The sequence below is a fragment of the Vicugna pacos genome, chromosome 16, assembly GCF_048564905.1.
Source record: "Vicugna pacos chromosome 16, VicPac4, whole genome shotgun sequence".
NCBI classification, from domain to species: Eukaryota; Metazoa; Chordata; class Mammalia; order Artiodactyla; family Camelidae; genus Vicugna; species Vicugna pacos.
Window position 1 is genome coordinate 17,946,749 of NC_133002.1, and position 224,526 is coordinate 18,171,274.

General features: G+C 56.0%; 5 protein-coding genes and 3 long non-coding RNA genes across 17 annotated transcripts; 4 read left to right on the forward strand and 4 right to left on the reverse strand.

Annotated features, from left to right (window-relative positions):
- Nucleotides 1–18,491: 18,491 nt before the first annotated feature.
- Nucleotides 18,492–19,531, reverse strand: LOC140686048 (uncharacterized). The gene is made up of 2 exons (XR_012059486.1): nt 19,456–19,531; nt 18,492–18,751 (listed from the first exon to the last, which is right to left on the reverse strand). It is a non-coding gene; the product is annotated as an uncharacterized lncRNA (long non-coding RNA).
- Nucleotides 19,532–21,443: 1,912 nt separating this feature from the next.
- On the reverse strand, nt 21,444–30,259 carry LOC140686046 (uncharacterized). Of its 2 annotated transcripts, XR_012059483.1 has the most exons (3): nt 29,144–30,259; nt 23,833–23,969; nt 21,444–21,652 (listed from the first exon to the last, which is right to left on the reverse strand). It is a non-coding gene; the product is annotated as an uncharacterized lncRNA (long non-coding RNA). The 2 variants fall into 2 exon arrangements; XR_012059484.1 differs by lacking the exon at nt 23,833–23,969.
- Nucleotides 29,456–31,890, forward strand: LOC140686047 (uncharacterized). Its single transcript, XR_012059485.1, has 2 exons — nt 29,456–29,575; nt 31,385–31,890. It is a non-coding gene; the product is annotated as an uncharacterized lncRNA (long non-coding RNA).
- Nucleotides 30,379–37,963, reverse strand: NT5M (5',3'-nucleotidase, mitochondrial). Its single transcript, XM_072938571.1, has 5 exons — nt 37,595–37,963; nt 34,842–34,942; nt 33,983–34,043; nt 32,366–32,480; nt 30,379–31,124 (listed from the first exon to the last, which is right to left on the reverse strand). The coding sequence occupies exons 1-5, from the start codon at nt 37,850–37,852 to the stop codon at nt 30,982–30,984; spliced, it is 678 nt and encodes a 225-aa protein (XP_072794672.1). The 5' UTR covers nt 37,853–37,963; the 3' UTR covers nt 30,379–30,981.
- A 6,496-nt stretch (nt 37,964–44,459) lies between these two features.
- On the forward strand, nt 44,460–64,066 carry COPS3 (COP9 signalosome subunit 3). Of its 3 annotated transcripts, none has more exons than XM_031676239.2 (12): nt 44,460–44,617; nt 48,128–48,257; nt 50,404–50,516; nt 50,608–50,657; nt 52,022–52,114; nt 52,283–52,462; nt 54,923–55,063; nt 56,178–56,351; nt 59,145–59,231; nt 62,297–62,410; nt 63,380–63,460; nt 63,753–64,066. In XM_031676239.2, the coding sequence occupies exons 1-12, from the start codon at nt 44,563–44,565 to the stop codon at nt 63,804–63,806; spliced, it is 1,272 nt and encodes a 423-aa protein (XP_031532099.1). In that variant the 5' UTR covers nt 44,460–44,562; the 3' UTR covers nt 63,807–64,066. The 3 variants fall into 3 exon arrangements, with proteins under 3 accessions (XP_031532099.1, XP_072794674.1, XP_072794673.1); XM_072938573.1 differs by lacking the exon at nt 44,460–44,617 and adding an exon at nt 44,805–45,013; XM_072938572.1 differs by lacking the exon at nt 44,460–44,617 and adding an exon at nt 45,028–45,115.
- Nucleotides 64,067–68,604: 4,538 nt separating this feature from the next.
- Nucleotides 68,605–84,826, forward strand: FLCN (folliculin). Its single transcript, XM_072938574.1, has 13 exons — nt 68,605–68,942; nt 70,480–70,576; nt 72,327–72,599; nt 73,882–74,028; nt 74,970–75,191; nt 76,089–76,249; nt 77,723–77,814; nt 79,033–79,223; nt 80,541–80,654; nt 81,378–81,501; nt 82,537–82,668; nt 82,784–82,889; nt 83,599–84,826. The coding sequence occupies exons 3-13, from the start codon at nt 72,351–72,353 to the stop codon at nt 83,798–83,800; spliced, it is 1,740 nt and encodes a 579-aa protein (XP_072794675.1). The 5' UTR covers nt 68,605–68,942; nt 70,480–70,576; nt 72,327–72,350; the 3' UTR covers nt 83,801–84,826.
- Nucleotides 84,827–88,533: 3,707 nt separating this feature from the next.
- PLD6 (phospholipase D family member 6) lies at nt 88,534–95,946 on the forward strand. Its single transcript, XM_072938575.1, has 2 exons — nt 88,534–92,667; nt 94,668–95,946. Exons 1-2 carry the CDS (start codon nt 92,172–92,174, stop codon nt 94,910–94,912), a joined length of 741 nt encoding a protein of 246 aa, XP_072794676.1. The 5' UTR covers nt 88,534–92,171; the 3' UTR covers nt 94,913–95,946.
- An 8,322-nt stretch (nt 95,947–104,268) lies between these two features.
- On the reverse strand, nt 104,269–214,772 carry MPRIP (myosin phosphatase Rho interacting protein). 7 transcript variants are annotated; one of them, XM_072938577.1, is made up of 25 exons: nt 214,346–214,772; nt 185,674–185,751; nt 183,722–183,787; nt 154,630–154,781; nt 150,259–150,343; nt 145,116–145,326; nt 143,532–144,045; nt 140,030–140,171; nt 139,286–139,390; nt 137,784–137,840; nt 136,734–136,802; nt 134,478–134,567; nt 130,744–130,853; nt 128,130–128,691; nt 126,531–126,647; nt 120,317–124,030; nt 117,463–117,610; nt 116,696–116,813; nt 115,617–115,776; nt 114,601–114,720; nt 113,859–113,945; nt 113,113–113,275; nt 112,269–112,354; nt 111,862–111,921; nt 104,269–109,170 (listed from the first exon to the last, which is right to left on the reverse strand). In XM_072938577.1, exons 1-24 carry the CDS (start codon nt 214,466–214,468, stop codon nt 111,889–111,891), a joined length of 7,110 nt encoding a protein of 2,369 aa, XP_072794678.1. In that variant the 5' UTR covers nt 214,469–214,772; the 3' UTR covers nt 104,269–109,170; nt 111,862–111,888. The 7 variants fall into 7 exon arrangements, with proteins under 7 accessions (XP_072794678.1, XP_072794679.1, XP_072794680.1 ...); XM_072938578.1 differs by having other exon boundaries at nt 111,858–111,921; XM_072938579.1 differs by lacking the exon at nt 111,862–111,921 and having other exon boundaries at nt 143,886–144,045.
- Nucleotides 214,773–224,526: the final 9,754 nt, after the last annotated feature.

Genomic DNA, 224,526 nt, shown 5'->3' on the forward strand with positions numbered 1-224,526 from the left:
CACAGCACCTGCTCCAGGTACTTCGATGATGCTGAACACAGCAGTTAATCTGTTAGCCAGCCACGTGCTCACTTGCTCCCCAAACCAGACTCCCATGCGGTCGCTCCACCCACACATAATTGTCTGTACTAAGTGCCTGGCACTGATCTGGGGCAGAGACAACTGTGCCTAAGATGGGGGGTGCTGATGCCCCTCGAGGGGGAGAGATAACAAGAAAGGAGTGCAGGGGCCTGAGTCCAGGAGAATGCAGGGCGTGACACCCCGACCGACCGAGACTGGTGGGGCCTCTTCCCGAAGGAGGGGGAGCTGGGCCGGGGGGGCGGGGGGTGCTTGGGCAGCACCATGAGTGCGGAACGGGCAGGGACCCTTCGGTGGGGCTGCTTCCCGCCCGCAGAGGACCCCACAAGCGCCTCATCTCCGCCTGCACCAGCAGTCCTGGGAGGGGCTCGGCTGGCCTGTCCTGGATCCACACATCCGACAAATAAAGGAGGCCTCCTGGCCTTTCCTGTCTGTGGAGGGAAAACGAGGACAATCCTTTCTGAAGATTTGCTCCCGTCTGAAACTGCTGTGAGCTCAGTGTCCTCCTGTAATTAGGACGGTGGCAATGGAGCGACACAGCCGTCCCATTGTCTGCTTCCGGCTCACAATGGACAGTCCGCCTTTGAACAAGGCTGTCTCGGCCCACACGTCAATACTGAGGGGAAACTGGGCTTCCGAGGCTGCAGGAGTCGGCAGGGAAGCAGCCAGTGTGGGCAGCACCGCCCCCACCCCGCTGACCCAGTTGGCAGCCCAGAGGCGGGTGCGGACCCCATGGGAACTCAGAAAGGAGGGTGGCCAGGGTTCCCAGAACCTGCATTCACAAGGGAAAACCCAGCCCAGAGCGGGCAGGGGCTGGAACGCCTCGCCCACGGTGGGAGGCACCCCAGCTGCAGCCCGGGTTCCCAGGCCTCCAGGCTTGGACGGGACGGGGGCACAAGCCTGAAACCCTACCCGTCCAGTCACCCCCCAGGCGGTGGCCCCCCCCAGGCTTCTCCAGGCCTGGTCAGTGGCACGGACTATCTTGAAAGCCTAAAGACGCATGTCCCCTCGTGGAGGCAGGGGTAGCAGCGAGAAACAGAATCAGAGTCAGTCATCCTCACTGGGGCCAGCTGGGCTCGGCCTGGAAGCCTGGGGCCGAATAAACAGCACATTCTGAAGCCCACGCCCACGGTCAGCTAGTACACTGCCCAAGTCAACCTTCTGAAATTTACCTTCAATGACAGACCTCCTGCTGCAGGCCCCTCATTGTTCTAGGCGCTGGGGTTGTAGCTGGGAGTAGGAAGACTTTCCAGAAGGCCTGGTCTTTGCGGGACTTCCGGAAGGAGGAGGAGAAAGGCAATGTGTAGACAGAACAGTCTCAGCTTTGATTTACAGCGGCAGAGACGCCTGGTTGTCCCCAGTACCTGTGACCTTCCACAGCCGTGGAACCTTGGGTTTTACCCGTGAGCACAGTCACTTGGAATAAGGACTTCATCTTCCCGGCCTCTCTCTCTGCGAAGTGAAGCAATTGAAGGGATGCAAGGTGAAGTCATGTACAAAATTCTAGGAAGTGTCCTTAAAGGCACAGGGCAAGACCTTCCTCCCTTTCCTCCTTTTTGCTCCCTGGAGTGTGGATATAATGGTTGGAGCTCCAGCATCTGTCTTGGACCATGAAGGAAGAATAAACTGTTTTGTTTAGTTTCTGTTTCTTTGGGGTTTTATTTCTTTTTTTTTAACATTTTTTATTGATTTATAATCATTTTACAATGTTGTGTCAAATTCCAGTGTTCAGTTGGGGTTTTATTTCTGTTATTCACAGATGAACCTAATCTTAACTAATTTAGTCCCTCTTACTAACGGGGTGACTGTGGGCAGCTTGCTCAAGTCTTCTGAGTCTCCTTTTCCTCAGCTGTGAAATGAGACAGGTTATAGTACTTGCTTCATATGCTTGCACACACCAGTGGCTTTCCAGCGAGCATAGGTCAGAATTACCTGGAGGTTATTAAAGTGCAGAGCGCTGACCCCACCTCAGAGCTTCTGCCTCAGGTGGAACTTATAACTGTGCGTGTCTGCAAATCCCCAGGTGCTGCAGCCCTGTGTGGACACCCCTGCCCCTTGCCATGCAGCCCCGTGGAAGGGGCACGAGTGAGGTCTCGCCTGCACACCCCAGGGCAGCATATTTGGTCTCAGCGTCCGGTGACCTCTCACCTATGTATTTGCTCCTGGGCCTCCGGGGCTCTGACCCCAACTTCTGGAGATGTGAGCCTGATTCAAATGCTGTTTGCAGAGGGCTGCGGTGGGGGTCCTTGGCCCACCCCCAGGAGGGACCTCTGTGTGTGTGTCTGGTCTCTGGTCCCCTTCTCCACCTGCCGGGGGTGGCCCCAGTCTGACGAGTCACAGGGCGGTCTGCCTTGTCTGAACTTACTCAGGTGCACGCTTAGGACCTGTAAACTTCTCTGTAAGCATATGATGCTTGGATAAAATGTTAAATTTGAAAAAAAAAAAAAGAGACACTTTTGGTCGCTCATGGAGGCTCTGGCGGGTCACAGAGTGGGACCTGCAGGCCACCTTGCCCAGGACACTGCCTAGAACTCCGGCCCAGAGCTGCAGATCCCAGCTGTGCTCTGCTCATCTGGGGTCTGGGGTCCCAGGTGAGTCACTGGCCTCTCTGAGTCTGTGTCCTCAGTTTGTATCACCATCATCAACACTGGACGCTGCCCTGGGAGCCTGGCCCACCCATTGCAGAAGGGGTCCTGCGGGGCCCTACGGCTTGGCATCACAGCCCCGACTCAGAGGCCAGGGGCAGCATGCCTGCTTGCCAGCCCTGGGCCCAGGCCTGACCCAGGCCGCACGGAGGCGGGGGCAGGTCTGGTGTGGGGGGCTTCCACAGAGCCCAGGAGGTGGGCTCTACGCGACCAGGTGGCTGCTTGCCCAGGTCCCCCCAGAAAGTCTGATGAACTGACCTGGAGAGAGGCTGAAACACTGCTCTTGTTATTTCCAAGCTCCTCAAATGAGTCCAAGTGAGTCAGAGTTGAGAACTACTGCCCCAAGTCGTTTTATTTGAATCCTGAGAGCTTTTTAAAGGGAAATGATGGAATTATCTAACAGCCCAGAGCCTTCAGAGTCGCCGTCCGCTCACATCCCGTGCTGGTGTACCTGGCTTTGAGTCAATCAAAGCGGGGCCCTTGAGGATTGACAGACTCAGCCAAAGGACTTTTAAAGAACGCCTGTTTTGAAGCGGTACGTAAACAGTCAAAAGACAATTCAGTTCGCTGTATCAGAACTTCTTTAAATAACTTCCAAGTGAGGTGGAGTTAGGAACAAACGCGTTGGTGTGTCTGGAAGCAGGAGGGGCCGTTCCGCTGGGTTTGACGGGCTGGTGGTCAGCCAGCCACGCGAGCCCAGGTGCCTGGGGTCTGGACTGTACTTGGGTTTCATGGAGCATTAAAAAGAAATGAGGAAATGCTAACTCTGGGAGCGAGGCTAAGACTGCCGCAGCTGGGGACTGGCCGGGCGGTTGCTTCTTCTTGAGTCACTTTTGGTCATTTTTTCCCTCCCACGGTCTGAGAAGGCCACCTGTGCAGCCATGACCATCAGACACAAAGCACGGGCTGACAACCACACAGACTTGTTCCCCGTCTGAAATCGAGGAGTCGCCGGGCCGCGCTCCCTCTGGAAGCCCCAGGACAGGGTCCTTCCCGCCCTTCCCAGCTCCGCTGGCGGTGGCCACATCCCGTGGCTTCTCTGTGTCTGTCACTTCTTCGGCTCTTACCAGGGCACCGCCATGGGACAATCCATGATGATCTCATCTTGAGAGCCTTCATTTCATCTGTTTCCAAGTAAAGTCACCGTCACAGGCTCCCAGGAGGGACCTACCTCTGTGGACCCACTAACACCTTTGTCCACAGTGCGTTCCTACGTTGAGCCTGGATGGGCTCAGGGTTCTGAAATCAGACGTGTGCTTTGACTCAGCTCCGGATTCCAGATCTGGGCCAAACAGCAGCTTCTGGACGGCCCCACAGAGTCCGAACCAGCTGAGGAGGAGCTAGGAGAAGCGTGAACTGAAGGTGGCGTGAGCCGTGGTCCAGGAAAGGGCGGGCCCGGCGGCAGGGCACGGTCAGACCCGGACCGGCCCTGAGACACCGCCACACTGCACACTGCTGCTCTCCAACTTCGAGATCGCTCCTGCAACTGTCGGGGTCAGCTCAATTCATTATCTTACACAGGCCTTGCAAGCCATTTAACTTGACCCCACAGTGCCCGGCCGTCTGTCCCCTCAATCTGAAAGGGCAGGGCCGGGCACTGGCATTGTCTGAAACAACTACAGAGTCCATTCGGGGACCGTCACACTTCACGGAGGAGACGTGTCTTCATGGTTCGCAGCCCCTGCGCCGACCCTCCTCGCTGCTCTGTTTCCGTGGGTTAATGACTCCCAGAGGTCCTGCCTGACGGCTGATGTCAACGCTGACCTTCCAGGAATGTTCGCGAACCAGCCGTCTTTGGACGGCTCACCCCTGCTTCCTGCCACCCTGCCTCCTCCAACACGGAAGTGGCAGTTTTAGGCAAAGGAAAACAAGATGGCAGGAATTTCCCCCAAAGCAGCAGTGCCTGACTCAGCACATGGAGTCTCCCTGGACTGTGGCCCTGTGTGATCCCTCGATGAACTCCGCAGGTGAAGGGCCGGGACAAAGGCTGCGGCCCCCGAGTGCCTGGAGGGTACACAACTCACCCCCTGCAAAGCCTCACCGGTATAGACAGTGTTATCTGCTGTAGTCCTCCTCTGTCCCACGTGAGTCCTGTGGGGTTGCTGGCCACACCATCCTCCAGCTGCAGGGGTGAATGTGAGACCCAGGTCTGGCCAGCGTGGTGCCCCATTTCCCTGTCCAGAGTTATTGGCCCAAGGAGAAGGCAAGTGACCAAGCCAGGCCATCGGAACCCCTCCGTGAAGTCCAGTATGTGGGCTCTGAAGGAGAGAGGCTCTCTCTCAATCTGCAGTCATGAGTGAGGGCTTACAGTGTAGCTTTCAGCGACCAAACAGTGAAGAGGAAAAGGAGAGAGGCAATTTAAGCGCCTGGATCCTGCTGTGCCTGAAGCTGTTCAGACCCATCTTTGTTCTCTCCGATTACGTGAGACGGTAAATCCCCCATCTGTGGGGGGAGGGTTGCTTGTTTACTTTTGCTTAAGTTCACGTGATGTGGAATTCCATCATCACAACCAGGAAACAGTGGGTTTCACAGCGATAACAAGCAAACGCAGTGGATGTGACTTTTTTATTACGGCCTTAGAAAGACCAACCATCTGAGCCGAGCCGTCTCCGGGCGATGGACACGCCCTTCCTCCACCACCCAAGGAAAGGCGCTAACACAAATGAGAAGACGTAGACAGACCCCAGCTGCCTCCTGCTTTGGGCCAAACGCCCGGCGTCCAGCTGACCAGCCAGGACAGGTGTCGTGTCTCAGCGGTCCTCACAGGCTGGCTCCTGTTTCCACCACCAGCTCCCGCATAGGCACGCACGAGCACACGTTACAAAATGGCTTCTTAAATGGACTGAAGCACAGAACACTTGTTCTTTTAACAACCGCCAGAGTCGAGTGCGTCCTAACCACCCTCTGGGCGGCCGGCCAAGTGCTTCACCTGCAGCGTCTCATCCAGTCGCTGGGCGGGGGGCAGGCGCTTTCTGTGATTGTCCTCATTTCACAGGTGACATGACCGCGGCCCTGGAGGAGCCGGTAACTTTCCCAAAGTCGCGGCTGCTGGAGGCGGCGCCTGGGTCCCGCCCTGCCGTGTGTTCCTGGGGTTGCTTCGCCCTGAGACACTGATGCACCGTCTCCCTTCTCCCCGCCGCCCTGCTGGTCTGGCACAGCCCAGCGCGGTACCCTCACCCCGGTGAGCCCCGTTTTCCGGAGAGAGCCCAGGAGCTGAGTGCCCGGCGCCTGGCCTGCTGTCTCGCAGGCACCTGTGCGTGTCGAGTTGGGTTTTCTGGGTCGGGGGTGGGCTGTGCTCTTCAGAAGCCCTGTAGGATCCCAGCCAAGGGCTGTTTGTGGGTTTAGGGCCGGACTGGGTTTCGGCTCCCAGTGGCTCCCGCCGAGCGGGGACCGAGTGTCCGGGTCAGCACTGGCCCATCCCCGTCTTCGTGTTTGTCTTCCCCCGGCTGCTGTTCCTCCAGACAGAAACCACAGAGACTGTATGGCTGCCAGTGGGGTGGGGAGATTTTCCCCGTCATTCCAGAAGCAGAGCAGGCCAGGCTAGCTCCTTTCTGCGGAGCACGGAGCTGAGAGCAAGGGCTGCCTTCACCTCGTGGGGCCCGGTGGTGCCCACAGCCCAGACACACGGGCCTTCCCGTCCTGGTCCTATGACCAGCGCCCCCCCCCCCCCGCCGGGGCCACCTCGGCGCCACCAGAAATCTTAGCACTTCGCTTGCACTTAGGGCATCTTGGCAGCAGGAGAGCCAAGGCACTTCGCACAAAACCAAAACAGCAAGGCTTCTACCTTGGGCCCAAGTAAGGGGCAGCAGGGCTGGTCCTCTCTCCCGGCTTCCGTATTGTGTTGGACACTCTGCCCAAAGCAGCATGAAAACAGTGCGGCACCTGGAAACACCTGGTCAATTTCAGAAGCGGATTTAATTTTTGATTGTGGTAAAATCAACATAACGTACACCTTAGCCATCTTAACCATGTTTGAGTGAACAGGTGAGCGTATTGACACTGTTCTGCCACCATCACCACCATCCATTTCCAGAGCTTTTTCATCTTGCAAAACTGAGACTCTGTTCCCACAAAACAGAAACCCCCGCCCCCTCCCCAGCCCCTGGTACCCACCCTTCCGCTCTCTGTCTCTGTGAATCTGGCTGCTCTAGGGCCTCATTTAAGTGCAATCACACAGCATTCGTCCTTCTGTGACTGGCTCCACTGAGCACAATGTCCTTCAGTTTCACCCACGTTGCAGCAGGTGTCAACCTCCTTTCCTTCAACATCCCTTTATGACAAAGGCCTTCAACAAGCTGGCACAGAGGCAGCACACCTCAACACAATAAAGGCCCCACATGAGAAGCCCCCAGCTAACATCACAGTCAACGTGAGAAGCTGAAAACTTCTCCTCGAAGATCAGGAACAAGACAAAGACGCCCACCCTCCCCACTTTCATTCAGCGCAGCCCTGGAAGGTCTCACCACAGCAGCCAGGCCAGAGAATGACATAAAAGGGATCCAGAGAGGAAAGAAAAGGAGAACTGTCCCTGTTTGCAGAGGACACAATACCACACGCAGAAGATCCTGAAGACACCTCCCGAACCCTGCCAGGGCCCGTGAGGGGAGTCGGCGAAGCGGCGGGACACGACTCAGGACGCCCAAATCTGTCATTTCCACACGCTAACGAGCTAACAGAAAGCGAAACGGAGGAGACAATCACACAACAACTGCATTGGAAAGAACAAAAGATCTGGGAAGAAATTTAACCGAGGAGGAAAAGACCTGCACACTGAAAGCCGTAGGACAGCGCCTTCTCCAGGGTCGCCCTCCTCTCCCCCAGAAGGCCAACAGGCAGTCCTGCTGGGGCCCAGAGGAAACAGACACAGACCCACGCTAATAAAGGAACCCTCCTGGAACCCTCCGGGGTCGGGCTGTCCATCTGCACGTGAGGCTCTCGGCGAGGCCCGGTCCTGTGGGGCCTGCTTCCCGGCAGTCACAGCAGACAGGGCGGCTTGTTTTCATAGGCCCTTGCTTTCCTACGTATGTCAGTTTTCTCTGTCTAAATTGTCAGCTCCCTGGAGGGCCCTCATCTCATCTGATGACATGGCAGAGCTCAATAAACATTTGTCGAGTTGGTGTTCAATTGAACTGGGTATAATGTGGTGGTTCCTCCAAAAATTAAACATAGGATTACCAGATGATTCAGCAGTTTCACTCTTAGGCACACACCCCAAAGAACTGAAAGCAGGAACACAAACGCATGTTTGCACGCCCACAGTCACAGCAGCCAGGAGGCGAGGGCAATGTGTCCACTGACTCATGAATGGATGAACAAGAAGTGGTCTGTCCATATGACAGAAAATTATTCAGCCATAAAAGGACGGACTCTTTTACTCATTTATATATTCAGCCACTCATTTCCAACAAGTACTTACTAAGCACCTACTGTGCGTCAACACCACTTTAGATCATTATGATACACCAGTTCCCAAAATTCCTGCCCTCAAGGAGCTCACGTCCTGCCAGGTGAGACTGAGCCGTTTGGCCTGGGACTCGCCAGGGACAAGAGCATAGCAGTGTCCCTTGTCCTCCCTGTAAACTGGGCTCCGTGGTGTGGCCAGACCCAGCTCACCTTTCTTTGTTTTTCCCTCTTGTGAGCCGATTTCCGCACCCAGGCTGCATCCCACCTGCAGGGAGGGCGTCCTCTGTGTCTGTCTTCATGGTGCTGAGATCAGCTGTGCTTCCAGCACCAGGATTTGGGCAGAAGAGAGCCACATGTGGATGTAGACTGTGGGGGCTCCCCTCTGGCTGCAGGGCTGGGGTCTGATTTGGCCTTATCCGCAGAATCTGGGGATCTCCTTCTCGGTCTGGCCTGTGGTCGCAGCTGTGGGGTGGAGAGAAGAAGGGATCCTGGCGACACTGAGGACAGACTGACGTCATCTGGCCGGGGCTGGGCTGAGCGGCAGGGGCCCTGCCGGATCCCCTTTGAGGTCACTGAGGAGGAAAAAAATGGAGGAGGACATGGGCTGAGGGGCTGAGAAGCAGACAGCGAGCTCTGCTTTGGACACGTGGAGTCTGAGAACCTGAGATGCGGTCAGGAGGGGCAGCGGGCAGGCCAGAGCCGACCTCGGGAAAGAGGGGGACGGAGGGGCGGCTCCGGGAGGCCCAAGGCCGCCCCCGACTGCAGCTGCAGGTGGGACCCCTCAGGGGCCACAGAGGCACAAAGGGAAGGGCCCACCGTTACATAGCCCCAGATGACCAGGGGCTCTGGTGCAGGGTGACCCTGCAGGCAGAGAAGACGGGAGGCATCTGCTCCCTAAACGGTGCAGCCCTTTAAAGCCCCTCCATGGAACTGGTCCAACCACCCAGGAAATGGCAGTGGGATGGGTCTCCCAGGACACACCCAGCAGGGGCCCATGTGGGAAGAGCCGTGGATGGAGGAGGATGGTGGCCGGGGGCGCGGTGGACCTCGCACTGAGCCTCACAGACAGCCCTGCGGTCCCGAGAAGAGACTCTGACCTGTGGGGTTGGTGTCAGAGGGCGGTGACCCTGGGGAGGCTGGGACCCCAGGGAACTGTGTGTGGGTGCTGGTGGCACAGGGCACCCTTCTGCCGGGTCAGACTCTGAAATCAGCACCACACAGGTAGGGGAGGGCGTCCCCTGCTCAGCCCCCCACCCCACCCCCACCCCATCCTTACTGCCTCCACCCCTCTGCCTGGGACAGCCCCTGCAGCCCAGGCTAGATCTGAACAACGGGCTCCTATGCATTCCACAGGGCCCTCCCAGACCCAGCCTGAGGGAAGAGAGGTGCAGGCCTCTGCATTAGCCGGCTCTGCGTAAGGGACTGTGAGGGTGGACACCCCCACCCCCTGGGCAGCCCCGTGAGCCCAGGCACTTGCCCCCATGTGCTTCAGGCTGACCGATGGGAAGAGCAGGGCCCGGGAGTTTCTAGAAGAGTGTGATCTCTGGGACTGCGGCCTGGCCCCCACCTGCGTGTCCCTGGGCTCCCAGCATGTCCCCTCCTCTCTCACTCGAACAGGCTCCACTGCGAGGAGCAGGCACTTTGCTCTGGGCAAGCCTGGGACGTGTCAGGTCACCTCCTTGAGGCTGTCTCCTAATCTGATAAGTGGGCCTTCCTGGAGGCTGCTGTGGGGGTCAGAGCAGTTCAAACACCATTTTCAACACAGACCCAGAATCAGAGCCCAGCCCACCTGGTCCGTGCCACCTGCAGCACTCCCAGGGCCACCACTGCCCTACCACACACGGCAGCTGGGGACCAGATCCTGCCCCACAGCGCCCTCCTGGGTCCCTGGGCCAGAGCCACGTCCTTGCCGTCTCCAAACGGCCCCACCTGGAGTTTCCTGTAGCTGCTCCCTCCCCTCCGCTGCCCCTCTCAGAAAACCTGAGCCACACTGGCCCCCGGGCTGCTTTTAGAACAAGCCAGGCTCACTCCTGCCTCAGGGCCTTTGCACTGCTGTTTCCCTGCATGGAATGCTGCTCCTCCAGGTACTCAGTGGCCCCACTCTCTCTATGTCTTTGCTCAGGTGTCACCTTCTCTGGGAACCTTTCAAAGTGCACCTGCGGTCACTCAGTGCCCTCCATTCCCCAGCCTGGCTCTGGGTCCCCTGTGACCCGCTTAGCTCTTAGCGCTTCCCCTGGAGACACCGGCTCTCGTGGCTGTTGGATGTGGACTGTTCCTCGCTGGCGTGTGCCCAGCACCTGGAACGGAACTCGGCAGAGCCCTGGTTGGAGTGGTTCTGATTCCCTGGGGCCTGGGCCCCACCTGTCGCTGGCTGAGCACCACCTCTGGTTGGATGCAGAGCCCAGAGGAGCTGCGTGGTGACGGGCGCTGGAGGCTAGAGGTCGAAAGGGGCTCCTGGCTCTATCAAATCTTCTTACTTCGTTGCTGCAAGGCTTCAAATTCCACTGACGCTCCCTTTCTTGGGGTTTAACTCGTCCCCTGAGCTCCTCTCCAACAGAGACCTTCGGACGCCAGCAGTCAAGCCCTGATGGGGGTGCCGGCTGCCGGTTGGGCCGGTGGTGCAGCGAAGCGCCCAAGGCCTGTGGCTCCCTCCTGTTCACGAGTCTGCAGGGCAGCGACGCTGGGCTGGCAGCACCTGCCCCAGCGGGCTTGCTCCCCAGCCGGGAGGCCTGGCTCCTCCACCAGCCTCGACCCCCAGAAGGCTGGCCTGGGCACACTCGGCATCGCAGGGTCTGAGGAGGGGGAGTCTGGGGACGGACACAATGTCCCTCCTGCTGCCTTCAGTGGCCACAGGACAAGCTGGCTGAAGGGAGGTCGTGCGAAGTCCCCTTGGAAGGATGTGGTTCCAGGGGGCGTGGAGAACTGCGGCCACTCTTCTGTTTCAGCCCTTTACCTGCTTTAGGTCTTCCTTTGAAATTGAGGATGAGGCAGAGGAGATAAATAGTAAATAGATAAACAGGTACACAGGTCTGCCCAAGGGGCCGGCTTCTGGGCACGTTTCCTGAGCTCCCAGGCTGACGTCCAGCTCCTGGCCAGAGGCCACGTGGAGAGTCCCCGCCAAGCCCAGCCCTCCCCCAGCCACCGGGTGTGTGAGGGAGGCCTTCCTGGACGCTCCAGACCACGCCAGTGGCTGGTCAAGCCCTCCCGCGTGACCCCAGCCAAAGCCACATGCAGCGGAAGGCCCCCCAGTGGAGCCCTCCCTGAAGGCCTGAACTCAGCTTGCGCGTTCCAATCAGACGCTGACAGAACCACAGCCATGGGGATGCAGTCAATGCCTGGGGCAGAAATGGGACCAGGCTCGTCTAAATCCAAGACCTAGATCACAAAGGGCCTGAATCCCCAAGTCTGAGAGGGTCACTTTGACAGCAAAGGACGCGGTTCTTCGGGGAGCTTTGCAAACCAGGATGCCGGTGGTGATGCTGGAACCAACCCCGACGGCCTGTCTCAGGGCCTAGGGCTCCCCCTGCATGCTTGGGGCACACATGAGCCTCCCCGTTCTTGGATGTGGCCCCCGGCATCCCAGGGCACGGCCCTGACACCAACCGCCACTGGCACAGCGGCCGCCGCCCCCGCCCAGCAGAGCGCGGCGCAGTCAGGCTCCGCGGGTCTCCTGCCCAGGACAGTGCAGTTTTCTGCCCACGTCTTCCCGGTGAACGTCACTAGAGGCCTGATGACTCCCACAGCGACAGAAGAGGCAGCGAGGAGGCGGCGGGGTCCTGCCCGCGGTGACGCGTTGCTGGCTCTCTGTCCTCGTCTTTTCCCGTCAAAATTATTTCCGTGGCTTGTAACTCATTTGGTTTAAATTCCCCCAAACTGCAACCTCGGAACACGATTAGAGACTGTGCCGTGAGTCCAGCTGCCTGTCCCCTCGGGGACCTGCAGGGGTGCCGGCCGCTGGTGCCCATGCCGTGACCCGCAGTGCTTCTCATGTTTGCAAAGCGTCTAGGGATCCTCCCTCTTCACCACCCGCCCAGCACTCAGCACCACCCTCCTTATTTTAACTAAAGCTGTTTTCAGACCAGGGGCCCCTGGAAAGCTGCCTAGGACAAGGCCGCACACTGACCCCGTGACAGATGGTGACGTGAGGTTCCTTTCAATGTCCTTAACTGGTGACGCAAAAGCTGGCAGCCTGAGGGCCACCCCCAGCACGTGTTTTCCGTCTCTGACTTCTCATGATCCAGGAAGCCCCACGCTTGGGCCTTTAATCCTCGCATTTTGATCCTCGGGAGAAAACTGTGAAGTGCAGAGGGCAGACATCTTCACCTCCGCGTCACAAATGAGAACCAGGTTCTGCTCAATGGCATAACCTGCTCGAAGCCCCCGGTGGGCCCTCAGCACCCCCCAACACGTGCTCCCTCTGAGGGTCCGTGGCACCAAGGACGGAAATCAGCATTTAGTTGAAGTAGTGATCCCGGCTGGCCGGGAGTCGGGGTGGCACACGGCCGGGCTTCCCTCACTGCACAAGCACCGCAGGCCGGGTGCAGGATGAGGGCTCCCTGGAGGGGACCCCTGGCCTCGCGCTGTCCTCCCTGGGGCTGTGCCCATCACTCTGTCTTGGTCTGCAGCTCACGGGGAAGATGAAAATCTGGGCTCAGCCTGGGGTTTGCTCCAGGTGCTCTGTTCCCTCTGAACCTCAGACACGGAGGCTGGAAGCACGGGCCTTAAGTGGGAGGGAAGGGCGCTGCTCTGGTGAAGAAGTGAGGCTGAGAAGCCCCTTGCTCTCAGACCCCGTCACTCCCGGTGCCCCCAGCCCCAGGGGCTCCCCAGGAGCCCTGTCCGGAAGTTGCTGAGCTAGGTGGCCCTGAAGACCAGGATTGTAACAACACGGCTTCCGTCCGATGACAGAGACAAAGACCGAAGGGTGTTACTGGGTCATTCAGACAAACGAGTCATCCTGCAATAGGAAGAGCTGGCCTCAGCTGTCCTGATCCAGCCCCACAGTGGACGGGAGCACCGCCCCCATGGAGAGCTTCCGCACCCAGACGCACTTGGCCTACTTTGGTTTCAATAAAAAACCTAGACCCACAGCAGCTGCAGGGAGTGAAAAGCACCTCCCACGCCCTCCCCGTTAGAACAGCCAGAAATCTCCCCTGTTTTCTGCACGGCTCTGCCTCCAGCAGCACCAGCACGGAGCAGAAGCTCAGAGCTCGTGCGTAGGTCTGTGTTCCTCCTGGAGGCCCCAGGCCAGGGTCTACTTCCTGCCTTTTCCAGCTTCGGGAGGCGCCTGCATCCGTGACTCATGGCCCCATCTCCGTCCTCGGGACCAGCGGTGTGGTGTCTCCAGTCTCTCTCAGCCCCCTGCCTGCATCCCCACTCTTCTCTCCCTCCGACCCGCCCACCCTCCTCTTTCTTATTTATAAGGGCCTTTGTGACGACACTGGGCCCACCTGCGTCGTCCAGAGCCTCCCCTACAAGAGCCTCACCTTAATCACACCCGCCAGGTCCCTTTGCCCTGTCCCGTCACATGTTCCCAGGTTCCGGGGACCAGGACGTGGACGTCTTCGGGGGAGGGTGCACTCACACGGGTCTTCCGTCACCTGAGTCCCTGAGCCGCTCTGCTGTCGAGGCGCGTGTATCTCGGTGTCCACTGACGTTAGCTGAATGTGTGAACGCGCTCAGGCACCTGCCCTGCGAGGATGGCGGGGCAGCCGGACGGGCGTGCTTGTTTGGTTCCGCACGTTTCTCCAGAACACGAGGGACGGGGTGCAGATGAGGAAGCAGAAGAGCTGGGTTCTGGGAAGACAAGAAAAGGGGGCATAGGAAAGGGCCCAGAGCAGAGCCAGGACCTAAGTCCCTGCCTGTTTCTGACCCGGGCACAGCCTCGACCATCGGGCCTGCTGGCTGGGCTGGCTGCCTACAGGGCCTTCCCAGCTCTGATGTGCTCAGTGCTGTGCCAACGCCTGGGCTGCTGGGCCCGAAACCCTGCTGAGCCTGCGTCTGCGTCATGTTAGCCTTTGGGGGGCCTTGGTCACACAGCCCCAGCCCTGAGACCCGGCTGTTTCAGGACCGGCTCCACATTAGGGCAACAGCAGGTGGACAATGTTCTGTTTGTTTGGCTTTTTCTCTCTTCTTCCCCAAAATGTGTTTGGCAACAGTGTGTGAGCCTATAGTCCTCCCTCCAGCCCTAGGTCCGCACAGCGTGTCCCCGTGGACGCCGAAGGTCATCAGCCAGTCGTGGGGTGAGCTTAGCTCTGAGCCAGCTGGACACTAAGCCCCCCGACACGGCCGGGACAGCCGGGGAGAGTCTGCTCGGCCGGGCCGGGCTGCGGTCTGGGGGGCCTCCCATCTCCGCCTGCAGTGGCCCCTCTGCTCCCCTGGCCCTTATGAGGCTCTAGTAAGATTCTGTTCGAAGAGGCAGTTCCAAGGGGGAAGGAGCATGAACCGTCCAGTGTGCACCCAGACGCTCCCCCAGGAAGCAGCCCAGAGAGGGCACGGGGCTGCCCAAGGTCCCCGGGAAGAGGTCTCTGGCCTACGTGCCTTTCTCCAGCCCTGCCCCCTGCAGGCCCCCACCCCAGCGGACACCCCGCCAGGCTCTTCGTCTCCCCACCTGGCTCTGGGAGCTGATGGCTTTGCAGGGCCTCTCTCCTGGAGAATCCAGGTAGGGGAGGGCCAGCCAGAGTGTCCAGCGCGGCTCCCTGGGGCCACCCTCCTGCCCTGGCCTCGCCTCGCCCTGTGTTTCCAGATCCCAGGACTCCTGGTCTCTAATTCTCCCCTCCCCCCATATGCTGGAGAAACTTCCAGAACAGAGCAAGCAGCCCCAGTGCTGGGCCCCTGCTGCCCTCACGTCCCTCGCGCAAGACCCTCTGGTATGGGAGTCAGCTCCTGCCGTCTCCGAGTGCGGGACTTGGACACAACCTGCTCCCCGTTGCCTGGATGCAGCCAGCTGACCCCAGAGCCCTTTCCTCTGTCTCAGGGGTCCTCGGAACAAGCAGGAGCCAGAGGGAGCCGGGGGGTGGCGGAAACCAGGCTCACTATGCCCAGACTCAGCTCTGCGTCCGTTATGTCCCCTTTGCCCTGCGGCAGCCCAGGAGGAGCTCTGCCTGCCTGTTTCCCAGCTGGGAAGCCGGGCCCCAAGAGCGGGCCACGCCGCTCACAGACCTGGGCCTCCTCGGGGCCGGACCCTCAGTCTCTTCGTCTAGAAAGTGCCGATGACAGCGCGCCGGTCTCAGGTGGGTGGGAATAGCAATCCCAGGTGCCTGCAGCCTGAGTCTGAGTCACGGTCTCAGCTGGGGTCACGGTCACCCTCCTGAAAGACCTTGGATGTGATGAGGGCTGGCCTCTCCTCAGGGAGCTGATCTTACAGCCCCGCGCTCACCGGGGGCTGCAGCCAGGGTCCTGGCAGGAGATGGGAGCTCGCAGGTGCCGCGGGTGCCGAGGAGAGTGTGTTGAGGGCTGAGCGAGAGCCCTCAGGGGAAACCAAGGCCCCAGGGCTGGCAGAAGTGGGGGCAGGAGCGGGGCAGACCCTGGAGCTCAGCCCCTGCCAGGCAGGGGAGGCTCTCATCCTCATTCCTCCTGCCGGTCCAACCCCAAGTGCGGGTCCGTGCAGGTGGGATGCAGGAAGTGGGCAGAGCGTTGACCACGTGGGGGGCGAGGAGGTGGGGGTGCGGCAGGCTGCCCTCACCCCGCTCCCAGCTCTAAGGGTCCTTTAACTCCCCTGCCGATGGAGCAGGTGGCTTCGCCCAGTTGCCAGTATGCCAGCTTGTGCTTCTCCTCTGCCCACCCGCCTTTCCCCCAGCCCCCGTTTTGAGTCTGCAGTGTTAATTGAAAGGCAGCAGCTGCCAAATTGCCCTCTGAGTGCAGAGAGTGGGGAGGAAGCGTGTGGCTCTGGGTGGATGGGGGAGTGGTGTGCAGACACCCTCCCCAGCCACTTAGCGGCAGGGTGGGTGGGGGGGCCGCAGACACCCTCCAGGCCTCCCCACGGATACACCCGAGGGTGAGTGCGGACACAGGAAGTCCGTTTTTCCCAGCGTATTTTTAGAACCTCGGTTTGGATAGCCAGTTTCTATTCTGGGCATTCAGGCCTCTTCCAGCTGCTTCTGATAAATAATCAAAGGCCGGCAGACCAGCCCGACCCTGGGCGGTGATCGCTCCCACGCGTCCCCGGTCGATGTGTTTTTTCTCTTTCCACAGAGGGCGGGACTCCCTCCTGCCTATGGTCCCCTCCTCGGTGTCCAGCTCCAGCTCAGAGCGTTGACCAGACGCTCCCAGCAGTGGTGGCCCCGCCCCGGGGCTGGGGAGCTGATCTGTGGTCCTTCTGGGCACATGCGACCGCTGTGATGAAGCAGCCTGTCTCTGGGCCTTTCCACGATGCCCCCAGGTCCCCCAGCTCCCACAGTCACACCGGAGCTGACCTTGGTCTGTGTGTCTCCAAGAGTCCCCCGCCCCCAGGGCTACCACGTACAGCTGTGTGGGTTGTGCCCTGCCTGAGGCATCCCACCGAGGGGTCCTGGTGGTTGAAACCCACCCACGCCCGGCCTTCCATCCGGCACCCCTGGGGCGGCAGCCGCCTGTGGTGGGTGTGTTTTCCACACTGGCGGGCTGTGCCCCTCGCCCTCTCCCCAGCGTCTTCCCATATTCGCATTCCTTCTCACTTTGGTGTGTTCGCCCCCTTGACCTGGGCTCCATATGTGACCGACAGGTCACCCTCCAACCCCGTGACCTCTGGCCTTATCTACCCCTCCCTCAGGAGTCCCAGCCCCCGGCCCTCAAACTTTTCAGGAGGATGGACTCCTTCCACTGACCCCTGAGAACCCCCTTCTCCCCTCCACACCCAGGGTTTGGGGCTCAGACCCCCGACCAGCCCCTGCCCCTCAGCCCCACTCCTCCTAGGATGCTCTGGGCCAGGAGTGGGCCCCTGCAGGGGCCCCTGCATGCTCAGTGCACATGTGTGCACCATCACGCAGATGGGTAAACATCTCTGTCTGGACCTCAGACTCCCTCCCGCACACACACACACACGTGTGCTCATGCAGGTGCACAGACTACAGGTGCTCACGAGGGCCTGGTCCTTCCTTCCCCGCAGGGAAGAGTGTCTGTGCTAAACCCAAGCACCACACCAGCCCCACAAGCCTGACCACGTCCCTCAGCCGGGCCGGGGCTGGGGCAAGGTGGGTTCCCTGGAAGCGTGAGCCTTTCAGCCCTTGCGTGACTCGGGATGGGTTAGAGCTGGGAGCTTAGCAACTCTGGGTCCTGGGCCCTGGGAGGGTGGGGAAACCCAAGGGCAAGTCAGGGACGGGTGGGGGGCCCTCTAGGCCTGTTCGTGGGAAAGGGAGAGGCGGGTGTACCTGCCTCTGGGTGCAGAGTTCACCCACCGTCTGCTGCGAGGGGCGAGTTCTGGGTGGTCTCCCAGGGACCGAGGACCCTCGGGGGGTGGGCGGGGGAGGTGCCCAGAAGAGGCAGGAGGATGAGGATGGGCGAGGCCGCTTCACGGGGCTCCCTCCAGGGGTCCCCCTGCTGGCTGCCTCTCTCTTGCCCGGGAGCGCTGTCCTGGGCCTCCTCCAGCAGGACAGCTGGAGAAGGTGACACTGAAATTGTGCAGGGGGTGAGGGGGCAAGCTCTGTGAGTGTCTGGTGGAAAACCATCGCAGAGCAGGGAAGGGCCCATGCAAAGGCCCCGAGCAGGACCATGAGCCCCTCGTCTTTTTTTTTTTTTTTAATTTTCATACATATATTTAAAGTCAAGAAAAATAAAAATAATTCAAGCCATGCCTTGTGCAAAACAAACCAACAAAAAGCCCACAATAAAGTGAAAGAAAAATTTTAAGTGAGAATTCTGCTGCTCTGGTCTCAAGTGTCACAGTCAGCTTGTTACTGAAGACAAGACGTAGAAGTCTCTTTCAGGCACTCGGAAGGCAAGTACAGCCACTTACGAGAACAGAACGGCAGAGGCAGACTGGGAAAGGAAAGCCAGAGGTGAGAGGCAGAGTGAGAACGCGATCTGCAAAAATAAAAGTAACAAGGCGACTGTCCCAGAAAGGGGCCGCAGAAAGGACACGATGGAGCGAAGTCCGTCAGGCAAGCAATGATTCAAGTTTTAAACTATTCTCTTGTTGTGTTTTGTTCGAGCCTGAGATTTGGAAACAGGTTTAGGCCCTGGGGTCAGGGTCCCAGGGAGCGGCGGGCTGGGGGGGCAGGGCTGAGGAGCAGGCTGCCCGGTCAGGTGACCCCCAACCAGCTGTGTGGCCTGTGGGCAAGCCTGTGTATCTTTCTGGGTCTCTGTTTTCCCATCCAAAAAAACCCAAAAGTGAGTAATCATAGGTAAGGCACGGCATCAGCCCCCGGGAGCTGGCGGGACGACACCTGCAGGTCTGATTCTCATTTTTCAGCTTTATTGAGATGTCATTGACAAATAAACCTGTAAGCCACTTCGAGTGTACCCGTGAGGGTGTGACAGAGGCAGGCCTGATTCTGATTTCAGGTAGGAGCGTCAGGGCCAGACGGGAGCGGGGAGGCTGTGCACGTCTGGTCTCTCTGCTCCGGGTCACGGACCTGTTAGCCATTCCTCTGATCCTTATTTTAAGCCCGGCCTTTTCCGTCTTCTCTGTGATGAACCCTCCTCACCTTACACTGTGGGGGACGTAAGAATAGCTTTGTCCCCAAACGGTATGTTCCCAATGATGGAAGAAATTTTCACATATCGAGTGCGGGGAGGTCATTCTGGCTCACACAGAGTTTAACTTAAATTCTACGCCAACAAGAACGGCCCCTCTGTGGCCTGTCAGGCACGCTGTTCATCTGCGTTCACCATCAAAGAAAAGGGTGCACGGACCAGGAGTAAGGGGTGTCCCTCTGGAGGACAGAGGTGAGCGGCTCCCCTCCCGGGACTCCTTCAGTAATTAGGCCCCTTCCCAGACGCCAAGGCCGGACGGACTCCCCGTGGGCCTGCTCATCTGTCTTTTCTGAAACCTTGAAGGAATGTACCCCTGCCATGTTTGACCTTTGTTCTAACGAGATGCAAACCTGTGCTGGAACCCATGCTTCTGTTCCTCCCGGTGCCCTGAGAGGCTGTCCCCGGGTTGTCACCCTCGGCTGGGTTGAGTGAAACTCTCCTCTACCTCTAGTATGGATTGCTGATTGATTGTTCCCGTCGACACCAATCTGACCCTGCTTGTTTTTCTTAAAGGCAGCATTATCTTGCTGACTTGAGTTCACCTTGTGGTCCACTGTGACACTCAGGTTTTTTTCGGCTTCTTATTGCTGCCTGGATTTATAACTTCTAATGTGCTTTTTGGAAAATGTACCTTATGTTCCCATTTCAATGGGCTGCTCACCTCTGCAGCAGGAGAGGCGACGAGCTGTGTCTGGCAGCCTCCCCAGAAGCACGTGCAGTGACAGGGGAGAGATTCCCTGAAAGAGGGCCATGCAGGAGCTGCTGGCACGGGGCCCGGGCAGACAGCAACAACCCCGGTGCCCACGCGGCTGGGTGGAACCCACCCCCTCCCGGAAGCCCACCTCGCGCTCCGCCGGGTGGGGGCGAGGGCCTTCATCTCTAGGTGCCCTGGGTTCCCTCCCCAACTGCCCCGAAGTCCCGTGTGACCTCGGGGCCGCCTGGGGCATTCCCGGGTCCTCCGAACCTCTGCTCCTTCTGGAAAAGCAAGTGGAACGCTGACCCCGGCCTCTCTGAAAGGCTTCGTGCCCAGTGGGCAGGCCTGCCGGTGTCCAGGCAGCTGGGAGACCAGCGGGGCAGCCCACTCGCCTGCCTCATCTCTGTCCTCACTACCCTGGTGCTGGGGGTTCCCTGGGACGCACCCAGGTGGAGCTGCTGTGGGAGGGCCTCCCCCAGGGGCTGAGAAACGCAGGTGTGGCCGGTGGGCCGGGCTCTGGGCAGCAACCTTTCCTTCCTGTCCTGCGTCGACCTGGTTGCCACCTTGCTGCTCAGGGTGGCCCACCGGCCGCGCACCGGACCTCGCAGGCAGCGCAGTCACCAGTCACCCTGGCTGCGTCAGGTGAGTCCCAGGCATGTTGACATTTGAAAAACACTGAGCAGCAATGATAATTCTACTGTGACTCTAGGCAGGAGGCTCAACCATGAGTGTGCGCCAGCACGCCCTGGAGGGCTGGGCCCTGCGGAGCTCCTGACTCAGGGTCTGGGGCTGGGCCTGAGAATGTGTGTCTGCCACCTTCCCAGCTGCTGCTGCTGGCCCAGGGACCCCCCCCCGGGAAAACCGCTGCTCTGGGCCTAAGCACCCTGCCGATCTCCCAGGGCGGCGGGGCGGCTGAGCCCGTGAGGGGCAGGTACAAGTGGGTCCCAGTGGGTCAACCCGGCTGCATGTGGCGGCAGGACCCTTTCCAGTCACCACACTGGGCCCTGCTCCAGACCCCTGACCAGGAGCCCAGGTGGGGTCCCGGGATGCAGCCAGGAAGGAGGCACTGGGCGCTGCCCAGCGGGGAGGCCCTGTTGTCAGCACCCACTCCTCCCTGGGGATGGGAGAGCCCAGTGAAAGGGCCACAGGGCTGGGGCACGACCAAGATCTCACAGACTCGAAACCCAGGCCTGGCCCCCCAGGGCCCTACTGCTGGCCCCTTCCCGGATCTGACTGCCCCCAGCAGAGGCGGAGAGGCAGGTCACCCCACAGCACAGCACTGCGGGGTTCCAAACATGAAAGACATGGGGGCAGGCGAGGCCATGGCATAGCGAAACAGAACAGCTGAGCTGACACTCCGCCCCCACGCCTCCGGCCCTTGGCGGCCGCCTCCCCAGCCCACTCAGCAGACTCACTAGGAGCTGCTCTCTTGCTTGCAACGCTGGGATGTTTTCTCTTTATGGAACAATTTATATTAAGCAGACTCTAAATCAAGCCCTTTAAGACAGAGTTTGGTTTTGGCCATCCTGAGTTTAACGGGCTTGGGGTGGAGGAGGGGGCGCCCTGGTGCTAACTGCATCTTAGTCCACTTTGGAGCCCACCTGGCAGCCAAAGTCATTATTTTTGCAGCCGTCCATGACTGCTTTCTCCTGGGCCTGACCACTCCTGTTGATTGCCCCTCATTTACCTGGAAGATCAGTGGCTCTAATGCTTGGGGGACTGGAGACCTCGGAGCTAATGCCCTCACCGGTCTCTGCAGGCCTTGCTCAAGCCGCAGCTCTTCCTAAGGAAGCTGCTGGCTTCCTGGAAGGCAGGAGGGTGGAGTCTTCTGTGTAAATGCATAAAAACCAGGGGTCGGGGTAGATACCTACTCATTCGTGCAGCCCCTTTGAGCAATTTAGGAGAGACACCTCTTTCTCCCAAGTGCAGCTTGGTGGAAAAAGCACAGGCCCATCTCAGCTCCCCATGTTCCCTGGGCCAAGCAAGTTTTGCAGTGCACAACCTGAACAACTGCACAAGAGGGCCAGTGGGCACTCCTGCCTGTCTTCCTGGAACCACATCAGTACTGCACATGGGCAAATGGGGACCATTAACTCATCGAGTGCTCTTGTCCACTGTGTGCTGGGGAGTCAGCTGAGAAAGGTCTGTGCGTTCCAGATCCAGTCTGTTGGCAGAAACAGACAAGAAAATCATCACTTGAGAAATAAGATGACGGTGTGATGCCAGAGGAAAAGTAACACGAACAAAAATGAGGCCAGGCAAGGGCGTGCCAAGGACGTCATCACGAGTGCTCCCGTTCCGTCCTCTGCATCCGAGAGGGGGAAACAGCTTGCCCAGGGCTCCCAGGACTCACACGGACAAGGTCACTGTTCACAGTGCCTCTCAGAGCCACAGGAGAACCAAGAGGCCCCCGGACCCCGTGGCCACTCCCTCCCTCTGCTCTCTGACTGCTCTCCCCACCGAAGCCAGAGGCCCAGGAAAGGCGGCAGGAGGGTCCGCGTCTGGGAGCCTGGCTGAGTGGAGAGGGAGGAGGCTGAATTAGTAACCTTAATTTGCAGATGAAGAAACAAAGAAACTAAGGCCCAGAGAGATGTGGTAACCTGCCCGGGGTCACACAGCTTGTCAGTGGGGGAGGCTGAACTGGAAACACGGGGCTGGAAGGCCCAGTGGGGCACGACCCCTGAGAGGGAAGGTCAAAGTGACTTCCCCAGAAGCTGAGAGCTGAAGGCAAAGTTTAGGTGGAAGGAGAAAGTGGAATTGCACTCCAGGTACAAGAAGGGGCACCTGTTGGGGGGTGGGGAAGCTGGGGGAGTCCTGGACAGAGAGGGCTTCCCCGCAAAGCCCGCAGGCTGGGGGGCTGGCCCTGGGGTTTTGGCCATGGGGGGCCCGAACCAGATTGCATTCCAGGAAGATCACTTGGGTAAGCACAGAAGATGCAGGAAGGGTCTAAAGGTGAGGGGGCTGGTGGCCTGGGCTGGAAGCCTGGCCACGTGGTGAGAGCCGTCTAGGAAGTGGGATGAGGGGTGAGACCGGGCCTGGAACAGAGAGAGAAGGGGCAGGTGGGCAGGCACCAGGGTGCTCCTGGACTCAGGGCGTTGCCCTTACTGACATGAGGAGCGGGGCTTGGGGAGGGGCTGTGCCAGTCCAGGTTCTTAGCTGCAGGCACTGGGATGAGTGCACAGGAGAGCTTTATTAAAGGAGAGAGCCAGGCCCAGGCTCTCCTGGAAGGCCAGAGCTCTCTCCAAACCCTCGCCCGGGGAACATGCCACCAGGGCTGGGGCCGGACACTGCACACACTCTGGATGTCACCACTGGTACCTCTGGGCCCTGGAGGCCTGCCGGCCACCCTCACCTGCTCCCACAGCATCTTACGCTGGCCGGCCGTGTGCCGGGCTGCCAGGGGCTCTGGGAAGCACGTTCCTGTCTTCATAGTGTGAAAGTCCTCTGACCTTGAAGGGGTGTTCCCAAGTGCCAGTCACCCAGAGTGACCAGTGTTGGCCACACAGGGGCAGAACCTGGGCTCAGTGAGGGGAAGTCTCCTGTCAAGATCAGCAGCTGCAGGCTTTGAACCCGAATCGGGGTTCTGCCTCCCCCTCCACACACCCCACCCACCCGCAGGAAAAAGTTCCTGAATCATCCAAAGTCTAACAAGAATCAGCTTGTGCTAACTTCTCTTTGTCAGGTACTGGAAACCGAGGCCCGGAGGAAAGAGGCTTGACAAGGACCCCCGGGGGCAGGGGCCAGGCAGCGGGGCCTGAGTGGGGTCTCCTGGGCCCCTGGGCCCTGGGGGGACACCAGGGGGCAGGGGATAGGATGCTGTTCAGTGAGGCAGATTGAGATATTAGCCTGCCTTCCAAACAAAACAGCTGGCACCCAGCTTTTACATTTTTAAATTTTTGTGTCTTTCTGGGTGTTTTCGTCAACCATCCCCATGGCTATAAAAATAGAGCCACCCAGACGCAGGCAGAGCGAAGGCGGGAGCCGGCCTGCATATTCAGCTGAAGGGCAAAGAGCTCAGGGGAGCGGTGGAGTCTGATGAATTAACCAGCGTCCCTGAGCTGGGCCAGCTGCCCCGTTCCACTTCCTGTGGCTCCCTCCCAGGCCTGGGCACCAGTGGGGTGCCCTGCTGGGAGGGGAGTAGGCTGGGCCTCTGGGTTCCAGGGGAGTGGGCTTGCCTCTTCCAGGAAGCCCTCCAAGTTTTCAGGAAGGTGCTCCACCTCCCAGGGGAGCCGTGGAGACCTGTTCTCTCTCCCTGTCCAGCTTCGTAAAGCTTTGGCTGTCCTGGAAGCCCCGTCCTCCCAGGAGCTCAGGGGTAAAGCAGGGACACAGGTGTCTCGACCTCACCTAATCGTGGTCTGTCTCTCTTTAGATTGGTTGGTTGATCTTAACATCTAGTTATTTATCTGCCCTGCAGATGCTCCCCAGGCGGCGACCAGTCCCCGAGCTGGGTGCAGACGGGGCTGAGAAAGGCAGTCAGTGACCTGGAAGACATTTGTGGTCACTCAGGGGGGCAGGGGCTGAGCGGGTCACTGTATTAGGACGCTGGTGGCCTGAGGACCATAACAGGGTGGAGGCTGAGCCCCACCCACCCCCTTCCCTTTCCATACTCGCAGCCACCAGGGCCTTGCTTCCACCCTCCTGCCCTGGGTCTTCACACGTTCTCTCTTCCCATCAGCCCTGCCACCTCCTCTGGCCCCAGTTTGAAAGGCACCAGCCGAAGGACCACGGGTGGCCAAGGCAACCCCCCTGGGCCTCAGAGGCCGTGTTTGTGAAACCACAGGGTTGGACTAGAGAGTGGTCTGGAGAGTCTGTCTCTGCTCCGAATGTCTGCCCCTGACCTGTGGGAGCAACAGGAGAGCCCAGAGAGGCCACCCCCCAGTGAGATGTCTCACCTGGCCGGCGGTCTCACCCGGGCCCTAGGGCCTCCGGGCAGCGCCCCGTCCCCCACCCAGGCCCGGCTCTCTGGTCCCTGGTTTATAATTCTGGAAACTATCCCAACCTGTGAGTCAGGGATTCTTAACATTTTCTGGATCACAGACTTCTCTGAGGAGCAGATAAAACCTCTAGACTCTCCCCGGAGTGGGGCCCGGAGCAGAACGGAGACCAGGTATTCACGGTGATTCATGCTCGTTGTCCGGGAGGCTTAGAGATTAGCTAACGGCTGTGTTGGCACTAAATGCACCCAAGTCCCAAGCCGGGCCCTGCTGGACCCGCTGGACCACAGACCCTCTCGGGATCTCCCTTGTGAAGTAGGTGCTACGGGCGCCCACGTTGGGGAGCCCGTGATTCAGGCAAACTGCTTGGGAGGTGGCTGGCACTCGGAGAGCCACCGGGCCTGCGCCTTCCCCGCCCTGGGACTGCGCCCCTCTCCCTCCTCCTTCTTCTTGTCCCTTCCCTGAGCCTTCCCAATGTCACGTCTTCTGAGCTGCCCTCCCCTCCCTGTCCCCTCTGCCTCTGCCGGAGCCGTGGTTCCCGCACCTGACAGATAGCCTCACGGCTCTGCTGGGCTCGGCTCCTGGTACCTCCCGCCTCTTCTAGGGAGACGATTGTATTGTCTACAAAATTAGTTTTATCTCTTCTTTCTCAATACTTCGATTTTATGACCAGTCCATCCATCCATGTATATTTGAAAATAATGCAATATGTTTTTGAACTGTCTGTGTGTACACACATGCACACACACATCCTTGCTCTGTCTCTGATCTGTCAGCTGAGGAAAATGTATCAAAACCTCCCTCTCCATTTCTCTTTATGGATCTATCCGTTTTTGTTTTCAACATTTTGAAATATGTCGTTAGGGGCATAACATTTCGTAACCTCTTTATTGCTAGCAGATTGCCTCTTTTAGCAGCATGAATCCTACTTTGTCCCTTTTTTAATGGTTTTCTTTTGAATTCTGTTCTGTCTGACCCTGCCGTACACTCACCGATGTCCTTCATCAGGACTTTTCCTTTTGGGGATCTTTTCCCTTCTGCCATTCCCTGGGTCACGGTCATTTACACATTGCTCTTGAAGACGGGATTTTGGTTTTTGTCTGAGATTTTCTCCTGAAAAGGTGCATTTAACTCACTCAAGTGCACTGCAGCTCCTGAAATGTTTGGACTTACTCCTGATAACATTTTTCTTTTCTAACTCCTTTGTTTTCTCTTTTTTCTAACATTTGTTGGGTTGATTTCATCCTTTTTCCATTTCAGTTTTTTCTTCTAGTAGTTTACAAGTTATTTATTCTATTTCTGTTTTTATAGAGATTTCAGCAGCATTTTCACAGACACACTCATCTTACCCTAACAGGACTAGACTCATTCCAAACCTGCACAGTCCCCAACCAGACAAGAGCTTCAGCACACTCTCCTGGTTTCACAAACTCTCTAACTGCTTTGTTGATAATATCTATGATGTTTGGTTCCACACTGTTATTCATTCTCAAGCAATCAACACTCACTCAGATGTAACACGTTTTGCCAGTTCTTGGCTCGCCAGTTTCCTGTATTCCATCTCCTGGAGTAGTTTTGCTTCTTGCTAGAGCACATCAAGCAGTAATGTTTTCAAGAAGGAACTGTTTGCAGTGCCAGACAACCTGAGGCATCACATGTCTTCAGGAAGTGTTTTCATTCTTGCATTTGGCTGTGCATAGGATTCTGAGTGTGAATTCCATGGAAGTGGAATTATTCCCCCTCAGAATTTGAAAAAAATTGCTACATTGTCTTCCTGCTTCCCCTACTTGTTATGTTCTCTTGCAAGTAGTCTGTTTTTTGTCTACAAATACTTAGAATTTTTTTCTAAATAACGTGTCCACCCCGTGTCCAGGGGTGAAGCCCTTCACTCACCCAGCCCGGCCCCGGTGGCCTCCTGGGGCATTTTCGTTCTCAGCTCTGGGAAGTCTCTTCCTGCACCTTTGTTCCTCTTGGGCTCTGTATCTCTCCCCCTTTTTTAAACACCTTTACTGTGGTACAGTTCCTGTACAGTAAATTACACACATTTCAAATGTACAATTTGATGAATTTTGATAGCTGTATATGAAGCCACTACCACAATCAAGACAGCTAACATTCCCATTATTGCCCCAGAGGTGCAATTTTCGAATTCCCAATTTATCCCTTCCCACCCCCTTTACCCCCTGGTAGCCAAAAGTTTGTTCTCTGTCTGTGAGTCTGTTTCTGTTCTGTAGAGGTTCGTTTGTGTCCTTTTTTTTAGATTCCACATACGAGTGATATCATATGCTGTTTTCCTTTCCCTTTCTGGCTTACTTCTCTTAGAATGACAATCTCTAGGTCCATCCATGCTGCTGCAAATGGCAATAGTTCATTCTTTTTATGGCTGAGTAGTATTCCACTGTATAAATACGCCACGTCTTCTTTATCCATCATCTGTGACGGAACTGCCTCCCCACTCTTCTCTGTACCTGCCGTCCTTTGTGCCCCCTCAGCTTGGTCTCCCGGCTCACTGACTTCCCCTTCACTTATGCCCATCAGGCTATTCGGCTCACTTGTTCCCCTCAGCGGCCAGGTTTTAATTTCCCAGACACTACCTGACCTTTCTGAAGGTCCCACATTCTATCATGTCTACAGGTACTGATCACACCTGTTCTAAGTTCTTGTCCTGACCACAGTACCACCCCCCCATTTTAACATCAGTTCTCTTGTTTTGTTTACTGTGCAGGAACCATGCCACAATAAAGGTGTTTAAAGAAAAGTGAGATGATACAGAGGACAAGGCTTCATTCTCTAGTCCAAGAGGAGACAGAACTCCAATGCTGTTTGTACCTGAGGTTCGCCCTCGCTGCCCAGCCCGCCCTGACGTGTGTGCAAGAGCAGGGTCTCCCCCAGACAGCCCCTCACGTCTGTGGGGGGGGCTCCCCCCGCCCCGGGTGCCTGGGCTTCTAGGACCCGGCCTGTCGCTTCCCCCAGGCTCCCACACACTCCTCCCTGCTCCCTCAGCCACAGACGTCTGTGTCCTCTGCTTGGTATGTGCGGGGGGTGATGGGAGGGGGCTCCCACTGAGGAGTCCTGAACAAGCATCCTGCGGGGGCCCAGGGCCTCTGGTCCCTCTTGAGTTCTGCCGCCACTGCCCGCAGGCTCCCTCCTTCCGTGAGGCCCAGCCGCCTCCCAGCTTTACGATGTTCTGAACGGTCTCAGGTCACCTCCTGGAAAGGCACTGTTCCTCAGAGTGCTTGGGACTTGGGACCACGGGGCAGGGGCCTGCAGTGCGAGCCGCCCACTGCATGAGCCTCCATCTTTGTGTCTCCGGGTGTTCCATCCCAGCTCCGCACAGCAGCTGTGGACGGTTAGAAGGGCAGGGACTTGGGACCCAACACGGGCTCCATGTTCTCAGCTTCAATTTTCACAAAATGTAAAGGAGCTCACCTAACCTGACCCCATGGTCTCGTGGGATGAAGGACCACGTGATTCCGTGTCCTGCATCTGCTCAGGGAGTGTGGGCCCTTCCCCCAACTCCTTCCATGAACTCAGCAGGACTCCACCCCCACCCCCAGCAGGACTGGGGCTGGGTTCAGTTTGTGCTGAGAAGAGGGTGCGGCCAGGCAGCAGCCCTTGCTCGGGTCAGAGGTCAGGGCTCAGATGCCACCAGGAGGTCCCACGGATGTATGAACGGGCCTGGGTCACGGGGGTGGGGACTAACCCTCGGCTCGCCTGGGAGTGATAACAGAAGCCCAATCAGAGCGGCTGCCCGCCAACTCCAGCCCTGGGCCAGACCCCCGGCACCTCAGTACGAGGCCACGAAGTTCCCCTGAAGGAACTGTCAGCCGGGAAAACGCGTGTGAGGGCTCCTGTCTGCAGTTCGTGTGGGGCCCCGTCAAGCTGCGGCGACAGGAGGCGAAGCCGGGGCCGCCTCGGAAAACTGGGACTCATGAGTGCTCTCAGCGCCTGCGTCCTCCCCAAGCCGGGTCTGCCTGGACCCCGGCTCCCTCCGGGTCTGCCCCTGGGGCCTGAACCACCCTCTCTGCTCTTTCAGGTACCGTGTGCTCAGCCCTCAGTAGCCGGGGACCCTTCTGTGCATGGCCCAGGCTCTGCCCACAGGAGTTTCAGAACCAGGATGTGGGGCAGGTCTGGTCCAGGTGTCCAGCTGTCCAGGTGGCAGGTCTGCTCTGGCTGGGAGGTGAGGGCTGCAGGAGGTGGGCCTCTGGCGCCATCCAGTGTCCCTCTGTGTGGACTGCAGCTCCTGCACCATGGCCAGGGTCACCTGCCACCTGTCCTTTCAGGAGCCGGACCTCGGCAGTGCTGTGTGGAGCCCAGAGCACGGCTGCTGGGCAAGATCCTGGCAGCACCACCCGGTGCGACCTCGGCCCATCGGGGAGGGGGGCGTGGCCATGAGAGCCGGTTACAAGGCAGCGTAGCGTCCAGGACGCGGTGACAGCTAAGGAAACTGCTGTTACTGGGGTTGTGACATTGGGACGGGTCCCTATCAGGGAAACTGCGACCCAGAAAAGTGAAGAAACCATCCTGGGTCTTTCTGCCCAAGCCCCCCCCAGCCCAGGATGTTCACAACATGTTCAAAGGCGTGTCTCCACTGTCAGCAGAGCTGGGGCACTTTGAGGCCGGCCAGCAAAGAAGTGCTGGACGCTCTCGCCTCTCCAGTCTGGGGGTTCCTTTTCTGCAGGTCACTACATGGTTCAGAGGCAAGCTTTGAGAAAACCCACCTTCATTTAGACGGGGTGGGTGGTTTTCTGCTTGACAGAAAGCACCATACAGCTCTGAGGTTCTGCCTGTGTCCCAGCCGTCCCACAGGAGACCAAGCACAGCCACCACCTCCACTCTCCGCCTCTGCTCTAAGTCCCGGTCCTGCTGCCCACTCCCTGGCGGCCCCAGGACCTCTGCACGGCCTTCTCCTCCACCCAGACCTCAGTCAATGCCACCCCGTGGGAGGGGCCCCCACCTGCTACCCTGCACCTCGACAGCAGCCCTTGTCATAATCACAGGGAGGGGTTCTGAGCGCTGTCTGGGGGGCCACATCCTGCAGGGTGACAGAGCATTGCGGCCCGTGCAATGATTTTTTCTTCCCTAATTAGGCAGTTGAGGTAGTGGCTGTCTCAGGGCAAGTGGTTCCAGCCGAGCAGAGAGCAAATGCAGAGGTAGCTTTGGAGTCCTAGACTGAACTTTAAGACCCAGGGCAGCAACCAGCTTGGAAGGACAGGCATCAGTGTCCCCAGGACTCGGAGCAGAGGCCTCGCCACAGCCTGGCCAGGAGCGGACCCGGGTCAGGCACCACCTGGGGTGGGAGTGGGCAGCAGGGGTCTGCAGAGGCGAGGAGGGCTCTGAGCTGGGCCTCCCACGCCCCGCCACCCCCCCCCCCACCGAGCCCGAGATGTCCCTGCATTTCGCAGAGGCCAGACGCGCAGGGAGGACACGGCTGCAGGAGAGCAGCAGGCTAGGGGGCCTCCCTGCCCACCCCCTGCAAGAAACCAGGCTTGGCTGAGAACCTGACTGGGGAGGTTTCTGTCAGCAGTGGCAGGAGCCCCTGACAGAAGTGAACGCAGACGGCCAAGTCCAGGGGAGGCTGAGGGTCTCAAAGGGCAGGGGCTGTGGCCCCCGGACAGTCCAGGGCCGAGGGGTCTAGACTGGACCAGGTGGGGGGCCACTGCTGCCTTCTAGAGGTGAGGGCAGAGTAAAGGAGTCCAGGAAGGTGACACTTCTCACGGTGTGTGTGACACACCCTCCTGCTCCTCATGCGAGCGGCACCCCAGGTCTCCTCGGACATTGCCCTGCTCCACCGGGTGGCCTGGGGTCACGGGATGCAGCCCTGGTGCACACCTGCCCAGGACGGACCTGCCGCCTTCCTCAGCCTTCCTCCTGCCCGACCCCACCCCCGGCAGCCCAAGGGTGCCTGTCACAGAGGCTGAAGGCTGGCCAGGAGCCCAGAGACGGGACAACCAGGTACAGGTGCGGGGCAGCTGGGTGCCCGGGGGACCTCTGGTGAGGCTAGAGGCCACAGCCTCGGGCAGCACGCGAGCAGCATTTATTGTTCATGCCTGCAGCAGACATCCTGGCCTGCTGACCCTTCTGGGCCTTGGGTGGGCGGCGGCCCCAGCACAGAGCCTGGGGTGACCTGGGACTCGCATGGAGTTCCCTGTGGGACACCGCACTGCACTGGGTGGGCGGGCGGCAGGGCTGGGGCTGACAAGGTGACCTCTCGTCCCCACAGGCTCCTGTGTCGCCCAGCCTCGCAGGCCAGGTGCAGCTCAGCCATCGGGGACCCCTCGCTGACGGCTCAAGCAGGGAGGAGGGGGACTTCCCTGAGGGAGGGGGAGGATGGCCGCCCCCCGAACAACGCCCTGGCTCCTCCCCAGTCTGGAGTCCGCGGTGGTGGCAGCCTGCCCGGGCCTGAGGTCGGCCTGCACTGCCGGGCCGCACGAGTCCCATCCAGGGCCCTGGGCTGGCCCTGCCCCGAGATCAGTTTAAGGCCTGGTGGGGCTGGAGACTGGGAGACATGCAGTGGGCGCTGAGGCTCAGGCCAGGGGCCGGGGCTCCGAGTGGGAGCTCAGCGGGGCCGCTTGCTGTCCAGAATGGCCTTCCAGTCGTCCGCCCACGAGTGTAGCCTGCGGCTGGGGGGCTGCAGCTGCGTGTGCCGGTTGTGACAGGCTGTGAAGACCACGTGCTCCCAGCTGGGGTTCGGCTCGGCCCCTGGGGTGGGAAAGCAGCCCCTCAGTCCAGTGTCAGGAGCCTCAGAGTGGCCTCGGGACCAAGCCTGCGTGTCCTCAGGCTGGCAGCTCGGGTCTCTGAGACCCAGTCTCCCTGCCAGCGAGGCAGCGATGGCACTAACCCTGCCGCTCGGAGTTAAACGAGGGCCCCCCCCGCCAGCCCCTGGACCACAGGGTTATCTCCGCCGCCACTGTGGGGGGCTGGCCCTCACGGACACCCTCTCCTCTCTCCCCTGTGCCCAGCCCTCCCGCACTGCCCGGCTCCAGCTCCAAGCTCACCAGCTTCGACCATGGGCCCCACAAGCCCCGCAGGCTTCAATCCCTCGTGTCCACATGTCCGCACCGGCACTGACCCTCAGGTCACAGCCTCATCCCTGCTCCCCATGGTCACAACCAACACTGTGCCCTGACTCGCCTTGGGAAACCTCACAGTCTGGGACATCGGGGTGGGCACCCCTGTGCATTCTACCGTCTGGACACTGACCAACGTAGAGACGGGCATGTTTTCCAATGAGCTCCAAAGTCATTAGGGAAGAAACAGTCCATGCTTTCCCACTGTGTCCAAAAGAACAGGATTTATCCCCGAACTACTGGTGGCTTCCAGCAGGAGAGAGCCTGCCAGAGTACGCAGGAGATAAAGAAACTGATTTCTGACTGATGTGTGAACGCCTAGATTCAGCCGTGCCTGAAGCCCTCATACCCCAACTTTTCAGTTAGGTGAACCAATAAATTTCCCCTCTCCTTTTTAAGCCACTTCAAGGTTGGTTTTTTTTGGAAGAGGGCCACCCATAAGCAAAACAGACAAATCACCTGAATCACCTTCAACTGGAGAGACTGGCTTTGCTTTTACGTTTTACATATTAGATTCAGTCCAAATTACTTTTGGGGAAAAAGGGGGTCTGTTACTAAAAAAGCAAATGTTTGGAAGCCAGAGTCCAGCCCTCATTTTACATAGGAAAGCAAGGCTTCGAGGTGTAAGACTCCCCAAGGTCACCTAGTGTGTTACCCCAGAGCTGGCGCCCACTCTTGCTGCTGCCCAGTGGTACCCTTCCAAGACTGGACTCAGAGAGGAGTCTTGTCTCCCCAAAAGGGAGAGGCTTGGTGCCAGGCTCACAGCGGGATGGGACACCTAACACGTGTCTTGTGCCTGAGGGGGGCTGCTTGGGTCAGGGGCCACGAGGCCTGGCCCCCATGCTCACCCCTCCCCCGCTGCAGGCCACTTGCCTGTTATGTCCACCCGGTCGTCTATGAGGAGGTCGGCCGAGACCACGGTCTTGTCTCTGGTCAGCACAATCTGCTCCAAAAAGTCAGGGCCGAAGTGCTTCTCCACCCAGGCGTACTGCAACGTGAGCAGAGAGGGGAAGACAGTGCCCTGGGGCCTGGGCACAGCTGGGCTTTTCCCAGGCAGAGGGGTCACCGCCAGGGAGCCCACTCACGCTCAGGGAGACCATGAGATCGTCCCATCCCCGCAACCATGAAGCCCAAACCAGATGTCCCTGCTCCAGCTCCAACCCTGCCCAGACTCGACCCACAGCTCCCCAGTCGATCGGTTAGGCACTCAGCCTGTTCCCGTGAAGCTCAAGGGATGAGAAAAGGGCACAGAGCTCAAAGGAGCGCTGAAACAACCCCTTACAGATGCCTGGCCCTTCCTCCCGTCCCCCAGTGAGCTGTTGTTGGGAAGGCACGTGAGAACCGGATCCACTGGGGCAGGAGGACGTCTCAGGCAGTGGTGGGTGCGCAAAGGGCTGGGCGTGTCTGGGGCGCAGGGAGCGGCTCGGCCTCCAGCCACGCTCAGGCCTCTCACCACCAACCTGTGTCCCCCTCCCTCCCTGCAGGGCGCGGTCCTGGGGGTGCGCCCCCCACAGCATAGGCTGAAATGGGTCCTGGCTGCTCCCTCCAGGTCCCCCGACCTCCCTCACCCCAGTGCAGCCAGGCAAGTGTGTGAGGCCCGAGCACCCGCAACGGGCTCAGAGGGGCAGCAGGCAGCGCAGGGGAGCTTTGCAGGGACAGAGATGGGCAGGCCCCTCCTCCGGAGCTGCCCGGCCACACCCGATGTCCTTCCAACACTGTTCTCAGCTTCTGCGTTTGCAGACAAGCACCTTAGCCAACAGACCCTGTTTGGACTACAGATTTGTTTAAAAAAAAAAAAAAAAAGACAACAGCCCCAAAAGGAGCCACTTATGCTAAGCCCTGCGTCAGCAAACTTCACTGACAGTTTCAGCCTCTCCCAGAAATGGAATCTTAGTGATGCGGGAATCACGTGCTCAGCTCTAGGGAGGTCGCCTGCCCCCCAGCCCCCTGCACCCTCTAAAGGAGGGTGACCCAGCCACGGCCAACCCGCCTTCCACCGAGCGTGAGTTCCTGTCCCCGCCCCCTCCTGCCCAGAGAAGTCCTTCACTTTGTGCAGCTCCTCGGAGCTCCTCTCTCTCTGCCGGATGGGACGCTGCCCCGTCCATGAATCGCTGGAAAAAGCCCGTAAGATCTGTAAAATGTACTCAGCTGCAGGGAGGAGGGTACAGCTCAGGGGCAGAGTGTATGCTGAGCATACGCAAGGTCCTGGGCTCAATTCCCAATACCTCCTCTAAAAATTAAAACAAAAAAAGTATTCCGTTGGACTTTGTTTTAAACAGATTTTAACCAAACACAGGTTTTAAGCAGAGAAGGGACAGTCAGAAGTGCTTTCGTCAACAGCTCCCTTGTGAGGCTTTTTGTGCCCAAATCCTTGCCTGCAGCCCCTTCCCCTCCCCATCCCCTCCTGGTCTCAACCTTCACGGGGACCCTCCAGCACCCCTTACCCGGGACACGCGGGGAAGTGCGAGGAGGCCCAGCCGGGCATCCTACCTTCTCGAAGGGACAGTACTTGTACATCTTGATGGGGCTTGTGCAGATGAAGACGTCGGTGCTGAGGGAAGAGGGAGGAGGGTGAGGCTCCGAGCCTGTCCCACAGGACACCCCACGCTGGCTCCATACAAGGGACACTGCCCTGTCCCGCCGCCCTGGGCAGCCAAACAGGACCCACCCCTGGCCAGGCCACAGCTCAGGGGCAGGCGTCAACTGATGGCAGTTCTGCGTGGCTGGACCCAAAGGTCAGCAGACCTGAGGGTGCCATCTCTGGGCATGACAGGGAAACACTGAGAAAGGAGCATATACCAGCAAGGGAAGCATTAAGGAACGCAGAACAAGTTACGTGAGGGACAGTCAGGGCCTCATGTGGCGTGAGGCAAAGAAGCCCGAGAGCAAGTCTCTGGGTACAGGGAGCGCCGCACCAGGCCCGCGTCCCCTCAGGACACTGGTGGTTCCGTGACAAACCAGCTGGCCCCCAAACCCTCACCGAGCTGGCACCTGCCCCTGGAACCAGCATCTCCTGTCTCCCCAAGCTGAGCCCCGGGGGATGGGGCTTCCTGGCTCCTGTTCTCCCGGGCAAGTCGGCCTCCCGAGAAGCACCATCAGACTGAGGTCCCTGGGCAGAGGGGCCGTCGAGTCGCTGAGTCCCCACGGTCTTGGCGCCGCCCTGTCAACCCCGCCACCCTCCCACCTGCTGGCTGGGTGCCCTGGGCACTCAGCCTTCCCAGCCCCTCCCTCCTGCCCTGAACCCGGACTCACATGGAGAACCCCCTGCCCTGCCGCCCCCGGCCCAAGGGCGTCAGGGCCGGGAGTGAGGGGGCTCCTCTCCCTCCGCCCACTTCCAGACCGAGCCCACCTCTCCAAGTTGGCCATCTGCTTCACAGCTTCCACAGCCCCCGGCAGCGGCTCGAGGTCAAAGAAGAAGTTCTCTGTCTCCCATATGCTGATGGCCTTCTCCTGAGAATACGAGAGGAGTGAGTGACGTCGGGGTCCTCAGCACCCAGCCTCCCCCAGGGGCAGAACGGGGTGCCCTTCCATTTCTCCTCACCCTCCAGACACCCCTATCTCCTGGGGGGGGGCCGCACAGAGCTTGTCTGGGTCCCAGCCCCTCTCCTGGAAGGACCTGGCTTTGGCCAGGACCCAGCCAAGGTGCCAGGGGTGGTGGGAGGCTCTGCTGAGGCCCGGCCAGAGTCACTGAGGGGGAGGGCCAGCCGTCATGAACCACATGCCTGCCGATTCTAATGGCCAGAGGCACCATGAAGGTGGGGGGGTGCGGCTACAGCCCTTATAGTCAACAGCTGGTGGGCCTGGGCGTTGGAATGCCAGGAAATACACTGTTTATTTTTAAAAAAGTAAAGAGCCAAAAATCCAGGCCCTTGTTTTCCATGGGAGAAAACCAAGGCCCAGAATGGGGAAGGGATTTACTTAATATCACACAGCAACTGGGTGGCTGAGCTGGGAGAGGAACTCCATCTCCCGATGGCCAGGCTAGGAGCCTCCACTTTATGCTTGGGACAAAACCAAGTCTGCAGTCGGCCACACCTTTCTGGGGCCAGGACGAGGGGAAAGTGATGACCCTGGGCTCAGAGAAGCAGGAACCTAGGCCCCCGTGTGGGGTCGAGGAAGGGCCCCCCAGCTCAGCAGCCGCGCAGCCGGGAAAAAGCACCACCCCGCGGCGCACATCCGGCCTGCCCACGGAGCTCACACCGGCCACACTTGCTGACTACCCAACAAGTACACACACATTGGTGCGCTCTGCTAATACACAGTCTCTCTTGTTTGACCCTCACAGCCCATAAGGGGAAAGAACGTGCTCCTCAGTTTACAGATGGGGAAATGGGGCTCACAGAAGGCGTGTTTCAAGGCACCTCCTGGGTGATACTGTCAGAACTTGAACCCGGGGCTTCTGACTCACAGGGAGGCCGTGTGGAGGGTGAGGAGGCTGAGGCTGGGGATGGGGGAGGCTGTGGGCCCGGGCTAACACCCTGGCCTCAGTGGCCAGTGCCCCAGCATCACCCTGCCCTCCCCAGCTTTCCCTGAAACCCTGGGGAAGGCACTTCCTTCCTCTGGGGTCAGTTCAACTGCCCAAACAGCGTAAGATTCTACGTCAGTTAAAGCTAGCTATGCCTTCCACCTCTGCCTGCTTACCTCAGAGGAGGTCAGAATTATGGGAACACAGACTGATGTAAATTTTGTGAAGCAGAGGTGCCTACACGTGTAAGCTGGCTGCTTGGCTGGTTGCTTTTAACCAAAGACGCCGGGCCAGCCCCACCAAGGGGAGGCCCAGGGATGTGGTGCTGTGAGCTGTGCTGGCGGCAAAGTGCGTGTTCATCGACTAAGTCCCTTTTCCTGCAGTGCTCCCAGGGGCAGAAATCAGCAGAGTGCCCCGAGTCCCCCCTCCTTAGTGCCCAGGAGCTCTGTTCCCGAGCCTCGTACTCGGGAAACAGTAACTCATCCCCTGAGACTCAGAGCCTGCGCGCTGGCACAAGGGACTGGACGAGTCATGGTCCTTGCAGAGCCGGGAGTGGGGGGGCTCACACATCACACTAACACGGTCCTGGGAGGGAAAGAGGGGCCGGGTCGGCAGCACTGTGTACCAGCTATGAATGAACACGCGGGGACTGTAGTATGCCCCTGAGCCTGCACCAATTACCAGGGCATTTCCTCCGATTTCAAGTTTTAAATTAGCCACGAGGACTGGGGGAAGTCAGCGCACTGGGCTCGGGGGGAGTTGCCCTCTGAAGCACCTGGTGTCAATGAAGAGAAACGGCACTGCCCTTCCACAAACCAAATGACCGTCACGATGCCTTCTGCAGGTCAGAGGAAAGGCACCTGTCAGAGCAGGACGGAGGACAGGGCTCTGGGGGTCTGAATACACATGGCAGGCAGGGAGGCCATTTGGATCCTGGCTGCCCCTCACTGCTGATTTAGGACAGGTTTCCTCACCTCATGAGGGCACAACTAGCGTCCACCTCACGGAGGAGAGAATGCAGGCGACCTGGGCTCACAAAACAGCCTCTAATATCACCCACTCCTCTGGCAGCCACGTTAGGTGGCCAGCTGAGGGGCAGCAGAAAACATCGCGTCTAAGTTTGTGCACGGCAAGTCCTGTTCCTTTCACCACGTGGTTTAAATGTACAAACCAAGCTACCTGTCCAGGAATGTGCCTGGACAGTTTCCCTCCCACCACCCGGGCCTCAGAGAGCAGAGTGTGGGGTGTGGTGAGCCCAGGGGCTCAGCTGGGTCGGCGGGACACTGGAATAAGCCAAGGAGGAGATCTGGACCCAGCGAGACAATGACTTGCTGTGTGCTGTCCAGAAAGGCACGCAACCTCTCTGGGCCTCAATTCCACTGGGAGCCTCGCTTTGGCAGTAAAGATGCTCGTGCACCTCACAGCGAGGAAGACACAGGCATGTGACTTGGGGCCAAGTGCACCAAAACTTAAAACGTCGGTTGAAGGTGGAGAGTTAGGCAGATTACGCTTTCTGTTCTCCCGAATTTTGAGAAGCCCTCGCGACAGCCCCTGCTGGGACCGGGTGCTACCAGAGGCCCACCCGACGCTCGGGCGGCGCCCCCAGGGTCCCGCGGGCCGGGGGCAGGGATGCTCACGCTCAGCCCGGGCCGCAGGCGGCCGTACTGCTCCGACACCCAGAAGCCGCGCCGGTCCTCCAGCGCGATGAAGGGCTGGTCGGGGAAGCGCTCGCGGAACTTCCTGAGGAAGCCGCCCTCGAAGTCGGCCAGCACGCCGTCCATGTCCACCAGCACCCGCAGGGCGCGGCCCCCAGGCCCGCCCGACGCCCAGCGCCGCCCCGCCAGCCCCGCCGCGCCGCGGGGCCGCCGCGCGCACCAGCCGCGCAGCCGGATCATGGGCCCCGGCGGGCGCTCGCCGCGGACGCCCGGGCCACGTCGGGCGCGGAGGCTCCGCCGGCCGGGCGCGGGCGGGGGGCGCGCGGGCCGGGCGCGCGGCGGGGGCGCGCGGGACGCAGGGGCCGCGGGCCGCGGGGCGCCCGGGGCGCGAGCGCGCAGACTCCGGCCCCAGAGCGAGGCTGCGGCCGCGCGGCCCTTAAAGGGACACGCGCCGGCGGAGGCGGGCCCGAGGGGCGTGGCCGCCGGCGTCCGCAGCGGCCGGGTCGCCGTCGCGCCTTCTGCCGGGGCCCTGCGCCGGGCTCCCGCCCACTGCCGCGCGAGGCCGCCGCCGAGCCCTTAGAAGGTCGCCCTGCGGCCCGCGGGGACGGCCTGGCCACCCTGGAGCGTACGTCCTAGAAGGGGAGACGGACAAACGCAAATACACCTGCAAAGTGGGCAGAGTAACCTACGGAGTGGCCGCAGTGAGGGAACCAAAGCCGGGCGCCGAGCCCCGAGACGACCGGGCGACGGCTCGCGGGGACGGGCTTCTCGTCGGGGAGATGAACCGTTCTGGAGTCGGGTGGGGAGGAGGTTGCACAACTTTGTGTTACACCAGAACCAACGGCATTGTGGGTAGGAGAGCCTGGCCCGGGGGTTGGGGTTAGGGAAGGAAAAGGTACTGTCCCCTGAGTACGCCTTCCATAATTTCCTCTGATATGGGTCAGCAGACGGTACCACGACGCTTACGGGCCAGCTGGTCTACGGAAAAAGGCCCAACGTTTTCAAATACTAAGATATTTCATTTAATTAGCTGGGTTTTTTTTTCTTTAGGATTTTAAAAATTACTGAAATACAGCATTATGGACTTCTTAATGAAGTGCAGTTTGATGACTTTTAACGCATGTACAGGTTCATGTAACCACCACAGCATCCAGGACACAAACCAATTCCCTCGGCTGCCCCGGGGTCAGACACTCCCTAACCTGGCAACCACAGGCCGGTCCTGTGTCCCCAGAGTGGTTTTTCACAGAATGTCGTAAACGTGGAACTGTGCGGTATGTGGTGTTTCAAGACTAGCGTCTTCCGCTCAGCACAGTGCCTCTGAGATGCATCCGAGACGCCTGTACTGGAGGCCATTTCTGCTCAGTGCAGAGGACACTTCGTGACATGGATGCACCAGAGGTGGTTTACTCATGCACCTGTCAGAGGGGAACCCGGGTGGTTTGCACATGTTGGTGATTATGAATAGAGCCGTTATAAACATGCAAGTACAGATTTTTGTGTGAATTTATGTTTTCATTTCTCGCAGGTAGATACTTAGGAGTGGGGTTGCTGGGTCACATGGGAAGTGTCAACTACATAAGAAAATGTCAAACGGGGTCCCAGAGCAGCTGCACCATTGTTCATCCCAACAGCTCTGTCCCTGGGACCTGCACCCCATCCAGCACTTGGCCTCATCAGTTTCCTGTTCCTTGGGTTGGTTCCTTGCGGGTGTGGGTGTGTGTGTGTGTGTGTGTTTTAGCCATCCTGCTAAGTAGTGGTTCTTCCTTGTGGCTCCCTAATGGCCCGTGATGGGAAATGTGCTTACTTACCCTCTGTTTTCTTTGCTGAGGTTTCTGTTCAAATCTTCTGAAACCATTTTATTGGCTTGTTTGATTTCCTACAGTTGTGTTTCAACAGTTAAGTATTCTGGATACAACTTCTCTGCCTGATGTGTGATTTCAAGTATTTTCTCTAAGTCTAGTTTTTTCATTCTCAACATTTTTACTTTAGATTAGCAAAAAATTTGATTTTGATTAAGTCCAGTTCATCCATGTTTTCTTTTCTGTGTGTGGTTTTTTTTTTTACAGGTTATGATTTTGGTTTCATAGCTAAGAACTCTTTGCCTAACTCAAGGTCACAAGGATGTTCTCCCGTGTTTTCATCTAAAAGTGTATAGTTTTATATTTTACATTTAGATTTACGGTGCATTTTGAGTTATTTTTTGTAAGGTTTGAGGTTCCAGTTAGGGCTCATTTTAAAAACTGTGATTAAGATATACATAACATAAAGTTACCATTGTAACCATTTTAAGTGCACAGTTCAGTGGCATTAAGTACATTCACATTCTTGTGCAACCATCACCCCCGTCCAGAATTTTTCCATCTTCCCAAACTGAAACTGTCCCCATTAAACCCTCACTCCCATCCCTTCTCCCCTCAGCCTCTAGAAAAAAACATCCTACTTTCTGTCTCTATGAACTTGATGACTCCAGAGACCTCATACAAGTAGAATCATACAGTATCTGTGTTTTGATAACCAGTTTATTTCATGTGGCATCATGTCCTCAAGGTTCATCCACATTGTAGCCTGTGTCAGAATTTCCTTCTTTTTCAAGACTGAGTAATATTCTATTTTAGGTCCGTATCACATTTTGTTTATGCATTCATCTGTCAAGGGACACTTGGGTTGCTTCCACCCTTTGGCTATTCTGAATAATCCTGCTATGGACATGAGTACACAAACATTGGATTGGCGTCCCCGCTTTCAATTATTTTTTGGTATACACCTACCAGCAATGTACAAAGCTTCCAATTTCATCACAGTCTCACCAACATTTTCTATTTTCTGTTTTTTGATAACAGCCATACTAACGGGTGTGAAAAACTTTTTTTTTTCTTTTTTGCAAGTAGATGTCCTGCTTTCTAACACTATTTGCTTAAAAGAGTATCCTTTCTCCATTGAGTTGCCTTTGCTGGTTTGCAAAAAAATCAATCAGCTATGTTTGTGCGGGTCCATTTTAGACTCTTTATTCTGTTCCGTTGATCTATGTGCTTATCCCTATACCAATATCTGACCGTTCTGATTACTTTAGCTTCGTAAATAAGGCGCAAAACCAGGTATTATGAGTCCTATAATTTCTTTTCCACAATGTGTTGGCTTTCCTACTTCCATTGTCTTTCCATAAAAATATTAGAATGAGCTTGTCTATATCTACAAAAAAAGTCTTGATGACATGAACGTTAGACCTTTTGGTATAGCTCTACAGGTCTCTGTGGCTCTGTTCATTTTTCATATTTTTCTTTCTGCTGTTCATCTTGAACTATCTTCATGTTCCCTGACCCTTTCCTCTCTCATTTCTGCTCTGTTATTTATCTTATCCTGCATTTTTTTCACTTACTACGTTTTCAGTTCTAAAATATCTGCTTGGCTCCTTTTCACATCGTCTGTTTCTCCATTTGTTTCAGGTGTGTTCATGTTTATTTCTTAGTGCACAGTTCTAATAACTGTCTTAAACTCTAAGAATCCCAACCTCTGTGTCAGCCCTGAAATGACATATGAATGTCTTTTGCCTTCTGATAATCTGCCATTTTCCTGGTCCTCAATAGGTTGAGTAATTTTGGACTGCATCCTGAACATTTTAAATATTATGTTGAGACACTAGTTCTTGTTTGACTCTTGTAGAGAATGTTGATTTTTGTTTGTTTGGTTTGGTTTGTTTTAGCAGGCAGTTGACCAGGTTCGCTTTAATTCACCGTTTCCCACCAGCCCCCTGTGGACCACGGCTTCCTTCGTTCAGTCTCCAAGCTGTTGGGATGTATCTCGCCTGTGCACCACTGGTGCTCAATCCTGGAGGGCAGTCTGCCCCGGGACTCATATCCTTAAGTCTTTGGTATGTGGTGTAGGTTCCAGTTCACACATTGCCCAGAGGAGAGGTCAGGAATTCATAAACAGCTCTGTGGGATCACTTTGTTGGTATCTGTGATCTCCTTAATACTGTCATGTCTCAGGAGGCTGTGCCTTGCATAGTTTCTTCATCTTTCTTGTGTTTGGGGTTTGCTCAGCTTCTTGGACCTGTGCATTTATGATTTTCATCAAATTTAGGTTTTCACTCATTATTTTTTCAAATATACTTCTGCTTCCTGACACAGGGACTCTAGTCTGATGCTGTAAATCTATCATTGCCTCTATGTTATGGATGATTGGCGTTCCCATGGTTGGGAAAACCAAGACATGTCATAATCAAAATTGCTCAAAACCGGTGATAAAGAGCAAACTTTAAAAGCTTCCTGAAAAATAAAGATATTTTTATTTATATAATAAAAACATTATTATTTATAATAGCCCAGATACGGAGGCAACCTTAGTATCCATCAACAGATGAATAAAGAGGACATGGTATACAGACAATGGAATGTTAGCCATAAAAAGTGAAATGTTGCCGTTTGTGACAACATGGATGGATCTAGAGGTTATTATGCTAGGTGGGATAAGTCTGACAGAGAAAGACAAATCCTGTGTGATCTCACTTATGTGTGGAAGCTGAAAAACAGGACAAACAAGACAAAATGAAAACAGCCTCACAGATACAGAGAACAACCCCTTAATCTCTCTGAGCATTAGTTTCCTCTTCTGAGTAATGGGGAGTAAAAAGTGCATCAAATAAGGAAAGGCTAGGTTAAGCTGCAGCGACAATCAGCCCCCAAATCTCAGTTTGTCGGTCACTCATTGTGGTAGTAAGCCTCTAAAATCCTGCCTGGTGAGCCCTGCCCCCTGGGATTTTGCTTTTGAAAGACCCTGCTCTGGGGTGTGTTAGACCTGGGTCCCAGACAGACTGTGACTTTGGCATTTCTTGTCTCCTCCTTCCCCACCCGGGTCTCTGAGGGAGTCCACCTGCTGCGTGTGAGCTCCCTGTGGCGAGGGCCAGCTGGCATGGAACTGAGGGAGACCCCAGCCAGCAGCCAGCAAGCAACTGAGGTCCCAAAGCCTGAGGGCAGCTGAATCCTCCCAGTAACCACATTAATGGGCTTGGACACTGTCCCCCATCGAGCCTTCAGATAAGCCCCACAACCCTGGATGGCACCCTGACTGTAGCCTGTGAGAGAGGCACCCAGCTGAGCCGTGACAGGACTCCTGATCCCCAGAAATTGCAAGATAGCAAATGTTTCTGAAACCTTAAATGTCAAGCCTCTATGTTCTGGGGTCATTTGTTGCATAACTGTGTGTCCCATGTGGGTTGGGACACACAGTTGGGAAGCGGCATCCTCGTCAGGGACCCAGGCTGATGCAGGCTCCATCTTAGCACCTGCTTCCACTAGCCCCCTTATGGGGCAGGGGTGACATGCTGGCATTTAGAAACTCCCATCCCAAATGGTACGAGCGGCTGCTACCTGTGTTTCATCAGTCAAATAAAGTCACACAGTCACCCCTAATTCAAAGGGAGTGGAAGGAAGAGAAAGGGAATGTTTGTGAACAGCCTGGAGGACCCTCATGATAACACCTGCCCTGGAGGGTTGTCCTGGGGAGAGTGGAGTTAAAGGGCTGTCTCAGGATGCGTGTGCCTACGCAGGAGAGAAAACACCACGTGAATCTAGCCTATGAAAGCTTAAACAGTGAGGAGACTTTGTTGGTCAGATTTTGGCTAAGAGGTCTAGAGAGGTAGGGTTGTTTCAGGGAAGACTGGGTCCAGAGATCTAGTGATACATAGGACTGGTTTCTTTCTGTTTCTGTTCTCTGGATTTTGAGACATTAGCTTCTTAAATCTTGCTCCCCCCCTGCGCCCCAAGGAGGCACCCAGAAGCCCCTGTGCCTGGGGCTTCCTTGTTCCACCCTGCAGGGTAGAGCTTTCACATAAGTCCTGACCTTCCCTCAGAGTGAATCAGCCTAAGTCACATGCCTGGGGTGGCGAGAGGGGGCTGGTGATAGCAGGTGAGGTTTGCCCCCCTAGGTCCCACGCTCAGATCCAAGTCTGGGTCCCTGGACTCGCGTGGCTCTCCAAACAGACATGGAGGGTGTGGGAGGGCTTTACACCGGTGTTTGACACTGCTTTCCTCCCACGTGTTATCTACTGTTCCTCACTGTCCCGTCACTCCACTTTGGGAAGATGTTATGAGGGGCAGAGGGAATTAGGTTGGTTGGCTTGTTTATTTAAATGGAGGTATTGGAGATTGAACCCAGGACTTCATGCACGCTAAGCATGCGTTCTACCACTGAGCTATAACCTCCCCCGATGAAGAATAAAATACATGTTTCTTTACTCATTCCCCACTGTGGACCAAACCCTGCGCCAGACCGTAAGAGGGAACAGAGATGAATAAGACAGATGCTGCACCCCGAGGAGCTCCATGCCAGTAGGAGCAGCGCGTAGGGGTGGCTTCTGGAGACACGCGTCCGCGCGAGAGGAAAAAAGTGCTCCGGCGTCGGGTGGAGGAGGCAGGGTCAGTTCCAGATTCCTGAATGAAGACACGGCTCTCACTAGGTGTTTTATGCGGTGCAGCGCATCGTGAGATGCACGCACGGGGGAAGCAAGGCGGAGGACGCCAAGCAGCCGGCCGAAGTCACAGGGCGACCAAGCGGCACGAAAGGGGTCTGGCCGCAGGCTCTGCTCCCGCACCTCGCAGGAACGCCTCAGGAGAGGGGGCAGTGAAGCCTGGCTGCTGGGATCCGGCCAGGTGGAAAACGCAAACCCGGAAAACACGTGCCTAGTTACGACCTGACTTCCTCGCTTTGTCTGCGGTCCCCGCTAAGTGGCGGGAGCGAGCTCACGCGTGCGCAGAGCAGGGGAAGACGAGACGGCGGCTTCCGCCGCCGCGTCCCCGGAACTGCTTCCATGGAAACAGTACTCGCGGCCCAGGCGCGAAGATCTCGCGGTGCCTCGGCGGCGGAAGTGACGTCACCGCCCGCGAGGCCCTCCGGTGGGTCGCCGGTCCTAGTCCCGTGCGCGCCGCTCCTGCCGCTCGGCCGCCGGGAACATGGCGTCCGCACTGGAGCAGTTCGTCAACAGCGTCCGCCAGCTCTCGGCCCAAGGTGAGGCGCTGGGGTGGGCCGCGAGGCCCCGCGAGGCCCGAGCCCGCGTCCGGGCTGGGGGTCGCGGCGCTGGGGGCGGGGCTGACGACCGCGAGCGGGCCGCCCCTCCGCCCGGGCCCCGGCCTGCGTACCCGCCCGCGCCCCGCCCCGCCCCCGCCCCCGCCGCCGCCGGCGGTGCCCGACCCTCCCGGCTCCCGGCCGCCCCTCCCGACCTGGCGGCGGGTCCCTCCTGGGGGCAGAGCTGTGACCGGTGCTCTTCGGCCCCTGATTTTCATGCCGTCGCATCACCTGAGCATCGAGCCTTGGGCCCAGAGTTGAAGCAGTTGGCCGCTGCTGAGTTGTCCGTTTCCCTGTTTGTTCATCTGCGAGATAGAAATGTCCCCGCTCCACGGAGATGTGAGGACGGAGTGGGCGGAGCGGTAAAGCTGTGGGGGCTGCGTGACCTTGGACAGGCACCCGTCCTCTTTCCAGCCCTGTCTCCACGTGTGAGGATGGCAGGTGCTGTCCACCTCGCTGTCCGGAGGTTATCTGAGGAGTGTGGGCAGCTTAGTGCAGCGGGTCTGTCCCGGTTCCCGCGTTGCTGCTACAAGTTAGGTTCACAGCTGAGGCATAGACTTGCGGTATGCAGGAGTGAGGAAGCCATCTCTTCGTTCATTTGTGCCCCAGGCCTCAGTTTCTACGTCCTGCGATTCAGTGTGCTTAGATTTGGGTTGGAATCCTGTCTCAGTCACTTGGTGTGCGAGCCACTTAATTTCCCTGGGTCAGTTTGCTTATTTACAGGACAGAACAAGGGCTATGGTTGTGAGCGTCAGTCAAGCAGGATTTCTGATGTGAAAAAGCCTTGCACATGTGCTCTGTCCAAGACACAGCTTTTGGAGCAGTCTGCCAGGCAGATACACGTAACACTCCCACTGCCCCGGGCCTCTGAGGCTCATGCTCCCCAAATAGCAAATGTCGAGTTTCTGTTTCCTTTGCCCTTACTGAGAATTTTCTAACGTGAACGTTAAGTGCAGGGAATGTCATAATTTCCAGCTTTCTCTGGTTAGAGGAAATTTTGTGGGCCACCGGGCTGGTTGGGCTCATTTCAGATGCACCTGGTGGGACTTAGGTTTGCTCTCCCCTTGGCCTGCCCGAGTTACCTGCCTTATGATTTCAAGGTGACCCCGCATTTCTCTTCGGTCTCAACTCAGGTTAGGTTATTTAACTGGGGGGAAATAATGGATGGAAATGCTTATTTCTGGGTGATTAAGATCATTGCAAGTGTAGGGTAGAGGGTTAAAAAAAGAGGGGGAGCAAATTAATTGAAGAAAGTAGTTTCTTTCCCGCCAGTGAGATCTCTGTTAAAGTGGTGGTGTGTTGGCCTTTCCCAGGTCAGCTTGTGTTGCTGTCCTGAAGGAGCGTACCTGATGAGATCATGGGCTTTATTACTGTTCTGCAGGGAGTGTGACACTAATGGAATATTTCCATTATTTTTGGTAAAAATTTAAAAAGTGTAGTAAGAAACTCTGGAGTAGAAATGATCTAAGTTCCTAGCTACAGTCTCTTGGATTCTAAGCATTATACTATTTAAGTGCCTTTTAATAGGAAAAAAAAAAACCATCAGCTACTGAATAGAAATAGCTGGTATGGCTAGTTGAAGTTGAAAATGTGGAAGAGAACTACTGAAGGAGGCAACTCGGGGTTAATGCCCAGGGACTTACTGTACCCTCCACCACCACCAGAAGGACAGCGCTGGGACCTGGGAGTGTAGAGTGTGGCTGTGGTCTCTGTCCTTAGAGTAGCCCGTTACGACGGATGCATTCACGGCATCGCTGATCATCAGGGAAATGCAGAGCGAAACCACGATGAGACGTCACCTACACCTGTCAGAGTGGCCATCGTCGAAAAGACCACAAATAACAAACGCTGGCAAGGATGTGGAGAAAAAGGAACCCTCCGACACTGTTGGTGGGAATGTAAATTGATGCAGCCACTGTGGAGAACAGTATGGAGGTTCCTTAAAAACTCAAAACAGACTTACCATATGATTCAGTGAGTCCCACTCCTGGGTATATATCTGAAGTAAATGAAAACATTAATTCAGAAAGATACACGTACCACAGTGCTCATAGCAGCACTATTTACGACAGCCAAGATACAGAAGCAGCCTAAGTGTCCATCGACAAATAAATGGATAAAGAAGATGTGGTATATGCAATGGAATATTAGTCTTAAAAAAGAATGAAATTTTGCCATTTGCAACAACGTAGGTGGACCTGGAGGGCATTATGCTAAATGAGCTAAATCAGAGAAAGACAAATACTGTATGTTATCACTTACACGTGGAAGCTAAAAAACAAAGCAAACTAGTGAATATGACAAAAAAGAAATAGACTCATAGATTTAGAGAAGATAGTCATGGTTACCAGTGGGGAGAGGAAAGGGGTGGGGGGCCACACGGGGGCAGGGGATTGAGATACAAACCGCCACGTGTGAAGTAAATAAGCTACAAGGATGTATTGTAGAGCGCAGGGAATGTAGCCGCTATCTTATAGTAACTATAAATGAGATGTAACCTTTAAATATTGTGAATCACTATCTTGTACACCTGAAACTTACATAAATTTGTAAGTCAGCTATTTCTCAATTAAAGGGAATTCCATTGTCGAGGGAAGGGAACTGGTGAGTCTACCTCAGTGCACCGATTCTGGCCCCATCGATTCTGTGCCTTAGTTGTTAAAACGTCAAGTGGTGGACTAGGGGAGAGACCAGCTGCTAAGCGAGCAGTGTGTTCTGAAGTCGGAGAGGACCCAGTCTGTCCACTTGAGTGACCTGCCGTCATGGTCCCAGGGGAGCAGAGAGCACAGAGGACGAGTTAGCCCAGGAGGGGCCCAAGCTGACTGAAGAGGAGTGTGGGGCGGGTGGAGGGAGGGCAGCCGATGAGGAGGCGTCAGGGTGAGAGGTCGTGGGACAGCTGGTGAGTGAGACCTGGGAGACGCCTGGACGTCCTCAAGCCTGGAGAGTAAGGTGATTGCATTTGCACTTTAGAAGGATCAGGCAGGTACCAGGATGGAGTGTGGGCTGGAGGAGAGAGATGGAGAAGGCAGAGCCATTGGAAGGTGACGACGTGGTCCAGACAAGCAGTGATGGGGCTCTGAATCACGGCGGAGGGGAGGGAGGGAGGGAAGGGAGCTGGAGGCTTCCCAGGCAGCTTTAATCATAGTTGGTGGCATTTTGGATCCAGGAGGAAGGTGAGGGGGTGGTGATGGTGGCGAGTGCGCTTCTGGCTCAGGGCCTGGAAATGGGAGTTGAGGGAATGGGGACCTTTGGGACCGGAGGAGAGTGGGGAGTTGTGCGGAGGCCGCAGGCTAGGTCGTGCCGCACCTCTGGCCTTTCCTGGTCATCCCCTGCAGTGAAGGAGACACAAGAAGTCATCTTCAGGCCCTTGCAGGTCGAAGGCGTGAAGCTAAGACTTGACTTCTCTGGTTTGGTCAATGCGGTAACTGAACGTAGTGTTGTTCTGTTTTCCAGGGCAAATGACGCAGCTCTGCGAACTGATCAACAAGAGTGGGGAGCTCCTTGCGAAGAACCTGTCGCATCTGGACACGGTGCTCGGGGCTCTGGACGTGCAGGAGCACTCCCTGGGCGTCCTTGCTGTTCTGTGAGGCCCCTTCCTCTGCGCTTCTGTGCTTGCTGGGGCTGAGCACCGCACACTTGTGGGCTTTATTTTTGGTGTAGGAAGTAAACAGCGTTGGGCTCTTCTGCACGACGAAAGTCATGGCGTCGCGCTTGCATTTTACTCATCCCAGCTGATCATTGCTTTTATATTTTGTTGTAGTATTTTTTCTAAGTCTTATGTTTATACAGATTTTGAAATTTATTTTTAAAAAAGGAATGGCTACCTCAGGTGTGGGCCCTAGGTTTGCATTTATCTGAATACTTTGATCCATGTAATCCGTCGGATTCTCCACTTTTCTAATTTGAAAAGGGAATAGGGAGGCGTGATGGAACAGGCTGGGTGACGGGAGCCATTACCCACGAGCCAAACTGCCTTGCTTCAAATTCCCTTTGGACAAGTTCAAGCTGGGTTTTTCCTTTTTCAGTGGTGGTGGTGGCATTTTTTAAAAATGGAAGTCGTTAATGTGCAAGTTTAAGCCATTTTAAGGCCAAGTTAAATACAGCTTGCTTCTGTTGGTCTGTGGAACTCTTGTGAGTCTGCACTGGAGAGCTGAATTCTCTTCCTTTTGATGTTTTAGTACAAATTGGGGTTTTATAGTGGCCACAAAAGTTGAAATAATGTAGATAAACTGAGAAGAAACTGGCCTCAGGTGAGGTCTGGCTTCACTCACCCTGGGGTTCCTGAGAGGTGTGTGTCAGGAATAGAGTGTGGACAGGCGGAACAGCCAGGGCGAAGGGTCTGCGCCGTGCTCTGCGGGATGGTGCCGCCGGCCATGTGGGCCTGTTTGAACGTTGGGATTCGACTCCTCAGCTGTACTTGCCACATCTCAGGGACGCAGGACCTGCCCACTGCCCCTGGGCAGCGCAGATGTGGACTGGGGCCACCTCTGCGGAGGGTTCTGCCGCCTGGGGCTGGCCGCTAAGGGTTTCTACCATCTGTGTTTTCTGATTAAAAGAGCAGGCATCACGTTTTATGTGCACGTCACCTTGCATGCTGCTGTGCGTCAGGTGAGACGGTGTGTGTGAGAACATTCAGGGCTGTAAGGCGTTCTCCCCGCGTGGCTGTCAGAGAGGACCTGGAACAGCCCTGACCTTGTTTCCGGGCCCCCGGGCTTGAATCTCCGTTCCTCCGGTTATGAGGCGTGGGGCCCTGGGCTTCTTAATTTTATTTATAAAACGGAAATCTCAGTGCCTTAGCGACCTGTTGTGAAGCCCAAGTGTGATTGTGTGGACACGCTGTGATCCCAGAGAGCGTGGGCGCGGGTGTGAGGAGGCGTGCTGTCGCGGGACCTGCGCAGGTGGCGCTGCGAGGACCGGAGGATGATGAGGCAATGCTTGCCAGCTCATGTTTCTTGAAATGAGTTACAGCTGTTCATTGAAGTAAAAAGCGTGAAGTTCACTTGTAAGCAGTGTCTAGGCGGTAGCAGCTTCTGTGATTTCTCCCCTGAAACCTGTTCCCTGCCCCCTCACCACCTCGGTGTTCATGCTGGCTCCTGGCGGCCGCATGCCAGGTGGCCTGGGCTGGGTCATCCTCGTCGTCCCTCTCACCGTCGCGCTCCCTCCTAGCCTGCCGTCAGCGCGGCCTCCCCGCTGGACCCAGCAACCTGAGTCCTGGGGCCGCACCTCGCACCCGAGCCGCGGCCCCGCCAGTCCACAGCTTCAGTCCCTGCCCCCAGGCTGTTCCCCCAGGCAGGAAAGAATGGGGGGTTCCAGTGGCTGGCCACGTTGGACCTCAGAGGAAGATGTTTTTTAAATTTTGGTTAAAAGTTTATATTCAGTTACTGCACGAGTATTAGATGACCTGATATTTGGCTTCATTTAGTGGAGTTTTCTTTTTTGAAAGTTGTTCTTTTTGGGTGTGTTCTGTTTCTTTTTCTTGCCTTATTGCTCTGGGTAGAAATTGTTATTTTATAAGCATATTTTTCTTAACCTCTATTTGCACCTGTGTTCTGTGTCTTGATTGTGCAAAGAACCGGGCCGGGAGACTCTCATGGACTCTGGTTCTTCAGCTGTAAAAACACTGTGACTCCTCTAAAGTCACAGGGCGCTGGGCAGGATGGACTTGTGACGTAAGCGGCTTCTGCGCCTCCCCTGGGGCCGTCAGGACAGGGCTGTCTTCTCTGCCGCAGGTTTGTGAAGTTCTCCATGCCCAGCGTGCCCGACTTCGAGACGCTGTTCTCGCAGGTCCAGCTCTTCATCAGCACTTGTAACGGGGAGCACATCCGTTACGCGACGGACACCTGTGAGTGGAGCAGCCTTTTCCTCTTCTCCGCGGGATGTGCTCTGCCCTGTAGTCATTTATGTTTTCAATATTCTGTTATTGTTACATCCAGTTGCGGGGCTTTGCCATCAGCTAACAAATGCACTTGTGGAAAGGAAGCAGGTAAGAATGTTGTTCGAGTATTTATAGTTCCATTTAATGTGACCTAACGTGCGCCGCGGACTGGCTTGCTAGATGACGGCTGGGTCCTGAGCGTCCTGCCGGTGGTGTCTGTGGTCCCCACAGAGCCCGGGCGTTCGCCGTGGAGACCTGCGCTGGGGTGGTGGGGCGGCCGCCGCCTGCGTTTGAACTGCCCTCTGGAGCCCTTGGTGTTGTCACAGGCAGCTCTTCCGTTTGCTCGCTAAAACTTGTAATTTGTTTTATGGCAAAATTCTAGCTGCACAGAAGGTTGTCAGCATGTATGATTAGCTGCCATGTGTGCCCTTCACCTGGCTTCTTCCACTCTTGCTCATTCTTGTCTCTCTTTTTCCTGAGCCTTTGGAGGAAGTGGCAGACCTGGTGCCCCTTATCCTAAGGACCTCGATGTGAGTTCCTTAAAAATCAGGACGTTCTCCCCTGTAACCGCAGTGCAGTGATGAGCACCAGGAGATGAGCCTTGATTTGACCTTCAGCAGCTCTGACCTTATTCAGGCTCTCCCAGTTGTTTCACTAATGACTTTTATGACAAGAGAAATTCTCAGATCGTGGGATACATTGCACTGTGGTGTCTCTTTAGTCTCCTCGGTCTGGTAAACTCTTTTCTTTCTCTTCTGTGACATTGACACAAGGTTCTTTTTGATTTGAAATTGAGCTGTAAGACTAGTGGTGCGGAAGAGACTGAAGACAGAGCCAGCTGGCATTTTGTAGGAGAGCGACATAGATGGTGACAGAGTGAGAGGGTTAAAAAAGCCGACAAGCCTTTGCTGGAAGAGACATGTGAGTTACCCGGTTATCTGACGTCACAGCTCCTCTCCAGAAATGAGCTGTGCCTCCCTTGAGGCTTGTCGTCCGTGGTCAGGGCAGGAGGACCGTCTGCCTGTAACTTGTGGTGTCGCCTTCAGCAGTGAGCTACCGTCAGGCAAGGGGTGCTGGCGAGTACGTGCCGGTGGTACCTAGGCCGCCCTGTGGGAGGTGCCAGCGTCCTTCCCCACAGGCTGCCTAAGCATAGGTCTCGGCTGCTGTGAGTCACTTGGAAAACTTCTGTTTGTTTAGCTGTAAAGTATAATGAGCTGTTGAGAACATAAAATTGCTTTGGATAATTGATCTTCATTGTAAAAAAAAGTCTTTATGGTTTAAAAAAATCGTACTGAGTTACTCTTAAGTGTCACAACAAGCAGCTTAAGGAAACGTTTTCGACTGACTAGGAAGGGGAGCTTCCCGAGGGGCTGGGGGACCTCATGTTGTTGCGTAGGGAGCTGTTGGCGAGAGCACAGGACCCAGCGCGCAGCTGCCCGAGGCCTCAGCTGAGGAGGTGTCATCTCTCGCAGCCCCTGCGAGGAATTGGCGTCCTCAGGCAAGCCATAGACAAGATGCAGATGAACACGAACCAGCTGACCTCGGTCCATGCCGACCTCTGCCAGGTGAGCAGCCCGGGCGCGCCGCGCCGTCTTATTCTGGATGCTTCGGAAAGCGGAGTGACGTGATCGGTAAATGTAAGACAGAGGACTTTCTGGAATGTGTGAATGCGCTCCTTCTGCTGAAGCCTGCGAAGTCCAGTTAGAGGGGTGATTTCTCTGCGTTTTCCACAGCTGTGTCTGCTAGCCAAGTGCTTCAAGCCTGCGCTCCCGTACCTGGACGTGGACATGATGGACATCTGCAAGGAGAATGGGGCGTACGACGCCAGGCACTTCCTGTGCTACTACTACTACGGCGGCATGCTCTACACCGGCCTCAAGGACTTCGAGAGAGCCCTCTACTTCTACGAGCAGGTAGTGGCCCTCCAGGGCCCCTGCGGCCGCTGGGGCGGGCACTGGCAGGTCCGCGGCTGGAGCCGTGGGTCCCGGCCTGGGTTGCGGGTGAGGGTCCTTTCAGATTTCAGTCTGTTTCTGTGGCCAGGTGACCAGTGGTCGCCCGCCCTGGAGGGGAGTGGGGCAGTGGAGGGAGGAGTGGGCTGGTCCCAACCTTGCTACTGACTCCCTGTCTGATGAGGGTTGGGGTCTGAGCTTCTGGGGAAGAGTGGAATGGACCAGCCTTTGAGGTGTCTTACCGAGTAAAACGTCCTCCCGGCTCGTGATTCAGAGGATATTAAGGAGGACCCGGTGGAAGGCCCCTCGCACCCGGGCGTCCGAGTGATGAGACGGGCTCCGTGGTTCTGGGTGCTCACTCAGGGCCTGGAAAAAGACATACAGCACTGGCTAAAACCAGTGTTATATGACAAATACGTAGGATGTTCATAAGTTCTGTTTTGTTCAGAGCACCTGTTGAGGGAGTAAAAGAGACCCCAAGATTTCGAGGAACTCACTGTCCGAGATGCTCGTGGAAACACACCCCCACACCCATGACTGGGCGTCGCCCCAGTGGGGGGGGGGCGCCCGGGGAAGCTGACCAGAGGGTGCTGGTGGGCAGGGGCAGTGTCACTAAAGGATGTGTCTTGTCCGGTGAAACCCTCCAGGTGACTTTAGGTTAAGAGCACACAGACAGCTGCAGACACACACTTGGCTGCCACTGGCTGCCGTATCGCTTCATGGCCCAGAAGACTCCCCGTGGAACACTGCTGGTCTGGGAGAGCCGGGGGGTGGGCATTGACGGGCCAGAATGCAGTGCACTTAGAAAACGTCTAGCGCAGGTGATGAGGACGTAAAAACAAAACAGTTCTTGTGTTTTGAGATAGACTTTTACCTGGTAATTCCCTCTTCTGCCCTGCTGACAGGCACTATCCAGTGTCAACCTCCGTTGTGCCACTGTGTGCTAATGATGTGCCTTGGTTAGAGATGATATTAGTGCCTTAATTTCAGAAGGCGAGGCAGGTTTTTTTTTTTACTTTAAAAAAAATTCCGAAAGAAGGATATACTGAAAGAAATTCAGATCTCAACCTTATTAAATAAACAGTGAGAGCAGTTTCGTCCTCAGACCACGGCGCAGATGCACTGAGCTTCCATGCTCCCGACCGGTGTTTCCCTCAGCAGGCCCTGGTGGGTCACTGAAAGCAGTGTTGCAGAGGGGGAGGGTACAGCTCAAGTGGTAGAGCGCATGCTTGGCACCCAAGAGGTCCCGGGTCCGATCCCCGGTACCTCCACCAAGCGGAACTCAGTGAAGAAACCTCATTACCTCCCCCTCAGAAAGCAGTGTTGCACAGACCCTCATGCGCTTACGGGAGTGTTTCTGTCCACAGAAACACTCCTGTCATTCTCAGGAGAGGTGCCTTCCAAGCTCAGTGTCTTGGGCTTTGATTTGAAATATTTGGGCTGATTTGGTTGTGGTGGTTTTCAGTTCTTAACCTTCATAAATCCAGGTGAAAGAAAGTGGATGGACATGGGTTGGGGATACTTGCAGGCCACGATTCCAATGAGGCTTATGTTCAGAACGTACAAAGATGTCTTACGTTCAACAATAGAAAAACTAGAACTTCTAAATGGCAATGGATTTGAATACACATTTCTCCAAAGAAGACATACAGGTGGCCAAAAGCATCAGGGAAGTGCAGATGAAAACCACAGTGTGATGTCAGTTCACGGCAGGATGGCTGAAACTGGAGAGACAGCCAGCTGTGGGTGCTGATGCGCACATGGACAATTCGGAGCCCTGGTGGTTGCCGGTGGGGGTGTCAGAGGGTGTGGCAGGTTAAATGCAGGCTCCACGTGGCACAGCAGTGCCACTCCCAGGAGTGCGCCCAGGAGCAGAGGGCCAGCGTCCACGCACAGTGGCAGGATTCCTGAGGCCAGAGGGTGGAAACAGCCCAGGTGCCCGTCAGCTGAGGCACTGAATGAACAAAACGTGGTCTCTCCGTACAGTGGGGTGGGGCGCCCACATCGGTGAGCCCCAAAATGAGCCACTGAAGCCGTTCACAGAGCCCACACGGTGCCCTTTGGGTGAGGACATCTGGGAGCTGTGCAGGAGGGGAGCGGGGCCGGGGAGGGGAGGTGGCTGCTTGGGAGTCTGGAGCTTCTCTCTACGGGGTGAGAATGCTCTGAAGTTAGGAGTGGTGCCGGTTACCCAACGTGGGGAAAACACCGAAGCCCAGTGAGTTGTGTGTGTTCCAGGGGTAAAGTCTATAGCCTGTGAATTACGTCTCAGTAAAGGTGTTACAAAAATAATAGGACATTTTGCTTAAGTTCTTTTTTAAGTTAAGTGAATTAGGTGAGTAGATGAAATACGCAGCTCATTAGGGCACCCCGTGCGCTTGGCTCGCCGTGGGGAGCGCCGCCCTCACTGCCCCGCCCCCCCCGCAGGCCATCGCCACCCCTGCCATGGCCGTCAGCCACATCATGCTGGAGTCGTACAAGAAGTACATCCTGGTCTCCCTGATACTGCTCGGCAAGGTGCAGCAGCTGCCCAAGTACACGTCTCAGATCGTGGGCAGGTTCATCAAGGTGAGGTGTAGGCGCAGCTGCTCCCCTTGGTGACGTGCTCTGTGTGCAGAGCTGTGCTGTGCACGGGTCTGCCGTTCTCCCTCCCGGCCCGACGGCAGCGCCAGGCAGCAGGTGTCTGCTGGGGTCGCAGCCGCGGGCCTGGCGGGTCCCTGCTGCCTTCTGTCCCGGGCGGCGGGTTTCCTCTGTCTGGACCCCGAGCTCTACTCACGGAGCCTCTGTTTTCACTTGAGGATGTGACTTAATTTTTTCTTTTTTGATAATACGTGCTCATGGTTTTTTGTTTTTGTTTTCTACATTGAGGTCACAGTCATTTTGAGAACAATCTTATTTCGATCCTCCTTGTACAAAACTCAGAATTTCCAGAGATCAGTCTGAAAACCATCCTGATGAGAAGACCCCTGTGCTGTCTGTTGAGGACAGCCAGTGCCGTCCTCCCCCCAGGAGCCCCTGTGGTGGCTGGGGCTCCGGCTGCTGAGGCACAGGTGGGGGAGGGGGCATGTGAGCGGTCCCCTGGACCCCACGGCGGGTTGTTCCCGTGGCCCTCGAGTGACTCGTTTTAGAAGGAGCACTTTTATGAAGTGGCATCCTTCTGACGCGGCACCGTCTGCGGGAGCAGTGGTTTGTTCGTGGCGACAGCAGCGATGGCAGGGAGCAAACAGGCTCGGAACAGACATAGGTTTGGGGCCGTGTCTGCCTGTGCTCCTCAGGGCCGCGCAGCTCCCTCAGGCCTACGCCGGCTCTGGGACCGCCTGTACCCGTTCTGACTGCAGCGTGCTGCGGGGTGGGGGGCAGGAGGGAGCCCGGGAGCTGGGCTGTGCCTGCCTGCCTCCCAGTGCAGCTCCCGGAGAAGAATCGGGGCTCGGTGGGGAGAAAAGCCCTGCGTGCCCTTCCGGGTTCGCGCTCTGCTGCAAGGTTGTGGGTTTTCAACAATGAACTGCTCCACAGTGATTCTCTAAAGTAGGCATTTGCTTTGGGTGAGTCACAGCTCGTCAGGCGGCAGCAGGATGAAGGGCTCTCCGTGTACTGGCTCCAGACGTGGTGCCGTGTGTTCTGCTTCCTGTTCAGATTTCATTCCTGACTCTTTGTCTGGTTTCCTCTGCCCTCAAACCTGCAGCCTCTCAGCAACGCGTACCACGAGCTGGCACAGGTCTACTCCACCAACAACCCCTCGGAGCTGCGCAACCTGGTGACCAAGCACAGTGAGACGTTCACCCGCGACAACAACATGGGGCTGGTGAAGCAGTGCCTGTCCTCTCTGTACAAGAAGAACATCCAGAGGCTGACCAAGGTGCGGCTGCTGGGCGGCCACGCCCGGCCCCTGCCTCCCCTGCGCTCGGCCTCCGTCTCCCCGCGCCTGTCGTGCTCGGGAAGCGGGTGCAGGGATGAGGTGCGGCAGGGTCGCAGTCCCGAGGACTCGGCACGTTTCTTAGAGAGACTGACGTACACGTTTCAGTCTAGCGCAGGGGATTTGGGAAGCGGACAGGTGATGAGGAGAGGACAGGTAGGCAACGTGGCTTGCCTGGGAGGCAGGGGAAGGCAGCCCGAGAGAGGTAGACAGCCTTGGGGGCAGAGGGTGACGCTCTGAGCTGGCCTGCCCTCCGCGTGGGCACGTGTGCCCTCAGGCCAGGGTCACATGGCCACGTGCGGTTCAGCTATGGGAGGTCAGCCTGTGTAGTTTTTATCTTCACGATGCAAGTAAACCTGATGGGTTTTGGTCATAGGAAATGTGCTTGTTACGGAGGGTTCACGCCACACAGGAAAGCGTAAAGGGAAACGGAGCCCCGAGAGCCGGGAAGGTGGGGCCGCAGGTGGTAGGACCCTGCGGAGGAGGGGGGCAGCAGCTCAGGGTGGGGGACGTGGTGACCGCACACCCTCTGCCCTGGGGCAGTGGGGGGATGATGGTGGCTCTGACAGCGCCAGGGCCTGGAGAGGCTGGTGGGGGGCCGAGGAGGGCGAGCTGGACGGAGTAGCTGTGGCCTCCTGACTAAGAGCAGCAGCGACGTCGTAAAGCTGGCTTGTAGGAGGGAAATGAAGAGGAGGAAGAGAAGGCAGCTAGAGAGCTCGTAACGGCTACCGCCTTCAGCCGGAGCGAGGTCAGCGCTACCCACAGGCCGGAAAGCCTGGCCCTGAGAGCTTCGAGGTCGCCGGCAGCCTGGCTCCCCGCAGGGTTTTCTGTTTGTCCCGGTGCTCTAGGTACGCTCCTGTCCCCCCGCCAGGAGGACCCCTGGGAAACAGCCACACCGTACGCAGGAGACTACTGCTGGGAGTTCAGATAAAAAATCAAAACGTTAGCGGGTACAAGACAGCGCGTGTTGAAAATAGCGTTAAAAAGCAGAGTGGCAGATAAAGGCTAAATGAAGAGTTAGAACTTAAGGAGTCTAGTGAGTCGGCATCACTGCAAACGTCAGTGGCTGTTCTGCAAGGTCGGCAGCCTCGGGCCATCATGTGGAGCAAGGTGATGGTGTGGAGGGAGGAGCCCAGGTGGGGAGTGCAGCTTTCTGCTGTGGGCTAGATAAATCCAGAACAGCAGCTGCCCAGACACGAGGGCCAGCCCAGGGCTGGGCAGGGCCCTGTGGCCACCGGTGTCCTGGGTCCTGTGCGTGCTGCCTCACTGTTGACTGGGGGCTGCTGGGGTGGGGCACTGCAGGGTGTGGCCTCGTGTCCCCGAGAAGAGTAACGGAAGGGGAAAGGCAAGGACGGTCTAGCCTGGCAGGCAGTCTCGTTCTGATTCAAAGGAGAGGAATCAGGAGCTCCCAGAAGTCTCAGCAGGTGTGCGGGTGCCAGTGTCGGGGACTGGCGGCATGTCCCAGGGCGTGGCTGGCTGGAGGGCAGCTGGGGCGAGGGGTCATCACGTGGGGTCAGGCCTGGGCCGTACTGATGTTCGGTGGGCGTTTCTCTGGATCCCCTCCCCCTCCTGTGGGTGTAGACACTTCCGTGTTCTGCGCCTGCTCTTGGTTCGGTGCTGTCACCGTTGCCATGGCAGCATGAGCCGGTGTCCTGGCGACCTCTCACGCACTGTGTTGCTCAGGAGCTCGTCCTCTGCTGGCCAGCCCTCTTCTGACAGGCGTGCACGTGGAGGTTCCTACTTACTGTGAAGTAGGAAACATGATGGTTCTGTGTGTTTAGAAATGCTCTCTTTTGAGTCCTCATCGAGTTAAAGTCCTTGGGCACCTCTTGCAATTAACAGTACTTTCGTTTCTGGGGGGTGCTACTCTCCGAACTAAAGTATACGTGCAGTTTTTGGTCATTGGCTTACCCAGAATTTTCAGCGTCACTCTCTCGACTGCCTGCTCAGAAGCAGCCGTCGTGGTGACCGTCACCACCTGCCCTGGAAAGGGAGCTCGCTCTCTGAGCGTGCTCCTGAAGGGGTGTTTTCACGCGGTCCTGGGTGGACCTGCGGTGAGCTCTGGTCTCCTTTGAACCCCTCATCTGTTGACACGTTTTAGCGTTGAACTTTGAAGGATAAATACGGTTTTTTTCCAGTATTATATTCTTTAAAGGTGATACATTGATGGTACAGAGTTAGAGATAGAGCAGTCTCCGGCCAGTCCCTCTACCCCAGCCGCCCTTTCTCTTCCCCGGAGGCACCAGCATTGCAGTTTCTTGAGCCCCTTCTGGAGGTCACCTGGGTACCTGTGAGCGCATCGTTCCCGCGTGTGCCGCTCGTCTGCAGGCTCCCTTCCCTTCGCAGGCGTGAGTGCTATGGGCCCTGCCCTGCCTCCTCCTCTGTGTTTAGTGTGAGCATAGCTCGGGCCCTTTCTCACGTCGTCACCCCTCCACAGCCGCAGAGCAGTCCTCTGTGTGACTGTGCTGCACTGGCGAACCCGGCTTCGCCGTCGCACGTGGAGGCTCCTGTCCTCTCCCACTGGGGGCGGCCCCGTGCATCTGTCAGGAAGCCTGTGCGGGCTTCTCTCTCACGTCATCTTCCCCCCTAGGAAGCTCTCAGGTCATCTGCACAGCAAAGAACTGTTTTGTACAGTCATGAAAAGCAGTTTTCAGTGGTTCAATGCAACTCTGCACGTTTAATGCAGTTTCTTCCGTCAGTGCTTCTACTTGTGATTGATTAGCTTCTGAATTTCAGACCTTTTTAACGCTGTCGTTGCAAGACATGGCGAGTCGTGTGCAGTTATCTGGGCCTCAGGAGGCAGAAAAGTACGTCCTGCACATGGTAAGTGTGTTTCCATTTTTCAGAAGTTCGTGGATTCACTCCTTGTGAAAGTAGCAGGTGTTCATTATGGGAAATACAAAGCAGGAGAAAGGGGTGTCCACTGGGCGTGTTTCTTGACTTCCTCTCAGTCTGGGGCGTTGTCGGGTCACACGTGCTTACGTCGTGTGCACGGCCGTGTCCCGTTCGTGCTCATTGTTTGTGTTCTCGTTGGCGGAGACTTCGTGAGCACCACTTGCAACACTCATGAAGTGTTTGACGTGCACAGAGGCACCAAGCAGTGCTGCCCGCCTGCTGGCCGGTGACGAGGGCGCAGACCAGTGCCTCCCGGAGGGCCGGCCCGGCCCTACTGCCCCGGGACAGCTCGGCAGCTCGGCCGGGTCACGGTGGCCTGACTCGAGCCCTCAGCCCTCACGTAGCGCGCTCAGACCCAGCTTCGACGTCCAGATGTCTCCAGTACACCTGACACCCCAGCTGCTTCTAGTTTCACATGCTCGCTCCCCAGTTTGGTTAAATGACTACGTGGCAACGCTCCAAGCTGAAATAGCATGATCTCCCTACCTGTTCAGATGTAAAGGGCGTGGCTCTGACCTGAGCCACCAGAAGCAAACCCAGGTCCTCAGCCCAGGGCAGGCACTCTCCTTGTGTGCGGAGGGCACTCTGCCTTTTCCTCCCAGTGACCGGCCCCCGCCCCCGTGGTCTCAGGGGCATTGCCCGTCGGGATAAGAGTGACAAAAGTACTTTCAGCTGTGATAATGGAGCACCTTGTTTCTGTGGTTCAGCTTGCCAGTGCCTGGAGGTGTTTCAGCCTCACCCTCAAAACAGGAACACGCCCCAAACAGAACCCGTCCGACTTCACCAGCCTCTGAGTGCCTGCCGGGGGCATGTGCTGTCCCAGGGCTCCGCCGCGTGGGTCACCCTGGACCCTGGTCTTGCCCAGCGGTGGGAGGGAAGGGGTGTGTGAGTGGTGAGGACACGGCCAGTGGAATGCTCAACCGACACGGACAGGCCTGGACAGGCTCTGGCTCAGCCGGGGTTTCGTCTGCAGGGGACACGTGGCACTTGTCAGGGCCAGTGTCTGAGGACGCTCCTGCTTGTCAAGCTGGGGTGCTGCTCCCCTGGCGGCAGGGCTCAGGGGTGCTGCTCGACCCTGCAGGGCAGAGGACAGACCCCATGAAGAATCGTCTGGCTCACAATGTTAGCACTGCCACACTTGGAAAATCCTGCCCTAGAGTGTAAGGTTTAGAAAGGCAGGGATTTTCCTTTTCTTTTAATTAAACTATTTTTTTAGAGCAGTTTGAGGTTCATAGCAAAATTGAGGGGAAGGTACAGTGAGCCCCACAAACCCCCCGCCTCCACATGCATAGCCTCCCCCGCTGTTGGGGACCCCCCCCCGATGGAACGTCTGTGGCAGCGGCTGCACCTGTACCAGCAGGCGTGTGGTCGTCACCCAAACCCTGAAGTTGGCATCGGGGCTCACGCTTGGTGCTGTACGTGCCGTGGGCTTGGACGCAGCGTAGGGACACGTATCACCATCACCCTGTCACGGGAGCGCTTGCTCTGCCTTGTGCTCCGCCTGTTCGCCGCCCCCACCCCGGTCTCACGGACCCTGCGGTTTTGCCTTTCCCAGAGCGTCGCGCGGTAGGAGCCGTGCAGTGTGCAGCCTTGTCAGACCTGCCCCAGCCCTCCCTGTGGCCAGAGAGGTGGCTGCTTTCCTGGCCTCTGACATCCTTTTCAGTCGTGTCCTACTCTTGAGCTCTGTAATGAAAGGATGCACATTCTGGGCCCAGTTTTTTTGCTCGATGTTATGAGATTCGTGCACTGTGTATAGAGTTGTGGTTTATTCGTTTCAGGGCCACGGTGTTCACTGTGTGAGTAAAGCTTTCTGTTCTCACTACAAGGACGTTTGCGTTGTTTCCAGGGGTAGTTGTCACAGAAAGCGCTGCTGTGGTGAACCAGGTCTGCATTTCCTCTTGGTGTATTCCATTCACTTTTTGTAGACGCAGCTTTCACGCCTTTAGTTTACTATGTGTCAGGCTGGCGTCTATTTCATTAAGTAGCACCTGTCCCTTCTAGGCAGCTCGGCTCCACTGTGACCGGTGGACTCATTGCTGTCACCTGTAGAGTAATTTGTTAGGAACAGCAAACCTGTTTGGGGTTTTTTGGCTTCCTACTTTTTCCCTTCACGGACAGGCTCTGGCTACAAGGGTCAATCAAATAAATCCCCAGTCATTCACGCAAGCGAAGACCGCAGACCTTGCGCCGCCTTGGAGGCAGCACTGGCGGCAGAGTTTTCTTGAAGCATCAGAACATCGTTCCTCCTGAAATGAAAGTGTGTTAGGGTTTCATTTTTTATTTTTATTTTTATTTTTTAACTTTTTTTTTATTGAGTTATAGTCAGTTTACAGCGCTGTGTCAAATTCCAGTGTAGAGCACAATTTTTCAATTATACACGAACATACATATATTCATTGCCGCGTTCTTTTTCGCTGTGAGCTACCACCAGATCTTGTATGTGCTACACAGTGTAATCTCGTTTATCTACTCTACATATGCCTGTCAGTATCTGCACATTCTGAACTCCCAGTCTATAGGGTTTCAGTTTTTAAAACGCAAGGGTGCAGTGTAAATGATATCTCACTGAAATTGTTTGAAGATGCAAAGACACTTCGAAAACATTCCGCACACTGTGTGGTTCCACTTGTGTGAGATGCCCCAGCAGGCAGATCCACGGGGCTGAAGGCCAGTCAGTGGTCGCACATCTGGAGTATAAAGAAATGGCACCCAGTTGTTTGCTTTAAGGTGGTTAACTTACGTTATGTGAATTTTATCTGAGAAAAATGAAAGGAGGGGTGTGTGTGTGTGTGTGTGTGTGTGTGACCCCTTTGCATCTGTACCAGCACCTAGGACATAATAGGTGCTTGATAAATACTTGTTGAATAAACAGGTGGTACTTAAAATACACATACGTGTTTGGTTGGTTGCTTTCCCCGTGACGTTTGTATTAGAACACTCCATACTCACATGGTGTTCAAGCCTAAACTGCTTTCCTGATTTCTCTCTCATAGATAGAAGATGGCGAGATTTTTGCAAGTATTAATCAGAAGGACGGGATGGTCAGTTTCCACGATAACCCTGAGAAGTACAATAACCCCGCCATGCTTCACAACATCGACCAGGAGGTGAGGGCGAGCCCCAGGCTGTCCTGCCTGGCGTTTACCGTGTTGCACCTGAGACGCTGCCTCTGTTCCAGGGCCACTTTAGTTTTAAATACAAGTAGTTCCCGACTCGTTTCTAAGAACATTTTATTTCCTAGAAAGTTAACTTGGCAATGGACTGCTTGAAACTGCCAGATGTGTGGCTGCAAGCAGATGGTGGGCTGGAGTTCTCGTCCCGCTCGCCGCAGCCTGCTCCTCTCCCGGAGCATTTAAGGGTTTTGTAATTAGCACAGTCTTGTCCACACCCCACTGTCACTTACAACACTGTGCCTCGAGTCTTTGGTGAGCTGTGTCTGGAGTTGCGGGTTGGAAGGTCAGGAAACCTCGCTCTGAGGAGGCGGGCAGCAGAGAGGGAGGCCATCCCGAGGGTCTCGCTGGGCAGCAGCCGTGGCGCCTCTGCACCCTCTGCAGGGTGCTGTGCTGCGCGCCTCTGGTTCTGGACGTGGGTTGGGGGTGTGTGGGTGGTCTGTTTCCCACCTGCGATCAGGGAAACGGACTGGGCCAAACGTTAGGTCTCACTAGGAAACCTACAGGCAGTGCATGCCAGCACAGGGTGTCTCCACAGTCCTTGATTGGTACTTTAAAATTTTAAGAAACTTGAGAGCTGGAAGGGTTTTTTTGGTGACTCACTTGATGGGAACTGTCCCCTGAAATGGTGTCTAGTCTTCACGCCCCTTAATGTGAGCATTTCTAGGCCTCACTGCGGAAGACGCTGATGCGTGTGATGACGGCGTGCTGCCCCGGGCACTGCCAGGCTGTTGGCTAACAGACAGCACTGTCCTGTGTTCACATTCTGAATCCAGCCAACTCTGACCCGAAAACCCGTGCAGCCTCCAGGTTGCGAGCCTGTCGCTTGGTGTGCGGTGGTCTAGGCTGGAGGGTGTGACTGCCCTGAGCCCTGCCCGGCGCACTCACCTGCCATCCCCCACGCAGATGCTCAAGTGCATAGAGCTGGACGAGCGGCTGAAGGCCATGGACCAGGAGATCACCGTGAACCCCCAGTTTGTGCAGAAGGTGCGGGGCCCCTGGGGGGGAGGATTGGGGCCAGGAAAGTGACCCTGGTTTCAGGTTGAGTGTTTACTTCCTGGAGCTCTTGGAAATCCCAGGAGTAAAGTTCACAGACAAGTGCTGACTGATGCCAGCGTGCAGGCTCCGGGCTGGGAGTGTTGGGGACGTGTCGGGGTCCCTGGGGTGGCCTGCCCTGAGTCGCATTCAGGGTGACGTCCTCTGGAGGGGCAGGTGCTGGGTGCTGGTGGGAAGCCCTCGACCAGGGCAGCTGTGAACACTGCCTCTCCCTCCTTTGCAGAGCATGGGCTCACAAGAGGATGATTCAGGAAACAAACCATCCAGTTACTCCTGAGGCCAGCGCTCGTCCTGCGTTAGAGGGAAACTGTCCCTTGGCCGGTGGCAGGTGTCGGGAGGGCAGCGGGAAGGACCAGCCGCTTCGCCTGGATCCTGCCACGTTACGTTTTGTTTTGACATCTTCAGTCCTGTGTGCTTTCAGAGAACCATTCTCTCTGCAAAGAAAGGAAAAAGTTTTCAAACTTTAAAGCTTGTGGATTTATTTATCCTCAGATTAATGTTGTTATTGCATTAAATCTGCCTTTTTGTTTTAAATTATTTGAACATTGATGTGTCTTCTGTATTACTTTTTTTCCCCTCTGAGAAATTTTTAAAGAATACACTGTGACCAGAAATAGCTTTTAGAAATTATTGGAAGATTTGAACCTAAAGTTGATTTCATTTGCCTTTAAAAAAAGGAAAAGGAGAAAGGCAGGCGAGGCCGCCAGGCAGAGGCTGACGGTTTAGAAGTGGCAGGCGGTTGAGAGACGCGTGAGTCGCGAGTAACAGGGGTGTCGTGTGCTTTCTGGCCTTCGCTGTGCTGCACTCCTCTAGTCTCAAGAAGGGCTTTTTGTTGTGAAACAGATGCAACTTTACCGCTTTTTCTCCTGGAAGCATTTTCTGTTAATCTGCACGGCTGCATTTGGATGTGTCCAGGGTCGCTCCCTTCAGACCTGTGAAGTGCGTCCCCCACAGGTTCGCCTCGCTGGCCCCGCCATGCTGGGGAGGCTTTGTGAAGCGTGGTCAGATTAAACTGGAATTTGGTCCTTAAAGAACGTTTCTCTAGCTAGTAAGATTCACTTTTTCAGGCGTGTCACGTTGTGTAGTCAGTCACATTTTCCTCATTTACAAAAAGAAACTCTGACACCTCGTGCCTAAAAGGTCGCCCTCATGGGCTTTGGGGTCACGGGCTTCATCGTGACGACAACTCCTGTGCTGCCAGGAGGCGGGCCGGGGCTGGCCCGACCCCAGCCCCGACAGCTCGGCCCGAGTGAGGGCTGCCGTGGCCTCCGCGGCCGCCCCGTCTGCACACGTGTGCCGTGTCTGAGGGACACGCTGCCGCCGCGCCTGGGCTCCCGCCTGAGTGGTCACCAGAGCCGTTTGCGTGAGTAGCTGAGACTTGCTTTCAGTTAATTCTCAGCAGCAAATCACACTTGGCACCTGCAGCATCTTGGTGGGGCCTGGAGACGGTGAGTGTGCACCTAGGGCGTGAGGGCATCTGAGGCCCGAGGCTGTGGCCCGGGCTTGGGCTTCACTGGTGGACTCACGCTGGTGACCTTTCTAATTTTAATTGTTTTAGGTTTAATTTTGAGTGGAGGTAATTAGGTTTGCTTGCTTGTTCAATTAATTTAACGGAGGTGCTGGGCGTTGAACCCGGGACCTCGTGCGTGCTTAGCACGTGCTCTACCACAGAGCTCTGCGCTCCCCGACCCTGGGGGCTTTTCAAGGTTGTCTTTTCGTGGTAATCTCAAATGTTAATAAATACTCTGGATTTATGAGAATAATTCATTTCCCTCAGAATTTAATACTTGTATTTCCATTTGTGTTGGTGCCATGTGAAGCCCCCCAAGGGACAGTGTTCAACTTTCAGTATAGACTTTTTTAGAAGAGTATGCTTGGTCTGAGAGATCTCCAGTTTGGGACTGTCAATGAAAATAATAAAAAATCAAGAATAAGAACAGAAGTTTTATTGGAGCCAGCCTGAGGACCAGCCCTGAAGCCTGCTTCCCAGATGACTTTGAGAAACTGCTCCAGAGATGCGATTTCGAGCACAGTTTTATATCCTGTCAGAACAAAGAACACTGAACAAGTCAGAGGTACATTTCTTGAAGGTTTCAAAACAAAACACCAGATCTGCACATACACAGGACTCAGCGTGGCCTGGGCACCTGGGACTGGAGTCTTGTCGTTGAAGGAGGACCAGCACTGGCGTCCCAGGAAGAGGGCACTGAATCTTTATTTTTGACGTGGACACTCTACTTCTGGCCAGTGTGCCCTTTTCTTTACTAATTAAAGCAGATGGACTGTGTATGTTTGATAGGCCACAAACAGGCTATTTTGGCATAAAATTCAAGTGAACTCATGTATAAGCCAGAATGACTTCCCTCCATCTCAATATGTGAAAATTAAATTCCTTTATCGAGATATACTGGCATAAGGTATTCTGTAAAGAAACATCTGGTTGCATGTTTTTGAAGTGGCTGTCGATGTTTTCTGAGCCAAAGAATAGTGGGCAAGAAAGGAATGGAATTTTTCTGCCCTGCGTGGAAGGCACCTCCTTTATTTCGTTTAGTAAATTGAAATCCCAAACACGCTGGAGAGTAGAATGTTACTGTAAAAGATACCAACTCGCCTTAGTAACAGAATAATGCCTGTGTAATCTAACCAGGGAAAGATACTTTTACTTTTCCAGCAAATAGTTTGGCGGGGGGAAAGCTAAGTCTTGGCTTTCTAAGCACGCTGAACTGCTGGACCTTCCTTGTTCAAGTTCTCTCCTCCATGCCAGTGGTCAAATTGTATTCTAATTCTCTCCTGTTACTTGCTTTTCAAAGATGCAGTTTTGGACTTGGACGTTTTATGTTTCTGGGTTGCAATGTGAAACAGTAGCCAATTTATAGAAGAAAAACATTATTTGCATGTATGAGCAGTTGCAAGGGGCCCAGAGAAAATAAACGACTGGGTAAGTGAGATTCTTGTGAATAGGAAAATGTGATGGCTGGCTACTCTTTTTAGGCACTTAAATTACTTAATGGTGGTGAACAAAAGACAAAATCCTGTCTGTAGCCTTTCCTAAAATCAAAAGCTGAAGCCAGAGACCTTTCACTAATTGTAAAAGGCATTTAATAAGACTGGATTCATAATAGTGTGTAAAAGTATATCATTAGACTAAAAGGTAACCACTTGGGATTTAACAAGTAGCTAGTGTTATATTAAATCGCCAGCTAATAAGCAGCTAGTATTAGATTAAACACACACACAAAAGCTGTCAGTTGAATTTTTTTTTCTTGTGGATGACATTTTTTTTAATAGACTTTATTCTTTTAGAGCAGTTTCAGGTTCACAACAGAACTGAGCAGAAAATACAGAGTTCGCACAGAGCCCTCCCCACCCACACACATATATCCTCCCCTACTCTTAACATCCCTCATCAGTGTGGCATATTTGGTACAATCGATGAACCAACATGGGCACATTATTACCGACCAAAGTCCATAGTTTACATTAGGGTTCACTCTTGATGTTGTATATTCTGTGGGCTTTGACAAATGCATAATGACATGTATCCACTATAGTACCATACAGAATAATTTTATTGCCCTAAAAATCCTTTGTGCTCCATCTAATCATTCCTCCCACCCTCCCTCTCCCCAAACCCCTGGAAACCATGATCTTTTTATTGTTTCTGTAGCTGTGCCTTTTCTAGAATGTCATTTGGTTGGAATCGTACAGTTAGTAGCCTTTTCACACTGGCTTCTTTCATTTAGTAATATGTCTTTTAAATGTCTTCCATGTCTTTCATGGCTTGATCTTTTTTTTCTTTTGCTGCACATATATTTTAAAATTTACATATATGTACTGTTCATTGTTTCTAAGAACGTTTAGAGCTTTAGTTTTTTAAACTTACATAGTTATCAAGCGAATAAAGCCAACCACAAAACAAGAATTAATTAAAAAAGATATGTACACCCCCGCTATTAACAGCAACATTATTTATAACTGCCAAGATATGAAAGCTTCCTAAGTGCACACCAACAGATGAATGGATAAAGAAGGTATGTAATGGAATACAACTCACCCATAAGAAAGGATATTTTGCCATTTGCAGCCCTTCATTCACTTTTTTTCCATTTCAAAACCCACAATTTTATAACGGGCATAAATATTTCCATTGCATCAAAAACAACAAAATACCTAGAAATAAACTTGACCAAAGAGGTTACCTATACTCTGAAAACTGCAAAACACTGATGAAGGAAATTGAAGATGATACAAAGAAATGGAACGACACCTTGTGCTCTTGGATTGGAAGAATCAACACTATCAATATGGCCACACTGCCCAAAGCAGTTCACAGATCCAACGCAGCCCCCGTCAAAATACTAGTGACATTCTTCACAAAACTGGAACAAACAAGTCCAAAATTTATATGGAACCATAAAAGACCCCAAGCAGCCAAAGCGATCTTTTGTAGGTTTTTTAAAACTTCTTTTTGTTCTCTTTTCTTACGGTTTGATGACTACAGGAGGTCCTTTAACATTTGTTACAAGGCTGGTTTGGTGATGCTGAAATCTTTTAGCTTTTGTTTATCTGTGAAACTTTTGATTTCTCCATCAAATCCGAACGAGAGCCTTGCTGGATACAGGCCCTCCCGCAGAAGTGAGAGTTCTAAGCCCCAGGTCTGGCTCCCAGGCCAGGCTCCCAGGCCTCCCGTTCCAGCACTGAAGTTTGTTTATATTTTTAGAAAACTGGACACGCTGCTCCAATGGGGAGGCAGGGAGTGAGTGGCGCATGCGCGCTCCTGCCCCGCCTCCCTCTGGCGTCGCGCTGTTCTGACGTCACCAGGCGCCCGCCTCCCGCCCCGGCCCCTGCCCGCGCGCTCCATCGACGGCCGGTTCCATTAAGAAAGTTAATAAAAACTAACGGTGAAACCAAAAGGAGTCGTTGCGACGTCCTCTTTCTTTTTTTCTTCGCTGTGGACTGAGTCCTAATATGGCTATTTCACCGTCAAACCTCTATTTAAAAATTTTAAATTAAGCCACCCCCCCCTTGGAATGGTTTCCTCCGCAGCCCCCGCCCGCGCGGGCGGAACCATCCGGACGGCAGGGAGGGTGCGCTGGCTCCGGCCGCAGAGACGGTGGCTCGGCGGCCGCTGCAGGGTCCCGCCGGAGCTCGGAGTCGCCGGGCTCGCGCGGCCTTCCCGGCTGCGGGTCTGGCGGAGCTCCGCGCGCCGTGGTGCGGGGTGGCGGGGCGCCCGGCGGCCCATGCCTCCTCCGCGGCCTGCGCGCGTGGTACGACCCGGCCGAGTCACGCGCCCCGGGGCGGGCGCCGCGCCCCCGTGAGGGGAAACAGTGAGAGGAGACGGTGAGGGCAGCCTCCCCGCGGGGCCTGGAGGTCGGCGAGGGCTCGGGCCCTGGGGGGCGCCCAGGCCTGTCGGGTTAGTGGGGCCGCCGCCCCGGGGCGGTGCGGGTTGAGCCCGCCGGAGAGGGCGGGCGGTGCGGTCTGGCGCGGCCCGGTCCCAGAAGGGAGGTTCGGCCCGGGAGGTGGTCGCGGCGGAGGGCAGGGGGGAGGGTGCCGGAAGGAGGCAGGTCCCCAGCCCGGGGACCCCCGGCACCAGCCGCCGTGGCCGTCGGGGCGCAGGAGGGCCCGTGGCCCCGAGAGGACGTGCTGCAGGGCCTAGCCCCGCGTCTGCCCGCCCGGGGCCACGGGCGTCACGCGAGGCCGCGCGGGCGGGGTCTGAGCTGGGGGAGAGCCCTGCGGAGCCCGGGACCCCGCACTTGCCGGCGGCCCAGCGGCTGCCTCCGGGAGGCTCCGGCGCGCGACGCCGCGGCGCGTCCTCGTGCTCGCCGCGGCCAGGAGCCGCTGTGTGCCGCGTCTGCCAGCAGAGTGTTAGCACCTTCCGCCGCCCCTGGTCCTCGAGCAGACCACAGCCGGTCGGGGTGCGCCGCAGGGAGGGGGGCAGGGAGGACAGTCCCCACGTCGCCGTCCTGGTCCCGGGGTTCGGCCGCGCTGGGACGGGCGCGGGCAGGGGCCCTACCGCTTCAAGGTATTCGACCGCTTGCGTGGAGTATAATGTCGAAGAGACTGTCAGGCGGGGGAGGATCTCTGCTGCTTCCTTGGATTCTGGAAAGCTTGGTGGGAGGGAAGACCGGTTAGGCATCTGGTAGAGACTGGAATTGGAGAGCGGACCTCGCGCTGCCCGGAATTCTGGTTCCACGTGCGGCGGTTAACTCCAGAGGTGGATTTCGGCCTGTGTTTCTCAGCTTCGGGCTGGTGCTGAGAGAGGTTAAGTAACATGTTTGCGGTCACCTGGCTGCTAAGGGCTGGAGACAGGCCCTTAGGTTTGTGTGACTTAGGACCAGGTTTATCTAGGGAGCGTCGCTGCGTTCCAGTGGCTGCCTGGGGCTGTGGCCCTCACGATCCAAGTAATACTCAGAAGTCTTGTCACACGGGAGTGCTTTTCACTTAGAAAAATGTGTGAGAGTAGCCCGTTTTGATCCTGGATGCTGGAAAGTGACTTGGCAGTATCACCTCTGCTCTCCTTCCGGTCGAGGGCGGGAAGCTTGTGGGCCTGTGTCTGAAGGGCTGAATCTGCCTGGTGTGGGTGCTGTCTGATCAGTCCTCGGATTGCTGAGAGCCGGGACCATGAGGACTTTATTTTCAAATGTCTCATGTTTTTCAAAGATGTTTAAACATAAATACTTGTATTATAACTGTCATGATAAAGGACATCTTATAGGTCCTTTATGAAACAGCTGTAGAGGTGTGAACGCTCAGCTGGGACTTTAACTGCAGCATCAGCTTGCAGTCTGCTGCGGCTCACAAGGCAGGTGGCCTGCCAGCCACTCCCAGCCAGGGAGTCCTCAGATCCTCTTCTGTGATGGTCTGATCTGAGGCTGACTGCAAGCTGCTGGAGTTTTTTTGTTCACTCCCATTGCTCTTGGCTTTAGCTCTGATTTGTTTTCCTTCCTTAGAAGACGTCTGGTCTTGGAGCTGAAGTACTGCTGCTGTTGCTGCCTGACTGGAAGTGGCCGAGGCCGGGTGGTGGCCGAGTGACTGCCGAGTGTACAGGTTCGTGTTGATGCTGTCCGCCTGGGGTGACCCTTGGCCAAGTGCTGCTTCTGCTTGGATGTCTTGCTGCAAGAAACCTTGCTTCTCTTCCTTTGAGTGCTTCCCAAAGGAAGCTGTGACCTGCTTTTCAAGGCTTAATGCCTCTGCTTTTATTTTGGGTCTCAGTACATCTTCTTCTAAGGTTCTTATTCCATCAGTGGTCGCCTCTCCCCTTCTTCCACATGGATTTTTAGACGATCGTTTTTTTGACCTCACCATAGTGAGCCATTTAAATGTGGTTTATTTGGTCTCAGACTCGGCCTTTCCCGTGCTGTGCCCATGAGCCTCCCGCCTGTAGGTACCCTCAGTGAGCTTTCCACTTTCTGTGGCAACAGCTGTCATCTCTCTGTGCGGTTCCTGAATTCACTTATTTATCTGGCATGTATTAGGTGCCTGCCTTCTGTCAGGAACTGTTGTCGACAAGACAGAACCTCCCTGCTGAGGGAATGTCCCTCCCAGGACAGGAAAGCAGAGGAGGAGGCAGTGCTGGGTGGAGGGAGCAGCTGTCCGGGGGAGCTTACAGGGCTGTGCAGAGAGAGGCTGGATGCTGAGCCCTGAGCAGGCGGAGGTCTGGAGAGTGTTCCAGTCCTTGATCCCCAGCCCTGCCCCTTTGACACTGCAGTCCCCAACCTCCATGGAACTCAGGACCTTCCAGCTGAATGTCAGCTGCTCACGTCAGCTGAGAGGGTGACCGTGGAATGGCGGGTGGGCTAGAGCAGCTCTGAGCGTGGCCACCAGCAGGGAGGCCGCTGGGAGGACACACTGAGGGATGCCTTAGCACCAGGCAGTTGAGGATGCTGTCCCGGGACTCCCACCCCCATGTGTGTTCTTGCCATCTGTTGCTTTGCCTCTGTCCTCCAGTCTCAGCATCCCAGGTAGGCACTCTGACTGGCCCAGCCGTGGTCAAGCTTGTACCTAACTGCCAGGGGGCAAGCACAGAGGACATCTGACTTTCCTTCTCTGTGATGTGGGCTGGGGTCCCTAAAAGAGAAAAGAGGCTTTGGATCCTGGCCAGAGTCTTCTACTCAGTCAGACATTGGACACTTGAGTGACCCCTCATTGTTCTGGGCGAGGCCTTGCCACGGCCTAGAAAGGTCTCTAAAACCTGCCTCCTCCTAGTCTTCCACGCCTGCTCCCAGCTCTGCAGATGTGCAGCCCCTGGGGCTCCCCTCTTCCTCAGCTCTCACTTGGGAGACCCTCTGTACCCGCATCCCACCTGCCCTGTCGTTCTTCGCCCTGGGCCCGCTGTTCTTGTCCTCCTAAACCGGTCACCACGTGAGAGCAAGCACTTTGTCACGTGTCTCCCCTCCAGAAGGTCAGCTCCATGAGGCAGCACCACGGCACCCACAGCGGCACCTGGAACACGGCAGGTGCTCCCTGCTGTGTCGGAGTGAGCGCCCCGTGGGTGTGCCGCGCAGTCCCTGTGCGTGCATCCCCCTGCCCACCTCGCAGCCCTACCCGTCCTCCCCGGGGGGTTTTCTGTGGGACCCGTGTGACGTTGGTCATCACTCCCCATGGGCGAGGACGCTGTCTGTCGGTCTTGTTTCCCCTGCACCCGCCACAGTGCTAGCCAGCCCAGGTGGTGTTCAGAGCCAGCCACCTCAGAGCCTGCTGGGCAGGAACCCGTTGGAGGACGCCACATGGCCCGGGGCAGGACGGGGGTGCTGGTGTTGGTGCGCTGGTGGGCTAACGGTGTGTCCCCCCCACGCAGGCCTCGCGCTGTCTCCCTGGCACCATGAATGCCATTGTCGCGCTCTGCCACTTCTGCGAGCTCCATGGGCCCCGCACGCTCTTCTGCACGGAGGTCCTGCACGCACCACTCCCGCAGGGCGCTGGGAGCGGGGACAGCCCTGGACGAGCCGAGCAGGCCGAGGAGGAGGAGGGCGGCATCCAGATGAGCAGTCGGATCCGCGCCCACAGCCCCGCCGAGGGGGCCAGCGCCGAGTCCAGCAGCCCAGGACCCAAAAAGTCGGACATGTGCGAGGCAGGTGTCTCTCTGCGGGGTCCCGTGCCGGTGCTGTGTGCTTGACCCCAAGGGGCGGCGGGGGAGCAGGGGCCCACAGCGCAGTGGATGTGACCTCACGGCCGGCGCTGCAGCTGACTGTTCCCTGGGGGCCGGTGGAAGGCGCTGCTGCCTTCATCCCCTTTGGTTCTTCCCCTTCCTCCTGGCGTCAGCTCTCCCAGCCCGCTCTGTGCCCCAGGCAGTTGGCAGCATCATGGAGTTTGCCTCTCCGTCCTCCCCTCATGGGCGTGTTCACACCTTGCCCTCGGCCCAGTGTTCTTGGGAGTTTTCGCCGCATGGGTGTCTGGGCATTCTTCCTTGTGCAGCTTCCTAAGCCCTGGGGAACGAGGGTTAAGTTCCCTCACCAGGCCACTGCTTTACCTGAAGGACCTGGGTCGGGACCCGAAGTCAGGGCTAGTGTCACTCCTGCCACCATGGTGTGAGCAGAAATCCAGCCACGTTAGTTTGGCTCCGCTGAGAGCAGCCGGCAAGCCTGAGGTTGATCTACTTATTGCTGGAGACACGTGTGAGGGATGGAGAGGGAGGGGGCCAAAGGTGGGGGAGCTTTCCTTCCTGAGACGGAGAAGAATGTAGATAGGAGGTCTGGACAACTAGAGTCCGGGAGAGCGTCCTTGAGCTGCAGTGGGCTTGGAGGGGAGGGGCCCTGCATCGCACAGGGACAGGCTTGCTTCTGGGCCCTCTTGCGCGCAGCCCAGGTCCAGGGCAGCCTCCAGCAGGCACAGCCCCCGCCCCAGAATGGAGGTGGCTTCAGGGCACAGCAGCCAGGCCACTGTCCAGTCCATTCCCTGCAGCAGAGGGTCTGGGCTTGTGTTCTCAGGCTGCACAGCAACGCCAGCGTCTGGAGCCTCCCGAGGCCCCTGCCAGGTGGTTGTGCTAGGGTCAGGGCAGTGGCTGGCACGGCGTGCTGTGTGAGCCACCACTCAGCTTCGCCTTCTGTGATGTGGGGGTGTTCCCTGTGACTCCCTCACGGAGTTGTGCTCTGGATTAAATGAGATAATGCAGAGCTCTTTGAAAGCCCTGCTACTTAAATGCTCAGTGGGTTGGATCTGACCACCCTTGTGAGGCCTGCTCCTGGTTTTCCTCTTCAGGAAACACTGACATCCTCAGCGAAATTTAACTCTAGAAGCCGGTTATTTTTATATGAAGATAGATTGAGTTTTCTGCTTCAGATTCACATAAGAGTAGGAATATGTGTCGCTTGCTTCTTGGCTGACTGCTTTCCTCTTTTCTTTTTCGTGGTCAGGGCTGCCGGTCACTTGCCGCAGGGCACCCTGGGTACATCAGCCATGATCAGGAGACCTCGATTAAATACGTCAGCCACCAGCACCCCAACCATCCCCAGCTCTTCAGCATTGTCCGCCAGGCCTGCGTGCGGAGCCTGAGCTGCGAGGTGAGCATCTGACCGGGTCTCTGCAGGAACTTGGCACACATGCTGAGAGGCCTGAGCAGGGCAGGTGTCGGTCATGGAAGGAGGCAGACGTGCAGGCATGAGGAAGACGGCACACCCACAAGCAGGGCGTGGGGCAGCCTCGGCTTGGGGATGGGTCCTGTTGGATCCCAGTTTTCCCAGTGGTCTTTGGCCTGCCGTTTTCAGCGCCAGACTTGCGTCAGTCACTCTTTGTGGACACGTGCTCTGGCGTGCCGACTACAGCAGACACACCTCCTTCCTGCCTCAGTGGTCATCCCTGCCCCAGTGGGCCGCCGAGGAGTGGGTCTGTGTGTCTTACATGCATGGTGGGGCGGTTGTGGCCGAGTCTTAGCTTCTGTGTTCTCATGTCACAGAGAGTTGAGAGTCTAGTCACTGACGCTTCCTGTCCCTGTACCACGGAGCAGACGCCAGGCTCCCCTGTGCCGGCCCTCGCTGCCCCTGGCCCACCTGGCTGGCCCCCTCTTACTTCCTGCCACCCCCTCTGCTGGGCGGCAGGCGGCCATGTCTGATGGAGCTGTGTGGCATGTCGCGGGGGAGGCCTGGCTTCTCCTGCACACAGAGTATGCCACTCTGAGGACAGGACTGTGCAGTGGCTGCCTTGGCCTGCTGGTGGTCTGGCATGCTGCAGGTGAGGGAGCCGGGGTAGGTGTCGTGTTGCACAGGGGTTCTTCATGGCTCAAGGCAGGAAAAGTGAGTGAGCCTGCTGTACTGGCCCTTGTGTTTACATGGAAACCAGTGTTTTCTTGAGGAAATTTGACCCCAGGAGCCAGGTGACAGCAAACTTCCTGGCTCATCCCGCTCTGCCGGTAGCCGGCGCTGGTTGATGAGCGTGGAGAAATGTCTGGTGTGACGGTGTGACCGCGGCGGAGGCCTGTGCCTGGAGCGCTCTTGTTTGGCCCCAGGTCTGCCCCGGCCGCGAGGGCCCCATCTTCTTCGGGGACGAGCAGCATGGCTTTGTGTTCAGCCACACCTTCTTCATCAAAGACAGCCTGGCCAGGGGCTTCCAGCGCTGGTACAGCATCATCGCCATCATGATGGACCGCATTTACCTCATCAACTCCTGGCCCTTCCTGCTTGGGAAGATCCGAGGCATCATCGATGAGCTCCAGGACAAGGCTCTCAAGGTGCAGGGGCGGGGCGGGGCGAGAGCAGGGTGGGGGTGTGGTGGGTGGGGCTAGAGGGCGGGGCGGGGCGACGACAGGGGCGGGGCTTGGGGCCGGAGGCCGGCGCGCCTCTTCGGCTGGGCCTGTGCTGCCGTCTCTGGCTGCCGTGGGGGGCACGGCGGTGAGCCTGCAAGTCGGTCAGGCCTGCGGGCTCCCCTGGTCCCTCTCGAGCCTGCTGTCCGGCTTTCCCGCAGTCAGACGCCCGGTTTCGTCCGCGCTGTCTTTGCTTGTGACCGTCATGTCGGAAGCCTGACCGCTAATCGCGGTGCAGACCCACACCTAACGTGGCCCCCGCCGGCGGCCCTGCGTCTCGGGATGGCCGGCTGGTGCTCTGGCGACAAACGGCTTGCAAGCCTCAGCCGCTTGAAAGCGCGAAGTTTGTTTCTTGTGTCCACTGCAGGCAGGCGGGGGTCTGCTCGCTGGAGTCATCCTGGCGGGCGGAGCGGCAGCCGCGTTGCGCTGTAGCTCCGTTGCCGGCTGTGGGGCGGGGAGGGGACCAGAGGCCTGGCTTTTCTCTCCTCTCCCAGCCAGAGGTGGTCCCCCGTCCACCCACGCAGGGTCTGCGCAGAGCCTGGCGGTGACTGGAAATGCTGGGGAACAGCACTCCTGGCTGCCTGAGCCCCTCCAGGTGCCGGGCGAGTCACTGTGGGCCCAGCAGTCACTCTTCACTGACGCCCCTTCTCCCGTGGCTGCTGATCCCCTGGGAGACAGAGCTGTTCCGTCTGGAATGACACTGCTGGTCCTTCTTTACTCCTGGCCCAGAAGCAGGATGGGACAGTCTTCAGGAGCAGGACGCCAGCTGGGTCTGGGCTGCAGGCTGGCGTTGTGAAGGGCTCACGTTTCCCCTTTGCTTGTCAGGTGTTTGAAGCGGAGCAGTTTGGATGCCCACAGCGCGCGCAGAGGATGAACACGGCCTTCACGCCGTTCCTGCACCAGAGGAACGGGAACGCTGCCCGCTCACTGACGTCCTTGACCAACGACGACAGTCTGTGGGCGTGCCTTCACACCTCCTTCGCTTGGTAACCGGGCGCGCGATCTTCGCGTAGCCCCTGGGGTCAGGGCAGTCACAGGATGTTGGCAGGACTGTTCTGGGTTTGGGGGACCGTCGCTGGCCAGGTCCCTTGGTGCCTCTGTGCTGTGCCTTGTCAGTGACCACTGGACTGGGCTCAGCCCTCCTCCTCCCATGAGTACATGGGAAACGCGTTCAGGTGGAACTCACTTCCAGTGATGCTTTTAAATTGAAGCTTGTGCACCAGGACCGGTGGTCTCTCCTGTTTCCGTAAAGCGCAGCAACTGTCCACACAGCTCTGGGTGGCGGGGGAGCGGCTTAGCTGGGTGATTCTGGCTCCGGTTCTCAGGGGTTTTGGATCAGGCAGAGCTGCTGTCTGAAGGTTTGGCTCCCTCTCAGGGCTGGCAGGTTGGTGCTGGCTGTGGGCAGGAGGCCTCTGCTGGTTGCTGGGTGGTCACTCGAGAGAATGAGGCGGGGTCTGTCAGCTCTCATGACCCGAGAGGCCCATGTGTGTTAGAAGGGTGCCATGTCACCGGGCCCGGCCTAGGCAGGAGGAGAGGATTAGTGTCCATCTTTTGAAGAGGGGAGTGTGGGCATGTTTGAAAACCACCACGGTCTGTCCTCTGGCTACAGACCGTCCCTGTTCCTTCCCTTGCAGGACATGCTCCTTCCAGAGATTCCCCCAGATTCTCATTCCTGTGCAGGCCCCGGTGAGGTTGACGCCCCTCCCTTGTAGACTCTTGAGCACAGTTCCTAAGAGCCTGCAATCTAGAGAGACAGCATCTGTCTCCCCCACAGAGTTCCTCCTGTCTTTTAAAAACCACTTTAGCTAGGGAGATTTCCAGACGGAGCCAAAGTATAATGAATTGTACAGTGAACTACCCACCTTTGTCCTGCTTTAGCAGTTACTGGTTTTATTGTGTTTTCATCTGTTCCTTCACTTTTTTTGTGCAATACTTTTTAAAGCAAATTTTTTTGGGGGGGTGTTACTTAGGTTTATTTATTTATCTTTTAAATTATTTTTTAATGGAGTCACTGGGGATTGAACCCAGGACCTCTACCACTGAGCTCTGCCTTCTCTCTTGAAGCAAGTTTTAGTTGTATTATTTCGACCATAAAACCATGATCACATCCAAGTGGACTAATTTCTTGGCACCATCCACCCCAGTCCACGTTTGCTCTCCCCCCTTTGCCTGAGAGTTGCCTTTTGAGCTGGGGTCATCAGAACCACCCCTGGCAGTGGGCAGATGTGCCGAGTCCCTTGGACTACGCCAGCTCCTCCTTGCTCCGTGGGACACCTGCCTTTGCGGGAGGGCCTGGGCCTCCCCTTTGGGGTTCAGCTGGCCAGAGCCCCGTGGTGGTGCTCGGCTCATTCTTTTGTACCCGTTTTGGATTAGCTGGTAGTTAGAGGAAGAGGCTCGGCTGGCTTCAGGTCCAGCGTTTCTTCTAGCAAGGGCACTTCACCGGTGGCTCTGTTCCTCAGGCTTCTGAAAGCGTGCGGCAGCCGGCTGACCGAGAAGCTCCTGGAAGGCGCGCCCACCGAGGACACCTTGGTCCAGATGGAACAGCTTGCGGGTGAGCTGGGAGGTGCTTGTGTGGGAGCCTTTGCCTGTGGCGGCGGCAGGGGCCGCCTTGCGTGCCCCGCCCTCCCCAATCCCAGCAGAAGGAGCTGAGGAAGGGGACCCCAGGGGCGAGTCCACGGAAGTTGGCCCTTTGCTCTTTGTGTCTTTATTGTGATCTCCTGTTTTGTTCCCCTTGACGGTCAAGTGAGAGTCTGTCCGCGGGCAGGCCAGGAAGGTCACTCCTAGGGCTGTCACTCTGGAGAGGACTGGTCGGTTGATGTTTCCGTGTCCCTTCTAGACAGTCTCTCCTCCTTTGCTCTTTAACAATAAGGACCCAAGGTTTTCCTCAGGGACAGTGGTCCCCAGACCTCACTGGCACCTGACCAGCCCTCCGGGTCTGGGGCTCTGGTCCTGTGTGTGCTAAGCAGCTTCCTGGGGGCTCTGCCTGCCTTCCGGAGATGATCTGGTTTTTGTTGTTGTGGGCCCGCGGTCTTAAACGTGGGGGCGGGTGGATGAGACCTGTGACACTGTGTGTGTGCTTTGTTACTGGCAATGCGTGGCATGCTTCATTTTGCAAGCGGCTGGCTTTGACAGCTGGCACTGTTTCGAGCTCATCCCTGCAGTCTGGTGACTGCTCTGCTGTCCTGGGGGGAGGGGAGGGCAGCAAGGTCAGACATGTCAGAAAGAGCAGCCTTCAGAACCCTCGTGCCCTCATGGTTCTGTGGCCGGAGCCGTGTGTGGTAGTGAAGGTGGCGGGTAGTCTGTTGGTCATTTGCACAGAGAGCGCAGTGTTTGGGGAGCGAAGGGCAGGCACCCCGGGCTCCTGTCCAGTCTTGGAGTGTGTTTTGGTCACAGGGAAGGTGAGCAGAGGGCTCGGTGCACGCTGGCATCGGACCGACCCGGCTGCAGCTGCTGTTCTGTGACACGGAGCAGAGGCGCCGTGGTTTGTGAGGCTCGTCGTGAAGACAAATGGCAGCAACAAGTTGTTCCGTAAAACGGGGAGGGTGACGAGGGGCACACGGAGTCCTGCGGCTGTGCCTGCCCGAGGCGTGTGTTGTCCAGCCCCCGTGTGAGTCTCCCCGCCGGCAGGCGCAGCTCGTGGCGCGCAGGGCTCCTGGCTGGCCTGACCTCGGATGCCTTGGGCTGATTGTCTTGGGAAGAGACTTGCATCTGGACAATGAGAGTGTCCCGGCGGTGCGTGTCGTGACTGTCCTTGCCGTCTGTCCTGCAGACTTAGAAGAGGAGTCAGAAGGCTGGGACAACTCCGAGGCTGAAGAGGAGGAAAAAGCCCCTGTCCTGCCGGAGGGTGCAGGAGGGCGGGAGCTGTCCGAAGGCCCAGCAGACCCTTCCTCGCTCTCAGACTGTGGAAACTGGCAGCCCCGAAAGCCATCTGTCTTTAAGTCCCTTCGGCACATGAGGCAGGTAGGCCGTGGCGGAGTGGGGCCTGAAACAGACGCCTGGAGCAGAGCTGGCGCTCTCCCTCCAGCTGGTCCCTGTCCAGCAGACTGCTCTTTCGGCCTGCCTTGTTCGAGGCCCAGCGGGTCTGGTTGGGGAGGAGGGGCCAAGAGCCTTCTTGGTGGGCGCTGGAGATGCCAGTGGGTGTCCGGGGTGTCTTAGCCCCAGGATCAGTGAGGATATAGATGGTTTCTTGAAAAGAAGGCCTGTGGTCCTTGCCATTCTAGAACCTTCTAAAGGAGTTGAGCAGTGTTGTTAGTTTGCATGGAAATGACCTGAATGGCAGCATGGTCTGGGGCTTTGGGCTGAGCTGCAGAGTGCATGTGGGATGTGGGTGATGGGGACAGTGGACAGTCACCGAGCACCAGCAGGAAGTGCGGTGCCGTGGGTCATAGAGAGCGGGGCCGACCGGTCGGGAGGAACGGGTCGCTAGGTTACCAAGGCAGCACATCTCTTGTTACAGCATCTTCCGGTGTTCCTGTTTACAGTGAGCATGAATGTTACCAGAAGTAAAGGTTGATTTAGTGGCAGAAGCTCTGTGGGGCTTCTGGGTGAAAAACATTCGCCCCCCAAAATCGTCCTGGTCTGGCTGCAGTGCCTGTCGACTGCCTGCGGGCATCCAGGTTGGAAGGGGTCTTGAATTCCGCTGGAGATGGGAGCACTCCAGGCTGCTGGGGTTTGGTGAGATGCTCTGTCACAGCCTCCCCTTTTTCTCTGGCCGTGTTCATAAACTGTAAAGCAGCAGGCCGAGCTCTGCTAAAACGCCAGCGTCACAGGAGTTAGTAAAAGGTGGTGAAAGCAGGACAAAGGCGGGACGGGGAAGGCAGTCCTCTCCAGTGACGCCTGGATGGGAGGACCCCCAGCTCTGAAGGGCATCGCTGGGCTCGGGGCTCTGGATACAGTTTGCTGCCTGCGGGCGGGCGGCGGTCCTGGGGGTGGTGCGCCCCCCAGACCACGTGCCAGAGTCGTGCTCCTCCTGGGCGCGGAGGAGTCAAGGTGCCTGGCTCCCTTTCAGGTGGTTCCGTAAAAGTTGAGTGTAGAGAGGGAAGGTAAATGTCGCCGAACACTGGTGTTTTGTCTGCTTCAAGTTCTTGAAGGTAAGACTGGGGAAAGGGTCTCAGAGCGTGCAGGAGCTCTGGGGTCAGGGTTTCAGGTGCGGATGCAAAGGCTCCACCCGCCTCTTCCTGACCTAACTTCCTTTACTCCACAGAGAGCTTCTGGACGAATGCACACGTGACTCCCGTGGGGCGGGGAGGAAGTTCAGGGCAGAACTGTCTCTTTCAGGTCCTGGGCGCGCCCTCGTTTCGCACGTTGGCCTGGCACGTCCTCATGGGGAACCAGGTGATCTGGAAGAGCAGAGACGCAGACCTCGTCCATTCAGCTTTTGAAGTTCTTCGGGTGAGAGGATCTTTTTCCTTGTACATTTGGCCTAGTGGGTTTTTAAAAAATCTTGACATCAGGTGTGAATGTTAAGTGTGTCGGGGACTCAGTGCAAAGGTTCATGCCTGAATCTGAGAGCTGCGTTTTTTCCACGGTTAACGACAGTAGCCATTCATGGTCTTCACTTCCAGTAAGGAGTCCATGCTGTCCTGACAGATTGATAACTAACTGTCCCACCTGCCCTTCCCCAGCCCCCACATCCCCAGAAGCCGTTGGAGCGGCTCACAGCTGCTGTAGAAGCAGGTCTGGGTCACCAGGCAGTGCACGGGGCGTCTTGATGAGTGGGTGGGACTCAGCTGCAGCAGGCTGCCTCCAGCAGCGGGCGTGGTGGGTGCCAAGGCCCAGGTCTCGCTCTGAAAGTGTGCGTGCTGGCCGTGTGGGGACAAGATGAAGCAACCTCTCAGTGAACTTACGGCCTCTAGGGGGACGGGGGGACACATGAGCATGTGAGGAGGCAAAGAATAATGAAGAGTTAACGCTGTGGAGCAGAGGCAGCAGCAGCCATGTGGCCGGCTGCAGGAAGAGACATGGGGCTGTGTGGGGGACGCCCCAGTGGGCCTGAGTGACCGGGGTGCCTTCTGGGAGGAGAGGGCTTTGGGCTGAGCTGCAGAGTGCATGCGGGATGTGGGTGATGGGGACAGGTGGGGACAGGGTCGCTTCTGAACTGCTCTGTCCCCCCAGACCATGCTGCCAGTGGGCTGTGTCCGCGTCATACCCTACAGCAGCCAATACGAGGAGGCCTATCGCTGCAACTTCCTAGGGCTCAGCCCGCACGTGCACATTCCCTCCCACGTGCTGTCCTCAGGTGCGTCCTTTGCTGCTGCTCTGAGCCCCTGCACCTCGGCTCAGAAGTGGAGCTGCCTGGCTGGATCTGAGGGCAGCGGCTGCTGGGCTCAGAGGCACAAAGACCCTGGCTGCTGGACCAGCTTTCCCAGTGGCGTTGGGTCTCTATTTTCTGTCTTTAAAGTGGGGAAAGGTTGGACTGGACAACCTCCTAGTGAGGGAGGCCTGCTGGGCGTGGGTCTCCGTGGGGCGGATCACAGGCCTGGGGGCGGGGCTGGCACCAGTGGAGGTTAGAGGGTTTCAGTGCTGTTGTGGGCGTGAGTCGCCGACGCCGTTGAGAGGCGGGAGGCTTGCTGGGCTGGTTGTGCGCCTCCTGAGTCCCCGGCCCCGGGTCTTCCTCTCTCACTGTTCTCCTGTCATGCTTCCTTGTCCTCTGCAACTCCTCCTCCTCCTCCTGCATCCCTTAAATTTGTCCTTGGTGGTGTTCAGCACAGTGGGCTGAGTCAGCATCCCTCACTTCCGGTTTGGGGAGCTCAGGAGTTAGCTTGGGTTCAAATCCCCACCTCCCGAGGTGAGTCCAGGACTCCTCTGTGTATGTCGGTCCCAGAGCACTCGGCGCTCAGCAGCCTCAGCGCCCAGGCCGGGGCGCAAGTCCGCGAGGCAGTGCCTTTTTTCCCGGTGGCGTGCAGAACATAGGCTCTGGTGTCAGAGATGAGGGTGATACGGTTACTGCCACTGGCTGTGTGACCTTGGGCAAGCCACTCAGCTTCTCTGGGTCTGTTTCCCTGCTGTGAGACAGGGGCTCTAGCGGGACCCCTCTCCTGGAGCTGCTGGTGCTCAGCGAGCCGAGGTGCGCGGCGTGATAGCCGTTGCTGTAATGCGGTGCGCGTAGTTTCTCCCCGTCAGGCGGTAACCCTGACTCTTCACAAGTAAATCACAGGAGCTGTTAAATGTCCACGCGTCGCCCTCGGGAGACCGGGGCGGTTGGGCGCAGCAGAGCGGGGCGGGCGTGCGGAGGGCAGCGGGGCCTCCAGAGCCGGCACTTTGTGCCCCGCAGAGTTTGCGGTCGTCGTGGAGGCCCGGCCAGCGACCCGCTCTGGCCCGCAGCCAGCGGGCCGCGAGGACGCCCAGTCTCTCAGCAAGCACGAGTTCGTGGTGACCAGCGGGAGTCCTGTCGCTGCGGACCGAGGTGGGTGCTGCTGGGCCGCCTCCCCCCAGGGCCAGATGGGGAGAAGGGCGCCGAGGCTGCCTCTTGCTCCCCGGTGCTGAGCCCTGTCCCACTCTGCCCCCATCCTTGTCTCCAGTTGGCCCCACCATCCTGAATAAAATGGAAGCTGCTTTGACCAACCAGAACCTGTCCGTGGACGTGGTAGACCAGTGCCTGGTCTGCCTGAAGGAGGAGTGGATGAAGTAAGCCCCCTCCGCCGGGCCCCTGGGTCTGCGCGGTCTGACCGGGAGGGCTGGGCTGTGTCAGCACTGTGTTCTGCTGTGGGAAGTCAGAAACTTCCAGAAAAAGCGATATTCTGTGGCCCCTGGGAGAGATGGTACAGAGCAGGGTTATGAGCATGGGTTTAAACACGGCCCACCACTTGCTACGTTAGCAGGGTGCCCTGGCGCGGGTGACCCGCACTCCCAGGCCACAGATGGCCCTCTGCACGGTGGGGCGACGCCTACCTCCAGGGAAGCAGGTATTTCTGATGCTTCATTAACTTTGAAAATTGGAAGTTCAGATAAAAGATGTTCCCCTTTTATCGTAAAGCAAATTACTTCTCCTGCCTTCTTAGTAATTTTTATGAAATTTAATTAGCCAAACTTTGTCCTAATTTCAAGTAACAGAGTTTAGGAGCAGCAGCTCCTTTCACGCACGGGAGGGACGTCTGTCTTGCTTGTCTCCCATTGTGCTGCACCAGCCGCGTCGCCCAGGGCTGGCCTGGTGGGCGAGTGGGGGCCCCGAGTGTGCAGGTGTGGGCTGCTACGTGCATCTCCTGTGTGCGTCTGAGCTCCAGCTCTGCGTGCGTGCGTGGGGAGCTTCGTTGGTCTTGAAGCCGTTCAGGTCTCAGGGCCAGGACGCTGGTGTTCATGCTGTGCTGTCTGAGTGTGTGTTTTTGGTTTTCTGCAGCAAAGTGAAGGTCCTTTTCAAATTCACCAAGGTGGATAGTCGACCCAAAGAGGACACGCAGAAGCTCCTGAGTATCCTGGGAGCATCCGAGGAGGACAATGTCAAGCTGCTCAAATTCTGGATGACAGGCCTGAGCAAAACCTACAAGTCGCACCTCATGTCCACGGTCCGAAGCCCTACGGCCTCTGAGCCTCGTACTTGACCCCGCCGTGGGAGGCTGTGTCTGCCTGCCGGGAAGCGGTGGAGGCCGTCCTCGCCGCCCGGCTCTGAGACAGGCCTCTGATGGCACTCCCTGGCTGCCCTCCCGTTTCCCATCTGCTGGCGTGGAGCTCTTTCCTAATGAGAAACGGAAAGTGTTAGGTCTTGACCTTTGCCCTCTGTGTGGGCTGTGGGCCTGGCGTGCTCCTTGGCACTGTCCTGCAAACTGAGTGGCTCCAGCCCTGACGGGGGCAGTGGGAGACTTCAAGCTCGAGGCCCTGCATTTGTGCAGCGCTGTGGGAGGAGGAGGTAAAGAGAGCGTCTCGCACCTCTTGTGGACGCAGAGCTCAGAATTTCTAGGGAGAACGTGTCAGGCCAGCCCCGACTTGGGCGTCTTAGCCGCCCTGTCATGTTGTCTCTTGAGGTTAGGGTTTGAGCCTTTCTGTTCTGAAACGCAGTGAATTTCCAGGCTTTATGTGTTCGTGAGTTTGGCTGCAGTTGTGAGTTTTCAGGAAGCGTGCTGATCTGCAATCGTCGTCAGAACCCTGGGTTTGAGTTGAGGTGTAGGGAGAGGCTTTCAGGGCGGAGTGGGTGCTCCCTTTGTCTCTGGATCCCTTGGAGGGCGTGTTCTGAAGTGTCTGGCGACGCTGTCCTGGCTGCTTTGAAGTCTCCCCGTATGTTGAAGATGCCCCTGGTGTTTTTTACCCAGAGATGCTACTTTGCTGAAATACTCGATGGGGCCCTGGGACTGGCCTCGCTCGCTGTGGGGTTGAGAAGCCCGTCAGCGTTCTATTCCAGACCGCTTTGCCCTTTATTGCTCCTTGAAATGTCTGCGTTTGGCTGCAGTTGCTTTTCAGAGTGTGATCCTGTAGGGCGGCTCTGTGGTCCTCGTGCACGTTTCTGATGAGGATTTGTGGTCTGGGGGGATTTTCCAGTGACTTTGCTGATTTGTTTGTAGTTTTTCATGTTTAATTTAATGACGAGCTGTCTGTATCATGCAAGAACATTGGAATAACATATATTTTTATAAGCTGTTGACTACTTGGTTTTATTGGTTTGATGTCTAAAATTGCCTTGGGGTCACTCACTGAAATTAGTGTGATTAAAATAACACAAACAATACAACTATTCTGAAACTCTGGACTCTAGTGAACACTTAGTGTCCAGGGGAAGACGTGGACAGCAAGTTGTGGTTAGTTTTCAGTCAGTTTTAGCTGTTAGTACGTACACCGCAGGTCTCTGCCCGCCCCCAGCGGCATGGCAGGGCTGTGCACACCTTCCTGGAGCAGCCTGCACACTGCTCGCAGGAACAGGGGGCGTAAGAAGGGTCCTGTCCTCCAGGTACTGGCCTCTGCTTGATGCTTACTGCTGCCTCTGGGGACGGTGCAGACAGGGGCGGCCCTTGTCGTGGCACCTCCCGTCTCAATGAGCTGATGCCAGGGGTGTCGCAGGCTGGCACCCTCTTCCTTGCTTCATTTTTCCCTTTTCCCTGTTCGGGAGCCAGACATCAAAGACACAACATTCAGAAACAATTGCACATGTGAGAAAGAAAGTGACTGTGCGTGCCCAGGGAAGCACTCAAGAAAAGACCTGAGAAAAACCGAAGCTTAAGCCTCAGGCTGACCCTTGGCAAAAAGCTCGCAGCAATAAAGGTAAAAGCACAACAAACCAGCAAACCCTGGGGACGAGGGAGAGTCTGGCTTCCAGAGTCACCACATTTCCGGGCGTAAATGTCCAGTGTTGAACAACAGCAACAGAAGTCACAAGGCACACGAAGAAATAGGGAGGTGGAGCCTGTCGAAAGGGAGGACTCCAGCAGGGTCTGTCCCAGGAGAGACTGAAAGGCAGATACGTTAGGCAGAGACTTTAAAACAACTGTCTTAAAGGTGCTCAGAGTACTAGAGGAAGATGTGGAGACGGTCAAGAAAATGATGTATGAACAAAATGGAAACATCAAAGAGACAGAAAACCAGAAAAGAAACCAAAAAGCTTCTGGAACTGGAAACACAGTAACTGAAGTGAAAAATTCACTAGAGGGATTTAAAGACAAATTTGAGTCAGTGCGCTTGAAGACAGGACAACGACGGCTGCTTTGTGGCCAAGGGCCAGAGCCCGGGAGACTGTGAGATGCCAACAGGAGGACCAACATGTGCGGCACGGGAGCCTGAGAAGAGGGTAGAGAATATGTGAATAAATAATGGCTGAAAACTTCCCAGGTTTCATAGAAGACATGGAAGTAAACATACACCAGAGATACTGTGGGTTTGGGGCCAGACCACTGCAATGAAGCAAATACTGCAATCAAGTGAGGCTCACACGAGTGTTTTGGTTTCCCAGTGCACATAAAAGTTATGTTCACACTATACTGCAGTCTACTAAGTGTGCAAAAAAAAGTACATACCTTAATGTTAATGTAGTACTGCAAAATGCTAACCATCATTTGAGTTCAGTGAGTTGTAGCGGTAATATCAAAGATCATAGATCATAGGTCACCATAACAATAACTCAGAAGTTTGAACTATTGGGAGAATGACAAAAACATACACAGAGACATGTGGTGAGCAAGTGCTGTTGGAGTAACGGTGCCAGGAGACCGCTTAGTGCAGGGCTGCCACAAGCCTTCAGTCTGTAAAGAACACAGTATCCGCAAAGCACAGTAAAGCAAATGGCCTGTACGAGAGCCCGAACAAACCCCAAGTGAGGTGAAGCCCCGAAGCCCCACACCGAGATGTGTGTGGAGAAAAGGCAAAGACGAGGCAGATCTTGAAGGCAGCAAGAGAGCAGTGAGTCATCACGCACAGGGATCCTCGACAGGATTGTCAATCAGAAACATCGGGGCCAGAAGACAGAGGGCTGCTTAATCAAAACTCTAAAAGAAGTAAACCAAGAATCCTCTGTGCAGCAACTCTGTCCTTTGGAAGTGAGGGGAAGTCAGGGCTCCCAGACGAAAGACGAGGAGTTGTAACCACTAGGCCCGTCCTGCACGAAGTGCTCGGGGTGGGGGGGCCCACAGGGCAGCGGGAAAGGACACAGGACAGCACCTCAAAGCGGTGTGAGGAAAAACAGATCCCAGCAAAGGCAGATGCTCGGGCAGTTTGGAAAACTGCACTCACTAGCTAGTCTTCTAGCTGTACATTTTATGTTCTCTATAACTTAAGAAACATTTAAAAAAAATGCTAATATGTAACTTTGGTTTGTGATTCCAAGTTGTGTTTTCTACATGATTTAGGAGACTGATGCATTTAGAAGAATTACGTTTGTCTTGTGGCACATGGTGTATCAAGATGTGACCGAGAGGACAGGGCAGAGCTGCAAAGGAGCAGAACTTCTGTCTGTCATTGAAGTTAGGCTGCCATAAATTCAAATAAAAATATTGTAACTTTAGGACTTGAAATGTAATCCTCATGGTAACCACAAAGAAAGTAGCTATAGAATATACACAAGAAGAAATTAAGAAGGAATTTAAACATTTCATTAAAAAAAAAAGACAAGAATGCAGGAAATGAACAAAAAAGCTATAGAAAACAGACAGCACAATGACGGGTTAGTCCCTCCTTCTCAGAAATCACTTCAAATGTAAAAGGACTAAACTCTTCAAGCAAAAAAAAACAGATTGGCTGGATGGATGAACACCAAGTCCAGCCACATGCTGTCTGTGGAGACTCACTTGAGAGCCGAAGGCACAGCTGAGAGCGAAAGGATGGAAAACGATACTCTTGGCAAATAGCAACCAAAAGAGAGCAGGAGTGGTCATACTGGTTATTTGTCTGGTTATCTGCAGACAAGCAGGCTTTAAATCAAAAAGCGTTCACAAGAGACAAACAAGGACATTGTGTGTTAACAAAAGGCTTTTTGTGTAATAACATACCGCGAGGAGATGCAACAGCTACAAGCCACTTACACAGCTCGTGACCGACCGTCAAAATAGATGGCGTACAAACCCAGGAAGAGAACTGCCTCCACGTAGTCAGAGCCACTTGTGAAAAAGCCGCAGCGGACGACATCATGCTCCGTGGCGACACACTGACCGCCTCCCCTCTGAGATCCGGGACAAGGGAGGGTGCTCAGTTGCACCACCTTCATGCAGATCGCGCTGCAAGTTCTAGCCAGAGCAGTTAGGCGGGAGAAAGAAAGCAGAGGCATCCAAGCCGGAAAGGGAGTCAGGAAGTTACTTCTGTTTACAGAAGATAAGCTGATACATGTAGAAAATCCTAGACTCCACAAAAAAGCTATTAGGTCTAGTGAGTGAATGTAGCAGGGTCTAGGATACAAAGTCAGTGCAAACGGCTGTAATTCTATGCACAAGCAATGAGCGTTCTGAAAAGGGAATTACAAAAGCAGTTTCATTCACAAAGCATCGAAAAGAATGAAACACTTAAGAATTAACCAAGGAGGTGAAGTCTTGTATAAAGAAAACTGCAAAGGGGGAGGGTGTAGCTCAGGGGGAGAGCGTGTGCCTGGCAGGCACGAGGTCCTGGGTTCAACCCCCAGTCCCTCCACCAAACAAATAAGTGAAAACCTAATTCTCTCTCCCCACCCCCAAAAAGAAAACTACAAAACATTGCTGCAAGAAATTAAAGACACAGATCAGTGGAAACACATCCCATGTTCATAGATTGGAAGACTAAATATTGTTAAGGTCAGTATTACCCCAAAGTTATATATATATATATATATATATATATATATATATATATATATATATATATATATATATACACGTAGTCAATGCAATCTCTGTGAAAATCTGTGACTTTTTTTTTTAAAACAAATAGAAAAACTCATCATAAAATTCATTTGGAGTCTCTAGAGATTCCAAATAACCAAACAACCTTGAAAAAGAAGGATGAAGTTGGAGAAGTCGTGCTTCTTGATTTCAGAACTTACAGTAATCAAAACCACGTGGCGCTGGCGCAGAGACAGACATGAGGGCTGGTGCAGGAGAACAGGGAGCCCGGGAAAGAACCTCAGAAATGCAGCCACGAGGCTTCTGATGAGGCTGCCAAGACCTTCAGCGGGGAAAGCATAGTCTTTCTCAACAGATGGTGTTGGGAAAACTGGATGTCCCCGTGCAAAGAAACAAAGTTGAACCGTGGCCCAACACCATATGTAAAAATCAGCCGAGAACGGACCAAGGACCTAAATGTAAGGCCTCAAACAGTCAAACTCTGAAGGACATAGGACACAATCTTCTTGACATTGGTTTTGTCAATTATTACTGGATATGACACCAAAGGCACAAGGAACAAAAGAAAAAGTAGACAAGTTAGACTTCGTGGAAATTTTAAATTTTTGTATATCAAAAGACACTATCCACAGCATAAATAGGCCGCGCGCGCGGAACAGGAGGCGGTACGTGCTCACCACGTGAATGCCAAGGGGCTCTGACACCCACTTCAGCAGCAGCGATAACAACGCGATTCAAGATGGCAGAGGAGGCGAGCAGACCCGCAGGTCACTGGAACAGGATACAGAGCCTAGAAAGAAGCCTGTGCACTCATGGTCAGCGAATCTACAACAAAGGAGGCAGGAACACACAGTGCAGAAAAGACAGTCCCTTCAACAAGTGGTGCTGGGAACACTGGACAGCCACAGGTAAAAGGATGAAGTTACATTTTCTCACACCAGGTACAAAAGTAAACTCGAAACGGACTGAAGACCTAAAGGCAAGAAACCATGAAACTAGAAGAAAACATAGAACACTCTGACATGAGCCCCAGCCATATTTTGGGGGGTCTGTCTCCTAAAGTGACATAGGAAAAAAAATACACATATGGGACCTAATTAAACGTAAAAGCTTTTGCACAACAAAGGGACTCACCATTGACAGAATGAAAAGACAACCTCCTGAATGACAAAGTCTTTGCAAATGATGCAGCTGATAAGGAGTCAGAATGGCCATCATCCGAAAGACCATAAATGCTGACAAGAATGTGGAGCAAAGGGAATCTCCTACTCTGTGGGTGGGACTGTAAGTTGGTGCATCTACTGTGGAGTACAGTATGGAGGTTTCTCAAAAAACTAGAAACAGAACTACCATGTGACCCAGCAGTTCCACTCCTGGGTATATACCTGAAAAAACAAGACAAAATAAAAACACCAATTTGAAAAGATACATGCACCTCAGTTTTCATAGCAGCATTATTTACAAATTGCCAAACTATGAAAACAACCTAAGTGTCCATCAACAGATGAATGGGTAAAGAAGATGTGGTATATATGTACACTACGGCATACTACTCAGCCCCCAAAATGAACGAAATTTTGCCATCTGCAGCCACATGGGTGGACTTGGAGGGCACTATGCTAAGAAAAATAAGTCAGACAGAGAAAGACAAATACTGTATTATATCACTTACATGTGGAACCTAAAAAATACAACAAATTAGTGAATGTAACAAAAGGGACCAATACAGAGAGCAAACGAGTGCTTAGTGGGGGGGGGGGGACGAGGTGGGGAGCATGGGAGAGACAAACCCCTGGGCGTGAGACAGGTTCAGGGATGTACTAAACAATCCAGGGAATATAGCCAGTATTCTGTAATAACTAAATGGAAAGTAGCCTTTAAAAATTGTATTTTAAAGAAAGTAGAATGGTAGTTGTCAGGGGCTTGAGGGAGAGAGAATGGGGAATTACTTTGAATAGGCACAGAATTTCAGTTTTACAAGATGAAAAGAGTGACTGGGGTGGATGGTGGTGATGGCTGCACAACTGTGTGAATGTACTTAATACCACTGAACTGTACACTTAAAATTATTATGATGACAAGTTTTATGTCTTTTAACACAATTTAAAAAAATAATGTCACCAGTGAGTGGCCAGTTCTCTGTGGTGTGAAGGGTTAAACTGCGTTAGTGATCTTGGACAGTTTTCCCGAAGTTAGTGTTTGAAACTGGTGGAAAGGTAATACTCATTTATTACAAAGACATCTGTTAGCTGTCTACAACGGTTTGCTTAGCATTTTGCTCAACTTTTGTAAACAGCCCATTCCTCAAAGGTGTAGAAGCTACATCCATTTGTGCGGAAGCTGGCTGGCAGCACACGCAGGTGACAGTGGGACCCTTGCCCTGCCGGCTGTGTGTTCAGTCACCTACTTGGAGGGGGCCTCCGCTCATCAGGCCAAGGGTAAGGGAAGGGAAGAGATGACTGCCACTGCGTCTGTCACTCGGTACAGATCTCTCTGTTTTTTGGGGTTCCCATTTCCTGGGAACACTGTTCTTATGTTCAAAGATTTTCCAGGCTAAGTAGGAGCTAGGCGTTCGCTCTAAATTTCGTGTGTCACGAATCTCTTCCTGACAAGAAGGGAAGGCAGGGCCACATAGTGACTAGCTTTTCTGGACAGCTGTGGCCTTTTCCACCCTGAGAACAGTGTACTTCTCCAAGACCCATTTGCCCTGGAGCCTCCAGGGGGACCGCAGTGGGTGATACACGTATGTGAGAAGTGACACGTATGCTAACACGCGTATTGAGCTGAACAAGAGTTCACACTGGTGTCTGTGACTCCACCCTAGGGCCAAGGGGGTCATTCTGGCCTCTTGCTTCTCTCTAACCTCTTGGTGTAACAGGGAGGGCCTGGGTCCCCTGTCTGACAGCTGTTTACTAACAAGGGACACCACCGACATTGGTACATTACTAATTAAACTCCTGACTTGGATTCCACCAGTGTTCCCACTGACGGCATCTTTCTGTTCCGTTTAACCCCAGTGAGGGTGTCCAGCGTTTCAGGACTGTTAACCAGTTCCCTGAGAAATGAAGGTACCAACTGGAAGACTGTTCATGACAGTTCCTTTCGTGTTCAGCCTTGTGGTTCCCAAGGTTACTTAGGTCCGCTCCCTCTTCCCCCCGTGGGGTGGGGTGGGGGTCTGATGTTTTTAACAGATGTGGAGGCGGAGGCGGAGAGGAGCCGTCGTGCCTGCTTAGGGCGTGCACGGGCCCCAGGCTTGCTAAGGCAGGGCCACGGAATCCTTGCTCCGCAGGCTGGCTGCGCGTCTTCACGCAGGGAGGTCACGGTCAGGAGAAGCCAGGCGCCTCCCGCCCCCGCCGCGAGCACCCTGGACTCGAACTGGCCACTAAGCGCCGATTACTGGGCTCTGCTTCCGTACCGCCCCCCGCCCGCAGCGCAGGCGGTGTTCACCGAGAAAGTCAGGGAGGCCCGGGCAAATGCGGGCTTGGCGGGGCGGGGTGGTGTCCATGGGGTGCGGCCTCGGGCCTTGGGGCAGCAAGCGATGGACGCGCAGGGATGGCAGAGGCGCGGGCGCAGCGGGCTCTGACTGCGCATACGCAGTGGCCCGCGGGCGCACGTGGCGGCCGGCTGGCGCGCAGGCGCAGTGGGCAGCGAGTGTGAATGCGCAGGCGCAGTGGGCGGCGAGTGGTGAATGCGCAGGCGCAGTGGGCGGGGAGTGGCGCGGAGCACGCGGCCAGCAGGCAGCCGGGCCTTGGGGGCCTGTTTCAACATGCGGCCGTTAAGCTGGCAGGTGGTGGCTTCGGCTGCCGCAGGCTTCGCGCTGGCCCTGGAGGCGCTGCCTGTCGTGCTGCGCTGGCTGCGGGCCGGGCGGCGGCGGCGGCCACAGCGTGAAGTGCTGTTTTTCCCGTCGCAGGTGACCTGCACTGAGGCCCTGCTGCAAGCTCCGGGCGCCACGCTCTCGGGCTGCCCGTGCAGCCTGCCCCACTGCGAGAGCTCGCTGAGCCGCCTGCTGCGCGCCCTGCTAGCTGCCCGCGCCAGCCTTGAGCTCTGCCTGTTTGCCTTCTGCAGCCCGCAGCTGGGCCGCGCCGTGGAGCTGCTGCACCAGCGCGGGGTGCGTGTCCGCATCGTCAGCGACTGCGACTACATGGCCCTCAACGGCTCACAGATCGGCCTGCTCCGCAAGGCAGGTAAGCCAGGTGCAGGGCTGGGCGGAGGCGAGGACTGCAGGGGTGTTTGGGGAGGGGTCTGACGCCGGCGGGAGACCCAGTTACATCCCCCGGTAGAGCTCGGGTAGCCCTGGCCTCACGGTGGGTCTGCTTCTGTGTAGAGTTCTAGCCGGAAATCTGGGTGTGAGTCCTGGGAGGAGCCGCTGTGCATCCCGGCTTGGGGAGGAAGGTCTACCCAAGATCACCCAGAAAGCGAACGGAGCCCTGCGGTTCTCTTGCCTTCCCATGACCCGCTTTGGCCTTGGGAGCTGGGGAAAAAGCCTGTGCCTGGAGTGAAGCCTGGCCAGTTCAGCTTTTGGCCTTAGCAGCCTGAAATGATGATGGCTTGGCCTGAAAGCACTCAGTAAATCCAAGGTGAGGGCTAAAAGTAGATCTGCTCGCAGGCTGGCAGGAGCTTAGAAATCTCCCTGTTTGGGCGCAGGGGTGCAGAGAGGCAGTGATCTCCTTTGGGACTGAGGGAAGGAAAGGCATTTCACTTGAATTCACTAGGGAATTTTCTTCTGCGGCTTCTGAAATGAATAAAACAATGCGCTAACACGTGGAGCTGAAATGTTTAGTTGGTGAGTGGTTAATTTGTTTCTCCAGCTGCAAAACAACAGGGAAGTTAGGTATCTCCGGCCCACTTGCCTCTCGCTGGGTGAGGACAGGTGAAAGGGATGTGTGAATGATTCTGCAGACCCTCTAAATTCACATCCTGCCTCACCTGCGAATTGTTTCCCCCCTTCTGCTACGTGTAGCGCCGCGTCCTGCGAGCTCTGTGCCTGAGATTTTGTGTATTAGCTGTTCGAAGTCTGAATCTCATGCCTCTCCGTCACTCGGGTACCCAGGAAGGTCATTCCTGCTCCAGCATCCGTTTGATTTGTCAGTTCTGGTGGCCACCGGAACCTTTGAGAACTGTCCGGCCCGCTCTCAGCACAGCTTGGGTCTTTTGCTGGCCCGGAAGGCAGGCCTCCCTCTGGCGATCCAGGCGGGAACGCACTTAACTCCTCCGCCGCGGTTCGCATTTGTGTGGGCAGGGCTGTGCACTTAGTGTAATACTGTAGATGTGGACTTCCGCTCTTCTGGCCGTGATGAGTTGTCCTGATCTTTGGGTTCTTTTGAGGGGGAAGCGTGGCTACGTTTGGGCACAGCTGTTTTGTTCGTTTAGCTTTTATAGACTTGCAGAACCTCAGGTTTGGAAAGAACCTCTCCTGCAAGGAGAGCCTTCTAGTGTGAGGAGGCACGTGTGCGGAAGGGCAGGAAGTCCTGTGGACAGATGTGGAAGTAATGAGGGGCCGGGGGCTCCCTTAGGGCGTCAGCAGTCAGAGAGGCTGGATGCGAGCTGGGGGGGGGGGTATCAGGCCGAAGCTGTGGCTTCAGGGGGGCTTAACTCCCTACTTGGCCACCGGACAGGACGGTTATCACAGGACTGAGAACTTAGGGGCACATAAATCCGGGCAAATGATTTTTACCCTGAAGGCCGCTGGCCGGTCGTTGAGAAGTAGTAACCTTGGAGGATGATGCACGCTTGTTGGGGTTGGCGAGGCTGGAACCCCGAGGGGTGTTTCCAGAGGAGCAGAGTCCCGCTGAGAGCAGTGTCGGCCTGTCCAGCACATCGCTGCTGCCCCGGCCCTCCGGACGGACCTGCTCTGGGTTCGGCGGCTGCCACCAGTCCAGGCGTGACAAGCGTCCCGTAGCCACCACCCAGGACCCGGGCAACAGTCAGCCGTGTTAGAAAGTCCGCTTTGGAGGAAGAGACCAAGGGCTGGGCAGCCGGGCGGGGCCAAGCTCACAATCAGGGCGGGGCCACGTTTGTGGCAGGGCCGTGGGCGGGGCTCACATCCAGGGGAGGGTCTGTGGGCGGGCTTGTGCTTGGGGCGGGGCCGTGGGGCGGGGCTCACGCTCTTGGGTGGGGCCGTGGGCGGGGCTCGTGTTCACGGGCGGGGTCAGGCCAGGCGGCAGTGAAGGACCTGTGTTCGCAGGTATCCAGGTGCGGCACAACCAGGACCTGGGCTACATGCACCATAAGTTTGCGATCGTGGACAAGAAGGTGTTGATCACAGGCTCCCTCAACTGGACCACTCAGGCCATTCAGAACAACAGAGAGAACGTGCTCATCCTGGAGGACGAGGAGTACGTGAGGCTCTTTCTGGAAGAATTTGAGCGTATTTGGGAGGAATTTAACCCTACGAAGTACACTTTTTTCCCGAAGAAGAGTCGGCGCTGAAGCGTCTGTCCTTCTGCATTGGGGCGGGGCCCTCCGGGCGTCCAGGACACGGGGCAGGTGCGTGTCCGCTCTGGCCGCAAGGTGGGTCCTACTGCGGAGGCGGGTGCAGTCGTGGTCACCCACGCGGTGGGGCGTGAAAAGGAGCCAGGCCTCGGCCGGCCGCACCTCCGTGTCAGGGGCAGCTGGGTTCCAGGCCTGGGTCGGGAGCGTGGCCGCCCTACAGCCCCCGCAGCCTGCGGTCACCGCTCCTTGGGGGCTTCCAGCGGGTCCGAGTCCGGATTCTTCTGTCGGACACTGAAGGCCTCACCTGCTGTCGGGGTGCCGTCTGCGGGGCGGGACTGGCAGCGGCCGGGAGCGTCTTCTGTTCCCACATGTTACGGTTTTAATTTCGAACATAGTCACGCTCAGAGAAGCTCGGTTGTGCGTTCAGGACCCACCTTCCTGTGGACACCTGGGGACCCTGCTCTTCGGGGGTTTGGGCGCAGGGTGGGCATCGCAGTTACCAGCATCTGAGGAGGGTCTGGGTCGCAGATCTGTGCTGGGTTCCAGCCCAGGTTTCTGTTCGCAGGAAATGGAGAGCAAGTATCTTCCATCCGTCTTTGAAGGGTCCAGGTTGCTTTCTCTGTAACCTGTATCTTTACACAGAGGTGGCTTAGGTAACACATGAGCACATTTCATCTTGTCACCTCTGTATGTGTGGTGCCCTTTGTCCCTAGGCCTGGTGGCCGTGTCCCTGGGCCTCTTCCTCCCTGTCTGGCTCACACAGCCACCTGCAGAGGCTACTCTGTTGCGTGTTTTTCTCCTTTTAAAGTTACCTTTAACTTAGGGTGTTAGACAAGTAAACTAATGGTTAATTCTTATTATTTAAATAAAGCTGTAGCGTGTGACACGTGGATTGGAAACGAGAAATGGTCTTATGTTAAACTTGTTTTTCACAAGCCTGTGCTGCAGCCCATATGCTCTGAGAGGAAGGGAGGCCCTAGCCATGTCCTGAGTGATGCCCACACGTTTGAATAAACACATTGTTTATTGTTTATGTTGTCTCTGCCTTTTGTTTCCAACAGTGGCTCCTCTTTATTAAACAGAACTTCGGAGGGGGGGCACAGACAGCTGTTTAGAAACTGTTGGCCAAATGGGAGCTTCAGATGGAGGGAAGACGTGAAAGGGCCATTCCTGGCGTCCACCTGCTTTGGTGATATCAGCCCATCCTGTCTGCCCGCCCTGTGGGGCCAGCGCTCAGACAGTGTGTGGCACCCAGTGTCCTAGCAACATGTGCATGTCTGGCCACCTGGCTGTTTCCAAAGTTGTGAGGTGACTTCATCTCGTATCATTTTTAGTTAATATAATTTTCTTTATATTGTATTTATTTCCATCAGTTTAGCAGCAGAGGGAAATTAAACCTAAGAAAAATGTTCAGATAATCGCTTTTCTGAAAGCTACATGGAGTACATGGAGTAAAATGTAACGTCCTCTGAGGGCACAGGGGCTAAGCTGTTGTTTCCATTTAGACCAGGTGGTCGCAGCCTCTGCGGGGAGAGGCGTGAGGAGGGGCAGCTGGCCCAGGCTGGGGTACACCAGTCAGTGCAGCCGAGGCCATGGTGGGTTCCAGGTGTCCAGTCCATGAGGACAGATGAGCTCAGCAGTCGGTGTTTATCTGACTCGGAACACTTCTGGCTGAGGAAGTGGATTTGTGCCGCTTAACAGCTGCTTGGGGCTTGTCCAGTGACAGGTGGGTACCCTGAGGAGCCCCCAGAACTGGGCTGAGGTCCCACGAGGCAGTGACCTCAGTGCGGGATGGCAGTGGCTGGCGGGACCTAGTGGAGCGTTGCCTGAAGCTGCAATTTGCCCACGAGATTCCGTCCTGAACAGAACCTTTGAAAGAAGTGACCAGTCCCCCGGGAGGCACTCACTCCTTAGGAGCCCAGGACTGCCCACCCCCCAGCCTGCAGGTGCTCGTCAGACTGGCGGTGTTGGTTCAAGGTTGTCATTTCAACTACGGGGCAGGGGTGCAGTGAACTGAACGTTGGCACGACTGCATTTAAAACATTTTAGACTCTTGGAACCCTTGTGATTAAAAAAAAGTTGTCGGGTTAATAGTTTGGCCCTAACAGTTTCCTCGTAACTGCCAAAGGCACGGAGAAAGTCGGGATGAAACGATACAATGACTTTTTTTTTGTAAGTGAAAGCAAGTTTATTTAGAGGGAAACACACTCCACAGACAGTGCGGGCCTCCCAGGAGGCAGGAGGGTGCGGAGCTGTGAGGTTCTGTGCGCTCAGTAATTTCACATGCTGACGAGGAGGATTATGCCAACTCCTTTGGGGAAGGGGTGAGGATTTCTAGGAAACACCCTCCTCCCCAGCTACTCTTTGACTTTCTGTGGCCAGCCTAGGCCCTGTCGTGGGGCTCGGGGTCCCCTGGAAGCCGAGTCTTCCACGATCTTGCTTGTGACCAGTGTCCTGTCCTCAGTGGCTGTGCCCTGCCCCCTCCCCCCGTCTCATTCCTGTTAGAGATTTTACTCCCATAACCTTATGGGGAGCAGAGGGGCGACGGTCCGTCTTCTGTGGCTACTTTAGGGCTGAGTAGGGCGTTGACCCTGCCAGTCAGCGAATACGAATCCCTGATGCCTGATCCAGGGTCCCAGGGGCAGGACAGCTTCTTGTTTCCGAGAACAACATGTTTTTAAAGTGGCTGATAACTTTTAAAATAACACTTTACTGAAATTGCATACTATACAATTCACCCTCTTAAAGTATGCGAGTCAGTGGTGGTCAGCGGATGATCAGAGCTGTGCGGCCGCCGCCCGGCCAGCCTGCAGAGCGTCGTCTTCACCCTGTCTCCATGGACTCACTTGATGGAGCATTTCATAGAGCTGGCATCCTACGACATGTGATCTTTTGAGCATAATGTTTTCAAGGGCGTCCCCGCTGCAGCAGGGGTCAGTACTCCACTTTTTACAGCTGAGTAATGATTCGTTGTATGGATAGACCCCGTTTTGTTCACTTGTTCGTCAGTTAATGGACATTGGTGGTGTTACAAATAATGGTGCTGTGGACACTCACATGCAGGTGTTGGTGTGGACCGTGTCCTCGTGTCTCTTGAGTGTACACCTGGGAGTGGACTTGTTGCTCACACAACTCTGTTTAACCATTTGAGAAAGGGCCAGACTGTTTTCCAAAGTGACTAAACCAGTTTGCATTCGCACCAGCAGTGTATGAAGGTTCCCTTCTCCACACGCTCACCAACAAAGAATTACTGAGTTTTAAAAAAATTAGTGTTTTTATTGAGGTGTAGTTGATATACAACATTATGTAGGTTTCAGGTGCACAACAGTGATTCACAACTTTTAAAGGTTATTTTCTATTTATAAAGAACTGGCTGTACTCTTGTGCTGTATAGTATATCCTTGTAGCTTGTTTATACATACAGCTTGTGTTTCTTAATCGCCTGCCTTTATCTTGCCCCTTCTCTTCCCCACTGGTAGCCACTGGTTTGTTCTCTGTATCTGTGAGTGTTTTTCTTTTTTTTTTTTTCTTTTTTTTTTTTTTACATTTTTATTGATTCATAATCATTTTATAGTGTTGTGTCAAATTCCAGTGTTCAGTACAATTTTTCAGTCATACATGGACATATACACATTCATTGTCACATTTTTTTCTCTGTGATTTATCATAACATTTTGTGTATATTTCCCTGTGCTATACAGTGTAACCTTGTTTATCTGTTCTTGTGAGTGTTTTTCTGTTTTGTTATATGCTTGCTTTTGTACTGTTTTTTAGATTCCACATATAAATGATATATAATATTTGTCTTCCTCTGTTTGACTTACTTCATTAGGCATACCATTCTCTAAGTCTGTCAAGTTCACTACAAATGGCAGGATTTCATTTTTCATAGCTGAGTAATATTCCATTGCATATACACACCACATCTTCATCCACTTGCCTGTTTGACACTTAGGTTGCTTCCATATCTTGGCTACCGTAAATAGTGCTGCTCTGAACTTTGGGGTACCACGTACCTTTTCAAATTAGAGTTTTTGTCTTTTCTGGATATATGCCCAGGATTAGGACTGCTGGATCATATGGTAACTCTAGTTTTTAAGGAACCTCCAAGCTGTTTTCCACAGAGGCTGCACCAATTTACACCCTCAGCAGTAGTGTATGAGGGTTCCCTTTCTCCACCTCCTCACCAACATTTGTTATTTGTGTGCTTTTTGATAATAGCTACTTTAGCAGGTCCGAGGTGATGTCTCACTGTGTAGTTTTGGTTTGCATTTCCCTGATGATGAGTGGTGAGCACCTTTTCACGTGCCAGTTGCTCGCTTGTATGTCTGCTTTGGCTGTTTATATATTTTGGATATTAACCCCTTATCAGTCATATCATTTACAAATATCTTCTCCCATTCAGTAGGTTGTCTTTTTTTGTTTTGCTGATGGTTTCCTTTGCTGTGCAGTTTTTAAGTTTAAGTAGGTCCTATTTAAAAAATTTTTGCTATTATTTCCTTTGCTTTAGTAGATTTAAAAAATATATATATTGCTACAATTTACATCAAAGAGTGTCCCCCCTGTTTTCTTCTACTAGTTTTATGATTTCTGGTCTTACAGTTGGATCTTTAATTCCTTTTGAGTTGATTTCTGTATGTGGTATGAGAAAATGTTCTAATTTCATTCTTTTATGTGTAGCTGTCCATTTTTCCCAGTACCTTTTCCTCATTTTTCAGTTTTACTAGGTAGGACTGTTAGTTTGACTGCACATATACAATGTCTTGCATGTAAACATATACACTGTATACTCCATGTATATTTTTAAATTTACATATATGCACTGTTCATTGTTTCTAAGAACGTTTAGAGCTTTAGCTTTTTAAACTTACATAGTTATCAAAGGAATAAAGCCAACCACAAAACAAGAATTAATTCAAAAAGATGTGTACACCCTGCTAACAGCAACATTATTTATAACTGCCAGGACGGGGAAGCTTCCTCAGTGCGCACCAGTGGATGGATGGATAAGGAAGACGCAGCATGTGTGTGTAACAGAACACAACTCGCCCGTAGGAAGGAAGGGTATTCTGCCATTTGCGGCCCTTCATTCACTTTTTTCCCACTTCAAAACCCAGAATTTTATAACAGGCATAAACATTTCCATTGCATCAAAAACAGCAGAATACCTAGAAATAAACTCAACCAAGGAGGTTGCCTGTACTCTGAAAACTGAAATGACGCAAAGAAATGGAACGACACCTGTGCTCTCGGATTGGAAGAATCAACACTATCAAAATGGCCACACTGCCCAAAGCAGTCCACAGCGCCATCGCAGCCCCCATCAAAATACTCACGACACTCCTCACAGAACTAGAACAAACAAGTCCAAAATTTACAAGGAACCACAAAAGACCCCAGCAGCCAACGTGATCTTTCGTAGGTCTTTCCCCCCTCCCCTCCTTTCTCCTCTTTTCTTACGGCTTGATGCCTAGAGGAGGTCCTTTAACATTTGTTGTAAAGCTGGTTTGGCGGTGCTGAAATCTTTTAGCTTTTGTTCATCTGTGAAGCTTTTGATTTCTCCCGTCAAGTCTGAGCGAGAGCCTTGCCGGACAGAGTGTTCTTGGCTGTAAGTCTTTCCCTTTTATCACTTTAAATATGTTGTGCTGCTCCCTTCTGGCCTGTAGAGTTTCTCCTGAAAAATCAGCTGGTAGCCTTCTGGGAGCTCCCTTGTATGTTATTTGTTGCTTTTCTCTTGCTAATTTTAGTATCTTCTCTTTATCCTTAATGGCTGTCAGTTTGATGACTGTGTGCCTTGGGGTGCTCCCCTTTGGGCTGATTCTGTGTGGAACTCTCTGCGCTTCCAGGACTTGGGTGACTGTTTCCTTTCCCAAGTTGGGGAAATGTTCGGTGATTCTCCAAAAATTTTCTCAGGTCCTCTCTCTCTCCTCTTTCTGGGACCCCTCTAATGCGAATATTAGAGCACTTCATGTTGTCCCAAAGTGCTCTTAAACTATCCTCATTCCTTTTCATTCTTTTTTTTTTTCCGTTTTCTGTTCTGCAGTAGTGATTTCCACTAATCTGTCCTGTAGCTCACTGACCCATTCTTCTGCCTCCTGTAGGCTATTCTTGGTTCCGTCTAGCGTGTTACTCATTTCAGTGGTTTTATTCTTCGGCTCTGTTTGGGTGTTCTTTACATTTTCCAACTCTGCTGAAAACTTCTCTGTACTCCTCTTGAGCTCTCTGAACGTCTTCGCCATCATTACTTTAAACTCTTTCTCAGATAAACTGCCTATCTCCTCATCACTTCTCTCTTCTTCTGGGACTTTATCTTGTGCCTTGGCCTCATATTGCCTGTCTTTCTATTTGTATTTTTAGGCAGGTCAGTTACGTTTCTCGACCTTGGAGAGGTGGCCCTCTGTGGGAGACGTCCTGTGTGTCCCAGCAGTGCACTCCTCTCTTGTCACCCAAGGGCCAGGGTCCAGCAGGTCCTAATGTGGAGTCTGGCCTGCGTTTGTGGGTTGGTGTTTTCTTATTTCTGGTAACTGCCCCCTGGTGGGTGAGGCTGGACTAGAGGCTTATGCACGTTTCCTGGCAGGAGGAGCCGGGGCCTGCCCACCACTGGGTGAGGCTTGGTCCTGGACCTCTGGTGGGCAAGGCCGTGTCTAGAGGCCTTTGTGGCTCAGGAGGTCAGCTGATGGGTGGGGCTGTCCTCCCACCCAGTATGTTTGGCCTGAAGCCTCCCTACAGGCTGATGGGTGGGGCTGGGTCTTGGTGCTGATGATCCAATCAAGACGCCAGCCTCCAGGAAAGCTCAGGTAGATGAACACCCCTGGAATGTCCGCCACCAGCTTCTGTGTCCCCTGAGTGAGCCGCAGCCGTCCCCCACGTCCCCAGGAGACCCTCCAGATCCAGCAGGCGGGCCTGGCTCAGGTTCCTATGAAGTCACTGCCTCTGCCCTTGGCCCTGGTGTGCGCAAGAGTGTGTGTACGCTTCCCAAGCGAGTTAAGTTTCTGTCTCCCCCAGTCCTGTGGGGCTCCTCGAGCCAAGCCCCCCTGGCCTTCACAACCAGATGTCCTGGGGACTCCTCCTCCTTCCAGTGCCAGAACCCGGGCTGGGGAGCCTGACGTGGGGCTCAGAGCGCTCACTCGTTGGGGGCCCTCTGCGACTTAACTGTCCGTCAGCGTGTGGGTCGCCCACGCCGGGGGGTACGGGGCCCAACTACATCGCGAGCACGCCCCTCCTGCCGTCCTGCTGTGGTTCCCTCTGTGCTTCCGGTTGCAGAAGGTCGTCTTTGCTAGGTTCCAGTCTTTGTTCGGTGGTTGTCCAGCAGCCAGTTGTGGTTTTCTTGTGGCCGCGGGGAGGCGAGCTCGTGGGCCCACCGCTCACCATCCTGACCCTCCCTCGGAGCCTGCCCAACTGTAGTGCCAGCCAGCCTGCTGGGTGAGAGGTGCCGCCTCGCTGCGGGTTTTTCTCGTGTCTTCCTGGTGACTAACGATACTGGCACTTTTTCACGTGCTCACTGGTTATTTACATACTGTCTTTAGAGAAACGTCTGTTCGAACCTTTACCCATTGTTTCGCTGGGTTGCCTTTTCACTGTTATGAGTCCTTTGTGTGTCTGGATGTAAGTTCCTTATCAGAAACACGGTTTGCGAACATTTCCTCCAGGTCTCTGGGGAGTCTTCAGTTTCCTGATGGTGCTGTTTGTAGCCTATGTTACTAATTTCGATATAGTTCAGTTTACCTGCTTTCACTTCAGCTGCTTGTGCTTTAGTGTCTTAACTAGGAAACGTTTGCCCAACCCAAGCTCACAAAGGTCTGCTCCTATGTTTTTTCTAAGAGTCTTACATTCTTAGCTGTTGTGTTCAGGTCTGTGAGCCGTGTTAACTTTGGTACACGGTGTAACAGCCCTCAGCCCTCGCTTCGTTCTTTTGTGCGTGGGTAGCTAGCAGTCCCAGCGCTATTGAAGAGATTACTTTTCCCTGCCGACTGGCCCGACACCCTGGACTCAGCACTGCCCCATTGCCCTCTGGGTCCCCGGCGGTGCCACAGCAGCTCGACAGCTGGAGCTCTGGTGTGTTCTGAGGCCCAGCAGCACGAGTCCTCTGTCTTTGCCTTTCTTTTCCAGCTTTGCTCTGGCTGCTCTGGGTCCCTGCACATTTTCACCTAAATCTTAGGATCAGCTGATGAACTTGTGCAAAAGCAGCTGGGATCTGGATAGAGACTGTCTTGAATCTGTAGATCAAATTGCAAAATATTGCTGTTCTAACAGTGTTACATTTTCCAATCTGTAAATGAGCATTCCTTTCCATTTACTTAAATCTTCTTTCTTTAAATAGTATTTGGTAGTTTTTCAGTGGGTGAGTCTTATTGTTCTTTTAAAAAATGCATTTGTGTCAGATTGTTACTAATGTAGAGGAGTTCAGTTACATGACTCTTGTACCCTGCAAGCCTGGCTTTAGTAGGTTTTAGGTAGTTTGCTGAAGTGGGTTCCTGGGTCTCCCGTGTGCCACAGCGTGCCTTCTGCACACAGAGGCGGTGCTGCCTCTTCCCCCCGGGGGCCCCGCTCTTTCTCCCTAAGTCTCTGGCACAATGTTGAATAGATTTGCTGAGAAGATGTCCTTGTCTTGCTCCTGATCTTGGGGGAGGGGGGGAGCTTTCGTTTCACACCAATGAGTGCGGCGTTCACTGTGTTTGCTTTTACAGATTCCACACGCTGATTTCCAACAGGTAAGTCAGTCAGACCTTCTTTGTGTTTATCTAAAAAGTTTGGACTCCCAGTCATTCTCACGGTATTTTATTCCAAAGGTTGTGACAACATCGAAAAAAAAATGCAGTTTATTGTTTTACATTTATTCAGTGGGTCACAACCAGAACTTTAGAACAATGAATGGAGACATCAGAGTGTGTCCCAGTGAGCGTGCGCTGCTCTGTGAGAGCCTGGGTTGCGGCTGGAGCGTGTGCGCACCGGGTCGTGATGTAAGATGAATTTTCTTTTTAACAAACAGTAGAACTGCTGTAAATGTGTTAACAGAGGGGCAGGTCTGCAAGCGTTATGACCCTCTTCTCCTGGGTGTTTCTTACTGTCACCTTGGCCTCTGGAAAAGTTTCTGTAACTGAGTCAGTGTCCCTTAATTAGACTCGGGATGTATAAGTTTGTCTGTCTATTCTGTTGTGTGTGAACATGTGAAATCTCCTGATTTTAAAATGCTGATGACAAATCCAAAACTTAAAATGCAGGTTAGAAAAGTAAAAACAAACAAAAACCCAAGTATAAATCTCTAGGATCCCGACCAGATTTCTGACTTTTGACCTAAATGCTTATTTTGCATGTCTTTCCATTAAACAGAACCTCATTCACAGCGAGCAGAGCGTGGTGCAAAAATAGTTTATTATGATGCTGCTTATGTGAAGTTAGGTAGTATTTACAAAATGGAAACGATGAGCTACACCCGTGGAAATCCAGCGCGTCACACAGGGAATAAATATTTGACGGAGTAACACTTCAGTTGTAGCAGACAGTCGATCAGAAGCTTTGTTGGAAAAAAATGCCTCAAACTAAAACACGAAAGTCGTGAACTGTCCAGAGCAGCCGCTGCCCAGGCTCTTCTTGGGGCCTCGCTGTGGCCTGGCCCCCAGGCAGTAGCGGCAGCGGCAGCGGCGGCTGGTGAGACAGCTGCCTGTGCGCCACCCTGCACCCCTCAGCAGCTGGGCGTGGTCGGTTTTTGTCCTGACAGAGGAGTACACTTGTGAGAAGATCCACAAAGTGTGACTGTGCAGGAGCCACTTAGAGACTTCACATTTTATAAACATCACTTAGGAAAACCACAGGCGTTAACTCGCATCACTTAACTGGTTTTGAATCCTAACAGTTAAGTCAGGAGATAAGTTAATACTAAAGGTAAATCCTAAAATCCATTTTACTTGCTTTTGTGGTATAAACATAACACGGTAAAGAATTGAGTGTCCTTTGTAGACTGTTCAGAGTTTCCTACAAAATGAAACAAACAAGTGACAGCTACTGTGTGGGGGGTCGGGGGCGGCGTGGAGACGCGTGTCCGACGGCTGCTCGGCGTGAAGTCAGGGCCGGTGAGGCTGGACCTCCCTCCCCGGTCACCCACAGGACGGGCTGCTCAGGGCTCTGGTGTCTGAGCAGGCTGACAGACACATCGTAGAATCACAGCCTTACGAGTTCTGTGACCTCCGTGCCGTCACACAAAACAGCCCTGCTGGCAAGTGCTCACCAGTGAGTGACTTAGACCCGATGCCCTGTCTCCCTGTGCGTCTTAAGTACCGAGCCAAGGGTCTGGGCAGGTGTCACTCCCACCTTCTCCTTCTCCTGACTCTCCTCCAGACTCTGCAAGGCTCTACCGGGAATGAGGCACAAGCACCACTAAGTTCTTTAGGGAAAAACAAAACCACCTGTTCAACGACCAAAACTTTAAAGTAAGATACAGCAGGCATTAAGAACATTTCCTCGTTAACAGTGGGTGGCGCTCAGTGTTGTACCCAAAGCTGTTCTGTCTTAAAAAGAGAGGCTTCTGTAAGATTAAAAAGAAACACGACCACACAAACTGTCACAGAATCCCTGCAGTAACTTCCAAGGGACACTTGGGCCACCTGCTCTGAGTGCCACGCGGCGGACTGTGAGGGAAGGGACCGGAACTGCAGCGGCTGGTTTCGTGCACAGAGAAACTGTTCTCCAAGGAACAGAGTGGGGCCGGGACTCCACACAGGCTCCATCCTGTCTGCCCAGCAGCGAACCGCAAGCAAGGGGTTTCGTGAGCCCTCAGTTCAAGCTGAGTCTCATTTTAAGTTTTCAACTCTGGAAAGTATGGCTTTGCCAAAAGTGTACACGTGTAAAAAGGTACAAAACTGCTCAGCAGTATGGCTGTGCCTCCTGAGAGCAAGCGGGCATCCCAGGCGCCCTGCACTGGGAGAGGGGAAGGACTTAACCTTTGACCTGACCTCTGGCGAGCGAAGAGACCTTTCCTGGACGTTGGGGTCTGGCGCCTGCGCTCACGCCTTCACCTGCCGGGGATGGCTGGTCGGGGTGAGGGTGGATGCCGGCTTCCCTGTTTTCTGAGTCTCAGTGTTTGCTGAGCCGCCCAGTGGTCCCCTCTCAGGGAGGGTGCAGAGAGAAGAAAGGTGGGACAGGTGGGGAACTGGTGCGCAAATAAATGCCTTAAGCCTGTTTCGGCAGCAGTCTGCCAAGTCCCTTCCTGAAGGGCAGAGAAGCGCTTATCAGTCGCCATGGGCAGAGAAACCCGAGGGCAGCAGCTGGAATCCGCGTACGAAGCGGGTCCCAGCTCCGCTGTCCAGGGCTCCTGGGCGCGAGATGTCCTGAGTGGCTGAGGCTTCCAATCAGCCTGCCAAACTTTAGTACTTAATTCCTTTTAAGCATAACACTACACATTTCCCTGTCCTTTGTATTTGGCAGTACTTAAAATTTCTCCCCTTTCTAGGTGATAAAGGGCTAGCGTCCTGTTTTTTGCTTTTTGAAGTTGCGTCTATAAAGGAAAGTTAACTCCCAAGCTTCCTCAGGACAATGAAGAGCCAACTCATGTTCAGGGAGTGGCATTCTTTTCACTCTGAGAACAGCTCTGAGCCCCAGCTAAGGGCTCAGACCTCACGCGTGAGCAGCAGGGAGAAATCTGGGGCACGGTGAGCCGTGAAGACCACCCCCCACGGCGCCGGGGAGGAGGGACCGCCCTGTGCGGATGTGGCCAGCGGGAGCTTAGGTGGGGGTGCCTGCCCACAGGGTTCCACTGGCCAGAGCTGGGGGGCCCCGCAGGGTGCGGCAGGTGGACAAGCCTAAAAGCCGGCCTGGACAGGGCCCTCCAGGCAGCAGGCCAGAAAGGGGTCTCACCTCCCTCTGACAACACAAATGGCATTCAGTGGACCTCTGTAAAGACGCGTTACACCATCCATTGTGTCTCCTGGCCTCATCAGAGTCCCTTTCGTGCAGACTCTGAGGGTCATAGTTCTGCTGCTTTAAAAACCTCAACTCTCTTCTTCCCAAGCCTGGTGGTGCGAGGCCTCGTGCCTAGCTACAGGGTCAGTGAGCCAGTGCTGGGTCCGGACACCACGAATGACAGATGCCACTGAGCTGGCTGGAGGCGGGTCTGCCCACAGTCTCCACTGCAATAGCTGGACTCGAGACAGGGAGCTGTGGGCCCTGACAGACCACCTGGTCCCCCAGCACAGCCACCACTTCACCCACAAAGTTTCACTCATCCTGCTGCCTCTGAGCACAAGCATCGACCTCCAGCAGCCAAGTCCCGTTTGCCACCTCTCTGCACGTCACCCCGCAGCTGGCACTGCCCAAGTGCCGGCTTCACACCTGCCCGGCGCCGGTGGCCACGTGCAGTGAATCACGCATGTGCTCACAAAGCTGTCAAATGACGTCAGACTTCAGTTTTCCCATGGGCATGTGTGGCATGACTCACCCGCAGGTGCCAGGTCACAAGGGCCATAGCAGACGTTTACCACTGGGAAGAGCTGACCACGTGAACACAGCCCTCCCTGGGGCACGCAGACCCTGCCCTTCTGGGAGGGCCCCCAGAGACAGCCACAACAGAAACCTGGTGACGGGGCGCGTGCTCCAAAGGCGTGAGCCCCCCTCTGCCCCCGACCATCCTGGGGGCTGCGCTGACCCGAGGGGAACTCCCGTTCTGAGCAAGACACCGAAGGCCGCAGTCCTCCCTCAACCGGAACGATGCCAGTCTCCAGCGCAGGAGTGGGCGTGTCTGACGAGAGCCGAGAGGCAGAGCCAACAGCCTCTTCCTTCTTAAAACATGGAAGAGCCGCAGAGGAGCCACGGCTGTGACTTAAGACCCTTAAAAGCTCGTGGACTGGAACTCTCGGTGCGAGCAGAGACACAGGCTTCCCCAGAGGAAGACGGTAGGAGGGGTCTTAACACATGCAGGGCCTCTGTCTTGCCCTCCAGGACTTTTCCCAAAAGACCCTGTTCCTTAACTTAATCCAGAAACTGAGCAAATGATTTCTGCACGTTCGCCCTCAAAGCATCCACGCACCAAGACCGTCGTGCTAACTCAGGCATTCACCCAGAGTGAAGGCTCCCGGCAAAAACCAAGGAGCTGATCAGTGAGCGAGGCCAGAGTGACTTCCTCCAAGCGTCCACCTGGCTTCAAGGCCGCAGATCAGGCCCCGCCTGGCCCATGTGTTTAGACCCCCCCGCCGACTAGCAGTTTTCGTGGGGTTATAACTGAAACCCCAGTTTAAGAGAGCTTCTCAAGAAGCACTTTGGGGTGTTAGGGGCACTTAAAAAGGTGTTACTTGGCCCATTAAGAAGGAAAGCCGTTAGGCCTAGCTCCGGCTCTAAGCGCTGCGAGAGCCTCCAGAGCACAGGTGGACGGAGTCTGGGAGGACGAGTCATTGTGGCCAGTTTCCGTCTGCTGCTCGACGTCCTCCAACCTTCTTGACCTAACGTGGGGTTTCCTGTCAACCTGCTCGAAAACAAATGGAGCCCTCTTTTCAGAAAACTGAGGAGACAGACAGTCTTCCCCTGGATGACTCTGGGGGACTCACCGCCACCTGTGATCACAGCCAGAAAGCCCGGCTGCAGGTCCACAGTCTCCAGCTGCGCCGAGACCGGGTCACTGGTGACCGAGACCGAAGCCAGTGTAGGAAGGCACGCGAGGGGCTGCGTTTTGTGCAAGATTTAATAAAAAATGAACAAAAGTAGGAATGGCTGCTTTCAACATTTTTCAGGTTGTGATGGGTTTACCACGATTATCTGGGGTGTGGTTCTAAGCTGCGTTAGTGGAACAAATACAAAATGCTGTCCTCCCGAGCCCAAAGGTGGTAAGTCCAGGCCATGAGCCACGGCTCTCGGCCAGCTCCCTCCTGCCCCTGCGGCCTAGTGAGCTCTCAGTGCCGGACCCGGCGGCTTGTCCTTGCCCTACGTGACCTGCCGGGCCCGGCCCCACGTGCACCCGGCGAGACCGAGCTAGCTTATCGACAGGCTGCTGGGCCTTAATACTGACAGTGAGGAGGGCGGCGGCGGGGAGGGCGCTGACGGAGCGCAGGTAGTGGCGGACAGCCCAGCCAGTCTCTGCACCCGGACCCATGGTTCACGAGGACAACGACCACCACGAGGACGACAGTGAGAGAAACGGTGCAGGCGGGCAGCGGCCGGGTGCTGCCACCGGCCAGGGTGGGTCAGGTCGAGTGGAACGGCTAGTCTTGCTCCAAGTCCCTGGACTCAAAGAGCTTCAGACGATCTTGCACCGTCAGGCCTTCTTTCAGACTCTGGTGGGGAAACAGACAGGCGTCAGCCCGCGGCCCCGGCGGACAAGGGCACTACCGGGGAGTCAGCGGGGCACGCTGAGGGGGCACCCTGAGAGGTGGCCGTGTCCTCTGGATGAGAAATAGGATGCATGTGAAGCTGAGCTCTGAACGCAGGGCTCTCTAGACAAACAGGGATCAGGCCAATTCAGCCAGGAGAGAGGACCCTGCCTGGGACAAGAAAACCGCCCCGTGTCCTTGTCCTCTGGTTCTGGGAGGCCCCAGCTCCCAGGATGCGGCGGACGGGACTGGTCTCCCTCCTGGCCTGGCTGCATCCTGGTTGGAAACTCTGCTGGATGCACGGCAGCTACGGAGTCTGGGGACACCCATGGAAACCTGCCCCTGTCTGCGTGGGGCCCGGCCAAGCTGAAGTCTGGGTGTCCTGAGGTGAACGGCACCTCCCTGATGGGGACACAGCACTTTCTGCTGCAGTCCTGCGGGCTGTTTGATGTCACCTCTGGCTGAGAAAAGGGGCATCAGCTCGGCGCACGGCCCCAGGGGCCCCCCCGCTCCCAGCCGAGAAGCGCAGTACAGCTAGATGAACGCAGGGCCCAGAGCGGCTCAGGCTTCCTTCTGTGCGGACGTCTGCGTCACCCGCATCCCCCGGTGCCCCAGCCTCACCCGGAACAGCTCTGCCTGTGTTTTCTTAACGAGTCGCCACTGAGTGGGTTGGAGGATGGGGACAAATCTATGTCCCAGTCAGACCCCGAACTTTCGTAAGCACAGGGGGTGGGCCCAAGTGTGGCTGTGGCCTGGAGGCCCTGCCACTTGTCACGCCGCTCTGCTCTAGCCGCAGTCTTCCCCTCATGATGGCAGCAAACACCAAAGCGCCATCCTGAGACCCAAGGGACAGAGGTCCTCCCATCCTGCATGCTTGACGAGTCCCAGCTGTGCTCAGGCAGCCCTGGGCTGCACACCCCACACCCTGACCCACGCCCAGAGCAGGGCTCCCGGGAGCCACACTGCTTTCAGGCTGACCTGGTAGGGCCGAGCCCTCCGCCTTCTGAGGGAGGCAGCCCACCAGACATGACACACACAGAAGACGGAAACCACACACATCCGATCCCGTATCAAAAAGCACAGAAGGCTGTTTCCGGGCAGCTTCATTCCCGTCTCCCCATGAGGGGAGAGGAGGGGGTTTCTAAATACGATCAGGAAAAAGGGTGGCAAAGACCCCTAGCAAGCACTTATTGACAGCATGTTATAGGCCCGGCCAGTACTGTGGCCGTGACCCTGAAGATGACCGTCAGGGCCCCACCTTGCTCCTTGGGCCAGCAGGGCTCACAACCGAGAACCTCCTTACACTGGAAACTTGCTGAGCCAAACGCAGACTCAAACGCTACTTTGGGAAGCCCTGCTCCCGGGCCTCGCCGAGAGCCCCTGGCGGACGTCTTGGGGGTGCCTGACGCTTTCACTGTCCATTTCCCGGCGACATAAAAGGCCTTCCCAGCCCCCCTCACTGCAAAAGTCCTCTCCCTGACTTCCTGGCCCTTTGTCCAGAGCCCAAAGGCCTTTCCTCTGATTCCCCTACGCAGCTGTCCCCGGGGCGGGCGGGCGGGCTGGAGCAAGGCTTCCCTGAGAGGCCCCAGCAGAAGCGCTGGCGTCTCCCTTCCGCGGGCGCCGACAGCAGCCCAAGGCCCTCACGGGGCACTTACAGCAGCTGCAGTTCAGCCCCAAACAGGAACTCTACAGCAAGAAAACCGTAAGCCAGAGAGCAGGTTTTCACTTTGCTGAACAGAACGTTTTTCGTGCTTAAAGAGAAAAGCCCAAACTAAGTTTTCAGCAAGCCTAAACCATGTTTGGTGGTAAGTGACTCGGCAAAATAAGAAAACAGGGCAACCAAGCTGACCAAGTTAAACTGTCTGGGTTTTCTTAGGCCGTCCCTAAAGCAAGCCCTTCTGTGGGTGAGCGCGGCCTGCCCCTGGTGCCCCTCCTGCTGCTCTGCCTGCTCTCTGGCGAGTTAGCGAGACCACGTGGGCCAAGCTGTGCGCACACTCAAGGCAGTGACCGGGGCACCGAGTGTCCCGGTCCACCGTCACACAGGCTGGCGTCATGCAGCCAGCACTTGGATCTCTGCCCCATCAGCGGCACTGCCTTCAGCGGCCCCAGTGTCGCCAGGGCTGGTGAGGGCTCAGCCCCGTCACTCGCAGGCACTGGGCTCTGCTGAGCCTGGCCCCCAAGCCCTGTCCACAAGGGTGAGCTCCCTGAGTACCTGGGCTCGCCCTCCTTGGCCTGTTAACTGGGGGTGGGGTGGAGGGGTTTCTTCAGTGGTGGGGGGCTCTGTCAAGTCCACCCCTCGATGGAGGGCAACGGTGTCCCTGAGAGCGTGAGCGCACCATTCGCCATGCAGGTGACGGGCTGAGAGCTGCTCACAGGCCACGCTCCCCCTGATGCCGGCTCCGTGGGCAGCCCACCAAGCTGGGAGGGGTGCTCCCCCCCGCAAGGGGTCAAGTCTGTTAAGAGGTTACAGTGCAGCTCACTCCCCAGAATGGGTTAAGGAACTTCACTTGGACTGTGATATGCCGGCTGGAGCAGGAGGCATGAAGTAACCACATAATAGGGAGCTTGCTAGGGAGGTGTGCGCTGTGCATGCAGGTGGCTGCCCCCTTGAGGGCGGTGGGCGGGAGGGTGGGTGGTGAGAGGTGGTTTACCTACACGACAGGGGACCTGGCAGCGGGCGTTTCAGTTATCCCATGAGACCTGCTCAATAACGGACTGTCGGAGGAAAGGGCAGAAAAGAAGACACACACACATGAATGCTAAGTGCAACATGCTGGCCACCCCGCCCTCCGCCCATCCTTCCCTCGGAGGGCACGCGGGGTCACACGCTGTGGATGGGGCATGTGGTTGGGGGAGGAGTGCGTGAGAAGCGGCACAGACAGCAGGGCGCCAGCCCCCACTGCCGCCAGGAGACGATCCCAGTGCGGCGCCAAGGACACACTCAGCCTGATGCCACTGGAGCCAGCCCGGCAGGGTAAGCGCATAGGGCCAGTTCTGGAACCCTGGGTCTCCCCATTGTGGCCCATGGTGGGCTCCACACATGCAGGGACCCCCAGACTCACCTTGGACCTGATGCTTCTGAGTTGCCGGCTGACACAGGATCTATCTTTCTTCAAGAAATCAGGGTTGCTTTTAGATTTCATTATATCTGAGGGAACAAGCAGACCCACTGCTGTTCTATGCGCCCCGCGGAAGAGATTGTTATTTTTTCTCTGTGTGACGATGCCACAGACCAGACGACCCTCCCTGTGGCCTGTGCGAGGCACAGAATGTCACTGGGTGCGGGTTCTGCACACTGTCCATTCAGAGGGAACCAGCAGGTCACAGAAAGGATGCCTCCCCCTGACTCCCAGGCTCCTCCTTGGAAGCAGCCCTGTTACCGTTCAGTTAACCTGACATTGAGTCTGCTCTGATTCTGACTCTTGCTGCTTGTCACCCAGCAGCTTCTGGGAAGACCTAACACGCCACCCTTTCTTTCTCCCCTCCGTCCATCAGGACTGCCACGACCAGGGATCCTTGCCAGTGGAGAGAAAGAAGCTGGGGTCTGTGGATACCTGTAACATCTTTTCGGTGGCAGCGGCCCCCCTTCCCTGCTCCCACGGCCTTTTGCAGATTTGATGGTAAAACCCCAGGATCAAGCAACCAGTGAGAGCTGCTGCCAGAAAATGAGTGAGTTCTTCAAGAACTTGGGAAACATGCCTGATGTCACCATGGACACACCATGGTGTGGCCTCCCCAGGCATCAGGGCCTGACCCGCCTCAGGTCTGGAAGGAGCAGGAGGAGGGGCCCCAAGCCGCCACTGGTCGTCCCACAAGGTAGTGGGTGTGGACACACAGAAGGACCCCTCTGCTTGGCCCGACTGCCCGCAGCCCTCTGACCGGATGGGTGCAGGCCTGTGGACGCACCGTATCCCGACACGGGGGTGCTCTCCGGGGACCGGTCCCCTAGCGCTTCTGTGGCTGCTTTCAGCTGCTCCTTCAGCCTGCTGATGTCACAGTCGGCCTTCGCCCTCACGATGCTCAGCTCCGTGTAGATGTCTTTATACTTGTCGCTGGCGTACTTCTTATCCTTGGGGAACAAGGACAGAGCAAAGCACGGTTCCAGCCTGGCCTTGTGGCCCGCTTCCTGGAGCCGGGGTGCTGCTGCGGGAAGACTGGGACCGCCTTGGAGCAGGGAAGGCAGGTCGGCCCCAAGCTTCCAGAGGTGAAACCGGACCCGAAGTAAAACAGGCACAGCTGAGGGTCTCCGTCTGAACCAGGCACGGCAGGGCCCTGGCTGCCGGCCAGGCTGCAGCTGTCCTGACCCCCAAGGACCTCTCTGTGGCTTCAGCTGGGAAGACCCCTCTCTGTTCTGGGTCTCCCTAAGGCACTGAACGGCCCCCTGGGACTTCTCCCTGACTCTAAGAGCGCCTGCAGGATACTGGCAGGCCTGACGGAACGTACTTCCCGGACAGCCTTCTCGGGTCTCACCGCCCCACCTGGGCACACAGGCCGCGAGGCAGTGGGCTCCTCATTCTCACTGCACCTGCCTGCAGGCTGGCGTTCTCTTAGAACTCGGTTTTGAAACCACCTTCTTGGGGAAAGCCCACCAGCCCGCACTAACAGGGACGCCAGGACCCACCCTCCAGCCCCCCACGGGGCTGTGCCGTTACCCGCAATGCCGTCTGCAGCTCATCCTTGAGGGAGCTGATCTCCTGTTTCAGGTACTGTATTTCTGACTCCTTGACCCGCAGTAAGACCTAGAATGAGAGAAGCCAGGAACAGAGTGACTTCCAGAGCTGGGAGGCAAAGACGGGCACACAGAGAGCTCCCCTCCGCGCCAGCGAGCTGGTAGCTTCCTTCCCAGCCTCGCCAGCACACAGCCAGGAGGGCCGGCCACCCGACCGCTGCCGCCACCCACAGTGCAGACCCCACACAAAGAGGACAGGAGAGAAACCGCTGCGAGTCCTCCTGGACCCGAGACCCCACCTCCTCAGGCTGGAGGTGTCCTGCTGAGGCCTCAGCTCAGCCTCTCCCACATCATTTAGGTGGGATACGGTATTTTCATGACAGAATTTTAATTGAATGGGGAGAAATCTAAGTGCTTTTATAAAAGGACACTTTATGGACACAGAAAAACCAAACATCCTGACTTAAAACAGACCTCCCAGATCCTGAGTTAACAGGGCACCACGGGATTGCGAGCAGCTGCAGTGTTTGGATAGTTACTGAATGTTTTATCTCAGGCAGTCAGTTTGTCAGCGGGGAGAAGTGGGAGAAAGACAGGTGAGCGAGAACGGGGTTAAAGGGCCCCACACCGCTGTCCTGGTGTGATCTGGACCTTCCCGTTCCTCCCCTCCCACTGGCTGAGTCTTGTCCCTGCAGTGCTGTCCCCACGTTCGGTCTGAGCGGTACCTCTAACTCGTAGGCGTCCTTGCCCTGTGTGAGAGGCGAGCCAGCGGCCTCACTACCGGCGTCCCCAGTCAGCAGCGTCCGTAACCGTGAGATCTCTGCAGCCAGACGGTTGTTCAGCTCCTGGGGGCAGCAACATAACCAAAAGGGATGGGGCTGGGGTTGTGCACGAGCACAGGAAGCACAGTGGCAGCTTGGATTTAAATGCCAAGCTGTGTGTCTTTGCAAAAGCCATTTACATGGGCTCCAAGTTTTTACAGACTTGTATATGTAGGCTTCCACAATCCTTAGTACTTTCTGTGACCATAACGGTTGGTCTGTCCGCTTTGAGCAGGACTGGGCCCTCCTGCCACAATCACCACTCACTTCTTGGACCTTCTTTCCAACTGACAGTGGTCAACTCAGGCCACTGCAGTGACTAAGGGGAGCCAGTCCTGCCGGAGGCCCCCACATGGAAAGCTGTGGGCCCAGAGGCCTGCAGCCAGGCCAGGCCAACACGCCTGTCTCCTTGAGGCCCGGGGAGGATGAGTGAGTGGGTGGGTTGTGTGGACAATGGTCCCATCTTGTGCCCAAGGAGCAGCTTCTCTCAAACTAAACCTGCCTCTAGCTGTTCCATTTGCCAGGATTTAAAATGTTACCCCAGTTTTCTAAGGAGCAGGTACATTTTAAGAGAATAATCAGATAAAAACTAATGTGAGCAGTATATGGTCTAGACTGGGAGGTGTTTAAACACAGTCCCAGCCTGGAGACGGGAGACAGGCTGACCCCACCCAGCAGCAATGGAGGAGAAGTTCAGAGACGCGATGTAAGAGAGAGACTCCCAGGGTCTCCAGAAGGGCTGGAGCCAAGTGTCCCCAAAGGGCAGCAGCTGGCTCACGTAGGAATGGCCCCTGTCACAAGGGATGACATCAGACACTGGGGAGATGCCTGCAGACTGGGGGACCCTCCGCAGCCCGGGTTCCAGGGGTGACCTTGAAGGAGGCCTGGCTCCACCCCAGCTGGCCCGGCCACAGCCTCACCTGATTGTGGGCGTTGAGCTCCTGGTTCTCGCGCTGGCACTGCCGCAAGGCCTGCCGCTCGGCCTCCAGCGCCTGGGCCAGGTGGGCATTCTCCAGGCACTTCTGGGAGTACTGCTCGGAGAGGACCTCTAGCTCGCGCTGCACCGACTGCAGCTCCTCCCTGGGGAGAGGGCAGCACTCACTCCCCTGCCCTCGCCCAGGGCCCAGGCCTCTAAGAGGCTCAGCAGCCTAAGGTTTGTTGTCTTAGCGAGCGCATGCTCAGCTGAATAGGAGCCTCTCTCAAGAAGTTTAATTGTCCCACAGACAAAACTTTCCTCTGGGGTCAGGAGAGGCCTCACGCACACACACGCCAAAGCAAGTGCTGTTTCAGGGAGAAGCTGGACTTGCAGTCTGTCCTCGGCACTAAGTGTGGGGCCTCTGGGTCTGAAAGCCCAGTACCAGACTCTGCCCATGTTTGGAAAATCAAAACCTTACAACGTTGTTCTCGGCCACCCTGGACTCCTTGAGAAGGGCTGTTACTCCTACTGGGGATCCCAGAGTGAGTGCCTCAGGGCAAGTCGTCCAGGCCCTGCACACCTGTCACCCCTCCAGCCCTCCTGGGCCCTGACCACACCAAACAGGAGCCGGGAAGGTGAGACCCTGATTCTGCGAGGCTGCAGACCCCCTGAGACGCTGGCTCGGCAGGGCCTGGCAGCAGCCAGTCCAAGGGCTCCCTGTGGCGCAGATTCTATGGAGGGAAAACCTCGAGGGCGGCCATGCTGGAATCTGCTCTCCACTCTCCTGGCTGCGCAAGGGCCCTCAGTGCACGTGCTTTCTGAAAAATGGAGCAACTGCGGCCGCTTCTGCCAGGCATGGCCCGGAGCCACAGCGCGCACACGAGGCCCGTGCCCTCCTCACGAGCTGCAGCAGCTGATGGCGACATTCCAGGGGTGGCCGCTGAGATCGGTCAAGAATGGACAGTATTTATAAAATTTCCTTTGCTGCCTCTTATTCTCTGGCTTTTAGTGGTTGGCCTCTGCCTGCCTGCATGAGCAGGAGAGTGCAGTGCTCGGGCCCGCTGTGGCGGGCCGCCAACTCACAGGTACTGCCGCCGTAGGGCCTCGACGTCCGAGCTGACGCTGCTGACCCGGGACCGCTGGCTCTTCTCCAGCTCCCGCTCCAGCTCCTCACGGTGGGCATTCTTCATGGCTTCAATGGCTGTGGACGGGACACAGCTGTCAGCACCAGGGCTTGAGGGGAAGACCGACAGGAAGGTAGGGCGCCGCCTCAGTGCGCAGTCCATCACTGTTTAGGCCGGGAGGATTCCCAGGGCACTCCCCGCAAAAGGGATGCAGGTGTGTTTTTTTGGATGTGAAAAAACCAAACTGATGAAATAAAAGTCAATAAAATTCAAGTATGAGTTTATAAATAAACAAGCAGGCTTTCAGGTTGGCCTTTTTCCTTTCTTGGGACTAAACCCACAAGCCACTGTGGAGCAGCCCCGAGGGAGGGACGCAGGCCCTCGCCAGGGAGAAGCCATGGGGGCCCTGCCATGCTGGGCGCTGTGGGCACAGGTGACAGGCGTCTGTCTAAGAGATGCCCACGGAGAGGCTGACAGGGCTGGGGACAGCCCCACACAGGAACCGGGGTGTGCAGGTGGCCACAGGGAGCTATGCTGGCTCTGGGGTGGCAAGCTCTCGAAGGGGTCCTAAGACCACACTTTTCCCAAGAGGCCGTCCAAGAGCTCTCCTGGGCGACCAGGCTTACCCCTCACAGGAGGCCGTGCGAAGGCCGCTCCCCACTCGGAGCTGCACACTCAGCTCAGGAAGGGTCGAGTGGTTCACCTGCTGCCGGGCCCAGCGCCTACCTGAGATGGTGGCCGCGGTCTCCTCGGCCAGGAGGCGGTCCTTCTCCTCCCTCAGTTTCTCCAGTTCCCGCTGGTGCTGCCTCTGAAGGTCTTCAATCTTCTTCTGGTGCGTTTCCTCCATGGCTGCAAACCCTCGCTCACACGTGGCCTGCGAGGTGCACAGGGGGCTTTACTGATTTTTCCTCATCTCTGAGTTGGGCTTAATCTAATCAATTGTTTGATAAACAAACTGCGGCCCTGCCCCTCCAGGCTCCTGGCACAGAGAACACGCTCTCTAGAGCAGAGCACCATGCCAGCGGGGCCGCTGACGGCTGTCTGGGGACTCACTGGTGCCCCGTGCATTTTATTCTCAGCGCATTTACACCATGTATTCTGCCTGATTACTGTGGTGGTTCGGAATCCCTTCTCTCTGTGGGAGGGGTGGGTACTGTGGGTAGGAAGAGGCTGCAGTGGAATTTAAAGCAGTCCATCCTGGGCCTTTAAGGAACTGCCGATAGGCAGGACTGGCAGGAGGGGCAGAGGGAGCGAGCGTTCAGGGGCTGGCCGCGGTGGTCTGCGTGACACAGCCAGACACACTCAGCACCATCACAGCTGGGGCACCAACAACAGTCTGTCAGCCACGGGGAGACAAGGCCATCTTGTGAATGAGGGGTCACCCCGGGAGAGCTCGGCGGGGCGGCCCTGCCACTGGCCAGCTGCCACCTCACTGGTGTCCACAGGGAATTAGACACCATGACTCCTTCAAAAGGAAAAGGAAGGAGTCACAAAGAGGGGCACTGATAAATCAGCACCTCCACTAACTGCACTGACACAACAGAAGAGTGGCCGGTCAAACTGTCTGTGCCTGCTACCACCTAGACTGCTTGCTACCTAGACTTGAGTGTAGGGGAGGACGCAGGCAGGCCCTAAGGCATCCGACCATCCCACATGTCCCACTGGGCTGCCCAGGCCTGGCTCATCAGACTCGGTCTGATCAACGGAGCAGGTGAGCTCGCCACACAGCCATGGGGCGTGGCATGTGCAGCTGTTTTGTGCATGGAGGCATACTTCCTGCCTAAAACCCTTGCAAGATCTGTTTCAGAATAGGATCAGGCCTTTCAGGGGTTTTAAAGCTCTGGAAGAATGTGGCCGTTTTAATTCCAAATGTATGTCCTCCCCGCCCCAATTCCTATACTGTCTGGTCCATCATCTTGTACATGAATTCAAGAAAGGATACCAAGAAATCCAATCCCCGTGTGCAGGCCTCTTTGAGGCTTTTCTGAGACTCTCCAGGCAGTGTGTCAAACTCACGGTCAGAGCCTGGACCCTGCGCAGACCTGCTGCACTGGGGACAAGGTCTTAACGGCTGTCCTTCCCCTGGCGGCTCCGTATGGAGTCTGGCCATCTCCCCCCACCGCCCTTCCAGCCAGGAGAGCTGGGTGGGCTCTGGAGCTGCCTCCTGCACTCTTTGCTTCAACACGGTTTCTTAGCTAACACACAGCCAAGAGGTCCTAAGACTCTTAAGTTTGATTTGAACGCTTTAGACTATTTACAGATTAAGATCAAAATTCTTGCTACAGAAACTCTAAGGTGTCTTTAAAGACTGGCTGCTTCCTTGGAGAGCATATGTGTTTAAAAAAACAATTGCTCTATAAACAAATCTTAAGTAATCCCAGGAACCGATAAAAGTTCCTCCATGATCACTGCCCAGAGTCGTAAGGGAAGGCCCCAGCCTGCAGCTATTAGCTGAGGGCCCTCTGGCCAAGACCCTGGTCTCCTTGACCTGGGCAAAACTCTGTACAAGTGACAGCTGTCACGTAGGCCCACTAAGGGAGCTGTCTGGTTGTGATTTTTGCGTGTGTCCTGGGGGAGACAAGAACAAGCACGGGCCTGAGACGGAGGATGCACAGAACCAGCAGCATACAAGCCCCCAGCCTGCATCGCCGCTGGGGCACAGCCTGCGCCCTGCGTTGGCACAGGGGGGTTTCTTCTCCCCCGCCCCGGTGTGAGCTGCCCATCTGGGCCCTGACAGAGCTGCCTCCTGTGCAGACCTGCTGGGAGGTGGAAAGTTGCTGGGAGTTACTCTCAAAGGCAGCTGGTGCTCTGAAGGCTACGCTCAGGTGCTGCCCGCTGGAGGCACTGAGCTGCATTTTGGGAACAGCCATTAAGCTTCCTCGTGATTCATGGTACTTTTCAAAAGGTTTGACTGGCTCAGGAAAAAAGCAGTGAAAGCGGCCTCAGGGCCCAGCACAGCCCTGCGCTGGGGCATCCCGGGCCGCCACAGCAGCTCGGGGGTGGCAGGAGAGGCACAGTGGCCCCCTGCACCCGGCGCTGGCTCTGCACGCCTGAGGCCTGACTTGAGGTGGAGGGCGCATGAGGCCCAGGAACGTCACCTGTGCGAGCCGGGGCCTGGGGGCCCTGCCTATAACGCAGGGGGATGTGAAACAGGAAAGGTCACGTCTCCAAACTCCCGAGAAAGTGAGGCTGTGCTCACTCGGAAGAAAAGCCACTGCCACACAGAGAAGCTGCCCCTCGACGCCAGTCCCCCAGAGCTGGGGTGGGGGAGTGATCCTCAACACTATCTTGCAAATACTCCCGTCCTCTGGGAACCCAGCTCTGCTGTCCTAGGACATTAGGGGGAGGGGCCCCCTCCTGAGGTCCAGCTCTGCACAGCCTGGAGAGGGGCGCAGAGTAGGGAGGCTACAGGCCCCGCAAAGAGACCCCACCACAGCCAGCCAGAGGCCAAGGGAGGAACAGAATGTCAACTCCTGTTCAGTGACTCAGAGCCCAGAATGCGCTCTCAGCCCCGCCCGAGGGCCAGATGCACCAGACACCCCCCGCCCCTCAGCCCTGACCACTCGCTCTGCTTCGAAACCTTGAGGCTCTCAAAGTCCCTCTGGTGCTCCTCCTGCAGCAAGGCTGCGCTGCCCGCCAGACCCCTGTGCTCCAGCTCCTCCCGCAGGACGTCCACCTGGGCCTCCAGCTCCTGGATGCGTGCTCTCAGCCCCATCACGGAGTCGGCCTCCCCCTCGGTGGGCCGGCTGCAGGAGGGGGCCTGGTGGGGGCTGCTCGGGGGGCCGGGGGCCGGCGGGGCTGCAGGGGGCTGTCCCTGGTAGTGGTGGAGGGTCTCTTGCAGGCACTGCAGGGTCTGTGAGTAGTGCTCCTGAAGGGCCCTCAGCTCCTCCTGGTGGATTGTCTGCAGCTCTTTGATCTTGAGCTGGAACCTGTCCTCCAGTGTCTGCATCTGCTCCACGTGGTGCCTCTCCAGGTCCTGCCTGTCTCTGACGGAGGCGTGCAGCTGGCTCAGGACACTGCTGTGCTCGGCCTCCTCCAGCACACACTGCATCTCCCCCTCGTGCCCCCTCTGCAGGGCAGACAGGTGCTTGCCCTCCACTTCCTCCAGGCACTTCTGCTGATGGCCCAGCTGGGTGACCTTGGACTTGAGCTCTGCGTTCTCCTTTTCTATGACGGCAATCGCGTCCAGGTACTCACTCTTCTGCTTCCGGAGAAGCTCCTCATACTCCTCCCTCAGGGCCCCGACAGCCAGCTCTTGCTCCTGGCAGGAGGCCCCCCCACCCGGCCAGGACTCCCTGCAACCCCGGAGCTCCTTTTCATACTCCAGCCGGATCCTGCAGGCTGCATAGCACACCTGAGCCTGAACAATCGCATCTTGAACTAATAAGGATGAATACTGACTGAGGCCTCCCAAGCAAGCGTCCTGAGAGAGGTTCCGGGATGCCTGGAGGAGCTGCTGACAGTCCCTCAGTGGCTCCGCGGAAGGGAGCGAGGTTAAGGCGGCAGAGATCTCCCCTAGGAGGCTGGCCTTGTCTTTAAGCTGCAGGGCGAGCTCCTCCTGAACAGCAACGAGGGCCCCCGGGCTCTGGCTGGACAAGGGGAAGAGCTCCTGGGAGCCCCCCGTGTCCTGACAGCTCAGTACTTGTGCTGGGCTCAAGCCCCAGGATGCCTGTACCCCGTCTCCAGCGCCTGCTAGAGGCTCGAGGGCTTCCGAGACCTGCTGCATCACTCTCTCGAAGTCGGGGGTTTGGTAGGCTCCCAAGATGTCCCCCAGCAGACGCTTGTGCTGCTGCAGGGCTGCCTGGGTCCCCTGCAAGGTCTCCTGGACACTCTGCAACCTGCGTTGGAGGGCCTCCCTCACCGAGTGCATGGCGAAGCTGAGCTCTGCCCTGACCCACGTGGCATCGGCCAGGGTGGGGCCCAGGCCCGGCGGGGGGCTCTGCTGCCCGCCACCTGAGGTGCGGGCTGCCTCCCCACCCAGCATCTCCAGGTGTTCGCGCAGGGACTCCACCTGGCTCCAGAACTCTCCGTCCACCAGCACCTTCTTGGCCCAGGCGTCTGCCGGGGCCCTGGGCCACCCTGCGCCACTTTCAGAGTCCAGCAGCACCTTCCTCGACTGAGAAACCTCAGAGAGGACGTGCGCGACATCCGAGGTCGTGCGCTTCACGGACTCCGCTATTTGGCCGATGAGCGCGGCTTCCAGAGCCATCTGGTCAGAAAGCAGCTTGAGCTGCTCCTGCTCGCTCAGCTCCGGCAGGCGGGGCGGCTGCGGTGCAGCTGCGGGCCCCTCCTCCTCCCGCTGTGTGTGCCCAAGGGCCTGGATGGCGCTGACGAGCAAGCTCTCCATGCTGGCCAGGGGCCCCGCCCCCGCTGCCCCGGCCTCCACCTCCGGGACGGCTCCCGGCAAAGACCGCAGCCGTTCCCGGCAGCTTTCCAGACAAGCCAGTGCCTGGCTGTTTTTCACCTGGAAGCCACCAAGCTCCCCGACGTGGTCTTCTACCACTCTGGCCCTGGCCTGTCTCTCCTGCTCCAGCTGGGAGGCCAGCGCCCCGACTTGAAGCAGGCTGGCGCGGAGCTGCTCGCGGAGCCCTGCCTCGGTGCCGGCCCACTGCTGGTGCAGCGCGAGCAGGGCCTCCTGGCTCTGGCCCTGCTGGCTCTCCAGCCTCACCGTCACATCCTTGAGCTTCTCCTCCGTGACGTAGAGCTTGGTCTCCAAGGAGTGGATTATGGACAGGTAGGTGTCTGCGTCGCTGGTCGCAGGGAGCGAGCCAGGGGTGGCCTCTGACGACATGCTTTCCTCCGAGGGTGACCGGTCCTGACTGGTGTCGGAGGACGTGCTGCTGGTCCAGATCTTCTCGGACCCCTCGGGGTGGGTGTATTTTTGACACTGGATGGTGGAGAACCGGATTCTTTGCCTCTTAATGCCAGGTGCACCCTGGCTGGGCTTTGAGGTGCTTTGCAGGGTCCCCTCCCTATCAGGCGCTCCCAACTTTGGGGGCTCCATGCCCTCTCCTCTCCGGGGGCTGCTGTCCCCCTGATCCTCCCCCAGGGCAGCCCCTGGCTCTTCCTCGAGCCTCAAGTGTGAGAAGCCCGGACCCAAGAGCGAGATGCCGGCCGCCTCTGCTTCCCTGACGGCGCTCCGCGGCTCGCCTGCCACCTCTGGAGATGCCTTTGCCGATTTCCTGAAAACCTCTTCCCTTCCCTGGAGCTTCATCTCCGTTCCCTCTGAGCTGCTCCCCAAGGCCTCCTGCAGGCTCTCCTTCTCCTGCAGCGCCTTCTCATGCACGGCCTTTATGTGCCTCAGCTCCTCCTCCTTCTCCTGCAGGCGAGCGTGCAGGCCCTGCAGCTGGCCGGCTGCCCGCCTGTAGGACAGTTCCAGGCGCTGGTAGTCGGCCTCCCTCCCCCGCAGCCTCTCCTGAAGCGCAGCCACGTCCCCATCAGACAGGGTGACACGGTCCATCAGCTCTTGGAAGCGCTGCCGGACCAGGTCCCGCTCATCCCGGAGGCCCTGGACGTGTGCGGCCAGTTCCTGCAGGCTGGCCTCCTTCTCCTCCAGCTGCTCCTCCAGCCGCTGCACTGCCTCACTGCCCTCAGCCTTGGCGCTCAGCTTCTCCTGGTGGAGGACCTCCAGCTGCTGCTCGTGGCCCTGGAGCCGGTCCTCGAGGGCGCTGGCCCTGTCCTCTGCCTCCTTCAGGCTTCGCAGTAGCCCCTGCTTCTCCTCGGCACAGCTCCCCAGCAGCAGCTCATAGTTCCGCTGCAGCTGCTCCTCCATCAGCCTCTGGGCCTGCTCGCTGGTGCTGAGCTGCTGGCTGAGGTCGGCGATGCGCTCCTGCAGCCTCTGCACCTCCTTCTGCCGGTCCCGCTGCAGCGCCCGCTGCCTCTCCAGGTCCCGCAGCTCCTGTGTCCTCTCCAACAGCAGGGCCTCCGCACGCTGCAGCTTCTGCTCACTGGCCTGCAGCTGGGCGCCGAGCGCAGCCTCGCTGTGCTGCCGCTCCTCCAGCTGCTCACGCACCCTGTCCTTCTCCAGCTTCAGCTCGCCCTTGAGCTTGGCCAGCGCCTGCTCCTTGACAGTGAGCTCGGCCGCAGTGTTGCTAAGCCTCGCCTGGAGGCTCTGGATCTCGGCCTCGTGGTGCCGGACCGCGTCCTTGGCCTCCCCATAGCTGTGCTTCAGGGCCTGGATCTGCTGCGTGATCAGCTCCTGGCGCTGGCACTGGGCCTCCAGCTCGCTGTGGAGATCCTGGTTGACTCTGTGGAGCCTCTGCCAGGCGCTGGACGGGGAGGTGGCCACTTCAGTCTTAAAAAAACCGATTAAACACTGGTTAGTAACACTCCGGCCTCCCAGTTCTGAGTGTCACACCTCTGGCCGGGGTCAACCACAGAAAAGCTCCTTGGTGGGTCTGTCTTTTATCCTTTGCACAATTTTTGTTTTCATTAAAAAAATACAACAAATCATCTTAATTTTTTCGGCAAGTAGCTGCTTCCAGGTAAACAGAAAACATGGACATTAACATCTAAACAGCTCTAACCAAACAGCTTCTAGGAGAAATAAACCAAACAAAACCGAATAATGGAGCACACTGAGAAACAAGACGAAGACTGAGGGGCAGGAGGCCGGCAGGAAGGGCGGACGGGGAGCGGCAGTGCATTACATCGCGGCGTTTGTTTTGCAAAACAAAAGGCACACAGCTCAAGACCACGAACCCCGCAAGCGCAGGACCGGCGTGGGATGCCGCTTCCTTCTCGGACAGGGAGAAGGAAGGGAGGCCACCGCTGGTGCCTGTCAGCCAGGTGACCCCCGAACACTTTCCTGGGGGAAGTGGGCCCGTCCTCTACAGTAACAGGAAGAACTAATCTCTACCTGCAAGAAGACAAAATGAGGGGGAAAATGGAAACCATGGAGTAAAATATGAGAATTAACAAAACAAACCTTTGTGAAACTCAAAATAAGAGAGTGAAGCGTGCAGAAAATAAAACAACACAACTGAAACAGAATTCCCCACACTAGAAGGCGTGCAGGACAGACAGAACCAGCTGACGCAGGAGAGAACAGGAACGTGAACGGAGTGGGAACAGCTTGGCCTAAGGACTGGCCTGCATGCGGCTCCCTCCACGTGTGCTGGCGGGGAGCCACAGATGTGACACTCAGTTCCGTAAGTCAGAGACGCCTCGCGCTCCGTGCCCGCACGGCCAGCTCCTCCTCCCCCCCGTCAGCCCAGCACCCGTCCCCAGCCGCCGGTCCTCCTGACCATTAACCCCAAAGGCCCTTGCTCATTCAGACTCTGGTTTACAATCATTTTCAAAGCACAAAAAGAGACTGAAAGGAACCCATGTTGGACCCAGCAGAAAGGTGTTAAGGTGTCAGCCGACTGGCGGGCTTCGGGCAGGCTCATGCACCCGTCCAGCTTAGGCCCGGGGAGGTGCTCAGGTTAGCAATGTGCAAAATCCATGGCCAGGGTCTTCACCACCTGGTGTGAAATCAACGCATGTAGGATGGCAGCCCAACCAGAGATTTAAAAGATGCTTCTCAAACCTGGAGGGTCTGCACAAATGACTCAGAGAGTCTTGGAGGGAGGTGCAGGGAAGGGGGGTGCCCCGTCACCAGTTCTCAGTGCCTGAGAGTCTGGCCTGGGCACAGCAACAGCTGCAGCTAAAGGGCTAGGGCGGAGGTCCGGGGGACATGGGGCTCCTGGGGCAGGGCCAAGGCTGGGGGAGAGAGAGAGTCCGGGGGAATGTGCAACGAACACGGCACTGGAGGCAGGAAGGCGGACTCTGCCCAGAGGGTCGACTCGGACCAAGGAGGCCAGGGCACTGCAGTCTGAAGCGTTGGCCCAGCAACTCAGCCCAGAGACTCCAGGTCCCTGAAAGCCAGGAAGGCCCTTGGGGACGGGCTCTCGGTCTACATGGGCAAGGAGACTAGTGCTCAGGGGAGGGGTACCGGCTCCTGCAGGTCAGCGTGGGGCCCTGACTCAAGTGTTGCGTCTGCAGCCTGGGCTGAGGCCCAAGCCCTGGTTCCCAGCTTGCTCCCCCACAGCCACCTCTCCCAGCAGCATATCCGCCGAAGGGGCGGGAGTGTGGCGTGTGCACCCCAGGACTAGACGGGGCCTGGACCGCTGCCCCGTCCAGGCAGGCTGCCCCCGGGAGTCTGCCTGGTGGCCAGCACCCTGGCAGAGACCTCCAGTGAGGATGCAGGGCTCAGGCTCTTGGTTCAGTCCAGGCTGCAGCCCTCATCCCTCCTCCAGGCCACAGGGCAAATCGGCTCCAGGCTGGGTGGCCACGTTTCCCCTCACACTTTAGCCTGGGCAGAGAATCAGAGGTGGGCCACTAGCCTAGCCGTAGCAGCCCCAGATGGCCCTGCAGGTGGGGTACAGATGTGGGCAGGGACAGGGAACCAGCTCTAGAGCTCTAGCTCTGCCACTAACTCAGTCATAAGGAGACTATTACTCCATTCTTCAGTCTGTAAAATGGGACTAATACTGCTATTGTCAAAAAAAATTAGAACTTACTCGCAAATATGTGATTACTATACAGTGAGCCCTTTGACAGCCAGAGGGAGAGACAACCAAAATTACTCCACCAAAAAGCAAAGGAGAAACCCTTAGATACAGAAGTTGCAGGTATATTCCCCAAAACGTCACACCAGGGGAGACCCCCATAGGCCCGCTGTCCGGAGCGCCCGCTCCTGGGGCAGGGAAGCCCGAGGCCTGGCGCTTGGTTTTGCACATTCCTAGCCCGCCTGGGTGACACACAAGCAGCCCGAGGGCGCCTGGAGGGCCGCGGCAGCCCCTCAGCCCTACCTGCAGCACGTAGCCCTCCCGGGCGCTCTGCTCCCGGCCCAGAGCCACCCTCAGCTGGTCCTGCAGCAGCCGGTTCTGCTCCAGGAGGTCCGAGGCCTCCTTCTGGCTCTGCTCCAACTGTTGGCAAACACACACACACATTTTAAAGCAAATTGACCACCGGAGAAGCCCAGCACAGCCCAGGCCCTGGGGGCGTCCCGACTCCAGCTGGGCGGGGCTCCAGCTTCCCTCATAGCCTTCTGGGCACCGAGCTTCAGAGCAGAGGCGTGCTTGTCACCAAGACTCCAGCTGAGGCTGTACACCACCCTGGCAGCCTTGTCACCCTGGGCACCCACATAATCCCCGCACTGGCCCGAGGATCCAACCCACAGAACCCACCAGGGAATGAGGGCTTCGGGCCCGTGTCAGAGAAGACCTCCCCCTGGGTCCTTCGAGGTCCTTGGCGCAGTCACCAGGCCCGTGTGCTCCCAGCAGGCCTCACTCCAGGCTCTGCCTCGGCTCTTACGGGAAGAACCCTGACTGACCAGCTGTACTGGACTTCAGAGCAAGTTCCGTTTGTGTGGGGCTCCTTGGGAGGTGCCCAGTGAGCCCCTGCCCACTCCTCTCACTTCCACCGATTCTGACCCACGGATGCTGGCCGCGGGGAGTGCGAGCAGGGCGTGCCGCAGGGACTGGGCTTGGACACCCCACGTCTAAAGCCAAAGCAGCGCCCAGCGTGTGGCCTGCTGACTGGCAGGCCTGGTTTTGCTGTTTAAGCAACGTAACTTTGAACGCTGTTTTACTGCATCCTGCCTTTACCATCATATTGACACGCGTGGAAATGGAAAAAACCCAAGTGTTGATGCTTGTGACAAACGTTGGCCTCACGAATTTAACAAAACATAACAAAGAGAAAAGTGAGGGAGGCTGGGGCGGCCTGTCTGTGGGGCCCTCAGCCACTGTGTGGAGCGCACGTTGGATTTGCGTCACCAAGCGCCCCTAAGAGACGGTGTGACGCTGTACCCCCTTGGCCACGGCACCTCCGTTCAGACATACAAATCCACAAAGTTCTGCAAATTGATTTCTGGGTACATTTTCACTAAGGAAGAACATTACAAATGCAGGAACGGGCTCCCCCAACTCTGTGTCTGGAGGAGGCCCCACCGCCCCCACCTCCTGCTGGCTGCCCCGCACGCTCCGGTCTCAGCGAGGGGCACAGGGTGCCACATGCAGATGGAGACCTAAGTCTGTGCCTGCCCCTCTTCTGCCCAGGTCCTCTAACTCATGCCTGAGGCAGGGCAGGCGAGTCCCTGCGGGAGCACTGAAACTCCCCCAGCCTCATCTTCGGCAGCCCTGCCTCTGAAGGGCAGGGCCCCAAACACATGGCCAACTCCTCTGGTCTCTGGAAGGGCCAGGCCCCCCTCCCCCCACTGCCACCCTGTCACCCCCGTGAGTCTCAGGCCTGCACTGCACTCTGGGGCCCTGACCTGTGTCTGCCTCCCCAAGGGCTCTGAAGCCCCTGGGGTAGGGGGACTGTCCCAGTGTTAGGCACAGTGGGTGCTGGGGGGGTTGCTGGTTGCTGCCCAGAGCTCACCCGTCCGTGACGGCCCTGGCCATTACCTCCTTCTCCAGCAGGGAAGTTAGGTCGTGAGTGGAGAGCCGGTCACTTCCGTCCTCGGAGGACAGGTGCAGGGGGGCAATGGGCACCTGCTTTTCTTCCCGGAGAGGGGTGGTCTCCACCTGATGCCACCGCTGCTCAATCTCCACGTGCACATTCTGTGTCCTGAGGTCAGCGGTCGCGGGCGGCCCCGGGCCCCGATCAACCTCCATGCGCAAGGCTGCTTCGTCGGTGCCTGGCCCATCGGCCATGTCAAGGGCCCCAAAGCGCTTCCGGCGTTCCTCTCGCCGCCGTGCACGCTCCCGCTCCAGCTCACCCGGCTCTGCTTCGGGGTGGGGGTCGGTGGGCCCCGAGGCACCAGCCCTCTCCTGGGCCAGGGCCTGCTGGATGGGGCGGAACTCTGCCCAGTCGAAGGTCTTGGAGCGCCCTTCCCGCCTCCGCTCCCGAGCCCGGCTCCTCTTCTGCTCGGGGTCTGGCTCTGCGAGCTCGCTCTCCTGTTCCTCCCGTGGCCTCGGGTGGGTCTCCACAGGGGGGCTGCTCCGGTGCTTCTCCTGTGGCAATGAGCTGGGCAGGGGCAGACAGCCTGTCAGGGGACAGATGCCCGCCGGCAGCGGGCCCAGCTCCCTGCTTTCGCCATGTCCTTTCTACTCAGCTGGGAAGGGGAGGGACCCCACCTCTACCCACCAACACCCTTGGAGGGAGCCCAACAGCAGGAAAGAGCCACGGGTGGCCCACCTCTGAGGTGCCTCCCGTAATGGGAAAGACGCTGAGGGGAGTGTCACAATGGCCTGTCACGGGGACGAGGGAGCCCGGGTGCCCCCACCCCATTCAGGCATGGCCGCTGCCTGAAGGAGGGTGAGTGGGAGGTGGCCCTGCAGCTCCTGTGCACTGAGCAGTGGTGACAGAACAGACCAGGCCAGCCACTCCCCTCGGAAGGCTCAAGCAGGGAAATAATGTGGTCAGACCTATGTTTTAAGAAAAACACTCTGGTGGCTGTTGTGACGGATGGATCGGAGTGACAGGCCTGGGACTGCATGCGGGCAGGTGAGCTGGATGGCCCAGGTAGCACCTGTGAGCCCAGCCCCAGGAACTTAGCAACCCATTCGGTGCAGGAGGCAGGTTGTGGGGATGCTGGAGGGCACCTCCACCTGCCCCAGGGCAGAGCTTCCTGGGCGGGTGGTGTGGGGTCCTGGCCGTGGCGGTCAGAGACAGACATTTCTGGGCTCCAGGGACCAGACCCTGAGGTCCCACCCTAAGCAGAGTGGCCTCTGGTCCCGCCTAAGTGCTCAGAACAGGCTCAGAAGCCCCCTGAGGTTGCAAGGGGCCGGGGCTGGGGGCTCCAGGGAACACTCATGGAAAGAGGGCAAAAGAGAAGGGAGCCTGTGAAGAGGCGCCCGAGGACGAGGGCGCCCACAGCGTCCACAGATGCTCAAAGCCAGGCCCTCTGGCCTGTGCACCTGTCTCCAGCGCGCACGAGAAAACCCATCTTCTCCCCCAACTGTGAAAAAAGCTCAGGGAACAAACTGGGTGAGGCAGGGACACCGACTTGGAGACGTGTGGATTTTGGGAGTCAGTTCTTGTCAGGAAGATGCCGCCAAGTCTGTCTCCTCACACACACGCGTGCACACAAATGCACATGGTGCCTGTCCCTGTGGGCTGCAGCCCCGACGTAGAAGGGAGGTGCTTCTCCTGAGCCGCATGTGCCCAAGTGCGTCCGTCTCACACGCATGCACACACGCACGGCCTGCGACCCCCAAGGCCGTTAGTGTTCCTTCCCCAGCAGGGCCCTGACCTGCCACACAGGGCGTCCCCCACATGCTCAGAAAGACCCTTGGCCTCTGCACCTGCTGGCCCTGTCCCAGGAATGACCACGTGTCCTGCCCCTTCAGTAGATGAAGGCGTGAACAAAGGACGCCTGCAGACAGCACGGGACGGGGGACCAACGGGAAGAGCCACCTTCAGTCCCCTCCTGCCTTTCTGTTCAAAGAGCTGCAGCATCACCAGCAAGGACCTGACAAAGGTGTGACGCGGCTGCAGCTGCCCAGGCTGAGGACACCCAGTGGGCACGAGGGACACACCCTGGGTGCAGCCTTTAACACAGGACCTGCCCCTGAGCAGCATTCAAACCACAGGACAGAGACACCTAAATGACAGGCTCTCTGAACAGGCGGTACTGAAGCTGTGGGGTGAGGATGGCAGCCTCCTGGGCATCACACCCTGGGGCGTCTCTTGCTATTAAATTGAACGCTGTCCAGCCATCATGAGGTTCACCGACCACGGACGTTACCACACGGGGCAAGGACAGTTTCCCAACGTGGCCTCCAGCACCAAGAGTTCCAAAGAGAAGCTATTCCCGGTTGCACGGAAATCCAACGAGACCAAACAAGGAAATGCCGTGGCAGCCTGGGAATGCATGTCCAGAGCCACCCTCACCCAACCCGAGTGCAGCTGCCAGAGGGTCCAGGCCAGGCCCAAGGGAGATACCGGCCGCCACACTCGTGCTGACGGCTGACAGGCGCCCCTGCACCTGCCAGGCCTGGAGCGGGAAGGCTCACCTGAGGCAGGAAACCAAGAAGCCAAGTGGGGAGTGAGTGGGATGTGGAGGATGGGGCTCACCTGGTCACATCCGGGGCAGAAGTCGGGTGGACATGCTTCATGATGGTCTGGATCCAGTTCCGCCGGATTCCAGATGTCATAGCAGAGAGGGTGAAGGTGCCCTCCTTTGTCTGCACAAAAGACGGAGCGTTAGCAGTGCCATCACCGCTCCCCGCGAGAGTAAGTCCCGCAGGGAGGACTGCGGCCCAGTGGCTGCCCTGGGGGCGCTCTGTGTGCCCCACGCGGGATAGACAAGAGCTGGAGCAAAATCACAGATGCCCGTCTGCTGCCCTGGGTGTGGCATCTCCTTCTGCCAGACGCAGCTGGTGTTTACTGGGAGCCTACAATGTCCAGCATCAAGATGCTCCCAGCTCTTTAAGGAGCGCCTGGACTGGGAGAAGGCGTGTGTGAGGAGTAGTGGGAAGGCAGCTACATGCATGAGGCGGAGCAGGCTTTGTAGGCTGAGGGGGCTGGCAGGTAGATGGGGAGAGGGTGCATGACCCAGGTTGGGGGGGGGGACGCCATGTGGCCATACACCAGGCCTGTGGGGTGACCAGGGAGAGGACAGAGGCAGGCCCGAGGCTCAGCAGCAGCAGGGACTGATGGGGGCTGTGTCCGTAGGGCTGAGAAGAGGCCGGGAGACCTCCTGGACCTGCTGGGCAGCTGTCCAGGTGATGAGAGCACAGAGGGTGGCTGAAGTGACAAGTGACTGGTCAAAGCGCACAATGCGCCACTGACGGGACCAGGAGGGGGGAGTCGTTTCTAGGACGGTCCCTAGACCACCCCCGACCTGGCTGAGCTGGTGGGACGGCTTCTGAATGGCCTAGGGAGTGGAGCGCAGACAGGAGGGGGCGGCGTGGCCAGTGGGGACGAGTGGCCTGGGGACACAGTCCCTGTAGCCCTGAGCTGCTGCGCGCAGCGCCTCCAGAGTCGAGGCAGGATGGCAATGCGGTGGGGGTGGCACATGCTCCCCACCCTGCACCCACAGGGCTCGTCTTACAGAAGTGAGGGTGTCAGAACTGCTCTCAGGCTGCTCGGGCTCCTCATAAATGGACCCTTTCACCACGCCTGCAAATCAGCTGACAGGAAGACAGGATGGGCAAGATGGTGCGGGACAGGAAGACACAAGAGAGCCTCCGCCCGGGCCCCGCCGCACGCCTGCAGGGCGGCCCCCAGCCCACATCTCCACTCATCTGTGGGGTCCCTCTCAAAGGAGGCTGAGGCTTGGGGCCCGGCCTCCAGGCTCTCGGAAGCACCCGCCCCTTGTGAGCACTCCCGAGTGCCCTGTTTGTGGAGTCTGATCTCAGCCGTCGTCTCCCGTGACCTCACCTCTCACCCCCAGAAGTTTTTTCCCAACCTGAGGTCCACACCCGTGGCGGCTATCTAACGTTTTGAGAGCCATCTCGGCCTCACACACAGTGCTGCCAGGACCCCACAGGCTCCACGTCTGTGATGCTGCCTCTGCTGTCAGACTTGCACACGTAGCTCGCCTGGCTCCGGGGCTCAAGCCCTCCACCTGCCCCACACCTCCCGACCTTGTCCAGGGAAGGACCTGCGTGCTCTTCCTCCATAGCCTCCCAGCTGCTCCTGTCGGTCCTGGCCCCTGCCATCCGCCAGGCACCTGGTCTCCTGCCTCCACCTCTGCCTCCTTCCTAACCAACCTGCACACCCTGCTGGACGCACCTCACTAACACACAGATGGCTCCACGCCCCACGCTTCCCACAACCTCAGGACAAGACCAACTCCTGACTCCACGCTCAGGCCTCCCTGGTGCTGTCCCCACTGGCTTCTGCAGCAGCTCCCCGGCAGGTGCCACTAGGTCTGGTGGCCGGGCCAGGGACAGTCCTGTCACTCAAGATCCTAAAGCTCCCTAGTGACGCAGCTGAGTCCCTCTCATGCTGAGCACGATCTCTACTTAGAACTCTCGGTCCACGGGGCTCATGGAAAAGTACCAGAACGTGGGATAAGCTCCCTGCCCCCCATCCAAGGTAAAGTGGAGAGGAGTCAGGCTGATGGGTGAGATCAGTCAAGGGAGCACAGGTGACTCAGAAATGCCTGTCCCTCACCGGGAGAGCAGGCGAGTTCTCAGACAGCAAGCCGGGACCTGCGTGGCCCGGGCCAGGGCCTCCTGGCGCAGAAAGTGATCCCAGCACAATTAAGTTGTGACCTGCTCGGGGGTGGGGCAAACTCATACCCCCAGGCCCTGCCCAGAGACCCCTGCTCTCCAAGATGGGGAGGTGGGGGTGAGCGAGGGGCACCCAGCAAGGGGTCCAAAAAGCCAGAACTGGCACTGTCCCCACTGCTGTCTGCAGAAAAGGCTGAGGCCTGGGTCACTGGGCACATGCGTCCACCCCTCCTCAGGGACAAGGGGCAGGAGGGCGTGGCAGCGGGCCGCAGGGGCCACCAAGATCGGTGCTGCCTCCAGCTCTGACCTGGTGCCCTACACAGATGTCTAGGGGGTCTAGGGTGCCCTACCAGAGGTCTAGGAGCCAGATTTCTCTTTTTAATAGACTCACTGGCCTTCAGGTCTGAGCTTGTCTCCTCTAAGTGTGATAGACACTGCTTATTCCCATGTGTTTGACCTACGCCGCGTCCAGATATACAACTGAGTTTTGGGCCAAAAACCTGGAGACACGGCTCTGGTAAAGGACACGCTGCTGGGTCCTACCACGCTGCTAAGGCTCTGATGAGGGAGGAATTAGCTTTCCCCAGAGAGAGGTCTGGCCTCTGTCCCAGCTCCTGGGAAGTAACCTCTGAACACCTGACACTCAGAGCTGGTGCTGGCCAGACCAGAAAGACCAGCCCTGGAGTGAGGGCGGGGCTCTGGCCACAGGCAGGCAGCCAGCCTCCAGGGGAGGCCGGGAGACTGCGTTCCACCAGGTGGATGGAAACTCAATCAGCTATGAATTCTTGGTGAAAACTCTGGACACAGAGGCTTGGGCCCAGGCTGGAAGCTCTGTGTCACCACATGTCAGAGCCCAGAGGGACACACACGTCCCTGAGGACAGGAAGCTTCACGTGTAGGGCCCCTCTTCAGTCCGATTCCGCCGTGTCCTCTGGCTGGAGTAGAGATGCAGTGCAGAGTGCCATGTCTCTGTGTTCTGTGAGCCTTTCTGACTAATTATGGAACCTGAGGGTGGTTGGAGGCACCCCCCGCCAAACTTGCTGCTGGCGTCAGGGTGAGGACAGACACGGTCGGTGGCTAGGGGCCTGTGCCCTGACCTCAAGCCACCTAATTTGATGAAATGGCCAGTGAGAACCGTCCCATCTGTCCAATCATTTTTTGAGGACGGGGCAATGCCTTACCCCTCTGAGTCCTTCACAAGATTGTCGGAAAAAAGACGTAGGAGTGGGTGGATGAATGAACGAATAAAGGAAAGAAGTGGATTGAAAACCTAGCATTCTGAGATGTAACGGACAGTTTTGCTCTTATTCCCCCCCATCCCATGTCCTTTCAACTGTCCCAAACTCCAGCATTTAAAAGGGAGAAAAAGAAAAGAACCTTCAGAAACAAAAGGCTTCCAGACAGTCTTGAGAAAAAAATGCTACTGTCTCATCTGTGTTCAGTTCACACAGATGAGTGGGGGTCAGGAGCGCCAGGACAGAGAGGGACAGGGTGCATCACCAGCACTGGCGGAAAGGCCTGCCCAAAGGGTCCCTGGACCGGGACAGCATGTCCTTGGAGAAAGATGCCGGCCCATTAGGCCCGCAGCCCCCTGCCCCCCGCCTGCCTCCAGGCCCCACCATAGCTTACATGGATCTGAAAGCCATAGTTCCTCTGCACCGGATACTCAGTGACGTCGTAACACGTGGACAAGTCGATCTCCCCGTCCAGGTCAGCCGCCTGCAGAGAGGGTGAGAGGATCTCAGCGATTCAGAAAGTAAGGGCCAGTGCCTTGTGAGTGTGCTGAGTGGGCATGGCTGCTCCCTGCCCTGCACCACCCAGGACCAGAGCCGCCATTCCCTGCACGTCCTCCCGAGACACCATGGTTCTCAGACCTCCTTTATGCTCCTAAAACCTGAGGCCCCCAAAGGGCTCATTTAGGTGATGTTTATCTGTTGATGATCTGCCTAACGAGAAATTAGCTGCAAAAATTGAAAAAAGGAAACATACTTATTCACTCATTTAAGAAACAAACCCGTTTCATTTTTTAATAAAAAATATTCTTAAAAAAACCAGCAAGAAATGTTTGCAACTCTCTTCAACGCGCAGCTCCAGAGGACAGCTGCGTCCTCAGTTGCTGCTGCACCCGGTCTGTTGGCTGCGCTGCTCTGGCTGACGTGTAGGACCATCAGCCTCACACAGACCGGGCTGGGGAGGGGAGGTGCGTTTTATGTCTTTTCAGACAACTGTGGCTGGGCAACTGGCAGTTTCTTGAAGGTGAACTACAAAGTGGAATCTGAAATCCAGGAACTTTCTGTACCCTATTACAGCGAAGTCTGCTCTTTGCACGGATCTTCTGCCCACAAGTGGTTCTGTGGCGCCCTGTCACCTGGAAGATACCGACTTGGGCGTGTCTCCCAGACGTGACACCTCACGGTACAGGGTCAAACGCTGTGCTTGCTGTCGGCACCGCCTCCCGTCAGGAGAGTGGACACAAAGGAAGCTCTCAAGTTCACGATGGTGAACACGAGTCTCCAAAGCCCCAGTTTTGCCTGAAAGCTCAAACTGTACCACTGACGACAAGCTGTCAGTCGCCTTCCTTGAAGGAGAGACTCACTTGGTTCATTTCAGGAAATGTCTGCCAAGCCCCCGAACCGAGTGTGGTCTACCTGTCCGTTGTCTCTCAAGCAGAGACAGGCCACTGCATCTCAGGGAGAGGCCTCTGGCTTGGGTGGCGCAGGCGGTGGGCAAGCGCTTCCCCGCAAGGTGGCCGGCACCCTGACGCGCAGCAAGTGTGCCTTTGGCCAACTTCCCGTTTTAAAACACAGGATGTTACAAAGATGGGTATTCAAGGGTTGAGACTTCATAAAATTAGTACTTCCACTGTTCTGTCAAGGCCCTTTCTTCAGCATCGTAAGTGTGTGGCAGCAAAGGACACGTGGCGGCCGGCCATCTGCTCCTATAGCCTGACCAGACTGAGGCACCAGCCGTGCACGCACACGCCCAGACAGCAGGAAAAGGAAATGGCACCGCAGGTTTATAACAAAACTCCTGTTATAAGAAACCCTGGAAGGGCTTCCAGGGCCCCGGAGACCACGCTCTGAGAACAACCGGACACTTACACATGCTTGTGCAGTCCCGGATTTCAGGCACCACCGGGGTCCTGGCACCCACACTAGCCTGCGTCGACCTTGTATCAGTAACACCCTTCCATGGCAGTCGGGAAAGAACTTAGTTTTGGGGGCTCAGGGTATGCAGACACGCATAACCAGCACCCCAGTGCTAGACATCTAGGTTCTGCTGTTACAGAAGTGCAGGAACGACACGTGTGGGACACAGAACTCCCTTCTGACGGGGGTGTCACTGCAGGGCTCCTGGGGTGGAGTGAGGGGAAAGGGACAAAAACAGGCCAGCCAGACTGCTCAAGAGAAATGCATTTTTCTTGTACGTAAAGACAAAAGAGCCCCTCTGGTTGGTCTTCGACTGTGGAATCAGGACTCTCCCCTGGGCCAGCTGAGCTTACCTGTCATACCCCCTTCCTTGTCCAGAAGACAAGGGACAAGATTTAGTTCAGTTCTTTGAAAGACTCAAATCAGCACAAAACTTCCTTGCAGAAAAAGCAAAACTGCTTATCCTGAGCTTTAAAATAAGACATCTTTCAGTGTTTTTCAAAGAAAAGCCACCAAGACTCCCTGCACCCAGGAGCCTAAGGCAGGGCCCAGAGAGCCCAGTGTTCCAGCAGGAACCTGACCCAGGAACACCAGACCCGGACCGGGGAGCCCAGGACGGCCCAATGGACACCAGCTGGCAGACAGAAGAGGACTTGGGCCCCAGAGCAGCGGTGGCTCCCAGGGCCGTGGGGACCCGCGGCTGTCTCCACAAGAGGAGCACAGCTGAGATGCTCACCTCCTCAGCTACGGAATCCCTGTAGTGTCTCAGGCTGTGATCAGCAAGCACAAACCAGTGTTTCTTCCACTACAAGAGAAGGAAGATCAAGACTGGACTCTCACACTTCCTGCTCTGGGGCAACCACAGCCAGAGTCCTGGGGCACCTCCCTGAGCACAGGTAAAGCAGAGGGCGGGCACCCCACTGCAGGTAGCAGACATACATGGGACTCTGCTCAGGCCGTGGGCAGCCATGCACACATGACCTCTCCCCAGTGACAAGGCAGCATGGAGAGCCAGAGTGGGCTGCAGGCCGTGGGCTCTCCACCCCACGGAGCTGTGGCTGGTGAGCAGTGCTTTGGAGTCTCAGCCTCAACTCCGGAGGCTGCAGACAGGGGCGGGGGCCCCAGAGCTGAGAGATGGCCACCTGTGAGCCACAGCCACCCCCTGGCTAACCAGAAGGGCGTGCCCACCTGCGGCCAGCAGGAGCAAACCAACCAGCCAGACTCCCCAGTCTTCACTGTGAGTAGCAAGGAGGGGGCTTGAGTCTTCAGGCAAGGCCGAGGGGGTTGACACAGAGGAGAGTGAAGAGGGCATTTCAACACAGTCGCTCAGGAGGCAGGGAGGGGAGCTCGGGCACGTGGGGTCTGGGGCCTCTCAGTCGGACCCGGCCGGCTCCTCTTCGCGCCTCCGTGGAGGCCTGGCCTCCCGGCCCCAAGCAGCTGCGAGGGGCTTGCTCTTCCCGCTCGAGTCTCCTGGCTCCTCTTAGGCCTGCGGCGGCCACGCAGCAATTAAGAGACCAGCAGGTGGGGAACCAGGCCCCGGCTGAGGCCCCCACAGGGTGTGGAGACCTGGCTGTCACACTGGCCGTGGGCAGGTCTGGTGGGTACTCCCGGCAGCCCCCACCCCCTACCATGCCTCCCCGTCTCTGAGAAGATGGGGTCTCGGCCACAGGGGCTGAGCTGGAGGTGGGGGCCGAGCCGGTGCTCACGCACCCACTGGGGACAAGGCCAGCTGGCCCTCACACCTGCTTCCTGGCACCTCAGGGGCACAGCAGGCCCTGACACTCACCTGGCCATCCTCATACTGTTTGGTCAGCCAGCCTTTCTTGAAATTCAGCAGGTCGGGCTAAGAAAGGGAGGAAAAACAGCAGTTCAGAGGAAAGTGCTGTGGTGTCCCAGCTGTGGGCAAAGGCTGACTGATGAGGCAGGCATTTCTCTCCAGAGGAGGTGGCACCTGGAAAGGGGGCTTCTCCACCTGCCAGATATGCCCGCGTGGCCTCAGCCCTGGCAGGCGCTCTCTGGGGACCCTCCACTGCACGCATCTTTGAGGGAGACACGGGCTCGGCAGATGTAGGGGGCTGCCCTGCGAGCAGCACAGCTCTGAGAAGCCCCTGATCCATCTGTAGGGCCGCCTGGGCAGCAGAGAAGAGCAGCCCAGACAGAGGCGCTCCGTGTTCACGCGGACGGGAAGATGTGCGACGATGGCTGAGAGCAGGGCTGAGCTGCTCTCGGAGAAGCCACAGGAAGACTGAGAGCAGAAGACTGAGCAGAGACAGCACCTGGCGCGGAGCAAGACGCAGCAGTAAACCTGCCAAGACCCGCAGGCCACTGACCTGTCAGGACGCATCTGGGTCTCCATCTCCCTACAAGAAGCAGGACCAGGACAGCCGGCCCTGAAGAGGGCAACGTCCCTGCCGGTCCCGCTGAGCCCTGCGCACCAGGGCCTGGGGAGCAGCCTGAGAACCCCTTCAGGGCCCCCGTGGCCCACCTGAGCCTGGCTGTGCCACACACCTGGTGGCGGCAAGGCCAGTGTGCAAAGAGACGTGGGCCGCCCTTACCTTCAGCCCACGTGCCCTCCACTTTGCTATCGCCATCCTGACCAGAAACGGGCTGGGACGTCTTCTCACGTCCCAAGGACTGGGAGGGAGTTCGCGAGGACAGGTGCCACATGTCAGGACCACAATCAGCCACACGTGTTCTGGGAACCTATGCTCCCAGCCCTCAAGCGAAACCCAGACTCAAGGGAAGCTCGGTTTCCTCCAGGACAGAAACTGATCTGCTGCCCTGGCCTGGGGATGAGCAGCACCAGCTCCGGGCTCCTCAGAAGGCCAAGGACAAAGCGGAGGAGCCCAGGCGAGCAGCTGTCCTCACTCCCGGGGCTCTGACTTGCAAACAGGGCTCCCTGAGGGAGGGACAGTCCCACTGGACTCATCTGACCATGGCTCCTGTGCCCTGGAGCAGAGGCCTCACTCCCACTGGAGACCCCACAAACAACACAAGCATTGAGCAAGAGGGGGCTCCTGCCTCCAAGATGTCCCCAAACCAACACTCCAACAAGAAGAACAGAAGGTCCCAGCTGTGGCTCTGGGCCCCTGGAGCCAGAATTCCGCTGCCCTGGCCAGGTGGCCTCCTCCCCTGGGGACCTCAGAGCTCAGGATGGCCACGTAGCCCAGAGAGGGGGCAGAGTGGGGACAGCCAGCAGAGGCACGGGAGAAGCAGACAGAGAGCCCAGGTGACAGAAGCGGCGGGAGCAGCGCTTCCAGCCCTCGGAGCACGGGTGCCTGGGCTCACCGTCAGGGAGGACTCCGTGGACCTCCTATCCAGGGACTTGGCTCTTCGGTGTGGAGACAGTGGGGAGGCCGAGGCTTCCGGGAGAGGAGCATCGCTGGGGAGGTCCTGTGGCAGAGAGCAGCCCCGGTCAGTACAGCCAGCCCCTCGGCAGCCAGGCTGCTGTCTGGGCTCCCTCGGCCCCTCTGCCAGAGTGCAGACAGGGCCCGCGGTGGGCTTGGAGCCTCCCTGAGGATCAGAGCAGCCTTCTCTTCAGAGGCACCAGCCGCATCACTCTCCCGGTCCCCATCTCCCCCGGCCTCATAGGGTCACAGAGGGAAGACGCTGGGCCCTGTGCAGAAAGCAGCAGGGCACCTCCGAGCCCAGAGAGAAGCAGGGAGTAAGATGAAGGTCGGACCCGGCGGGCAGCCCAGGAGAGGAGGGATTCAGAAGTGGAATCCACCTGGCAGACGGAGCAGAGATGCGGGCCGTGGCCACTGCCCGGAAGACAGGAGGAAGGTATTCAGCCTCGAGGCCGGAAGGCCCCAGAGAAGAAGAGAGAGGCTCTGACACCCTGGGATGGAGAGCTTGTTAGAGCGGCCCTCAGCGGAGACGCACAGAGTTCTGAGCAGAAGATGCACAAGAAAGGCCTCGCCCTTAAGAAAGTCACTCATTGGAGATGAGACACGGAAGTAAGGAGAAACGGGGGCAGGAAGCCCGCGGAAGCGCATCCAGGCGCACAAGGGTCTCGGGAGCCCGAACGCTCACCCGCTTCCTGGGGGGCACCCTCTTCTCGCTGCGGCCCTGGCGTGTGTCACTGGATGGTGAGGACCCAGCCGACGAGTTGGTCTCCATGTGCTCTGCCTTCTCGATGTCCAGGGCCTCAAACTTCTCAATGACCTGGGACCTCCTGCAAAAGAGGGCATGAGGCTGCTCAGAGGGAGACAGGGTCCCCCGCAGCTGGGGGTGGGCGTGGTCGAGACACACATGGCCTCAGCCGACGCCCCACGCCTGGCCCACCCCAGCTTCCCGGGGCCACCCTCCTGCAGGGCATCGGCCGTGCATACCACTTGCTCGGCCAGCTCACTGCTGACACCCTGCTCCCTCTGCCACCACCGTGGAGGGTGGGCTGCGCAGGGCTGGCAGCCGCTCACAGGCAAGGCCCTTCCTGCTGCCAGGCCTGTCTTTGCCCTCTGCCCCACACTGCACCCACAGAGGAGGCCCCCGCGTGGTCTGTTGTGCTGACACACTCGGCAATCACAGCTCGTCACCCGGCATCCTTGCCCGAGCCACAGACACGATGGAAAGGCAGCCACCACCTTGGAGGGCACGGCCTCCGTCCTCATGCTCCTCAGAGACCATGATGCAGCCCCCACCCAGGGCATCCAAAATTTAGCAAGAAAAAGGCCCATGAATTAACATTGTTTCTGCCAACAGTAAAAAGAATCAAATCCCAAATTAAAATAAAAACAAGCAAGTTGATTTCGTGTGAAAGGGCGGGCGGCATCGTCAGGCCATCTACGGCTGGAGACGGAGCTGAGATGGGAGCGAAGCAGGCGGAGGAGGGGCGAGTAACGTCACAGCGACACAGCAGGAGAAGGTGGAGAGGGGCAAGACCTGAAAGAAAATAAGGCTGGAAAATGAATACACAGGAAAGGACTGCTTCTAAAAATCAAATAATGGTAAATCAAAATTATCTGGAGAATTAAAGAAACGAAAACCCAAGGTGATCACCAAGGAGCGAGACTACTAGTCTCTGAGTCATGAGCAGTGTGGGTGCCCACATGTCACTGGGCCAGGGGCCTGTACTCCTGGACACGCCAGGCAGGCACCGAGGCCGCCTCGCAGGGAGGGTGCTCCCTGATTCTGGACAAGTGGCAGAGTCGAGAGGAGCAGGCAAGGGCCGGCCGCTGAGCCCAGAAGACTAAAATCTCCTCCCTGAGAAGAAGGGAGGACACGGCTCGCATCCTGAGACCCCAGAGGCCAGCTTTCCCTCGGGAGGGTGACCAGAAGTGGCTCTCTTAGGGATTCTTCCTCAGGAAGGCCCAACACCCAGAGCAGAGCTCTCAGGCACCCGGATCCCACTCTCCTGTGCTTCCCCAGGAGCCTGGAGTCTCCTCCAGGAGCAGAGCTGCCCCAGTCCGGCCCTGGGGCCAGTGGTGCAGGCGCGGCTGGGAGCGGCAGGAGAGGGTGGGCTGGGAGCGTGGGAAGCTGGGGTGGCGGCAGGAGAGGCCAGGAAGCCCGGAAGCGCTCGCGGTGCTCAGGCTGGTCGGCAGCGGAGGCCCCCTCTGTGCCCGACCGTCCTGGTGGGTTTAGGCAAGATCCCAGCCCACTGCAGGCCTCCAGGCCGCCCCGTGAGGAACAAGAGCTCTTCCACGGACCCCGAGGACTAAAAAACCCCAGGAAGGCCTTGAGGAGCAGCGCCCGGCCAAGTCCCACATGAATCGCAGGCTGCAGGATGGCCGGGGCCGCAAGAGGAGGCTGGTGAGAGGAGAGCACAGTGGCACCTGCGAGGGCTCTGGTGAGTCAGCCAGGGCTTACTGTGCAAAGTGGGACCTTTTAAACATGGATCCCAGGAAGTGCTGCAGTGTGACAGCAACGGCCTCCCTGTCCCCAGGCTCTCAGCCGAGGGGCAGTGGGCCTGCAAGTGCTGGCCCTGGTGTCAGTCACCAGCAGTTCAACCAGGGCCACGGCCGCTCCACCATCCAAGAGTCATTCTAGCAGCCCTGTGGCCAGTCTGAGGATTGCCTCGGGGCCATGGCTTGGGAGGAAACCAACCGGAGGTCCCCCAGTCAGGCTCCTGGGCAGCTGTGGCCGACGTCCTGCCAATCCGGGGTTCTACTCTACACCACCGGACACGGGGATCAAACCAGCACTGGGTGGGCTACTCGGGACCAGAAAGCAGGCCTCGGAAAGTGACAGCAGCCAGTCAGACGGTATCAGGGTCAGTAAGGAAGTGACATTAAGCGTTAGGATGCAGAGCTGATGGGCCCCCCAGAGAGCAGCACCAGGTGAAGGAAGCCCATCCCCAGGATGGCAAAGAGCAGGCGGAAAGCAAAGCCCGAGATGCTATGTACCCAGGCCCCAGCTGAGGGAGCTCCAAGCCAAGCAGGTGTGCTGAATGTTAATTCTTTGGTCACCGCCAAACCAGGGCAGGCCACCCGCTTGGGGGCCTCCAGGACACAGCAAGAAGCCCACCGCCCGGCCCACCAGCCTCCTACTTCACTTATATGTCAGCGCGGTAAGGACAGCCTCGGCCCGTCCGGGATCCGGCCTGGGAGCAGGGCCTTCCCAGTCACGGGCCTGGCTGGGGGTCTGTGTCGCGGCGCTGCTGAACTAGGCTGTTCTTGTGAGGAGGCCCCCTGCTTCTGGGCCTCCATCTCAGCCCTGCATACAGGGAGGCCATGCACCTCCCGGGGTTACTAATGAAACGGGTGGGCAGACGTGGCTTGGAGGGCTCCTCCCCAGCACAGTCAGCTTCCCTCCCCTCTCCCCAGGCCTTAGGCGTCTCCTGTTCTCTTCTGTTTCCACATGCTTTCCTAACTCAGGAGAGGACACCCAGGGGAGCGGTGGGTAGTAAGAAGTAAGGGTGCAGGAGAGCAAAAGCAACCTGCTCCCAGCCGGCCCCTTGCAGGAGAACCCAGGGCCACCCTGTCCGTCCCCGTGGTATGCCCCAACCTTGAGCTTGGTGGGGGAGGGGGTACAGAGGACACTGCAGACACTTCTGGAACTTGGGTCTGAACTTCTTTCTGGGAAAGCAACTTCTCTGAGAAGTTGGAAACTAATGAGAACTATGGATTTTCTTCTACCCCCAAAAGGTACATGGACCCTCGAATCATTTCAAGAGGTTCACAACACGCCGGCAGCCTACTCACACACCTGGTCGAGAGCCCTGCCACAGGGCATGAACTCTGATTACAGACTCAGGGGTGGAAGCTCCTACTGGAAGGGGCGCTTGGGCACTCTGGTCCAGGCCTGGGCGTGGAGGCCACAGAGACAACCCAGATCCTTCCCCAGCTCCCGGGAAAGTGCAGGGCCAGGGGAACAAGAAGAGGGAAGGGCCTCCTACCCTCAGACCACCATCAAGTCCCAGACCCCCGGTCCCTGACTCTCCCAGGCACACGTATGTACGTGGGAAGGGAGGAGAGGAAATGTGTGTGTGTAAAGAACGTGATGGTGTCCGTGTGGGTACATGAGTAAGAAAACGTGAGGGTGAGGAGTGTGTGTGCACACGCGCCTGCGAGCCTTCGGCCTTGAGTACCCCCCTTACCTCCGCTCGTGGCCAAACAGACGGGCCACCTCTTCCCTGCCAGGGCTCCGGGCCCGAGCCCCGCGCTCCAGCCGCCTCCTCTCCACCTGGAAGGCTTCTCGGTGGCTGATCCTGACGGCCTTGGGGACGTCGGCCAGGGTGGCATACTGCCTGCTGGCTTTAAAGGCAGAGGCGGGCCCCAGTCTCTCCGCTCCCCGCCCCCCAGCGCTGCCGGAGTCCACGCGGGCTGGAGGCTGGCTGACCGCATCCAGGGAGCTGAAGGAGCTGCTGCAGACCCTCCGGCCGGGGGGCCGAGGACCTGGGGAAGTAAGGGGATGATCAAGCTCCTGGGAGGGGGGGCCAGGGCCACTGTACCTGCTGTTGGGGGTGCTGGGGCTGGGAGGGGAGAGCGGCGGGGGCAGCTGCTGCTCCTCGGCCTTCACGTCCTGCTTGGTCTTCTCCAGGGAGAAGTAGCCACTCTCCACCCGGACTTTGCGGCCACAGTCCATGCGGTCACCGCTTGGGGCGCTCTCCTCTGGAAGGGAGGGGACAGGAGACGCTCAGCCTGTGTCCACCTGTGGTTCTGAGGATCCTTCAAAAAGCCGCACAGTCCAGCAGAGGCTACTTCCTGACCTCCCACCTCCAAGGCTGATGAGGCCGCCCAAGGGCAGAGCCCCGGGAAAGCAACAAAACACCTTCCCACTCGGGTGCCCCTGCAACAGCGCTGCCCCTCTGCCAGATGGTTGGGGGTCCCTCAGCTTCAAGTCTGAGGGCTCAGCTGGGAGAGCAGTACTCCCCCCAAATAGAGAGGTCCCGCCCACTGAACACCAGGGAGAAATCCAGAGGCCAACTTGCCGTTCACCTTTTGGCCCATTTTTGGAGAGGGAGGGACAGAGGACCTTTGTGGGGACGAGAGGAGTGAGTGGACTCTGGATGTGGATGGGTGTGTGCCTGCAGGACCTTCTGCCCAGGGCTGATATGAAACACATTTTGCCTGAAGGAGCTGGGTCAATTCATCTGTCCACTTGTCTCGAGTGATTTGGACACACACGGGGAAGCCAGCCTGTGTCCTGCAGAGCCCTCTAGGGCCTGGATGAGGAAGGCCAGACTACCGCCCTACCTCTGCTCAGGCAGCTCCAAAGTGCCAGGTGGAGAAGCAGGGTGCTGCCGGCCGCGTGCTCCCCCGTACCTCCCTCCCTCCCTCACCTGGGCCTGAGCAGGACAGCCTCCCTGCTGCTGCTCTCAGACACAGTGGGCTTCCAGGGGAACACAAAGCAGCCACAGTGGGCAGGAACGGAGGCCCCTTGTCACAGAGCATCTGGATTCTCGGGACGCCTGGGGCTCACAAAGCATGTGCAGTCTTCCTCCTTTACAGGGGGCACTGAGGAGCTCTAGGGGCAGGGGCAGGGGCCAGGCCGAAGCCTGGGGATCCTGGTCCCACACCAGGCCAGTCCCTGCCCAGGGCTGAGGGACACAGAAGGTGAGGGAGCCTGGGGCCCGGGACTCATGGCCAGGCCCTGCAGGCCCCCAGTCCCAGGGCCAGCTCTGTCAGGAGGCCTGCTCCAGCGCTAAGAGGTGGGGCACCAGAAGATGGGCACCACTTACCGTCTCTGCTCTCCAGCCCAGGCTCCCTCAGGGTGTTGGCAGCAGGGGGCTGGCTCTGGCTAGGACTCTCAGCTGGACTCAGGCCGCTCCCATCTGTCTGGTCCTTGGCCCTCATTTCTTCCTGCCAGAGTGTAGACTTGGTGGTGGGGACTTTCTCAGCACTGGGGATGCTGCTGCTGCTGGTGACAGCCATCTTGGCTGGCCCTGGCTCCTGCAGGGGAGAGCGGTGTCTGCGGGCGTGGAGCACACAGCCCAGGCCGGCGCCCAGCTCACCGGCTACAGGGGACACCAAGGTCAACTACAGTGGCAGAGGCCTGGAGTCCCCAGAGGCTCAGAACAGAGATGTCCAGGCCAGGCTGGAAGCTTTTTCTCCTCTGCAGCCCCAGCCAGCACCCAAAGTATCTATGCAAGCTGGATGGGAGCCTGGAGCCCCGGTGGGAACCCACGCCAGAGCTGGTGCTGCTCCGGCAGAGACGCATTTGTGCAGGAGGTAATTCGCCAGACACAGGGAGTACAAAGCCAGAGCACACAGAGCAGTAACTCCACTCTGTGAGCCTAGAGCCCAGATAGAGGCAGGGCTGGGATCCCTGCCATCCTGCCCCTGCTCACACCCTGGGCCCAAACCCCTGCCCACCCAGGGTCCTGAGGTGCCTGACAATGAGGGGCTGCCAGCAAGATGGCTTTGGGTGCCCACAGAAGTGAGGCACACCTCAGCTGTCTTCCCAAAAATGGAGGTACAATGTAAAAATGCTCCCCCCCACTCCCATCCTGGTGGCCAGGCCTCATTTTCAGAAATGTCCCCTGAACCATCTCTGAATGGGCACTTGGCAAGGGTGACAGATCCCCTCACCGGTGTGTGCATGAAAGACCCCCGTAACCCCTCGGTTACTTGTTCAGTCACGTCACATCGACCGTGGGCCGCGTCTGGCTCGCACTGCACCCGTCAGTGCTCACTCACCATTTCACGGGTGAGGCCGCCTGGGCTGGTGGGGAGCGGCCCATGCTCGCACGACCAGGAGGCAGATTAGGGCTCTGAGCACTTTCCATCACCCCTGGAGTAGGAGGAAGGCCCAGGAGGGGCTTCACCTCGCACAGCACCCGTGAGGACCCACCAGGGGGCCAAGTACCACACGCTGCAAAGACGACGGGCATTTCCCAGGGCCCAAAGCCTCCCTTAGCTTTCAAGGATCTCAGGCCTCCTGGGACGGGACAGAGCCAGGATGGCTCTTCCCACAGACCCAGGACACGCCCAACCGCCCATTTGGTCAGAACTGTTCATAGACCTGACTCTGCGGCTGCAGATTCCCGAGAGCTCTGGCCCCCCACGGAGGAAGTGGACTTCTCAAAGAACACGGCATCGGTTTCAGACCACTTTCCGAGGACTCCAACCGCACCGGCCCCAGGGGCCCCTGTTCCTCACTCAGCACACCGCCCTCGCCCACACACAGCGGCCGTGCTCCCCGTCAGCGGCGCCTCTAGGTCTCCTTGTCGTGCCCCCTCCCAACTACCTGGGGCCTCTGCTCGGAGGCCAGGGGCTGGACACGGCTCTGCTGGGCTTCCTTCTGCAGAGCTGAGTGAGGGTGACCTGAAGACCACTCTCAGTGAGTCCATCCCCTCTGTGGAGAGGAGGCTGGACTGAGGGAGACAAGCTACCAGACAGGGCCAAGGAGGAAGGGGCAGATGCTGTGCCCGTGATGACAGCAGCCCTCTCTGTTGGCACCCTCAGCCCCACGCTGCCGGTGAAGGGCCCTGGCACGCGCACCCCTCTCTGATGCTCAGAGTGACCCCAGCACCGGGTAGGGGCTGGGGCGGCCGGGATCCCCAAGAGGCAGAGGAAATTCCAGGCCTGAGGTGCAAGGCGCTGTGATGGGGGCTCGGGGAACACGTGTGTTTCCCAGCACCAGGAGGCCACAGACCTGCCTCCCGGGCCTGGGCCCCCAACCTTGGCCAGGCTGGCTGTACCACAGATCCCTCCCAGCGACCATTTCTGGGGACTCATCCCAGAGAACAAGGGCCCTGGATGGCAGCCAAGGTCCACAAAGAGTTCTTTTTCTCTCCTTTGGTAGCCCTGCCTTCTCTCACCTCTATGCCAAGCCTCATCAAGTCAGCGGGGACAGAGGGACAACCCAGTAGCAGAAACAAAGCCATGCTGGCCTCTAGGAGAGGGCGGCGGCGGGGGCCTAGTTTCTGGGCAGAGTTGCTTCTCTTCTCCAGAGCAGATGGGTGGAGAGCAGATCTCGCACAGACCAGGCCTGGGCTGCCTGGCACCACCTCCACACTGCACACTGTCACCACTGCAAGAGGCGTGCCAGGACCCACAATGACACGGACCCCAGGTGCCTGTGCAAGAGGAGTGGAAGCCTAGGGTCCTGTGGACTCATCTCTGTGGCTGGGATGGCTGCAGACTCAGAGCCATCAGTGCCACAACAGAGTCTGCGCTTTTCATGTGGCTGTTCAGAAAGGGTCTGCAAAGCAGGGCAGGAAGGCAGGCCCCAGTGGAGGCTCCTGTCTAGAAGGGTCACAGAAAGCCTTCCTTTGCACCTCCGGAGCATGAGCACTGAGCCAGGGCCCAGTGAGAAGCAGGGTTCTGACCCTGAGTGGGTGCAGCAGGCACCCAGTGGAGACGGGCCGGGGGTGGGAGATGAGGGGAGCCACCACCTGAGCCCCGGCCTGCGGCCTTGCCCAAGCCCCAGGCTGGGGTCTGGGGGAGGGCAGCAGGGTTGCCACCACTCCTGCCCTGGTCAGGCCCCGGGTGGACTGCTCCTTTTCTTGGGGAGGGCAGTGGGGTTGCCATCACTGCGGCCCTAGTCAGGCCCTGAGTGGACTGTTCCTTTTCTGTAGGCATCTCAGCACCAGGCAGTCTCTCCCCTGAGAGGAGCTGGTGCCTCTCAGACTCCAGGCTTTGGAGTCTCTGTCTCCTCTCCCTGCCCAGGGTCTGTTGGGACTCCCACCCCGATGCCTGCTCCTCATCCTCCCTCCGCCTGGCGTGGGGTGCATGCACCTGCCACGGTCCCAATTTCCAAATGCCAGAACACCCTTCTTGAAGTGGGACCCTGGGCTCTCCTGCTTGACAGAGCTCCTGGAGGGCAGGGTGCAGCAAGAGACACCTCCAGCCCCCATTGGTCTAATCTGACACTCTGGGGCCACAAGAAAGAGGCTCGATCTGGAGTCTTGGGTTCATCTCTGTAGGGCCCCCTAAGGCATTAGCCTTTCCCCACAGCGCCCTCCCAGGCTGCAGAGAGAGGCCTGCCTGAGACCCCCAGCCCTCCTCTGGAGAGGCCCCACTTCACTCCACGAGACTGACTCCCAGGGGAACTGTCCCTGATGAAGGCTCACAGCCTCCAGAAATCAGCTGCCTCTAACGTGATGCTCGGGGAGTAAGAGGCAACAGGAAGAGAGCTCCCGCCGAGGCTGAGCGGAGGAGGCTGGGACCCCAAGTACTCTGGGTTCTAAGAGGCCCTCAGGGAAGTGGGTGATCTCCCCACCCTGCGATCACAGGGTTCCTGCTACCAACCCAAAATGTGAAAGCGTTTGGGGGGGAAGGATGTAACAGGAAGGGACAGCTGGGAAGCAGGGACACAACCAAATTCCCTGGTCTGGGCCAAAAGTGTGTTCGCACATGTCCTTGCCTTATTTGGAGGCAGGAGCTCGGCTCAGAGGCATCACTATGGAAACGAAATGTAACCCTTAACACCGTGTTTCTGCCTGGGACATTTCTCTCCAACCAGGCAGCTTTGGGGGTTTGCCTGTGTGTCTGCTGCTCCCCAGCAGGAAGCTCCACTTCCATTTTCCAGAAATGGCACTGATTACATTTTGCCAACTTCTTGCCAGGGACACTACCTTCCAGGGGGAGGTTGGCCTGGGGCTCCTTAGCCCAGAGGGCAGACAGTGACCACTGGCTGAACCCCATCAGCAGGAGGGCCTGTGCAGCAGCCCAGGGCAGGCATGTCCAGGGGGGCCTCAGGGAGTGTGGAGGAGGAGGGGGACCCAGCACACACCTCCCTGTCCTGCCCAGACCCCTGCCACTCAGTGAGGCAAAGAGGAGCCAGCAGGGACTGCTGAGCCCCAGGGGGTAGCCAGGTCCTGCCAGGGGACGGCTCTCTGTCAGGCTCTGGGGTTTGTGAGATGCCCATGGGACCCCAGTTTCCATCCTGTTCACTCTCAGGGTTGCTGTGAGGCTCAGGCAGGCAAGGCAAGAGCATGGAGTGATCGTGGGGTTTGAAGCAGAGAGGAAAGAGCAACGTTTACAGTTGACCCTTAAACGAGCAGGGGTTGGGGCACGAGCAGTCGAAACTCCAGCAGAACTCGCAGTAGTTGGTCCCTGCATCTGCGGTTCCTCCGCATCCACAGCGCCATGTCCACGGACTCCACCAACCGTGGGCGGTGTAGCACTGCGGCGCCCACCGCTGAAAACGCCCGCGTGTTAGTGGACCCACACAGGTCAACCCTGGCTGTTTCGAGTTGACGGCACTGAGCACCCACGTAGGGCCCAATGCTTCCTTCCACGCTCAGTGACTCTAGAGCCAGGTTTCAACGCGTCCATTTTGCCAGTCAGTTCTTTAAGGCTCAGAATCCCTTCCAATGCCCTGAGCCCCGCTGACTGGCCTGGGCAGGGAAGAGAGAGAGCGGCCTTCGGGGAAGGGCCAGACCTGGAGGGGCCGCTCGGGCTGCCTCTCACTCTGGCCTCAGGGGAGCTGGGGCAGAGGCACAGAAATCGAGGCCAGCAGTAGCTTCTCCGTTTACGGTCAGCCTGGAACGGGAGCGGGTAAAGTGAAGCCCAGGGGAGCTGAGCCACCTCCTGGGAGTGATGCATAAGGGGTCTGTGTGGCCAGCAGCCCTGGCATGCTCTTGCCTCCGCAGCAGCTGGCAGGACAGTCAAGGGAAGGACACACACTGTGCCATCTCTGCATACCCCCTGCCTGCTGGCTGGACACCTCCAGGCCACTCTGTCCCTGGAGGGGGTCCTGTGGCTCAGAGCAGAGTGTGCAGACGACAGCCCACAGATCATCACGCGGGGCCAATGACAACCTCAGCCCTGACATGACCCTTCCCTCACCCTCAAATTTAGGCTGGGTCCTGAAGCCCTTTAACCTCCCAAGGTGCCTTCACCCTGTCCCATGTCACCTGGCAGCCCCACCCTCACCTGTGGGGTAGGAGGCTCCACCTTCCGCTTCTTCTTCTGGTTTTGCTTGTTGGTCCTGGGATAGACCGTGAGCATCTCCAACCACCTGGGAGAGAAGAGGGGAGATCACCAGTCAGACCCTGCTGTCAGGGACCAGCACTCCACGTTGTTGGCTGGTCCAGGGACCAGGCCCGACGCTTCCTGCCTGCAGGCCCGCCCAGCCTCCTGGCACCCAGGCACTACTCAGATCAGAGCTGCCACTGCCGGGGCAGGAGGCACCAGCAGTGCAGCCCAGACAAGCACGGGCTGTGCCGGGACCACGCCCAGGCGCTGACCCTGTGGTGACCACAGGGCGGGCGGGGAGGGCCTGTGCTAGCCTGGAGATGAGGTCAGCTCCACCCTGGTGAAGCAGCAGGCTTGACCACAGGCCTTGGGTGAGGGCATAGCACAGTTTCTGTTACTGACCTTCCTCTGGTGCTTAGGCTCTGCTCTAAAATTGCCCTCCCAGAGCAGATCCGGCCAGTGCCCAGGCAGACTACAACTGGGAGCCACTCACGACCATCGAGGCAGGAATCCAGGAATCTGCCACCAAACCTCCCCGTGGCGGGTCACCTCGGGGGGCTGAGCAGCTGACCCCACAAACCCAACCACTCCACTCTGGGCCCCCTCATAGTGAGGGCACCAGGCCATGCAGCTTTGGAGAAGGCCCAGCAGAGCTGCCCAGGGGCCCTGTCTGGGGCCCACCTGCCAGAAGGTCCACTTCGGATCAGGGCAGACAGCACCAGGGGAGCATGGGAAGAGCAGGGGCTGGAGACAGGAGGCCTGTGCTCAGATCTGGCTCTGCTACCCTCAAATCACAGCCCTGGGCAGCTCCTAGCCCCCGGGGCTTGTCTCCTCCCCTCTGAAACCAAGGACTGGATGAGGCCACGAAACGACCACTGCTTGCCTTGGTGGAGCTTCGCTGTGCCTGGGAGGATGGAGGAAGGGTGCTGGGAGGGGGGAGGGAAGGAGGGGGCTTGGTGGTGCATGGGGCCCTGGGGCTCTCTCCATAGGTTAAGGCACTGCAGGAGGCTCTGGGCCACTTCTTCCCAGAACACAAGGGTCCCTGGCGGGCCGGCTGCCTGCCTGCGCCGGGGACTGGTGGTGATGGCTGGGCTGCACGTTGGCACCCTGGCTGGAGGCTACAGCAACGACTGACACCCCTAGCCTGGGGCAGGGAGAAGAGCTCGTGTCCAGAGCACTCGGAGGTGCTTCCTTGATTTGGGAGGGGGGACGGGGGGAGGCTGATGGAAGTCGGTGGCCTTCTGGGATAGCCGTGGGGTTGTGCTGCTAGCAGCTGAAAGCTGGGGAAGCAAGCTTGGATGTGGGGAATCACAACAGCCAAGCCGAGGGGCCACCCCGGCCAGCCCAGCCGAGAGCAGGGGATTCTCGATGTGCAGAGAGAATCAACAATCCCTGTGCGTGGAGTCCTGGGGCACATGTCCTGTGTCTGGGGTCCCCAAAGCCAGAAAAGGGGCCATGACCGTATCTGCAAGGCAGCAGATGAGCAGACTCTCCCAGGGCCTCACTCACACAGCCTGAGGAGTTCACATGCTTATGGGGTTAAAAGACCTGCTATCCAGCCTGCCACAGGACCTAAGTTTCCTTTGGAAAATCCACTCCAAGGAACCATGGCTGCAGAGAGCCCCTCTCAAAACTTTCCCTGGGAGGGGAAAAGAGACTGCTCAGCAAAGTCACCTCATCCTCCTGGGCCTTGGAGCGGGGGTGTGGCAGGCAGGTGCAGACCCTCTGGGGCACCCCAAGCCCCTACACGCTGGCCCAGTCACTACCGATTGGCATCACTAATGAACTGGCACATCCACGAGCCTGGCAGGACAGGGCCTTGAAGGAAGACAAGAGGAGATCTGCCCTGTGGCTGCACCACTGACTGGACAACCTCCTGAAGCCCCCGTGCTGGCCTGAGCAAGGCCGGAGACTCAGGGAGGAAGCGCAGGGCCCCACGCTGCGGTGCTGCGGCTGGAGGCTGAGATGTCCAGGCACAGATGGCAGAGCATGTCCCTGCACTCGGATTCCTTGCGGACGCCCAGGAGGAAGTGTCTGATGGTGTCCAGATGTGTTATGGACGTCCAGGGAAGGGAGGCAACGGGTGAACAAAGCTGCCAAATCCTCCTCTGAAGAGCCGTGAGAAGCACAGGGGCCCTGGGGCAGGGAACTGGCCCCTATCAGCTCTGGGCCAGGGGGCCACTTCCAGCCTCTCGGGGCATTCGGGGGTCTCCCTTCAGAGAAGATCCCGGAAAGAAGGCTGGAGGGACTGTCCTCTACTCCTCCTGCTCAAAGTCAGCCTGGAGGGAGTGTCTGTGCCTCTTTAGGGACCTGAGTGCTAAGACCCATGTGGGGGCCCCAGAGTCCACAGATGAGGTCACCCAGCAAGGAGCCCCACCAGGCGGTGATACCCAGGCAGCCACAAAGGAAGCCAAGGCCAGGGCAGAGGAAGGAGACAGACTTCTGTCTCCAGGGCTCATGCCAGCACTGACTAAGGAGGCCGTGTCCCATCAGGTGGGAAAGGTGAGGAAGCTGTTGCCCCAGCTGCAGAGAGACCCCCCCTCCTGGGTAGGAACCAGCGAGGCCTGGACTCAGGACAAGGGGAGGGAAGAGAGTCAGGTGACTCCAGCTCGGGGTCACTACAAGCTTCAGGACGGCTGGCTGACACCTGGGACCCCGAGGGCAAGCACACCCAGGATCTCGGCCTGCTAGGGACCTTGTCTAGCCAGGCTGCACGGGAACAGCAGGCCCTGTACGTGCCGGTAAGAGTGACCATGGGAAAGGGGCTCAGGACAGAGCCGAGGACCCCAGCCAAGCACCTAACACCACGTGGCCCGCAACTGCATCACAGACCTGGTCCCCAGCTCACAAGCTCCCCAGCTTGCTTGGGGACCTTGTCCACCCCTTTCCATCCCACCTTTCATCCAGACCCCTTCTGGGACACAGCTCTGAGGGGAGGCCTAGATCTCCTGAGAGACTCAGCTGGGCAGTGGAACCTCGATCAGGCTCCCTCATTCCTAGGGCCTCTGCCCCTCAACTGCAGAATGAGGGCTCAGTAAAACCCTCAACACTCTTAAACCACGTGCTCCTGGGATGAAGATTAGGGTAAGCGGTGAAAGTAGTCCCCCTGTTTGCCCAGGAGTCAGAAATGCAAACCTGCTGCTCCAGGAGCGGAGGGCCAGGGTGAGCGGGCACCCCTAGCACAGGGCACTGGAGCCCCCCCCAGCTCTGGCCTCTGACCACCCCACCCCGCGTGCTCTTGCTTTCTCACGCGGCAGCCTTGGCCAGGGCAGCAGCTGAGCCATGGAAGCCCAGGCAGTGCTCACAGAGTCCTTCTGGCCACTGGAACCCAAGTGCTCTGCATTCTACTTCCTTCTCCTCTGTGCTGTAACCACTAGCCTGATCCCCCAGCCTTGGTTTTCTCTCAACCAAAACTCTCTCAGCGTCATCGGTCTCCTTCTCACCTTAAAGAGCAACAGGACTCTCCATGGCCCAGGCCTGGGCGCCCAGCACTCACCTGCCGGTGCCCCAGGAGCAGGGCTCCCGGAAGGCAAGCGCTGCATGGGCTCAGGGCACGGAGCTCAACCCCCTGGACTGTTGGCTACCTGAAAATCTGGGCCCCTCCACCTCCCAGGGCCCTGCCAATCTTCTGCCCAGGGTGTGCACGGAGGAGTGGGGTGACCCAGAACTTTCTATTCTTCCCGCTCGAACAAGGAAGGCAGTGCATGCAGTCACCCAGCAGGGCCTCCTGTGTGCAGGCACTGGGAATGCCGAGGGAGACACGGCCTCCACATTTGAAGGCCCACCACTGCCCGAGGAGGCCACACGTGCACACGGACAAGCCTCATCTTTTATAAGCACTGGCTGATGGAGCTGCAAGACTCACAGGGGAGGGTGTCCAGAGGATGGAGGGGCTGCTCCAGGCTGAGGGCAGAATGGGAGGGGAGGCACAGGGTGAGACGCAGCAGGGATGACAGGCAGCTCAGGGCTGAAGGACACAGGGCGGTGGTGGTGAAGCCGGGGGGCTGGGAAGGGGCCCCGGGCCAGCTAACGTGACCCTCGGGTGATGGGACTTGAGGCAGGAAGGAGGCTGCGCCCCTCAAGGCCAAGCAATGGAAGGCTGGGCTGCGGTGAGAATGGAAGGGGAGACGTGGCAGTGCCAGCAGAGGAGGCCCTGGGGGGCGAGCAGGGATGAAGAAAGGTGGAGGGTGAGGCTGGCGTGAGTGGAGAAAGGGACTCAGACAAGGAGACACACAAGGCAGAAAGTGAGGGCAATGATGCCCAACTTGTGTCCAAGAGACCTAGTCCATGGACCCATGCCTCCTCCCAAGACTTGCAGAGCAAACTCACCCGCTGATGATCTCCTTGGTTTCCGCTCGGATGAAGTGCTCCTTCTCGGGGGTCAGAATGCACAGGGAGAACTTCTGGCCTGTTCGGCCCTCCCCGTCCACCACGTCCGTGCACTGGTTCATGTTGATGGTGCCCTGAGGGAGGGTCGTGGGCTGCAGGGGGAAGACAGGGCAGGGAGTCACTCAGGGGCCAGCTCGAGGGCCCGAGGAAGGCAGCAGACTGTTCCTGCATCCCGAGGTCCTTTCTTACCCTCCTTGCTTCTCAACAGGCACCTGAATCTCTCACAGCTGTATGGGCCCCCTGTTACAGCAGAGGACAGCGTGTGCACTGCCCCACCCACCTCAAGGCCTACTTCCTCCTGAGCCGTCCCTGGGGGAAGAGGTGACAGGCCTGCTCTTCTCAGGGGACATCCAGCTGGACATCCCTTCCCCTTGGAGAGCCATCCTAGCTCTCCCTATGGGGGGGCAGGCAGGGGGCGCTCGAGGACAGCTGGGGTGACCTGACCGAGGTGGCCAGGAGCCTGTCTCAGGGCAGCTGTGCCGAGGGAGCAGTGGGGAAGGTTCCAGATGACGTGGTTTCACAAGAGCAAGGTTATTTTTAGAGGAAGGGGCCAGAGAGAAACACACACCCTTGAAGGCAGGCCGTCTGTGAGCAGGGCCACCAGGCTGCCTGGCTGCGGTTGGGACGAATGATAACCCTTTTTCCCTTTTCTAACAGCAAACACTATTGGACACTGATGTTAGTGATAGAAAACCAAAAACAAGAAAAGATGGTTTTAAGAAGTTCCTACTGAGGTGAAGAGTGAGGATCCTCCTAACTCACTTCCCCAAACATGAGGACGCCTCTAGGAAGGAAGCAGGTGGCCATGGCTGCCACCACCCCATGTGCCAAGATCCTGGCTGAGGGCTCTCAGGGGAAGGGAACTCAGCCCCAGCTCCCACCCGGCCTCACCTCACCTCTAGGGCAGCTGCTACGTTTGTTAAGCAGATAGCAGGTGACACATGGGGCAGAGGCCTCCCCTGTCACGGGGCAGGAGGTGGAGGAGCTGGCTGGAAGGAGACATAGGGCCCAGAAACGGAGCCTTGTCTCCAGGTGCCCGGGGCCCTGCGTGGCGGCCACCACCCTGGGACCAGGACTGTAGCAACCAGCAGACGAGAGTTGAAAGGCAAGAGGTGGGGTGGGGTGGGGTGCTGCAGGGGATTTCAGCTACACCACACATCCAGAGCAGGTAGACAGAGACAGAAGGCAGAGCGATGGCTATTGGAGGCAGCAGGGGGGTGGGGGATGGGAGAGGAGGTGACAGTTAAGGAGGGCAGAGCTGCTTTGTTCCGAAACTAGACTGTGGTAATGACTATATACCAGCCTGTGAATACGCTAAAGGGCAGTGACTTGTACACTTAAAAATAAAATGAAATATCACACAAACACGGAAAATAACAAGGTGGGTGTAGGGGCCGGCAGCCCAGCCCCCGGGGAGGAGCACCCACTGCCCACAGCCTCCACCTCAGACCCAGAAGCTGCCCGACATCCCTCCCCATCCTGAGGCCCAGAGCGGCAGGTGGATGGGAACCCAGTCGGCCAACTCCTAACCAGCCCCCACACGCTGCCTGTGCGGCAGAAGGAGTCAGGGACCAGGGCGGCTTGGGCCGGCGCCCCAAGGATGAACTCCCTTCCTGACAAGATGTGTGGGAAGGAGGGGGTCCGGCTGCCAGTGAAGACCCTGCTGAGCAGGCCCCCCAACCTGTCCCCAGGAGGCCCCCTTTCAAGACCTGGCCCCTGCCCCATCCGGGGCGGCATGGGCGTCCATGGACCCAGCACAGAGGGGCCCACAAGACACGGGATGGACCCACGTGAGGCAACAGCCTTGGAGCCATGGGGAGAAGAGGGACAGGGAGCCCAACGCTGCACGAGTGCTCAGGGGAGGGGGGAGCGCTGCAGGCTTTGTCAACCAGCAAACTCCTTGCCTTCATGGGGCATTGGTAGAGTTGGCAAAACTTATTTTTTAAGGAAGAAGAAAACACAAGCACCCTTTCCACTTGCTGCCAAGGCCGGAAAGTTCCTTCTCACACCTGCAGGGCAGGACTGGCCCGCTGGCTCAGGCTCTGGCTGGGCAGCAAGCCATCAGCATCCTGTCAAGGGCCCCCCTGCTCCTCGGATGGGGTGGGTGCAGGGAAGAACCGCCCATCCCACCTAGCCAGCAGGACCACACCAGAGCCCAGCGCCCACCCTACCATACACGAGGCCAATCACACTGGATCAAAGAGCTAAGGGCGAAAGCAAAACCTGCAAACCTCTCAGAGGAAGACCCAGGGCAACAGCTCTGTAACATTGGATTCACAGATATGACACCAAAAGCACAAACAAAAGAAAAAAATTAACTAGACTTCATTTAAACTATAAACTTTTGTGTATCCAAGGACACTATCAAGAGGGTTAAAAAAAGCAACCCACAGAAGGGAAGAAAATATTTGCAAATCACATGTCTGATACAGGATTAATCTACAGAATACATAAAGAACTCTTACAACTCAAACAGCAAAAACAATTAATAAGTGGACTGAAGACTTGAATGGGCGTTTCTCCTAAAAAGTTATGCAAATGGCTAGTAAGCACATGAAAAGATGCTCAACGTCATTAGTTATTTGGAAAATGCAAATTAAAACCACCAGATACCACTTTACACCTACCAGGATGGTCAAGTACTGAGATGTGGAAAAATGGGAACCCTCGTGCACTGCTGGTGTCAGAGAACACAGTGCTGACACCACAGAAAGCAGTCTGGGCAGGAGCAGCCCCCACACGCCTGGGCCCCCTCTCCTACAGGCTGCCGACACCCCCCACCCAGGTGTGCTGACCTTGGGCACATACTTTGTACCAAAGAGCACCCAGCACAGGGGAGCCCTCTGACAGCACACGGCCGGCCCGCTCCAGGGCCAAGCAGCCTTACTTCCTCAGCTCCAGCCCTTGAAGTAAACCCACCTCCTTCCCCATCACTGAAATCTGCCTTCAGAGTTTTGCCTTTCCTGGTTCCCACCCAGCACCCTTGCCCCTTCCCCTCCGGGCTCCTCTGCGTGCAGGCATGGTCTCCCTTGTATTGGCCTCTGCTCCTGGTGACTCTGGCAGTCTCTGGGAGCCAACCCGAAAGACTTCTGGAGGAAGTATGTCATCACCTGCCTGACTCACACCCAGTCCCATGGGCCTGCAGCCTCTGCCTAAACCCTAACTAGATCCACTTTACATGTATAATCACGTCTCCTGACACGTCAGTGACAGAGAAGAAGCCTTCAAGGCTTCCTGAAAGACCACGAAGTCACCTTGGAAGGCACCAGGCAAAAGTCTGAGTACAGGCAACAGACATTTACTGAGCACCTGCTTCGTGCCAGGGTCAGAGGTAAGAAGAGGACAGAGGGCCACCCTCACGAAGCTCATTTTATTCTTATGGTGATGAGGGGAAATAAAAAGAAAACAAAGAACGACCCCATTTCAGGCAGTGGTACCTGAGAGGAATACAAGGAAAGCGGGTATGGGGCTGGGAGGGCCGGGGCAGGTGAGCACGCACCGCGGCCCAGCAGAGGCCAAGAGGAAGAGGAAGTGAGCGCTGAGGCCACTGGACAGAGAAGGGCAGGGCCTGGCCTGGGGCAGGCCTGCTGTTAGAACTGGAAGGAAGGGGCCCGAGGTGGCCTGGAGGACAGGAAGGCCGAGGTGCACCCATGGAAGGAGCAGCCTGACCCCAGCCCACAGGAACACTCTGACCCCGACAAGGCACCAACTAAAGAACTAGATTTTTTTTCCCTGTGCTTGGCGCATATGCTAGCTTTCTCTGGCATTTCTATCCCTGCCTTCACAGAAAACAGACCCTTTTAGGCTAATGGCATATGTGACGCGACTCAGACGGGCAGGAGCAGTAGAGGCAGAGGCAGAGACAGGACGGAGGCCAGCAGCCATATGGAAGACAAGACCACTGGCTGCTTCAGGAGGAAAGCAAGCTGCCACCCTAAGCCTTTGCCACAGCCACCTCTGGGGCACAATTTCGTTGATACCCAAAGATCATGGCAGCTGGAGAGACACAACCCGAGGGCCATCCGAGTGTGAGAGCTGGAAAGGCGTTGGAGACAGCGCTGCCTCTCTGGGGCAGGGGTGCGGCAGGAAAGGGGTGCAGGAGGACGGACATCCAGAAGGGATGTGAACTCAGCTCTTTCTCAGACGCAAAGGAGACGGAGCCAGTGTCTGTGTCCACAGCCTTCACCTCTCAACAGAAAGTTTCCTTCTGGCAAAGACTTACGTCCACCAGAGTGGGAGGGCCCGAGACAGCAGGTCTGCAGTGGGCAAGGAGGCAGAGCCCGAGGGCACACAGCAGCTGGGCGGCACCCAAGGTGCTCCGGGGGGCTTCCCGGAGCCAAGGGAGGAAGGGCCCGGCAAGGTGGGGGCAGGAAGGCTGGTGCTGGCACCACCACCAGGAGTGCCCTGGTCCCCCTGGGTGGGGAGGGCAGGACGCCGCAGCTGGCACACGCCAGCAGGCTCTGTCCTTCCCTCCCCCTCAGCTGCTCAGAAACGCTGCACCGAGCAGCCTGGCCGCAGCCCGAGGCGGCCATCTTCCTCCAGGAAAGGGTGTTCTGGGACTGGGGCTCATCCAGATCAGGTCTCGGTTCACAGGAGCAACAAGCAGTGGGGACAAGGGTCCCAGGTGAGTCCCATGGGCACCCACTGAAGGAACCTGGGCTGCTAATCACAGGCTCAGAGGATGAGAGCTGACTGAGGAGGGGCTGGAGTCAGCACACACACCCTGGACGCCAGGCCCTGGGGACACAGCACCCACCACGGTGAGATCAGCGCTGAAATAAATGTGTGGATGCAGCCTGTGGAGAGCCTGGAGCAAGGCGGCAGGAACGGAGAAGTCAAGTCTTAAAGGCTTCTCGTGGCACTGGGGTCAGGCTTGTCTGGCGAGGTCCTCATGGGAGGAGCCAGGCTCAGAGGGCAGAGCTGCAGAGACAGAGTACAGCTGGCGATGAAGAAGCACAGGTACTGAGAGTCTTTCGATAAATGAACATTTTGTCCCCATAAATCTGAGGCGTGCAGCACCATCTCCACCGTAGATACAAGAAAATCACTCACAAAAGCAAAGCACTGCTCCCGACAGCAGCCACCTGGCTAGCAGACACCCAAGCACGGAATAAAGCTGACAAACACCTCCGACCTCACAACGCTGACCGTGCAGCCTAGAGCTGGACCAGAACAGCACACGAGGTCTGCAACATGGGTGGGAGGACCCTGGTGATGCGCACAGCAGGGAGGTCAGAGGACAGCAGGTGGCGGGAAGGTGCCAGTCCTCCAACCGCCGATGGACGAGTGACCGTCAATCCTGTTTTGGTCCTGCTGCCTTGGTTTAATCAAAGAGTCTAAAGAGAATCTTGTAGGTAAAGGTCGACTGGTCCCGAGAAGGATGCTTGTTTAAGCCTCAGCAGTCACTTGCCAGCACAACCTTTGACCTGCAGCCACCACCAGACCTCCCACCTTCCCCCACAGAGGCAGAAAATAAGGCCCCCGGACACCAGGTCACAGTGGGGGTCTCCCCAGGGCTGCAGGGAGGGGAGCAAAGCCCCTGGTGAGGTTCCGACTGTGACCTGAACCCACTCGCCTTCTGGCTTCGCTCCCGGGATCCCAGCCCCCCGTCCATGCTGGAAGCCAACCCGGGCTTCCTGGTCCAAAGTCGGGTCCTCCCTTACTGCAAGGACAATTCCAGCAGCACCTCATCTCCCAGCCCTTCCCGGCTGCCTGGCCTGGAGAACTTCCACTTTCTCCTACTTTCTTTGGTGCAACTTCTTCCTATTTTTAAAATAAACATTTAATTTCAGGATACACCTGTATTTGCAGAAGGTTGTGAAGACAGCAGGGAGTCCCCCCGTGCCCCGGACTCCACCTCCCCTGCTGCTGACACCTTACGTCAGGGAGGGGGCGCGCTGACTGTCGTTGAGAAAACAAACTGATCTGTGATGATTCACTGAAGTCCACCCTGTGCCCAGATTCCCTGGCCTCCCTCACGTCCCTTTTGTGTCCCGGGATCCCACGTCACCTCAGGTCCTCTCCGCTGTGACAGTTTCTCAGACGCGCCTTACTCTCACACACTGCGTAGAACACTTGGGCGTGTCTGGTGTTTCTCTCCTGGTTACACTGGGCTCCGGGTTTTGGGAGGAAGTGCCGTCTCCACACGACGTTTCCAGTTACGCTGATCTTGAGCACCTGGCTGAGGCGGTGTTCGTCAGGCCTCTGCCTCTCAAGTCACTGCTGTCCCCTGCGCACACCGTCCCCTTTGAAGGACGTCGCTTGTGGGGCCCACACACGAGGAGTGGGAATCAGCGCCGCCCAGATTCCTCGGAGCCCTCTGCGCTGGGGATTTTGTGTCTTCTCCCTTCTTATTTGTGTCTTTAGTCCCCCTTTCCTTACGTCAGCATGGACTCACACGGACAAGGGCTGATTTCACAGTTCGAGTTACCACCCGTACAACACTGTATTCTGTTCCGGCTGTGACCACTGAGGGCACGCTCACAGCCCGCGGCTCCTGAACACACCCCACCGGGTGTGCACCTGCGCGTCCTCAGAGCACTTCCTCTCAACCGGCACCATGAGGCACCCCAGGCTCAGCCTGTAACTCCTGCCCTGGTCCTACAATCAGCCATTTCTCCAAGGAGCCCAGGTCCCTTTCACTGGAGAAGAGAATTAGAACTCAGCACCTAGGTGCTAGGTATGCCCGCTGCTAGTGGGGCATTGCTGCATCTGGGCGCTCTCAGTGGACAGAACAAGGAACATACACATCCCACACCCACCCACCCATTACTTTCCTACCTATCCATCTTACCTCTCTCCCTCCTTGTTGTGTCTCCATTAAACACGCTGGTACTCTCAACTCTAACCCAGTACCACAAAGATCATTCTACTCTCTCTCCTTGCTCGCCTGTAACCTCCCACCCCAACAGTGGCCTCGCCACCCACCACCCGTTTGCTGTGCTGTCTGATCCCAGGACACATGCACAGGGTCCAGAACTGTCCATCAGCGCCTCATGGGACAGAACTTCAGCAACCAGTGCACGGTGCCTCCACACCGCCCCTTCTGCCTTTGGTTGTGCAGACTGCACTCACTTCCAAGGGTTCACACGTCCTTCCAAGCCACTGCCTGGGCTCTCTACAGAGAACTCCCAGAGAAGAGCCTGTCACAGCTCCCTGAAAACCCAAGAGCCCAGTGGGTAGACATTAGTTCAACATTTGGTACCTTCAGCATGAGTTTCCCGCCCCTCTCTTCCAGGGAACGTGGGATAAGGAGGAAAATGGAGGGAGGAGAGGACACAGAGAAGGGGAAGACAACGGGCCAGAGGCACCTCCTGGCAGAAGCTGCTCTTCCAGCCTTGGTGGAGCCATCTCTCTGGAGGCCAGGGCGGTAGGGGGGAGCTGCTCTGAGGAGGCGGAGGCTGGAGGCTGGAGGCTGGCGTGCAGGAGCAGGCAGGCTGGAGTGGCGGTGGCCTTATATGGAGATTCCCACGGCCGGCTGCCGGTCTTCAGCCTGCCACCCCTGAGCCTGGGCCGAGCCTGGGCCGGCAGGAGGGAGCGCTGTTGTCCCAGACGGTTTAACTGCTTTCTGACCAAAGGCCACCAGGTGGGTCGAGAGAAAACAAGCTGCTGTTTGCTACGGCCAGACGGAAAGCAGCGTGGCTCTTGGGGCTGCAACACTGAGCAAGCCCCACCTGCAGCCCTCCTGCTCACCCCCAACACGGGGCCTAAAGCAGCAGGGCCAGACCCCGCCAGAAAGGCTACAAAGAAGGCGAGGGATCTTCAACCGCAAGGTTCCAGAGCTTAAAGCAAATGTTCTCAACTGCTGAACAAGAGTCACCTGGGAAGGTTTCTGAATAGACGCTCCCAGAGGGAGATGGAGACGTGCATGTCCTGGGCTGGGCTGGGGCCCAACCAGAATTGTTCAGAAGTCCCCTCTAATGTCCAGCCAGGGTGCAGAATGACCGCTGAGAAGGGAGGCCCAGCCCTGCCAGCTGTCCGTCTGTCCCAGACTGCCTTCCAGCTGCACTAAGTCACTGGCAGCTCCTGGCTGGGCCGCAGGGGACCCGATGAAAGCAGCGATCGAGGGCAGAGCAGACGGAACACAGCTGTTCAGAACTTGCTGGCAGCAGGGGGATGGGGGTGCGAGGGGGTGCCCAGGGAGTGGGCACCGCTGGAGGTGTGATGCAGTAAGACGCCCCGACACACAGGGCTGGGATCAGCACCCGCAAAAGGCCCTGCCAGCCACGTTCAGAAAGAAAGTGAAACCTTGGGCAGCCTGAGGGGAAAGAGGGGAGAGGCGGCGGGCCTCTCTGCTCCAGTGACACTGTGAGACCCCTGGGAGACAGGAAAGGTGAGCACCACGCCAGGCAACCATACCACCTACGTGAGCCACTGCCACACTTGCACGAGACAGAGGGAAGCCCCTGCCCCAGGCAACGCCCTGAGCAACCAGAGCTCAGGGAGAGACTCCTGCCTCCTCAGCGCCTGCCCTGAGTCGGGTGGCTTCTTCGGCTCCTGCTCAGTGGGAGCATCTGGCTGGAACACGGGAAGCCGTCACAGCCAGCACAGTGACGCTGAACCACAGAGCACACAGGTGGCATGCACACACTCCTGTCAGCCATGTGGCTGAGCCCTGAAGCCTATCACAGCGCTTGGCTTAGCAGGACCCACACAAGCTGAAAGCCCAAAGGACTCCAAACAGGAGAAACTCTCAGATTCACTACAAGAATCCAAACAATCCAGAGAGAAAGAAACTCGAACCTGGGCTCGTGACTAATCAGGACTCACTGGACTCCCCAGGCTGTCCAGGTTTTGGAACACAGGGAGAGCAGGGGGTAATGACCCTGTGCACCGAGCCCACCTGGATACAGGCCACAGCCCTCCAGCCCTGCCCTTGGCCCACAGGGACACCAGATTCCAGAGAAACTCGGGTGCCCAGGCTCAAGGACAGAGGGAGTCTGCACTGTGGTCAGACCCGGGTGTCCACCTGCAACAACACTGCCAGGCCCGGGGGCACCTGCTGGGCCCCGAGCTCCTGCTGCGCATTCCCAGAGGGAAACCGGCCTGGGAGACCCCGAAACCTCTCTTGGGGCGGCCTCATGCTCAAATGCCATGGAGTCAGGAGCCACCTGAACAGGGCCCAGCCTGTCTGGGCTCCTCCCCACTCCTGTCCTAGGCAGGCTTCTAGGCTCCTTCCTGAGGACCCTTGGGGTTTGTCTCTGGAAGGAGCTGGAGCCTCCTGGTACAAGGCCAGGACCCTGCTCTTCTCAGACCCAAGTCCTTCTCCTGGATTCACAGAGAAACCCCCAAGCACCAGAGCCCTCCCTCTTGGGGTAGAGCGCCTGCAGAAGGTCAAATCTGACCCCCCTGGTTAAACTTCCAAACAGCAGGGGCAGGAGGGGGGCAGAACCAAACGCCTGGAAGACATGAAGCCTCCCAAGTGGAGGGACTTGACGTCACGGCTCTCTTCAGCTCCTTCCCTGCTTCCAGAGGCTCCCCGCCCCAGGAGGAGGGCTTGTGAGGACCGGGACCCTCTGCAAGCATCCTGGGCAGGCCCGCATCTGGGAGGCTCTCCCTTGTCTCTTTCCTACTGCAAATTCCCAACTGACTTCTCAGAAATCCGCACCTCCTGGAGACCGACAGGGGAGTTTTAAAGTCCATCTTTATAAAGTGCCACTCCCCACACATTCTCCTGAGGTTGAGAAAGCAGACAGACTGCTCAGCCGTGGAGACCCCGCAGCAGTTTTTGTGCACGTCTGGGGTCCTCTCTTCCTGATGCTCCTAGACCCCGGTGAAGACCCAGCCTCTGAGAGAAACAGAGGCCTCAGCACAGGGCCTGACCCCCACCCTGTATCTCCATGACTGGCCGGAGCACTGAGGCGCAGGGGAGGGGCGGCTGCAGACCAGCACCAGTCCTGGGTGGGCCTGGCTGGGCCCCTAGCACGGAGCTCAGCAGGGGTGGGAAGGGGCAACACTGGGGAGAGTGGTCTCCCGAGTGTTTCTGGCACCACCCTCAGGAAGCCACATTTCAGCTCTCCCGAGGGCACAGGCTTTCTCACTGCCGCAGCCCCATCCAGTCCTCGGGGCGAGGCTGCCCCTGCAAGCTGACCACAAAGGGACCCCCAACAAGCACAAGTCGCTGGGAAAGAGCCTCAGTGGGGAAGTCAGGCTCCTCTGGCTCCTCTGGCTGCTGAGCGGATAGTCCCGAGCACTGGAAGGGCTGGAGGAGACAGACGTCGGGAGGTGCTGTGCCTCCCAAACCAGGTGCCGGCTCCGCGGGTACGCACAACTGCATCAAGCTGTGGTGGGTGCACTTCTCTGTCATGTACGGTTTACTCCAGTAATTAAAAGCCCCCTTTGGGGCGGAAGATGCCCTATGCAAGGCTGGACTTATCCTTCTAGAGGTAAAAAACTGAAGTGCGCTGGAGATGCCTGCCCAGGTCACAGAGCATTCCCTTCCACTGCCGCGTGGTTCCCAGAAGAATGGACCCTAGGCTGAAAGCATCTCCCCTGATAGGACTTCAGACGGTCAGAAACAGCCTCTCCTGTGCCAAGGCCTCCAATGAACCACCACCTCCAATTAACAGACAGGCTGTCTGCCTAAGCCCATGCTGGGTGGGCCTCTTCTCTGCACCTCATTCCCAGAGGGCCAGAGCAGTCCTGACCCAGTCAGGGCAGCACGGGGGAGGGGTGTCCCCACTCAGTTTCAGACAGAGACGCAGGAGGCGGCTGGCCAGGAAGGGGCGAGAGGGCATCACCCAGCATCATCCAGGGCAGTTAACCCTGCGCGGTGGACGGAGGTGGCTCTCCCTACCACCAGCAGGAAACAGAGCCCACCTCGTGGTGCTGAGTGAGCTCAGTGACCACCAGAGGATGAACAGCAAGTCTGTTTCTCGGCTTCTGCAAAGGCTCACGTAACCCTCAAGCGGGAAACCATGACAGGAGAGCGAATACAGGAGAAAGCACCAGAACCCACAGTAGGAACTCAGGACCGCGCCACAGACGTGCTCAAAAGCAGCAAGGCCCCTCTCAGCTCCACCACATGTCAACCACTCCCCAAAACAGTAAGAGCCCCCACAGAGCAAGCTTCTCGAGGAAGAAAGCCTTACTGAGTGGCCCAGAGTGGTGCCCCAGGGGGTCTCAGGGCAATCACAGAGCAGAGCGTCAGAACAGGGCTGGGGGAAGGTGGGAGGTGAGCTCGGAGGGCCGGCGCTTCCTGGAGTGAGCTGGCTAGCCCTGCACCTGCCTGCCCACCACGCCCCACGGGTGATCCCAGGAGAGAGACTTGGGAAGACGCGGCTGCAGGAAAACAATCGGGTCTCTGTCCCTGTGATCAAGGACGGGTACTTCACCAGCACCCAGGGGAGGAAGGTGACGGGGACAAAGGAAGGATGGAGAAACGGGACAAAGGAAGGATGGAGAAACGGCTCCCACCCAGGCCCGCCTACAGCCTTGGGCTGTTTAGCCGGAAGGAAGGACAGAAGCACGGCCGCCCAGTGATGGGGACAGCTTGTGTGTCTTTCATGGTATATCCCGTCCACCTGGACTCGGCCGTCAGTCTCTAACAGGAAGAGAAACAAATTCTGGTAACCCACGTGGCCAAAGGCTCGGGGCACGGACCCACAGCTACATGCCGAGCAGGCGGGCGGTACGTCCACCACGTGACCTGGGGATCAAGGGCCCGTGCCAGTCATTCCCACAGCCACGAGGCAGCCAGGCCTTGGGCAAGTGACCTAAGCGTCCAAGCCTCAGGTTTTCCCATCTGCAAAACGGCTTCATAAATGAGCCTCACTTAAGAGCAGCGTCCAGCACACAGCGGGTGCTGTAAAGGTATTTAGTAAACAAATAACACGTTCTTCATTATCATCCTAGCTTTGTTCATGAGAACCCACATTCAGACCAAATTCCTGGGGAGAGACCACCTCACAGCTGTAAGGACGAGCACAGTGAGGAAGGTGGACACAGGCACGTTGGGAGGACGTGGACAAGTCGGAAACTTGACACACGCTGGTCAGAATGTGAGATGGGGCAGTCACCGTGCAAAACAGTGTGAAGGGTCCTCAACAGGTCGGATGCAGCAACTCCACTCCCAGATGCACACCCAAGAAAACGGCGACACAGACGTCCACACAGACAGCCATCCGTGGCTGTCCACAGCCGCTCTGCTCACAACAGCCAACACGGACCCGGCCCGGGCGGCCCTAGCAGATGGACGGGCAACACCGTGCTGTCCTTCCAAATGACATCAGGTCTTCAGCTTTGAGAAGAAACGAAAGTCTGACACACGCCACACTACCAGGGTGAACCCTGAAGCCCTGATGCTGACCGGGAGAAGCAGACACAAAGGCCACAGATAGTCAGATTCCATTTACAGAGCAGAAAGTTGCCTGGGGCTGGGGGCGCTGGAGGGAAATGGGGAATGACTGCCACAGGAATGGGGTTTCTCTCTGGGGAGCTGAAAATGTTCTAAAGTGACTGTGTTAATGGCTGCACAACTCTGTCAATATACTAAGAACCACTGAATTATTCACATTGAAGCGTGAATTCTATGGTATGAGTTACATCTCAATAAAACTGTTACCAAAAGAATTTTTTTTTGAAATTATACAACCAGGAAGTTTCTGGGCCTCACAGGTCTCATCCCTGGTTTTCTGGGCACAAAGGCCTCTTCTTGGATAACTGCGTGTGTGAGAACTTACAAGGACTCACGCAGGCTGTGCCAAAGAGAAAGTCAAAGGACTTCATGTTTGCCACAGGGAGACTTTATATTAACAACCAAACCTGCCACCCTGATCTTAACTCTCCCATCCAACCTCACTGCTGTTCCCGGAGGCTTCAGCACATCACGCCTGGAGCAGGGCCCTGGACTGAGGTCCTCTCTGCAGGAGAGTAACCAGGGTCTCAGCCAGGACACGGCGGCTGGGAGGTGGGAGGGGTGGGACTCACACAGACACACATAGGTCCTCACACACTCCCCACCAGCTAAACCCACGTGGATGGGATGGCATCCCCTCCCACTTTCCCCACACCGACCACGTGACCCTGAGGCTGCTCCAGGCCCAAGTCACACCCTACCTGGGAGCCCCATCTGGCACCTGTGAGGGCTGCAGCATTTCCCTCCTCAGGTGTTCATGTGTCTGCCCCCAGCAAAGCCTCGGGCTCTCTGAGAGCGAAGGCAGGCCCCCAATTCCAAGCTCAACAGCAGACATAGGGCATCTCAGAGGTCGCTGCAGGGACAACGGGTGAGCACACAGCAAGGACCTCCTTACCACAGCCATGCAGGCAGGTGGCTCGGCGGGTGTGTGTACCACGGAGAACTGGCCAGAGCAGCCTCCAAACACAAGGCACCAAACAGAGCATCACCTTCCAGAAGATGCCCTTGGAGCGGAGGCCCAGGCCTGGTGCTAGGTGTAACTGTCACAGACGTCAACTGGCACTGACTTCGCTCCCTCCACCTGACACTCACTCTAGCACCAGCGGGGACAGGTCCTGGCCACACGCCCCAGGGAGAAGGCTGCACCGGGTCCCAGCACTTTCCAAACGCACTCCTCACGAAGCCAGGCAATGGAGGCGTGAGGAGGCCCCGTCTGAGGGGCTGGGAGGGCCGAGCAGGAGCGAGAGCTGCAGGGCAAGGCCTAGGGCCCTGGTCTCACTTGAAGACGCTGCCCACAGAGGGCCAGCTGCCCACGAGCCTCTGGGACAAGCTGCGCCCCCAGGAGCATCCAGGGGTGGGTCTCCCTTCCCGCCTTCCGACAACCCCCGGCCTGCATGTCAGGACCACCTCCCCCCAGCACGACACACACGTTCCACCCACCTCTGCTCTGAAGTGAATTAACTCCTGGGGTTAGTTCTAGTCCCAGGACCTCTGTACACGGGGTGAGCCGAGAGGCCCAGGAACCTACTGCGTGACCCGGACTGTCTCTGAAACGCCAGCCCTCAGCCAGGGTTGCCGCCAGGGGTCCCAGGATGAGACCCCTCACTCAAGTGTGAATGTATACCACATGCTAGCCCCACAGCTACTAGGGTCATAAAACGTTCTTCCCCTTTACAGAAGTATCAAATGATATTTGTTTCCAAAAACACCCCGCCTCACGTCCTGTGAGACGTCCTATTGCTAAAGAGGACAAAGAAGCTTTGCTCCCAGATTTGATTATTCCAGCGTGAAACACAACAAGGGCATCAGATGCTGGGGGAACTGTGCACACAGGGCCACTGTCTGAGGCAGGGTGTCAGGAAACTCATTTTGTTTTCCTGCAGACAACTAGGCTTCCACCTTTTTCGATAGTCTTTTCACTCCCGTGCTTCCAGAGGCAGCAGGTAAGAGGAGGGCACTGCGGGGGACCTTCTCAGGAAGGGACCAGCACCAGCGCTTGCAGCCTTGGGAAATCACCTGCGAGGTGGAGCCGCGGCCACGGGGGACAGGGCTCCAACAGCCAGAGCCCTGCTCTTCAGCAAAGACAGACCTGTTAGGTTGGGGCATGAACCTCAACTCTCCCCACGTGACAAGAGAAGGCCAGACAGAGGAATCAAAGCACAAGGTGAGCCGGTGAAGCTCCCTGGGCCTCCAGTTAGGCCACTTACTAAACACAGAGGCCAGGACTTCGGGAACAGCAGAGCTACTGGATACCGCAGGCGCCTGGCTTCCCTGAGTCCGAGGAACGTATGGCCTGAGCGTCCCGGCAGCCGCGTGGCCGGCTGGACAGGGCAGGGTCACAGTGACAGGATCTTGTGAATGGGGAGCTGCTTGGACCACAGAAGGAGCGAGTGAGGCCTCCTCAGCTCTACGCTTGGCCAATTCTTTTACTCTCGACTTCCACGAAAGCGCATCTGACCCCAGCCACGAAGTGGAAGTGACTTGGTCCACAGCTGCCTAGAGTACCAGGCCTTCTGACTCTCAGTCCATATTCACTCCACTCCACCGCCCTACCTCAGGGAGATAAGAACTCCAGGCTGGAGGGGCAGATGGAACACCTGTGGGTAGAAGAGGTGCGTGACGGCCTCACGGAAAGAACAGGGTACTACTGCAGGCTGGCTGCACTGGGGGTTGAGCACGTGTGGGTCTTCCAACCTGCAGGTGTCCTGCCAGGCACGTGTCATGGACACGTGCTGCTTAAAGTATGAACTTTAGGGGCAGACATAGTGCAGACACAGTGGTTCCAAAAGGGAAACAAACGAGGGTGAGCCATGGGAGGGCCCTAGGTTGACTGGTCAGCGCAGGAAGGAGAATGGAGTCCAACTCTTCTTCCAGTGGTGAGCCCAGAGCAGGGCCACGGGACAGCATCTCCATGCTGCCCAGCAGGTCCAAGCCTTAGTGAAGCCTCTCATGGAGGCCCGAAGCCAGAGCTCTATGGGGCAGGTGTCTGTTAGCTGGGCTGGGAATGCAGAGGACTGCGCAGGAGATGCAGCACCAGCAGGCGCCACCCCAGCCACGGAGGTGCGCACGCCTAGCACTCTGGGTGCTCAGCCCCATCTCTTCGACACCTCAGGACCCTGAGGAGGACACTGTCCCCACTGCAGAAAAGAATTCCAAAAGTGAGGAAAATACACACACGATTGGATCACTGTTGTCAATGCTACTGTCAAAATAATTCTGAAGTTTCTCTTCTCTTGGAAAATACCTATTTTTAAAAATCTGGATGTATTATTACAAAGCGTTCAACTCTGTTCTTAACCTGGACCTGACAAGGAGGGGCTCCTTCAGGGAAGCTCAACTCAGCAGGAGGTCTCCCTCCCCTCCCCCCAGGGCCTGAGATGAGCTCCCCAGTGGAGCAGGAAGGTAGCAGGGAAGACAGGAAACACAGCTCCACTGAGTTCTTGTGTGAAGTCATCCCAAAAGGTGCTACTACTCTCACCATTCCACAGATAAGAAAACTCAGATTTAGCAAAGTTGCAGAAAGTGGTCACAGTTGGACGGTAGAGCTGGAATTCAAACCCACACACACCAATCCACGTACTTTTTCACAAACTGCTTGAGGACAGACCGATTCATTTAGTTTTACTTTGGCTGGTTCCACAGGGGCAAAGCCCAGGCTGGAACAACCTGTGAGCCGGGCCTGCTGGGCTGGCACACTGTGCTCTCCAGGGCCGGACACACCGAGGCATTCCAAGGGATGGTGACGTGCTCCTGCAACCTGGATTTCAAGGTAGAGACACTCTGGACTGGAGTGTCTGGGCTGGAGGGCAGCAGGTGTCCAGGTTAACTTATTGTCAGCCCACACCTGGGTCCATCTGGGCAGCTCTGGGGCCAGAGCGACTGCAGTGCAGAGGTGGGGCCCGGCTGGAGTCACAAAGGGCCACGTCATGGACCAGAATGTTTGCGTCCCCCTTGGAAGTCCTGCTTTGAAACCCCACTGAAGTGGGGTGACAGGAGGAGGTGGGGGTGTGGGAGGTGACCATGACTCAGCGAGGCCACGAGGGTGGGGGACTTGTGAGCGGGATTAGTGGTCTTCTAGGGGTCACAGGGAACCTGAGTCCTCGCTGCTCTCTACGGTGAGGACACACGGAGGAATCAGCCTGCACCAGAGCCTGACCCCTCAGCCACCCTGGCCTGGGACCTCTGGCCTCCAGAACACTGAGAAATACACTGCACTGTTTGTGGCCACTCAGCCTCTGGTACCTGTGAGAGCAGTCTGGATGGAGCCGGTCAGCCTCCAAGAGTCGGTCCGGCCCAGCACCCCAAGAGGGATGCCCAGAAGGGGACACGTTCACTCCACCTTCTGCCACTGCGCACGCGGCAGGCAGGCAGCAGAGACGTGATGCCTGGAAGGACTTCTCCTGTGGGAACAGCTCTGAGCAAGTAACCCAAAAAGGGCCTCTCATCATTTAAACCCCAAAAAGTTCACATCAGAAAATTTTTCTGAATAGTCAGTTTATCTTTTCATCTTTGTGCTTTCCTGTTTTTACAAAATGTGTGCAACGAGTAGGCTACTTTTTATACTTGTAGTAGCGAACAGTTTCAGAGCATTTGCTCTCTTGTATGTGGCCACTCCCCTTGGTTTCAAGATCCAATCCAGTCCTTACATCTACATTTTTAGTACACATTTGCTTCACTTTAAGAAATCAGAATAGGAAAATTCAAAGTTACAAGAAAAGGAAATGCAGGGAGAACTTTGGATGCTTAGACAGGACTCGCTGCTCTCAGGACTCCCCTGCAGCAACCAGTGAAGGAGCCATAAGGGGCAGGGGCTCGGAAAGAGGGGACTCAGAGGAAGAGGGGGAAAGGGGGGGGCGTGGGGGAAGAGGAGGGAAGTGGGGGAAGAGGGCAGGGGCTGAGAAGCAAATGGCTTTCAGCTGGCTCCAAGTTTGCAAGGCTTGTGCCTTTGACACGGCGGCTATTTTTGGGTTTCCGAGTAGGGGGAAGGAATTCTTCTCACCGCCTCCTTGCCTGGCAGCCCCTTTGCCCTAGCTCCCCCCTCCCCTCCTGGCTCCACAGCCCCTAAGATGAAGGAAGCCCACCCTTGAGTCTTTCCTCCCCCTGCCCCCACTTACCACCCCCATGCTCTTAAGCCCATTGGGAGGCCTCACCCATTTGCTTGTCTTTTTATACAGAGCTGGGAAAATGTGGAAATAAATGAAGTCTCAATTAGGCCAGCATCCAAGGTTTGGGGGTGGGGCGGGGGAGGGGTCTGAGGCTTCATCCCAGTCCAGGAATGCCTGAGAAAGCTCCAGGAGCCTCAGGCAGCCTCCAAGGGTGGAGGCTTCCCACAGACTCCTTTCTGGTCTGCACTGAGCAGGCAGCCAGGGGCTTAGGGGCCTGGGAGCCCAGTTCATTCCCACACCAAGACTCACTGCAGGCAGCCCACTGCAGGAGGGCTGCCTCCCTTCCACCCCACGCACAGGAGAGGGGGGCTCTTCGCCCTGGTCCCCCTCTCTCCTCCTCCCTGGTGCCCTTCCCAGAGCAGGGGCAGGACCCTCAGACCCAGGCGCAGTGGCAGCCCTCCAGACCCAACAAAGGCAGTGTTCCCTCTAACTGTGGAAACTCAGCACTTCTTATTTATTCCGTTCTGAGTCCGGAAAGAGTGTCGAGAGGCAGGTTTTATTTCTTCCCCGAGTGGAGGGTGAGGGAGAGGCAGACTCTGTCGGGAGGAGACTGGGCGGGAAGAAGCTCACAGATATTTTTAGAGACATGGGAATTTGACAAGCAGGGACCTTCTGGGGCCAGAAACATGTTCTGTTTCAATCCCAATTCTGAAAGGCCGGTGGGTGGCAGAGAGTCAGGGGCTGGAGCAGAGCGTGGCGGGAGCAGCATGAGACTCCAGGGAAAAGAAGAAACTGAGCTGAGAGCTGGGACCTCTGAGGCCACTTCTCACTGCTGCCGTCTCGGCCATCTCTGCGTTCATGGAAGCTGGCAAATGTCACGACTGCACAGCAGCTCCCAGGGGCCCGGAGTGATGGCGCCGACCCCCAGCAGGGCCACCTCAGCTCTCAGCAGTGTGGGAGGTGGTGAGGGTACAGAGGTGAGACGCCAGTTGCCCCTCCCTCTGCCGCTGGTTCTGGCTTGACTGGGGAAGAATGAGGTGGGCTCTTCAGTTCTCTCTGGGCTTCCAATGACTCAGGCCATCTCAGTTCTCTGAGACCACAAGTACGACCCTGAAAATCACTCCTTTAGCCCCATCTCCCACCACCGTCTCTGGGCTTTGACCAGTCCCATCCCTCCACCTTGGATTACTCCTAATTTGCTCTCTCCCCGGGAGTCCCAGGGTTGCCAGGCTGGCCCCTGTGGCAAGCAGGGTGTGTGCAGCTCTCTGCACTGCACCCCGGCCGGCTGACCCTACTCTTCCTAACTAGAGACTAGGAAGTCCTGGAGGGCAGGACCCTTGCTCACCTTTTCTTCCAGCCCGCCCAGGACACGCAGCAAGCGAGCAATGAGTGAGTGAATGAAATCAACCTCTCCTGCCTTCCAAAGGTTCCAAAGAGAGTCATCAGGAAAACACATGGTATGGGGAGAAGGGAACCACGATGGTGCGCGTGGCACTGGGATAAGGCCAGGCCTGGGCCCCAAGTCTCCTGGATGGTCTTTCTCAAGGCAGCCAGAGAGTCGGTTACAGAACCTGCCCGGTCTGTGACAACAAGGGTCTTATTGTTGGTGCAAGCAGGTGACCGGGCCCCTTATTCACCAGAGGGAGATTAGACAGACTGCTTCCCTCTACTCTTCTGGAAAAGCAGTCATCATTAACCCCTGGGTTTCCAACCAGAGAATTTGGGATTTCAACTATCTATGAAAGTCTCTCTTCCTCATAAAAGGTGCAGAAGCAAATTACAGATGGAGGAGAACACCTCCCCCTCAGCAGGCAGGCATACGTCCACTCCAGACATGCCACACACACCCCGCCAGGCGCACACAAAGAGCTACACAGACCCAGGGCAACAACGTGGCCCACACAGGACAAAGCAAGGAGAGAACAGCAGCCTAGAAATAGCGGAGTGGGGAAGGCAGGAGGGATGTGCCCACAGTGAAACCTGCACACACTCTGCAAATCGAGTCCTGAACTGCACGGGGGAGGGGGGACCTACAGTCACACATGGCCAAAATCACACAGCAGCATGTTCAAGTTGCTGATAAAACCCTAATAAAAATGAGAATTTTTTTCAAAGGTATAAACTCCCAAAGACAGAAAAAAAAAAAACTGGAGAGGAGATGTAGGATTAAAACCAGCAGCAGATGTGGGATATTAAATAAATTTTGAAACATAGGAAGTGGCTGTGCATGCACGGAGACTGACCAACCAAAGCAGAGAGGGCTTCCAGAGGGAAACCAGGAGGAGCTGACGCTGTCCCGAACACCAGCAAGCTCAGGGCCTAGAGGCCCCAGGCACCTCTGACTAAGGAGGCAAGGCCCGGAACAGGAGGCCTGCTCAGCGACCTGCTCAGGGATCAGTCAGACCCTGGGGCCGGGCCCCCACCAGCAGCAACCAGCAGGTGTTCTCTGAAAAGGTCTGGATTCAGGGCAGGGGGCAGTGCAGGGCGTGGAAAACTCCATGGAAGTCTGCACCCTCGAAGTTGAGGTCTCCCCGGTGCCAAGTCCTGCTGCTGCCCCCCGAGACTGGAGCTGAGAGGACCGGACCTGGGGAGAACAGCCAGCCCCGGAGGAAGACCTCCTGAAGCGGGCGTTCTCCACAGGCTGAGATGAGCAGCCCTCCGTCTGGGGGCTCGCCAGGTGCCTGCCTGACTGTTCTTCTGAGGGGAGGCTGGCCAGTCACCCCCACATACACCCTGCACACACAGTCTTGTTCTTGCATACAGACGTACAGCCCAGAGTCACCACTCGTCTGAGAAAGCCCAAGACCAAAACAGGCAGAAAGGAAACTGAGAGGAAAGCAGGTCAGGCCAGACATAGAACAGACTTTCAAAGTAACTGAAATTATAAGAGAACATACTGCATCCAAGAAACATGAATAAGGTGTTATAAAAAAGGGATACAGAGGAAATAAAAATTGAGCCCTAAAAAACTAAAAATATGATGGCTGACATAAGAACCAGAACAAAAACAAGAAAACAGAATAGCTGGAATCAGGAACAGAGGGGTTTAAGGCAAGGTTAACTAAATCTCAGGCATGACACAGCAATGTAAAAAGACAACAAAATTTGAGAGTGTCTGAAAGAACCAATAGGAACTCTAAACATGCAGACCAGGGGAAATGGGGCAAAGGAAACTACCAGATTTAAAACCACAACAACACTTTCTGGACCAGAAGGACAGAGCTTTCCTCACTGGGAGGCCACAGGCTTTGGGCTCAGTGAAAGAGAACAGGTCCACACCAGCCAACACATAACTTCGTGAAATTTTAGAATTCAAGGGACAATGAGAAGCTCCTAAAAAGTTTTCAGAAAGAAAATCCCATTTATTTACAAAGGATCAGGAACCGGATCCTTTGCACATGAACTTCTCCACAGCAAAGGAAGAAATTAAAGACAAAGAACAGCACCTTCAAAATTCCAAGTGCAAATGACTTCCAGCCTGACCTACAGCCAGTCCTGCCACCAAAGGAGAGTGTGAACAGGAAAGGCGCTTTTAGACATGCGAGGTCTCAAGACCTTTTTCTTGCCTTGAGCCTTTCTCCAGAGGCTTCACCAAATGGAGAATAAGCCAAATAAGAAGAGCTCAACCTAAGGAACTCAGAAGCAGGAGGAGGAGCTCCCCGACGGAGAGCTAAGTAGCAGGCCTGGAGAGGGGCCAGTCCAAGTGGAACAAGAGGACAGACGTCTCCACGAGGGACGTTACCGTGAAAAGAAAGAATCACTGACCTGGGGACCTGCCCACACTCGGAGGAGCTTTACAGTTCTGTCAGGAAGTTGAGAGTTCAGGAAGGTTAGTTAAATATAAATCAAACAAATGAAGGGTGAGGGCAATTATTAACTGCAAGAGAAACAACGTGAGAGGAGACAGAATCACGGTGTGCCCCACAGCTTGAGTGGGTACATTTTTCACAGGGTCGTAATAATTCAAACCCGGCTGACGTCAGCCTCACGCTTACCGGTGCTGGCAGGACGGAGGGGGATGAGGGGGTGGGAGAGCACAGGCGCCTGCACACATACGAGGTGGGGGGACACACAAAATCAACAGATAACACCTTCCCAAACCTCAGGAAACAGCTGTATAAACGCGCTATTTACAAACACAGAGGTGAGTACCAAAATCCTCCAGCTACAAGAACAGTAAACGGCCTCCTGTGGAAACAGATGGCAGGGTCAGGAAGACCGGGAGGCTGGTGCGCTCTAGCGTACTACAAGTGTCGTGCTTACATTTTTAACTTTTTAAACTACATACATGTATTATATATATGCCTTTCAAATGGTTTCATGTACATCAGGGCAGAGAGATCACAGGGGAAATACGAGCTACAAGAAAGAAGGATGAAGGACCCTTCAAAACACTGCCCACTGTCACCGACAAGCCTAGACAGACCTCCCACCGTCCCAGAGACTGACCCCCAGGGTCTTCAGAGGGAAGTTGAGAGCGGTCTGTGAAGGAACAGGCACACAGGCTGGCCAGCCCTTCAGAAGAAGCCAGCATGTGGCACAGGGAGGTGGCCTTCCTTCAGACCTGCCACCGCTGTCTCTGAGGTCCCACCAGTACAGTCATGCCCTGGTTTCAAGGAGCCCTCCCCCTAGAAAGAGCAGCCTCTCCCTTCCCTGCCGAAGACACAGTCTTCTGAAAAGTGCTGTGGGGGCGGGCGGGCAGGAGAGGCAAAGGCACCAACATACATGAACGCCCTCAGTGGACTGACGCATGGATGCTTAGTGCTGCCCACGTCCCTGCGAAGTCCAAAGTAAAGGCCAGGCCAGGCAGGGAGTGCTGGGCGTGTGACGGGGGTCCTGAGTGGGCCGAGCGAGGGTCCCGAGAAGATGGTGCCCTACAGACTCAGCAGCCTGGTGTCGGGCGGCCTGGCCCCGCGGGGGAGCGTGTGCGAGCAGTGCGGGCACACTCGTGACACACTAGTCCCAGGCACTGGGCTTTGTTTCTTCAACCCCAAACGCCGTCTGTCGCTAACTCACATAAAATGACTCTTTTTTGACAGTTCTCTCCCTGCTGTCACTTAATTAGATTCCTAACCAATCATTCCAAGCTGCTCACTTTCCTAACCCCCCCAGTCACTCCTCTCTCTGCAGGAGAGCCAGAGCCCTGGGCCATGATCCCAGACCTCAGCCTACAGGCCATTGTCACGGCTGCCCAGAGAAGTTGGCCCGCAGCTCTGGAGGCCTCCCGCGAGGGTGCCGGTCACAGCCCATCCCCAGCCACTCTCCTAGCACAGACTGAGGGCCACCGACTCAGCAGAACTGCCGCTCCCACCACCTCATCACTGAGAGCTGTGCACGTGCAGAGCAGGACGGCACCCAGGTGGATGACAGGATGAAAAACCATCTTCGGGGGCGTCCATGAGTCTCCCCGCTCAGCAGCTGCAGGCACAGCAGGGATGCAGAGAAGAACATGGCTTCTCAGGGGCTCCCAGGCCCTCAACACAGGCGGGCAGCAGCTGACGACCACCTCGCTGCTGTGACTCAGCACGCACGTAACTGGGAAGGAAGAGAAGCACGCTGGGCAACCCAGGGTCCCCAGATCCTCTCAGTCTGGTCTGAAAGTCAAAGAGGGATGGTCCTCAGGGGGAGGCCTTCTTAAAATGTTTCCCACTGAGACTCAAGTGCCAGAGTAAGGAGGACGCAGACCAGCTCCCACTGCATCAGCCAACACCTGCCGAGCCTCTCCCACACCTGGGCACATTACTTAAGGCCCCATCAATGCAGGCACATACCAGGCTCTGGCCCACTGCCCTGTAGAGGGAGACCCATGTGGAAATGCGTCCTGGGGGCGAAGGACAGAGGAAGGCAATCATGTCCAACTTGGACCCCTCAGAGGGGGCTGTGTCTACTCTTGTGACTGAGTCAGGATTACCTCAGTGCCACCCCCCACCCCCCCCAGCAGGTATGTGCTCCCTTCTACCTGACCCGCTCAGACCTGCGTGTCCTTCTCCAGCTCCTCTCCCCCACAAGGCCTGGGCCGCCAGGCGACAGTCTAACCCTGACAGCACAGAACACCTGCACCACCCCAGACTCAGGCTCCACGTGGCAACAGCTAGCCCTTCCCTGGTCACCCCACCCCCAACTCCCCAAAGGCCACCACAGGCCGCAGATCAGGACCAGACCACCAAGAACCGGACTGCCTGCCCCACACCTACTGGTGCAGCCCCTCCTTCACTGGCCTCCCCACCCGTAAATGGACATCTGGGCCAGGTCACCTCCGGAAACCCCTCTGCCATGACCCCAGGGCCCGCTCGCTGCTTCTTCCCACACAGCCTGATGATCAGCTTCTGGTATCTTCCATCCCCCAGCTGCTGCATAGTGAGAAATGCCACCTGGGCCAGCATGCAGAGTTGTAAATGACAACAAAAAGCAACCAGAGGCAGACACTGCATTTTCCACTAGATACTAGGCCCGAATGTCTTAACAAGCCTGTATCCCCAAGCTCCTCCTCAGCTTAAGTCAGAAGGCAGGGCAGCGGGGTGAGGGGATGACTTGAGGTTCAGCCACCAGTCTCCAGGGAACATCAGTACTGAAGGTCCCAGAGACATGGGGTGCTTCATTCTAATGGCAAAGCCTCCTGCATCACAGCGAGAGATCGAGTTACACTTGTGAGCTTCACCACTGACCCCCGACCTCCAGACAACAGGGCACTGCTGTCAGCTGGGAGGAGTTCCTGGTCCCACCTGGGTTCATCTCTTCCCTTCCTGATCACTCACTGTGACATTTCCAAGTAACGTGAAGTTGACCAAAGATGCCACGGCAAACCAGCCTGCAGGAAGCCCAGAGGTGGAGCACCGGGCCCTCTGTGCCCACCCTCACTGTCATCCACTCCCACCCCAAGGAACTACACACTGTGGAAGCCCTCGCGTCCAGCAAGCATACTTATAGAACGCATTTTACTATCACACACTTAAGAGTCACGAAGGAACTAACGGTTTACAGCATCCCTCCCGGCAAGGTGAGCCTGACTTGCAGCCGTCATGACGAGGTAAGACGGCAAGAGGGATTCATCTGAGGCCCCCAAGCCCAGGTGGGGGTGAAACACGGTGACACTCTGGAATCACCTGCTGAACAGCCTGGCTGGTGCAGGATTCCTAAACGCTTCCAGCTGGGCCACCTGATGCCCAGCGGCCCTTCCTGCCTCCCAACTGCATTCCACTCTTCTTCACAAACATTAGCCCCTGCAAAGGCCTGAGTTTATCCGGAAAATGGATGTTCATGCATCAGCCATCACTGGCAAAGCACTTAACACTTCCACAAATGTTTTCTTTTTTTTTTTTTGTAAATTCATTATTTTGAAAAGTAAGTAGTGGGTGGTTTGGGGACTCAGAGAAGTCTTCTGGGAGGAAAGAGGGGGCCTGGGTCCCCATCCTGCTTGTCGGGGGCTGGGAGCCATGCGCTCGGCTCGGCGCTGTGTGTGCCCTTAAGTCTGGCTGATGTCTGTCGTGCCCATTTCAGAGAAGAGGAAACTGGGGCCTAGAGGGATGGTGACACCATTCCACTTGTGAGTGACAAAACTGGGCTGTGTGGACCACCCCGACCCTGAAGAGCTTGCACACAGTGGTCTGACGTCGGTATTTAACCTTCAAATGTTCACGTGGATCCCAACAGGCTGTGAGCTCCACCGCCAGAGGGGCCCCCCTCTCAGCCACTTGTCCTTTTCTGAGTGTCGCTACAGACACAACGGCCACCGTGTTACCAACAAACAAGACACAAGCGGGGGGGGGGCAGAGCTCAAAGCAGGGGTTCTCAAGTGTTTGTGCTTCTTAAAATCACAGGGGGTGGTTATTTAAAGCATGGATACCTGAACCTGGCCCTCAGGCAGCCGTTCTGCCAGGGTGTGACAGGGAACAGAGGAGAGGGCTCGGCCTTGGAGGAACCAGAGCACCTCAGAGACAGCAGGGCCCAGCCGAGTCCCCCCCGGGCCCCGGGCTCCCCTGCAGCCCAAATTCACTGAGAATGCAGTGCGCAAAGATCTTGGGCTCAAAGCAACCTCCAGAACTGTCCTTCTGGAAGGAAACTGTAAAGGAGCCAGAACCCTAACTGTTAACACTTGGCATCCTCTGAAGGGCTGTACACGAGAGCAGACACCAGGGTAACTTCTCGTCCTACAAGAATGACAAAGCCGCAGCTCCTCTCCAACATGGCGCTGCTCTAGAGCTGGGAGTGTCTCCCCATTACGTGCAGGGGTGTGAACCGCACTGGAGTCCCTCCGGGGCAGACTGGCCCCGGGAAAGGCACAGAGCTCTGGCCTGTCCCGACTTTCAAGGGCTCTCAGGGCAGAGGAGGGGAGAAGCCCTACATACCTGCTGTGGCTTCCATAAAGGAGAAACCCAGGGTCAGTCTGTTTCAAGGCAGACAGAGTTCAACAGCAGTAGATCCTCTAGAACTTTTTAAAAAAAGGAGATTCTGACACGTGCTCCAACTTGGATGAACCTTGAGGACACTGTGCTAAGGGAAATAATTCAAACACAGAAGGGCAAACACCATATGACCCCACATGTATGGGGTCCCTAGAATGGTCAAATCCAGAGATGGCAAGTAAAAGGGTGGGCACCAGGACTGGGGCACGGGAAGATACAGGGAGGGAGTGTCTCATGGGGACAGAGTCTCAGTTTGGGAAGATGAAACAGTTCTGGAGACGGATGGTGATGATTGTTGCACAAGGTGAAAGTGCTTAATGCTACTGAGCTGTACTCCTAAACTGGTTAAAATGGTAAATTTTGTTGCATAAAATTTTACCAGAATTTAAAATCAAACAAACAAAAACATCCTTAGACCATGTTTCTGCCTGGCTTCCAGGAGGAAAAAGGAAGAGAACATGAAGGCACGAGACATGGCTGTCCACAGCCCGGTGGGCACAGTCCCCCGGGCCCTGAGCCTCACAGCCCAGTGGACTCCACCCGACATCCAAGGCCCTGCCTCCCCTCGGGACAGGGTGCTCCTCCGGGAAAGCCTTCTAGTGACCCTCAGACTCTTATGACACCAGCACCCTAGCTTGACATCAGTCCCCAAAAGCTCGAGGAGAAGTGGCAGCATCTGGTATAAGAACAGGCAGAGCACAGAGGGGGAGAAGTAAAAGCGGAAGGAAGAGGCAGCAGGTAGGGTTCCTAGACTCCTCACTGCGTCCACTCCTAAAAAACCAGCAGCCCAGCCACATGGCTCAGGCTCCCACTTGTCTGTGAGGCTGCCCTGAGCCCACTCACCTCGGCCTGCATTTGTAAATTTTTTTTTCCTTTTTTGGGCAATTTGCCTCTCCTCCTCAGCCACCAGTTACAGGGTATGTGGGTGTATCGAGAAAGAAATTTCCCAAAAAAGGAAAACGATTCCCAAAGGTTAGTCCCAACTCAGAGCTGCCTGGAAGAGAGAGGCAACAACAGTCGGCTGCTGGAGCCAGACCGGCCAAGGCCCCAGATCGACCAGAAGTCCCCAGGGAGAAGGGCCTCCCTGGGATGGCAGCCCTCCCCTCCTCCTCCCCTCCTGCCTGCCACCATGCCCTCCTGGTCCCCACTCTGCTCCCCGGATCCCTTCTGCTGAGGAACCACTCAGGGCCACGAAACACACCCAACCCTCTCCCAGGAGCACCCAGGCCCTACCTCCTCCTCAAGCTGGAACAGAGTTCCTGCAGCTATGCTTTACAAAGTTGATTATTTCAACTCAACAATTATTTACCAGGTCTGTGCCACCCAAACCCCAGGTCAGGCAATGCAGAGGTATGGAGAATTACCAGGGGGCCCAACAATGAAAAAAAGGTCACAGCTTAGTTGGTAAGATAACATTTAAACAAATGAAAACAAATAGTAATATTGTATAAAAGTCCAAGTAACAATTTAAAACAGGTTGTGACTAAGTGTTAAGGCCCCCCCACCATAAAATGTTACAATTTATTACATGTGGAGATTAGCTGGGGAGGGAAGCAGTATGCGGGGGAGGAGAGGGTGGCAGGAGTGGAGGGTCAGCAGAGGCTACAGGCCACTCAGACTGCTGCTTTTGGAGACCAGCTCCAAGACAGGCCTTCACACAGGCTGGTAGCCTGAGCAAGCCGCACCCCATAGTCCTGCCAGCCCTGTGTCTGCCTGATGTGCACGGACAGCCCATCGAAACCCCTCCCCACCAGGAACAAGTCCATGGCACCACCACGCCAGCCAGCAGGCTAACCCTGCCCCATCACCCTCTTCACTCCCGGGAAATCTGACGGGTGGGTCCTTCCAAACCTTTCAGGAACCAGGACGACAGCAAGTCGAACATGTTTTAATGTTTTTAAAAAGTGTAAGTAAGCCACTGACCAGGGCTTCTGAGTCTCAGCACTGGGGACACTTGAGGCTGGGTCATGCTCTGGTGTGGGGGCCATCCTCTGCCTCACACCACACTGAGCAGCAGCCCTAGCCTCCACCCACTCGGGGCCAACGGCACGGCACCCCTGCAGCCCCTGCACAGCCATGAGAGTCAAAGATGACTCCAGACACTGCCAGGCAGCCCTGGGACACAAGGGCCCCAGGTGAGGACCAAAGCTCTACTTCTAGGTACTCAAGGAGGAAACTCTCAGCGTGGTTGGAACCCAGTTCACACACAAGCCTGCACTAACAGTCTCCGCTCCAGGTGTGAGGACCCTGCTGGCCAGGCAGGGGTGGGAGTTTGGGTTTCAGGAAAGCTGCCTCCGGGCTGGAGGCTCCAGGACCGTGCTCACTGGGGGCACTTACAGCCTAGTCACGTGTCAGCCGTAGAAACCTGAAAATCCAAGTTTCCTAACAGTCTACAAGGTCCTCTGCTCACACGTCCAGAACCCCGCCCTCACCCCTGCAGCAAGGCAACGCACTCTGAAAGGGGTGGGGGTCACCCTATTTTGCATGGTGTGATTAGCTGTACTAGGACAGTCCCGATTTAAAATGCTGCCCACACACGCACTCACACACTCCAGTGGAACAATAAAAAGTGCTCAAATCTTCCACCTTCAACCCTTTATGAAGCTTGGAATTCGGTCATACTTTAGTTAGGAGAGGCCAATCTCCTTTAGAGAAAAAGTCAGGAGACAAAACGGGCAGAAAAAGAAAAGCCAGAAACAGAACATTCCACCTGGTTGGTAAACACTCATCCAGCCCAAGAAGCAAAGCAGGTGGGTGGCAGGACAGGAAGGAGCCTTTACACCCTGGCTGAGCAACCAGGAGAACACCACCCCCCGGCCAGCACGCCTCCAAGCACCGAGCAGAGAGGGGCCCTGGGTGCAGGTGCGGACCAGCATTAGCTCCGCCGGCCTCCGCCTGTCCAGGGCTCCCCCAACCCCCACAGGCCCACAGCCACCCCACTTCTGCCCAGCTGGGGTGCTCCGGCTGAGCCCGACTCCCATCCCCCTTGAACAGAAGTGGCTTCCTCCCTCACCACAGACTCTCACCCACAACCGCTGAAGGTGCCTCTGGGTATAGGGGCATTGCAACCAGCTGCCACCCTTTCTCCGAAACTTTGAGCAGGAGCACATGGGCTGCCTCTGCCATGGGAAGCGGCCTGGCAGAGGCTGGAGCTGGGGCAGGACACTCACCATCTCATCCAGCGCGTAGCGCAGGAGGCCATGCTCGTAGAGGATGAAGAACCGGCGCTGCCATTTCTGCAAGGGAACACAGAGGGGTTGGGAGTCCAGTCGTCTCCCCGGGCCGCCCCCTCTGACTGCCTGCACCTGGGGGACGCTGGCCGCAGCACCCAGTCCTGAGTGGACAGCAGGAAAAGCAGGCCCCAGGGTGGGAGAACAGTGACTCGCTAGCCAGGACTGGGACAGAGGAAGGCCCAAACCACCCAGTGTTTCCAATTATTGAGAGTTAAGACACCTGGTCTATTTTAATTTGCAAGCTCCTCAGGGGCAAAGACAACGTCCTGGTCACCCTTCTGTACCCTCCACGTCCCCAGCACCGAGCTTACTGTGTGAGACGTGTCAATACTTTGGTGAATTACCTGACCTGACATGGGACAACCTGAGAGTGCCAGGCAAGGACGCCCGACTCCTGACACAATCTGAAGAGATGCTATAAAAGGGCAGTGCCGACGGTCCGGAGGGAGCATGAGGAAGGGGAAAGCCCGCGGCCCTGGGACTTACTCAGGAGCAAACCAGTAAAAACCAAAACTGAGAAGAAGCATGACCGATGGGAACAACTCGGAGTCCGGGGACAGCTGACCAACTCTACCCTCTACCCAAAGGCCAGGCCACTGGGGGCCAATGGTGGCAACGGTACTGACAGTGGGATAAAAAGGACCTTCCACTTTGTGGGGGGTTAGACGTGTCGAGAACGTGAGACTGCTGGTCCCTGAATCCCAAAGATCATAACGAAGACCTATTTTCATGCATTTCAAAATGCCCAAAGACATTCATACTTTTACTGGCAATAAGGCCACAAGAACAAACTGAAATACTGTATCTCTTCGCTCTGGGCCAGAACTGTATCGTTTCTAATAATGATTTTCTCGGAAGCTGGAAATGGCAATTCTGTGTGACCTAAATATAAAACAGGAACAAGGGCTGCTCCCTGGTCACTGCAGGCTCTGGAGCACAGCTGCCCCGGCTGCCCTCATGCCTGGACAGCAGGGACAGGACACTCACACGGCCTCACAGAGAGGACCTGCAGAAGCCTGGTTCCGCACTGGGTGTCCAGGGAGAGGCCACCTGGACTCTTCCTGAGAAATATTTCCAAGGCTCCTATTTGTTGTTTTTAAAATCAAAACCCATTCCAGAAGGAAGCCCAAAACCCCCAAACACAAAGCAAGTTCCATGGGGTACCACAGGCTCCACCCCAAAGTGTAACATTCAGGCTGGGGGCAGCAGAGACCAAGAGGCAGGGCAGAGGCTCTTGGGGAGCAGGGGATGGGAGGGAGCAGAGCAGGAGCAGTTTATAGGGTACAGGCAGCATCACGTGGAGGAGAGAATGTGGAAGAAGAAAGAGTATTCTAACTGGAACCAAATCCAAAGGGGCTCTCTGGCAGGAGAACAAACTGATGCAGGACAATGCTGGTCTGACCATCTCACTGCTCTGGCTGAGCAGCAGTCTGTGTCCAGCAGGACCCACCCAGGGCTGGGTGCCCAGGAGAGAAAGGGCAGAGGCGGCATCGGCCCTCCAGGCCCGTCTCCCTTCACTGGTGCTCATCTTCTGGGGCGCCCCAGGCTGGGGGCAGTGGCGGGGTGGGGGGCTGTAGGAAGCAGGGCCTCGGCACTGGAGGACCTGAGAGCCTAATCAGCACGAGGCAAATGTGTGCTGAACTGCCGCCTTTTGGCCTTCTCCATTTCACCATCTCACAGAACAGGTGGCATCCTGTGAGCACCCCACTTTGAAGGGAGAGCCAGGCCTGTCTCACTGAGGTTTTTCCCAGGGGACCTACGAGTTCACCAAGTAGGGGCTCCCAGGATCCACTGTTCACTCCCCTTCTCCCACCTCCACTCTGTCACCTGCCCTCAGGTGGGCCCTCTCTGGGCCGCCCTACCCCCAGAATGCACTCTGAAGCCCTTACCCGGGATCGATGCACTGGGTTGTCGAAGTCGGTTCCATCAGGAGCCAGGAGCAGCCAACCGCCATAGATGGGTTTTGCCTGGAGGAGAAAAAGGAGGGCAGGTTATCAGCGGCCTTGGAGCAGAGACAGAACAGGTTCCACGGTCAAGTTAATGACAAGCTCACAAGCACCTGCTGGAGACAGAAGTCACCTCTGCTGAGCACACACCACGCGTCTCATTCCCCAGCCCCAGCCAAGTCTCCAAGGACGCTTGGGAGCAAGAGGCTCATGCAGGTCTGCAGCATCCGGTGTGGAAAGGGGAACGCAAAACCCAGCGGGAATCTGGAAACTGGAGAATACAGGAACTCCTAAGAAGCAGATGCCTCCCTCCCTCAAGGTCCTGATCAAACTACCAAGCCTAGGAAAAGACAGCATTGTCTTCAGTGACCATGAGAGGGCCGTCACGTGCAGGTACGAGCTGTATCCCGAGAACAACACAGTCAAAGGCCCTCATCCCGAGGGGACGGGACAGGCCTGGGAGCAGAGACGCTGCCCCGGGGACCACAACTAGCACCAGCCGGAGAATCACCAACTTGCTGGCTGTACAGCCCTGGGCTGAAAACCCTTCGGTTTCCGTCTTCCATTTGAAAGGTGAGAGAGACGACAACTGTGTCCACACCTCGCAAAACTCACGTGAGGACTGACGAGATGATACAAGTAAAACACAGCACAGGAATATGAAACGGTGCAGTCACTGGGGAAAATAGTGTAGTTCCTTAAAAGGCTAAACCCAGAACTCCACTCCTTGATATGTACAAACCCAAGAAAACTGAGAGCTGGTGTTCGGGTGAAAACTGGGCCATGAACATTCGTAGCAGCACTATTCACAGTCACCAAAAGTGCAAATAAGTCTAATGTCCACCAGCAGATGAATGGACAAATAAAGTGGGCTATCCATACAACACAATACGACCCAGTACAAAGGCACCAAGCACTGACTCGCCACAACCCCAGAGACTTGACACTCCGGGAGAGAAGACGCATGCAAAGACCACACACTGCATGACTCCACGCACAGGGAAGGTCTGGAGTAAGGAAATCTCTGGAAACAGAACACAGGTGAGTGGTTGCAGGGTGTGGAGGAAGCAGCAAAGAGAGGCGACTGCTAACAGGTACAGGGCTTCTTTTGGGGGTGATGAAAATGTTCTGGAATCAGACAGTGGTGTTGGTTGCATGAACCTGTGACTATGCTGAAAACTACTAAACCATACACTTTAAAAGGGTGAACTTTATGACACGTGAATTAACTCAGGAAAATTGTGTAAGGAAAAAAAACCCTGAGCACAGTGTCTGGCCTCTGAGTGCTTAATAAATGTTAGCTGCTATCATTCTTTTTACATCCAAAGGGTAACCCCTGCCCCTGCCCTGGTCCCCCAAGCCCCTAAGGGTGGGAGTTCGACGGGAGTTCAAAGGTCTAGACAGACACCCAGCTCTTGAGAAAGGGGTGGAAAAGGCACAGTCAGGCTGATGAGTCCACCACCCTCTGGAGGCAGTAACACCAAGTAAAACCTAAACCCCCCACTTGCTGCTTACAACACGCAGACTGTCTCTGGGTAATCCTTAGGGGTCCTCTTAACATGCCTTTTGTTCCACATTTCCAAATTGGGAGGCCCTGCCACACCATCTCATTTTGAAAAATGGTGGAATCTGTGACTCAGAGAGGGAAGGTCACTTGCCAGAGGTCAGAGAGCATGCAGAGTGAGCCTCTCTTCTTGGCTTCTGCAGGGTCCTCCAGCCCCCACGGGAAGCACTGGCTTTTCCCCGTGAACAGAAGGAAGGACTTCGGGCAAGGGGCATGTTGTAGGCTGAAGGAAGTAGGTGAGAGACTGGTTTCCATGAAACGCGGGAGAGGGTGTGGGCAGGGAACCAGGACCTAGAGGGACGTAACCCAGAGAACCACGGGTTACGTGGAATGAAATGCTGCCGGGAAAGCAGAAGCAAAGAGAACAGAGGTCTGCTTTCTCAGCAAACACCAGCGGCCCCCAGCCGACCCCCAGCCGGCCCCCAGGCAGGCGAGCACCCTCGGCCTCTCTCGGCACCACTCAAAGATGCACACACGGAGCAGAGCCCACCACAGCCTGTCCTGTGGGGAGGGAGGAGGTGGGGCGACCCCCATGTCCCCTAGGCCAATGACTTCTCTACTTCGCTGCTTGGCCTTCAGTTCCCTGACCTGCGAAACCAGTGGTTAGACCGCAAGGCCATGTCTCCTATACGTCAGCCTCCCCGCCCCTGGCTGCAGGGCTCTGGGGCAACTTCACATTACCAGCTACACCCGCCTGTCCTTTCCTCAGAAGGGGCCGTGGGAGGCCTGGCACTGGCACAAGTCCCTCAGAACCTGGCCCGCAATCAGCATCGTTACTCACTCGACAAACACCCACTCAAGGAGCTTGCCAGCACCTACCTCGCTTGCTCTTGACTGCCATATACAGATCACCTTAGAGGGGACCCCTTTGAGGTGGGCAGGTCCTGAAAAGGTGGGCAGGCTGGGCCAGCGGAGAGCACAGGGCAAGAAACAAGGGCTCTGGGAGGACAAGCAGGCTGGGAAGTGGGGAACCTTCCACCAAGGGCACTTACCAAGGCAAATCTAGAGACAGACGGCAGATGGGGGTTGCCACGGCCTGGCGGCATGGGAGGACAGTGGGGGCATGACAGGTAAAGGGTGCAGGATTTCTTTATGGGATGATGAAAATGTTCTAAAACTGATTGTGGTAATGGTTGCACATCTCTGGGACTGTCCTAGAAATCATTAAATTGTACATTTTAAATAGGTCAATTCAATTGTCTATGGTATGTGAATTATATCTCAATACAGTTTTTGCTTTTTAAATCATTTACCAAGACCTATGTCAGGCAGTGAGATAAATAAGAAACTGCCCCTACCTTCATGGGTTCACAGTCCAAAGGAAATGTAAAGTGTGAGACCTCTCAAACCTCAGAAAGTCAAGTCTGGGGAAGGCTGGGGGTGACTATGCAAGTTTTCAAATGACTCTGCTCTGTGCTCCCTAGCCAGATTTGGGAAACTTCAGTCAAAGAGACACAGACAAAAGTTTCAGAGGAAATGATCTGGTCCCTCGGCTTGTAGGATGATAGTTGAAGGTGCCAGACAGAGGCAGAGGGGAGCAAGAGGCAGCGGCTGACGTCTGATGCAGTGGCGGGGGAGCAAAGGGCTGCAGGGGCTGGCCTGGTGTCTACCACTGGGTGACAAAGAGGACCCCCAGAGGTCCGCAGAGCAAGCCCAGGATCATCAGGAGACAGGAAGGCACCTGCCCCCTGGCACTGCCATCCAAGCGAGCAAATGGGACCAACGACCTGTGGGAAGGAGGGCACCCAGGGTGGAGGGGCCGTGCTCGGTGTGGGCATGGCTGAAGTAGATACAGGCAGGACTGCACCGAACCGTGAGAGCAGCCCAGGCCGACGTCTTCCTCAACATTTGTCAGCACCTCGTCCTGAACACAACCCGACTCCATGACCCATTCCCCGAGCCCGGGCCGCCCAACTCACTGAGCTACGCCTCCTCGCACGCGGCAGCCCTCACCCGCCCCTCCGTCCTTGGCTCCTGGGAAAGGCGCTCTGGGGGTGCTGCCGCTCCTCCCGCTCTCTCTGCCTAACAGTGACAGCAGCAAACCCGGCCCCGTCAGGAGGTCCCGGGTGCCTGCCACAGCCTTTGTCTCCTCCCTCTCCACCTCCCTCTCCTGGGCAGCCCGAGGGCCTGGATTTTGACACAGACACCCCAAAAGGAAGCTGGCACAGGAAAGATGCTCTAGAAACTCTCAGTGGCCAGGAGGCTTTTCCTCTAGGGAGAAGCGGGTTCATGACCCAGGATGGGACTGAGCTGTTTCAAGCAGGCCATCTGGAGGAAGCACACGGGTCCAGACACCCTGTAAGTCACACCTGAGGGCACCCCTGGAGCCTCTTCCCTTCCAGGTAAACTCAGTCTTCCTTCCCACACCCAACAGAGGCTACACTTCCGGCTGGTCTCTGGAAAGAGGCTGCTGGTGGCCGGGACATACTCCTCAGTCCCAAGCCTTTTTGAAAATGGTCATTTGAAACTTCTGCTTCCTGGAAGATGGGGTAGATGCAAGGTTCCCTATTCCTGCCACTAAGTACAAATAAACCCCTGGACACTGTACATAAGACAAGTCTAAGAAGACTCAAAAAGGTGGAGAAGATGGCAGAGGGGCTCGAGCCTCAGGACCTGAGGAATGACATGGAGGTGCACACCCTGGGCTGTCTTTTTGTGTCACTGTCCCAGTCCAGGGGCTGGAGGAACAGGCACCTGTGCCAGCAGGCACAGACAAAAAAAAAACAACATAAAAAAACTGCCCCAATAAAAGCTTCTACATAGCAGAAGAACCAGGGAAGGAACAACTTGGTAAGACAGAGAAAACTCTTAGACAATAACCGTCCTATTCCAGACACGGCCACACCCCCACCCACACCAGCAGAGGCTAGACTGCCACCTGGCCAGCCAAGAGGCACCCCAGAACCCCTCCCAGGGAGGTGCAGGGGGCTAGGACTTTCATCCCCACCCGCCGGTAATAGGTTGCCTCCCTTTCCCTGCTGGAGCAACGGCAGAGGACACCCGGGGAGCTGAACCCCACCCCTGCAGCAGTAACCAGGAACCTCTTGCCTCAGGTGTCAATGGAGCTCCACCAAAAAGTAAAAGGCGGCAGCCCCACTTCTCCTGCTGGAGCTGTATCAGAAAAAGCCAACTGAGAGAGAAGGGTCAAACACAACCTGGAATCACCTAACATAACACAAAAATATCCAGGTTTCAACTGAAAAGGCACCATCACACTAAGAACCAGGAAGGTCACAAACTGAGTGAACAAAGACAGTTGACAGACACCAACACCGAGGTGACAGGCATGTCAGAATTATCTGATGGAAGATTAAAGCAGCCATGCTATATGACACCACAAGAAATTATGAACATGCTCGGAATAAATGAAATCACAGATAGCCTCAACAAAGAAACAGAAGGCAAGAGCCAGGTGGAAATTCTGAAACTGAAAAACACAGTAACTGAAATAAAAGGCTCAATGGCTGGGCCCAACAGCAGAATGACGGGAACCGTGCAGCGAATGAGTGAACTGGAAGACAAAACAGAAGTTACCCACCAGACAACAGAGAAAACAGGCAAGACGAATAGTCTTAGGGACCTGTGTGACTGTAACAAAGAGCTAGCATTTGTGTCATCAGAGTCCTGGAAGGAGAGGAGGAGGGTAGGGCAGAAAAAACTGGAAGAAAGAATGACTGAAAACTTTCCAAATTCATCAAGAATGGAGACCTATAAGTTCAAGAAAATGAGTGAACTACAAGGGATAAACCCAAAGAAATCCACACCAAGATACATTAGAATTAAATTTCTGAAAATTAAAGACAAAGGAAAAAATCTTGAAGGCAGCCAGAGAAAAACAACAGCTTACAGATAGGAGAAAACCCAGACAGAACAGCTGGACTTAACCGTGCAGGCTGGGGGAAGCAGCACAACACTTTCAGGTGCTGAAGGAAAACAACTGTCTACCCGGAATCCTGCACCCAGTGAGAGTGTCCTGCAGGAACAAAAAGGACATCAAGACATTCTCAGACGAGGGACAACTAAGAGAAACTGTCAGCACACCTACACTTAAAAAATGGCTACAAGGAGTTCTCTAAACAGAAAGGAAATGACAAAAGGAGGAAACCTGGATCAGAAGAAAGAAAGAAAGAACAGAGTAAGCAAAAATACCTGTTATCAGGCATTCCTTGAGTTTTCTAGATAATGTTTGATGCCTGAAGCAAAAATTCTGACACTGTCTAATGTGGTTCTGAATCATGTAAAGGAAATACTGAAGACAGTTACATGGTGACAGGTGAAGGAAGGTCCTCCCTTTACTTGACCTGGCAAAATGACACCACCAACAGACTGATAAGTTATATATACAACACAGTGAAATTCCTAGAATAGCCACCAGAAAATCTATACTGAAAAAAATCTCTATATGTAAATCATGAAGCTTATCATAAAAAAAAAGTTCTTCAAAAAAAAAGTTCAAGCAGGCAGAGAAATAATAATCAAAAGAGAACAGGAAACAAAAAAAAAGTATGGCCTCAACACATCAATAATCATATTAAACGTAAATAATCTAAATACACCAGTTAAAAGACAGACTGGCAAACTGCATTTTAAAAATAACCCAACTATACAATCTCTACAAGAAACTCATTGCAAATACAGCGATAGAGGCAGGTTGAAAGCAAAAGAATGGAAAAAATAGATCTTGCAAGTATTAATCAAAGGAGAGCAGAGCTGCTATATTAGTGTCAGATAAAGTAGACGTCAAAACAAAGGAAATGACCAGAGACAGAAAGGAATAGTATATAATGATAAAAGGGTTGATTCACCAAGAAGAAGACACAGCAATCCTAAATATGTATGTACTAAACAATGTGCTGCAAAGTAATGTGAAGCAAAAATTGATAGAACTGAAAGGAGAAATAAATAAATCCATCATTATAGTTGGAGATCTCTTGTACCACAATGGATCATATCCTCAGCTAGGAAACAAATCTCAATGGAATCAAATATTTGAAATCCCTAGAGTATGTTCTCTGACCACAATGAAACCAAACTAGAGATCAATAAGAGAAAGGTAATAGGAAAATCTCCAAACTTTTGGAAACAAAACAATATACTTCCATATAACCCATGGGTCAAAGAGGAAACCTCAAAGAAAAGTTTTAAAACATACCAAAATCTGTGGGACACAACTAAAGTGATGCTGAGAGGTAACACCACAGCACTATGATACATTAGAAAAGAGGAAAGACTTCCGATCAATAAGCTTCCACCTCAAGAACCTAGAAGAAGGAGCAGTACAGAACATACCCGAGGCAAGAAGGAAATAACAGTAAGAGCAGCGATCAATTAAACTGAAATAGAGAAACAGTAAAACCTATGAAACAAGAGCTGGCTTTTTGAAAAGATCAACAAAGTCAACAAACTTATAGCAAGACTGACAAAGGAAAGAGAGAAGACACGAATTAAAATCAGCGATGAAAACGGAGAGATCACCACAGAGCCTGCAGACATCCAAAAGGATCACAGGGAATATTACAAACAATTCTACAAACTTTAGCCTGACAACTTAGATGAAATGGACCAACTTCTCAAAAAACACAGAAATTTGAATGATCCTGTAACTATTAAGGAAACTGAATATGTAATTTCCAAAAAAAGAAATCTCCAGGCTGGGATGGTTTCACTGGAGAAGTCTACCAAACGTTTAAAGAAGAATTAACACCAATTCTACACAGTCTTTCCCAGGAAACAGAAGGGTACAAACCACTTTCCAGTTCTTTTTATGAAGACAATATTAAACAGATATCACAATCAGACACAGTACCAAAAAATGGGAAGAAAAAGAATTACTATGGACCAACGTTCCTCACGAATGTAGATGCAAAAAAAAAAAAAATCAACAAAATATTAGCAAACAGGAGTCCACAATATATTTAAAGAATTATATACCATGATCAAGTGGGGTTTACACCAGGATGTAAAGCTTGTTCACTGTTTAAAAAAAAATCAGTTATCCACCACATTTACAAACTGAAGAAGCAAAACTCTGTGATCAATCAATTAACGTAGAAAAAGCATTTGACAAAATTCAACACCAATTCATGATTTTAAAAACGACAGCAACAAAACCTCTCAGAAAAGTAGAAATAGAAAGAAACTTCCTCAACTGACAAAGAGCATTTACAAAAACCTAGAGCTGGCATTATGCATAACAGAGAAAGACTAAATGCTCTTCCTTTAAAATCAAAAACTAGGCAATGTCCATTCCCAGAACTCTTACTCAACACAGTGTCAGAGTATCTAGCCAGTGCGATAAGGCAAGGAAAGGAAATAAAGGGCATACCGATTGGAAAGAAGAAACATTTAAGATGACATAACTGTCTATGTGGAAAAATAACAAGGAATCTGTTTTTCAAAAAAAACTACAATAAGTGAGTTTAACAAGGTTGTAGTACGTAAGACTGCTATTCGAAAATCAACTGTATTTCTATGCATTAGCAATGAATATGTGGTCACCAAAATTAAAGATAAAATACCATTTGCAATCGTTAAAAAAATAAAATACTTAGGTGTAAATCTAACTAAGCATGTAGAGGACTTGCATGCTGAAAACTACACAATGCTGATGAAAAATCAAAGATCTAAATAAACAGATATACTGTGTTCATAGACTGAAAGATCCTAAGATGCCAATTCTCCCCAAATTGATACATAAGCTTAATGCAATTACTAACAAAAGCTCACTAAGACTTTTTTGTAGATATCAACAAGATCACTCTAAAACTTATAGGAAAAGGCAAAGGGACTAGAATATTTTTTAACAAAAAAAGAAGAAAGAGGGAAGAACCCATCTACCTGACTACAAGATTCATTATGTATCTGCAGTAATCAAGACCGTGTAGTATTAGTAGAAGGCGAGACACAAATCAATGGGACAGAATAGAGAACCCAAAAACAGACCCACACAAATATGCCCCTTAACTTTTAACAAAGGTGCTAAAACTCCAGTGGGAAAGTGACAGTTTTCCAATAAATGGTGCTGGAACAACTGGACATTCACAGGCAAAAAATAAAGCTCAACCTTACAGAAAAATTACTCAAAATGGAACACAAACCCTAACTGGCAAATTGGACCACATTAAAATTAAAAATATTTGCTCTGCAAAAGGCCCCAATAGGAGGGTGAAAAGATAAGCCACAGAGTGGGATTAAAATACCTGTAAACACATACCTAACAAAGGACTAGTATCCAGCATATATAAAGACCTCTCAAAATTTAACAGTAAAAAAAAAAAAAAAAAGCACAATTAGAACATGGGCAAAAGACATGAAAAAATATTTCACAGAAGATATACAAATGGCAAATAAGTACATGAAAAAATGTTCAACATCATTAGCTATTTGGGAAATGCAAATTAAAACCACATAATATGTTACTATACATCTATCAGATAGGCCAAAATTAAAAATAGCGACAACACCAAATGCTGGCAAGGATGTAAAAAAGGCTATCACTCATACATTGCCAGAGAAAATATAAAATGATACAGCCACTCTGAAGAACAGTTCAGCAGTTTCCTAAAAAACTAAACACTCAACTACAGTATGATCCAGGAACCACATTTCTGGGCATTTATTCCAGAGAAATAAAAGCTTCCATCTACACAGACGCTGTCATGAATGGTTACTGCAGCTTCATCTGCTAAGGCCGAAAAACCTGGAAGCAACACAGACACCCTTCGGCGGCTGAGTGGCTACACTGGGTCCATCGTGGAACACTAGTAAGCAGTGAAAAGGAACCAACGCGTGATGCATGCAACCTGGGTGACTCTCCAGAGAATGACGATGAGTGAGAAGAGCCAATCCTGAAAGGTAACGTGTTGTATGACCCCACTGACGTCACACTCTTGACATGTGGACTTTGTAAAAATGGAGAACAGATGTGTGCCGGCCAGAGGTGAAGGAGGCAGCAGTGGTGGGAGGGCGGGGGGTGGCTGTGAGGGACCCTGTAGTGAAGGAGATGCCCCGCACCCTGACTGCACCATGTCAATGCCCCGACTGTGATGTTGTGCTATAATCTGACAAGATGTTCCCACCGGGGGAACCTGGGTAGAGAGCACACAGGGTGTCTCTGGATTACATCCTCCAACTGCAAGCCAAACTGCAGTTATCTCAAAATTAAGAGTTAAAAAAAAAAAACTATTACTTCCTGAATACTCCAACCACCCACACACAAGCTTTTAACACTGGAAGGAGACCCACCACCGCCCCAGAGCACAGAGGCTCCAGCCACAAAGCCTCCACAGTCCACAGGGGTCTTCCTCAGACAAGGTCAGCCCTCCATGGCCCCTGGCTGTGCTGCCTGAGCTCCACGGGCCTTTCCAACAGCTTCTCCTGGAAGCCATATGCACACCTGCGTACACCTTCTATCGGGCCTGTCGACTTGAGCACGGTGAGGTTCCTCTGCCCTCTTCCCCTCACCACCCTCCTTGGGCAGATCTGGGCTGCATCAGGGAGAGACAGGGGTCTGCAGGCAGGGGAGGGAGCAAGGATCCCGCCTGCTGGACACAGTCATCTGCTCACAGCTGGCTCCATGGTGTCCAGATGGTACCTGCTCGGCCTCAGCTCCACACGGCTTGTTCAAGGCTCAAAGAGTGGAGGAGTCAGTGACAGATTTCCGACAGGTGGGCAAGCTCGCTCCTCTGTCCCCACAGAGTCACATCACACAATGTGGCAAAGAGGGAGCAACCAAAACGACTGGTGCAGAAACCTGGGCCCCACTCGTCCCACTCCCTGCTAACATCCTGCCATCTGAAAGGCCGTCTGCAATCTGGGGCCCTCATCTCCCAAAGCTCAGCTCCCAGACACACACCTCTACTCCCGGAGGTACGCAATTCACTGTCCCCTGCACAGGTCCCCTTGACACCCCAAGCCCCTTCGAGTACAGTAACCAACCCAGAGAAGCTGTCTCCTGAGAACTTCCTGGGGCTGCCCTGAGTCCAGGACACTCGCCCCCCTCCTGGAGCTGCTCCCAGCCCTGCCCTCCCCAGGGACAGAAACTGCTTCAGGCCTCTGGGCTCGCACAAGCAGCTCTCTGCAAGGAGGGCTCTTCAGTCCGTCCTGCCGGCAACTCCGGCTCACCCTCCCAGGCCTGCCCTGAGTCTGAGCCCAGTCACCTTAGCGCGCTGCGGGCAGCAATCTCACCCTCATCCAGCAGGGTGCCCAGGACCCAGCAGGGCTGTGTGGCTGAGGAAACAAATACACAAAGGAATCAGGGGACGCACTGGGGAGTCACCACCACGCAGCTGAGCACCAAGGTGCTCCCGGCTCGTTCTCCAGGCGTGGTTGGTAAGGCCTCCCAGCAAGACCGTCCAGGCCACACCCGGAGCCCTGGGTCACTAGGAGGGACTGGTCAGCACCCAACACTGAGGAGCAACCAGCACACTGAGGGGCGAGCAGACAGGCTGAATTTCAATGGTGCTTCTCCCCTCCCTGAGTTCGACCTCAACCACGCCACCGTGGGCGCCATGCCAACAAAAACAGAAGGGAGAAACGCTGCGGGAAACCTGGCACCTCAGAGACCACTGATGTGGCCACATGTGGCAAGAACCACAATATTTCCGTGCTCCTGCCCCAGGAACCCCACGGCCAGAAATTAAGGCGAAAGAAATAACACAGAGAGCAGCAAAAAGTTCCACCCATGATCTAGGAGGAACTCAACGTGCAACAAGAAAATGGTTAAATGAATACTGACCTATCAACTTACTAAAATATTACACAGCCATAAATCATAATTATAAATAACTAGGAGAAATTCAAGAAACCTTCTAGTGCATACAACCATCAAGCCAGTGCTTCCGCACAGTCAGGTCTCCTGGTGACCAGTACCCTCTGGAAGTGGTTCAGGAGAATTTCCCCACAAGCTGCTTTGAAGCTAGAAGCACTCAAGGTATCGGAGATAAAAATCATAAAGCACATACAGCCCCTCCCTCAACAGGTTCTCAGTCTGGTGAAGGAGACCAGGAGTGTGAACAAGCAACCAAGGTAGGAAATAAAAATGCGGTCTCTGATCAAAAAATGCAGAAGGATGGGGTAAGACTGAGAGTCAACAAGGAAACAGCTTTGTGTTCACTGTGGGATCATGAGCAAGTCTTGGCGTTTTTGTTTGTTTTTTATCATTTTTTCTAAAGTAATTCTACTATATAGCACTTACCCGGTACCACTTTTTAAAGAGAAGGAAAGATGTTTGCCTGAGCATGTGTGCATGCCTTCTGACACAGTACTCGCAAAGTGTCTTTCCAAAAGGGGGACCCTGATCCTTCCTGGCAGAACAAGAAGGAGCGGGGGCTAGGGAACTCCTACACTCCACTCCCCACCAACATGACCTAACAGCTCTGTGGAGACCCTTGCCTGGGAACCAGGAGGCTCAAGTTCACATCCTGGCTCGATGACTTACGTCGTTGTGTGGCCCAGAACAAGGCATTATGCCTGTGAATCTGAGTTTCATCATCTACAATAAAAGGAAAATACATATATCCTTTCCATACCTTTTTTTTTTAACTATATCAAATACAAACACACACTGAGTCACTGAACAATCAATGCCTGAGCGTCAGCGACATAAATTCCAGCACCTACATAGGCCCAACCACACACTCGGGGCTCAAACCGACCTGGGGGTGGGGCTTAGGGGCCAGCAAGGCTCAGGGGAGCGAGACCCACAGTGGATGTGGCAAGTAGGGGCCCAGAACAGAGTGACAGGCAGGACTGTAGAGTACTCCAGACCAGTCAGGATGGACCTCAGGGCTCCTGACTCTGAGGGTGGGGGCCAAGTGTGCAAAGCCCACACAGGATCCCTCATGTAAGGCTGGACATGCGAATTCCAAGCACAGTGACCAGCCTGTCCCCTTGGAAGTTCTCTGAGAACAGTCCCACACAGCCCTGAAGAAGGGTCCAGACCTGTAGGGGCCAGTAAAGCTGACTCAAGCATGAGGTGGGGGCAAACAGCCATTCTGTGGAGGAGTCACTTGAAAATCCACGTGCAGAATGGGCATAAGCTGCAGCTAATGTATCTTCTTTGGTTTTGAGGGTGGTCCCTTGCCCCTTTCACCCCCAGAAGAGTTTCTGTGGAAATATTTCCACTGTCTCAGCAAACAGGCTGTTCAATATTTTCTGCATTTCAATTCCAAAAGGAGAAATGATGCCTGGGTAGCAGCCGTCTGGCCATCTTCATGAGCTTGTAAATCATGGGAGATTTCAAGGTCGCCTGCCTTTTCTGGGACATGAAGATGTAAGTCAGTAAAGGGAAATGTGAGCACACGTCCAAGTCAGCTGGGGCCTCAGCCTCGCCAAGACCTCGCTGTGTCCTGGCCCTCCCGACGGCACCGCATCCAAGCAGCCGCAGAGGGAGGCTCGTCAGCAGAGTTCCGTGCCCACCCCCGACCCACGCTGGCATTAGCACACATGCCAGCACCACACACCAGGGGGCCAAGGAACACGGAGCCCCTCTTCTAGAACAAACCTGCCAGGGCCAAGAAGCCCCGGCCCTCACTGCAGACCCCTCAAGAGGCCACACACAAGCCTGTCCTCACAATGCCACGTGGACCAAACTGCTGGGGCTCATCTCTAAGACTCGTATCTCAGGCCCTGGAGAATACTACCCTGCTGTTTTACAGCCATCCAGTTCTGAACTCAAAACGGCATCTTCCACATGGACACACTTGTCAGCAAGAGCTTCCAGGGCCTGTCATCTGCCTCCAAAGTCAGTGGAGGACCATCAGCCACTGTGAAGACACACACATTGTGGGACAGCCACTGCACACGGTTCAACGCCATAAGCACTCAGGGCCGTGTGACCAGGGCGAAAGCCCGGCTTCTGGGTGATAAAGGCTGCGGCTCCCCAGTGATCAGGAAAGCATCAGGTCTGTGGCCCTGAGGACACACACTCCACCGAGTGAGCACCCCAGGAGGTCTGCTTAACATGCCCATCAGTTTCCCCTTAGTCACAGCTGTTCTACTGCCCGCTGTCACCACAGCCAACACCCAAAGCATACGAGGCAGGTCACCGTTCCAGGCACTTCCCGTCAGGTACTCTGTGCCATGACTCCCTCCACCTCACGTACAAGGAAACTGCTGGGTCTAAGCGGGGTAGGAGCCAAGGCCATCTGGCCTGTATCTCGCCTTTAACCACTGGACACCGCCTGCCAGTGAGCCACTCCCAGAAGCAAAGGGGGTGTCGTCCCAGCAGGATGCCCATCTCCAGGTGGGGTGCTCTCTTTGGGAGTCCAGTGCTGACCAGCCCCAGACATCCCTGCAGCTGAGACTTGGGCCTGTGTGTGGCTCCGATGCCTGGCACCTGTAAAGAGTTCTCTCCAGGATGAATCACCTTTCCTGAGCTGCCCACCCAGCCTGGCCAGGCACCAGGGGCTGTTGAGGCGTTCGAGGGGTGGAAAGAGATCGTGCGGCTCTTCTCCCGAAGGAGGGGTCTCTCCTACCTGTGCAAAGACAAAGTGTGAGCCCAGGTTTCCACCTCGGCCCCACCCCAGAGAAAGCAGAGCCTTCTAAGTAGGGAAGCCCTGTAAACTTACCATCCAGACTGGGAGACTTTAGGGAGCCAATTAATCACACGAGGATATGCAGCCCTGAAGAAATAAATTCACAAGAGATGCATTTTACCCAACTTTGCCGCCAAAGGTCAAGATGCAAAGAGCGAAGCCACTGAGAACACCCACGACGAGACAAAGACACAGAAAGCAGAGCTAAGGATAAGGAACTTGCACCTGGGAGCAGAGAGGAGGGTTTGGGAGAGACTTCGTGAGGCGGGAGCCAAGGGACATGAGCCGGGGAGGCTAGCACCGCAGAGTCAGCGCAGGGACGGCTGGCCTGGGCGCAGGCTCCCCCTTCCCTCCAGAGGCCGCCGGGCAGCATGTTGTGGATGGGGGTTCCAAGGAGAGAGGGCCTGTCTCCAAAATGCCATGAGGCCCGGCGTCTTCGGGGACTCCTCCTCCAGAGCCCTAAACCTCAAGACAGTCTGCTGACAGTCCCACACTTCAGCAGAATCAGAAGCAGCACAGGGTGGAGGCAAAGACGATAAATATTTGGTGAAACAATGACTTGAACTCCAAATAATGTTATCTGATGGCCGGTTGCTTTCAGCACAGAATACATCCATGCTACCACCACACACTCCGTGGCTGAGCCCCAAGCCACGCAAACGCGGATATGCACTCGGGGGAGTGAGAGGGCGAAGCCACCACCACACCTGTATGGCGCGTTCCTGGGATGTGGGGTAACCGGGATGGAGCACAGGACGGAGGTGGAATCTGTGCTGTTTGCTACAAGTGGGTGGAACCAAAAATGACAGAAGACAGGAAACAAAGATGTCAAATAATGCTTTGGCAAAATGTGAATTCCAAGCAGAAACCAAAAACAAGGTGAGGGTAGTAACTATTTGGGGGCATTCTTGCAGTAACTTACTTCTTTGAGGTTGAATTCATATACCGTACAACCCACCTAAGAGTGTACAATTCAATGGTTTATAGTGCATCCATCACTACAATCAATTTTAAATCATTCTCATCACCCCCTAAACCCCAGTACATTCCAGTTATCACTCCCCACACCCTCTGCCCCTTCCACCCCACCTCAGCCCCCAGCAACCACTAACCTGCTTTATGTACCACAGATTTGCCTAATCTGGACCTTTCACCAGAATGGAATCAGGTAACATGTGGTCTTTTGTGTCTGGCTTCTCCCATCTGTAGCAGGTGCTGTACCTCATTCCTCTTCCTGGCCAGGTAATATTTCATTGTGTGGAGGGACCACATTGTTTATCCGTTCATCTGCTGACGGCACTGGGTTATTGGTTATTCCCCACTTTGGGCATCTGTGAACATTCATGTCCGAGTTTGGTGATGGTTATTAAACCTCCTTTAGGAGAGACCAAATAAGTAACCACCACCTCTCAGGGTGAATCTCAACCATTGGCTCCTCAAAAGCCACAAAGGGAAGAGAGTTGAAGGGGGTGCTAGAAGAGGGTCCAGAGAGGCTCCCTAAAAGTAGACTCGGCGGTGGCATCCCTGGCTGCTCAGACCAAGCTGAAAACCTCTAAAGGGAAACCTCCACATACAGGCCTTTCCACACGCACGGGCTGGAAAGGCAGGGGCAGTGAGCAAAGAAGCGGCAAGAAAATACTTTCTTTAACAGACGCCCTAAAATAGAATCACAGCAAAAACTGTGGTGTAACTAAGAGATCCAAGCCAGGGCGACAACTTCCCACTTACACCGAAGACATCAAAATTCCTGACCAGCCACCAGATCCAAGGGGCAGGAACTGGTTGAGGAGCATTTTAATACCAAAAAGAAAAGATAATTTTCCTCTTCCGAGGAAAATCCTTCTGAAAGCTGATCCGAGCTTCTTCCCCCAAAAATAGAATACAAAATCCCTATTGTGTCAACTGAGACCTCTGGGGGCCTCCAAGATTCCCCCGAATCCCCCTTGCACCCCCATGCTTAGAGGACGCGAAGAACCTCCCTCTCCACCCGGGTGTCCCCCCTCGGCCCCACCCCTGTGCCTCCAGTTCCTGGAATGAATCAAGCAGCACTCAGTGAACAGGTGAGAAGGCCAAGGTCATCCTGCCTTCTGGCTGCGGGGCCCTGAGGAGTCCTGGCTGCCTCTTCTATCGGCTCCACCCCCACGAGCCACAGAACAGGGTGGACCCGGAAAGCAAGGCGACTTCTCCAAGCCTCAGACTCCTGCCCAAGCCATCCGGAGAATAAACCTTCTCTGCGTGTTCACCTCGAGTCCCCACCACATGCCCTGGGCCTCACTCGCACTTCACTCGTTCCTCAGAGAGGCCCGGCAGCAGGAACAAAGAGAGGGTGACCAGTCCAGAGCAGACTGCGCCGGCGGCCAGGGAGCAGGCCCCTCCATCCTCTGCCTGTCCTGCACTCTGACGGTTGCCTCAGGCTGCGCTCTGACATGACAGGGGTCCTTGCCACTCCCATCAAGGCCTTTGGGGCCTTCAATCAAATGGCCCAGCTGGAGCCACACCAGGGGCTAAGTGTGGCCAATAAGGGGTCCATGAGCTAAAACTATTTTTATAAAGATACTAAGTCACTTTTGCCCTTTGCACACTCATTCTTTCATTAGTGCATAGACTTTTCCAAGAGCTACCTGACATGATGTCACAACAGACCATGTGCAGAGGACAGGAGGATCCAGCTGTCTTGCATTACAACAGATGTTACAGAGATCTGCAATTAAAACAACGTGGCTCTTCTAAGTAAATTTTTTTTGTTTTGGAGAAGCTATTTTTCGGAATACACCTGTTATTTATGTGAACATGTTAACAGGTTTATTTTTAAATGCATTAATAAAATTTTTTTAAATATGTGTTCGAATTTCTAATCCAGTAAATACCATGGATATAACCCACGTAAACAAAAGACATTTGAGGGCCTCGGTAATCAAGAGCACAAAGGGGCCCCAAGAACAAAAGGTTTGAAAACTACTGGCCTAGCCAACCGCCCCCAAAACCCAGCACGGCCTCAGGTCAGTAACTGGTGAGTACCTGGCCCTCCTGACCCCACAACTCCCCGGCTTTTCTGCGGCCAGATCACACTCCTCTGGCTCTGTCAGCCCAAACACAAAGGCCTTCAGGCCCATCTCCAGGTTTCTACTCAGAGACCTTTCTGCTCAGCAGCACTGCCTTCAAAGGCCAGGCCTCACACCAGACTTACCCCCGGTGGCTGTGTTAGCATCCACCCGGAAATAAAAGCCTGCTGCACAAGCTGGACAGGGAGACCCTCCTCCTGAGAGGAGGCCTGGAGAGGGGCTGAGCTCAACTACGAGGCAATACCTACTTGTGGGTCCCTCCCCTGCATCCCAGCAGCTGAGAGGCTGAAACACTGGAAACGCCATGTACCTTGAGCATCCTGCAGGGATGCTGTACTGGTCTGTACACGTTTTGCCACTTAAGCTCGTGAGTACACATCAAATATTTCATTCTATTAAAAAACATTAACAAGTGTTAGAGTAAATGAGTGGTTTTCAAACAGCTTTGGGGTCACTGTGGAGTGTGGGGCAGGGCAGGTGGCTGGGGTGGGAGCCATCTCACAGGCGCCATTCCTCCCCTGGCCCTCACACGTGAGTTCCACTAAAGAAAGTTTGAAAACTGGTCACGGAATCGTGAGCAGGCCAGATAAGGTCTTCCTCTAACTGACCCTGCAACCCTCCAGAGGCTGGATCTCAGCAGCGCCCTGTGCACCTCACCATCACGGGTGCACTGCATATCCCTCCGTTGTCTAGCCTTCAACTCGTGGGCCCTCAACCCCTCCCCAACAACACTGCCACGCGGCTGAGCTCCTTCTGGGCAGCTGGGCTGGTCTTCAGGAGAAAACAGTGCTCCACGTGGCTCAGCTGCCCTGTGTGCGGACACGGCCCCTCCACCACCACCTCGGAGGCGCACACGGACCCCAGGCCTCCATCCTGCACTCCTCCACCCGTCCAGCACCACCTAAACTGTCCTCCTACCCCACGGTCTGCAGTGATGTCCGGCCTGATGCGCCAATTCCAAACTCAGCTCACCAACAGCTTCCCACAGGACCCAGCAGCTCCCCTGAGGTCTCTACCAGAACCAAAAGGAGATGTTTACGTACAAAAATGTATACACGAACGTTCACAGCAGCACCAGTCACAACAGCCAGGGGTGGACCAACCCAAACGTCCACCTACAGTGAAGAGACAAAACGTGCTACGTACCCACTTAACCGAGTATTAGTCGGTCAAAAACAAGCAAGGAGTACTGATTCATGCCACTGTGTGAACTCTGAAAACATGCTCAGTGCAAAAAGCCAGAAAAAAGGTCACAATTTCTATGATTCCATTTTGATGAAATTTCCAGAAGAGGCAGATCCACAGGGACAGAAAGCAGACCGGTGGCTGCAGAGGACAGGAGTGGGGCGTAACTGCTGCACAGTTACGGGGTCTTCTATTGGGTGATGAAATGTTTTACATTACAAAGTGGTGGTGAATGCAGCACACTGTAAATGTGCTAAATACAACTGAGTTGTATACTTCAAAATGATTAACTTTACATTCTAAGTTTTACCTAAAAAAAAAAACAAAAAAACCCACCACCACCACCACCGCCACAACACAAGAAAACCCCACACAGAGCTCACAGGATCCAGGCACAGGGGAGGGGGAGCACACGGCCGGTGGCTTGCTCCCCATCCCCCGGCACAGTTCCCTGGCTGGCTCACCCCATCCGCCCACACATGCCCCAAAGGCCCAGCCCATGCTCAGGGATCCTGCCTGGACTACAGCAGCTGGAGGAAGAGGAGAAAGGGACACTGAAAGAAGCCCCTTCTCTGTCTGGGCTTGACAAGGAGCCCATGGCCGCAGGATTTTTGGAACATGACGCCATTCGTGGCAAAGGGAGGAATGCTAGAGAATGCATGGGGACAAGTATCTGAGGCAAAAGCTTTGCAAGAAAGTCACACCCTGTCCCTCAAAAAGCAGGGCTTCCCATGGAGTGAAGGTCGAACAGGAAGTGCAGTGGAAGGAAAGGAAAAAGCAGACAGGAAATCTAACAAGTCTCCCCTCCACCCCCTCTTCCCAGCACACACACACCCACCAGCAGAGCAGCCCCTGGCTCCTGGACATGAGGGACCAAGGGCCATGCATGGCCAGAGATCTCATGTCCAGAAGGCCCACCTGACCCACACAGGCCAGCATGGGAAACCGTGGAAGGCGCAGGCCGGGTCAGACTGTCTGGGTTGGCACCCCAGCTCCACTACTGGCTGCACCCTACCCGGCAAGCTGCAGGATCTCTTTCCGTCTCAGTTTTCTTCTCTCGCTACTTCTAAGGCTACCATGACTGTAAGTGAGTAACAGGGCCTGGCACACAGCAATCACTGTTAACATAAACCCCACCACTGCCACAATACCTAACTCCAGAGCACCTGCTCCTTCAATGTGAGTGCTGGCCCAGCTGCCAGGAAGACCCCGGGGCTCACAGCGTTTCCAGCTGGGAGTGAGGGGGTGAGAGTCAGCGGGCCGTGTGCTGACACGGCACCTGCCCTTTAGAGGTGCTTGCTCCCAGGTTCTCACAAGGAGCCACTTCTGCTTGTTTCAACCCCACGGAAGGGTCCCCTAGGCCGAAGGCTCCATTCTCTGAAGTGTCTCATCTGTGATGGATGGGGGGTAGTGGGGAGGAGGCCGGAAGGACCCACCTGCCAGCTGCAGTGAGTTAACAACCCAGGCGACCAAAGGGCCTGGCCAGACCTCCTGCCCACTGCCCAGGGGATTAGGCCCAGGCTGCTCTCTGCCTTCCTCTGGTCATTTCACCCAGGCCCAGGGGCATGAGGACTTCGATTCCCAGACAGCTGCTCCCAGGAACACGGGCAGGATAAGCAGCTTCTCTCAGTCCTCCCTCAACTTGGTGATGGCAACTCACACTTCCACGCACAGCAACTTACGAAATCGCGATCTGCCACCGCCATGGGACTTAACACTGTGTGCTTCTCGGGGCTCAGCGGTGGCTGCTGGGCTGGCTGCCACCCTCTGGAGCAGCCCATACCCTCTGTAGTAAGTCTCTGCAGTAAGTCTCAGGCTCATGCTACCTGGCCTCTTGACCTCCTGAAATTCAACACTTCTTAAAAACCAGTTCAATCTTTAGACTTAGACATGTTCTGAAAACCAAACCCACACCAGCTAACCAGCCACGGCCCTTCCAATCCCCAGAGGCTAATGTGAGGAAGCCGCTGGGGTGGTGCTGGCAGCTCAGCAGGAGAGGAGGAGGCCTGGCTTGTGATCTGCGGGCATGCGGGGGACAGAGCTGAGTCTGAGGGCCAGCTGTCCCGCAGAACCACATCATGGAGTGGGTCCCTACCCTGGGTCAGTGCTTACAAAACGAGCCCCAGGTACTGAGCGCCCACTACACACTCAAGCATTTACAAATGCAGCACTCGCTATTTATTGCATCTTCCCCCATCCTCACAGGCTCCAAAGACATGTATTATTTGAGCCCCCAGTTTTCCAAGGAGGGACACAGACACTTAAATTTTGAGTAACTTGCTCAATCAGCATACAACACAAATCCAAGCTGAAAGCCCCCACCCCCAACCACTCCATTCCCTTACCTGAGCACGTGTAAATGGAAAGTGGGACTGTGTCAGATTTCTAGGTCAGGGTGGGTCCCAAGTGGAAGACAAATGAACAGCCCGACCCCACTGAGCCCTAGGCTCCCCACATTCCAGGCCGCCCGCCAGCCCAGGGTACTGAGGCTCTGAGTGCAGCACCCGGGAGACCTGGACTCTTTTCCTGGTTCCACTAGGACTCCCAGCAGCTGCTCCCCCTTCCCAGCCCCTTTAGCCGCTAGCCAAGACTACCAGGAGGTAGGAGACAGTGTCTAAAGGTGCGCCATGGAGTCTCCCCCATCCGCCTGTTAAAACCACTGCTTTAGGACCTACAGAGATCGAGGACAAAACTATTTCCTGATTCTGAATTCCTCAGGGGGAAGCAGTGCTTCCTGTTCAGGGCTGTGCCAAAGGTGTGGTCACTGCGACAGGCCAGCAGCCTGTCTAGGGAATGGGGGACATCCCAAGGCTGACAAGATGTTAAGACCTGCGTGATGACCTATGAAATGCTCTCCCCCTCCCCCCATGCCCCTCCCCAGCAACTAAAGAATCCAAGTCAGGGAAAGGCCCTATTTCTGACAACAAAGGTCAATGCCTGTTACCAGACAAAGGGAGGCCAAACAGAACTTTGAAAAAACCCACACTGGCCTTCCTGTGACCTAGGCTGAATCTCTCTGGGTCTCAGTGGCTCCATCTGCTCACAGGGACAATCCCTTACCTGCTGAACAGTAGAGGGGTCACCCAGACCCTTGGACCCCTCCTCCCAGGGCTGGTAATTAGAACTCCATTACACAGCTTTAATTTAGTTTGCCCCAGCTTCCTACTGAAACAGTACCCAGTTAATGAGTCAAAGTGGCCTGCCCGGAGGGAGCGAGGACAGTTCCTGGCAGCCCGAAGGCTGGTGTGGGACCCATGTAGAACACAGTCTCATCTCCAGCAGCTCAGTGACCTCAGGTGGGCACCCAACCTCTGAAACAAAATGTCCCTACCCTACAGGGGCCGTACTGCCACCTCCCCTGCCCACCTCCCCAGCTGGGGACAGCAGAAGGGGTGGGGGGACACACAACACCTGAGAAGGTGGAATGCAGGCTCTGGAGGATTTACTCTCACTGCCAGCGGCCCCCAAAGACTGGGCCGGCCTCCGACCCGAGTGTGTGCATACTCAAGCTGAGCGAGGGGCCGAAGGAGCCTGAAGGGTTACAGACTCCAGGCAAAAACCAGGCTGTGGTTCCATGTGAACTAGGATGACCCTGACTGAGAAAACCAGCAAGTGGTTTGGAAGCCAGCTCCAGTCTCTAGAGACAAAATGCCAGCAAGTCAACCCGCTGGCTCTCTCCCCCAAAAGTGACAGCACAACAGGAGTGGCAAGGCTGGCACTCAGGGTCCCATCCCAGGGCAGCATGAAACAGCCACAGACGGCTTCACAGAACCCTCACCTGCTGAAACCAAAGGGACCACAGAACTTAGGGCAGAGTTTTCAAACCTGCCCCTCATAGCGCGCAGAAATGACTGGCGGTCCTATGGGTGGGAAACGGAGAAGGCTGAGGGGCCGAGCCCCAGGCTGCAACCCTGTGTCACCCAGAACCATGTCACTTGTTCTCTTTCATACACGACATTTCCGTATGAGATGCCTCTGAGTAAAAAGCTCTGGGACTTAATGACAGTTTGAAAACCACTGACCTGGCCCAACTATGTCCTTTAAGATGGGAAAGTGAGGCTTGGAGAATTTCTGAGGATAAAAGAAAAGGCTGTTTTCTGAGATTAAATGCTGCAAAATTAGCACCCAGCGCACATTACACTTCCCTCTGTGCCTCCCTCCCCCGACAGTAGCAGGACGTGGGCAGCAGGACGCTACGTCCCTCTTGTCTCTTCCCTGGTTACAGTGTTCTCTCCTCTTTCAAAGTCTAGCTGGCAGCTTCGGAACAATTTAAAGATAAACAAGTCGAATTTCTTTATTTCCACTAAACAGCAAGAGGGTCCTAGGGATTAGGAGAGAGCCCAAACAAAGGCTATTCCCCACGAGAGGCCTTCAACGTGCTTCTTGAAATATTAATTACCACAAAGAGGGTTCAGGAACCTCCACAGGCCTGGTCGGCCCCTCCAACCATTCCCTTAACAGACCACTCCCTGCAAACAGAACGTGGACACCTACTTTACAGGTGGGAAACCAAGGCTGGGAGAACCTAAGTAGTTTTTCTGGGTCACCCTGCCAAGTCAGTGCCAAGAACAGAACACGGGTCTTTGACTGCAGTCCTTCTGTGTGGCAAGGGAACAAGAATTGGGAGAGAAAGGTAGAGGAGCAGACTAGAATTCAGGGAAGACCACAGCTGGGCAGCAGCTGCAGAACATCGGCCAGCACCAGGGGCTGTGCAGACGCAACCGCCCTGGCCAGCCAGGGGCCGGAAGGGACAGGAAGGCCGGCCCCCCCACGGCCCCGCACCTCCCTCGCCCCCAACAGGGTAAATCCGCTAGGCCCCGCCCCGCAAGCACCCTCCTCCCTTCTGCCCCTGCAGGGGTAGCAGGAATCCAAGCCCTAGAGCTCTCAAACACAGTAAAAGGAGTCACCAAGTAAGAAGTGGCATTCAAAGAACCCCAAAAGTTGACAAAAAGACACCAAGAAGGGGATACAAACAGCAGTGAAAGGACGAGAGAACCAGCATTCCAGGAACCCCCAGAGAGCAGGCTGTCTGCATGATGCCCCCCCCAGAGGAGAAAAGCCCCGCAAGCACAGCCTTCCCGCCCTGTACTTTCCTGCAGGGTGGCAAGGATCCAGCTGTGGGCCAGGCCACCACAGCCAGAGCTGCCGCCTCCAACCCCGGGGGCACAAGCGACGCGGGCCTCCTAAGCACTTAGAAAGTGGCCAGTCTGGACCGTGAGGTGCTATAAAGACAAGTGTGCATGTAACAGCTTCTTTACAGGCTGAAATGATAATATTTTGGATACATTAGGTTAAATAAAACATAATTAAAATGAATTTCACCTGTTTCTTTTTACTTTTTAATGTGGCAACTAAAACTTTTTAATTACCTATGTGGCTCGAGTTATAGTTCTATTGGACAGGGCTGGTCTAACTCAAGAGGGGCTGGCAAGCTATGCTCCTTAGGCAAAATCTAGCCCAACGGCTATTTTTTTTTAAGGTCAAACCCAAGAATGGCTTTTACATTTCCAAATGGTCATATAAGTACCTGCGTAAACTCCTCAGTTTTGCCTATTGGCCTACAAGCGTACAAACCTAAAATATTTACTACTTGGTCCTTTAAGAAAAAAGTGGCCAATCCCTCATCTAAACTGGAGAAACAATCAGACGTTTACTCCAATGACACAAGGAGCAGAGAGGTCTGGGATTTGTGTGCGTGAGAGTGATTCTTGCATGTTTGATTTTTTTATTGAGATAACATTCACATAAGCATAAAATTAACCACTTTAAAGTGAAGAAATCAGTGGCATTTAGTACATTCACAATGTTATGCAACCAGCATCCCTACCTAATTCTAAAACATCTCATCACCCAAAATAGAACCCCAATCCCACCAGCAGGCACTCCTCCTCCCCTAACCAGAACCCTGGCAACCACAGATCTGCTTTCTGTTTCTCTGGGTTCACCCGTTCCGGAAATTTCATATAAACAGGATCATTCAGTATGTGACCTTTTTGTATGTGTCTGGCTCTTTCATGTAACATCATGGTTCTGAGGGTCAGTCATGTCACAGCCTGTCCCAGTATTTCATTCCTTTTCATATCTGAACATTTCATTCTGTGAACATACCACGATTTGTTTATCCATTCATCCACTGATGAATGTGTTGTTGCTACTTTTTAGCTAGTGTGAACAGTGCTGTTATGAACATACGCACAAAACCACTTGTTTGAATACCTGTTTTCAAACCTTTGGGGTATATGCTAGGAATGGAATCACTGAGTCATCGGATAATTCTTTTAAGGATCTGCCAAACTGTTTTCCACAGTAGCTATACCATTTTTCATTCCTATGAGCAATGCATAAGGGCTCCAATTTCTCCACATCCTCACCACACTTAATATTTTCCCTTTTTCTATTACAACTACTCTAGTGGGTGTAAAGTGGTATCTCATTATGGTTTCAATTTGCATTCTCCTAATGACTAATGATGCTGACTCTCTTTTCGTATGCTTGTTGGCCATGTTTAAAGTCTAGGGCTTTTGACATACCCCTTGCCAAACTATCTACCAATGTGTAAATAATTACAAATCTTCTAAAAAGAGTGGACATGAAATCTCCCTATTGTTTCTGAGATAAATGTTAAGTCAAATAAAGAAACTTCATACCCTAGAACTTCTAAGAAAGTCACAGGAACACAGGGAAACTGGATGAAGTGATTCACAGAGACCAAGTCCTGGCCCACCCACCTCTGTGTCTGAGATTCCTATCCCAAGGCCCCAACAGCCCTGGCAGAAGAGTCAGTGGGCAGGGGGCAGAACTGGACCAGGAGGGCTAAGAGGAGACGCAGGAGGACTGGAAGCGCTGGGGAAGATCAGCCCAACCTCCTCATTCTTCAGAAGGAAACAATCCAGCCGAGGTGCCACAACAAAACAATGGTAGACCAGGGACTAGAACCTAAGTTTGGTGACTCCTTCCACAAAAAGCAACTCCTAATGTTGCACAAATCGGCAGGAGAATGAGACATCTCATCAGGTCAATACCCACCAGGAACCCCAGAAACCCAGGGAAGGATGAGGACTTGGAAGCCAAGAAGCCTCCGTTCCAGACCTGCTGCTCCCACTAACCTCCAACCCCTCTGCTTCCCTGTTCCCAGGTCACTCGCACAGCCTCCTGAGTGACAGCATTTACTACCACGACTTCAGAACTCCTACCGAGCCCCACCCTGCTCCAGATATAACTGCCTACTGCCTGAGTGGGTGAATCCACCTAAGGACGAGTGAGATTGGACCTCCACCTCCACGAAGTCAAACTTAACTGCATTATTTTTCACTCCCTCCCACCTCCCCACCCCGATTCTACTCCAAACCTACTATTCTCAATTGCTGTTTTACCCACCCTGGTTTCCTCAATCTCCACCTCCGATCAACTGCCAATAACCTGTCCCTAATGTCTGCCGACTCCTTCCCTCCTGGCCAGCACTGACCTGGAGAAGAACTTTATTGAAATTTATCTGGACTTCTTTGAAAGCATCTATTAGAGCTTCCGCCTTTCGCCAGAACTATTTCCCTAAAACACAAATCCAATGGATTAAAAAGCTAATAAACATAGAAATAATTATAAAAGAACTAAGAAAATGTTAGAAACTATTTTATAACATTGGAAAGAAAATCTTCATAAGCATAAAATTAAAACTACAAACTACAGAGGAAAACATGGAAACTAAACTGCATTCATATTTAAAACTACCACGTGAAAAAGAGAAATGATCACATATACAATTAAAGACAATATACGACAGGTGCCAGGTTAATATCTAGAGTAGGACTTGGCAAACCATGGCTCACAGGCCAATCCTGCCAGCTGCCTGTTTTTGTAAATAAAGTTTTACTGGAAACAGTCATACCCCTTAGTTTATGTCCTGTTGACAGCAGCTCTACGCAGCAGCTTTTGTGCTACAATGGCAAAATTGCAAGGTAGCCACAAAGATCTCATGGCCCACAAGGCTGAAATATTTACTATCTGACTTTTTACAGAAAAAGTGAAAAAGTTTGTGAACCTCTGACCTAGGATATATTCAGAAAGCTCCTACAAATCAACTTGGGGGAGGTGGAGGAGGGACTAATCAAACGGAAAAATGGGAAATATGAAAACCCACAAAAGAAACAAAACATATTCAATAAATATTATTACAGGAGGCTTCATCTCACTGGTAATTAGGGAAATTATTACAGAATTTGATCAACTGATAATATCCAATCCTCGCAACCAGATGGTATGATATAGCCTTTTTTGGAAAACAATTTGGTGATTATCTGTTAAAAAAAAAAAAGTAACACACTCAATGTCAACCCAGCCATTCTATTTTTAGGTATCTGCCCCCAGAGAAATACTTGCATATGTGTATGCACACACACACCCCCAAAAGCATTCAGAAAGCTGTTCGCTGAAGCATTCACTGATTATAAAGCAAAACGGGGAAGTAACTTTGCTGTCCATCAATAAGGGAATGGTTAAACTATGGTACATCTGTAATGGTACCACATGCAAAACAATTTTGGTATATTTATATGTACTACCATGAAAACAGCTGCAAGATGTCACTGAACAGAAATAACATACTTCACAGCAAAAACGCAGTGCATTTTTAAAAGGTTTTTTAGCTGTACTTGAGTGTATGTCTGTAGAGAAATGCACTGGAGGAGGACTAAAGGATAAACGCCTTAAAGAGGTGGCCTCAGTGATCGCTGATCTATCTTCCAGCCTTGAGATCTAAAATAAGCTCAGGGTGGGAGGGGCAACAGGAAGTGGGGACTTGGGGGAGACTCATGGGAACCGACTGGCTGAGGCTTCCTAATGGAGCCATGAGGGTGGGAGTAAGAGGCAGGGGGAGGGCCGGATGCAGGGAGCAGCAGCAAAGGCTGTTGGCAGCAGCCTGGAGTCTCCCTCCTTCTCTTTTCAAGAGCAGTTTCTTCCTGAAAGATCCCAGGAGGTAGAAGGCTGGACTAATCTCTCCCAGCACAAATGACCACATTCATTATTTCGGAAACTACCATTCCAGTTGTGCCCCGGAGGGCCCAGGCCTGTTTCAAAACCCACAATTCAACTGTGAATACACTGAAAAGAGTAAGGTACTTAAAATTTGCAACACCCCCCACCCTTGAATCCAATTAGTAACCAACAGATTTTTTTTAACAGATTCAATTCCAATATGCAGGTTCCATTCTACTATCTAAGAATCGGAAACAAGTTCTACAGGGCGTATACACCCAATTTAGGGAGCTGCCTGGAATAACCCTTGCCAAGCCCAGAAACTTCCTCAGTCCAAGTTAACTATTCTGGAGGTGATTTTTGTTTGTTTTTTAAACTCTAAGAGAAAAAAGTTTAATAAGGTATTACGCCTTGCTTTTCACAACAGCCTGGTGAGGGAGGAGAGCCAGGGATCCCTGCTCCCACTTTATGGAAAAGGAAACGAAACTACACAGAGGCAAAGCGATTTGTTCAAGGTCACGCAGCTGAAAGCGACAGCCGAGACTGGAAGCTCGGTCTCCTGACTCCCGGTCCAGGACCCTCATCGCCCCATAAACTGCCTCCCAGAAAAAGGGCGTCCAGCGGAGAAGAGGGAACCTCCCCCAGAGCCCAGGCCACCCCAGGAAGAGCCCGGCCCCGGCCCTCCGTCCTAACACCCTGCAACTCTGCAGCCGCGGGTGCGGGCTACGCTCTGGGTTTTACACGACAGGAGTCTCTCCCGGCTGCCTGCCGGGACCTGACCCCGGAGGAAGCAGAGGGCCCAGGCCATGGCCCGCGCCCGGCCGGCCGCGTAAACAAGCCAAAGCTGTGGGCACTTTGGGGGCACAAGAAACCGCCGGCCGGCCCACTTGAAAGCCGCGTGTCCACGAAGGAGCGGCCAAACGAGGTCAGCTGGACTGGAATGTGGAGGAGGCTCCCGGTCAAAGCTCGGGAGGGGCTGGAGGGGGGCGAGGGGGGGGAGGGGGGCGGCAGCCCGGCCGGGACACCAGGGAGCCCCAGCCCGGGACCCCCGCGCCGGCTCCTCGGCCGTCGAACCGCGCGAAGCCCCCGGGGCCGGGGCCGGGAGCGGGACCCCGGGCCCGGGACGCCGGCCGCCGCCCCGGTGGTGGACGCGGGGCCGGGCCGTCCAGGGCGGCCCGCGCTTTGTTCCCGCGCGCTCGGCCGGCGCTTCCAGTCACCGAAACGCATGAGTCACCGGCTGCGGGCGCCCCTCGGTCCGCGGGCGCCGCTTTGTCCGCCGCCGCCGCCGCCGCGCTCACCTGCGTCAGGTCCTCGTCGTTGAGCAGATGCGACTCGCGGGGCTTGAAGCAGTTCTGACACTTGCTCTTGTTGAAGATGTTGGCCTGGAATTTCCTGCACGGGTTCTCCTTGGCCGCCGACATGGCCGGGCGCGGGCTCAGGCCGGGCGCCGCCGCATCCCCGGCCGCCGCCTCCAGCCGCGCACGCAGGCCGGCGCCTCACAGAGCGCGCGGTCCCCGCCGCCCGCCCAAGCCGCCGCCCGCCGGCCCCGGGCCCATGGACGCGGCCTTGCGCACCCGCTCCCGCCGCCTGTGCGGCGCCGCTCCCCTCACCGGTCCCCGCGCTCTGTCCCCGCGCCGCCCTCGGCCGCAGCGAAGGGGAGTGGAGCGCCGGGCGCACTCCGGAGCGGCGGGCGCGCGCGAGGGAGCGACCGGCCAGCGCGCGGGGCGGGGCTGTGCGCGGGGCGGGGCCGCGCCCTGGCTCGATCGGCGGCCTAGCTGGCCAATGGCAGCGGCGCGGTCCGGCTAACAAAGAAAGCCCGGAGCCAATGGGAGTCGGGGGCGGGACAGAAGGAGGCCGGCGCGACGTAACTTGAGTAGGCGGAGGAAGGCGGGGCGCGCTGGGGCATTCAGGCTTGGTGGACCGGCGCGCGGCCGCCGGTCCTGACAGCTGCGGGGGCGGGGCCGGCGGCGGGGCGGGGCCGGCGGGGCGGGGCCGGCGGGCGGGCTCTGCAAACCGCGCTCCCGGCCGGCCTCGCCCTCCCGCGCCCACGCGCGGCGGATTAGTTCCACACCCACCGTGCGCTGGCCCGCGTGGCGGTCCCCGCGAGGCTGCCTACTGGTCGTAGGGCTGGACGTGCACTAGCTCAGCCGAGGCGCGGGCGGACACAGGCGCAGAGGAGTGAAGGAGAGGCACGAGGCTTTCAGCCGATGGCTAAGAGACGTCAGCCTGGAAGCGCTGTCAGTTCTATTACGGGAGATCAGGGAGGCTGACGCGCTGCCGGGGACTCAGCCAGCATTCCTTCCCCCATTACGCTTGAGGGAATTAAGGCTCTGACAACGCCCGGAGGAATCTGCGGGGTCGCTCGCTGGGCGGGCGAACTATCACTCCAGCCTCCACTGTCAGCCAAGCCTCCACTGTCAGCCTCCCGGCCAAAGACCACTCGGGGAGGCTGCGAAGGAGGCACAGGCAGAGGGCTCCGCAGCCCGAGTGGGGCTCCTTGGGGAGACTAGGGGCGGCTTCAAGGACGGGCAAAGGCAGGCAGCCTGGGCGAGGGTGAGAGGGGCTGGGGCAGAGGCGGAGAAGCACGGGTGGGCTAGGGGATCCTCGAGGGCAGGTCACCCAGGGCCTCGGGTTCCAAGCTCAGGCTGGTAAAGGTCACCTTGCTGGCAGTCAGGAGTCCTCGACAGGAGTTTTCAAACAGGGGGTGGTGCCAACTCAGCCCTCACAGCGGAGGTGTCACTGAAGCCTTGTGTTACTCAGTGGCGACAGCAGCTGCTGCTTAGGGAGTGGGCAGGTTTCAGGAGAAGCAGCAAACGCTTCCAGAGCTGTGTACTTTTCCACTGAGCATGCGGGGACCATCCCGGGAGGTGGATTTCAACTTACTGTAAGAATATACTTTCCTCCAACGGGAGCCGACGGAGGTGGCTGCCCAAGGGGAGCCCAGCTCCCCCCAACCCCCCCAGCTCCTGGCCGCGGGCAGGTGCTCCCCCCTCCACCGCCTGCTGCCTCAGTTACCTCCTCTACAAAACTGGCAGGATGCTGTGCGTGCTGCGAGCACTACGTGATATAATGCTTATAAAATGCTTAGCATACTGTGCCAAAATGTTAACTGGTGAATCTAGGTAAAGGATGTTTATTGTCCTATTCTCGCAACTTTTCTGTTGGTTTAAATTTTTGCAAAATAAAAGTGTGTGTGGTGGGGGTGGGGGTGGGGCGGGTGGAGACAGACAATTCTTGCCTGCAGGGAACACTCAGACACTGATACCAGTGGTAGCCTCTGGGGAGGGAACTGGGTGGTTGAGAGCTGACCTACTTTTAATTTTCACTGTGAGCCCTTTTTTTTTTTTGGATTTGGTATTGTGTGCATGTATAACTTGTTTTAGGAATAACTTTTTAAAGTCCTACCCATGCCTCAAGGGCCACTTCCCTTAAGAAAGTGCTTGGCATGTTCTGCTCCTGTCAGCAGACACACCCAGCACCCACCTTGAATGGGAGGGTCTGCAGCTGGGGGCGTAAGGAGGCGCTCAACTCTGGCCTCCCTGGAAGGAGCTCACACCTGAGCATGTGGAGACAAACAAGAACGGAAGGCAGACAGACACACTCGACCCAGGGCGTTGTGGGGGTCCAGATGAGGGCATCCAGCTCTGTATGCAGCTGCAGGGAGGGCTTCTTGAAGGAGGCAGTGCTGGGGCTGGCACCTGAGCAGAATAAGCTCCAACCAGGAGACGGCAAAGGGAAGTCTTTCCAGACAGAAGCAGTGCAGAGACTCGGGCATGTGGAGGTGTGGTCCTCGCTGAATGAACACCCAGCCTCCCCCTGGGAGACAGGTGATGTCGGTGTCCATTATTATGATTGTTTCTCATCATTATTATTGTTTTAGCTCCATTTTACAGAAAACACGCCTGAGGCTCAGGGCAATTAAAGAATGTGGTCACCACACAGACCATCTACCTGAGGACTCAAGCCCGCACAGGCGGCCGCAGAGCTGCCCAGGCAGTGAAGAGCCATAGCTGAGTGTTTCAGGTTGAGCACCCAGATAAGGCTGTTGGCCTGGAAAATGAATCAGAGGTGAGGACCGGAGGCAGGATTGATCGCAAAACCACCTCCACAGCCCAGAGAGCTGAGCGGGGGGGCTGACCCCCCCTAGTCCAGCATCAGCAGGAGAAGGTCGCATGAATTCGGGAATCATTCAGAGGTAGAATGGGTGGATTTAACCCTCCAGAGGGCCGCTCTCCAGAGCGTGACAGCTCGGCACCGTGCACTCCAGGAGGCAGGGCTGCGTCTGGGTCACTGCTGCGCTCCTCCGGCCTCCTTCCCCGCCCAGCACGGGGTCAGTGCCCACACAGTAGACCCTGAGAGAACGGATGAAAGCTGACCCCTGTCCTGTCGCGCAGCATCTCCCGCACCAGAGCAGGAAACCCAGGCCAGCGGGGTCTGGGGCTTGGGGCCCTGGTGTCCATTTCTGGAATTCTAGAACAGCACAAAGTCAAGTGCTCAGCATGACGCACGAACATTCATCGGGTTGAACCCTTCGGATTCGTCAACCTCGTTGCAGACATCTTGGTGTACAAGGAATGTCTCAAGAAAGCCATTAAGAGGCCAGTGAGCAACAATAAGGAGATCCACCTGGGGAGCATGCTGCTCCTACAGCGCACAGAGCCTGCCCCCTGGAGACTCCGCACCAGGGGATCTGGGCTGTCAGTAGCGCGCTGAGCAAGGCTTACCTTTAGGAAAGTATCAGAAACAGTGATGGAACTGCAGTTCTCAAATCTCAGGGGATTTTAAAAATACCTACTCTGGGTCCCCATTCCCAGATATTCTGATTTAATCAGCACATGGGAACTCTCCTAGAGGAATGTGAGGTCCACGCAGGGGTGCGGAGCAGTGGTTCCGGGGAGCGGAGAGGAAGAGGCAGAGAGGCGGACAGACCTGGGCTGGTCCCCAGAGAGGTCACGTGGCTGCACAAGAGCACGTACCCCGACAGGACTCGTGACTCCACCACCACTTCATTGCCTCTCCGGTTCGGTGACCTGACCGGGCTCCGGGCACAGTTCTGCTGGTCATGCCTGGGGGTCTCTCATGTGAGTGCAGTCAGACGCCGGCTGGGCTGGGTCCTCTGGAAGCTCCAGGGAGAACCGGGCCATCTGGCCCCTCCCTTCCTTCCAGACTCATGGCCTCTGCTTTCCCACGGCCTCTCCCCACGTCTCTCACGTGGCATCCTGGGCTCCCCAAAGTGCTCTGAGAGGGAGGAAGCAGAAGACACCAGCCTTCCTCAACTGCAGGCTGGCACGGGTGCACCGTCCCCTGCCTTCCACCCAGGGGTGCTCCCCCGGGGCCATCTTCAGGACTGGCTGACACAAATAGTGTCCACTTAACAGGGTTACTGCGAGGACTGAATACGTTAATACACACGATGTATTGCAGATGGCACCTGAAACACTAAGTGCTCAGAACCTTTCAGCATTTATTCTTGGGCCTCTGACCCCCGGGATGATGTTGGCAAACCTTCTCCGTAAAGAGTCAGAGAGGAAATTCTTCAGGCTTTGCAGGCCACACGGTCTCTGTTGCAAATACTCAACTCGGAAGCACTTACAGACACTACGGAAGTGAATGGGCAGGGCTGTGTTCCAATAAAACTTTACCTACAGTAACAAGCCGTGGGCCAGATGGGCCGTCTTTCCTGGGTCTCCCCTCTCCCTGTCGCTTGGGCCTCCGTGCCCTGGCCAGTCTCTCAGAAAGTCAGGCTCCCTGTCCTGGTACAGCTCCTGTCAGCCCTCGAGGTGTCCTGGCTGTGGGACACTGCCAGTGGGAGCTCTGGGCTGGTACTGGATTCTGCCACACAGAATCTCACTAAACCAACTCCACTTGAAGTCAGTTCTGGCGGTGCCGAGTGGTACCTGATGGGGTCCTTGGCAGGTTCTCCCATCCCCCAGCCGATTCCCTGGAGCCGCCCCAAATGGACAGATCCTTTAAAATGGTACAAATGCAGCTTATTAGCCCCTCCCTGATTGCCACAGGGGATTAGAATTACTCCCAGTTTACAGAGGCGGAAACTGAGGAATGGGAGGTCAAGTACCTGATTCAAGTTCACGCAGCCAGTAAATGGTTCAGATGTGGGCGGGGTGTTCATAACCACTGCGCTACACAGCCCCAGCCAAGGGTGCTGCTGAGGCCCCGCCCTTCCCTGGGGCGCGGCACTGACCCCCAGGTGCCTTTCTACTGCCGGCACCGAATGACAACAGTCCTCAGATACACACTGGGGAGGACATCCGGCACTGGAAGTACAGAGTTCCCCAGGAGGCGACGTACCCATTCCATTGAGGTTGTAAGTATGCACGCCGTCTGACCTAGTGACTCCACTCTAGAAAGACGGGCTGTAGAATTGCTCACCGGGATGCAGAGGTGTGTTATGCACAAGGATGTTTACTGTCTCGTGGTTCTTGAGAGAAGACATCTGGAGACGCGCCAGCTGTCTGCCGGGGGAGGATCAGATAAATAAATTATGGTTCTTTGATACCGGGCAGTGCCATGAAGCTATTACAGAATGAGAGTGGTGAAGCAGCCAGCCATCTGCAACATATGGAAACTGGTGTGTGCGTTGGTAGCTCAGCCCTGGTTTAAGTGTGTATATGTATATGTGCAATATACATAGTGCTTGCACAGAAAACGTCTAGACACGAGCACACTGAACTGTTGTAATTAGCCCTGGGGGTACAAGAATGGGGACTCTCACCTAAGCTGCAGACTTAGATCATATATCAAATTTCCTTAAATAAACTTGGTTTTTACTAACATAGAGGGAGTCACATGATGAAGGGCAGTGTCCCCATCGCCCGGCTTCAGCCATCCCCCACTTGGGACAAGCCTGATTTCAGGCACCCTCCCCCTTCCCCCTCCCATATGGTAGCAAAGCAGATCCCCAACTCACATCATTTCTGTGTAAATACTTCAACGTGTGTCTCTAAAAGATAAGGACTTTTTTCTAAGCAGCCACAATACCATGATCACACCTAAAGAAATAATAATTCTTTAATGCCATCTCATGTCCAAGAAGTAACTTCCAGTTAGCTCATAAAAACAAGAATTGTTTTCGTAATAATAAAAAGGTTGAAAAAGGAAAGAAAGCCAATCCAGACGGCTGACTGGTACAACTCGCCCGGAGGTTTGTTTAGTGACACTTATCAAAAGCCTTAAAAATGCGCTTATCTTTGACCCAGCAGTCCCAACCCCCAAACTTATTCTAAGAAAACAAGATGAAAGAGAGACAGACACCATTGGCCGGGTGTGCAGTGGCCGCCACAGAGAAGATGCCTGGAAAATATTTGTTGAATCTGAGGTCAAGCTACAGCATTGCTCTTTGCTGTTTTGTTGGTAAAAGGAAGAAGAGGAAGCAGCAGAGGTGTCAGACGGTAGGGTTCCAGCTGAATCAGTGACGGCAGATCCAAAACACGGAAGGCTGTCCTGTCACTGAAAGTCAGGGTCGCACGTGGATGCTCCCCTCCGAGATGCGGAGCTTAACCCCCCTGGCGTGTGGCCTGACCTCATGACTGGCATCCAAAGAATGGAGTGGGGAAGGGGGAAATGGTACTTTTGCGGTGGAGACCCGCAGACGCTCCGGTGCCCAACACCAGCGACGTCAGTCCCGTGGACATCCGGCACCGCGATTGGACGTGGTGAGGGGCACGCCCCACCCCTGAGGTCTTCATCCCCCAGAACCACTACCCTAGTCTCTGGAGAAAGACACCAGACAAACCCACACAGACCGCCTAGCAGCACTCTCCGGAACCCTCAAGGTCACAATGAACCCGGAGAGGAAAAGGCTTGGCCTGAACACCACGTAGGGTCCCGGGTAGGGTCCTGGAACAGGAAAAGGGCAGTCGTGGAAGAACTGGAAAAATCCTAACAAAGGCCCTAGCTTAGTAAAGAGCCTTTACTAGTGCTAATGCTTCAGTGGCTCTGCAGGGCGTCACCGTGGGGGCGCTGAGTGAGGCGAGTCAGGGAGTGCTTGGTGCCCTCTTTGCTGTAAATCTAAGTCATTCAAAAAGGCAGTATTATTTTAAAGAGACAAAAAGTAGACATTGATTAGCTAGAGATGTGCACATGCTATGTTACGGGGGAAACATGTGTATGGTCTCACAGGGGTTTTGCTGAATGAGGCCATATTTGTAAAAGTAAAAACCACCAGTGAGGGGAGGGTGTAGCTCAGTGGTAGAGCGCGTGCCCAGCATGCACGAGGTCCTGGGTTCGATCCCCAGCACCTCAATCAAAAAATAAATAAGTAATTACCTTCCACCGCAAAAACAAAAGTTTTTATTCACTAACGTGGTGTGTGCATACACACAAATGGGTATCCCAGCGCGCACATGTGCACACACAGGAGAACAAAGTCTGGAAGAGCCGCCTCCAGGGTTCCCCGCCGTCTCCAGGGCCAAGTGAGAGGTGAACTGGTGGCCACGGTCCTTCTAAAATGGGCAGCAGCCTCGTGGCTCTGGCCATTCGTTGACCTGCAGGACTTGGGAGCAGGCCTGACAGATCTCATTTTTCAAAAGAAATCGAAATCCAGGCTGTGACACAAATTTCTGGGGCCACCCGGCAGTAGGCAGAAGGCCTCCAGGGTCACACGGCCGCAGGAAAGTGGGCTGGGGCGGCAAGAGGCTGGCAACGCAGGCCGCCAGCTGCACGGCCCCACCTGGCCCCGCCATCCGCACCAGGGCCTGGAGGACAGCCAGCTGGCCAGGGGGCGAGAGGCTGCGGCTCTGCCAGCCTGCGGCCCTGCCTGCAGCCAGGCGGGGGTGGAGGTTTGCTCCAGCCCGCACGCCTGGGCTCTGCCCCTCTGGTTTGGCAGGTCACTGCAGGGCTGTCACTCTGTGTGCCTGTGTGCGTGTGACTTGTGCAGACAGCATCTCCCTGGGTGTCCCCCCAGCACCCAGATCTATCCCTCAGGGCTCTGGGTCCTGTCCCTGCCAGCTAACAAGCCCTGAAGCTGTGTGGCCTCCCCTGACATCTCTGGGCTGGGTCCTGACTTTCCTCCTTGGCCTCCACACTTCCTGCCTGCACTCTGTTCCTGCGGCCAGGGCTGCAGGCTCTTCTGGAGTTTGGTGCTGAGAGCACAGGGCAGTGTCGGAACAGGCATCTGGGTGCATGTGGCAGAGCCCCTTGGAGGAAAGAGAAGACGGCACAGGCCTGGGTTCCAAAGGCCATCCTTCAATGCATCCTTCTGGCTGTGAATCCTCCTGGACTCTGCGTCAATGACCACAGCACTGGGAGCCCTGATAATGTCTCTTACTAGGAGATGGGGTCTTTACAGGCTTGATGAAGTTAAAATGAGGGCATCAGGGTGACCGGTGTCTTTACAGAAAGGGGGAGTCTGGACACAGGGACGGACACGCTCCAAGGGAAGCTGATGTGAAGAGACACCAGGAGAAGAGGCCGTCCGCCAGCCGAGGGGCGAGGCGGGGACGCCCTTCCCCGTGGCTGCAGCAGGACCTGCCCTGCCGACACCTTGCTGGGCTCTGGCCGCCGGCGTGAGACAGGAGGCTCTGTTGTGAAGCCCCCTGTGTGGTGTGTGGTCACAGCAGCCCCAGCAAACTGATGTCGTCCTCATTGAGGCAGAATCCCCGCGCCACAGAGGGCACTCATCTACAGGGCGCAGCTCGGTGCTCCGTGCTCTGTTCCCAGAGTTGTGCAGCTCTCACCCTGATCTAAATTTAGAGCATCTTTTTCACCCCAAAAGGAACCCCTGGCCCTTAAGCGGCCATTCCTCATCCTCTCCACCCCCAGCCACTGACAACTACCGAGTCTGCTTTCTGTCTCTACAGATTTGCCTGTTCCGGGCTTTTCACGCACGTGGAGCCATCTAACAGTGGCCTTCGGTGACTGGCTCCTTCCACTCAGTGTGACGTGTTCAGAGTCCACACCCGTACGAGTGTCAGTGCGTCACTCCTTTCTAGGGCTGAATGATTTTCCATTCTATGGATGGACCACGTTCTATTTCTCCACTCATCTCTTGCTGTGTCGTCTAATTCTGTTTTAGAAAGAAGGTCTGGAATGTGGCAAAGTCTTCACATTTGTCTCTTGGGGGCGGGGTTAATTTATTTTACTTGTTTGTTTATTTTCAGTGGAGGTACCGGGCACTGAACCCAGCACCTAGTACGTACTGACCATGCGCTCTGCCACTTGAGCTGTACCCTCCTCCCTTTTTTTTTTTTTAATTTTCACATTTGTTAAATCCAAGTGGTGAGAACATGGATATTTGTTGTTTCTTTACATTTCCTGGACGTCCGGAAGCTTTCATCATTCTTTTATGGCTAAGCAATATATTTTAAACAGATAAACTGGAAGAGGCAGAGAACGCGTCTCCAGCCACTGAGGGAGACAGCAGCTGCTAACACACTGAGTGCAAGATGTGTCTCACACTGAGGAGGAAGGAAATGGACCCCTGACCCCTCTTTCCCAACTCCCTGCTTCTCTGCTGACCCCGCGTCCCAGCCACAGGGGTGCTACTTGACAGCCCTGGGTGTGAGCCCCGCCTGCCCCGTTCTCGGTGGCCTTCCCAGCAGGGCCGGCCTGGGCCAGCACGCAGAGGCAGTGTGGATGCTTCCTGAGCACGCGGGCCTGGCCACTGTGCAAAGGGGCCAGCCAGGCTCCGGGGGCCCTGCCTGGGTGCCCGGCCTCGGCAGCCTTCCCTTCTCCCGCAAGGCTCATTCCCATCAGACTCCGGTGACCTGCCTGGCTCACTGCACCCCCGCCCCTGCCATAAGGTGGGCTTCCCACTGCCCAGCCCCACTGGGAGAAGGTCGGGGGCATGCCCTGTGGAAAGGGCGCAGGGGTCAAAGACGCAGTCTACCCCGTCACCAGCGTCTGTGGAGCACTGAGTGTGTGCCTGGCCCGGCTCTGGCTTCACGCCCCCAGCAGCTCAGAGAGGAGGACCACGGTCGCCCCATTTGAAGGCTGGTGCTCAGAGGGGCTGATGGGGGCACAGTCAGGGCTCAAATCCCCCCACCCCGCACAGCACAAGCAGCCAGCCGGAGGCCCAGGGACGCCCCAGCAGATCCCGGGGTCCCCGTGCCCCCAACCCATGAGCAGCCTGCAGGGCCCCTGGGGCAAGGTGGCCCTGGGCCTCCCAGACCAGCTCCACCTGTCTGGACGCCCTGCTTGTTTACAGAAGCTTCTTCTGTGCACCTGTGGCCAGGCATCCAAGCAGATCTGCCAGTTTCCTTGAGCCCACTTGCATTTCACAGCAGGGAAATCCACATTTTCACCCAAGGTGATGCCTTAACTGACAAGAATTGTGCCTTGCTGGTGGAATTTCGGGCTCGGTGGCTGACATGCAACCCTAGGCCTAGAGGAGGGGCTGGCTGGTGTGGTGGGAGGGGAGTGATCTTGGCGGAGCCCGCCCCCCTCCCCATGGCCTGAGCCCAGAGCCTGTGTCAGCAGCCTGTCCCCCAGGGAGCAGGTACAATGGTGCTTCTTAGAGAGA

What these genes read in the sequence shown, in the direction of transcription:
- NT5M (XM_072938571.1), bottom strand. Translation starts at nt 37,852, where the DNA reads ATGATCCGGCTGCGCGGCTGGTGCGCGCGGCGGCCCCGCGGCGCGGCG. An exon ending in CAGATGGCCAACTTGGAGAG is followed by an intron (nt 34,044 to 34,841) that starts GTGGGCTCGGTC and finishes CTCTTCCCTCAG; the next exon opens with CACCGACGTCTTCATCTGCA. An exon ending in CGACCGGGTGGACATAACAG is followed by an intron (nt 31,125 to 32,365) that starts GCAAGTGGCCTG and finishes TTCCCACCCCAG; the next exon opens with GGGCCGAGCCGAACCCCAGC.
- FLCN (XM_072938574.1), top strand. Translation starts at nt 72,351, where the DNA reads ATGAATGCCATTGTCGCGCTCTGCCACTTCTGCGAGCTCCATGGGCCC. An exon ending in TGCGGAGCCTGAGCTGCGAG is followed by an intron (nt 74,029 to 74,969) that starts GTGAGCATCTGA and finishes GTTTGGCCCCAG; the next exon opens with GTCTGCCCCGGCCGCGAGGG. An exon ending in CCAGATGGAACAGCTTGCGG is followed by an intron (nt 77,815 to 79,032) that starts GTGAGCTGGGAG and finishes TCTGTCCTGCAG; the next exon opens with ACTTAGAAGAGGAGTCAGAA.
- COPS3 (XM_031676239.2), top strand. Translation starts at nt 44,563, where the DNA reads ATGGCGTCCGCACTGGAGCAGTTCGTCAACAGCGTCCGCCAGCTCTCG. An exon ending in CCCTCTACTTCTACGAGCAG is followed by an intron (nt 52,463 to 54,922) that starts GTAGTGGCCCTC and finishes CCCCCCCCGCAG; the next exon opens with GCCATCGCCACCCCTGCCAT. An exon ending in TTCACAACATCGACCAGGAG is followed by an intron (nt 62,411 to 63,379) that starts GTGAGGGCGAGC and finishes TCCCCCACGCAG; the next exon opens with ATGCTCAAGTGCATAGAGCT.
- MPRIP (XM_072938576.1), bottom strand. Translation starts at nt 214,468, where the DNA reads ATGTCGGCGGCCAAGGAGAACCCGTGCAGGAAATTCCAGGCCAACATC. An exon ending in AGCTCAACGCCCACAATCAG is followed by an intron (nt 114,721 to 115,616) that starts GTGAGGCTGTGG and finishes TGCTGCCCCCAG; the next exon opens with GAGCTGAACAACCGTCTGGC. An exon ending in TCAGAAGCATCAGGTCCAAG is followed by an intron (nt 109,171 to 112,268) that starts GTGAGTCTGGGG and finishes TTTCCCCACCAG; the next exon opens with AGTCTGAAAGAAGGCCTGAC.
- PLD6 (XM_072938575.1), top strand. Translation starts at nt 92,172, where the DNA reads ATGCGCAGGCGCAGTGGGCGGGGAGTGGCGCGGAGCACGCGGCCAGCA. An exon ending in CGGCCTGCTCCGCAAGGCAG is followed by an intron (nt 92,668 to 94,667) that starts GTAAGCCAGGTG and finishes CTGTGTTCGCAG; the next exon opens with GTATCCAGGTGCGGCACAAC.